Here is a 288,358-nt window from a genome sequence, read left to right as displayed (position 1 = left end):
TGCTTTTCTTTTCTCAGGAAACTTCTGCAAACATGAAATTGCAATGGCAGAAGAAGTTCCAAACTTAGATTGTGTTTACTTCTCATTATGCAATGAATTAGTCTATGGATTAGTCACCAACCATACAGGATCTTCTATCAGTCCAGAAATGTGCATGTTCAGGAAGCTCTTTGGAGGTTTATTAATTACAAAAATTAAACAAACTGAAGATTTCTCCATTTCCATTCACCTAAATAATTTGGGTTTAGCGGTAACCATCTAGCTTTTTGAGTAATGTAATCTTTATGTTCCATTCATGAAGGTATATTGCACTCTTATTGTACTCTTGCAGAAAATGTACATTTTGCCAAGGGTCACAGCTAAACACTACATCCATGATGCGAAAAAATAGGAGAGAACGTTTCATTCAGTCAATGAAACTGCTATACTGGATCAGAACTCCGATTATTCTGACTTTCATCTCCCATAGTAGCTGATATCACACACTTCCAAGAAAAGCATACAGCATTCTCACAGAGCAGCTACAGAATAACAAACCATAAAATTTATCTTTCCTCCCAATCTGTCATTGCCAAAGATTTGTTTATATACAACTGTATATAATTCTTTCCAAACCTTGCTTCTTTTTGTGCTGTACTATAAATATTTTGATATCTGTAATTTACTTCTGAGACCATCAAATTGAAATCTGTAAAAGGTTTATGATTCTTTAGTACGCATTTTAATTGAAATTTGAAGTAGAATATTTTGGGAAGCAAATCAAAAATATAAATTTAGGATGTTGGAAATTGTCTATGGCAAAATGCCATTAGTGGCTCTGCATATCATGCATGTATAGCTAAACAACATAGCAGTGGGTGCTCCTAACTTCCACTTCAAGCATTGCCTGTTGCTACGTCAAGGAAAGCAATTCATTCACTAAGAGCCTGCTTCTAGTACTTTATATGTAATCATCTTTTACTTGTGTTTCTAGAATTTATTTAACACTAGAAAATGTAAAAATATTTTTATTTTTGCAAATACATCAGACAATTCTCTATGATAACGTAACATTAAACAACCCACTAAAACTCCTAGGTCTCTTTCTTTCAACTGTTTCTCTTTTATTACAATAAGAACAAAACATATGTTTGTTTCAACTTCATTCTATCCACTCCACAGCCTTCAGTGGGCACTCCAGAGAGGGCTCAGTCCTGTCTCTTGCACTAAAGATGTTAGGCTCTGTGATGTGATTTTTTCCCCCAGTTCTATGCAAAAACTCTAATTTCCTCAGACTTCTCATTCCATAACAGAGAAAGATGTGGTTTCAATATTCTCTTACACAAACTTCCTGGAGAAGAGTGAATAAATTCTGTATACGGACACCATGAAATTTGAAAAAGCAAACTTTTTCAAACTCACCTGCATGAAATAAGGTGATATTTACATACCAAAGGAAAAGATGAAAAGAAATAAAAATTAATTATTTGCAGAGCACATCGGTGCATATCTACCTTTGTATTCAACAGTGCAACACACACTGAACTGAAATAATTTGCTTTTGGAGTTAACCATCCAAAGGAACCTATGGAGGCTATCTGAATTATAGACCTACATCTTTAAAGCAGATTCCTGACCCAGAAGAAGTTGTACCATCAGTTTTGACATAGGAATATTTGGGCCAAGGACTCACATAGCAGGCAGGTAATATGATAATGGAGAATGGAAAGGGTGTAATATTCACTGCAGAATATCCTCTAGCGGAACTGTAGACCTCAAAGGTAAACCACCCTGCGTTCCAGATCTGAATCAGACCCACAGGTACCCTGCCGCTTAGAACTGTTGAAAGTTACAGAAATGTATGGACTGACATATATTCCTAAAGATGCTCAGTGCACTGAGGACTTGACTTTCTTGCAGACTGTATTTCAAAACATTACTATTTTTTAAAGCAAAAAATAACCATTAAATTTCTGAGGGGTTTTCATACAGAAAGAAATCTAAGTAATCTGAAAGTTATAGATGAGTATATTAAGGGGAGAGGGTGACTCGCTGCAATGGCATAATGGTTAGCCACAGTCATTTTGAAGCTCAAAAGCTCTTAGCAATAAGAATCTGAGTGCTACTTAGTTTTTCTTTCAACAAAACCAGATAGAATAAAACGTAACATGTTTGGTTTTATGCTTTTCTATAGAGTGTCATGTTTCTTTCTGTCCAGATGTTGTGGCCTTTATTTTCTGTGATTGGGTAATTTTTGTTTTGTTCATTGTCTCCCACCAAATTAAGGGTTTTTCTCATTAATTATAGCACTACAATGCTATAAATTGTCTCTCTCCTGATGTTCTAACCTAGGCTCTACATTTTTTGCCACACTGTTTAGGCTAAAATGGAGTTGTAAGGAAAGAGTCTGGAGAAGCAGGGAATATAGAAGCACACCAGAAAGAAAGATTTCTAGTGGTGAGTCACCCAAGTCTATGCTTTTATCACGGCATCCTGAGAGGCTGTCAGTATGCATCACATAGTGATTGGAAAGGCTCAGCCTCCATTCCTCTTCCTCCCTTTGTGATTCTTAGGGATACTAAATCCAAGATGCTTCTTCCCTTTTTTCCTATTGTTTAATATTCACACTCTCCTGAATCTCTCAAAACACTCTTCATAGAAAACTCTTCTGCATGTCTGGTGCAGCAGCATTTCCTTATCAGCATGAGCCATTGCTAAATTGTATGCCTCATTCTCATCTGGCATTTTTATCCCTTCCCCTCACATATCCCCTCCTCCTTGGCTTTCTCTTTTAGAAAATACAGGTACATTTCACATTTTAAGACCATATTATGGCATACAAAACTGTTCGTATTTAGACATAAGCATTCTATATAACTATGCTCTCAAAATAATTCCAAATATTTCTAATTTTATATTTGTAAAATAAAACCACTGTTCATGGCATTACTTTTTCTTTTTCAGAGAAACCTTTCAAGTGAAGTAGATTTTCATGATTAACATGAATTAATAGGAATGCTCACGCTCCCTACAACAGGTTGTGGAACAGCCCCTAGAGCAAAATAAGAACTAGAATGCATGATTGCATTAACCAAGAATTTCCATTTAGCCTTGTTTTGCTCTGCCTCTTTTAGGACTTAACTATTTTTATAGCTTTTTAAAAATAAACACAGCTTGTTTTCTATAATAGAGAGAAATAAATTAACACAGAGTAAAATAATAATAATAAAGAAGTCTGGACAAGTTGTGTTTAAATGTTTAACACTGGCATACCAACACCTGCAGAGATGGTTTTAATTCCCCAAATTCCAATTTGTGTGCTGGAGAAGCATATCATTGTACCACCTTATACATGATTACTAAGAGCAGTGGAAATCCTACCAGGTAGGATAAAAACAAACAACTGCCTATTAGATCTTTCGTGCTCTGGATCTGTATGTATGCAGTGATGGTTGTTTCTTGAACTTGTAGATATTTATATAATTCATGCTGCCCAGTAGGCAACTGGGATTTAATTTTTCTTCTCTACTTAGTTTCTAAGCATCACTCATAAGCTTTTGTGGTTAAAGAAACTAGGATCAGTCTCCAGTTTTACTCAAGTACTTTGCTTTGCTTTGTTTGGATACATGTGGCTGTTTTGGCCTTCTCATTCCATTCAAAACCATTAGATTCTACATTGTTATATTGTAGTTTCTGACAAAAAAAAATTATGCTCTGTCATTGTTACTAGAATTTTAATTTACTAGTTTTGTTTTACTAGGTTTTTTTCATAGCTATTTCCAACTGTGAGTATGAGGAGATTGCTGTATATCTAAATGCCTGCAGATAAAAAGACACAGCTATCTGAGGGATGAAGCCCTGAATTCTAAAGACACGTACCACAACAAATAAATTGGAGACAGAGGTTTTAAACATCTCATCTTCTTTGGTTCATGCTTGCACTGCACTTAAATAGAGTGGTAATTTAAACCATACTAATGCATATGCATGGGTAAAACCAATCCTTCGGAAATTTTCAAAATTGCTAATGGTCATCACAAAACTACTCATCACAAATTGCTCTTCACAAAACTACTCCAGCTGCTTTTGGCTTAGGCAGAAATGAGCCAGAGTGGTGACTAATATGTGGCTAAGTTAAGATAGTTCTGAAAAGGTGACTGTAATCATCATCAGCACCAATGTTTTATGCTTAGTTGGAATAAATGAGTTGCTGCTTGCTTACAGCCACTGCTAGGTGCAAGATAAACTCTCCTAAGCTGTTTTCAGTTATGCTCTGGTTCTTTGCACAGATGTCACATACCCATCACATTTGCATTATTTGTCCTTTCTTGGGTGCCAAATAAATGGAATTTATGGCTCATTTTTACACAATACCTTCACCAGCAGTCATTAATAATTTTATTTATTTTGTTTTGGAAGATCCGTGTATGTTTGCTTTGAAATTATTATTTTCTCCTAAACTCCTATTAGACTTTCCTTCAAGTCAATGTATCATAACTTCCATTTTTGTAGAAACTATGTCAGTTTGATCATCCTTTAGAAAATACATGTTGCTGTACGTTTTTTGACCATTTTTTACAAACTCAGATAGTGGTAAATTTTGAAAACCTGGCCCATTCCTCCCCTCTAGCATCCTATCTTTTGATGAACCTGTACAAGAGGTTTCTACAAATTGTCATTCTAGCATTATTTACTGAGTTTTACATCCACTCTCTCCTCCCTCTGTATTTGTTTGTCTGTACTGTACTGTCATCGCACTGCCTGTAGTCTACACTTGTAGAGAGGTTGTGATGCTTCGCAATCTCTTGCATAATACAAAGTCTTAATAACAGGACAATGACATTAGCTCATTTTAAAGTTCTTTGGGAAAGTTAAAAGTTTTTGGTTTATTTTAATCACATCTGATGAATTCTGAGACAGGATCAAAGATTTTCACTGAGTGACACAGATACACGCAGAAGACATGAGTCCACAGTCACGTATATCCGGTGTTTTCTGACTGCTGTCTTGCTCGTGGCTTTATGGTCCTGCTGCCTCTCAAATCTCTGGATCTTTGCTGACAAGGTGCTAGTCTTTATTGACATAGTACAAGATCCAACTAGCTTGTGAGAAATCTCAGAGGAGGGATTTCTTGGAAATAGGGATGAGATCAAAAGCACAGCAGCCAGCAGTCAGACTGACCTAGCTTTAAAAAGCTTGCCTTTTACATGTGAAGGGGCTGTGAGAGTTCAGCTGTATGCTGACTGTCAGCTGGAAACAGACCATCTATCCTCAATGTGAACAGACCCTGTGCATGTTCCATTTCTACTTCTGTATAAAATCAGAGTGACTCAGTCTAAGTCACTCACGGTTTTTAATTTATATTTCTTAACCTAATGTGGCCTGTATCCCATAAATATTGCTCCTACCATTTATAACATGTTGCAACAAAACTCTTGAGAAAGAATGTTAAGCAAGAGAAGATTTTGCTGCTTGTGGCATTTGCTATCCACACTAACTTTGATGACTTTGTGTTGGTTCTTAGCATTTGAGTTACGTAAAGAATGCCTTTCTTCTTCCTTTTTGGACTACATTACAAGGGGCCAGTGGATGCAAAAATCACTTTCTCTTGACCAGGGAACTGACTGTTAGTGATAGAATACTGTAGGTAACCAAATCCATGGCTGGATTATTCTTAGTGGTATTTTAAACAGCTTTTTTTTTCTTCCTTTTTTCATTCGACAATATCTCAAATGATGATCCTTCTGCCACTTTCTATGATGCCTATTCCACCATCACAAAACCAGTCCAAATCTGCATTTTAAAAGAATCAGCTTGTAATTCGTAAGTTTTTTATTTGATCTTGAGATCGAATCATTGATTATGAATGCTCACAACACTTCCATAGCACCCATTTCATTCTCTAAGCAACCAAACAAGAACTTACAGATTGTGGGTTTTGGCTTAGCTTGTGAAGTTTAAAAGTCTAGCCCATTTCTCCTCTTGCCTCTCTTTTGGCAAACTGCATTCCAAGCAGCATGGCAATGCTGTGATAACTAATGAAGCAATCAAGAAAGCATAGTAGAATTTTTCAAATCACACACAAAAACAGCTAGCCTGGCAGTGAATACTAAAGAAACTTTGTTTTTATGCAGCATATAACACGAACTTGATTAATGTCAGACATGTACATTTCACTTTGTTGACAATCTCTGAATTATATTTGCTCCTGCAGATTTTCTCCTAGAACAAGCAAGCTTTTTTTAAGCAAAGCCTCTTTTGCATCTCCTGTATCAAGTTACAATAAAAATCAAAACAAAAGCAAGCTCCAAGTATCCACATCCAAAGTGAGGTTTAAAGGCCAATTTAAAACCCATTCCTCTTTGTGGTGCTCCTCACACCGTGAGTTGAAGGAAACACTGATGCTTCAATTTCTAAGGGTGTCTGGAGCTATTTTTCTCCTATTTCAGTCTATGTCTATATGGAATTTGCTTTGCATTTTAAAAACAAAAGGTCAGACTAAATCCCACGAAAAATCTGTCAGAATAACCATTCCAGCAAGGAACACCGTTATTGTACTGCCCTTTGCAAAATTGAAGCCTGCTGTGCTGACTACTAAAGAACATTTACAGGCTGGCCTCTGCTAAGGGGAAGCAAGCTTAACCGCACTAGTCCCACCCCAGAGTTCAGATATATCAGGACAAAACGCAGAAGAGCATCAGTGGCTCTCTGCAAACCCTCATATGGTGTCATCCAGGTCACAGCTCTGCCCACTCTCCTTGCAAAGCTGAAGAAGGGTCAGCTTCTAGTGTGTGTAGTGAGGAGAAAGTGGGTGGCCAAAGGTTAGAATCCGGAGTTCACCACAATGTGATGTGAATTTAAATTTACTCGGCAAAATTAGGCGGCTGCGCTCACATCCACACCTTCCCTAGCTAGTAGGGCTTTTTTTCCTTTTTTTTTCTTTTTTTTTCCTGATGAGCTAAAAACTGTCTTACAAGATCAGTTTTCAGCTTGCAGCCTCAGTAGGATGAATTCGAAGAGCAGCTGCCAGTGGTTTTACTTCATTCCAGCCCATATCTAATCACTTCTTCATAGCAATCTGCAAGAAATATTTCAGCCAAGAACTTCAGGCCCAAACCTGTTGACTTGAGTTCAAAGGCGATTTCCTCTTGTGTTTACAACATGGCTTCCACAAAACAGTTGTGCTTCCTAACATTATTGTTCTTCGAAAACGTATTCCAGCCTGTGTTGCCTTCGCACTGAGTTTCAATGGACTGATTAGGAAGTGGCGAGTGATGCCTGGCCACCGCAGCAGCCAATGGCTACACAGAGCTGCAAGCTAAACTTGAAGGGTCTTGTTTGACAGAGTTTTAATCATCAGCCAACAGCTCTCAAACCCTAATCTACATAGATTAGAATTATGTATTCAGCACTGCACAGTTTCTTAACTCCTTAGCTTAAGGATACTTTCCTGAAAAAATAATAAAAAAAGTGGAAAACATAATGCATTTACAATGCTGATGCGGAAATACACACACTCTTCTGAACACAGATTCACACATATACACACACTGTAGACCATAATGATTGCATCATCATTACCACGTTTGCCCTAACGTATGCATCACGTAGTTCCACTTTTGGAACTTAGTACAGGTCTAGCTCCTTACATTGACGTTATGCAAGACCATGCTCTCTTACCTCATACTGATATGGAAGCAGTGGAAGGAGAAGGACAAATCTTAGACAAAACAGTCCTGTCATTCCAAAAATGATGCAAAGGATAAAAATAATGCTTTTTGTTTGAAAACCTTTCACATTTCCAAGCTAGGGAGAAAAGTGTTGAAATTTGACAGGACATGGCCTAACATATTTCATTTTTCTTGTGGAAACCCACCAGCACTAAGCCCCTGAAACACTAAGCCTGCACATTCTTATTGGGATTTGCCTCTTCGTCATTACTCGAGAGACTCCATCTGTCCTGGAATCTGGCAAAGGATTCAGCAAGGACCCTCTGCAACTGGAGCTCAGTGTTGCACTGATCTCTGCAAAGTCATGGCACTGGAATGGAAGTTCTTTTGCTCCTGTATTTTCAGTTTTTCATATCAGTCTTCAGTCATTGAACTGTTATTTCTGATAACAGTTCAACAGTGAGCAATGTGGTGCTCAGCTTGGCCCAATTGATCTTAATCTGTGCAGAAACCTGAAGAAGAGCATTCCCACGTGCCTGAAAGTTCCTGTTGTACCAAGAAGACAAGAACTACTGAAAATGTAAGCATAGCTCTGGATAGCATAGCTCTGGATGTTTCTGTCCAGTGTTCTTCAGGCAAGTATGGGAAGATTTACAGGGACCATCTGGACTTATTTTGGTTCTTATCAAGCAGCAGAGGGTTTATTGGATGTTGGGGGTTTTTTCCCCCTTTCTGTCCAGTTCTCTTTAAACAACATTAGTGGATGAGTCACTTAGCCACAGCTTTTTGTCTTTGCCAAACTGAGTTTCCATTGAGCAGAACACCAATGGCGGGGGGCGGGGGAGGTGGAAGAAAGAGCTTGATTGCAACTCCAGCTTTATATGTTTCAGGCAAGAAACCTCTCTGTTTCAATACCGGGTATTTCAAAATGCCTTCATTTAGTTCTTCTAAATTTGCCCAGGTTTCAAAAGACAGAGAGATCATTCAGGGACAGAAATGGGTCAAGCAAAGTTACTTAAGATGGACTGAGCCTTACTTAGAACCTTCTTTTATTTTTTTGTTTGTTTGATTGTTGGTTTTGAGAGGGGTTTTTTTGTGGGTTTGGTTTTGGTTTTTTTTTTTTGTGCTTTTTATTTAGTTTTTTTTTCCTTTTGGGGAGGCGGGGGGAATGATTAGCTAGAAAAAGGGAACGGATCAAATTTGGAATTTTTTCACCCTGATGAGGTCACACTTGATGAGAATCACAAGAAGAAAGGTTTTCAATAGAAATGCACGGGGAGGGAAAAGGAATAAAAAATTAACTAGAAAGTGACCAAGATAAACTTAGAAGCCATTTGCTCAGTATAGAATACCAAATGCTGTACTAATGTAAAAACTTTCCTATCCTTATACACAGAAAAAGTCAAAATGGCCTGCCATCTGATGGATGATCAGACTTCACTCTCTTATAAAAGCTCATGCGTCTCCCCGGTTAATGAGGGTCAAATTACTTAAGAGATTCACTTAATTTTCTTTTTTCTGTATTTTGGCCTTAAAAATGCTTGGGATATTAACAATATGCTGGACTTTGATTGGTTCTGTTTGCAACAATTAGTTGCAAATACACAAATATTGATAACTTAAATCTTTATATTTTATTGAGAAGAATCATGCAGATTTCTTCTGTTTATGGCGAGGGTAGGTGATGTAGCTTAGAAGACAGACTCATACAATACATTATGCATGTTTACCCTTTATGAATATATTTATAACAGTAAAGTGTATTACTTGCTTTCTAAACAGTAGATGAACCCTACACTCCCTCCGAGTATTACCAGTGTCCCACTCTTACCTTTTTACAGCCTATCTCTCTCTCTCTCTCCAGGTTATATTTAATTTGTAATCTTTTTGCAGTTGAAGTTCACTTGACTGTAGCACATAGCTTTTTCAAGTATACGTATTGCTTAGCAAGAATTGTATCCATACAGAATACCAACAACACAGACATTCCCTACCTCTGAAATACCCACTTAACATCTAAGCAAGACTCTTCTTTTGCCATGTTTTCTGTTGTAGTTAAAACATCTACAGCCAAAATACCTGATAGGCCACCTTCAGGAACAGTGTAGAAGTTCTTAATATTGACACTAGAGAAAAGAGGCTCCACACATGCTAAAACCCCAGAGCACTTGGGCTCTATTTCTACCACCTTAATCCCTCAGTATAGAATCACAGCCATGACACTGAGATTTCCATTCCAGTCTAATCTTGTATTTTTAACTTATCTTGATTTTCCCATGGAGATGTATTTTCACACACACGCAACACACCACATAACACCCTGTATGCTTTGCAAGCAGTCATGGAACTGTTTTGGAGAAAACTGGAACTAAGCCAAGCCATTTGAGTTGGAAAGTTTGAAAATTAACATCTTTCTGACTGTTCATAAAGTGGATTGTGCACTAGTAGCTTTGATAAGAACAGTTTGCTAGAAGATGTTAAATTATGAAGCCTTTATTTCCAAATTACTTGGCAATATTTGCTTACATCCTCTAAAAACCTAGCATTTCCCATTTTGCAGGTTGTGTGAGAACATAGAAGTGGTTTGGTGTGACCTCATAGCTGAACCTACTTTGAGAAGAAGGTTGGACTAGAGACCTTTTAAGGTCCTAAATGTACATATTTGTCTTGAAGTGCTCAGCCATTAATGCTGTGCAAGCATATGCAGATAATGTAAATGATCATCTATACAGAACTAGATTTTGGCTGGCCTTGGGTAAAATCCAAGCCATGGTCTACTCATTCCTCAGAGTGACCTGTACCTAGCTTAAATTGCGCCCTCTGCCTTCCCATGCCCTAAGGTCCTGGACAGTCTCCCACATTGCTTTCTCCTTAGGTTATTTGTGTCACTGTTGCAAATATATCGAATGTTTTTAGGGATGGTTAGAAAGAAGGATGGAAATCTCCAAAACCGTTATACAAATTAATAACCAGCCCACTGAGCACACAAAACCTAGATCAGCTATTTCAACATTTCCTACTGCTGTTACTGTGCTGTTTACACTGTGATACATGCAAGCCTGATAGGCCACACGAGAACAAATCACTTTGCAAGGTGAAGTAGAATTCTCTTAAGCCAGATGCCCCTGTATTTAGCCTTTTTATGCTTCTAAAAGGAGTTTCCAACTCATAGATGGCAATAGCTTAACAACAGACGTGACTAGGCAGACAAAAGGAACTGGCCGTATCTATAGTTGACAAATGTCCTATGTGATTACAACTTCTATACCTGGGAAGACCTCTGCCTGGCACTGACCATGCTTGCCTGAATCTCCATACTGCCTGTATGAGGCCACTGCCAGGGCCTCATTCTGCTTGGACTATACTAGCATGTACTGGGGACATGTACTGGAAACTCCTGAACAGCTGACTGCTCATCTCTGCAAACATTATGCTACCAGTACTAAAGAAATTTGAAACACCCTGTCTAAATTCGCTATTTATACACACAGTACACCATACCTGGAAAAAAAAAAATAAAATTAAAAATGGTGAAACAGCCTGCTGGGACTAAACTGATGCCTCTGCTGGGAGTAGGTCTTAGAGGGCAGTTTTGGAGACAAGTGGCTTGCTGGCAAGGCGGTCTGCACAGTAAAATGTTGGTCAGAGGCAAAAGTGTTGCAGTTTTTGTGATACGGTCTCTTTAAATCAATAGGACCTAACAATGCTCACTTACACTGGCGAGGTTGGAGCCCTCGCTCAGCGAAGCAGCTGTTCCTAGGAATGACTTGTTATTCTTTATCAGCTGCGTGATGACTCTGCTAGGGTCACAGCACACATTTTTTTAATCCAAAGACTCTGGCCTAGTACACCGCAGCTGGCTTTGGAACAGTTCTTTTACTGCAATCACAGAGAAGGAAAATAGTCCTCAGTTTGGCTGATGCCTATAAAACATTGGTTCCAGACAACTTCCCTTGCTTGGATAAAAATTCATGTTTGGCTTTTGCAAAATTTGTTTAGAAATGTACAAGGTTTGCCAGGCAAAAAACCAATTTTGTGCAATTCCATTTGTATAGAGCATTCAATTGAGGCCTCTCTGTGTTGTTATGAAGGTGCGTATGTGCTGCATGTGTATTTATACGCACACAGAATTCATCTTAGGTATTATTAGAAGATAAGAACTTCAGCTGCGTATGTAATGAAGAAGTATGAATAGATAGTATTGCTTAGTCACCATGGTGCCCAAGTGGACAATGCGTAGGGATGGGTGAAATATTTCGTATTCTCCCAGTTTCCATAACCCATCTTTCCTACTTCTGACTTCTGTCTTCTCTCTCCAAATTGAACTCTCACACACATCCCCTTCTTTTGGAGAGGTTTTTATTACATGTACTATTGTTCTGTAGAAAGATTGTGATTAGATTTGACATGCTTAGAAATTCCAAAATTTAAGCACAATTTTAAATTACCCATGCTTACATATTCTTTTCAAAATTGTACAAGTTACACGCAAACTTTTTTCTATTTTCAATTTGTTTTCCCTGCCTTTGGCTGCTTTGTGAGGAATATTTGTCAGGATATTTTGACATGAAGTGTTACAGTGAGGTAATTTTTTCCTTTTACAAAGTGTTATTTTCAGAAAGGTTTTGGAAGGATTCTACAGATGAGATTTATGTAACTATGCTATTGATTTTCAAGATAAGTAAACAAAAAAAAAAAGTGAATCTCACTTTATCTACCCATGCCAGATATAGTAGTAAAACATTTTATATGTACATACAAGAGAAATGTTTTTGACAGAGAGTGGTTCCACAAAGAAGGAGAATTTGCTTTGGCCTTTGAGCAAGAACTACATTAAAGGGTTTCAGTGATTCTCTGTTCACATATTGACTCATTAAAAAACTACCATTCCATCTGATTGACCAGCCAGCATAAAGGAAGATTTAATTTTATTAAGTACTGACATAACCTTTTCCATAAAACTGTACTAAATAATTTAAGTCACAATAAATTATGATAATTTAGGTGCCTCTCTGTATATATTCCTGATTAGAACCACCGCAAAGTCTCTTGAATCTGAACACAAAACACAGCTGCTTTCATTCCTGGTAATGATTCATTATCAAATAACTCTCAAGGGGAAGAACTATAGTACAGTGGAATTAGGAGTTACCAGTGTAATCATGCAAGATCACTGTCAGGATGACATTACTGTACTCCATGTACTCTCTCACATTACAGGGAAGACACTATGTTTTACTAGCTGTGAGCATCTTGCCAGCAGATCCTTTGCAACATTTTGTGGCACCGTCTTGAGCGCAGGCTCTGTAGTAGAGCAGTTCTTAATCCCACAGGCATAAACCCTAAGGCCTCAGGCACGCATTTGCCTGATTTGACAAATTTGCAATGGTTTGAAACAAGAGGATCACAAAACAGTCTTCAGAGGTTCAGAATATGTTTTACAATTGGACCAGATAATTCATTGATGAGGGTCTTCGCTGGATAGGGTATTCTTACGGATAAGAGTCAGTCAATGTGCCTAATCAACCATGATCATATCATACAAGGTGCATCCCACTCACCCAGTGAGTCCTCAGCAATTGTAGACCACCATTACCTGATACCTGCAGTAAATAAAGTCATAAAGGCTGTGTAGTTGCATTAATCTTCAAACAATGACCTCTGTATTGTATGAGAATATTTGAGAATCTAAATTAAACTGCTTTTAATATATTTGTGACTGTTATCAGCAGTGCTTAAATCTGCTCATTTTACTTGAACATAAAAAAATCACACATTAGTCTATTTGTTCATTATTTGTGCTTGTCATTTCCAGAGCCATGAAATTTTGCAGACACTTATTTATAGGTCTATACCCACTTTAGGCAAAATCTACATCATCACACTATTATCACCCCAGCTAGACACAATGACCTTCTCTTAATGTTGTTATTCTGTTAATGGGACAGAGCACCAAGTTCATTTTGGTCAATGTAAATGCCTTCTCCTATCATTCAATGCCTATTCCACTGAAGAAATAGAAATAAATTCTATTTGGGCATTTTATGTAGGGATGCAGATTTTGTGGCTTAGGAACAGAAGAATTTTTTGGGGGTAAGGAGGCTTTAAATTTAAGTTTGTCCCTCAAGAAATTCAGGAATACAGAAACCCTATCATTTATTTCCAAAACCGGATGTTTAAAAAGAAGAATAAAATACTTACAAATTCATTTAGAAAGGAAATGTATTAATATACACATTTTCCTCTCTAATTTTGCTCGTATTTAGGACCCCACGTCATTAGATTAGTTAAGACCACACTGCTGTGTCAATGTGCAAAATGGGCCAGGTACAAGTCTTGGAAGAAAAAAGAGAGTGGTGACAAGGCAGACTGGATAATATTATACAATATTTCAAGTCCTTATTAAAAAAAAATAAAAAATGAAAGAAGAGAAAAATATATGTACAGAAATATAAGATGAGTAAAAGTTTTTGCTGGCACAGATGGAACACAAAAGGAGGAATAACAATATAAGAACATATTATTTCACTTATAAATCCTTTTAGATGCTAATAAACAATTACAGTGTAGAACCTCAGGCAAGAAGGCAAGACTGTCGTCTTATGCCAAGCACTAGACAAGCCCTAGGATACCATCCTGAAAAACCAACAGCATGGATTCATGTATTTGAGAATTCAAATGTAAGTGAACAGTATCGGTTTCAGATAAAATACTGCAGTTCCCATTCTGCACGATCCAAAACAGTTAAACTACTCAAATACCCCCAAATACTTAAATCTTTTTTCCCCCCTGAAGTTCTTTTCATTTATCTTTTTTTGGAGGATAAACAACCCCTACAGTAACAGCACAGTTAGAAGGTGCCTTCAAGAACTGCTGGAAAACAGTTTTTTAATCATATATATACAATGTAGTTACCAAATTGCAGACAACCCATTACATCAAATTGGAAAGTCTGAAAGAAGCAGCTGATTTCCCCAACGAGTTGCTGGAAAACACAAGAGCTAGTCATATACCCATTTGGGGTACAAGGTTTTGCAGTGCTTTCCACTGCCAGAAAGGGACTATCTGACAAAATGAATGAGGTATCCTTTAGTGCAGACAACCACAGTTAATCACTAAAATATTTTCCTAACTATGAAAGAATAATGTGGTTTTAAAATGTCCAACTGATAATAGCAATAGCAGCTTGCTATTTGGAATATGCATGTTTTTCATGGGAAAAAGCACAATAATACCGTATAGATCTTTAATTTCATACCACAGATGTTACTTGCGCAATTGTCAAACATCAACAGTACCTGATTTTTTTATTTATTTTTTTTTAGATCTATATTTAAAAGCCTAAAAATTTACAAGAAAATGTTACAAGCAATCTTGGCTGGACAAAAAACTTTGTTACATGGTTTGACCAGGGCAAACAGAAAACACTGCCTTCAGAAACAAAGGGAATAAGCTGCTAATACAAATGTAATGTTTGCTACACTTGACATTATCCTTGTTGCATCTAGGTATTCCTCTTCTTGACATCCTTGCGATTTACTTTCCTTTTTTTGCCCCCAAAGTCTGACCTAGCCCTAGTGGTTTTAGTGAGAGCTTTGTCACTGAATTTACTAACCACCTGGTCTTCTTGCCCTTGTAATTTCAGCAACACTTTTTAGTACTACTGTTTCCAATATCTGTTACTGCCCTTCTTAGATTTCTGTGTAGCAGTTCTGTCCATAGCTAAATCCCTATAGAATGAACTTCCGATATTTCAGTAAATCTACACCCATCTTTTTTAAAAAATAAAGATTTAATAAACAAACACATGCCATACTCCCACTGAAAAAAAACCCACTCCACTTCACCACTCTCCCTGTTCCCAGGATCACAATCGTGGTGGAATCAAGGAGTCTTCTCCCTTTCTTTTTTCCTGTAAACTGTACAAATTTTTCAATCTTAATGCGTTTCTGTCTTCATTCTAAATCTCAGCCAGTTTGTAGCCACCTTTCCCTCTGATTGCAGAACAGCTTCTTTCAGTCTCACTGCAACTGAGCCTTTGAAGAATGCCCAAGATGAAATGATTAAAATTAATTTTTCTGTCTCACCTTGCTGACATTTGTCTTTTTCTAAATCCACCTACTTTGTGTATTCCACCTCCAGAGTTAAGCTCCTTAGCTTATGCTTGTATACAAAGCATGTAAAATGTTCCGCTTTCTCATTACAGCATTCTTTGGTGCATTTCTGATATATTAACATTAATCCAGCAGTTTCCAATTTCAAGTTGCTCACATTTCACATTAGTCATCTCATTTCATATTTGTTTCAGAAGCCCTTATTGTTGTGGTTAATTTGTTCTTTATTTTGGCAGCTTTTCCATAAAAAGTCATTGTAAGGATACTGTGAGATTTTGTTTGGCTTTGACTGTGCCTGAACAATTCAGCATCCATTTGGATACATACGTAGGAATTATTACAGCCTTCCTGATCAGCTACGTCTCTCAAACATACTTGGCTTTGTTGAACAACATACCATTCTTTTACCAAATCTTTATTATGCTTCCCTTAGTCTTTGTTTTTGACTGCTGAAAATTACCTGACAAATACTCAAAAGTACACAGAAAGATAACATGAAAGTCTTCTGATTTTGTTTCTTTCCCTCATATTGAGGTTTTGTACCATTAATTCCCCACATTCAACCACATGGGGAAGACTGGCTTTTCATTCTGTTTACATTGTCATCTCATGGGAAAAGGGACAGCATATTTGTTATTCAGAAAAGGTCAATCTATAAATAAATCTATAAATCCTGTGAATCTATAGTGTTAAGTCTTATATCCATTTAGCCCATTGTGTTTTCAGCTCTGCAGGAAGCCCACAGGAATAGCTGACGTATTTTCACAGCAAAATGCTGAGCATTGAATCTTGAACTTGGATCTTATTTTAGTGCTGCAGAACATCATTTCAGGTTTATACAAAGAAAGTCTAAAAAGTCTACAGTCTCGGCAGCCATTCCTTATGAACAGCTACTACCAGAATGGGTTACTTAAATTTAGATGCATTAAAAAACCTGAAGGTGAGGTTGCTCTTTCCCCAATACTTCAACTAATTTGTAGTCTATAGTTGCTTGCTTTCTTGACCAAAGCCATAGCTTGCTTGATGTTAAGGACAATGCTACTACAGAAAAGTAAATTGAGTATCTGCAGCAAAATTCTCAGCTGACCCTTTGCTTTCCCAAGAAACACAGAAAGAAGAGGAAACACACATTTGGTACTTTCAGCATGGAGCTGGCTAACAGGCCAAACTAACAACTTATTCAACCACTCCAAGCAATCATTTGGCACAGAATATCAGCGATGGAATTTCTAGAAATCCTGAATCCTATGCTAATAATAAAATGACTGTGCCCACCCACTAAGTCATTGGCAAAACAGATACAGAGAACCTGTTACCCTGAATCAACAAGTGTTAGAAAAGCACATAAGTTGTGCTACAACATGATTTACGCAATGACCTTGAGATACTATCTTTATATTGATCTCAAGTCTGCCTCATGCAGCAGTAATTCCATACCCGTAATCTGTTTAAATGCTGAAACTGTTACCCTCACTTCCCACTGTGTTGGGGCTGTTTGCAGGAACAGGCTATTTGCAGAAAATCACCAGTATGGTGTGTTAATGTCACAGAACAAATCACATTGTCTTCAGTAAGCACTGCCAGGAAAGACACTGGCACTGCATTATCCTCTTGTCCTATATGTGCGTGTTAATCTGCACAGCAAGCCGTCAGTTTGCTGTAACAAACTCCCGATACAGAAGCTCTATAGCCGCATTAGCATAATGCTGTAGTTAAGACCCCTGCCAGGAGCATCACACAACATCAGACAGCTTCTGGCCAAAGGCAAGCTCTGACAGCCAGTTCAAGTAAGGACAGAGGAGTTCATGTCTCTGCTAGTGCTGACATCCCCGTTCCTGGCATAACAAATCTTCTAAAGCTTTTTTAATCTGTGGAATACTTCTATCTTTATTTCTCTGCGCAGAATTTTCAAAGAAGACTCAGAATATACAAATTATTATTTGAACGGGTACCTAAAACTGTGCTGGGTTGCTTCTCAGTAAGGAGACCTGAAGCATTCTGGAAATAAGAATGTCAGCGTTCAGTTTAAGGTATGTCCACATACTGAATACCCTTTCTTCGATTTTCTTTGTTTTCTCTATACCTTTGTCCCAGCTCTGGTGCATAACCCACATTTTAAATTGACTGGGCAGCATGACCATGACATATTTTCCTTTCAGTGATACTACCAAAATAGTAATTTATCCCCAGAAAATATGTACCAAAGCTTATATACAACTCATAATACTCAGTTACACATCTACTTAATTAGTACTGCACAGTAACAGTTAAAAATCAGGTAAAATGAAATATTGAAATCAATGGCTTTTACAAATATTTATAAAGTGACACCAGATCTTTGTTTTTGGCAGAAGTGTTATTTGCAATAGCCTCATTTTGCTCTGGGTATTAAGACTGTGGTTAGGACAGACATTGGATTACTGCTACATAATAGAGTCATCAAGGACTGTAAAAAATTTCTCATGGTCTTTTAGAAGAATTTTCTCATGATCTTTTGAAAGAACATCTGGGTTTGCTTATGTAGGGATGTTCAGGAAAGACTCAATTAGCTATGTGAAGCTAATGAGCATAAGTTAAATCATATTCAAAATCCAAATAGGATCGTCTGCTAGGGGATTTAAGATGCTGCAGTCATAACCACTAATCCTCCACCAATCACTGAGTCATCCATAGTTGTCTTACATTTCCACACAGAGCTAGCTACATTAAGAAGAATCCTTCCTGTATTCCCCCTTCAGATTCTACTGATTTCCATAAAACAGGAGCTAAAATCTCATTAACTGCACTATTCAAACCACAGAATTTCACTTTTTACACTGGAAAGTCTTACTCTTCGCTCTTTTGTTAATGAAAGATGACTCACCGAAAGTCTGCATAATACTATCAGAAAGTGAGTAACAAGACATTGCTTATTGTTGCACTATTAAATCTAGTCATGACCCACATCAAAACCATTTTACATTTTCTCCAAGTGAAGCTAAACTTCGAAAACAACGGACAGAACAGTGTTTACTTATATGAAACAACTTCTTAACAAAAGAAAAATACATATCCAAAACAACCCAAACACCAAGCTTGTTGGCCTGCATTTTTATTGCTTTAAGGGCATTTTTCTTTTTATGTTTTTCTCAGCACAGCCATCCCAACAAGCTGGGTTCAACAGGCTCCACTGAAATGTCTTGGTTTCTTTGAGGGCAGAAAGAAAACCATAAGGCAGTATCACAATGCCATATAGCAATGGAAAAAGTCGTACCTGATCACCTAACAATGAATTTTGGCTTTACAGAGATAGAAACATGTCCCACAATACGTAAAAGAAATCCCAGTCCTAATAAATAAAATACCTCTTACAGGTGACAGGCTTTTGGGTTCACAAAAAAGGTGTGGTGGCTTCAAGGACTCCCTATCCACACAAAAAAAAAAAAAAAAAAAAAAAATAAAAAGGAAAAAAGGGAAAGAAAGAAGAAAAAAAGTATGTAACTTTTTAAACTTCAGTTATCAGTTTTCTGACGTCTCTTTCTGTTGCATTCTCAGGTAGTTACATAATTTTAATTTCTGCATTTAATAAACATCTTGCTGTACCATTTTCATGAAAACTTGTGTCAAAGCCTATGCTTCATGTAACTATACTAAAGTTGGAGAAAAGAAGAAGGATAAATAAGCCCCTGAGGTCTACCTATCTAAAATGAATGGGTTCCTGGAAATACATGCTTATTCTTTCTGGGAAGAGAAATGCACATTCTGTTATCAATAGCTGGTTTTGTCTAACCAGATGTAGAAAAAGTTAAAGCATCTATGGGCAGCTCCGAGTCTCTGTATGTGATGATATGGAGAGTATCAGCAGACTGACTAGAGAATAAAATATTTAACACGAAAAATGACAAAGATGATGAAACCTCCCCACATTTTTTTCCAAGAGCTGCTGCTCTGTTTTTCCAAGTGTGATGGTAAGAGCACAAAAGGTGGCTTGCACTTTAAAAAAACAAACAAACAAAACCCCAAAACCCCAGAAAACCACAACAACAAAATAAAACAAGAACACCCCCCCCCAAAAAAAAAAAAAAAAGGCAACAAAAACACCCAACAAAAAATCAGGTTGACTAAACTTTTCAGACTTTTGCACCAGACATACAACAATCATAGAATCATAGAATAGTTTGGGTTGGAAAGGACCTTAAGATCAGCTAGGTCCAACCCTCCTGCCATGGACAGTGACACCACACACTAAACTATGTCACCCAAGACTCCATCCAACCTGGCCTTGAACACCGCCAGGGATGGAGCACCCACAACCTCCCTGGGCAACCCATTCCAGTGCTTCACCACCCTCACTGTAAAGAACTTCTTCCTTATATCTAATCTAAACTTCCCCTGTTTAAGTTTGAACCCATTACCCCTTGTCCTACCACTACAGTCCCTAAGGAAGAGTCCCTCTCCAGCATCCTTGTAGGCCCCGTTCAGATACTGGAAGACTGCTATGAGGTCTCCACGCAGCCTTCTCCTCTCCAGGCTGAACAGCCCCAACTCTCTCAGCCTGTCTTCATACGGGAGGTGCTCCAGCCCTCTTATCATTCTCGTGGCCCTCCTCTGGACTCGCTCCAACAGCTCCACGTCCTTTTTACGTTGAGAACACCAGAACTGTACACAGTACTCCAAGTGAGGTCTCACAAGAGCAGAGCAGAGGGGCAGGATCACCTCCTTCGACCTGCTGGTCACGCTTCTTCTGATGCAGCCCAGGATATGGTTGGCTTTTTGGGCTGCAAGCGCACACTGCTGGCTCATGTTAAGCTTCTCGTCAACCAACGCCCCCAAGTCCTTCTCCACAGGGCTGTTCTGAATCTCTTCTCTGCCCAACCTGTAGCAGTGCCTGGGATTGCCCCGACCCAGGTATAGGACCTTACACTTGGCTTGGTTAAACTTCATAAGGTTGGCATCAGCCCACCTCACAAGCGTGTCAAGGTCCCTCTGGATGGCATCCCTTCCCTCCAGCATATCAACCGAACCACACAGCTTGGTGTTGTCGGCAAACTTGCTGAGGGCGCACTCAATCCCACTGTCCATGTCGCCGACAAAGATGTTGAACAGGACCGGTCCCAACACCAATCCCTGAGGGACACCACTCATTACAGGTTTCCAACTGAACATCGAGCCATTTACCACAACTCTTTGCGTGCCACACTTCTTTATCCACTGAGTGGTCCATCTATCAAATTGATGTCTCTCTAATTTAGAGACAAGGATGTCATGCGGGACAGTGTTGAACACTTTGCACAAGTCCAGGTAGATGACGTCAACTGCTCTGCCCCTGTCCATCAGTTCCGTGGCTCCATCATAGAAGGCCACCAAATTGGTCAGGCAGGATTTCCCCTTAGTGAAGCCATGTTGGCTGTCACCAACCACCTCGTTGTTTTTCATGTGCCTTAGCATGTTCTCCAGGAGAAACTGTTCCAAGATTTTGCCAGGCACAGAGGTGAGGCTGACTGGCCTGTAGTTTCCCAGGTCTTCCGCCTTCCCCTTCTTGAAAATGGGGGTTATATTACCCTTCTTCCAGTCATCAGGAACTTCACCTGACTGCCACGATTTTTCAAATATGATGGACAGTGGCTTAGCAACTTCATTCGCCAGCTCCTTCAGAACCCGTGGATGGATTTCATCAGGTCTCATGGACTTGTGCACGTTCAGGTTCTTAAGATGGTCTCGAAAGTGAGGTAGAATGAAACATAGAACTCACAAAGATATATTGTACTAGATTAAGTGGGTATCTTTCATAAGACAAATGATAATCAGAATGAATGAAATTAGAGCTACTCTTTCTAGATTCTTCTGAAGTATTTAATATTGCATTACATAGTATACTGCTAGTTGACCTGGAATTTATATACAAAAGTAGGTCAGAGGAGGGAAGTCTGGCTAAATGGGAGGTAACTAGTGGTACTGTTGAAGGAGAAAACTCCCTAAACGGTTAGTTATGACGCATGTTTTTATGATGTTAGCACTAAGCAAACTATGGAACACTGTGAGTTAAAGCTGGGAACATTGTCAGCAAATATGCAAAGTGACCTATCAAATTTGATACCTCAACAATAGGTACGACAGAAACGGAACTAAGCTAAGTATAAGAAAATGTAAATCTATGCACTTCAGGAAGAATAACAAGCTCATTAGTTAAAATCAGAGGAGGCTTAAAACATTGCAATAGGCAATCACAGTAGTAATATGAACCATCAATGCCAGCTGATGCAGTGTTGGGAACTTTCCTGTAATATTGAACAAGCAGAGTGTGGATTGTTCTTGTTTAAGGAAGTTGAGTTCAAATAAAGATATGCTGAAAGATTTTTAGTATTGTAAGAAAACAATCCACTATCTTACAAGGTGAAACAAAATTTTGCCTTTTCAACCAAATAAAGACTGGAAAGTCTGTAATTGCACCTAAAAATTTGTCAAAGGGATTAAATGGAAAAAAAAAAAAAAGTATAACAGAACTGTTTAGCTATAAAGTACATGTTATAGCTATAGCAAGAGGAAATAGATACAGATTGCCATGAAAAAATTTAGCCTATGAATTCTTGAAGATTTATAATTACTGGGGGGAGAAGGGAGGGAGAGATTTGATCTATTTGTGAACCATTTGTTCCATTTTATTCATAATGGTTGAAGAAAAACATTAAGGCTGCACTCAGTGACTCTGGAGTGCTCTTCCAGCCCTGCACTACACATAAACAGCAGCACATAGGAGAGCACAATTTCAAAACAAAAATGTGAGTTTTCAAATTGGGAAGAGGTCCTATCTACAGGAACAGGGAAGATGCAGATAATCTTCCTAGTTTGTTTGATCAGGAAAGATCCTTCAGTTCTTATTCCAGTGTTGGTAAATGCTAAAGTCTGGATCTCATGTTCTAGATCACCTTTTTTTACACGCCAAGTCATGGATCTCCAGAGGAAATTTTGTATTTCCCAGACTAAGTATCTTCTAAAACAAATTGTTAATAAAAACCAGATCTCTTTGCAGAACAACAAGTTTTGACTAAAGAAGGCTGTTTTACTATTTTTTTAGCGTTATTAGTCAAACATCTAAATATAAAGGCTGAACACATCTCAGAACTTATGATAGCCACCAGGATCAAACCATGAAATGACATCTTAAAAACAGTTTAACAACTTTCACACAATCTGCTCTACATTTGGATTGGCAAGATGGCAAAATTGTGGTTATTGTATTGATCACTGTTTGTAGTTACCAGAAGCTGAGCTGGTTAGTTTACAGAATCTTCATTTTCACTGGTTTCAGCTGAAAAAAGTTGCACATACTTGACTAATCAAATAACAAGAAGATACTGCTGGTTCACAAAGTGACCACAACATATTTGGTTAATTAACTCAGAAGGGCAAGGCATATAGGAAAGCAAATATTTCATTTTTTATTTGGGAGACTGAAAAAACTTTGAGTCATTATGCTGAATATTGTTTGTCAGATTCCTTGTTATTATAGAATCACAGAATGGTTAGGGTTGGAAAGGACCTTAAGATCATCTAGTTCCAACCCCCTGCCATGGGCAGGGACACGTCCCACTGTTGCTTATATATCACCCTTGATACGATGAAGTCAATAAACTGGCATTAAACTAAACAAAGAACTAATCATGATATTATAAGAAAAAAAGAGTAATAGGTATTATTATAGAACATCAAGCTGTTTTTTCAGAGTAAAATTTTATTCACATTTGTTCTCTCTATTTCTCACTAAAAATCTCTTCCCACTTTCTGTCCCACAGCGTTAATTGCCTATCCTCTTTATTTTTAGTCTTATTTTCTTCTGTTTACATGGAAAAACTGAAGATTTTCTGTCTTGTATGATGGATGAAAACCAAATACAATTTTCATTACGAGGCTGAATCCCACAAAGCCATAAATGGAAATCAAAATGGCTAACCATATCTATTAACAAAACGGCAATTTCCCAAGCTCTTAATGTTGACTTAATTCTTCTCCCCTCAGAAAACACTGGAGGACAATGACTCCCCTGAAACCAAACTAAGCCCACAGCAAATGCTTCTATTATAAGACTTTACACTGAATGATAACACAGAGGTGTCTATTCTTTCTGCATTTATCCTGTGGCACCACTTAGTCATAGCAATGACTTGTTTTGTGGTATCTTCCAATCACAAAAGCGTGAAAACTATGAATGCACTCACCTAATTTAAAAGTATTCCCTCTCCTTGGTCTAATCTTTTGACAGAAGGGAAAAGTAAAGGGAAACCTTCCCCCTTTTTTTTTTTTTTTACTTCCCTAAACAAATAAAACTTGATAAGGATCAGTATTACACAAAGTTAAATTCCTGAAGCAATTAGAGAAGCATATAACATTTTTGTACCACGAAAGTGGTGCATCTGCCTTGTTTGTAATGAGAATGAGCAGCGTGTTTTGGTACTGAACCTGAGGTCAGCACAGCCAGAGGGCTCGTGTAACTAGTGAACAAGTGATGGCCAAGAAGTGATAGTGCTAGCCCAACCTAGCAAAGCTTTCCAATATACTGTTCTTAAGGTTAATTGACTTGGTTTATGCCTCAAGAAGTCTCCTGGCTTGAGGACTTAATGTAAATTTTGTGCAAGAGCATTGAAGTTGCATTTGGGCATGAAAACACTAACTAGGAATGGAAGATGAGCATTTGTCATAATGGTCAATTTAAGGGGAAAAATTCAAAGCCAGAAATCAGTAACTTCATTTATGCTAGTCATGTTAACAGTTTTGCACAGCATATGATGCAATTTTAGACAAATCAGCACCCATGCTTTGCTTCAGTTAACACAAATAGTTTTGGTTGCTTAGAACCATGGTACCATAGGGTCCAAGATTTGGTGCAGGCAAGATAACTCTACAAAGGTGTATGACATATGAGAGAAAGTGACTATAGAGATTTTAGGACAGCTGGAGTCCATGGCTTGTTTCAAAACTAGGGTTACATGACATAAAACAAACCAAATGTTTAATGCCATGGAATGAAGTAAATTCAAAGTGATTGCACCATTCCTTATTTATTAGCACTCTTGGAACTAATAATATGCAATTAGTTAATTCTATAAACAGTTGTTATCTAAGACTTCATGTGAGGACAGCATTCACATATCATTTATATATTATTGAGCCATTAATGGAAACAACTGCATTAATACTATCCTGCAGCTGTTAGTGGATGTGCAAGAAAATGCCACATCAACAAGAACGTGACTGAAGTTTCAAAGTATTAGAAAATGTTTGCCTTAGAACAGGGAGATGAGTGAGGCTTAAGAAGTTCTCATTACTTGTAGGCTAAGAGACAGCTGTATACTTCTGGGGTGCTTAAGCAGCAATGTAAGAGCTTAAGCATCACTTTCTAAGCAAAGAAAACACTTTGGCTATTGATCCAGAAATTCACTTTCATACAATGCCTTAATTACAATAGTAGGTTCCTTTATTATATATTATTCCTTTATTATATATGTCCATATTCCACAATCTTTTGGGATTCCTGAAGTCTACTAATAAGCATTTCTTGAACATTTGCCAGCAGAGTGGACTAGAACACTGTGATGCAATTCAGAACAAAATGATAGGCTACAGAATTAACATGGATAAACTGAAGCCTAAACAGGATTCAGAGTGTTTATACATGTTGTATTTTTGGTAATACTACTCATATGATCATGGAATTTCATTAATCAAGGTGCTGAGCCCTCACAGCTACAACCATTATGTTGCTACTTCAGAAAAAAAGTTTCTTGCCTGGTTATCACCTGAAATTAAAATTCTGGCATATTAAAATACTGAATGCTTTTTCCCTTGGTGTGGAAATTCATGCCCTGCACTAAAATGTTTATTGATGAATAGGTTGTCTCCTCCACTTTTCTTCCCACTTTCATCATTTTGAATATATAGCCTAGAATTCATTATTTATCATGCATTCAAAATTACCCACAACATCTAATATTACTGAGACTTTGCCAGTTTGAACAACCCTGCTTATTTAAAGACATATTTCCTCAAGGACAAGAAAAGTAATCTTAATGCGTGGAGAGAAACTAATTAAAGAGACAAGAAGATTGATAAAGCATTAAAAAAAAAAAAGGCTTTGAACTACTTGAACGACTCAACAGAATGGGTGGCAAGGAAAGAATGAACTATTATTAAAAAACTTTGAATGATAATTGATTTAAACAAAAATGGAAGAGTGAAAACAAGCATAAAATTAGGAGACATGTAAGTAGATTTTCCTTTCTTTAATGTGTGTGACTAAAAAAAAAACCTGTTGTGATTCTTTTCTTGTTCAGCTACAAAGTTGCTGGAGGAGTCAGTCTTATTTGTGTGAGTAGTGTTGATTTACAGGTGCACTCATACTAGAGTTCCATTATATTAAAAAAAATAATAATTCGGAGCATGTAACAAATTATTTCTGTATCTTTAGAAAGTGATCCAGACAAAATTGGCCTCCCATCTACATCACTATTGATGCAATATAATGCAGGGTTTGCTTTGGTTTAGTGGAATAGGTGGCATGGAGTGGAAGCAGTAAGGTTAATATCTCTTGAACCGTTACTAGCACAAGACTGTATCATTTTCTATTTAAACAAAAATCCTGCAACTTGGTTCTCTACTAGATTTCTAAATTACTAAATTTCTAATTACAAAATCTTTAAAGTATGATTTGAAGACATACACTCAAAATTTGAGTCTGGTTTCATTTGCATCAGTGAAAATTTTAAGTAATGTGAGTTGCTTAGCACACCATTATCTTTAAGGCAGCAAATAATATATAAGGCAAACTAGAATTATCATCTACTTTTTTGTTGTGTTTGTCTGTTGTTGTTGTTTGGGTTTTTTTGAACCATAAATATAGCTGACTTCTCATGATGCTGTATTTATATTGTTACTTCAGCTGCTATTAATTTTGGAAAGTATAAGGAAAAACTGATAAGAAACTGAATAAGGAAATATTTGAGATCATATGGGGAGAAAAAAGAATATTTAAAGTTTAGAGGAGAAGGCAGTGAACTCAGTTAACACAGTATTACTGCAATTTATCAATATATCACTAATCCCATAAATACTATTATGTACAAAAGATTAAGGCACTTCACCTTCAGTAGAAATAATGACTAGGTCATTAAGGAAAATGTACAGAAATATTAGATAATAATATTAAACATTATTGGGGTTAAGCAAAGCAGTTTACATACCAATACATATTATTTGGGGATTCTGTGATTTCAATAGCAACAGCTCCATGTTTAGTATTACCATCCAAAATCTCACTAAGTTGTTGGGTAAAATGGAAGGGCGCATTTTTCTCTATAACATATTTTTTACAAGGGTTAATTTAAAAACCAAACCAAAGTGAAAAAAAACCCACCAAATTATTTTTTGTTCTCATTACTTCAGTACGACTGGTTTCTTTGGGGTTTCCTCCTCCCCTCAGACAAAAGAGAAAAATAAACCTATTGAGCTATACTGATGCATCGGGTTCCTCCAAAAGCATATATCATCATAGCATTGATGTCCACAAAGAAAACTCTCAGAAGCTAGCCAGACAAAGTACAGAAGTTAAACAAATATACGTAAGATTCACTGAAATATTTCCGGATGTCTCGGTTAACAGTTAAAAAGTACATATTCTGTGCTGTGATTAACTGCAGTGGAAGAATTCCTACTGTATTTCCTAAAATAGCTCACATTAGCAATTTCAGAGAAATGCACGCTAACAGGAGCTCACATCACATCAGAGCTCACATCACACCAGATGTTTATGCATGATGATATTTGGTCATGTATTCTTTATTACTCACATGTCAACTTTCATAGGTGCTGAGTAAGATGGATTAGTGCTGGTTTATGCTTTTAATTTGTAGTGTGTGACTAGAATGAAGTTATTGAAATAATTTAGTTCATTTTGTGATTTTCTAGGTTAATTTGATGCTCTAACACCTCAAAACTCGTGGTATTATTTTAAAAGTCTGTTTATTATCTGTAGACTACCTGTTCCACATAAATGCTACCTGAAGTGGAAGGATACATTTCACATAACTGAACTACCAAAAAATTTTAAAATGCTGTCTTTTCGCAGCTTAAATTTAGCCATGTTCAGTTTGCTTGAGAGAAAAGAAGTGAACAGGCAGGGTTTTATCCAGTTAGAATGTACTATGAAACTAAGTACTGTAAAAAAAGGTTTTCTCCACAATTTTTGAGGTCAAAGATGAATTTTGCCATCTAGATTATTTTGTCAGCTCTGAAGTATATGGGGTTTAAAGCCAGATAGCAAAACCCATTAGAACCATGCTGAAGAAAGTTTTAGTTAGTTTTGTTAACAAAGCCTTTGAAATTATGAAAGATTTCTAACATGCTAATATCAAATAATACAATACTATTAAAATGCTTGGAAAAGAAAAAAGCTGAATTTTGAAGTGATGTGGCTGATGTCTCTCTTCTTCCACTACCCGATATGCAGAAGAGGGAAAGGCACCTCAGTGATGGGGCAGTGCAAATCAGAGCTGAATACAACTGTGGAAGGTGGCACAAAGACGGCATTGAGCATGCTGGTAGATTGGCAATATAATGACTCATACTATCTGACTTCCTATTTTTTTGAGTTACTGAAGAGACATCTTTCAAATGGAACAGAAATGTATCAGTTCTTTATCAGGACATCTTCATTTTTCATCTGTCTGTGCCCAGCTCAGATGGATTTATTCACAATTAAATAGCATTATATGGACCAAAGAGTCCTTCAAAAAAAAAAAACTGTACTAGGACTTAGTACTGCTCATTTTGAAGAGGTTGTCCTTCACAAAAAAATAAAAGAGGAAGAAGAAACAAAAGGTGACCTTGTGGAAGGTCTCCAGCTCTCCAAGGTAAATATAAGCATATCAATCTTTACGATGGGACACTGTATATGATTTGCTTAGGTTTTGCTTGTTTGGTTTTGTTTGGGGCTTTTTCCCTTCTCCAAAAACAGTATTTGCATAGAAATGTTAGCTTTCTGAATGGAATTCTTTTTCTGGCAGTTTTGAAGGCCATCAGGCCATCTTGTGGCCATGGCATTTCATTGTTGTGCCTCAAAACAGTTTCTTTTGACAAAGGGACAAATTCTGATCTCACAGCTGTATCAGTCAAGACTAATGCCATGGAAGACATCAGCACAACTGGGTTTAAGTGAGGTAAGCAAACTCCCACTCAAGCTGTACAGGCACTCTGCTTACACTAAAATTCAAAACAGGGTGTTTCTTTTTAATACGGATTTCATTATGCATATAAGGAAGGCTTCAAAGCATAAGGGATTCCCACCAGTAACCAAATGCTGGCTCCTTCTCAAGCCCAGGTGACAATTCCAGCTCATGTGCACTCATTAAAGCAGCCCAGCACTCAGGGTTAATCAGGCATTGGGGTGCCTAATAACGGCAGTATTCAGTAAATATAGTGAAATCACTGACTAAACAGCCTTGTCATTTGCAACGGAATGCTATTATTTCCCCAAGGAAGGGCTTAAAGGACTTTATCCAAATACTCAAGGTAAATTTTCCTGTATTGCACATGCAGTCCCACAGAAGCCAACAGGAATTTGGTAAGGGGAGTGAGATGAGGGACTGACACTAAAAAAAACTGAGAAAAGGAAAAACCCTAAAAAAAGCACTGTTATGGAATTCATAGATGCACAACAGAACAATTCTAAAACAACCATATAGTGTAATCATCCTTTTCCAGACTTCATGGTAAAAAATTCTGAAGTATTTTAGACTTACATCAAGGTGGTATTTTAGACTTACATCAAGGTGGCAGTTCTTCCATGACAGACACACAAATGCACATTTGTAGTCTCTGTAAGTACAATAATGTTTTTTACCATATTTTGACAGAGCTTTTTTTTTTCCTTTCCAGATACGTAGTTATAATTCATGTCAAAATATTCATTTTATCTATTTAGATTATTCTTATCACTTTTTTAGGTTCTAAATGGAATTGTATATTGTTGAAGGTCCATGTTAAATCACCTTTACTATCTTATTTTGTATTATAAAAACTGATCTTGATAAGAGAGAAATTTCTGCTTATTCTTTGTGGCTTATTTACTTTATGGAAACAATAGGTGCAACTTCTTTCTGATGATGAGCCTTTTAGTCACCAATTATTTTTCCATTGACTAAAGAAAATTATATTCTGAACCTTAAAAATAACAAACATTCCTAAAAGGACAATTCAATATTATTCACTGGCCTAACTTCTTTAGCTGTGAGTAAGAGCCTTTAGTGTTACAGAATCTAGCACAGTATGTTACAGAATCTAGGACACTTAAGACAGTGACTAAGGGGTGATGTCCTTAGCTGATACTGCAATAGAAATAATAATGATACACTATCAGCTGACTCTTTCAAAGTCAATTTTAAAACAAAAATAACTCCAGAATACAAAAAACTATTTTTATAATTTTAAATATGCTAATGAAGAAGGAATTTTTCTTCAGTCTTGGGACAGATGAAAACAGCACAGCTCAATATTTGTGTCAGTCTTCCTCAGAGCTTAATGAAGCTTGTATTAACTGGGGGCTTTACTTTGGAGTGACAACATGTGAACATGAAAAAGACACTTGCCACAAGCCCAAACGTTTTTCACTGGACAAGAGCATCTCTTCTAGTAAGGCTGGGTCTCACAAAAACCTGGCAAATCTGCTATGCCTGTACCCTCTAGTGCCTCTCTCCTGCTGCCAGAAGACTCTGGCTGTATTTTGTTTACATCCACCCAGCAGCTCTGGGCCTGATTTCTGCCACATCCTAGGAGAGATTCTATTTGTGTCCCCAAAAATGAACCACAAACTTTGGGAAGTAGCAGTGTCTCCACAGTGGAACACATGAGAGGCGCCTCTGACGAAATCACATTGTGATACATTTATAAATCCACTAAGATTGATTGAAAATGCATGCTGGGTGGAAGAAAGAAGGGAAAAAAAAAAAAAAAAGAAAAAGGAGTTCATTGTCACCTGGAAGTGATTTACAAGACTGTGCTGCACTTGGTAACGAAATTAAGATTTCCCAAACATATAAACATTTCTGTATGAAGTCATATTTCCATCTTTTTCATTTTTCTTTGGGCAGTCAGGAGAAAGAAAGCTGGTCATCAAATCACCATAGAATAGAAAGTTATTTTGTCTTGGCAACTCACCTACTGAGCAGGTAACCTACACAGTACTTTGAATAGGGACTGTTCAGGATTCACAATACTTCAAACACAGTCAGTCAAGTTCCAGTAGTTTGCAAAACAGACTTTTTTCCCCTATTAGGTACGGCTTATATCACACTTGTATTTTATAGCAACAAGAAATGTCCAAGTAAGATGGAAGATGCCAAAGGCAGAAAGCAACAAGAAATGTATTTCAGCATCAGAAGTAGAGGGACAAGCTGCATAATTATAAAATGTCATCAACATTTCTAGATTTTTCTCAGACTGACTCATCCCATGTACTGTGTCAGAGTAATTTTATTGCAACTGCATTGAGAGAAATCACTTCCATGAATTTCAGCTGTTGTAATAGTGACAGACATATTTTGATGGTTGGTTTACAGCTGGTCCCTAATGTATAGAACAGTGTTCATTAGAAGAGAGCAGCTTTTATAGAAGGTGAAGATGTGACTGTGCCCACTGGAATATCAGTGTCTCTGGCTTCTCCCTAAATCCCAGTGTGAGAAACCATGTTATGCTTTTGTTATTAAGCCATACTATGTTTTGTTATAAACCATGGTATGTCTTTGTTTTTTACAATTTTGCTTGAAGTTTCAATTTGGTTTCACTTGTTTTTATCATTTTCAGTTGTGAAGCTATAAGAAACTAGCTATATTCTAAGACTGTCCAAACTCATTAAAAAAAGCCCCAATGTTTATCAGCGTATGAGAAGGCCTTAGGGGAAGACTCATCTGAAAACAGTTCTGCAATGTTTTAATAAACAAAAGCTGTGAATGCAGTGGAGGTTTAAGTGTTAAGGAGTCTTCAAACAAGACCACAAAGGACCACAGTTTGCAGTGATACAAGCACAGTTCTGGCAGTCAAGGAGAAGCATTAATTGTGAGACACTTAGAGAAAATAGTCCCTTTTCTTTAAAAGCAACAATAAAAAGCCTACCCTGGCTACTCAGTCCTTCAGAAAGCATCCTTATGGAGCAACAGCTACAGATGCCTGGAATCTTAAGCACCCAGGTTTACTTACCAAGCGTAGAACCTGAAAACAGCTACTGAGTTTACACACAGCACAGACATTTTTGTTGTCTTGCAGTACTGGGTCTATTTGGGGTGGAGTTCATCATCATCATAACAGCCTGTAGGGTGCTGTGATTTAGTTCTGTGACCAAAACAGTGTTAGCAGCACACCAGGGTTTCAGTTCTTGCTGAACAGTGCTTGCAGAGCATCAGAAATTGCTCTGTTTCTCACTCTGCTGCACCAGCAAGTAGGCTGAAGGTGGGCAATAGGTTGGAAGGGAGCCCAGCTGGGACAGCTGACCCCAACCGAGCAAAGACAGATTCCATACCACATAATATGCTCAGTAACAACATTTGGAAGTGAGAGGGAGAAGGGTAAATGTTGCTGTAAGCTAATTGCACTTGCATGGCACTATGAGAAATTCTTTGGACTGACAAAAGCTCCATTCAGTGTCCTGCTCCCTTACATATATCCATTTATGACTCTAAGCATGTCACATAAGCAAAGTTGTATTAATTTAAATCCACCAGAAACATGGAAAAGAAAAAAATAAAATGAAGCAAAACCACACCAACGAACCTCTAATTAATGTAGCTAGACTGGCAGAAGTGCTTGTACACACAGTAATTATTTCCATGGGGGAAACCCAAAGGAAACCTGCCATCATTAACAAGACACCTTTTCAGTGTTGATGATGCCTTACTCTTCCTGGCTAAATATATACTGTCCTGCTACAATTACTTTATCCACACACGCATGGGAGGCATCCTAACAGCTTTCAAAGCATCCCTCCCACCCTTTTTTTTCCCCCATGGGCAATTAGATGTATTCTGGTTATTCTATGCATCCTTACGGCATCCCCACATGTGCTTCCAGAACTTACACCATACAAAAATCCACTTATATAAAGTACATTGCCTCCCTTGAACTGCTATCCATGACTGCTTTGTAAAAGTGGGGGGAAATTGAGATGCAGTTTAGATCTCCAAGCTGACAGCATGCCATGCAGGTCCACCTCTGCACCTGAGAGGGCACAAGAGCCAGCAGCCAGGACTTACATGTGCTGCTCAGAGGCAGTAAATGCCTTGGAAAGAGAGATCCCATCTCATGGTTTACCCTCCTTAGTTAGTAAGATTTTCTTTGGAAAGGCTTTGGCTAAGGGCACTAATATGAGCCTGTGCTGATAATGTTTTGATAATATTTTTACAGGCATACTACCAGATAAATTAAACAGCTGAGAAAATCCCAATTGGTTTCACTAAAACACTGAACTCAAGCAGATGCGCACGTGGTCTACTTAGCTATCCCAAATCACTTCCTAAATCAAGATTAAGGGATAAGGACTATGACAATAAAGGATAATCTACCCTCTAAGGAAAATCCCAAATTAAAAAGAAGTCTATTCAAGCCTCCCATTAGGACCTGCAGGCCAGGCCTTAAGGTAAGGCTTTTAGACAAGCTGCCTTTGGAAAAGGTCCTACAGAGGTTTAGAATGGCTTATTATTAGATGTGTGTCTGTTCTAAAAATTATGGACCATCCCCTCACTCATTCCTACATGTTTTGAAAAGAAATAATTTGAGGTAAAAAAGATGCACCCCCAGATTCTTTTCAATCTCAAAGCCTCTTTGTGTTACAGCCACACTTCTCCTTAACATCTTTGTACTAAGTCCAGTGCTACTATGGTCGTGTGAATCTGCAAGAAAATCTAAAGCATTTTCATGTTTCATGTCCCTTTGCGGAATATCAAGGCTGGGCTGCAGAAGCTGGTGTAGGAACTTCGCATGTTTCCCTCAAAAGATTAAGTGAGCCTGTGGCAAATGATGATCAGTCCCAATATGGATAACTCTACTACTCCAAGATGACTGACAGGTATGGCATGAAGACGTTACAGCGGGCACTTTACAGTGCTGCTTTGTATTAATGTACTTGGGCTGCTCTCAATCAAGGTGCTCTCAGCTTTGCAATTGCAGGTACAAATAATTTCCTGTAATAAGGAAAAAAAAAGTCAAAGAACCATGCTGTCTTGACACGTATGGACAAAATAATTGCTGTTCAGTGCAATTCCAGTTTTCTCTACATTTTTATACTATAATTTAAAGAAGAAAAGAAACTGCCTAACTTTGTCCGTCAAATCGGTTTACCTCTGGCAAAAGACATAGAATTTCCCCTTTGAATGTAGCATGCTGGATTATTCAAAGTCAGAGGTGGGTAGAAGAAAAGAGTTCATTTACTTCTACTTTTTGGAGGAGTAAACAATCTTTTTATGAGTAGCCTTTCCCTTTTGTGAATGAAAATAAAGGCAGGTGCCAGCTCGCATCTCACCATTCTCATTGCTCACTTATCTACTGATTTTGAAAGGACGAATGGCTCAACTTCCTGTAAAGATTGTTTAGCTTTTGAGGGAGGGTTTAGTTGAATATTCACCCATTCTAGTGATAACTACAAAACACCCAGTGTTGCCTGTCTTGTAAGAATGCTTTCAACTGGCATTGTAGGAACAGATTATCAATTTTCACATTTGAAATGTGTCATTGGAAGATTAGCAAGAATTTCCTGCAGAAAAACAGTGATTTCTCTGATAGTTTCTACTTCTAGATCCTTTATAATGTACTGGTATGTGTCACTTGGCAGTGAAAGCAGGGGATATGGGATAGAAGGGAAAACCAGTTCCTTTTCAGTAAAACTGCTGATTTGGACAGATTTTAATTTCTCCTCTCTCGGGCAAGAAACATTTAATGAAAGCAAGACAAACAACACTGATGCATTTGCTATCTAAAAATAATATTTTTTTTCTCCATTCTATCTTCACCCTCTTTGGATAGGGCTTTTTCCTTACCAATTTGAGTCCATAAACAAGAGAACTCCATAAACAAGAGATGAGATAGGAGAATATCATGACTTCTTCCCTCTGAAGTCTTTTTACTTGTTTCCTTTCACATCTACTTTGTTACCATGGAAACCCTTTTGGGGTCGGGATAGGAAATCTGCCTCTTTTGGGTTGATTACATAGCTCTTCAGATCTAAAAGATTCTACGTTTTGTCGTAAGGACAAATGGCTGTCCAGATGTTGCAGAATTGAGGGACATTTGTAACTGTGTGGTGAGCAAAGAGGTCAAAAAATCTCCAAAATGATGGGACAGTGAAAACAGGAGAAGGGACAGTACTCCACTGGTCATACGCCTTATTTTTTTAGACTACAGTTATTTTATTAGTGTATTATTACGGCAACTAAGGTGACACAAACGGGGGAAAGAGCATTAGAAAGAGAAACAAATGGAGAAGACTATGGTACCTGGAAATTACTACTATAGGAGAAAAAACAAAAACAAAACCCAACCAATCAAACAAACAAAACCCACAAAAATTTTAACTAAGGCTTAAGAGCTTATGAAAACTTTCAGAGAACAACGCAACTGTGCTGCAAGGTAAGGGCAGTGTTACCACAGAAATACTGATCTTTTCCTATCCATTCATTCCCATTAGCTTATCTCTTTTTATTCAGTAGTCCAGGTAGCAGAATCTGCTCAGGCATAAAACTTTGTGAATTTTTTTGTGTTGCTGCTCCCCTTTCCCCAGAAAAACCAACCTCTTATCCAGCTAAGCTTACCAAAGTGTGACTACTGTATTTTTCTATACTTAAACACACCTGATGTTTCACTTCAAGAAAAATATCCATCAGAAGAGCAAGGCAAATATTCTATATTAAAAACCAAACGTATAGGATATGAAATGGATCTCTGGATTTGCAGATGAGAGGAAAGTATAACTGTGCAATATACTGCAGCATCAAAGAGAAGATTTCTTTCTTCAGGGGATAATAAACACACTGAAGTAGTTAAATAATCGGGTTCTGGTTATTTGCACAACTCATTCCTATGAAATTAACGCACACAGACACTCTGCCCCAACATGACCCTTAGTGAAAACCTGTGACAGTTTAGCTGAAATACATATAGAAATAAGTGTTGGTGATACAGTGAAACACATCCATGCCATAATTCTGCTTATCCTAAAAAGCAAACGTACTGAAAAAGATTTTCAGTAAAAAGATTTATCTACAGTTTGAAATCCGTTAGTAAGCCAGATAAGAAGCTGGCAGAAAGATATCTTAGAGTACAATGATTGCAGGTTTCTCCTATAATATTCCTTCTCTCATACACTGTAAAGAACATTCATACCTCTTCCTTAAAATATTGTAAAATTATGATGTTCAGTATTTTTTTGCTACAGTGAGACTGAATGTAATATTACATTTTGGTAAGAACAGACACTTGGCATCACCACTATCCTGACCATCCCAGACATTTGTTTAGAGATGGTCAAAGTTTTGGCACAGCAAGAATTTGATCTTCAGAAAAAGTTCAGCACTAAGTCTTCACTTGTTAAAAAGAAATAAAATTGAAAAAGAAAAAGAGAAAATTGGCTCCAGAAGAATGTACTAAGACTAAGTTTCCTGAGCTGCTGATTCATCTTGGTGGAGCTCCACGCATGTGTTGTGAGTTCCAAAAACATCTGCCCTGTATATACAAACCCTGGCCAAAGGCATTACAGAATCCAAACTTCAACTGACAGCAGCCAGAAGTGTTTTGCAAGCCTGAAACATTGCACCGTAGAAACAGCACTGCGAACTCAATGTAGATGATATGCTGTGCCCACAATGCAAAGAGCGGTCAAAGTTTTGAAAAATATAACAACTTTCTCTTCCCCCAGTTTTTGTGCCACTATAAGGCACCAAGACCGTTTTCTCTAACAAGGATTTCCTGATGCGGCCTCTGGAAAATTCTTACAATATGCCAGTGCCATGCCACAACCCCTGGGAGAATCGCAGGCTTAGTATTCTGCTTTCAGACTGTCTGAAACTGCCAGATGATTTTGGGGGAATGTTCCCTACTACACATGCAAGAGCTGAAGTTATATTAATGTATATGGAAATAAGATCAGAGTTCTGCTAGGCCCAGCTATAGGAACTGGCAGTGACTCCTCAAAGTTTCCTCTCCAGTTTTCTCTAGAATAACCCAGTATTTGCTGTTGCCGAGATCCCAGCCTTGGTACCTGTTTTTCAATTGCTTTTTCAGTTATATAGACCAAGGAGCAACCTCACTTGAATAAATAACTGAACAAAACTTGGAGCATGGGAAACCTAAAAAACCCACAATAATGACAATAAAGAGCACTTATGAAAGAAAAAATTACATACTAGAATTGTTCCACTTAGGACCATACACAACTTCACCTTACTCTGCTTAAAGCTACAGTAAGAAAACAATTAAGTCTGCAGAACTGTATCTTGGTGATGGAAATAGCAGCTTTAGAAATCTAATATATAGGAAAATACCCATATACTCCCAGTTATGCATTTGAGAGACAGGATAAATCAGTGCAGTATTTTGATGTAGTAAAAGTCTGAATTAAACCCACATTTTAATGACAGATGCAACAACATTTCTGCAGTGAAAATAGTTAATCTGTGATTAAAATGAACACTTCTAAATAGTGTAGAGTACTATCTATAGGCCTTTTATAAACTGTCACATAGTTTCCAGAGCCTTGTAACTTGGTCAATAGATCTTTTGACTGTAAAAAAGTTTGTAACTGGAAAATAAATTTGTCTCATTCTTAGAAGCAAAAGTCACTTCTTCCATTATCCAGGCTACACGCTTGGGCCAGACCCAGAAGATGTTTGCATTTGAATGACCGTACACATAAAAAGAGAGTTCCCAACAAGTCTGTCTACCCAGTTCTCTTCCATGGCTAAATTATTCACAGATAACAGAGTCTTATGAGGGAAAATTAGGTACAAGTATTAAAACCAGCACAACAAAACAGAATGATGAAATAAGGACCTCTTATACCATTTCTTCCTTAATCACCTTAGTACCAGGTTTAGGATTTGGCATAGAGCTGACTAAAGAGATGGGATATAAGAAAGGGGTAAAGGAGGTTGAATTAAGAAACTATTCTTAATGCTTAGGAGGAATCAAGAGATACCTATGACATATTTATATTCGCATCAGATTCACTTTGGATTTTACCATTAAGTCTTTTGATTAATTTTTAAAATGGTGAGTCTCTCTTCACATTCATCTTATCTGTCAACCATAATTTTATTCCTTAGGTTGGTTCAGTCAAATTACTTCATGTTTCCAAGACACTGAACCACATTCATGTGGAGTACAGAACTTTAGTATTGTAAAATCTAGGTGTCATATGGGCAGTGTATATTTGCTTTGCTTTTCCCAATTCAAAAACACTCCAAACCAAAAAACAAAGTGATGTGTAATACTACAGTTAGGTTGTATTTTTCTCCAGCTCTTATATTTTACAAAACAAAATAACAAACAAACCAGTAAAAGCCATAATCCACACAACAAATTGTAACTTCTAGTAATTTACTGAGAGAGTTCAGTAGTCTCCCACTTGTTTTCCTTCAATCTTTTATCAAGCTTTTCCCAAAATGTCATATCATATTCCCACATTATTTTCCTTATACTCTGATGATCTGATGTTTCATGAATAGGTCAGCGCTACAGCACCTTCTTTATCTTACAGCACAATTCTGACCTCTGTTCAGATATAATTTGATTATTTTTTTTTTTTGCATATTCAATAACTCCCTGGCATACTGTCCAGAAATGAGAGATGCCATTCATATTTATTGTTAACATGCATGCATGATTAGGTCTAAAACAACCACTTCATTTCTGAGTTTATAACATAGCAGAAACTCAGACTATAAAGCAAAACACATTTACTATTATAGTTAGGATTCAGGTTTTACCAGCAACCAAAAATCAGACCCAAATGCCACCTTTCTAACAAGTGAACTACAAGAGGATAACTATGCTGTTTGAGTAATTATTGAACCTTGCCTTTCAAAGATATGAAAATTGCATACCAGAATACCTTGGCTATTTTCCTTGCTTGGAAATACCTTGCTAAGACATCTGGACTCATGGCACTTGTTTTAGCAGACATCTGATTCATGCAGGATAAATTAAGATTTGGTAACTTCTTAATGCCTGAGGATAACAGCCTCTTTTTTTTTTTTTTTTCCTTTATTGTAGCAGACAATTAAAAGTATTTTTCTTTTAGTGTTGCAACCAGGAGACAGAAGAAATGCAGCTCCTGAAGGTGTGAAGGCAGAGTTGGTTTAAATGGAAAAGAAGTATATTTTTCATTCCTTGGTTATTTTCCATTGCTGTATTTCTTCAGTGTGGAAACTGGAAATCTTGCTTTGTAAAGCAGAACAGAGCAACACTCATGAAATTTACTGTGCCAGCAAGACAGTTGTAAGTGTGATGTTTAACTGATGACTAAACACCAACAGTCAAAAACTGTTTTTGCAACAGAATTTAGCATGAGCTGGATGTAACATACACCCTAGAGTGAATTTTTCCCCTGCTGAAGAAACAGACAGGTAGAGCTAGAGTCACAGTATTGCTACACAGAGCATGTCTCCACCTTTCTTGAGCTGAAATCACAGTATCACAGGAAGGTAGAGGTTGGAAAGGACCACCAGGGCCATCTACCTGCTCAAATGCATATCTAAAGTAAAATTTTGAGCAAAGTCACTTAAAAAAAACCATGTCATATCCTCCTCTCATAATTTGGTTTTTTTGGTGTTGCATGAAATAAATACAAATGCATAAAGTATGCTTTTAGTTAATAGTGTTGCACTGCCAGTTTCTCAAGTGACAAAAGAAAGCTTTTCACAGTCTATGTAAGGATGCTTATCAAATACAGCCAATTCATAAAGAACTATGTAAAACAGACTTCGCACAACAGAAGAAAAAATGCAGTCTACTTGTACATTGCTCATTAATGTCTATATTAAAGAGGGAGTTTTTATTTAAAAGTGGAGATTATACTAGTGCTGCCAAACAGAAAAATCAGACAATGAAAGTCTAATTAATTTGGTGCTTTGTTAAAAAAATACTGAAGGAAAACAAGTTCAGTGTCACCTCCTGATATCAAATTATTCAAACTTGTAGAGTATTTAATGCAAGAGACAATAATTCATGCATCTGGACCAATTCATACATTAATCTACTCTCATCTGGCCTAGAAATTGAATTACCTCACTTCTTAGAGATCCACAGCATGCTTGAGTTCAAGGATAGTACAGGCGTTTTGACCTGGGTTGTTGCATGGTTATGTAAAAGATTGACATTAGGTTTAGGCTCAGTTGAAAAATATATTTATCCAGGAAATTTTAACTATAGGAAGAAACTCTGAAATACGGAACTGCCCATAGCAGCAAGCTTTAGGCACTTAAGAGGATCACCTAAACACTGCCTTGAGGCTACATTAAAATTATTTCAAAACATTGTTGCTTAAACCAAGATATTAATTTTATTTAATATAGCCTAACAGACAAAATTGGTTGGAAGCTAGTCTTACACTCTGTTGCAGAACTGTGCTGGGAAACAAATACAAGATACTTAAACTGACAAATACAGCAGTGCCACTTGCATCCAGGGTTAAACAGCTTGAGTTACAGGTAAAATTGGTCAATGTTCCTGCAGGTTTATGTCACTGTTAGTGAAGGAGGCAGTGAGAAAAGGGGAATTTCCTAGGAATGAACTACCAGGTAAAGATCTTCCATACTGCAATAGGAACTGGTATCGTGGCTGACTTGTAAAAAGCTAGCCATACACATCTCAAGCAAGACGATTTTGCTGTGAAACTCTAAGGAATTTATCTTTTGAACTCCATGGGCAACTTATAAAAGCATCTTTGAAATGCTTCTTTCCTAGGCTTCTCTTTACAGAAAAGATTGACTGAATTTGTCTGATACTTGTTATATTTTAAAACTGACCAAACTAACCTTCTGCTGTTTGTCTAGGGGGGAGCTGCTGCAGCAGAGTGGTTTGTACATAGGAGAGGTCAAACACCGCTGTAATGTGGATGCAAACTAAAACTGTAGATTCAAAGGCTTCTGTAAGTGGGTGTTATTTGCAGCATGGCCATAATGTTAACAAGTCAGCACTACAGCAGACCTGGGTAGAAAGTACATTCCTCTCTCAAAGAGAGAGTGCCATGAGAGGGTGCCATGAAAGTCACCTGGGTCTGCATGTGGGACATCTCCCTTTGAATGAGAGTGCAAAAGCCCTCTGCAAAGAGCAAGTTGTGTAACAAAGAAAAGTGGTGACTTGGATAGGCCAGAAACAAATCATTTACACCTGACACATGAATATAAATTGAATTCCTCTTTGAAAATACAGTAGACCATAATGCAAAAGCACTCAAGTCTCCTAAAGAACATATGCCCAAATGGCTCACATCATCTCACATCAGAGATGCAAATAAGATTACAAGAGCCCAATGGCTAATGGGAAGAAAGAGAAATCCACTGAACAAGAAATTCTAGGAATATTCCACCTATCTCTTTTCTGATTTACAGGATAATACTTTTCTAATGCTCAGCTATGCCCATTTATTCTCTTCAGGGGGTTCCAAAGTAAATAAACTATTTCCTTAACCTATGCTTCAAAGCATACTGATTTGTTGCCTTCATTTTTAAGCCAGTGTGGATAGACCAGAAGTAGGTAAGCTCTGGAGAAATATAGAAAAGCTTAAGAAATATTTGAAAAGACTTGAAGCATAAGTGTTAACATGAATATAGATTACATAGACAGTATTCCCATGGAAACACACAGTTCAAGTGAGGTTGTTCCAGTTTGGGCTCACAGATTAAAAGTAGGGTGTGAACCACTTCATGTTCCTGGACTTCCAAACTCCCTCTTTCCCTCCCCACCAAAGCCTTTCAAATTTATCTGGAAAGCAGATATTTTTCAACAGTTAGTGTCCCATGGGAAAAAAGGGGGATCTTGAGGCTGGAGTAAATAAATATACCATAAAGAGAATTTGGCAACCCTTCTACTGTCTGGGTCTTGTTAAACTCCTACTGACACACATGCTTGCATTGTACAAAGGAACAGAAAAGGTCAGGTGCATTTTTAAACAAAGACAATGCCAAAGTTTCTTTTAGATAAATTCATGGCCAACAGTTTCTGCATATAATTAATTTGTTGAGCTTTTTCTCAGAATTGCTGGAATTAAATGTCAGCTATAAATTATGCAAAAAAAAATAATATCGTGTGTATACAGCAGAGGATTCAGACAAATAGCTCAATGCCACAGAGGCAGTCCTCAGACTCAGTACTCTGGATTTTAAGGCAAAAATCATCTTGAGTCTGCATTTTTGGCAATAGACATCTATAAACTCAAATTAATTTTTTATTGTAAAAATTACCAGGTTTTATGCTTAGACTTCTAGTATATTGAAAGACTGCTTCAGAAAGGTTTTAAAGCTTCCTTCTACTCTCCAGGTTAAAAGAAACAACTTTGATCCAGTTTACGCACATCAGTTCTTGTGCCAACCTTTACTGAGGTAAGAGTCCCCTAACGAATAGCTGTCTACAACAGCAGAGGCCTTCTCAGTCTTCAGCATCTCAGCTAAAGCAAACCAAGGTCTTCTAGCCTCTCACAATGCCCCTGAACAACTTGGCAATCATTCACTGCATTTACTTCTTTTCCTTTTTTAAGTTTGGTGCCAAAATGATATCAGGACACCAATGTTCTAAGTCATTACTTTTTACACCACTACTTGTACCACTCCATCAAGCCCTGTTGTTCACAGGCTCACAGTATGACTGCAGTGGCTGTGCCTCACCTGAAGAGCAGGAGGTGGAGGAGGAAGCGCAATACCTCAGCTCTGCTTCCAGACAGCAGCTTTAGCTGAGCTGAGGGAAAGAGTAACATCCTCTTTTAGCCCTTGTTCTTTCCACCCTTACCTCCCCAGCCAAGCACTCCAAATTCATCTGGGATGGTTTGTGCTTGCTCTCAAAGATTATCCACTTCTTCTGGCCTTAATAGCACACCCTTTTTCATTCTGCAAACCTTTTTTCACTTGCCTGGGATACATATTGGGAAATGCTCATTTCTCAATATGGTCTTACTCTAGCTGAAACATGAATTATACAGTATGAGATGCATGTACTTCGACGCCTGCCATAAGCCTCTCACAGTTGTAAGCCAGAAAGTCCTTAAAAATCTCTGAGAAGGGCAAGGAAACATGAATAATTCTGCATGAAAAACCTCAACCAGGTAGAAATAGCTGGTAATTTTTGCTCAGCGCATATAGAAAGACAGTAGGGATTTCATACAAAATAGCTTCTGTGTGTCATAAGGAATGAAACATATCTTTGGTTTCTTGTTGTTGTGTAAATCTAGAGATACCTTTAGTACTTTAGACCTAATGCAATTTCACCAGTATGATTGTTATTTTGAAGTGGCACGTAAAAACATTTTACAAAGAAATTACAAGCACTAATAAGGTACATAGGTTATTGAGATTCTTTTCACTTACACATTCCTTATACCGAAGATAAAGATAAAATAAAATTTAAACACAAACAGTCCAAAGCGAACAAGCAAAACATCTTTTGCACGCTAGCTGATGTTCTGCAAAAGGAAAACAGGTATGGTAGTCCTAAAAGAGTATATTCACCTTCTTTAAAGATGAAGTGGTGGGATAGTTTTGTTTTAAGAAAAAAAAACGTAGGTAAAGTAATCCTGTTACATCTTAATTTTGAATTATAGCTATACAAGGATTACATGTGCAGATACCCTAGTATCAACTTCCCGGTTTCCAAGGAAATGCCACCTGTACTCATCTTATCCTACTAAATCCCCTTACATATTCTAGACAAAAGAAATAATGCATGATAGATGATAAATGAAAGCAGTTGTTCCTTAAAGCTACATTAGTATGGCAACAACTGAGCTTTGAATCTTGGCATTGAGTTCTGCACATATGGTCACAGGAGTTTGTCAAAGGGATAAAATAGACCTTTAAAGTACAAACAAAATACATGTGTGAAATAATATTTTCATTTCAATTCAGTGGAAGCTTTATTACTGGCTTCAGTAAATCCAGAGAACACATCTTTTTCATTTAAAAGCCTGCATTGAAATATATCACTCTATGAAAGTACGTGAAATGGTGGACACTCCCTAGCACAAACATGCTATGGATACTTCTAAATCACCATTACCAATGTCCTCTTACATGCAGACCTGGCCTTAATAGGAGCACTTCCAAAGTGAAGTGGCCAGTGGTGAACTGCTAAGTGGCCAAAGTTAAATGAGTGTGGTTTAAGTCTGTTCAACACTACTGTGGAGACACTTGTTTGGAAGGTAAGCAGCCTTTAGTTCCTGTTTGCTGAAGGATGTTGAGCTACAGCAAATTTAAGTCAGCACGTACTTTTGGTCGTGGCCCATGTATTTAGAAATAGAGGAGAGGAAAAAAAAAAAAAAACAAACAAACTTATTTCCAGAAAAGAGAACCATCTCTTGGGATGTCAGTTTAGCCCTCCTAATTCAGAACAGACTTGTTCTGACAGATTACCCTAAACAACCTAGGAAGACATTTGTTTCTCAAAAATACAAATGTGTCAAATCTGTTTGTGTAAAGAACAAAATTTGGCATTTTTTTTCCTTCCAAATCTGAGATGTTTTGAGTCAGCTGCTTTTCAGAACTGAAACGTCAGCAGACAAAATGGGTTTCTAAAGGATTTTATAGCTCTCCCTTTGCTATAACTAAGACCATGATAAAATGCTGAATGGACAAGATACCTAAATTCCAAAATACAGCTTTTTTGTGGGAAGTTTCTTAGTTTTGTTACAAACTTTATCTAACATATTCTTTATTGTATAGTCAGAGGTTTTCTGAATTTGGCAAAACTGTTTAGTTAGACTTTTGTTGATGTTCTGACTCGGAGGCCAAAAGCAGAATTAAGCAGGATTCAAACATTTTTCTGCTTCCAAAACTAGTACAAAAGTCAAAAGCCTTCAAAAGTTTGAGCCTGCTCTTTCTTTGCAAATTGATGCCTGCCATCTCAAGTTTTGGACAGAAAAGGACGTCACAGGGGTGTCCTGAACACCTACCTGGTGGAAAGCCAAGGTCAGTAAAGGTTTTAGGGACTTGAACTGCAACACAGGGCAAGGGTATAGGACTCCACATGAGCAAAAAACCCCTGGCAATCATGTTTTGCATTGTATAGAACTGTTTCCAGGAGGTATTTAAGACCAGTGCTCCCTGTTTGCATGTTTCACTGTTTTCCAAAGGAGGGAGGCTCATTAAGGAGCCGGCTGTATTTCTAATTTGTAGCATATTTATATCTCTGATATTTAATTTCAAGTACAGAGAAGAGAGGATGAATGAAAAGGCAAATTGTTGTATGCTACAGACCCATATACACTTGTCCAAACATCCAGAAACTAAAGGGGATCAGACCTGAAATTTGAGTAGCGACTGGTGTACACATTCTGAGAGCATCTTGGTCACAACTTTTAGAGAATGCTAATGGATAGCATCCTGGGTGATAATGGTCATGACTTACAAAGTTCAAAAAGAGAAAAGGGAAAAGATAAGCCCCAAAATAAACATCATGGATCTCTAGGAGGCAGGCTTCAGTAAGCCCAGAAAGTTGGCATGTGCACTCTCTTAGAAAGTAAATACAAAATCAGAAAGAAACAAAATTGGCTATCTCTCAATGGCATGTCAGAGAAGAAAATAGAAGGTTGAGATAACTGAGACGCCAAGTAACGAACTGGGATAAACCTCCCAGGAGTCAGTTACAGGAAGACCATTCAAGTCTTGTCCAATGTTTCACCTCCCTCTGTCAATTTTCTCTTAAAATACGTGAGAGGAAGCATATAGATAAAAGTCCTTGTGGTGAGAAGGTACTATTTTGAGCTAAGGAGAGAATTAACAGTTTAAAGAGTACTTAGCTACAGTAGGTATTTTGAAAATGGAAATCTCATGTATTTAGAAAATTTGCTTTTGTTATTTCAAAGACATTACCTTTGACAACTGGTAGAAATTATAGAAGACTGGAAAGCGAAAAAAACTCCACAAAGTGCTAAACATTTAGCATAACGCCTGTGAGAACTCAGTTCCAGGAAAAGAAAAGGGGATCTTTTAAGCCTATAAAGACAAAAGGATATGAGCAATATCTGATTTGGATTTGTTGAGAACAAATGTGGGATAGCCAATGCAATATCAATCCAGGACAGTATTATAAGCCTTGTGGATGATGGAGAAATCTTGATTTTAATAAAGCTTGTCTTTATTTCACATGACAGTCTGACAAACAGGGAAAGAAAGTCTTTGACAAAACCAGTAAATGGTAGGTAGAAAACAGAGTTTTTATTATTGATCCTTTGCCAAGATGAAAGCAGGGCTGTTTGTAGGACACCAGGTTCTTCGTCTGCTCTTGAGCCAGTATTTACCTGTATTTCAGTTAGCCACCTATGTGACATAACTGAGACCATGCTTACCAGATGTTCAGGAGTCTACTGTGTTGGAGAACAAGGTAAGAATTAAAATGAATGGAGAAGTTGTAGATAAGGACTGAAAAGGCAGAATCCTGTTCAACAGGAAGAAGTGCAAAGTACTACACTTAGGAAGCCACACTTCCAGTCATGTGTGAGCTATGTCTGCTGAAGAAGGGGTGTATGGGTGTTTCTTTGTATCACAATCAGACAATTGGAATTAACAGGAAAAGACAAGCACTATACTTGCAGAGAAACAAAAGGCTGGCTTATAAAACGCAGTGAAAGAGTTATTTCTCCTAAACTCAAGAGCATTATTTGAATTCTTGGCACTGTACTTCACAAAATAGTAGATATTTTGGAAAAATTTTAAAAGGAGAGATTAAATATAAGTAGATTTTTAACCAATGGCTTAAGAGAGTGAGGACAGGAACTGTATTTCACATAGTACTCCACAAGTTAGAAAATAAAGCTGAAAGAAATTGAGATGCTTAAAGGAGGGAAAATTTGTTTAAAGGCCAAAGCATATAGAAATGGTCTTCAACTACATAAAGACAAAGTAGCATATATTCTGTGTTCACCATGGATAGAGCAGGAAATGGCAGGTCTAAACTAGAAAAAGGCAGGGAGAGGAGGAAATTGGACCAGTAACATTTCCTAACAATAAAGATGGCAAAGTCATAGAATAGATTGCTTGAAAGATGGCATAGTCATCAGCACCTGAAGTCTTTGCAAAGAGGCTAGGAAAAAACAAAACCATAACTGTCACAATGACATAGATATGCTTTGTCTCAGAGAAGTTAGGTGATCTGTAAAGTGTCTTTCGTTTATTTTCCTGGGATTCTGAGAAAGGTATGTTAGGGACTACCTAGTCATACTTTATAAATTAATTAAACTGGGTGAGAACATAAACCTATAATACCAAAAGTACTTCAGAATGAGTAGTAGTTCAGCTATTGGATTTATTTAGCTACTAAAACAGAGCCAACAGAAATATCACAACAATGACCCAACCTCAGTGTATTAAAAGCATACATGCCAACAAACCTGCAAGGGTTTTATTTTCCCCTTGAAATGTACCAAAAATTATGTCAAATGCTAGCAAATTGTAAGCAGGCTCTAAAAGCACACCAGTAATTTATAAAGAATTGTATTCACTCAACATATAAACACTCAACATATACTCTAATTCCTTAGAGCTAGAGTCTTCCAACCATAAATTGATTGGTCCTGCAGGATATCGAGAGCTAAATATTTTCTGTAGTCTCTTAAATGTTGTTTGGAACTAGCCCCATTCTGGAGAAAGGCACTGGAAAAAAAAATCTTTTTAGTGGGGATTTGGCAACCTCCTCCCTACTCTTGGATTCTTCATCTAGCCGGTTCTAAATTGTGCTGAAAGCTAAAAATATCACAGTGACAACATTGAATGTCAAAATGGAAGTAGGTGGTGGGATTTGGCTGTGCTTAGAAAGAGAATTTACCTGTCACCAAAGGAGTTTAAGGGGATTATGAAAAAGCAGGAAAGTCTCATAGCACTCCTGCAAAACAGGCACTATTTTTAAGTGTCATGCAAGAAAAACACTTCTTTGGGATTAACAAAGGCTACAAGCAATTCCATGTGTTTTTAAGAATGAAATCTAGAAGAAAATACATGCTGACCTTTAAATTTGAAAGTCTTTAGGCCTTTTGAAAATCATTAAATTATGGCTTCCAAATGAGCTATAGAGACTGTTTAGAAACAGCCATTCTGCTTTGATATCAGATGAGGATTTCTTCGGTGTCTTTTTAGGCAAACTCATATTTATTTGGGTTATGTCTTTTATAAATGTGTCAAGACTTTATTTTACTATAAATATCTGTCATGAGGACATAGGGTTGCAAACACTGTCTAAGAAAACAAAATACTGAACTTCTAACCAGCAGGTCTCCTACCAATCCAGAGCTACACATTGTATGAGTAGCAGAGACATTGACATTAAGCTGCTGGCTTTTTCTTGAAGCAGAGATGCCCTCTAAGTTCCAAAAGGAAGTAAAGCACAAGATTCATCCCACACACCATTGGGAAAAATAGGAAACGTGGAAAAAAGAATACTTTTTTTTACCTAAAAATTAGCATTTTTCATGTAAACTGTGCACAGTGCCTAGAAATTTTTTAGTACAAATCTACATCTGACTTGCCTGTTTCCCGTCTGTCTATTACAGTCTATCGGTCATTTTTACCCTGATGATCATGTTGAGAAAAAACTATTAGATTTTGCTACAAAAGTTACACAAGCAGCCCAATGCAAATGCGATCTTATGGGAGAAGGGTAAGAAAAGTCAATACCTCAAGACAGCAACTAATTTAAACTTCTGATAACTCAAATATCACTCTGGTATTTTATCTCCTTGCGGCAGAAAGTACTTTAGCCTGTAATATTAACCTCCCAGTGCTACTAATGGTTCAAGTTAATTGGAGAATCAAATCCTTAAGCTGGCATCATAAGAAAACAAATAATGTCAGGCTATCAGTGTCAGCATTACGCAATGCTATTGTTTCATTATCTTGGAAGAGCAAAATAGTTGATTTTATATCCATTTCAAAATCCATGTGTATTTTGGATGCAGTAATAAACGTTTTAAACAGCTTTCAATTTTCTATTGTTTTCAGAAAGAGAAATTATTTGTTCTGCAATTCTTAACAGTGGACCTCAAAGTCACAACAGTGAGTGAAAGAAAATCAGTGTGTTTTTCTCCCAGTTCATTTTTCTACTGGGGAAGTGTTATGTAGACTACATCATATATCACCCTATTCCCCCCAGGAATCTAGCAAAGGATTTCTATTTGCTCAAATTAAGGAAGTTGGGGTTTTTTTAATCATATGACTGTACATATAAAAGTATTATTTTTCCCTTTGAGGAAATCTCCTTAAGCTACTAAGGCTGACTTCACTTTAGAAATCTCCTGGATCTGTAGCAAAAGGTATTCCAGAGTAGTTTAGTCCTTCCCTCACATTTTGATCACTGATCTATTGATGAGAAAATGTCAATTCATAGTTCACACCAGGATGAGTTAGTGCCAATTGCACATTTTGAAGATGGTGTATGCTTGCCCTTGATAGTTACTGCAAAGTCGAAGTCAACTTCAACATCAGCTGCAGTTTTCATGTATTCTCTAATATTTGTGATAAATAAGTCTCTGACTCTAGACAAGGAGGAGACATTAGCCTCCTCCTTACTTATTAATAAAGCAAATTTCCTTTTCCCTGCTCCTCTCCATCAGGTCTTTAAACAGACTGGGTTTGCAGTGGGGACTCAGTCCTCTATTTTATATATATATATATTTTATATATATCTATATATATCTACATATCTATTTATATCTATGTATATATCTATATATCTTTTTTTTTTATATATATCAGTTTCAGATGCCAATTTTACAGACACTACTGAATGTACAGAGAGAATGGTTGGGATAAAACCAGAAAACATTTCTTCCACTGACATAAAAAGCCATTCATTTTTTATTGACTGAGAAATCAAATATTTTTTAAAGCTCTTCTTACGCTTACAGTCTTTTTTAATTTTGTGTGCAAGGGTCCTAGCCATTAGTTTTTTTCTCATTGCATGAAGGCTAGAAAGCAGTTAATAAGCAGTAGAATATTCACTGTTTCTGGTTTAAAGCCTTCTCTGACTTGATATCAAGAAAGAAAAAGGGAAAAAACCCACAAAGCTGCTTTTTTTTTATATATAGTCAGATAGTTCAGAAAATAATAGAAAATTATAACTGAAGGGAAGAAGTCACACATGATCGATCCCAATATATTCTTACGAAGAAACAGAAAGCCCGTTACTTTCCAGAGCTCAGAGCCTTAAGTGCAAAGTTCATAATTTATGCTTTCGACTTCATTCCCTCAACACTAATTCTCTCTAATGACTGTCCCAGCATTATGCTCAACAGATGAATAGTCATCCCTGTGCCGAAATATTCCACTGGGGATTGTAGCATATGCTACAACACTAACTTCTGCACTAACTTTCTCTCATGCATACACACTCTTAGAATGCCTCCATCTTGTATGTAACATTCTTGTGCTCTGGTTCAAACCACATCCTCTAAGCATGAACATAGGTACAAAAATCTATAGAGAACGTGGTATGTATTACATGATTGCTGCATGGCCATGAATAGGAATATAAATATGATCTAACAGCTACAGTTACATTTTTTTTCCTGCACAGGAGGACATTGTGTAACCTGATACAATGCAAAGATGTGGTTGTGCGTAGGGAAAACTTCCTAATTCTAGGGGATAAAGTTATTGATGGAAGACCCTTAAGAGCTGAGAAGCTTGCAGAATCCAGGCTGTGCCAGAAACATCATGGTAAAGGTTGGTGCATGCAATTTGTACATAGAAAATTTGTAGCAAAGAATCTGAATTCCACCTCTATCAAGCAGCAATGCCGCAGAGGCCTGAAGTGAGAAGTGCCAAAGGAAGAATCACATGTGCTTTTTAATCTCTGTGAAAGCTGTGATGTAGAATAGGGTTAATTCAAGGCAGAGTTCAAGTTAACATCTCATTTTATCTCACCAGAGCATACCCTGCTCCCCAGGGGAAAACACTTATTCCAGAATATATCAACACCAATAGACTGCCATACATGAATGAATTTGATGACTTCGTTTTCACATGAAGATATTAAAAAGGAAGGAAAACTATGAAAAAATGAATCCTCTGCTACAAGAACCTGACTCTTCATTCCAAGAGGACTGTAAAATCCAGCTTATATTTATGCTGATAGAGCAGAACTCCTCTCTGCAGCTCTACTGGTGAAATATCTACACTGATGTCAGGACATTTACACCTCCATTTCATTGAACAAAATTCCTTTGTTTGTTTGTTGTTTTTTTCCCCTCAAGTTATCCAATAAAAGAGTGAAACATGCGATTGATACAAACTAGAAATACAGCCTCTGAAGATAAAATAATGGAAAAAAAGGCAGATTTTAATTACTTGTGAGGAAAAAAAGTTACGTAACAACCAACTTTTTTTTTTAAAATGAATTATCATAGTTAAACTTGCATAAGTAACTATTTAATACGTTTAAGCAGATATAAGTATTAAAACTGCATAATGATTGGAGATGTTCTTTCAGAAGTAAACCCCGCTTTTAGTAAGGTAAAAGACAATTAAAAGTACAGTGTGTATCATCTATCATCCTGTCAAGGTAGACCTGTTCACTAAAATCACAGTATAGTTCAATCTTTTACCCTACAGCACAACTACTTACATTATTCAGGAATTATTCCCATACAATGAACACAGATGAATTCCACATAGCTTATAAAGAAAAGTTTTGATTACAACTGTTCATGAGAGCTATTACTCAGACCTTATTCAGCACCTACAGCTTTTTGCAACTCTGGAAGATCCAACATGAACAGTAACACCAAGAAGTCAGAATCCTACACAAGTATAAGAAATACCGTATCCTGCTTATTGAAGCTTTGTCTACCTAAAATACATCAAATACCATATATTGAACCCAGAGTTACATCACTGGAGACAGCTGATGCTGATGTCTCCACTGTTAAGTAGCTTGCCATAATGAAAACCCCAATAATGTTATCAAACAGACCTCAATAACACCACCACCACCCAAACAAAAGCCAAACAAACAAGAAAAGCTTCTGCTAGCCAAACTAACTTGCTTGCTTACTCAGATACATAGGCAGAAAATCACCACATTTTAAGAGCTTAATGATAGCAGATTGAAGCTAGATGGATTTCAACCTAAGGAAACCAAAAAAAGCAGTAGCATTTAGATCATCATGTTTACTGGGGATTACTGGTGGCATTTCAAACATCTTGCAGTCCACACAGACATCATTAACCCCTGACTTTCAACTCAGACTGGCCAGCCTCTCACTGACAGAGACCAGCACTCAGCCTAGCAAGAGGCTGCACTCCACATAACATCACTCTACATAGCTCAGACACCACTGTGCATCACAGCTTCTCTCAGTCATTTTCATGTTTGCTGTCACACAGGTAAATTTGAATCAAGACCACAGCAAAACACATTGCAAGTTATAAAATCCATTGAAAGAGAAACATTTACCTCTAAGAGTGAGGAGCCTACTCAAAACCAGGGCCAAAATAAACAGATTCAGCCTTACTTCATGCTTCCTGACCCACAACCCTCTTTTCCTGGGATCAAAGCCATTGTCTTCGCCCTAGTTCCTTCTCTTCCCTTGGCAGTGGGCCCTGATTGCTTGATAGATCCCAGCTGCTTTGATCTCTGCTCCTCTTAACTCATTCCTTCCCAGTAGTACAGCAGTAACATAAATGGGAAGGGTTTGATATTCCTGCACCTGGCAAAACTGGTTCAAAGTACCCTTTCAATAAGCAGAAGACAAATAAATGTCATAGCAAAAGAATACAGGAAAACTTTCAGAACATTTTAGTGTAATTGGACCCCTCTAAGCTCTGAGAGGTCAAAATCTCTGAGAAGCAGCATTTTACATAAATGTGCATAGAGGAAGCACACTTAATCCAGCAGTCAGAAGTTTCTAGAGAAGCTATTTTCCCTTCTTTTTCCCCAGCATTATTAATAGCAGAGATGGCTTGTCTAGCCCACTCCTACTTCATTATCCCTCCTGTAGCAATTGTGAGAGACACAGAGAGAGGCAAAAGGCAGGGGAGGATTTTCTTGTTTCTGTTTTCACAGTTTAACAAGTAGTTTGAGATTCAGAGCAACACAGACAGGCAAAACCCAACAAATAACACACGCTAATTAACAGACTGGATTTAAGACAAAGGTTTCCACAGTATGTGTCACGTGGAAAGGCAGCACATGATGCAAATTACATTCTAGCTGATTTAGATATGCCAGTGGATTATTGTCCTTGAGATGTGTAAGTCTGTGTCACAGTCAGTATTTCCTATTTACTGCAGAACTATGTGCCATACGGTCCTACTGACTACAGTGGGGTTACAAAGAGTTGAAAGACAGCAATTTGGGCACAAGCATTGTATTAATTACACCAGCTCTTGGCAGCTCTAGTTCTGCTACTGCCTGAGAAGAACATATTGAACAAGCCTCATTATTACATAGATCACTGAGCAGGTGCTCAGTACTGGACAATCCATGCAAAAATACATGCTGGCTTTTCATCTCCCATTTTTCTTCTGTGCCATACTTTTTCCTTTGAAATTTGTTGTTGTTGTTGTTTGTTTGTTTGTTTTTACCATGAGATTTAATTTTCGTCTGAAAACCTGTATTAAAAGTGACAACTATACTGAATTCCTGGAAATCATGCCATGTTGTGGAGTTAGTTATTAAAAAGCATGTGTCATATTGCCTCTTAAATTCAATTCATGGGAACCAGATCCTCAGTAAGATTTGAAATGCATATGACACATGCAATGCCTATCAGTAACAAATTCTTCCTGTAGTCTATTATGAGACTGGTATTACACTGGCGTCCTCCTGTGAGCTCTAACGCGGACCGTTCAGGGCAATGGAAGAATTAGACCTATCTGTGCACAAAAGCTATTATATTTCTCCAAGATTTCTTCAATTATTTAGAGACACCTCGGAATACCATGGGAAAGGGTTCTTGAAAGGACTAGAGGCCTGCTTAGAAGCATAGAAATGGAGAAGAAGATGCAGCCGGTGAAAATTTAACTCACTTTGCAGTTTGACTCTGTCATCAGTTCTGGCATAAGAAACAGTGAATTCCAGAAATACTGATATTACCAAAGTCTGTACCCACACATAAGATCATCAATAGCATCAGCAGAACTCTGAATATGACCAGAGACTATACAGCAGTATGTGCACTTCCATTTATATTAAGTGTTCATTTCTGGAGGCAACTCCAGAGAGGTGAAAATTTTCACTGGGAAGGATAGTTGTCAGGAAACTACAAGATTTTTAAAGATTATAAAGTTTGCATTTAAGTGATCATGACATCTCAAAGATCAGTTTCTTAGTAGCATAATTCTAATGTTTCCTGAATATATGACATAAGCATTTGCGCTTATGAATAAGGAACCTGATAAATCAGTTCTTCCCTCTAACGTAGTATAATATAGGCATGTATGGTTACATAATTTGCAATAGGATAGACTTAGAAGTTCAACTGCCTACTACAAAATTATTATTTTAATTAGCTTTGGATTCTACTATTTTTCATTTGTAGTTTGTTTCTTTACTATTAGTATGTCCTGTTGTTATGTTATTATGTTATCTATTAGTATAGAATCTGGATTAAAATTAAAATTATGCTTGCTTTTTTTTTTTTTCCTTTTATTCTGGTAGCAAGTTATAAAGGCATATAGATTCAAAAGGTCTAATTTCTCCCTTACAGGAGGACAACAAACTTTTTTCAATAGGGATCTGACATATTGGCCTACATACTGTAGGGCAAGGCACTTTCAAAGTAGTCAGATATATTGGATCAGCTCTTAACATTATAGTATTATGAACTTCTTGTTACACAGCTTACTACAGTAAGCCTTGATGCCAGCTGAAAAGTGGTGTCTTGAACTGTAGGGTTTCATTCGAAAGTAGGGAAATCTGCATGACAATAAATTATTTCCTGCAGTAGAAATTTTCAGGGAAAAAAATTCAGCTACCACCACAGAATATAACAAGGAGCGGGTGGAAAAAAAGCTAGCCATCTTACTATACATGAAATAAGCTAAAATGACCTTCACACTTTGCCAGTGTAGAAGTCTGCTGTTTAGAGACGGTTTAACACTTCCTGAGCTGAACTTAAGTGATGACTGCTGCAAGTGCCTGACACCTCCCTGCAGCATTAGGGTCCTGCACACTTTCTCCTCCATTACACAGTAACTACAGAATTTAGGAATACAAACCAAGATGAAGAAAGGCATGTAAAAACAGGACTTACATCAGCATCCTGAGTATGGAGTTACATAAAACTAAGCACAGGAAGTATTAAATGTCTTAAATCCTACTATTAAGTTCCTCTTCTCTCTAAAGATTCACAGATGAGAGGCCTCTCAAGGGTGTCATCTAACATGCGATTAAGTATTGCTGTACAAAATGCTTGGATATCTATTCTCTCTCTCAAATATGATTCTGCATTTCCTCCTTACTGAATTAAATACAACAGCAAATAACTCACGGGTTTATAGCATATTTCAGTGACATATGGCACTGGCTGCTGCTGAGTCTTCCGGAGAAAACATTGGAATGGGTGGGTGGGGCTTAAGGACAAATCAGTTTTGTGGGTTTTGAAATACACAAAATGGACTTAGTTTTGTTTTGAAAACCGTAAGATTGACATGAACATGAAATAACATTACAGCAGTTAAAATTTTTATAGTCACGTTATAGTTGCAATTGGAGTTTTCATAAACAATTATAGATGAAATTATATAGGCACACTAGGAATATATTTATAATTTACCATAAAACCACATATGACAACTCTCAACAGAGAATCTTCAGTCCACAAAGACAGTGACAGACTGCAGTTTACATCGTAAACTAAGAAAAGTTGCTAGTTAATCTGATATATGAGCAAGTATGACTGGCTTTAAATGGAATAACCTCTATATTAAAATTACAGGATATAACTTTTTAAGCCAAATGAAAGAAATATAAATACTTCATAGAATATAGGGAGATGGTGATTATAGTAACTTCTTTTATATAAGACAATACAGAGTCTATCCAAATATCATGTTACTGGAAAAGTGCACCAGGGCAAGCCCTAGAGATGAAGTAATAGGGTAAGCGAGCCAAGGTTTCTCTTTCCTAGCCTGCTTTAAGTGATGTTTTTGTCACAGATGTAACTAATGACACACACTGTTGGAGTGAATGTGGAAAAAACTTCACACAAGAAATGTTATGCTTTTATTTTCCTTGCCAGGCATAAATTGATTCCATATAGTGTTACCACAAATCCTGTGAATACTCTGTTCTGTGCAGAAACATACTTTGCTGGCACAGATATTCTGTGCTCTAGTTGTACTGGTTCTACTCAATATTAAAACTACTCTTTGTTGCTTGAACTTTTATTAGAGGCACTGGGTTTATATGACTAAGATGAAAGCTTAGCTTGTACCACTATAAAAGCTTGAGAAAATCACAGCAGCTCCCTTGTCATTTTTGTCTGCCCAGTTTTTCTTTAGTTTGAAAAACAAATGTGAGCTCGGCTTTATGAGCTGATGGCCACTTTTCAAGAAGCTCTACCACACTGGTCATTTGAGGGTGTATCAATTAATTTGAAGATATTTGAAGGATATTGAGTAAAAAGAGAAAAATGCAACAAAATAACCAAACTTTTTTCCACTTTCAGCAAAGCTCTTAGTGTTCGAAGCAGAGTTCAGCAGAAGTGCATATCAGTGCTCTGTTTTAACAAAATCAGATTAATGAAATCAGGGTCAAAAACTTTTACCTTGGTTTTCTTGTTCATTTGAGACACTAAACTGAGCTAAAATGCTTCCTTGGCTTCCCTATGTGCTCAAAGGGCACTACAGATCTTTGCTTTTCCCTTTCTCTTTGCCTCTAGGTCCCACATAATTGGTTCTGACCAAGTGTTAGCAGTTACATCCAACTCCCAGAAGTTTTTCCTGAACTACGGTTATTCCTGGTGATTCATATGTCTGAGAATCTTACTGAAAAATAAACTATTGGAACCTTTAAAATAATTAACTTGGCTCTTTCAACGCACAGGATCTTTTGAAGAGATTGCAAGGAAAGGAGAAATGTAAGAGGAGTGAAGGGCTGGACTGTGTGCTTGTGGAATCCTGGCATTGGGAAAGCATTTGTCTTTATCTGCTTACACTGGGGCCAGATGCAGAAAGCCAACGGCAACTTACCTCCCAGATGCAATGACTAATGATGTGTAAACATATCAGAGAGATCTCCTCTTTTCCAATAAATCTGAGTCCAACATAATTTTTGCTTCAAAAGAGTGAAGGGGCAATTTAGAAAAAAAATAAAATAGATGTACAGAAGGCTTGCACTCTTATCGAAACTGGTCAGTACCTTTCCAACATATCTTTTTATGTAACTTTCCTTTGTTCCATTTTATGCAAACGTAGGTATTCAGTCTTGCCCACATAGAAGAAGGTTTTAAGCAGGGTAATAATCAATAAAGATTCAAAATTCAAAAGACCTGATGCTAAGCTTGCTGCTGACTCATCCAGGGAGTTTTGCAAGCTGCTTAATCTATTCCTAGTTCTGTTTATTCACATGCAAAATTAAGGAGCAAGACATAATTAGTGTTCATAAAGCACTCTGAAAAAACCATAATCACTTCCTCATTAAAAATCTGTATGATTTGTTTGACTCTGTACACCACCAGTACCTTTGTGTGTCCTCCTAACTCAAAGACTTGTTAGTATTTCTGGATGGCCTGTGTTGCTTTACTGAACAATTTTAGTCCTCTGCTTTCTCTGAGGCTTGTTATTCTCCATGCTATATTGTAATCTGGCCTGTAAAAACATAAAACGAAGGTGAGAACCTGCATTATTCCTTTAAATGCTAAAGTCTCAGCATACGTATCAGGGTATTCAGACAAAAAAAAAAAAAAATCTGCATTTTTTGTCCTATGCACAACATATATTTATCAAGGAGAAAAGAAACTCGGATTGAGTGATATGAAGTGAAAATGCTGATAGCATGAGGTTTTTGACTCCCTGAGAACTGGCTTGCATTCTTCCAGGAAGGAACTGGCAACTGATTAAGAGATTATTGACTTGAATAAATAGCTCTCAAGTTTCGGAAGAAGTCAGGTTTGATAATAACAGAAAAAGCTGAATTGCAGTGAGTTCTTTACTGAGAATAACTCCCTTTCTTATCTTCTAATACAAATGCTGTTCTCTTTCACAACCTCAGTGGAGTTCCCACTGGCTGGACATGTGAGTCTGCTATGTGTAGAAGCCAGTTGTCGTGGCTGAACCCAGGACACCAGTACAACAGCCAAGTGCTTTCTCAATAATAGCTTTCAGCTTCTATTTTTTCTGTAGCATGCACTGAGGGAAACAAGTTCCCTGTTTGTTACAGTCATTGGAAGTACATCTCCTGTCCTAGATTTCCATTACCCAGGCGACTTCTCTCCATTCCCAGAAGCTTGTGCAAATCTCCTCTCAGATCTCATTAGCTGCAGCATTTATAGGAGTACATATTGGTTGAACACAAAAGGAAATTAGATTAACATCTTTTGCCTCAGTTACTTGGAGAGTACCTGTGTGTGTGTGCGTGCATTCAGATAGACAAATGTATGAAAACCAGACTAACATCTAATTCTCTTCTTCCTTTGCCTCAGTACTCCCAAGCATCCTTTTGGCTGTGGTTGCTCTTGAACGGTTTGCACATACTCTGAACTGAGTTTCTTTTTCTCTCTATGACCTTTGGGCTCGGTGTTCTTCCGCACGCCTGGCCACTCTGCGCTCTCCCTCTGAGGCTTTATGTCCTAGCAATTAGACATTATGTCTTTGTTTCCTCACTAGGGAAATTCCATCATTCCAAGTCCTGGCTCTGGGGAGGATGGGCGAAGACTAAGACTTCCTCATTTTATTTCCTTTTCTCTTTTTTTCCTTTCTTCTTCTCTTAGGCACGTTTTTTCACTGTTAAGAAATGACTGTTTCATTGATGTGCCTGTAGAACGCTCTCCTGCTCCTTAACTCAAAGGACATGTGAACACAAAAGGCAGTAGGCATGTTCACAAATGCTCAGGGAATCTTCCATATTGTTTCTGTTTTGTTTCCATCTTAACAGAAAATACAATTACAAACAGTAATAACTAAACCATCTCCTCTCACCCATGCAGTGAGTCACCAGGACTTTCCATAATAATAAGATGAATAAGCATATTTTTTATGCTTTTATAGACAACTGTGCTTCACAGAAGAAGGGATTTTTGACACTACTTCTGTACCTACGGTCTTCTGCTCTTAGTAAAACACAGTTTTACATCAAGCTTTTTGCCCTGCGAATGATAAAAGAGTTAGGCACTTTTCAATCAAAACTGCATATTATTGGTCTTATGAGACAACACAGCTTTTTAACTAAGCTGCCTTGTAAGCAAGATAGCATCTGCAAGATGAAAATGAGAAACAGCTGTATCACAGAGCTTTGCAAAAAAACCTTGTTTACACACTGTATAGATACGCACATGGTGATCCAGGGATATTCCAAAAATTACACCAGCCTCCTGAAAATTAAAGGCTACCATCTCTCTCATTAGTTTTTATGTTGGTTTGAAACAAAATGTGGTACATGGTCCAATTGATCTGTCAATGGGATAGACACAACATACAGCAAAAGCCCACAGCACTACAGAAATCCAGTTCTCTCTCTGGCATGACTTTACAAGGATTTGAGTGTACTATTGCATATCACTGGAAAAAATGACAAGTGGAAATGTTAAGTTTGCTTAAAGGAGGTTTTCTCAGTGTAACTGTACAACTTAACATCTCTCTGCTTTTCATAATATAGTATTTCTCATAAATTGTGTGTACCTTGGTTCAGGCACTTCAGATGAATGCAGTTTCTGTAACAATCAGAAGAAATTAAGGGAACCTATCAATTTAAGGACTTATATATAGCAAGGTTTCTTAAAAACTTATAACCATATTCTGAAAATTAACAAGGAATCAGTGAAATTAAAGTCCCAGCACAACATACTCTTTATTACTAAGAGCAACGAGTGAAGAACTCTTTTGTACATGGTGTCATTAAGAGTACTAGAGTCATGAAGGGAAACACCATATCACTAAGATAAAGAAACTGATACTTTATACGGATTTGAGAGCTAGGCTTGTTTTCAAACCTTTTCAAATTTTAAATACAGCTTGAGAAATTACCGAAGTCTATGGAAGAGAGGCAGAGCCCCTGCTAGAACTAGTCAGTGATGTTGCCTGATATGAAAGGGATCGAATGATAACTGGACACCCTAGAAATGTCTTATGAATGGTCATTTCACTACATGCCACATTCAGAATGTGATATTTTAAAAATCTATGTACCAGTATGCCACATAGGAGCTGTCACAAACTACCTGTTACTTTGTGCTCATATTCCTCTGTTTTACATTTCCAGTGTGCTACTGTCTGTGGCACACCACACTTTCTAAGTCGGTATCATTTTCGCACCTCATTATTAAGATGCTGTTTGCTTCCAGTTTCAGGTGATGTATGAGGTTGTTAATGGGGACATAATATTAACTTCTTTTGTTTCTGAATAGTCACTCTATGAACTCCCCACACACATTCTAGTTTAGTCCTATTTATTCTTATGCATTGGCATTGTGATTTTTACAATCCAGACAATTTAGACTGGGAGTAGAATTTTAAAAGGCACTATATAAAATCTATTGCAAAACCATTAACTCTGTAATGAGTTATAGAGCTATACTATGCCTATAATAAGCATATATAAATTCATTTTGATGTATCATGTTCAACACAGAGGTAAGTGGGCATGTAATTAATTTATTTCATGTTTCTTCATCTAGTATTACTGTAATTATTTTTTTAGGCAATCAAGGTATTCCAGCACAATTTCATTTATACCTGGCATATGATTGACTGCATTAGATCTTGTGGTTTATGAAGGCACAGAAATTCTTCCTACCCCTCCACTTCAGCCCCCCTTATATATGCCCCATTTCAGTAGCTGGAAAGAAGCCACGTGACGTAATACCTTCGAAGTCAGACTGAGCAAAACCCTGGAATGTGCAGATGCATGATTAACTCTTTGCTGTTGAGAGGGTGTATTAGTTGATTTGAAGGAGTCACTGTGCTGCTTTTAACAAATCTCTGTTTAAACAGAGAAAGATGTGCCTTCCATTAATTCAATTGGATTTTGGCTTAAATCATGCAATGACACTAAAACACATATTCATCTCTTAGCTATCAGGCAGATTTGTTTTTTCCAGGATTACCTATTCTCTTCTTCCACAAGGATTTGTTTCTTCACCTGTTCCTATTTCCTTTTACTCTGTCATGCCATAGCACATCACTGTCCCATAAGAAACAGGAAATGATTTTCTCATTCAGGACCCAGAACCTGGACCAATGGTTCTGATATGGGGGGAAAGGGAAACAACATCCATGTCTGAGGCATTTGAAAATATTAAGTTTGTACAGGCTGAAACTACATTTGCCCTTTGTTGCTCCTAATCACAGAGAAAAAGAAAAAAAAAATCCTTTTGCTCCATATCAAATCTGCTCCTGAAAGTTCAGATTTTCAGAAGTAGGGTTATTATTTTGGCCAAAGACATCTCAGATATATGTTGGATACAAAAATGGAACATAAAGCCAAACTATTGGAGCTTGTTGTGCTCCCAGTAGATGCTTTGGCTGGATAGCTGTGTACATCTTATGAAATGCCTTAAAGACCAGGGATCCTTCAGAGTCATCTTGTCTGGCTGCATTTCTGTGCTCAAGGAACTTGGAAGGTTGCAGAAAATCCTGTCACGTGATTCTCAGCCTATGAACCAAGCACTTGCACTTTAGAAATCTATTAAAACCCTTGTGCCTGTGCAGTTCAGGAAACTCTAGTATGTCCCCAGGAGTATGAAGTTCATGGAAGGACTCTTCTCTTAGTGTGTGACAGAGACCTTAGCTACATATTCCAGAGGAGCTCAACAGCAATGTTTGGGAGAAAAGGACCAATGAATGTTAATCAGCAGGCAGAATTGAGCTCTCACGAACACTTTAAATACAAATAGTAAAACCCCACTGCATACATTTCCATTGTTTGAGAAAATGGATGTCTTGCAATGCAAATGCTATCTATCATCTGCCTTAGACAGGAATGTCAATGTTGTTTTAGTTACTGCCTGTAGAAATCAGCTTAATCCACAATATAGTTGAAGACAGGGCATCAAAACTGCTCTGTGTAATAAAGGATCTCATTTTGTCTTGTGTATTTACAAAAATTAATGCAAAAAAAACCCTAAAAAAAGTCTTTGTTGGTATTTTAAAAATATGTTGGTGATGTTTCATATTATATTCTGTTCCTGTAAAAGGCAGTTGCTCAAGAATCCTTTCTTTTCCAGGGAAAGGTATAAAAGCTGTCTTGCTTATTACAGTTTCAGAATCAAACTTCAAAAGGTTAGAAATCTCAGAACGCATTTTGCTGGTGCTCATCTACTTTTCATTCCTATATTGCAATATAAAACTTTTTTCACCTGGCACAATTCCCCTGCCCTCAGAAGACTCTTGCATCATTCTGTGTTCTGTGAAATCCATAAGGAAAACGTGACTTGTTTGCGCTTGCCTCACCCTGGCAGAAGCTGTACGGCATCCAGTGAGTGAAGCGTAAGATTACCTATCTACTTGGATGAAAACCAGAAAGGTGTCAGTTAAAATGGTACAATGCTGCCCTAAAAAAATTATACAAAACTCACCAAATATAAAGCCACAGGGCTGATGCTCCAGTCATCTTATCCCAGGCGTTTGATTAGGGCATGAGCATATCATAGAATCATTTAGGCTGGAAAAAAACCTTTAAGATCATGAAGCTGAAAATCAATTGCACAGAACTGCAGGCAAGCAACTGCTGAAAGCCATATTTTGAAATGCAAATCTATGCTGTGAAAAAAACCTGTGCCATCTGAGACAATTAGGTGCTCTGATGTTAAACTTCTCAGTTCATTTGTGGAATTCTGGGTAATACTGTTTCAGAAGCTGAAATCACTGGTGATAGGTATCGAAATTCAGTCACAACCTAGAGAATAGCTCTTCTCCACTTGAAGCAAAAGGATGAGCACTGTAGCTGGCTGCTATATGGAACCTTTCCCCTTTTCAAATATCATTTTATAGTTACAAAAGTGACTCTTCTAAATTAGGGAAGAAAGATGACAGTGTAGTTGCCCAAATCACAGCATTTAAAGACATGGAAGACACCAGTGTATTTTGGTGGAAGGGTACTAGGAAAGTGATTGTTTCTTCAAGTCACACGTGCCCGTGAATAAAAGCAGCAGGAAACATAGTCCAGTTTGCTGACCCCTCTGGGTTGTGACTACAGGCACAGTAGAATAGAGAACAGACCACATGCTCCATACCTGCATAAAAGAAGCTGACATTTTTCAGGTTGGCACTAAGTAAGTCCCTGCATGTCAGCCAACAGATATGGCCAGATTTATGATGGAGAGTGTGCTAAACTTACAAGAAAGCTGGAATAAATTATTCTGTTGTTCTGACAACTGAGAAACAGCAAGAGTTGTGCTCAAGTCACATTTTTCTCCTGGTGCTTCTCCCAAAATGACACAAGTTATAAATTCTCCATTACTAAATTGATGAGTTTATCACTAATTACATTGAATTGCATAGATATAAACTAAGTCCATGAATATTAACCTTTTCTGCATGAAAGCCATGTAGTTACATATATTGTCTCCTCCACAAACTAGAAATATTTTTTATGTCAGGAACCTTACTTCTACACCAAAACTGCTCTGTGCCCTTTGCATCTGCCAGATTTCAGATTAAGGTAATACAGAGTTTTAGTGATGCAGAAGAATTAAACCAGCAACTTCCCAATAAAAAGAAACAACATATAATTGTTTCAATGTGACAATTGTCATAAATAATTGTCAATATTTAATACTTGTCATAAAGTTTTTATTTTCTAGTGACTGGGATTAATCAAGATTTATTAGGGTAACTAGCCTGAAATACCACATACAGATTTTAGCTTTTTCAAGCAACAATAATGGTTAATAAGATCTTTAAGCTGTCACATGTCTCTTCTTCCTCTGAGAACAAGAAAAATAAAGCTGAATCTTTCTCTACAGATCTCATCACTTTCCGACTATTGACTTCTGGCATGTCTCCCTGCTTCAAGGAAGAGACTTTGGAATTTTGGAAAGGGAAAGAAGATTTTCCTTGTGGAAAGCTTGATGTTGCTATTACTAGTCTTTGGAGCTGAGTGGATAGATCTCCAAGCAACTAAACACTTCTGCATCCAGTAATGAAAAAGACTCATCCAAAATGTGTTCACAGTTTCAGTAGTACTGTACTCACTGTTTCACAGAAGGAATGCATAATGTGGTATATTATAGAGCTCCTTTTCAAACAGTGATTTTGGCTTTTGTGACATAAACCCTCTATGTTCAGCAGTCACGCATGCTAGAACTTGGCCAGGCACTCACTTGTCAAGAATTAGACCCATTTTGTTCTTGGGGATTTACTCAAGCAACAACCGTCGTCTTGGTTGGCTGAGCACAGGTTTCTGAGAAATTCTCTGTGTGCCTAATTTATTGGATGTCATGTCATTTTTTTTTAATGGGAGGAAGAAAAGAGTATTCAGGCATAAAGATTTTATTCTATGGGATATAACATGCACAGATATCTTTAGGACAAAGGCCATTTCATTTCTTTGAATGTGAAGGACATTTCTCAGCCACAAACTTCATCTTGTTTGATTTTTCTGCCAAGTGAACGTTATGGTTTTGCTGGTTCTTTTAAGTTTGAGTTCTACTTTGAAATACCCTGTAATCTGGTTTTTATTCTTTCATTATGCCTGAATCAAGGCTCAGTCTTGTCATTAGAAGATAAAAGCAGCTGATTTATTCTCAAGTGGGTAGTCACAAAATGAGGAGTCCAAGGACAGTTTTAGTTGGATGTTAAAAAATAACAGCTTCAGATCAAATGAAGGGCAACTCTATTGTCATCTACCTCTGCTACCAACCTACTTGCCTGAATGAGAACAACTTTTCACTTGCCACAAAATCTCATCCTTAGAGCAGGATCTAATCTGGTCTGATTATTCTATATGGCATTTCTAACTCTAGAACAGATCTTTTAAAGACTCATTTTTTCCAGATTGTCCACTATTTCTCCGCATTTTGCAAATAAGTTGTAAAGCTTCCCAATCTTTACTTTTATCTCAGCTGAAGACTTCAACTGAGTCCATGTTTTCTTTAAAACTGAGTACATTTGTTAATGAAATTTCTACCTTTTCTATCAGATATATGGCTGTCATAGGTTTACAGGGAAAAAAAGAGAAAAGAGAGAGGTAGCAATCACATGCTGAACACGAATGTCTTCCTCAAAGCAAATAAACCCACAATTTCTTTAGAGCAACTTGCATTGAACATTCATTTGCCCTACTCTGCTTCTCTGAACTTAAGTTCCAAAGTGCAGGATCTCTCTTAGTCTCCAAACTGCTCAAAATGTAACTTCCATTCCTACTTTCATGCTTCCTCTTTGTTCATTACTCACAGTGGGTTCTCCAAAACTAATTTACATTAAACTACTCATTCAGGAAGCTCAAACCTAGAAATACCTTTCTAATAGTAATTATAATGAAAAGGAGAGGGGAAGAGAGGAATAAAACTAAAGAAAAAGTGGTGCACAATACTCATTACCCACTGACTGATATCCAGCCCGACCCAAGAAGCAATCAGTCCCTCCCAGGTAACTCCCCCCAGTTTATATACTGGGCATGACGTGCTGTGGTATGGAATACCCCTTTGGCTAGTTTGGATCAGGTCTCCTATCTCTGCTCCATCCCATCTTCTAGTGCCCCTCCTCACTGGCAGAGCATGAGACTGAAAAGTCCTCGGTCAGGGTAAATGCTACTGAGCAACAACTAAAACATCAGCGTGTTATCGGCACTGTTCTCAGACTGATGCCTGTACCAGCTATTAGAAGGAAAAATATCATCTCAACTGAAACCACAACACTTGTTCTGGCTTCCCTGCTTTGTATTTAAATATTTATTTAAATAAGCATATTCATGAAAATGTTACTATTGCTGTCTATCCAAATCTGTGTAACAAACAGTGTTTTTAAAATCACTTAGTGGCTGGACAATCTTCAGATGCTTTCCAATTAGTCAAAGTGTTTGTCAATGCATGCCATGTTTGTCAAGTTTTGCCTCATTTTAGGTGAACAAGGAAATGTGTACTTCAGCAGCTAAGAACAAAACTTTCAAGGACATGCCAGAGAACTACTTCTGATTCATAAAAGGAAGGAGGACGATATGAAAATTAACTTTGAGATATACTTGATAACATATAAAATCCACCAGTTTTAATTCGTGTCAGCAATTTTTGACTGATGCTGCGGAACAGTTGTTTTGACTTTTTTTGAGATATTAACTCAGCACATTCTGATGCATTCTGAAAAAAGAACATTTTCATACGGAATTTTTAGAAAGCCTGAGCAAGAACAACAATAAAATTGAATTTTTTTTTATTTTTCTTTTTTAGTTGCTGAATGGAAAATGATACGCAAATTGAAACTTTCTATAGATATACTTTGAAATACTGACACTTTTTTCTTTGTGTTGCCAATAACTGAAAAGCTGACAGCTTAGTTAAACATAATACACAGATTAACTCTAAATATCATCTATAATAAAATTTTAATTTTGGATTTGATACGTAAGTTGCTCTGAAGCCAGTAATTATATATGCACCATATGAAAAAGAACACAAAATCTGCTTGGCTTATTGTAGGCCAGTGTTATATATATTCCAGTCATACTTCACAAACTTCTTGGGCCTAATGGGTTTTTAAACTGATACTTTAAATACCATTAATTTTCATTCACTGGGAATTTTTTCATCTCCAAAGGCCTTATACTAGCCTAACCATAAAGATGCATCTTAAAGTAATAAAAATTAGCTTTTACTTACATTGAGTATCAATATGAATTGAAGGTTTTTTTATGCTTAAATTCACATCTATATTCACTTGATCATTTTTCTGAACAAATTATACTACGGGTCAAGCTGCTAAAATTGCTGTGCTTGATTTGATTTTCTTGAAGTCTAGACTTGGGTATTTCTGGTCTATACAAAAACTGCAGTCCATCCTGTAATTTTAAAAAAAAAAAAAGTAAGAAGTAAACATGATATTTGACCTTTGATTTCCTATCACCCTGAGCACAAAATTACAGTACCATCAGAAAAAGTTCAGGGAGAGGAAGAGAATAGATACCAGTATTCTGTAAAAAAAAAAATAAAATACATTTTCTCCCCTTAGATTGAAGATGACTACTGTCTGCACATTGCTTTTGAAGAATCTCATCTATCTGTCTGTCTCATACACAGAGCTAGCTGTGTCAGGATACTTGTGTCAAGGTAAAAAAAAAAAAAAGAGAGCAGGAATTAAACCCAGAAATTTAAATATGAAGGGAGCCTTGAACTTGCGATTAAGATGGTTACACTACCGAAACAGAAAAATGACTGAGCAAAGAAAACACTAGTCCTATATAGAGTGCTACCTTTCTAAAATCCAGAAAAATCTCAGGTTTAATATTGTGTTATTTATGGAGTGAGACAGCTAGTTGCTCACCTTAAGAATCACATAAAAACTTTACATCTTATTCCCCTCAGGCACTTCGGAGGTATCCAGGGTCTGTCCAGATTTTGAGCCAACAGATCAGAAGTCTGCACCTGCCTGTTCAGATCTCTATTGAATTGGTGGTAACTTTCAGGATCATGATGCCCTGGTATAGAAGTGCAATTCAGTGCCTGATACTGGACAGCATATGAGGCATGTGAGAGGAGTTAGGCACAGAAGATTAAGCACCCTCTTAAATTAGATCCCTACTGAGAGAATTCATAGGTCTTTAAACTAACACCAACAAAAACCCACTAGTTTCAACCATGCAGCACAGCAGGAATGCAGAGCTACGCATGTAGGTTCCCAAACATGGCTTCTTTCAAGAAGGGTGATACCAAAACTTAAAATGGGTGCTTTTCAGCAAAGCTAATAAGCTTGCAAGCAGTGCCACAACTGTGCATCTTGACCATTTTTAGTTATATTCAACTTGGAGGTCTCTGCCCGGCTTTCTCTTGTGAAGACTGCCCATGAGTACACAGCACAGAGATTCAACGCGGAGCCCATGGAATCAGGTTAGCAGGGGGAGATGGGGGAAAGCAGTAGCTAAAGGTAATATTGAAATGTTCTCATGTCTACCTGATGATGTCTGTCTCACAACTGCAATGTAATTTAGACAGTTCAAAAGCCCAGGCGACATTTCAGCCCGTGCAAGCGGATTATAGCACCACTGCAAACATCTGCGCTGCAGTAATGCAAAAGCTGTGCTCTTAGCATGGTCCTCCAGCCTTCATCCTTGGCTCCACTCTCTGTTGCTAGAAGAGGTTCTCCAGGGAGCAGTGTGCAGCTGTCTAGCAGATATGTCTTGCCAAGGCAGTTTTCTTTCAACAGGAAGCAGGCTTTGAGAATACCTTATGCATCTTCAGCCTTCTACTTGGTAGAAAGATACCGGAGGCTGGGTAATATTACTCAGCCACTCTAAGAGCAATTAAGTTTCCCTTAATACTATACTAAAGGGTAACATTTTAGCTCTGACTTGGAAAGGTGATTGATATATATTGAACAGCCAATGCTATTTCCTCTGCAGTTTTCTCTCTAAATGTCCTTTCCAGGTGTTGCCTCTTGCTATAGGTTGACAGATTGGAAGAGATTATAGCACCGAGTATAGAGACCAAAGAATATTCTATATGAATGACATCCTAGATGCAGTATAACTATATATAACTATTAATTACTGGAAAGTGGATGTTTTTTCTTTATTTCTGCTGTAACAATGGTAATATACAGAGTAATAATCATGAAAGGACATCGTATAAATCACAGATTACTTGAACAGCTTCCCTAGTATTTTCCTGTTTTCTTTTCCATGGTAAGACAAAATACAGTAGAGAAAATCAGTTCTCAAGAGGCTTAAAAACTGCCAGCACAATGACTAGACTAGACTGCAAAGTAATGTGTGTAGTCATATCACACAACAGAACATTATACAGAGACACTTGAGTAGGGACAACCAAGCTAATATGACATTTCATTACTTCGCTAAAATATTAATGAGCTTGCCTAATAGAATAACTTTACAGGTACATCTTTCTTTTCAAAATAGACCAATTATCATTCTTTGGTTTATATAAAAAGTGTGAAGTGATTGGCCTCTCCTCCACAACTTTAATTCCTGCATTTTTCTTGTTGCTGTGCCCAAGAGCATTCCCTACATTCTTAAACTGCTATAGTTGTAAAATTAAAGAGAATGAAAGAAAGCATACATCATTTGCACTGGATATATTTCATGTTATTTAGGAAGTAACAAAAGCATGGGCACCTTCTTATAGAACAAACCAAAACAAAAACCTTAAAATACTTGTTCTAGAGTGACTAACATGGACTTACTCATTATGAATTCCTATGAGAGAAGTATTGCAGATTGGACTCCAGCATGTTTTGACACAGTAATATATCCTGCTTTTCATTGTGTTTCCCAAAGACTCCTGTTCCAGTGTACTTCTACTGGAAACAGAATAAAATGTTTCCTTCAAATTCCAGACTTTCCAAGTATGTTCCTCTAGGGCCTTAAACCTCCTTTAGAAAACAAGGCACCCACATAATTCCATCAAGCAGCAGTGGAAGGGCCCAGAAGAAATGTCCATTTATCCCCACCCCTGAAGCCAGGTGTTTTCACTGATACCTGAGACATTTGATACAAAATCCACTAATCAATCTGATAAAGTAGTAATGATCTTGTTTTCTTTTAATCTAATGCTTGTGAAAACCCCTGCTTGGTTCTAGTTTAGTATGAATATTAGTTTCAAGGAAAGATGGTTTACTAGCTATTCACAGTCTTCAAATGATACGCTTGTGAGAGGTTCCTCTATATATCCCATGAATAAGGGCTAAGAGTAATAGAAGCATTTCACTGTATACACTTTTGAAAGAAGTTTTCCACATTTTTCATGCTGATAATCCAAGCCAAATATCACATGGCTGTTACGAATGATTTATTTTATCCTCCCTTGCCACCACTGTGGGCATTATTCAAGAAAGTAAAAGCAAAATTCTGCAATGCATTTCATCCTACACCTGACCCATTTCTACAGTGTTTACTCCTGAGAGAGGATAACATTATAAGTGTATGGCTTTTGCTTGGAGTCCAGAAGGGTATGTCATGATGCAGCTTTTTTGGAAACCTATTTGAAGCAGACTGAACAAGCTGTGCTAAAAAATGTTGGAAAATATGTTTTTCCTGTCTTGAGAAAATGAACCAAACCACTTCCTCCCATATATTACATTTAGAGGCTGGGATGCACTGTGAGTAGCAATATTGACGCCTATTTTTGGATATTGGTCGCTGATAACAATAGTCTGAGAGCTCAAATTGATGCTGCAGGTTGCCAAGTAGTACTCTGCAATGTCGCTAGGTCTGTGATGGTTTTTGCATTAGACTTAAAAACATTGCCGGGAGAGACACCACACTTCTGGCTAGTAGTGTGATTCCTGCAAATACTGGTTCAGAAATGGAGCAAGTTGCAAAATGCCTCCAAGCATGCCAGCACTATAAAGTACTTGATTTCCACACCTCTTTGGCTCCCTATTCCTCCCTGAAATCCTATTTCACCTCTAATAACAGGAGTATACGCATTTATGTATCTGAATTTCCAGCGGCTCCTAGCACATGCTTTCTGTGCAACAGTCCTGGATGCCAGGAAATTCTAGAAGCAGGGACGTAACACTACTCATACCCATTCCCAGATCTCTTCCCCATTTCTCTCCCTGCGAACAAGGGAAAAAAAAAAAAGAATAATAGCCACCCATAGCTTTTATGGAAAGCAAAGTAAGCCTCCAACTATCAGGGCTTCTCATCATCTTACCCGGATAAGAAACTGTTGCTTATTCCCAGCAGCCCAAGCTGCATCTCATGGATTTATTTCACCTGTACCCTCTGACAGAGCAGCCTCTTTAAGTTCTGTGGAGATGCTGTGCAGCCTCAGAGCTGGGCAGGCATTTCCAATCTTCCTGGGCAGTTCCAGTTTTCAGTGTAAGAAACTGGAAAAACCTGGGGCAGAAGTGCAGCCAGCACTGGTGCTTCCCACCCGGGACAGATGCTGGATGCAAGGCAGCAGCCGCCACACGCAGGAGAAACTGCCTGCTCCACAATGGTCAGCGTAAGGCAGCATGTCATTTTAGGACACCAGATGCTCATTTTTTGACTTATTATCTGACCACCACTCTCATAATGGTGTGTATTTTTTTTCCCTTTGTCTGTTTTGGCCACATAATGACTCTATGCAGATTTAAAATGAAGTTCAGTTGTACTCAGTTATTCAGGCAATGAAACAATGAGATTAATTCACAAGAAAAAAAGAATCCCATTCATCTCCTGAGGGCTGTGAGAGCAACCCTTGTGCCAGGCAGCAACAGCAGTGGAGCTCAAATTTAGCTCAAATTTAGCTCAAATTAGGGGTCATTGACAAAGAAACAGCATGAACACAGCACTCAGAGGCTTGGGACATCTCACTTCCTTCCAGCGGTAATGATGCACTCCCGGAAGGGCAGCTCACCATCAGCAGGGACCACACTGCCCCCAGCCTGAGACACCGCTGCTGTCCTATGTCCCAGCTCCCACACTGCCAGCACCTGGCAAAGTCCTCTGCACTAACTTATACTCAAATCCCGAAGGTTTAGGCTTTATCCTGTTGTGGAGGACACACCGGTGCTGGCAATAGCATTTGCTTTCCAAGGTCAGAAAAAACTTTAAAGGCCCTGGGAACATCCTCTGTAAAACTGTAGTAAATAGTTGTTGGTTTGGGACTTCTTTTATAACATACCAGAAAAGAAAATAGCATCAGTGAGGGATACTGCAATTTTATATGATGCAATGCAGAGCAATCTATTACTTTGAGAAATGTAACATTGCCTTTTTATCTGGCAGTGTGTTCATCGCATCAACAATGGGTCATTTTATAGAGGATTTTATGGTGGCTGTAGAGCTTGTGCTGCTTAGGACAGACACCATTCCTGTTCTGTTATTGCCTTTCCAGTTTTCCCAACACTTTTATGGAAGAAGGTAAAGGTATAGCAAAGAGGATAAATACCATTTCTGCCTATCCTGTTAATTCAAGCCATGTCATTTTCAAATTCTCAATATTTCCACTGTATTAAAACTGCTTTTTTCTTTTTTCCTGTTCAATTCAGAGATCTATTTTTAATCTTTGTAATTATCTTTACATGTTTTCAAACTGTGCAGTTCTGCATAGTTAAAATGCATAAAAGCTTCAAGCCATAGATTCTGTGAAAAATATTCCTCACCTGTGTCTTAATTTTTCAGGAATTTAGGATTCCTCTTCCCATAGCTATTGGCATCAAATAAGGGAGGGAAGGTACTGAGAATGAGAAAAAATTATGCCTTCCAGGAGACATTCAGCATTTCAGATCAAAACACAACTCCAGAACAAGTTCTGCAGATACTGGCACCAAAGTAGAAAAGTGGAGGAATACCACAATGCAGAGTTAATTCCTCTGGGCCGCCACAACTTGTGCTTGTGTAAAACAGCAGTTCTGTGTGATAATGAGGAAGATGTAAAGAAACAGGGCAGAGATGAACATAAGACAATTTTCTGATAGAAGAAGAGTATAAAAATTTTCTGTTGACTGAACCTCGGTCTCAAACTATCAGCATTTCTCTTTTCTGGAAGGTATCCGCTGTCATGGGAAGAAACAGGGGAGGAAGTAGAAGCAGAGTTATAAATGACCACCAAAGCCTGCTGCAGTAAACAGAAAGACGAAGTGCCACTGCCTCAGAACATCTCTACTCAATACAGGATCTGAAAATCCTCATTGCTTTGGGTCGGATCCACGATATGTAAATCCAAACAGTTACTGCAGTTTGAGGCCACCTCACCCAAACAATCATAAGTGTCTAGATATGTTATAAATGGTAGAAGAAATAGAAATTATAAAAACCAAAGAAATGTTAGCCTCAGTCATTTCTTAGTTTTAACCTGATTTGAGGGAACTGCATACAGTCCAAACCCAAACAAAATCTTGCATTTATTTTATCTTCCAGGCTTAATATTCTCTCCTTTAAAGCAGGATAAAGTAAATTTATTTTGATTACTGACTTTACATGCAATAGAAGGGTATACATTCACTAATAAAGCCTGCCACAATTATAACCCCATTTAAAAATTTTAATTGGGGAATAAAGCTTATAACAGGTTTTCTAGCTGGGAATCTTAGAGATCCTGGTTGTACTGAGGTAATGTCCTGGAGTAAAGGTATGTGGCATGCATTCCTTGTGGTAAGCTCAGCACTGTGAAAGGCTGCCAGCCCCTTTTGGAAATGGTCAGGCAAGTCTACTCTTTTCTTCTGGATTTAGAACAATTTTCTCCACTTTTGCTTTTTTTATTTTTGTTCTGTATTGCATGAATGCCAGATATAAATGTTGTCTGAAAGATTAATTTAACTTTACTTGATCCATGTTTACCTTCAAGTTGCCTTTCTTTCCATACCTTTTGGACAGCTAGCAGACATGAGTAAGCAAACACTTCTGCTTTTATGGTTACTTTTGTGGCTACTTATAACTTACTTACAGTCGCCGATAGAGTGAGTCTAGTATTCAAGACCTGGTAGCGTAATATAACCGATCTGGTGCATGGTGTTCTGGGATGAACGTTCCTCATTTTCCCCTGTCTGTCCTGTCTCCTGTAGTGAAGAATTCATTAAGATGGACTGATAATGACAGAATACAGCAGTGGCCTACCTTCTGCATTTAGAAATTGAGTCTCTTTGAATTCTTGTCCTTTCTCTTATGAAATCTTTATTTATAAATCACAAGAAGAAAGAATCTCCCAAACTACTCCCAAAACTCAAGGCCTGACATTAAGCCTCCCTGGCTGGGATATAGGAAGCATCATTTCAAACCCCATGTTTGGAGGAGAATTTCTGAATAGCTTCATAAGACAGCCTCAAGATGAGAGAAAAACTTAGGTATTTAAACCAGATGAAATTAAAAAAATTTGCTCAACTGTAGCTGCATATTCATGCCAGCTTTTCTTACCCACAGAGACTAGGAAGGAGAAAATAAATGCCAGTTGTAATTCATCATATGCCTTGATTGTTTAGTACTTGCTTACTTGTAACTTCAGAGCTGATTAGGATGCAGAAAACAGAACTTATGCAAGAACACATTAAATGCTTTATAAGGCATTATTTGGCCCACTGAGCAAAAAGGCTGTTCTTGGTGTGAAATGGGAAAGTTCAACAAGAAAAGCCTCCTTGGAGCTCAGAAGCATGAATAGGGAGAACAGAGGAGGGCTGACGTGTGGCATCCGGGCCCAAGTCTGCAGTGGCCCATCGTATTTCATTTCAGTAATTGCTGAAAGCAGGACAACATGGACTGAGGGAATATCTACAGGACAACTTAATTCACTTTTGAACTCTATGAAAAATCTTAACTTGTATCCACTTACTTGCTTAACTTTGGAATATTGGGCCAGATCCAGCTGAAATCTTGGCACATCCCATTATGCTGCCGGGATGTAATAAATAATAAGGATGGAAGTCCTGAGGAAAAACATTTCTCATCATGCTCTGTATATGAAAAAAGCAGAGCTGGGGGCCAAACTTATGGAAAAAAAAGTATATCTATCTGTCATTTGCTTCCAGACTCCTGCTTCCTTCTTCTACCCTACTAATGACTCAAACTTTCAACTTCAGAAAGCTCTGCTAATCTACGAATAGGTTTTTCCTATTTCTGGGTCTTCTTGAAGTTTTATTTCTACATTTTCTCAGATTTTCTTCAGACAATGTTGCAGGGGGAAGGGATGTTCAAAACAAAGCTCAAGAAAGAAGAGCTCATATTATAAGTGTTGACTTTCAAAGAACTACATAGCTTAACATAAGTGGAATGATCTGTAGCAAACATGATCGCAGTACAAGTACAAGAAACTGGATTATTTTACACTGATAACCTGTGACTTTGCAAGTTCTAAGCATAAGTCAAGCCATTAAACAGTGCCATAAAATGGTTAAATGTGAAAGACTGCAGTGAGTAATTCAGCATTGCAGAATATAGTACTAAAAAAATTTTTCCAGACCAAAAAAGGAATAGCATGAAAAGTGGCATGTTGTAGATAGTTGGCTGCAAAGCTCTCAAAAGTATTTGCATAAAGCAAATAGGAATGCAAAGAAAGTCAAATAGTAAATATTCTTCCTTTGTGGGTGAGGCAGTGTGTGCTAGCCATAGACATTTTAATACTTAACACTTCAATCAGCTCATTATGAAGTTAACACTATCCACACTATGAAGTAACAAGCCAGAGAGGCATATGGAAAGTAGCATGGCAAATTTAGCATGTTAGAAAATATGCTTAGGAACTTTGTAACACAAACCTGCCGGCAAATCCTTAAAAATATCAGCCACTTCATTAAAAAAAAGTTGTAGCGTCTCCTCACTGACTTGCAGCATGGGGCCTGATAACAAAGCATTGCATTCATAAAGATACATGAGTCTTTAAAGAGATGCCTCAGAAGTGTTTCCACATTTTGCAGCTAACCTTGGCCCCTTAATTTTAGGGCGAATAGGCATTTACTATTACTAGACTAATTTATGGGATGGTGATTGTCTCCACAGCCCATAACAATATTGATTACTTGCAAACCAAAATAATTCCATTTCCCTCAAGGCCCTTGGGTTCTTTCTAGAGGAAACATCTTTTTCTGTTTTGGCTTGTCAAGAGATATTTAGTTATTATTTTAGGGCAGAGGTTTTTTTTGGAGGCATTGGAGATGGAAAGGACTGATTTAGTCATTTAGGACTAACTTAGTCACAGGCATGGTCTTGCAGTCCAGCCCATTATCAAGTGACCTTGGTTCTTGCTATGTTTCCCCATGTTACTGTGTTCTAGCACTCATAATAGGAGAGTTCCCCTGAGATTTAGAATGAAGTCTCCTTTCTCATCTTTTTCCTTCTGGCCTCTGACATCGACACTTTGTCCCTTACTTTCTTCTGCATGGCTTCATCTTTGAAAAATGTTATTTTGCTTAATGCAACTTCACTTCTGCATTTCTTGGTAGATATGTTAACAGTGTAACACTTTCCCTCTATGGACAGATCACTGATTGGGAATACCAACAAGTACCCTCTGGTGTTAGTTTTCCTGTAGCTGCCTAAGACTCTACTATGCAATGAGGATATCTCTGTCTTACAGGGAATAGGGAAGACTGAGGCCTTTGGTAGAGAAAAGAAGTTTCTCTTTACATTAACAGGTAAATCCAGAGAGGATCATTCCAGTACCTCAATGTTTTTTCTCTTTAAGGAATACAAAATGCCATCAAGTCCTTAAAATTTGGGTATTGAAGCCTTACAATTACATAATGGTCTGGAATGGATGGTGGAGAAAGACACTCATTAACAGATAGTTTGCGAATTATTGCTGAATGTAGCAAGTTTTCCAAAATTTGGGCTACATCTGGAGCTTGACCCTGGCTGAGTCATCGGGATAGCACTGATGTACAAGTGCTAAAAAGAAGTATAATGTACTAGTGAGCAGCAATACAAAATCTGTCTCCACACTGGTGATATTTAAAGGATGAAGTTTTAAAGATAACTACTTATGGTGAACAACGTATGAGCCTTTCAGTCTTCCTCTTCTGCCATTTGGTTGCAACTCTCAAAGTCTTTATTGATAGATCTGAGAACGAAAGCCCAAAACTCATCCATTCATAATTGAAATTACAGTGAACAGTAACCTAGTGGTCCAGTCAAGCAAACTGCCTTTTATTGTCTATTGTTTTAGAAAAAAGCTATAATTTTTAAAGTGTGATTTGATTTAACATGGCAGGCTTTGATGATTTTAAAATGTATTACTGAATAAATGGTCTATGCTAATAGCTTAATTGATTAGCTAACTTTCTCTTCAATGCTCTACTCTTTAACTAATTCCTAGTTTGCAACACATTTCTCAATACAAACCTCCTTCCTCTTCGGTCAGAAATTGAAAATGGTATCCAAACTGAAGACAGCAGTTTCACTTCATCACTAACCCTACATAGGACATAATTCGGATTTCAGACTGAACTGAGGGTAAGATGATGAGTTTAGCTTCGTGTTTATCAGTTAATCCTTTTCCATTAAGTTTTCAAGTATGATCCGAGTTCGATTTGTTCTTCCTTTTGCATGTATGTTTTAAAAATCCCTGCTATATTTTCCTTCCAAATGACATAATTACTTCAGGATGTCATTACTTCTGTCTTGTTATTTTTGCTGGAAACTGTGAAAATATACTTGAACAGCTCCTTGGCAGCCATATATATCATACTGACCCAATTTATAGCATCTGCCTTGCAACACTGTGTGCCATCATTTGCCAAATGTTCTGTAACTCCAAAATAATAAGAAAATAATAGTGAAGTGTTCCTACCCTTCCATGCTCTCTATTCGGTATCCCACATGTCCCACAGAACCTACATAATGAAATGTTTTGTTTGATAGGTTGTTGAGTCAGCATGGAAAAACTGAGTCAAACCTATGCTGGAAGTATTCATTGAGCAATGCTTATAGCTCCCCAGGCCAAAGTTCCTGCATCAGCTGTAGAACACACAGTGCTGTATCTGTTCCTAAAGAAAGCTGTTGAAGAGTAGAGATTAATTAGCAAATTTTAATGGCAGAACAGAATATCTTTCCACAGACGTATAAAAAAAAAAAAAAAAAAGAGCAACAGAAAACACATGTATAAAATGGTACCTACATTCTTTGAACTAAATTTTGCTCTCAGATATGTATGTCGCTTTCCTCTGATTTTTAGCACACTGCAATTATCACTGGGTTGGGGCTTTTTTTTGACTTCTAAACTGTATTTGTGAACAGCATGGGTCCAAATCAGTTCAGTATACTCAGTTTACTATATAGATGGCACTTACACAGCCTTCTTCTAAAGCCTTACTGTGCATTTTGGAACATTAAAATAATAAATGAGTAAAGTATTCACTGACCTTTAAAATTGCCCTTTTCTTTTTAGCTTGAACTCTGGAAGACGAATGTAAAATGAATTAGTACATTTCTTTCTGCTAGCTGTAGACAGAATACTTCCTTTTCTTCCTCCTCTGTTCCTCTTATACCTTCCCAGAGAGAGGTTGACAAGATTACCTTCTGAGATCTGCAGAGCAGAACTGAAGAACCCCATCCTATTGGTTTCTGAAAGCTGACTCCTTCATCTTCGCAGCTGTTAGATTTCTTCTATGCCTTTTTTTTTTTCCCTAGTATAGCTTCCTCTTCAATGAATTTCTGTGATTTTTTCAGTACCAAATATGTTAGCCAGATTCTCAAGATTTTCTTTGTTTCCCTAGACATTCTGCAGCATGGCTATTTTTGCTGGAGCATGTTGAAAATTATGTTCTATATGGCTTCAAAAAGGAATGATCTAGTTGATGTCTCAAATTAATTCTTTGGAGGACATCACTTGTCCTTATTTTGAGTGATACTCTCATTGCATATTTTATGAGAACCAGCTATCTGAAAGAAATAGTGAGATCTAAAAACTGTAATAGGGAAAATTCAGTAGCAGAAAGGTCTTTTCAAATGGGCAAGCTGTGAGGTAAGGCAAGCCTAATGATACCTTTCTTATTCATTATCTATTTTTTAGAGAGAGATGAGTTGCAAGAGACAAAGGAAAGCATGACGGTGCAGAACGTGCAGAAAACATCCCTGAGGCTGAAGCCAGCCCTAGGCTGCCCCTCTCACCATGATGGTTTGCGCCATCACTTGTGGGCTGTAGGAGCATGGCTAGCCAGCCTTGCTCTTTTCTCCCCAAGACCTTGCATTCCTTCTTGAAGTGGTGTCTCCGTGAAAAAAGAGAGGTAAAAGAGCTTTACCCTCTCTGGCTTAGGAGGCTGTTCAACTGGTGTCTCCTGCATCTTGCACCTGATTCCATGGGTACCACACTATAGGTATCTTGCTACCTCACCACCACTGACCAAGCTGCTCATACCAGGATGAATGGCTTCAGGCATACTGCTTGATTTCCCAGATGGCTTGTGTCTGCCTACTATTTGCATATGCCCTAAGTAAAATCTGTTTTCTTTTCAATGGGGCCTATATACACCATAGGATACACAACCACATAAGTGTGAATGATAGACCTAGAATTTTCAAATGAATGTATCAGATTCCTTAACTATTTTATTTCATAGAAAATATTTTGCCATCCAAACTATATTAAAGTTTCACAGCGCATGTTTAGCAACTTAAACAGTCAAATAAGACATACAACACTTGAATAATCTTAAGGGTTTTGGTATCCTAAGTTAGCTGAGTCATAACAGGTGTTGAGAGGTCAGATGAGTAGGGCAATTAAATCAAAGTTAAATCATCAGGTTTCCCTGAATACATAGAAAACAACATAACACTTTAAGTCATGGACCTGGGCCTAAATAAATGTACTTTTCTTTTCCTGCGTGAGCTGGATCTGCAGCTGACTAGCTTGCCACAGAAGCCAAAGTAGGGTGGGAGAAGTTGGCGTCTTACAGCTTTTCCACCCACACTTCCGTCTCATCTCTGCCCTAAAATTGTCCTCTCAGAATTGTCTGGCACCTCACACAATCAGAAATTATGAAGAAGGATATATATAATTCGTTTTATTATCAGCATATTTTCCTCCCCATTATTCAGATTTTGCTTCCACACACAGCTGTGTCTTAGAAGTCCCAGCACTCCACCAGATCGACTGCTTTCATGGGTGCTGCTTTATGTCTCAGTCTTTGGAGGAATGCAAGTAGATCAGCCAAGAATAGGTGAAAAGAGGAAATAATGAGTTTCCCACACACAGATACTTAGTCATGTTTATTCAAAGATGTACCATCTGATAACTACTGAGGAATTGGATTTTTCATTGTATGACAATCAGAACAGGGAAACTGATTTCTGCAGTGCTGAGATCCTAAAGTATTTTGAAACCAGTTTTATTCCATTAAAGCAATTGTTTGCAGCTATAATGATGACTGACACCACCCTTTAAAATCATGGCTATAAAATCTCTGCTTACTAAGTGGAACACCATATAACTGCTCGGTGAGGATGAATAAAACATTCAGAATGTGTTACATGCATTCTCAAACATAAAAACAGTTTAAAAATTCCACTTTCAATTAAGTACAAAAATACTGGTTTAGTACTTAATTAGAAAAACTTTCTAATTAGTTAACCCATGGAAATGCTCCACACTGAAGCTACAGAAATAATACAACACTGCTGAAAATTAACACACAAATTGACGTTAATATATCCTAAAGCATACAGTGAGCATTATAAAATACTACTGAAAACTGGGACAAACATTGAGTCACGTTCTGCTATAGTTTTGCTTTGGAAGTAATGAGAACCTATAGCTATTAGTGCCTTTGCCTTTAAAGCTGAAATCTCACAACTCTCACGTTACAATTATTTCTGCTATATACTTGTGAGTTTTGAAAGACTACAAGGACTTGGCTAACATATATCCTTTCATTCTACAGTGCACTGCAATTGCATTTAAAGTTGGTATCAGTCATCAAGCTTTTAGACACTGTACAACAAAAAGCACATTTTTTGATGTATTTTTGTGAATGTCTCCCTGAGCAGTGATAGCTTGCTTTCAGAGGTGCTCACCAGCTTCACTTTCCATTTGACTTCAGTTGCTGGCTCTTCAGGTCGTTAGTTTACAAAGGGAGGAGTGATGGAAAAGAGAGCATGTACACTATTTCAGGAGGTATACTGCTAGATTTTTGTTATGTTTAGATCCATTCAGAACAGGTATTTCAGTTTATTTCTGAACATTTTGCTTAAACAGCTACTATGTGTGCTCAGTAAAAGCAAAGAAAATCATAAGCCTTTTAGGGTTTTCAAAGCATCTGAACCAATTCTTTGTCCAGCATCCACTGAAATTTATTGGGATTTGACTAATTCCCCTAAACTTTACTGAAAATACCATCTTTGTGGCCAGCTATGGAACAGCCATGCCACCATCTTAACACACAATTAAAATTAAAAAGGTGGGCCAAATGCCACAAAATTGCTCAGAAATTAAGGGAGCTCTGCATGCAGGGAGCTTACGTATTTGGCAGAAGGTAAGGAAAAAAGTCAGGTCTTAAGGAAGACAAGAGTATTTTAGCATGATCTGAACTATTTCGCACCAGAATAAAACACAGAAAATTCTCAATAGTTTGATTTTGAGGAATTAGCCTCATATAGAACCTATTCTGTAATGATCATCTATGTGAACTTTTGCAAAATTACAATTAATTATCAGCCACCCTGATACTTTATGACTGAAACCTCACACACATGAATAGTTCCATTATTGTCAACAGGAGCATTATTCATGCATGTGTCTAAAAATCTTATCATTTACTTCTGCATTTCGCTCTCGAAAATTTTCATTTTTACCGTAATGTCTTCAAAATGATGAAAGATTTCATGCTAAATGAAACAGAATAAAATTATAATAGGTATGGTACAAAGTATTTGTTTCCATCCTTCAAATTTTCTAAACTCTGAGGCTACAGTTACTTAGGTGTTTCCTGGACATCCTTAGTGTTAGAAGCTTCAGATTAGAAGTGCTTTTAATTTGATACCTGCTTGCATTCACTTTTATTGAACCATACAAACTTTGCATCTGCCTGCTATTCAGTAACATGGGTGAGGAGGCTGTCTGTAGGGAAGGGACTCTCAGGTACCTTTTATGAAAGTTCTGTTTCAAAATTTTACTTTAGTCCAAACATGACACAGAATAGTTGAGATACTGTAGCTGTGTTTCAACCAGGACCCATAACAACACAACAGAATGTGGGCATTTATTAAGAAATAGATCATATGCTAGTTACTGAATCATTAATTTAAAGTAAACACAGGCTGCTGTTTGTAGCAACTAGAAAAGCAGACTTTTTTTTGGCTAATCTCATCCCATTCATTTTAAAAAGCTAGAAAATATTCTGAATGCTAAGGCAGGTTTCAAGGCAGATTGCAAACTGCATCTGCTTTCACTAGTGGATTTGAAAAACTGGGTCCATACCTAGTTTCAATCCAGCGTACTGTCAATACTTCAGTTAACACACTTCAAAAAAGAGCTGGTATTAAAGAAATCATCTTTCTTACCTCTCCTTCCTGACAGTTCTTGTACTGATTAGAATGGAGCAGTATCTGGACTACTCTACTCCTGGATGTCTAAATGCCTCAGGGTTCTTTCGATAAAAACAATTTGGGCATTCCCTTTTTCCCAAAAGGCATTTAGGCTGCAGGACAACTACAAAGAGCTCAGAGGTCACTACTACAGGTCTGATAAGTCCTGTACTCTGGCATTTTTCAGATAATTTTTAGAATGATTTTTAGACTGTGAAGGACTGCCTTGGGTATGTTCTTGTGGGAACTCATAATCTGTTTATTGGTGCAAATTTAATTCATGAAACAAGATAACTCTGTTTATTGTGAGAAGGGATTATGCTGAGAATTATTCTTCTGTTGCTTTTTAAATAATGTTGTTTTCTGTATTCCAGGCATAAGAAGAGGGTATACACCCAACTTTCTTTCTCAAAATTGCTTCCTGAGCCCATGATTCTTTTCATACAGAAGCAAGAGAGTGCTCTGTCACCCATCCAGCACAGTAACTCTGACACATCCACATGGAGAAACAACAGTACCCACACAGACCATCTATGAAAAAAAAAACCCAGAAGAGAAACTTCAGTCCCGGGTTAAAACTACATAGAATAAACCTGCCCCTAATGCTCTGTGTTAATAGATAGCATCTACTCTTAGAACATGTTTTAACTCTGTTAAAACTGTAATACTAAAAGTCATAAATAATTATTTAATACCACAGAAACTTTTAATGTAATTCTGCAACTGACCCTATGAAGACCAGTTACATGTAGATAAAAATTAACACCACTGCTTTGTGACGGCAAAATCATGTATACAAACCAGCAATATTTCTAATAAAAGCACTAGGCACTTTCTTCTAGATTCACTGTGGCTACATGCATAGAATGGCAACTTCTGCTAGCCCAGTCTGACACAAATATGCTTGGCCCTTTCAGCACCACTCCTAAATCTCCATTTTCCCTAGAACAATGTTAGCCCATTGCCTAACATTCGCTCCCGTCATCCCCTTTACTCCAGTTGAGATAGGCTCGAGCTATCTGAGACCAGTGTGAATCACAGAAACTTCTTCCTGCATGAAATCCCCAGTGCTAGCTGCCTAGTATATAACACTGATTCATAAGGCCTCCTAGGCTACACGCCAGCACTAGCTCTAGCCTTGAGGTTAAGATCTCTGGTCAGCCAGCAATGACCAGAAAGAAAAGCCAAGGAGCTATGACTAAGCCTGCACTAGGAACATCTTTTTCACCCCTACCTAACCCCATAGCATCAACCCTTACTGATACTGTGTATCAACACACATCCATTACCACTTTAAATCTCATTAGCTGCAGCACAATGTTCAAAACTTCATTTTTACTGCGCCTGTCAAGTGAAATTCTGGCCTGTAGCTGTCCTGCATTTACCCATTACCCAATTACTCTGTCTGTCATGAGACCCAATTTCAGCCCTGGCTCAAATCCACCTCCAGTGGCTCTCTGAGTATCTCTTTCACAATTCTAGCTAGGTCATTGCTATATTGAGTCTTTAACTATCACATTAAACATAAGCTTCAGAAACTGCATCCAATGAAGAGGTCCTTCTCTGATTTATCTATGAAGAAAGCTTTACTCTTGCATGGAATTATAGTTCTGCAGCATTCAACATGTCTGAAACCTAATTTCAATGCAGCAATAGATTTTCCTCTAATCTGAAATTATTTGAAACTGATTTTCCTCTAATCTGAAATTATTTGAAACTAAAAGAAACTAACTAGGGTGTTTCTGTTGGCATTCGTTCTTTTTCTGTGAGGATGAAACATATTTCAATTGAATGTATTCAACTGAATCACATTTCTGGTGATTGACTGCCTCCTGGACAGTTGCATTGTCATGGGAAACCCCAGAACTGATGGTATTATCGGTTTCAGTGACACCAGAATGCAGATGTCTAGACAGGGAATGTATCAGTACCCTACTTGGTCAATCCTTGGGACCTATGGCCTTTTCATAGGTGGGATTGTTGCTTTTTGCATCTGATGCCCAGCTGGTTTTTTGAGGTGTATCATGGTTTCACTTGTGGTAAGGTGAGCATTCATGCCATATTGCCTTTTCTGTAGTTTGTTTTCTTTCAGTTGTAATTACTCCTGCCATTGACTCATAAAGAGTACAGAGATAGTATTATACACACCAGGTTCAGACTGTTCTAACAAAACATGGTGAATTGTTTTACTGTTATAGCAACACTGTTTACTTTGACCTGATACCATTATTGAAAAATGTGTAAGGACAAATTTCTGTACTACTTAAAAACATCCAACAGAAAGGTGGTAGGGAGAACAAACCTGAAATTTAAGTAAGACTTGGTAGAACTTTAGGTAGAACTTTAGGTCATTATGGACAATCAATCTATTTAATGGTGAGTTTCCTTTTTGGTACCTCTTCCATCTTGGAAGTGGAAATACTTCTCATTGGGATGGAAGGGGAAATGTTACTGGCATTGACTATATGTACCTAAAATCAGCAGAACTTCAGGGTTTAATTAGATGAAGATTTTTGTCCAGCAGTCATCCAAACTGTGGTGTGTGACACAACTGTTTGAACTCTCTCAACAGTTTCCTGGATATTGCTGAGATCAGTAGCCAAAGCCAAACACTCAAATACCAGATGCCAGGTGCTTGGTGTCTCTGGACTTAATACAGTCCAACAATATTCACTCATACAGGGCTACTTTTCAGTTTGTGGTTTCCACTCAAAAAGGTCACATTTTAGCTTGTATTAGGCAATATACATGTGAGCTGTTCTTAATAAGTAATTCCCATTTGGAAAACTGCAATCATAAAGCTCTTACCTCAGTTTCTCCTTTCTATTGAAAACAAAACTCACAGGATACCTATAGGTACCTATATATGGTGCCTATTAAGCCAAAGCCCAAGCAATGGTTTCTTTAATGCAATAGTTAGTTCACAATAATTGTTGTGACAGACTCCTTAGACAAAGTAAAGATCATCATCTCTATTGCACTGGAGCAAGCTATGTACTGTGAATGGCACATTCCACTTTTAAGAGGCAACAGATATGCTAGGTCATATTATATGCCCAAGAACACATTCAATAACCTCGGTCCTTCTGACTAATTCCAAGATGTTTATTAATCACCATTCTGTTAGTGAAGACCTCAAAAGAGATTTTGCTTATAATTAATTTTTGGTTTAGAGAGATTATACAAAAGCACTTATAAACTAAACAGACAACATTGAAGAGTGTGTGCAAGGGAAGAGGTAACATGGAAGACAGTAGATTAAAAGATTTTAAAATTATTATAAGAGTTTGAAATTTCTTTAATTTCTTTTACTTCTGTGAAAGGAAACCTGGATAAAGAGCTCTGTGAGGAAAAGCAAACATGACAGGCCCAGATTAGGAGGAAGGTGGGGAAGGAGTTACAGAAGAGCAATCAGGAAGGGAGGCAATCATTCTCCTGGGAGAAGAAAGAGAGAGTTACAGTTAACAGGAGTAATGAAAGACGTGAAGGAGAGAAAACAGTGAAAGGAAGAAATCAGCAATCCTGACATATCCTGAAAATCAGACATGGCAAATTGGCAGAAAACTGTCCAAAGTAAAAAAAAATTAGGATCAAATACAACTCTGCTGAGAAGACCCAAAAAGACCTTTATGCTGTTAATACCACTTTTGGCCCCAGAGTTTCTGACTGCTGCTAGCACCAAGAGAGGGAGTGGGAGGAAAAGGCATCTGACTGCCCGTTGGTCTGGAAGCCAGCCAGCAGCATTGCAGAACTTCTACTCTTCTTTTTATTTATTTTTTAATTTTTGCAACTGATTAAAACCTTTGCTTGCTGTGCCTTTTCTAGGAGGAAGCCTGGCATGAGCAACACTCTTTTTGCTCTGTAAATTCTTCCTCTTACAATGCTTATGTTTTGGCTTTTCCACTATCAAAAATGCCTTTGCCGGTTGCGTCAACCACCGAGGCACAAATTATTCCACATCACTACACTGGATTTTAGTTAGTAATTTTGTACATAATGAACATTTTAAATTATTAATGTATTGCTTAAATCACCAGCTTCTTCCTCTACTTTTCTTTGTTATATCAAAGACTAGATTCTTTGCTGATTTTTATGGGTGGTTTTTCTTGTTCAGTTTATGACATAAATGTGTATGTGGCAAGTCTGTTTTTTCAGCTATTTTTTAGCAGGAGTAGAAGTCCTAAAGTAACTATCAGTCAACATGTTTCTTCCTGAGGATTTCTAATAACTGTATCAACATCCAAAACTTTGCTAAAATCCTCGTGTGATGATTTTCATGTTTTCCAGCACTCTGTAAACCATCCCTTTGAGGTCTAACGCATAGTCAGAATAATAAGTTTCTTTTTCAAACACATTTTGCCCTGAAACTTTAGGATAATTGTAGTTTTTTCTCTTACTCATTTGCAACAACAAGGCAGCTCAGCAGGACTGAGGGAAACTGAATTAAACTGGAACAGGGGCCGAGATGGGAATATTTCAATTGAAAATCTGCTCTCAAAAACGAAGGATTGGTTTTAACCAAGATAGCGATATATCAGTTCGCTAGTTCAGCATGATACCTCATATTTTAAAAATCACAAATTAGCAGATGTTTCTTATCTGAAAAACTAGGGAGTTTTGCCCAAAATATCCTGCCATAGCAGTACAATGTCTGGGGAAACATCATTTGCTGCTGGTTCTTATAGTAGTCCTTCTGGCTATGCCTGCTCCAGTAAACAAACTTTGCCTGAGGACGTGTTTGGGTCCTGAGGCCAAGTGGATTGGGATGGCCTACGACAATGCTTTCAGTCTCCAACAGGAGAGGTTCCAGGAGGTTTGTCTACAGGGAACAGTCACTACAGTCATTTAACTGCCAATACACCAAAGTGTGCCCAGGAATTGTTTGGGTACAGCATTGTTTGGAAAAGGATTAATTCATGCCAGGTAAAGTTCTGTTTACTAGCACAGATGTTCACAACCCAGCGCTTGGAAATGTTCCCAGGCATGCTTGGATTTAGTCACGTAGACACAGCCCATAGGTATAACTGTGTTTGAAGGGGACCCATGCACCGAAGATGTGTTTTATGATCCATATGTAGTGTAGATATTCTCTTACTGGTGCCCCAGAATCTCCATGGGAAGAAGTAGAAACAATGGCTCTGTTCTGTCTTTGTGTAACATGGAAAGGAGGGAAAAAATGTGGGGTGTTTGGGCTTTTAAATATATCACTAGTTTGCATGAAGCATGTTCTAGCTAAGCCATACAACAAACATATTAGAAATTTGCAAAGAAAAACCCGTATTGGTAGTGGATGTTAAGAAGGTCTTTTATCATTCTTGCTCACCTTCAAAGCAGTTGTGACATTTATCACCTTATATGTACAAAAATTTCTTTTTATGGATTCAGAAAACATTGCTAAGCCACTCACACCACACACACACTCACAGACTCAATAAATTTTGGGAAAGCTCAAATTCAAATCCATTCCAATTGCCAGAAAAACACATCAAAAAAAGAGCAGCAAAGATAAATCAGAACAAAAATCTAAATAAAATACATTGGAAAGTTCCCTTATCCCGTTGTATTCCAGTAAATCATGCATGCTTTTCTGTGTGTTTTGGCACTAGAAATAAAAATACAAAGCTGCCTCTTAATTCTGCAAACATGAGAAGTATACATGTCCTTTACAACAAGTTACTTCAGATCTGTTATGAAATGTTTTAAGCAATTTATGTCATTTTGACATCTTGTCACTTCAAAGCAAGAATGTAACAATTCATCACAGGAAAACCAGTTTCCTGAATTGGGCTTTAGAAGGTATAACACAAGCATAGTGCTGTACAGCATCTTTCAGGGTTTACCTTGATTTTTGTTCAAAAGTAGAAATGTTTCAGAGAAATGCTTTGGCAAATACCTCCTTTGTGCACTTCTCAGTATCTTCAAAAAGTCATGGACATTTTCTAGTGCGAATAAAGACGTGTATACATATGGTTTGTGACTGACTGTGGGAAATGGCTGAAGAAGAAACAGGATTTGTTTAGTGGATCATCATACTCAAGCTCATTAACAGCAAAAAATAAACTATTTTCTACCTGCAGTCCGGTTGATGTGAACGTTCTGCTAAATGCAGTCATCAGAACGATTGGCTAATTTTTGACAAAAAAAGGCTGTAATTGGTCTGGCTGCCGTTCAAATGTATGTAATTGTTTCAGAATGAGCAAAGAGCATGATGAGGCCATGTGAGGCCAGCAAAAGGAGAGCAGGGAAAGTTTGGATTAGAGGCTTCCTGTATGGAAAACATCTGCACTGGAGACAGAGATACTGCACTTTCACTGTAGTGCTGCTTAGATATTTACAGAATTACACAGCATCAGCAGCACCCATTGCTCACCCAGCCTGCCCAGTACGCTGCTTTGGGTGACCCAGGGATGTAAGAGAATGTTCAGAAACACATCCCCTTCTCCAAAGGCAGTTACCATATTTAGTGGCGGTTACTCAAAACAAACTTTTGAAACAACTGTATTTTGTCATCAGTTTGAATGTCAGCTTCCCCCTGAAAAGAAAATCTTGTAAATTGTTCACTTTACTTTCATGGTTTAGGGCAAGGTGTCCCTGCCTATGGCAGGGGGGTTGGAACTAGATGATCTTAAGGTCCTTTCCAACCTTTACTATTCTACGACTCTATGATTCAGTGTGGTTGAATGCCTGAGCCATGAAGGTCTGTGTTTTCACAAAACGTAATTATGAATTTAAAAGGTTTGTTGTTTTTTTTCCTACAAATTGTACCATGTCAGTTCTAGTCACCTTCTGAGGAGAATGATGTAAATAAGTTAAGGTTTTTAAGAACTTGTTGCATATATGTCTCACACCCGAAGCCAATCAGCAGAAGCCAACTCATGTAACAAAAAGGAAAGAACAGCAACAAATGCCATAAGAACAAAAGAGATGTACAAATCCAACAATTTTCTAAATTTCTCTTAAGAAAGTGTTAACTAATTTTAAAATATGATAGTCCTTATGTTTTCCATTTTACAGATAACAGATTTATTTTTCTGATATAAACACTATTTAGTGGTATAAACACTATTTAGTGAGCATGCTTAAGAACATCTTGAAAACCAAAGTGATTATACATTATACTTCATCCTGCTGACATCCTGCAGGAATCTGCCATCCTAAAGATCATTTTAGTGTTTATCTCTCTATAATTGCACTTCTCACTCATGTGTTCTCCCTCTTTCAACCCAGCACCTCCTCCTTCCTCCACTTTATATGCAGGCTACCAAACAGGAGCAGAAGGCAACTTGTTCAAAGTTATGCAGCACATAATTTCCAGAAGACTATCCTCCAAGTACACAATTAAGCATCAACAGGAGGGGCAAGACACTCCTGTGGTTTAGGAATTACATTAGGAAAAACATGACTCAGAAAGGGTTATGGCAATAAAGAACAGAGGCATATAAGGAAGTACAGAATACCAGAAGAGGCCGTTTCTGTGGCTGGATATGATAGCTTACCACTGTGATACTACCACTTTACATGCATTTCTGGTGTTTATCCTTCTAAAAGGATCCACAAAAAAATTACATCACCGTTTCAAGAACTGGAAAACTTACCTTACAGGATGCTAATGGAGATCCAATGAGTTGACATACCAAAAATATGCTTAGCAGGTGATAGACTGTGATCTGTAAGAAAGTAGCAAAACATTCTTCATTTATCAGATAAATTTTATCAAAATACAATCTAATAAATTACTGTTAAAGAATAAAAAATCAAAATAGAACAAAAATCAGTATTAAGATTTAGCTATTAGAAGTGTTTTTCATTTTATGACATATGTTCAGGTCCTTGGATACATTCCAACAAGGCTCAGTATCTCTTAGAGCTGATAAAGCTCTAGCACAAAACATTGACTTGCTAGTAAGCTCACTCAGAACAGACTGCAAGTCAGAATTATCCTATTACTCACTTCTGACCTTACTCTATGCATAGACAGTGAATACCACATTAACAGCAAGACGTAGTCCGTCCAACAAATGGATCATATGAGCCAGAAGGAACACTATGCACATGTGAAAGGATAAGGTCACACCAGAAAGAACAGCAGGAGGGAGTAGGACAGCTATTGGCCATTCCTGCCCCTCTATTTTCATGAGGTATAAGAGATGTGGTAAAGAAGAGATGCCTATTTTTAGGGTGGGGGTAAGCAAATGGTGTGAGGATGCTAAAGAAAAGATGTAAACAGGTCATTTTCCCCAAACCCCAAGGTTACAGTAGAGGATAGCTGGTTTCTCCTACACAAGCAAGATACAGAGGGCCTCTCGACTCTTTTTTCCCATTGCAGTCAAGTGAGGCAGAAGTTCTGAGCCAGCTCCTTCTGGCCTCATGTGACCTTAGCAGAAGACGATGAGAAGGAGCCTAGCTAGACACAGCTTGCCAGTGGGTGCAGTCACTGAGAAATTCCATGTCAGACTCAGTACTTTGACTATCTGCCAGTGATCCAGCATGCCTGAACATTGCTTCAGACACGTACATTGCCGTGTAACTTCATTGTGTTTTAAAATAAGACTGATGCAGCAAGCGATGCTATAGTTCTCTATATCCAATTAATTTGCATAGATAAATACTTTTCTAAGAACGCCACTGAATTCTTTCTAGCTGAGACAAACTATTTATATAAGTTGCATTGTTCTGGCATAAGGCAGCTAGTAAAATCTATTATATTCTGGTTTATTTTATTATGTATGCCATTTACATACACATACGATTTCTGATTAGTAACATGAAAATAAAGTATAAGATTGATTTCTATCATTAATCTTCATTTGCATTTTGGGATTATCATTCTACAAAACTCATACACATGTTCTCAGGCTGGAAGCAATTTTGTTTATATGGCAGGAATTGTTGTTCTGAATCATAAAATCCTATGAGGAAACCTCAGTTTCTGCTATAATTGTTTCCATTTAAAAGAACAGGTCATTTCCAACATATAAACATTCACTCTGACTTTGGTATTGTCTTGTAAAATGAAATAATACCTTGTGTGTTTGGTAAGAAAACCACTTCAATTTCAATAAAGAACAGAGCATCATATTCCCAAACACTGGATTACTGCAGCCCGAACTGAAATTCCCACCTGAATTAGCTTTGCATTTGAATTTGAATATATCTCCTTAGGAAGACACAGTAACAAAGAATGGAAATACAACATTGCATCCAATTTTTACTAAGAATCAATATGCATTAGTTTGGATCTGGGATCTTAAGACTTTTCTTTATGTGCCTTAGCACATCACTTCTACAAATCTAGGGACTTTTGACTGCTTTCCTTGTACCTAAATTATAACTCCTGTCTTGAAAAAAAAAACAAAACCAAAACCAGGAGCAGACGTGACAGCACTAGAGAACTGCCTGCTGATTCGGCAAAATTTCTATTAGCTCTACAGCTCCTCCGCATGCAGCAAGTGTAACTGAATGATTAGATTTCCTCTTCTGGCAGTCTCACAAATTGCAACCAAAAAGGAGCAGGAAGTTCTTTGCTACCTGTGTTCTGCAATGCGTCATATGCACTACACAGATTTGATTTGCTTTTACTCCTTTGGATCACATCTCTCCATCTTCCCTGGGGTGAAAAACATAATCCTGGAGAAAACAGGTTGGTAAAACTGGAGTGAAGTATTGCATACATTTATAAACATTTCTGAGTTTAATCATGGTGGGATGAGAGTTAAAACTTCTGGACCCTAAGAAAAAACATTATTTCCTTGGTCAGAAAGAGAAAGACTAAAGAGATAAGACTGGATAAGTTTTTATAAAACTTATAACAATTTACCTTAACTATGAAGAGATGTAAATATTCTTTGTCTCTTTGATAAAAGAAGATAGACAGCTTCTTTTCTGAAGCTTATGAACTGGTGCTGCTTGTTTTTCATGACAGATATTTGCCTGTCTATTTCTCATGGAAACACATTTTCTGCAGCTTGCTCTGTTTTGAATGGAAGACAGAAGTGGAATTGTCAGTGACCAGCAGACAGCAACAGGAGGAAGACCTCTACTTGCTCATTATCCATCTGTAAATCAGACCTCTTCATTACAGTTGCAGTGTGGGAGAGGGGAGAATAGGACTGAAGAAAATATGGATTCAGGGTTAAAATTGTACAACCTGATCTCAGCTTCTAAAACCATTGTGCAACCTGATCTCAGATCTTAAAGAAGCAAAGTCCTTAAAAACTTACAATTGTGATGATAAAATTGTTGCAGAGATTATTTCTTAGAATTTATCCTACCAAAACAGTCACTAAAATGTTTTGTTATCTTGGTGAAACTTTGCTATCTGAAAAATGCAATAAATAAGATATATATTTGATAAATAAGTAATGAATACCTGAGTAAACAAAAAAAAAAGTTTTTGTAGTACAAGTGTTCTAACCATACTGGCAAAGAGTGTATAAATCATTAGCAAGATGCTATAGGACTAGCAATTAGTGTATATATGACTACCCCATTAAAATAAATCCTTAAATAAAAGCAGAGAATGAATACCAGGACACAAAACATAGCCAATGCTTTCCACCTCCTACAGCTTGAGAAAGTGATCTCAGCCTTCTTACAGTAAATGTTGAAGCAAAGGAATGGGCTCTCCCTGTGCAGACTAAGAGCAGACATAGTGAGTAAGAGAGAAAGGAAATGCAACAAATCAGCAAGATGTTGAAATAACCTTTCCAATGAGGAAAGAATGCAACATAGATCAAGTTAATCTGAGTGACGATGTCTGTTGCATTTTCTTTCTTGGCAGTGGACAGTTCAAGCTAAAAGGCTAGAACCACCCTTGACTCAACAGTAACTGACGGGCAGCAAGCATGAAAGTGCATATTAGTTGCACAGCCCAAGCAAAGCCAAGCCATGTGTTCCACCCGAAACACAGCATAAGGCTCACACGCTTTTTGGACTTATGCTAGCACCTCCAGCACTATTGCACAGTAACTGCCCCAGCTCAGATCGGAAGCAATACAGCTTAGTCTATGCAGTGCTGTGCTCAAACTCTGCCTTTTGGCTGCCTGAGGACAAAGCTGTGCTTTGTCCCCTGCACTTAAGCTGTGTTCTCACTTAAGCTGCATCCTGTCTCTGAAGACCTCTGAAAAGCCCTCTTAATGCAAACTTGCTATGCATTTAGGGACCAGGATACGAGTCTGCGGCATGATTATTATTATGCTCAGAGCACTTAGAAATGTTCTTCAGCATTCATTTGTGTTGAGGTGGACGCTTCTAAACCTTATGACCACATGAGGATTGGGAGGCAGGGCAACATCATTTTTACTACAGAACTGGGCAAGTCTGAACTCCATTGCCTCATTTTCCTATTTCTCAGGCAGAGCGTGCCATAAGTATATGCCTTCTAGAAAAGAGATAGGAATAAGTGTATCCATAAAGTGTCATCTGGCACTGCCCGCGTAGCACAGCCCCAAACTGCAAGCAGAACATTTACGTTAACTGTATGTTGCACTTTTTTCAGAGAACAGGGCTGTCAGAGTTCACATCCTCTGTAGGTTGTTGCAGAGAAAGATGCCATTAAGTCCAAAACAAAGTCCTATTCACAGTACAAAGAGTAATTTTGCTTGTGTTCAGCACTTTATGTGTTGATATGGTTGGATCATATTAGTTGTTTAATAAGATAAAGATGAGTTGGAATTTAACATGTCTGGAGGGATTTCTGGTTTCCAGGAAGCGTCAACCTTATTCACTCTTCAAAACTGAAAAAAAATTTACATTCATGATCCTGTTAGGATCTGTCTTATTCAACACAAACCAGTATTTTTATAAAAGCTCTCCACCTCTTTATCTTGAATCAGCTTATTCTCTACAGTGGTGCTTCATGCTCCCTTGTCACTTTAAAGAGTCTAGGTCTTAGTCTTTTAAAAGGGTGTAATCCATCCAGACACCCCTGCAGTGCAAGACACTTCTCTGGGTTTCCAGCCATCTTACAGCTACCACCTCTCTAGCAACACTGTAGAGAACATGCTGTCTGTACTCTGCGATCATCTTCCACTGATTTGTTATTGCTAAGAAAGGATGACCTGTGCATAGGACAGAAAAAAAACAAGTCCACTTTCACAAAGTTAAAAGGAAAAGTGTAATCAGACCAGGGGAAACATGAAGGCACATTAAAGACACAAATAACTGAAAATTTAATTTAGCAAACATCATTAGTTTAGGACTATCAGCCCTACGACTATCATTGACTGTTTCCAACAAATGCATGCCTTTTTTCTTACTCAATGAGGTACTGTGATTAATTGCAAAAGGACTAATACAAGTGGTATCATGATCAAACATTTTTCAAAATAGCATGTGATTTTTCAGTCACACAATATTTCAATAAATGCAAAAAATTAGTTAATAAAGTCTATAGTATTTGTTCTATAAATGACTTTAGATTATTCTAATGCTGTTTTAAGGACATATGACATTTACATAAACTCATCTACAAATCATGGTATATATGTGTAGGTTGCACTTGGTTTTTATTCATAGCCCACATGAAATAGTATTAGAAAAAACAGGGTAAAAGTACAATTTTTAAAAGTATATTCCTGGAACATGATCTTGTGCCCCATTTTCCTAATTCCACCTCAACAAGTTGTCTCTATCCAATCTGTCCTTTCCATTAAAACCTTGGTAATGTGTGGGAAGGACTTAAATTTTCCAAAACTTGGAAAATCCTCAAGAGAGGATAATTTTCTCTGTTATTCCCTGACAAATACACACAACCTGTATGTGTATGTTAAGATTTCTGACATTGACATGCATCACATCTTTTTCTCCTTTAAAGGACATTTCAGCTAACAATTGGTGTGTTACATAAGTATTTAATGCCATCTTGTAAACAAGAGACTACCAAATGAGTTATAAAAATAATAAACTAACACTGAACAATATTTTTTCATCTAAAGATCACATATGTTTTTCTGAAATAAAGCAGATTTCATGTAACTAGATTTTCTGTTTGATAAATTTGCAGCACAAGGATGTTTATGACTTCTGAATGTTGAAAACAAACACAGACATTGATGTGGATGGTTCTCACTTTCACACCCTAGTTATTCTTCTGTTTTGCACATTTAATGGCTATACCTAATTTCATCTGATAGTCTTCTTTCTCGGCTCTCAGAAACAGAGATGGTGCTGCTGACTTTTAGATAAAGCAGCTGGAAGGAACTAACTATTATTCTTTTTATTAATAAGTTTTGTAAGTTTCAAAGATACATTATTCAGTCCTTTTTGTTGTAGCTGCCTACAAATGGCAAAATATGTTCAACATGCAATTTCATGGAAATAAGGGAAAAAAGAAAAATACCTCTGCCTTGTTTGCATGAATGCAGTGCAACTCCTAACATGCACTCAAAACCTTTATAAACAGATTTAATTGCATGATAATGTTATCAACTAGGTATGGAATTTCTTCATTGTCATGAGCAGTTATTTGATTCTGTAAATGTGTTTTGGAGAAATGAACTATCATTCAACCAGGAAATTCATCTCTAGTTCTACAGTACAAATAGGTAATTAATGTTACTCTTTTGGGCACAGGTGTTCAGTATCTACTCTAACTTCCATTTGGCCATCTATTTTACATAGTATGCTCATGCCATCCACATGAATGCATTAATTTTTCATAGTAACAGCTCATTCTGCGTATCTGTAATAACAGAAAAATTGTTTGTTTTATTTTTATCTGTGTGCAGAAGGACTATCAGTAATAGGTGAATAGTTTTATTCTATCTCAGACATGCTTGTATTTGACACATTGTATAAGATGAGTCAGAATTAATGAGGGACACTTTTATGCTAGGATGCAGAGAGCATTTTCTCTTTCCAAAGATCCAAGAACACTAAGCAATTAAAGCTACTACTGTTTTAAATATTGTAACACAGACCTAAAATAGTTGAATAATGTTGACACCAGTTGCACATTCCCCACATTTCTTTTGTATTTTTATTTTCTCAGCCTGATGCTTTGTCCCCTGGGAAAGCCTGTTTTATTATATTAATCAGGGAATGTTTTCCTTAGTCAAACAGAGATGTGTGGAATGACTCCTTCATATTTCTCTTTTTATATGGAGGAAAAAAACCCAAGCAGACAAAAGTATGAAGTATGTTTTAATTCTTTCTCACCCTCTTTCTGCTAGTTAACAGGTTTTGTTTGTATGTGTACGTAAGGCAAGAGATAAGAGAATTAAAGTCCTGGAACTTGCAGCTCTTGATTACAGAGTTGGTGGAAAATATATTCAAGGAAAAAAGTCTTAGAGTTCTAGGAAAATTCAAGTCCTTTATAAGAAATTTTAGAATGGGGAAAGAGATAAAGAACTAGGGGAAAAAAAAAGACATTTGATAATAAAATATGAATATTTGAATTTATGATCTTTCAATGCGTCATTCAAAAACTCTATACCAGCAATGTCAAAATCTGTGCCACATCATTCACTGAATGCCCAGAGTTAGTAATTAATTCATCTAAAAAGAAGTGCTCTTTGACTTTACTTTTAAAGAGTGCTGGGAAATGCACATCAGCCATGGGCCACTTTACTGGATTAAATTAATTTACAATGCATTTCTTCAAAATTTTTTTTCTTAATTCAGAAGGGGAAGTGATTTATGAAGTATTTATATGTTTTTATGTAATTAACTGAGGTAGTTCTCACTGAAAGATTCACTCAAGGATTCCTTCTGGATACGGAATTTTACCTGATTGTGCTTTAATGCAGACAGCCTGGTTAATATGCAGAAAGACTTTTTCCGTAATGCTGAGACACAAGGCAAACGAGTCCAGACCTGTAATATATTTTGTATACTACATATACTTCAAATTTTAACTTCTTAATTTGGCAACTACTTTTCAGTTTTTTAAGCACATATTTCTCTTTTGATTAGTGTGAAAAGCCTGCTTTACTCTTATTGCTCACTTTTATTCATTAATAATTCACTTTTTTCTTCTATTATGTCTTAAAACGTGAAGCTAAGGACACCCTAACAAGCTTTTTCTTCTTTACTTATTTATGTTAGCATTCACCCTTTCCAAAAACAGGGAGATCTCACTTATCAGCACCTCAGAATATAGCTCCAATGCCCCTACAGTGGCAATCCCTGTACATGACTTCTCATACAAGTTGTCTGTGTTGGACCCATATGAATGTAGATTCACACCTCTACCAGTCAAAGCTGACAGCTCTGAGATTGTTTGGGCTTTAGCTGTGTCTCTTAGGAGTAATTTACTTGCTAAAACCAAACCAGACTGAAAAGTAATTTTTCTGTTGTTTGCATAACTAAAACTTCCTCATGAGTTGGAAGCTCCTGTGCTATATATAGCCTTTGAAGGTATTTAAACCGTGTGAATGGTTTTGCATTAAAAAAAAAACCCAAAACAAAACCAGAACAACCAACCAACCAACCAACACCCAAACTAAAACAAAAAAATCCAAAACCACCCCAAAATCAAAAACAAAACCAAAACAAAAAACACCAAAAAACATAAAACCCCCCAAAACCCAAAAAGCCCCAAAACCAAACAAAACCAAACACAAACAAAAACAAAAAACCCCAACAACAATAAAACAACAACAACAAAAAAACAAAACCACAAACAACCAAAAAAAGAAAAAAACAAGCAAACAAACAAAAAAACCAACCAAGCAACCAACAAAAAAAAAAACAACCAAACCACCAAACCCCAAGCATACCACCCTCACCCTCAAAAAACCAGATCATCTCTATCTTACCTACTTGCCTATATATATCCTCTTGGATAGTTTTGATAGATTCTATCTTGGCTGCTTGGCTATATTCATACTATTAAGAGCAGTGTCATAAGTGTTTATGGGAAGTCACATTGGTACACAGGGAAAGGATTTGTGTCTTTTAACATTTATATTCAGATCACATTTTTCTAATTAAAAATATAGATGTACCGCATCACATGAGGCAGAGTTTAGTGCCAAATCCCTGCTTTTGTGAAGCTTGCCAGACAATCAAGTAAATAAGAAGAGCCACACTGAACCAAATTAAATTTTCCTTTTCCTGTGTGGAAGGCTATCATACTGTCAGAAGCTCAGCTCAACACAAGCCCAGAGGTGCTTATCCCAGCCAGAAAGATACCCAGGGCTTGGAAGCACATGCAGGGATGTTAAGGCTAAAGGGAAGCTCATCTGATGAGCGGTTTGATTGTGCAAATATTATTATTCATCTCACAAAGTTGAGGGATAAAAAAAATTGTCCATAAAAGGTAAAAATGAACACTAGGTTTAAGTCCGATGACAGAAGGAGAAGAGATGATGTAAACCAAGTGCCATGAATTCTGTTTTGGTACCATAATTTCTTCAAACAGTTGAACAACACAATTAAAAGAAATTCATAGGGTAATTTTTTAATAGATGTAATTTATCTCTGATATTAATTTCTGATCTCCAAGATCTCTGTTCATTTTGAGAAGAAATTATAGACTGGAGAAGCCAATTATCTACTGCTAAAGAGCTTTGTGAAATAATTTTTTAATGTGGTGGCAGAACAGTGCAAGAGGAGCAGTGCAAGAGTTCCCTTAACTGTGAAAAGTTCATGGGGGACAAATAGATCTTGTAATCCACAGCTCATAGACTGAAACTGTTTACCCTTTAATGAGAACATAGTTCTCAGGATTAACACTTGTATAGAACTGTCAATAAATAGTACCTCTGGCACTATTAGATAATGGATTTGACTGTCTCACTCTTAGGAAATAATTGTGTTTTAATTAGCACTCATTAGCAACAGAAGAATGTCTGAAGAGACTATAAATCCAATGAAACATTATTTAGAGAGGAAATTGTGAGCGTGATCTAACCAACTGCACATAAAAATGTTAACATTTTGTCCCTTCGAATGCTCTGGAAATAGGAAGATATATTCTATGCTGATTACAGCGTTACAGATAACAACATGATACTGATAAACCTATCACAGATTTACACCAGGGAGCAGAGTGAAGCCATTTTTCTCATCTAATTAGGCAAATGAATAGTAAAATGTACTCCGTAAAATGACTGTCAGTAGTTGTGATGGGTGCTCCCGGCGAACATATTCCTGGGACAAGGAGTTCACCAGCAGAAGCCGTGTTTTAGCTCTAGGATTGCTGAGGGAATGCTGTGATAGAGATATGGGGCAGTAGGCAGCACATTTCTGTCCCAGATAGAAAATGCAAAAACAATCAGCTACTGGTACAACCCCCACTATCTATCATGTCTAATTAGTGCTCTGCAGATAAACAGAGAAGATTCCCATCCTAAAGACTTCTCTGACATCTGTCCATAGCTCCTGCCCCTGTATCCAGTGGATAACATAGCCATTGCTCCCAGCAGTCTGGCACAGAGCTGTTTGCTGGATACTTTCACACCTACCTGCATGAGGCTTTGTTGGCTGATTTAAATAAAGACATTCAGGATGATTAAACTGCCTTCCAGGTGATCATCTTGTTTTAGAGAAAGCAAGAAGCTCCCAGTATCAGGACTTACTCAGTTATATGAGGCAGCAGCATGTGCTAATCCATGGTCATCTTCTTGGCTGCTAGACACCTGATAAAAACAGAACTGCTGTGAAAAATTCAAGGACTTTGCAGAATTTAGCTGTTCTATTCACGTCTTTCAGCAAAATATCACCAAAATGGATAATGGATTACCTTTTAAATAGCAGCCTTGTCATACAAGATGTTGAAGACCTTAGATGAAACACTGCGTTACCAAGGAGGCTCTGCAATGGCATTTGTAATGGTTTAATGTTGTTAAGTGTTGCCAGCAGCAATTCAGTATGCAGTGGCCATAATGGAGAAGTACCACACAGAACAAACTCAGGATCTATGCAGTGATCTGTCCATCCCATAGGACCTCAGAGGTGGCAGAGATGACAACCTGAGGCTAAACAGACCATATTAAAGCACCGATTAAAGCAGAAAAACATGCACAAGTTTCATACGTGAAAGCATGACATCTAACCACTAAACAGGGGACCTACAAACACAAGGAACTTAAATTTATCCTCAGACTAGCAGCCACACTGCTGCAATCCAGAAAATTCAAGTGCCTCACTGAGTGACTAGGCGAATAAACCCAAACCATCTCTGTGAGGAACAGGAGCAGACATCTAGCACTGAAGCACTGACAGCTCTGCTACTTCATGCTCCACCGCTCATGCTGGCCAAAGACAGCATCTGTATGGGGCTTCCAATGTGCACCTTTAAGGGAACTTTTAAGCCTTATTTTAGTAGCCTAAAAATGTAAAATCTGTGTCACACACAACAGAGAGTTAGAAGTAGCATAAGCCAAATTTCCTATAAATATGCCAATCATTGTTCTTATGCTGTTATTCGCTTGGGTTGGTACAGATTATCTGGGGAAGTGGATGACTTATCACACATTATTTGTTACATATTCAGCACTCAGCAATGTGCTCACTGGTGCATGTCACCAGTTCCGGGAAAGAAAATTCCCTTGGGAATTACAAGCCAGCTTGTAATGGTTTAATGGCGAATTAATTATTCCCTTGGGAATTACAAGCCAGCTTGTAATTCTGGCTATAAAAACTTTGCCTTTCCAAATTTCCTTCTCTCCTAAATGCTTTGGACTTGGTATAAGCTATGGAAGATTTCCTGACAGGTGGGCTACTGCAGGCCACAGATGGGTCCACAGATCATAAAATCTCTTTCTCTCTTAAAGCTTTTTGATTCTGTTGTTGTGTGTCACTGATTCGTGACAGAATTCGATCTGAAACAAGGGAGGAAAAAATGACCTGTTCTGTCACCATAGTGCTTGAGCAGGTCCCGGGAGTGCCCTTGATGATCCAAGTAGCATTTTCTGTGTGTGTAATGCTTCTTCATCTCTTCTCTGAGTGGAAAAGTGTGTGTGTGTAAGCTGGTAAGTGTGTTTGCATCAGTGTTTTGCAGTGTAATTTAATCACAAGTAATGTACAGGATTAACAAAATGTTATTTTTCATGACCAAAAGCAAACAAATCCTGATGTCTTGCTCTACCATGTGATAGAAGCAATGGGAGGATTCCATTTTACGTCTTTTTAGTTGGTAATTCACATTTCTTTGTGGTTTTAACAAAACAAACAGGAGATGAACATGTGGATTGTATCATGAACGGTAAATGAACATGTAGATTTTTTTCATCACTATGAAAATCCCCTATATATAAGTGAATTTAACTAAAGGAGATTCTGATTTAGAGGCTTCAGTGTGCAGCCAAGACTTCCTCAGCTCTAGGACAGAATTTAAACAAAAGAAGAATCTAATTGGCACTTACTGCAGTAAACTACTTAGATTGTATAAACAATAATAATCTTGTCCCAGATAGTAAGTTTGGGTTTGGGGGTTTTTTAAGTTAAAAAATAAAGCTGAAGTATTCAGTTTATTAGTAAAATACAGTTAAAAGAGAGTATTTTTATATCTATCAAATTCAATGCATTCTCTTAAAATGTGAGTTAAGTAAAACATATAAATGAGCATAGATGGAAAATAAGAAGATGGGATTCACTACTTCTGGATATTTTGCTAAGAGATCCATATATATCCTGAGCTTTCAATAGGATTTTTTTCTACAAGGCTGTGAATTTGACCCCTAAAGTCAATTTAGTGGTAGCTGCAACATATGTAGGGTTCTGGTAATGAGGAGGATTTTCTGCTTATCAGGGGACATTGCATTTGGTGCCAGTAACCCCAGCTGGCATCAAGTAACTTGTCTTTCCTATCGCTAGGTCTGGCCTCCTACGCATTGAGAATTATGGTGTTTGTTGCTTCACATTTTTGCCCATTTTCCATAGGACCTGACCCTCTTCCACGAGGCTGGAAAGTTTAGGGAGGAACTCCATCAAGAGAAACTTCTTGGATGTTTATGCATATGTACTCATAACAAGGTTTAGTTGCCAGAAAATTTTTTTATGTTTACTCCATTTGCCAGTTTTCTATAAAAAACAAAAGGATCTGGAATTAAATGATTTGCGTTCAGTACAAGCCATTAATGTATCCAAGCACTGTTGGATGTTGAAATAGAAAATAAAAGCTTTATTCGATAATGATGTCTTTCACAAAATAGACACCATATTTTACTTAGCTGTGGTTGACAGAAATAACTGCTATTGTGAATATATTCAAACTGTCATAAAAACATTTCCTTTATCAACATATTGCTTTTATCACACTTTGAGGAAAAGATTTTCCTGACCAACAATGCTTTCTACCTCTAAGTCCTCATGTAGCTTATTAAAAGTAACTCAAGGTTTTAATAAAGTTTAATTAAAGCTACACACTGAAGACCCTGGAATCACTATGTGCAGCACATGTTCACTATGTTCAGCATGCCTGCAAGTTGACAATCCTTTTGCTTATTCTAATCTTCAATGGAAAACCATCAAAATGTCAAGTATATGTTTCCAAACTGACCCGTAAGCCAAAACAGTTTGCCTCAAGCCTCCAAATAGTGTTGATTTGAGTTGTGACAGTAATAAAAGTTTGGACTAAGCAAGAGACAAAGCTGCAAGTGGCTACAGTTCACAACATGGAATACTGTAACAGAAGACAACAAACATTAGCCCATTTTACAAATAAACATACATGTTTAAAAACTTTTCTGTTCTGTTAACAAAGAAAGAAAATAAATTGAGCTGAAGAGCTACTTTGGCTTATGAAATGAGTAAAACAAAACATAAGAACGGAAATCACTCTTTAAAGAAAACACAATTAAAGAATAGGACACCAACCCAGGCTGTCAGTAAAGCACGGCAGAGCTCAAAAAGCTTTTTTAATTACCGTCTGGAAGTGATACATGTGTCTTTCAAAGCATGTACACCAGCCCTATAAACGTGCAAGTGTGCATGTGTTCTCGAGATGACCATGTCAGCTAAGGATAAACGAAAGCATTCAAAACATATGTCTCACGAGTATTCTCCAGAAAAAAGTATAGTTGCGGGGAAAATAAAATAAAAATGAAAAATAAAAACTTAACCCAAACAAGATCCAACTGAGAAACAAAATGGAAGAAGCTCATTAGAGATTCTTCTCAATTTTCTCTTAAAAAAAAAAAATCTAGATATAGGGCCATAAATTATGAACATACAATTTCTAATACTCTTATCTGTCTATTTTTGGTAAACAATAGATTAAATAACAATGAAATAACGGAATGCATTTGTGGCTGCCATTCTTTGGACACATTAGAAATTTTCTACAATATCTACATCTGTACTTGTATCCAGTGTAGAGCTAAGATCCTATTCAGGCTTTCCATCAACAAACAGAGATAATGCAACAAGCAACCTGCAGTACCAATACTCAGATTGTTTGAATATTATGAATTAGAAAAAAAAAATATTTCTTTTATTTTTGCCAGACTAGAGCTGGTGACACACACACACACCCCCCCCCCCCCAAGCTGCCTGATCTCCATTTGAAATGTAACTGAAAACTGAAGCAGTTGGCATCTAATTTTGTCAGTTGAATATAAGGAGGTTTTATTTCTGGTATTGAAGCGTAAAAATAAGACTAAGACAGACTTACCAATAAATGTGGCAAGTTTCTAAGTGCTTTACTTCTTGTCCCTCTTCTCTGAACCAAGGACAAATGCAAACCTTACCCCACCTGCTGAGGGTTGACTTGGACACTATGTGCAGTAAGGGTCATTCACCATTTACACACTGGGGTGTATAGCACATGCTAAGTGTTCAGTGAATGCTCTATTTCACTGGGCTCCATGATTTTCTTTACTGAGTATTTCTAGGTTGCTAACTTTCGTTGCTTTCTAAATGCTTACATCAGAACCAGAATAATTCAGGCTGGGATGTTCCTTTGAGGCCGTATGGTCCTGTGTCAGGTGCTCAGGGCAAAGCAAACTTCAAAGTTAGGTCACGCTGCTCAGGGCCTTGTCTAATGCAGCACCAAATGCCTACAGGCATGGAAAGCCCAGAAACTCTCTGGGCTACCTGCTACAGTGCTTAATCAGATCAGCTGTGGATTTGTATCCAGCAGTTTCCCTAGCTGCGATTTGTGACTTTATGTCTCATCCTTTTGCTTTGCACCTCTGAGAAGTCTGTCTGTGTCATCCCTGTAACATTCACCTCCAAGGAAACTAAAGGCAGCAATGAGATGCTCTCTGCCTTCTGCTCTCCATGCTGAATAAACCCAACTCCCTCAGCCCCTCTGTACTTGACATGGTCCAATTCCAAGAATCTTCGTAGACCTCTGCTGGACCTCCATCATTTGTCAGCATCCCTCTTGTCCTGGGATGCCCAAAATGGGACAGTCTGCTCTAGATGTGACTCTCCAAGTACCACATAGAAAAGAAAAATCGCTTCCCTCAACCTGCTGGCTATGTCTACGCTACAAATGTTGCCTGTTTATTTTAGGGCCCCATGAGTGTCTGGGAGCCAGCCTGTGCCACTGTCCAGCTTCTATGCTCTCAGTCTTTCTTTTGCTTCCTGCCTTGGGGCTCCTGCAGACATTTTTTCTTACTTCACCCTGACCCCTAGCCTGTCCTTTCTGGAGTCATTCCCTAACTAAACTCATCTTTAGCTTTCATCTATCTGACAGAGTCCTAGCTCCATCACATACTTTGTAGTCACGCTGTACAGCCGAGAAGCTATAAATTACTGATGTGCTTGCTTTATGGCCACACAGCACATCTTTTTCCTAAAGCATGGAAGAACTTAGTTTAAAACCCAGACATAATACGGATGTTTCCAGTACAAAAAGACTGTTCATCAACAGCTACCACACAGTCCCCCTGCGTTAGGAACAGGAAACACTGTGGTATCTCAAACATTGCCATATGAAAGAGTTTTAAACTCTTAATTTTTAATACTCCTGGACAGTCACCAAGTTGCTATATTCATCCCGGCAGCAAACCACAGAAATTCCCTTAGTCTGGTGCATTTGTTTTCTTGTCAATATGGAGGATCTTAGGAAAGACTGACAGAAAATATGTACTATGCTCACATGTGCTGATGTTGCTTCAGAGAAGTCTTGCAACATGCTAGCTTCCTCCAGGAGATTTGATATATTATAAGCTACTTTTGTCTACCAATTATATCCAATACTTGTATTCTAGTTTGTAAAGTGTGAATATTCTCCTTTGTACTACCTGTTTTCACGCTGCGTAGAAAGACAGATGTCCTCTTTGGTTTTTTAAATGCTCTCTGTTCATAGACAGAAGTGTGCATTCACACAGGTCCATACAAATCAGAGACGCACACACTTGAAGCAGAAGCTGCTTGTACATATTGGCTATTTGAGAACTGCCTCCTTTGTTCACGTTTCGCCTGTTTTTTTCTAAAGCAGCTGGTGAGCAAGAGGGACCCAGGCAATTTACTTCTCAGTAATTAAGCCCCAAGAGGTCACATGACTCACGCCCTCTGCTTTTCCGCAGATGATTTCCATCAGCGGTCGGCAGGGATCTGCCTTTAGGAAGGCTCCCAAACAGATGCTCTGCACAGACTGTTTCTGCTTCTCTGCCACGTCTTTGCCTGGAAGGGTGCTTTGGGCTACACACGCCTAAAAGGAAAAAAGGGGGCAGGGGAGAGAGAGCTAGGAGAGTATATGAAAGCCCCAGTAAACTACTTTAAATTAACAATTAGCAGATCTTACACGGAAGAGAGAGGAAATCACAGGTTGGCTTGCAGGGACTATCAGGCTGCTTGTTAGAATCAAAACTCCAGGGATATAAAGACTGTAATGAGTTGGAGAATAATGAAAGATACCTTCATTGCATTAGTCAGAGTCAGAATGCCTGTACTGCAAATTTTACTGTCATTAATGCCAGGTTGGGTTTTGGGTCAGTTAGAAACAATTTCCACTCATTACAAATCTGAGGCATGATCATATGTATATCTCAAAATGTTTTAAAATGTTTTTTGTTTGACCTTTTCTATAAAATGAAACTATAAAATGGCAGAACTGTACCTCAAGCTGCATGTTTTAGAACAACTTGAACCATACAAAAGCACAGATTAGTGCAAACTGCAGTTCCTGCTAGGAAAGCTTGCATTTCTATTTTTTAAAAAGTTAGGCTTCTTGCTTTGTTTGAACTTGGCATATCTACGAAGGAAACATTTTGTAGGAGTTTTATAATAAGAATAGGATGCTTCAGTAGTGGAATAAATAAATCTAATGCTGAAAATACATATAGTGTGAATTAATTTGCCTTTCTGTATTTTATTTAACATTTTGCTATAGGCTAAGCTTGCTAATTAAGTTCCAATAGTAATAACATTTTCAAAAAATATGCTATATAATCTAAGCACCTATTGAAAGGAAATAATAATGTCAATATGACATTAGCTTATATGTTCCCATCTACTGATGTTAATTCCCCCATTTTAAGTCAGATTTGCAATGTAAGTGTGCAATAGCAAATATTTGCCAGCACAAGTTTTTTTATTAAGCAAGACCATTCCATTCAGGTTCCCTTCCACGCACACCGATGAGTTTTACTATATTATGGGGGGTTTTGTTATAATTGATTGCTTTAGCTTTAACCAGTAGAAAGTAAAAACTGCTGCATCTAAATACAAGACCATAAAGTCAACAGAAATAGTGTCATTGGTATTGACTGATTTAGGATCAGTGCCATTCACACCTTCTTGTAGACATTTGACAGCCTTAAATTTCATTATCTTGAGTAAGACGATATACAAGGTTCATTATCTATATACTTTTATTATTTTCAGGGAGTCAAGAACTGATTTAAGCCTGAATTATTTGAAGGCACTTATTTGCTGTATTTGATTTTGACTGCAGTTCCTCTATCTGCCTTGCAAAGTAAATTAGAAACCTTCTCATGTCTAATGACCTTACATAAGGCCAGCTTACAGTAAGCAGCTATCTGAATGACACCACCGTCCTAATTGAGTTCACTTGGCAACACTGGTTTGGACAAGCCCCAGATGAACTTGCCTTTTTTATGTAAAGCAACTACTTTCTTGTAAGAGTTAAAGTGGAAAGATAGGCCAGTATGGTCCAGACAATCTCTGTGCTATCATGCATGTCATTAATTATGATTCATCCTTTTTATCTCAAATATGATGCATTCATTAGGATGAAACATGTGTTGTTTAATGAGACATTTGACTTTATTATTTTTTCCCAACTATTCAGGTAAATTTATATATTTAAGTTTAAAGCACAGCCAAATTGACAGTGATAGACAGTTTGGCATTAGTCACTTTTTTCCAAGATTTAGTCCAACAGTGTCTTATTGAATACAGCTGCAAAATTCAGATCTTACAGATGGTCACCACAGTTCTCAGAGACTATGAAGCCAAGACATTGGTGCCAGCTTATGTAATGAGCCTTAAAATACTGACATGTACAAGAAAATCCACGTGTCTTTACTGTGACTTTTTTAATCAGTAGGCATGGTGAACATGTATGGTGTTCAATATGAGGCTGGTATTACCAGAAATGAACAGGAGGGTATATGCTTTGATTATGCGATTGGAAATTATGGATTTGATTCAGATTGTTAATGATGGCTTTCCCATGGTAGTGGTAAAGAAGGACAGCAATCATTCCTAGCTTGGTTTCTTCTCCAGGGCATATTTAAATACTTGCCTTTCAGTCCTACTGCTCTCACTTCTTCCTCAGCAACAGAGATCTTAACATGCAGTTAATTTCTGATTTTGAAATCACAAAAAGGATAGTTATGGAATGAAATAGAAAATAACAATTGATTCAGTCACAAAACTTCAGTTACAAAAGCAGACCCTAAAATAAGGGTTGCCGAGCATTTGAAAGGGCCAGAACTGCATCCTGACAAAATATAACAATATAATTTTGTCTGATACTTCTTTGAGACATCAGCACCTCCCTGAGAAGGAGGAGGAAACTGCATGATATTTTAAAGTTTACATGATCCAGCAGGCAGTTACACTAATGGCACAACCCTCTCCTACAACCCCATGTAACACTTTGTCTAGATTTTAACTAAGAAAATTGTATGAGTGTAGAATTAATTTCAACATGATAAAATTATATCCCTTTTTTTGCCCAGCTGCAGAATTCACTTGTTAAAAAATTCTGACAACTGAATTTCTTGAAGTGTTTTGCATTAATTATATGTGCTTTAAATATGATTATTAAATAAGATTTGAATTATTCTTAAAATGTTATATTCTATTCTAAAAACAATAAAAACATACAATAGAAATGATAGAATTAAAAATGACATGGTCTCATCTTAATCTTATTTGGTCTATTAATTGGAAAATATACAACTATATGTTTTTATAGATAAGTGTTTTGATAGCAGGAAGTAGGATAGAGAGATACTAAGTTCTAGACACATAGATAGACCCCATTCAAAACTCAGCTGAATAAAATAAAACCATGCCAATACAAATCAGCTGCAAATCTGGCCTGTGACTATGTTATTTTCCATTTAGACAGAGGGATGTGCAATACATCAACTAGTCATATCCAGGGAAAATGACCTAAGGTTATTCGGCCAGGAAAATCATTAAGCTGTTTGATTTTGCACTGTGTCCATGAACTTTACACACCATTGTGGGTGAACATACAGTTTTAATTCCCAGAAAGAAAAGAATAAAATTAGCCTAAATGCTATATCCTTCCTCTCTGCCCTATTTAAAAGAGGTTAGTAGCATTAAAAAGTCACCAATGAACTAAAAGTCACTACCATGGTGCAGAGCCCAAGGCTTTGAGAAAATGACAAGTCCTGGAGAAGAAGAGATAGTTTGGGAAAGAGAAGAAAGGGAGAGGGGAACATGACCATTTGGGACAAGGGTAACCCAGGCAAGGGGGGAGAGACATGAAAGCATTAAAAGACATGAAGGAAGGGAAGCAGGTTAGATGCAGAAGCAACACACTTTGTAGGTGATACAAATGAGACCTTAGAAGAATCTGCATTTGAGAAATGTTACATACATTCATATGCTGACTATGTTTCATTTGTGGTTTTTTTTTTTGTCTGGAGGAAGTTTTCCAAAACTCTGAGCACCTTCTGTTCTTATTGCTCTTTCATTCTCTTCCCCTTTCATCACCTATAAGCTCTCTGATTCCATCAGCAGCCACCTGCAGCAGGAAGCCTGCAGCACTTTGTCATGCATCCAGTCACCCTGCACCACCTCACAGAAGATGCTGAAAATTAGGAGATGCTTCCAACTGATTCTTTCCAGTACCATCCCAAATGCCCAGATCTCACATGTCCTGGTCGTTGCCAAACATCACCATAAATGTCTGGGTTACCAGTGTACCATAATTATCACAGTAAACAACCTAAATACTCATGCACGATTAATTACGAATACTCTACAACATGAAGTACTACCTGATGCCTTTCCCACAAGACCTCCAAATATCATTCTTGACAGCCAGGAGCCCCTTAGCTCCATGAGAGCCACACGCTGTGGTCCCACCACATCCATGTACTCCTGGCTCAGACCAGCCAGCCTCTGCAGAGCACCTTTGCTTCCCAGCCCTCTGAGCCCTTCAGATACATCACCATTCCAGGGGTCCACTGGGGATGCAGGTTAGTCCTTGGGACAAAGCACAACTGCTCCCCACCCAGCTAACGCAGACTAGCATAACAATATGACTTTCATAAAATAGAAGCAGCTCCTGGACATCAGTCTCTCGCATTCTGCCTGATCCCTCTCTTGCTGCTGCACTCCCTGGGGATTGTGCAGAATTAATAGTACTGGCACCATGACTCAGTACTACCCAAAATATTCATATTGCTCTGTCAGCTTTTTTTGGTAAACAATTATTTCAACACCTTTTTCTTACCAACCTGCTAGACCTGAAGATAAGAACACTTAGAATTTACACCATAGTACACAGAAAACTTTTGAGGTGTTCACTAAACTATTGCCATCTGCCAGACGCTCATTTAAAATACACCGCATCTAGCAAAAGTGGATTTGATTAAATGAGTTCTCACAGATGTATTCTTACTGTCTGAGATTAAGCCAAATACCTCTTATTTTTATTTATTTATTTCCTCCCCTAGCCTAAGCTTATCTGTACTTATTCCAAGGAGTTGATTTGCTGATTTTTCTATTTTACTGACATCAGGATCTCCTTTGAGATTTTTTATAATTTTTGGCACAAGCAAAAGACTTAGCAATTTCCTTGATGTTTGATGTTTATTTAGGGGCGATATAAACCATCTATTATATATTTCAATCCTTAAATGACCCTTAAATGTCAATTTAAACACATTTTTCTCAGAATCAATACCGTTAATGGCAGAAAATCCATCCAGGATTGCTAAGGACTAATATTGTGCTGTAATGACTATGCTACTCTAATACATTCAATCCATTTTACTGGGTCTTATCTTTCACAGGAGTTCCAGAAATTGCAGATCTTATTCTTCTGGAGTCTAGACAGGTTTATGGTTTCTTGTATAAAATGGAAATATGCAGTTTCTTGCCCTTCACATCAGTGCATTCTTTCCATACACCCAGAATAGTGTTTCTTTAGTCATCAGTATCTCATGTGTTTGTATTCAACTTGAAATTTTCAGAATTGTTGCTAAAAAGCAAATGCTTAAAGAGTTGTTTGCCAGATGCCATTGCTCACCAGGTCCTGTTTAAAGTCCCCAGTCATTCTGTTCCACTGCTGCAACAGCCCCTATACCTGTCTTCTGATTGCTTGTCCTCTTGCTTTTCATTGTTCCCTGCATCACTGACATCACCTGGGGTTGCAAGTCTTTGTTCAGTGTGTTCAAGACCAGGTGGACAGGGCTTTGAGCAACCTGGTTAGTGGAAGGTGTCCCTGTCCATGGCAGGGGGTTGGAACTAAATGAGCTTTAAAGTCCTTTCCAACCCAAACCGTTCTGTGATTCTATGATGATGATTCTGGAATGACAACTTCACCATGCTCTGGAGCTCTTGTGTCCATTGATCCCTACAGATACTCCTGTTCCAGTGATCCTTGTCCCTCTAGAGGTGTGGAGGTGAGTGCAGCCTGCTCACCTCTTGCCATTGGCCACGGGAAAGCCCTGGAGCCATAGGGAAGCATCTCAGCACAGGCTGGACAGAGAGGGAGCCCACAGCTGGGGCAAGTCAGGAGGCACATGACAAGGCCTCCGTGGGAATAAAAAGCAGCTTTTCTTCTGAGGGAATTATATAAAATTTGCTGCAAAGCAGAAAGCAACAGAAAGCTTCCTGACTGCGAGCAAGAAAAGGGAACACATCCTGTCTTTTAAACACAAAGAGGGCTGGCAAAGATTATGTTTAGATCCTTTTATTTTCATCTGCTTTCTTTTGAGTTTTCTCTATTTCATAAGTTACCTTGTTCCAGATATTATGCAAACAATTTTTTTTTTTCTCTTTTTTTTGGTATGTTTGCTTTGAACATGGGTGCAGACAGATCCCAAAATCTTGGCTGACTTGGGATCCTGTCATCCTTCCTAAACCAATAGTGCTCTTGTCACCCTATCTACCAATGCACTGATCACTCTTCTGGCAGGTTCAAGTTAGCACACAGAAGCTGACCACTGTTCTGGTTTGTATATGCTGTGACAAACATGACAACTCGATATGTTTTTGTTGTATACTCAAGTTTCTTCAACTAAACTGTGTTGGATTCTCTATGATCTCCTGGATGTGAGAAGATAATCTTTCTACACCTTACATCTGAATTGCACTGATTGGCCAACCTCTAATTATTTTATCAGGGTTTTGTTCTGGTCCTGCAGTAGTCTCCAACGAAATTTTGTCCTAGATCCCAGTTCCTGTCTTTTATTAGATTTTCAGCACCCTCTTCTCACATGGTGTTCAGAAATCTCTGAACTGTATTTCAGAGATTTCTGACTGTATTTCATAACTTCCCTTTTCTTCTTTCCTTCCCCTGGTCAACATCAATTAATTCTTGCACAACACACAAAAAAACCAGTATCAACATGCTGCAGAGAGAGTCTCTAGAAGTACAGATATTCAAAAAGAAAAATGGGCCAGTTTCATTTGTTAAGTAAGGAAGTCCCACTTCTGGAAGATCATTGCTCTCATAAGGAGTTAGCTAGATGATTTAAACTTAAACAGGGGAAGTTCAGGTTAGATATAAGGAAGAAGTTCTTTACTGTGAGGGCGGTGAGGCACTGGAACAGGTTGCCCAGAGAAGTGGTCAATGCTCCATCCCTGACAGTGTTAAAGGCCAGGCTGGACAGAGCCTTGGGCTACATGGTCTACAGTGAGACGTTCCTGCCCATGGCAGAGGGTTGGAACTGGGTGATCTTAACGTCTTTTCCAAACCAAATCACTCTATGATTCTATGATTTTCATTAACATAATTTTTTAAGAGACAAGAGAAAACTTCCCATGTTTAAGTTTAAACCCATTATCCCTTGTCCTACTGCTACAGTCCCCCATGAAGAGTCCCTCTTCTACAGATCTACAAACTAAGAAAACCCTGGTTAAGTGTCTCTCAGGATAACTTGTTTGTTTGGGGGTTTTTCCCTTCTTTTTTTCTCCTTTTTTTTTTTTTTAAACTCCATGAGCTGTTGCCTTCAGAAAAGATCTTTAAATCTCTTGTTTAATAGCAAGGTTTAAATTATGTTGTTTACAGTTGTAATGAGAGGCATAGATGAGTGGCAATGCTGTTTTTTCAATTACACTTGAGATTTGTGGCATAGTACTACATCTCTGCCTCATCACAGAGGGACAATCAACTACTTTCCACAATAGATGGAGATTCCTTGGCACGGATTAAAAGCCAATAAATAAATAAATAAGCAACCTATCTTTTGGTACAATCAGGAAAATCCAATGCTTGGCACCAAGAAACCTCATAAGGATGGCCCACAAATGTATCTCAGAATGCTCTTTATTGCAGATGCCTATATTTTCTGAAGTTTTCACCCAAAATCAAAAACCTAATTAAGTGTCCAGTTTTATCTACTCTCAGTTGTATTCTTTACATGGGAACTAATTTTTTTCTTCCAGTGAGAAAGCATGCATCGGGTACAGGAGTTTACATCACCTCCAGCAGTTTTAGGGGAGCCTACGGATCCTGAATCTTGTAAAGTGACCTTCAAAGCTTTCGTACAAATCAAAGGACAATTTCCTCTGTTCAGGCATGGCCTGAACAGAGATGGCCAAAAAGCCTAATTGCAAGCATTTAATCAGAAAGCCTGATACGGAATTTGCACTTGCAGTCAGCACTGGAGAAGAGGATGGTGGTTAAATCCCCACTGCAGACCATTGGGGGAAAACACTGAGCATGATGGGAGGGGGTCTTTGAGTCAGTCAAATTAAATCCAGGGATCAGGCAAGGATTAACTGGGTTCAAGTGGCTCAAAGTGCCCAGAAGTACTCACGTCCTTCTTCACACCAAATTGCACCTGAATTGCACCTCTGTCTCTCCACTGCTGCTATCTAAACTTTCAGCTTGTATTGATGCTATCTAAGCATCAGCTTGTATTTTCCACTGAATTTCTGTGGAATTTTGATACTGTATTCCCCCTGGTTCCTACGAAAACCACTTTTAAAACATTGGAAAATCAATCTGCATATAAATGAGGATATCTAAGCAAGGTTACACCTACACAGGATATCTTTTAATGCAATTTTGATGATGTTCAATTTTCAAATGTCTCAGGTTTGTAACGCAAGGACTCTTGCAAGCAAAAAATTTTCAAAGTGAACCACATAATGTCCATTACCAAGAAGAAGCAACTGCAAGTTGCACCTTCTATTAACAGACAGAAATAGCAGACAGACCCACATAATATAATAATTTCTGGCAATATTCGTTTTAGATTCAAAATATTTTGAGAAAAAAACACAGTGGATTTTCCCCAAGGAGATCAATAAAACCAAAATCAACTAACTCCCAAATAAAACAGTCTAAGCACATTACTAATTTATTTGCTAATTCTTGCTGTAATTTGGTACCGTGTCACCTTGGCACACAATGCTGCTGCAGCATAGCAAGCCACACAAAGAGAGCCATCTGCATGTAATAGAAATTAAATCGACTACACTGTGGTCAGCATTTCACCAGGCAATCATTTTAAAAGGCTGTTCTGAAACATTGCAGGCTCCTGCTGGGATTTGGTTTCTATAAATATGTGGCCCTTGTAATTCTTTAAAATCATAGTTATGTGATATGCTTTATTGAAGGGAAGTACAGCAATGGAATTAAATGGGCAATACATCCAAAGTAATAAACAGAATCAACCAAAATGAAGATCCTTGTTCTGTTTTTGATTGAACTTTGCAAGCAATACTGCCAGCAGCCTGATAACTACTCCTTCCACTTCTTTCCATGTTATCATTCACAACTGTATAGCTTGCTACTGAGCCTGCAACAGAGTTTCAGTGTGAAAATAAGCTGCACTCCGCTCACATATTAAGTGGATTTTAAACCCCCAGTTTAAAGCAGTAGGAAAAGCAGCCTACCACTATTTCAGTGTCTGGTAAGAACTACAGAAATATACTGGACTCATCTTATCGGAGATATTTCTTACTAATTCCTGTTCAATCTGTAGTAAGATGACAGGAAGCACAAGTTTTTTAAAATTGCATAAAATAATAAAATACTGTATTATGACCTTTTTTCTTTCTTATTTTTTTAACTCCATGAGCTCTTGTCTTTAAAAGTATTTAAAGTATCTTGTTTAATAGCAAAATGCATTAAATTATCTTGTTTACAGTTGTAGTGAGAGGTAGTGGCAATGCTCAATCATCTGGAATGTTTTTTCCAGAGCTCTCTCCTTGTGATCTTCTACAACTCTCATCTTTCATCATTTCTGTCCTCCCTGCCTGTAAAGGACACATTCCTGCCTGACCGTTCTCCCTTCAGACTGCTTCACTCTTAATCCTATGGGAAGTACTTCTTCCTAACGTGTTAAAACAAACCAACAAGAAAACCAAAACTCCAAACCAACCAAGCAAACCAACCGCCATCCCCCCTCCCCCCCCCCCCCCCCCAGCATTAGCAAACCTGAATGACAACAAACAGCATCACTGCTTCCCAAGATACCAGAAAGCACCCACAGCAGTCACACTGAACCACAGGACATTGAAGCCACTTCCTGCATGACACAATCAATACCAGCATGCAAAGGTTGGAAGCCACTAATGCTAACATATTTACTCATCCCCCTTTACTTCCACTAAATTCCCCTGTGGTTTTGACCACTGTTGCTATGCTCTGGACTAACAGAAAGCTGCCCAGGTTTTATGTACTTGCCATGATCATGTGCTGGGAAGTCTTCTATCCTTCTTCAGCCTGGGAACACCACATGGGGGGAGGTGAAACCCTTCTTGCTCAGCTCCAGCAAGGTTATTTCTGTCTTGCAGACATTTGAAGGCACAGATGCTGCAGCACCTATGGGGTTTGGAAGGGTTTCTGTGGGCTGCTCTCTCAGACGTAGGTATCTCAGCCCTCTTTGGCCTCTTGCTATATGCATAGATAGGGTGGGACATCCTGAACAATTAATGAATCACTGCTGTTATGGTATGGCTGTAAATTATTAACAATTCAATAGCAGCTTCTCTCTCTGCCAAGCTGCTAAAAGAGGACAAAAATAGGACAGGCCTGATTCGACTCTCCTGTTGTGCCAACAGCAGTGAATGTATTTGTGATTCTGTGAAAATGAAGTACATGGTTGTCAAAGTTTCCCTAACAGAGCAGCCTCAGATCTGCAAACTGTATGTTCAGCCTTGGATCAAAACCAAAGAGCATGTTGGAATTTAGCTTGGATTTGAGCTTTTCCAGAAACAACAGAAACTTGGTATCACTTCAGATCAGGGACAAAACAAAGCAGCAAAATCTTCATTGCAGAGTTCAGCTGTGGTCAAGTCATGTGAAAGAAGGTCAGGTTACTAGTGACCGTGTTATAAGTTTTACTGTTAAAATTCCATAAGAAGTAAAAAACCCCTCACTAATATTTGACCTAAAAACATTGCAGACTAGTCGTATTAATGAAATTAACTTCAGTTAAAGTTTGCTAAGAAGTTTACCAAGAAGTCCTTCCATTGTTTTTAACAGTTTGGGCTTTTTTTACCTTGGAAATGCTGGCTGCATATTCATCTACATAATTTCATTATAATATTCTACATGTGATATCTTTTGGCTTAAGAAACATGAAATTGTGAAGGACAATCTAGGTTACTAATAAACATGTAAACTCCTTTTCCTTATGAAATAAACAGGACTTTCTATTTCCACTTTAACGTACGCTACCATAGCCAGAAAATTGGCTAAAGGTTGCATCAAGGATTATGGATTATTTGTTCTTAAAGCCTGGCACATTTCTTCAAAAGCCTGCAGCCATTCCTGTGAAATTGTATTGAGGATCTAAGATAAAATCTGACTGAGTCATTATGGCCTAACCTCTGAGCTAGCAACAGTTTTATTTTGCACAAAATTGACAACCACAGACTGATTCAAAACTTCATATATATTAGAATGGTGGTCATATCAGAATGTCCTTTACTATGTGTTATCTTCCTTTCCTTTCTTGTTATGAGCAAGGCTCTGGGCTTTGTGGATAGATCAAAGCTATTGGTAAGCACACAAGGATAAAATGAAAATCATGTTAATGTCCTTAGATTCAAAAGGAAAAAAAAGAACATAAATCTTCTGAACAATTTTTAACCCTTTATGTGCATGCCTGCCCATGGCAGGGGGTTGGAACTGGATGATCTTTAAGGTCCCTTCCAACCCAAACCATTCTGTGATTTTATGGTAGCTTTGGATGATGTTGTTCTGTAAATGTTTAAAGAAAGAATAACATATTAATAATGTTATTTCCCAGATTTCATTCCATTTCCCAGACACTGCTCTGCCTCCCTTTTGCACCTCAAAGTTTGGTCTATAATCTTGTCCTTTCAGTGGCAGCCTTGTGTTTATAGGAAAGAACCACCTTAGTTAAGGAGGTCTACCGCTTACAACATTGTACCTTTAGAAGCTGGTTCTGGCAAATTTAAGAGTCAGTCATTGAAAGCCATGCTGGGTAAAATTCTTCCACAAAGAAAACGGTCTTGAACTATGAAAGATCAGCAGATATGGGGAAGGAATAAGACTGGACTCCTGAGGAGTGTACTTATTTGTCTGTTATACCCCATTGCTTTACCACAATATAGGGCAGTTAGAACATCCAACCCACAGGTTGATTTGGGTGAGAGAGAAAATTAACCAAGTAACTCTTTATAACAATTTGTTTAATAAAACCAAGTACTAGGATGTACATATCTGAAAACACAGATATGAAGAGAGAACACATCCTGCACATAATTATAGCCATCTTTGCTTAAGTTGTGAAAATGGGCTGATTTTTCTTCTAACAAAACCTCACCAAAATGTGGTGTTTGACAGAACTGCCCTTCCACTTTAACTCTGTTCTATTTTTTGTTTCTACTTAAGACTGCCTTAGCCATTTTAGAATGACAGTATATGTTGTACATATCCAGTTTCATAAAACATCTCAATCTGTAGCAAGCCAACAAAGAATTATAGCATGGTTTGGGTTCGAAAAGACCTTAAGATCATCTAGTTCCCACCCTCCTGCCATGGGCAGGGATGACTCACACTAGATCATGTCACCCAAGACTCTTTAGCAACAACTTTACGTTCTTCATCGCTTTCTTTGAAATTCCCCTTTACTCCTCACTGAAAATGCTGGAGTAAATAAAGATGTTCCTCATTTCTCCTGCATTTTTCAGATCTGCAAAGCAAAGTTGGCATTAACTATATATCATATAAATCAAGAGTCATTAGGGTATGTAAGCTCGTGGATTGCAGTAGAAGGCTGGGTAGACAGTAGTATTTCACAAGATTCATAGCAGCATTTATCCGGCAGTAATGAAGACCACAGTTCTGGTTACTTACTGCATTATTGTGGGCTTTTTCAGAAGATATTTGGGGTTTTTTTGTTTGAATGTATATATATATCTGTATATAAGCATTTGCATTTATCACACACATATATAAATATTTGCATAGTTAAACCCAAGAGCTGGAGTTTAATGTGTTTGTTGCTAAGCCACTCTTGCCATATTCTTAAAAAGGCGAACAGTTTGTATTCTTTTCTAGACTACAGGTTGACTTCATATAAACAACGATAATTATATTATTATGAACTTCATATTTAAACACTTTTCCTTATTCGAGAGGAAGAAAACAAGAATTAACTACACTCCCTAGAGACATGATTAGAAATATGCTGATTGCTATAGGGGAGGAACAATGTCTGTCAACCCTGGGAGAGAGAAGTGCCTATGCTACCTGGCAAGTGTCTAAGGGTACCCATGGAAGAACCACTGTCAGCTTGAAATAATTTGTTATACTCTGTCAATAAAGGCTATTATGAAACAATATCAAATAAATTAAATGCATAATAATCCATGAAAGGATCACATAAAAAAATAGTCCAACGTACCAACATAAATACATATCCCTCTGACCCAGGAATTCCTTGCTGTCAGCAGTCAATATGTTCCATGATTTTGAAACACACATAGACTGGAAAAGGGCTGCTTGCTCCATGCATTATCATGGGTTCCACACACATCGATCACTGGATATGGAGTCAGGCAGCAAGTACTTGGGAAGCCAAAGAGGATGCCTGAAGTGTCACAGGAGATTTAACATAAATCTCCCTTTTAACTACACTAACAGGCTGCTAATATGAAAACTCACCAGTTTTGTCCCCAGCCCAAACCTTCTCTCTCACCAACCTTTGTGCTTATGCTTATTTGCCCAGCCAGACTGACCAGACACCAAAGGAAACCGATAAAGCTGTCATAACCTGTCATAACCTTTGGCCCAGCCAAAGGCTTGGCAGTCTGCGCATAGACAGACTGCATCCTACAGTCCCCTCAGGCTGGGCTGCAGCACACACCACCCTTTTCTCCACCAGAACCACTCCTGACTAAAAAGTATTTTATCTACAGCAGAAGTCAGGAAAGCCCCTGGGCACACTGGCAAAGACACAGAAGAAAAGCTATTTGTATCTAATGCAGCTGAAGAGGAAAGAAGTTTGTGGGAAGACTTTGACCACAAGAGCTTTCTAAGAGCCTGGTGTTTCATTTGCTGCTTGACACATTTCCTCCAACCATCAAGGAAATCCCTCACACAGGATTCTGACTGTGCCCTGGGGTTCCCAGGAATTGAGATGGCTAATTATGACAGCCAGAGGAAGTGGCCCATTTGGGAATTAATCCATGTGGTGAAGATGAAGCTGGAAGCTTTACAGTCTGCTTGGATGTGTGGTCTTATCCCGAGTTAATGTGCGAGTTTGGAGGATGCACTGCTTTTGGTCCCTTTTTTGGAATTCTTAATAAATACCACATGGGTCTTCAGAAATACACAGCAGGATGAAAATATTAGCAGGAATACTGGTCATCGAGAACTGTGTGGGTGGCAGAGTTTGGACAGTCATGGAAGCCAAGTCTGTGGGGCAACAATTCACTTTTCTGTGTGCATTTAATCTGCCACAGCCCAGTCCTGAGACAGCGCTGTGGAAATCAAGAGTACATTTGGCTTGGACTCAACCAGCATCTCCTCACCAAATGAACTGCTGAAGACCATGATGGTAACCACACAAAGAAAGTAGTTCCAGACAGACTTTAAGGGGAAGCTGAGACTGATTCATAAGAAGTAGCTGGTCTGCCTTTCATAAGGTTTAAATACTTATGCTTCAAACAAGTCCTATAGCAGCAGTGCTTGGAAGCCTGGTTTCTCTCTTGGCAGATGCTCCACAGGAAGTAATTAAAGCTTTTGAAGAAAAAAAACAATCAAGGCCTATCAAGTGAGGTTCAAGACAGGATTTGTTTTCAAGAGCAGAAAGGAAAGTCCTGTATAAACTAGTCAAGAGACCGGATTGATGAATGTCTCTGTGAGTATGCAAACATGATTCTGGTGCCTGCACAGGGACTACTGGGGTCAGGAAGAGGGTAGCTGGAAGAGTAAGGAGAAATCCATAGCTGAAACATTAAAGGCTCTTTTAAGTTCAGAGGAGGGTACAAACACCCACCAAGACATGCAGTACATAGGTTATTTCAGAGTCCACAAGGGCAGCCAGCACCGAGATTCCTAGGCTTCCTTGTCCCCCTGTTCCCACTCTGACTGGAACAGCGCCTCATTGTCCCTGGCAGCTTCAGCTACACCAGTGACCATCTCCACGGAGCTAGTGCAAGAAGGGCCTGCTGGGCCACACAACTCATCCTGCATATTTGGGTGTGGTGAACCTTTATAGCAACAGTGATCTCTACCTTGCATCATCTTGCAGGAGGTGACCTTCTCCACCCGCCTGACTTGCTTAAGGTACAGCAGGGGACAGATGGCTTTGCAAAACAGCACAGAGTTGGTGGCTGCAACAAGTAGTTTGTGCCGTTGCATACATGCACATCTCTGAATAATGGAACTGGAAGAAGGAGACTGTTACTGTACTGATGGCTGTAAAGGTACATGCAACTTGGCTTGCCTGCTGCTGGACACCAACAATGCTGAGCACCAGAGGGTCACGTGAACACACAAGTCCAGACATCATACTCCATAGCTGACCTCAAGGTGTACAGAGACAATTGTTGTGCCAGAAGCCCACTTCTTGATGGTGTGGCCTTCTGGAATTTGGGTCCACTGTAGAGGGCTTTTAATGCCCTTATCTTGAGCTGCTGACGTTCTTTTAGTTTAAAGGAATAAGGATCACAGTGGTAGAACAATATAAAAAGATACAGTTTATACATACAACCTTATTTATGTCTACATCTTGACATGCAAATAACATATGAAGATAAAGGAATGACCTACCGTCCAATGGCACTAAGACGTAGAAAAAGAGGCAGGGACATTTTTCTGACTTTATCTCACCACACCAACAATGGTAAAGAAACTGGGAAACGTCCAATACAGCAATGCAACTGGAAGGTAAACACACACTTCCACTAATGAATCAGCTTTTAAAAGCTAGTATGTAGAAAACAACCCCAGAACAGCATATGAGAATTTTGGTCAGAAATAATTTTTATAAAACAAAAGCATGGCACTGTTCTCTTTTCCTGCCTTATGAATTTGGCAATGTTTTTCTAGCATATATTCATTATGCATTGTTAGGACATAAACTATAACACCAGAATAAAACAGTCAACAGCTGGCTGGATGAAAAATAAAACAAACTAGAGTACAAGGTGGTAGCAACATTGCCCTACGAAGATGCCCTAAAAAGAGAATTAGAGATAATACTTAGACTGAAGAAAAAGAGTCCATAGTGTGCAGATTTCAAACATACTATCCAAATAGTTTCAGAAGTGGCTGCATCAATACGTGTGTTTGCAGTGACACCATCTACCAGGTATTCCCATTGTGTCACAGTGTCCCAACTGGAAATGCAGCCAGAGTCAACCTGCACAGGTGATCTCGGCCATGGAAGTTATTGCTTATGGTATCTTTGGTCAGAAACAGGTGGAGCAAGGGTCTTCAGGCAGTTTCCAAAACTTCAAAAACCTTGAACTGGCCCTGCATTTCAGCAAGTCTCAGTATGGACAGTATTTGCTACTCTGTATGCTCACACCTAAATAGGTGCAACCCCTACATTAGCTTGTGCTTATAACAGTGCTCTCCTGGAAAGCAGCCACAAGTGCTACTTCCAAGTGTATAACATTGGATCATTTTCAGTTGCATAAGGTATGGGGACAAAAAGCACAACCATAAGGAGACACAGAGATTACAAACTAATTCAGTATTCCTGGAAGACAGCATGCTTCTTGGGGCCAACCAGAATACTTTCGCCAACTTTCCTTGGTAGGCTTGCTTACCCTTGGAAACATCAAGATGCAACTTTTGACTCCTAGGAAGAAGATTGGATTTTAGGTTTTAAGATAGAAAGGAGTCTTTCCATTATTTCTAGTCAGAAAGGTCTGAATATTGAAATACACATAGCTAACATATTTCACACATTTTCAGACAGTTCTCTAGGAAAATTAAAATAATGAAAAAATAAAAATGAATTCATAAAATCTAAGTAATTAGAAGAAACATAAATAGTATTCAACAAACAGAAGCTAGACTGCTCTGTGTACAAACACCTACTCCAAGTTTCAAAAGCTTGCATTTATAAAACAGGGATACTGCATTTTTTATACATACCTTTAAACTCTCTCTTGCTTATTGCCTTTTTTCTTTTTAATTAAATATGGGGAGTCAGAATGTGTCCCTATTCAATCTAAATTCTGCTGGAATTTATCTGAAAGTATGTTTTCTCATGGGTTTACTCTCAGGCTGAGAAAAAGTGAGTTTTAAATGTTCTCTGCTTTATAACAGCTGAGAGAGGGGCCCATGTCTGGAATTCCTCCAACATCTGTCTGCACTTATTTACACTGTGCTTGAAATCCTGATGGAGATCGACTTGACATTTCCACAAACTCTGTCAGCTCTGGTAATCTGTATTCTTATCCAGAAACTGCTGTGTATGAAGCAGCTCCCCATTTAACCACCACAAACTCCCCTCCTCCCTCCAGAGCTACATTTTGAAGCACCAGCCTCTATAGGAAAAGCATTCAGAATACTCATTTGCACATTTCTGTCTGCACACTGCACAATGCCATATGTACAGCAATAGATACCAGCTTTCTTGTTCTAATGTGAGTAGATGAATAAACAAATGTCACTTTAGATATTGTAAACAGTTTGTCCCCATTTTTTTCCTGAAAAATTAAACCTATCAATAGCACAGTGGTACAGTAGTATTTACACACTTGAAAGATATTGCTCAGTAGCATTTTATGAACCAGTTAAAAATTCACAGATGCTCAAAAATTTATCTTTTCAGAGCAGTTAAACATCATGAATGTTTTCTGTGATGTGTTCTCATGCAAGTTCAAGTTTTTCCTATTGATAATCTCACATTAGCTTTCTCATTGCTTCCCAGTACCCTTTGCGACCACAAAGTTTGCTTACGAACACAGCAAGAATCAGGATGATCTCTCCATACATATTTTAAAATAAGATTGCTGAAGTCATGATCTCGTACACTTTTTCAGCAGTGAATGCCTTTTACAAGTAATGCTTGTGCATTGGATTAGAGTCAAATATTGTTTAGAGTATCGGGGGGGGGGGGGGTGTTTCCCTTTGGCATACAACTTTTTAACTGGAGAGGCCTCTGAGAGACTGAATCTGTGGTCCCAAGAAAACAAATCCCTGTTTCCCTAAGTTTCAAATAAATTCATTATGGCTATACGACTCATGTGGCTTTAGTAGCCTTATTGCTTTATTTATTAGAGTGCCAAGAGGCAATTTACCTTGTTTACTTAGGTCTCTAGTCACCAGTCACAGTCAGCAAGGCAGACAGTGGCAGCAACAGTAGTCCTGTGTCTGTGTGCTCGACTGAGGTGTACAGAGAGGTTCCCAGAGCCAGAGAAACCGAGGAAGAGCTGAGAGCCCTGCCAGGAGCTCTCGTGAGAGGCTGACATGGCTTGGGCACTGCCAGCGCAACCGCAGGAGAGTGAAACAGCCTGGGAAGGTGCAGCAGTTTGCAAAGAAGGGAGCGTGAGAAGGACCCTGTGCCCTGCTTGTAGGCCCACAGCCCAGAGAAGTGCTCTGGGTCTCTGTCAGGATGGTGGGCACTTGCCTCAGAGTTAAAACCAGTGCTCCTTCAGAGAAAGCCCCTGGGATGTCTGACACTTCCACCCAGATGGAACTGGTAAGAAAGGAGACTCAGTACAGGCAGTAGGTTGCAATGAGTGCTCATACAAATGTGAGATGTGCCAACCAGGAATGAGGCACTCCCAGGCTTGCTACTCACAAACCAAGAAAACCTGCTTGGCAATATCTCAGTTGGTAACAGCCTTGGCTGCAGTGATCACAACGGTGTGGAGTGTGGGATCTGGCTGAGCACACTGAAGGTTAGTACAAAGACAAATGTTTTAGATTTTAGAAGAGCAAACTTCAGCTCGCTCACAGCTCAGTTGGGAGGGATTCTGTGGGAAGCTTCCATGGAGGACAAAAGTGCTAGCGAATCCTGGAGTTCTTCAAAAATGCTCTCCTGGAAGCACAGAGCCAGTTCATCCCCTTTAAAGGTAAGGAAGTAAGGGAGGCAAGAGAAAGCCCCTCAGCTTAACTGCAAGCTTCTAAGTCTGCTCAAAACCAAAAGAGAAGTGTACCAGAGATGGAAAAGCAAACAACTACCCAATGAAAACTACAAGGGCATTGGCAGGGTGTGCAAAGATGCAGTTAGAAAAGCAAAAGCTCATCTAGAAATGAAATTATCCAGAGATGTCAAAAACTAGGGAGCAGCTCTGTGGAAAGGGACCTGGGGGTCCTGGTGGACAAGCAGCTCAATACAGTGTGCTGCTGCGGCAAAGAAAGGCAACAGGATGTTGGGTTACATCAAGAAGGGCATCACCAGGCCAGATAAAGAAGTCATTGTCCCACTCTACTCAGCGCTTGACAGGCCACAAAATAAATACTGTGTTCCATTTTGGTCCTCACTATACAAAAAAGCTGTGGAGAGGCTAGAGAGGGTCCAGAGAAGAGTCACAAAGATGACCAAAGGACTAGGAAGCTGTATGAAGAAAGGCTAAGGGAGCTGGGTTTGTTCAGCCTTCAGAAAAGAATGCTTAGAGGTGAGACCTTGTCACCACGTTCCAGTATTTAAAGGGTGGCTACAGAGAAGATGGAGACTCCCTTTTTACAAGGAGTTACATGGAAAAGACAAAGGGTAATCAGCACAAGATGCTCTTGGGGAGATTCCAGTTGGACACTAGAGGAACATTTATCACAACGAGAACAATCAGCCATTGGAATAATCTCCCCAGGAAGTGGTGGATTTCCCACCCTTGTATAATTTTAAGATTCAGCTAGACAGGGTGCTGGGCCATTTTTCCTAGACTGTGCTCTTGCCAAGAAAGGTTGGACCAAATGATCCTTGAGGTCCCTTCCAGCCTAGTATTCTATGATATTTCTGACTTTTAAATAATGCTCAGTTCTTTTAAAATGCCTACATTAAAAGGGCTATTAAATAATGGAACCTTCTATACATTGTATTACTTCAGTTTCATACATCAATCCATTGCAATGTTACAACAGCATACAATTGTGATGACACAGATCACAGCCTTATCTAACCTTTTTACAAGGCACATTGAATATTATGGCAATTTATAGGTACTATCAAAATACACACAGTGAATACTAACAATCCCTAAGCATCCTGAGGCACAGATTTTAGTGTAGACTCACAACCTTAAAAATGAGAAAACAGAAACAACTGGTAAAGTCAGATTAAAAAGTAAAGTAAGATTAAAACTTTTGATCATTAGACACTTCTACTGATAATCTGGAAACAACATCAAGCATTTTTAATGTCAGATCATTGGTTAAAAATACATAAATATTGCCTCGCTTGGGAATAGAGCATGGCTAAGCCCAGTCAGACAAGCAATCCCATACAGCATTTTCATTCTCAAATAAAATTTCTTGCTAACTCTCACTTATCTCGAAAACTCTCTTACCTTTCCTTCCAAATGTAGTTGGTTGATTTGCATCCCAGGTTTATCTGTCACAAATTACACCTGATCATGTAATTATTTTACAGGGTTGAAGTATCTCAGAAATTCAGATCTATTCTGGCTTCTTCATAGTATTCTAATACATATAAGGTTGTAAAAACATTGGGAACCCATTCCTGCATTGTTTAAGCTGTAGGTGACTTTAACCTGCCATTATAGTAGCTTTCTTACACTACAAAAAAAGTATGTATGCGAATAATAATATTATTCTAATATACCCTAAAAAGTAATGATGAAAATGAAGAAAAAAGACCCCCAGATTTCTACAGTCTATCAAGGCCCTTCAAATAGATTTTTGTTGCCTCCCTCTCCCCAAACCATATCTTCTTTAGCATCTTATCCCAACATAGCACAAAGGCTAAATATTTTGTCAGTCTTTCCACAGTGTTAAGGATCACTTTACTTGAAAACAGTGCAGTTCCTTTAAAAACCCAAGAACACCAAAATGTTTAAAAAGCACAACAGCTTCCAAAAGTGAACAAGTATGAATTCCCAGAGAACTCATTTAGTTATATTCATAGAATCACAGAATAGTTAGGGTTGGAAAGGACCTTAAGATCATCTAGTTCCAACCCCCTGCTATGGGCAGTATTCACTGAAACATGGCTACAATACTCCAATTCTAATTTCTGTGCAGAAGCTTCAAAAGCATCTTGTTTTTACTGAATAAAATGCTCACAGAATACAATAATACAAGAAATAAAAGTTGCAACAATTTAAATGCTAAACATGGTACAGTCCCAAGTAGCTTTTCTGAATGCTCAGTTAAACAGCTTTTCTGAGTTGCTTTTTAGTCAGAGAAGCTCGTGTGTCAGACGAAGCTGCAAAAGAAGCGAAATTGCAGAAAACTCTTAAGGGTCTATTCCAAGACTCCTGTTTTGGGAAAGCTCTTATCATAAGGAGATTAATTTATATAAACAATTCATTAATAGGTTTACAAAATACAGATGATGATTATTCTTACTGTCATGTTTTCCAGTCAATACTGCAGTTAAGGACAATTAGCTAAGCACTTCTCTAATGGTTTAATACAGAAGACAGTCCTTCTGGAAGCCTTTATCAGATAAACAACTTTGCTAGGTCCTTAGTATGTCCTTAGTACAAACTACTAGAAGTTAGGATAAATGGATGGAAACCAGAGCTTGTGGCAAACAGGCATCTTGGAAGAGGCTCAGTGTGAGTCACCTACTCTATGTAATGAGGCTACAGGGGGTAGAAAAAACATTCCTTGTTTCTGGCTAGCTCAAAAAGCTCCAATAGCAGTTCTTGTGGACTGCAAATATGGCAAATCTGCATCTTAGCATCCCTCACACAATCCTGAGGCAGAAAAAGTGATGGGGCAGAACAAGAGAAGTTATCAAATCAGTTAAGTTTCAAAAAAATGAAGTGTTACTAAATTGTGGGAAGTTGGCACAAGATGACATTTTTCCCTGTTTTTCTTCTATACTTCTTTTCTAATCAGTTTATGTTCCTTCTTTTTCTTTATTGCAAGGCATAAGTTTTGCTGAATTAAATAGTGGAAAATGTGGAGGGGGGAGGGGAAAGCATTCCAAAGGCTCAAATATACTGATTTTGGTGGCTGTCATTCATATGAGCCTTAGAATAGGTTTAATCCATCCCAGAATTCACTGTAGGAGACTGAACTTGCAGGGTTTATTATCTGAAACGATGCATAAATAAGACTCTCAAGAAATTTCTTATACACAAAAGGCAAATTGCATATTCATGCACTCAGAAACCTTTCCCCTGTCACACACAAAAATTATGTATGCAGTCCCTGAAATCCACTGAAAGAGTCTTGTAGTTCCAGGATGAGTTTTGGTCTGATGAATAAATAAATGTGCTGTTTCTTTTAATCTATGCCCCGGCACTCACTGAGTGTTTAAGCATCTCAAGAAGACTACATACACGACAAATGTCAGATTTTCATTTTGACAAAACGGTGCCTACCATTCTGTCATAACTAAACAAAATGATATATTTGAAATCCTGTTCTCTATTTCGTTGATGAGAACTGCTACATACTTATCACCAGCTGATGACAATGCAACATATATCTCGGTCTCTCATTAAGAATACATCTTAAAGGGCATCACGGGATGAAGGCTAATTATGTACCAAAGCTTAGTTGCTGTCTTTCAGCTGAAGCTTACAGAACACCTACTACCAGGCATTTTTGGTTGCACTTTAAAGCATATGACCAGTTATTCAGATTTTTTTTTTTTAAAGTGTGACTGCATCGTCTAATTTTAAAAGCAACAACAAAACCCCAAAGTGTCAAATTAAGACAACTGAGAGCTTGCCTGCAATTGTTAACACTTTTCTTGTCTTAAGAGGGTGTTCAAAGGTGGACAATACCTAGTAACCGATGGGATAGAATGAAAATAGCAGCTCTAGATGTTTAACTAGAGATTTCCCACAGGCAGTGACACTCTCTTCCTCTGCAGAAGGGACTCTTTTTCTGAAGCAGAATTGCTCGGTGAGAGTGAGACTGTGCTTAGTTCCATAAATTGAAAAATAATCATCATAATGAAGCCTCAGAGCCAGCCTCATTCCTTGGCACACTCAATCACGCTGGGATTACACAACCACGCTTACTTCTACATGTGTGAGAATTTTCTTCTTCCTTTCTTCCATAAGTGAAGCCGAAATGAAATAAAATTCATTTTGCCACATGAAGGATTTGATCTCTGCCAATTTGAGTTATTTGATCAATTATACTCTTAGTGCAAATCACATCTGTCATGTGGAAAGACAAAAGACAGCCACTTACAAACCCATCCAAAGTAAAGACAATAGGTTAAGCCAAAAACATCCTGCAATTGTGCTCAGTAACTTACCAAAGGTTAAAAAGAGAAAACACACAAACTACCCATATATCAGCTTGTTTGACTTAAGGAGAATTCTAACCTAAGCACCTCAGTTACTCAGGCATGGTGTAATAAGCAGGTAGGAAGAGAAAAATAGTTCATATACAGGAAAAGGAATAGAACGCAATGAATCTTGCTTCTAGCTGTTAATATAGGTTCATCTGTCATGCCAGCACAGTAGCTGGGCAGCCAACAAGTGAAACTAAAATCTAGTATTCCACATCCACAAAGGCATACAGTTATCATGATCAAGAGTGTGATCCCCCAGTTTGAAAAAGTTTAAGAAAAAAAAAAAAAAAAGAAAAAAAAGGGGGAGAAAGAAAAGATACCAGACATAAAAAAAGCTTGGACAAATCGGGGAGCAGCCAGTCGCACTGGTATTTTCTTTTTGTTGGAGTGTAAATTTACAAGTCAAAAAAAGTCTTATTCACAACTGATTTAGCACGGTATCTCCAACCTAGTAGATGATGTTACTGTCTTTTTTACAGGCTTCTGTCAAGTGAAATGCCTATGGTCACACAATCAGCAGAATCACTTCACATTCCCAGCCCAAACCAGCTATTGAGATTTTTTATTTTTTTTTTTTTCTGAGCACCATGAGCACTCCCATTTACTCTAACAGAGCAAGAACAACCACCTAGACTCCTTGTACTGCTCTCAAATATATATTTTTAAAGTAATAGGCTGAAGATATAGCACATAACATTATTGCACTATCTGTAAAAGAACATTGATACAACTGGGAGACACGTTCTGAGAAAGAACAGCTGATGTTTATAACTCATAGGAGACTACACATACCCCTTCCTTGCTAGCCCTGACAGCATCCATTCCCATGAATTGTTCAAGCCCCATTTCCACAAATGGAAGAAGTTAGAAGGGTTTTGAGTACTAGCTTGAAGAGAAATTTTGCAATGGATGTAATTATCAGATGGTTTAAGATTACTTTTCTCAAAAGCATCAATACCATACGCAGCAGCCTGTCCTATTAACAGACCTGGATTACAAAGCTTGCTTTCTAGGATTCTGAAAGACTTCAATTACATCCTTTACTCCTTAAATAACCATTAGGCTCATTTAGCAGCTAAGTATATTGAGCAGCTACGTATATAAAAAAAAGACAATAAAAAGAGCCAATTAAATCCACGAAGCACCGTGGAGAGAGTTACTCCCTAATAATTAGTATTAGGTAGCTGCATATAGAACAAGATTTTTCTCTGCTGATTACAGATTAGACCAAACTCAATATAAAGGTCAAACACTGGAGTTACTCTACACTGACTGAGATCACGTTTGTTCTAGCAAATAAGGTGACTTGCACACATTTCAGCACTAAACCATTCTTTGTGGCAGGTCCTGCCCAACATTTAAGCACCTCCCCAACCTCCCTTTCACTGGGCATTTTCCTGAATGAAAGTTGTGTTCTGGGATGCAATTTATTTAAAAACATTTATTTTAGGCAAAATTAAACAGACATTTGAGATTACATAGAAATACAATTTCCAATCTGATCACATAACCTTTTCATTAAAAATGCACTGTTGTGTTGATATAAGTATTTTTGTATGGATTGACCAAGTATGTAATATTTAACCATGCCATTTGCAGTCAACTATCATAAAAATCAGTAACGAAAAAGGTTTCTTAAAATGTGCAAATATTATTTTAGTGTTACCATTGATAATAAATGATCACTAAATAGATGCTCATTATGTAAAGCTTTTTAAAGTACAATAAAAATACAAATTCTATTTGTTAAAAAAGGCCATTCCTATGGCTACTAAACATCCTCATTATACAAATTCCAAAATACTATATGACAAACAAAATTATAAAGACTTTTCTTTATGAAACATACAGTATTAGTTAGTGATTTTATATATTTTAATATATATATTTATATATAATATTCTATATGAATGTTGAACACAGAATAGGAGAGAGGAAGACTAATGTAATGTAGCACGTTAAGGTCCCTATTCAGCAAGGTACCTGAGCATACATTAAACTCAGCAAAGGAATAATCCAATTCACTTCTGTGGACTTCAAAGGTATATGCAGAAGTACTTTGTTGAACAAGGCATAAACATATACATATGATGCTGAATTTGCAAACTGGTTTTTCATTGTGAACTGTAACTGTTATAAACAAAACTATAAGTATTACAAAAAACCTCTCATGGAAAAGGAATGAAAACAAAAAAACCCTGAAATTTTGGGTATTTTCCATGTCTGTATGTTTGAGGGAAAAATACTAGAGTTCTTAAAGGTTTTGAATTGAACTAATGTGCACCTTGGGCATCAAAACACTACTGATAATTTTCTGAGATAGATTTAAGATGGTATTTTATTGCTTATGCTAAAGATTAATGAAGAGTATGCATAGACAGGTCAGCGTTCAACTCGCTAGCAGCTGAAAACTGCAGTTACTTCTGTAACAACCAGTGGGTATGAAAGACTTACGAACTTATATTGAATTCTTACAGCAAGCTCTAAAATTACAGTAAGACATACAACATTCAAGCAGACAGTGAAAAAAATACTCAACAGAGCCTGAATGTAAACACTCGGGTGTTGAAAGTAACTTACAGGACTGAGCCCAGTAAATGGAGTGCCTGCTTATACACAAAATTACGTAAACTCCTAAGTAAATGCAAGACCATAATCTTCTTTTTAAGTTATGGTTATCATGTAATGAATTCCAAATTACATACTTTACAATTCAGCTATAAAATATCAAAACAAAGGGCAGCTACTTTGTCCATTCTGCAATTAGCAGTTCTTCTATGCTCATTAAACACTGATTAGCATACTAACAATTTGTTAGTCTCTAAAACACGAATTAAGGACCCAAAAGTCTTCTGGATTTTATAAACTAATAACCACATATATACAGCATAGTAACAATACACAGTAAAGGAAATCAATTACACAGCATCCAGATTTACCTTTTAAGCATATATTAATGGTTAGTATTTTCTGCCTTTTCACTGCAATTTGAACTTTTTGTACTAGATATTAATCATTTTACTGCTTGAATATTAAACAATGGCTTAAAAGCATAATTTCAAAATGCTGCCAGGTAAAGTATTACATGTAAATCATGCTTGCACATCTGCAAACAGAGAGAGGTATGTGCGAGCTTTCTGAAGAACTTCTCCAGGCTAATAGTCATAAAGTGTAATAATCTCGGGCAAAATGTCGGAGAAAGAAACATAACAGCGTAATTTAATTCATATTTCATAAACAAATATAACTTTTTACATTTGTACAGGGCAAGACTAGAACTAAGTTGGATTTTTACAGAAGCAAACCTCACAAGAGTTTACATGTCGAAAAAAGCAATTTTTGGCATATGGATAATATCTGTGAATACATGTTCAGGATTAAAAAAAAAACAAACAACAAACAACACTGTGTAGGACTTTCACATTTAGTTTCTTGAAATCAGCATCTGCTGTCTAGTGGGTCAAGACAAAATACTGTGCCTTCAAGAGTTAATCCCATTTTGAACCCCTCCTGCAATGAAACAAAACATAGTTAACAAAAAGGAAAGTGATATTTTGAGGATTAAGCTCTTTCTAAAAACATCTGAATTTGAGCCTAACTTTAGGGCATTTCTCTCTTTGCTTTAAAAGAAGCTGAATAACGGCTCAATTTTGGCCTGACCTTCAAGAGAAAAGTCACCTTTGAGTCAAGAAAATTTCAATGTTAGCTGAAAGTACTGTAAAGTTATAAGCACGTGGAAACAAGGGCTCTGAATAGAAATGCTATGAGAACATCATCTCCAGAGGCAGCTGCCACAATGTTCAGTTCAGCATTGTCTTAACATACAGTTCACTTAGAGAATGCTGATTGTATGGTACGAAATCAGTAATAGGTGCTTTCATGAAGCAAATGTCTTGTAAACAAAATAAATCTTTTCGTAAAACGATCGGTACTGGGATTATGCATAAACTCAAGCCTTTTCTCATAACGTACAGCAGTAGCTCTAGCATGCCTTTTGGTTTTGAAAGATAAATCTCAAATCAAGCCAGCTTAATTTCAAAGAGATTTAAACCACAGGCTAGAATTTTGAAAGCATATGAATAATAACCCCACCAGCTACTGACATCAGAACAGTAATACTGAGAAACAGAATAAACTTCCTGGCAACAGTTATTAAATGGTCTGAGATTTTCCAAGTAAAATTTGAATATTCCTAAAGGCAGATCCATTCTATGAGATGATGAGCCAGTAGCAGTACTGTGGTGTGAACCTTCTCCGTGTCATGAACCTTCTCCAACTGTGTCACCCAGTTTGCCCTACCTGGATGACATGGTGCTGCCAAAGCTCACCGGTGTATTTGACTTTTTTTCCCTTTATTTGCTTGGTACTTTTCAAAAGGATAACAGGAAAAGCACTGATTTCAAAAAATATTTCAAGGAAAAGGTATCTGAAGCCCCAAGTCAAACACCTCCTGTTGTTCATTTACCAAAAGGATATTATTAATTGATGTAATTGCAGTCACAGAAGGAGAAGTCAGAGAATTAGCCCTACAGTTTATTCTGTCAAATTGTAAACCCTGCAGTTACACTGTGTCTGAAATGCTAATCTTTAGAAGTATCTAAAGGCTGCTTCCAGTTTCGAGATTGTAAAGGGATAGTTTGTGCTTCAAACTGAGGATGCATGACAGAGGTACAATAGTAGCACAGCTACAGCAACTAGTTTAGCAAAGACAACCAGCTTAATTTTTAGCAATCCAGAGAGGCCTTCACAGAACACACATCTCATTCACGCCTGCATGCTCTTACCTTTCTTTACATTTAAGCACTGTTTGTTGGTGTCTTAAGAAGCTGCACTTCCAATGCCCTTTCTCTGGCTAGCTAAGAGCAAATCAGTTTATGCATTTTGGAAGCACATACATGCCATTGCTTTTATGTTGATCATGTGTGATTTTTTAATTTTTTATTCCATACAAACTGGTATTTTGTCATTTAACACTTAGCTTGTGTTTGCTATTACTACTTTGAACTATTTCTGCTTTCTTGAAGAACAACACTCTTCTTACCTTTCCTTCTCCAACTTCAAACCACTTTCCTCCCTATTTAGTCCTTCTCCTCTTTTAAGATGTGATATTCTGCATTTAAAATGATCACATTTTCACATATTTGCAATGTGATCAACATTAATCCATTAAGAGATTGCTGCACTATACGTATCATAATTATTTTTTAAAGCATTTTAACTTTATTACCATAACTATTGTCTGTTGTAAAAGAAAATAGTGATGTGGTAGCCAGGTGCTGTTACCAGTTGCGTACTTGAGAACCCAGCTTCTATTACACGCAGAATTGATAAGGAAGTAAAACCTACTAGTACAGTACCAGAAACTGCAGTGTTAACACATTCATACTTAAAAAATGGCTCATGCACTTAGCTGTCTATAAAAGGAACATGACATTTCAATGTTCATCTGTTAAATCACACAAAACGCACTGTCATTAAGTGTCAGATACTACAGTTACTAACAAGGTCAAAGTTCCATGCCAACCACATGATAAAAACCCAGCAACATGAAGAGGACATATAGGCAACCTAGATAGCCAGCCGGGCATTTTTCAGATTTTAAAAGAATGAAAACCCCAGAGGTTTGGGGTTTTTTTCTTTTTCTTTTTTTCCATGAAAATATAAGTAAAGGACAAGAAGAGTGCAGGAGTTTAAACCAAAGAATTGTCTTGACCAATGTTCCCATTAAATTAAAGGCAGTCTTCAAAAGGGGGGGAGGGTGGGTGTGGGAATCAGAACATCCTTGTCTAGCAGATTCCTTGGCAAAGTAATTGCCATCAAATTTCCAAGGATCACAAAAGCATGGACTTCAGATCTCCCCAGCCATCTCCATTCCTAATCCTTCAGATATAGCAAGGTAACTCCAAATTCTTAAATAGTTTTTGGAATCTTCAAACCTATATTTTGGCAAATATACATTATATTAAAAAAAAAAATGGCAATTAGCTATAGTCAAGCAAGCTATGGGAAGACAAGGTTTTAAGAAAAGATTCTCCTTCATGTCTACATACAGCTGAAGTGTAATTAATGCAGATAATAGAAGCATTCTATGCTGTAGTTCTCACAGCTATGCTTTGAGAACTTTATGTCTGCTTTCAGGAATACAGTTTATACATACATCTGAACTGCATACGTCTCTCTCAAGTCCTTTGGCTCTTACTTGAAGCTGCTATATTATTATTATTATAGTATCTATTATACAGCATATGTCTACTTCAGACTCTCCACTTCAAAACTCGGCATTTGCAGCTGTCATAATAATGAAGTCAGTTGGAATGACCAAGCTGATACAAATTATGATTTTTTTTTCTCTTTTTCTAATAAACTCAATTAATGTGTTATGCAGAACACTTCTTCTTTTAAAATGACACATATAGTCAGCACTTGATACACATTACATACTATATATATTAAAAGTGAGTCATTAATTTTAATACACAGCATTTAAAATATTTTGCCTTGTGAAATTCAGACATTTCAGCTTCAAGTAACATGTCTTAGCACAACACACTGCCTGTTCATTAAAACACATGTGTGTCATGGCTTCCTGTACTTTAAAGATTCAGGAAAGAGTAACTCCTTATTTGACCAGAAAATCTCTCAAATCTGCTGATTTTCAGGGAATGCAGAAAAGGCCATTCCCTGTTACTGGACAGGAGCAGAAGGGCTATGAAGTGTGCATCTATATCATGCCTTGCTTCTCTGTTCATATTCTCAGGATAACTATGTCAAGTAACTTTTTACTTTCAAGGTTTAACACAAGGACTGAACATCTTAGTTACCCAGATAAATAATGGTATTGTACTAAAGGATATGACTGGTCTCTTGAAGAGAGTAGCAAGGCTTGTTTTCACTAGTGAAAGTAACCTGAAAATGACCTCTTTTCCAAAACACCCACTTTTTTAGTGTCTCTGATACTAAGACATGAGCTATTCTGGTTAAAAACAGTAAACAGTAAAAGACAAAGAAAGAACTGTTGTTTTTTTTTCAGAAGATAAATCTGCCAAAAGCTTACTGCTTTGAGGTTAACTCACTTCTCACTTCACAGTGACTTCACTTAATAAGCTTAAGTCAATGCAAACCCAATGAACCAATGATAAATTTACACATCTCTGAGAAGGTAATTTAGAGGGCTGAGCATAACTTATTTTAGATAGAAAGACGTCAATTCTACTGACTGCTTCAGGGCATGCAGGAAGAATGGCTTGCAGCTCCTGGAAACTTTATGATATTAACTACCTTGAGATTTTAATAAATTATAGCAGCTGTTGCTGGCATGATTCATGATCCACGGAAACTTCCCCTCAACTGCAAGATTTCTGAGAAAACAGATTAATTTTATTAATGTCTGGATACAGTAAAAATAGTGAAGATTAAAATATGTTTCAGCATAAGGGTGGGGGGAAACAGGAGGTTGGATAGTCATCAGGGAGAGGCCTGAGCTGTAAAAGTCACATCTCAGTATATGTTCTCCCAGAGGTCAGGAAACTTTACCTGATCTCTTTAAATTCAGAATATTGGATGCAAAGGGAAGCACCCGCTACTTAAAGGGTTTATTCTCCAAAGCCTCTTCTGAGCTGCACTTTCCCTTCCCCTCCCACTTTGCTTACATATCACCTTCCAACGCACACATACACTGAGACAGCTTTTCTGCACACAGGGGCATGTTTGACAAGGCATCTGACATAGTTCTACAGGAGAAATACGGGAAGAGGGTCTGGACTGAGCTGCTCCTATCAGGTTGTCACTGGCTGCTGCTGAGACAGCTTGCTTGCCACTTTGAGTGCAGGATAAGCTGTATTTAACACCCTTTCAGAGTGAGTTTATATTTTGAACTATTAGATGTGTTCATAAGCAACTTACCTTTGTATATTTAATGGAATATGTATTTACTGAAAGTCAGGCTGTACTTTCATAATATGAACAGATTCCTTCACTTTGCATTCCAGAGAAGGAAAGCCTGTATTTTTCTTACATGTTTCTTAACAATACATTGCATATTCTGTGCTTTTACCTTTTGTAGCATCCATTTCACCTTCCTTCTTATAGGCTGTGTATCTAACAACCATTGACTTCTAGTACAGCTATCTTCTGCTCTTTTCAAGTTTTAAATAATTATTTCCAAATAAAAAAACATTCACGAATGTGACAGTATTAACACAAAAATATATGTATCAAAGGTTTTGCTTATATCATTTCATTAATGACAATCTAATAATGAAAACTGGAGATTTCACTAGTACACATGGGAAACAAACAGCAATGAAACTGAAGGCTTAGTATTAGCAGCTGATAAGACAAAGAATCAGTTTTTCTACCTTAAAAAATTGTAGGCCACTAAAAGTTTTAAAAGTTGCATAGAAGTTTTTCCATATGTACACACATATTCATAAAAATAAAGACACCAGACATGAACACATGCACACTTCAATTGTAAATGCTTTAAATACCATTATTAAAATATGATATACCAACCATCGCTGACGCTAGGCACCCAGGAAAGCACAAGAAGATAAAAGAGATATTAGGAAAAACATGTTTCAATCTGCATTTTACCACTTAGTATAATACTGTACATAACTTTTGTTTTGGACAAAGTTAGAATTACTTTTTTTTTCATACCTTGTCAGCTTTATACTTGTTCTCAACTGGACTATATATGAGCAAGTTTTGTGCCTACATACAGACCCACTAGTTAATTTTCAGTGGAAGTGTCAGGGTATGCTAAGACTGATACACTACAAGCTCTAATTGGGAGGTAAAGCATACAAAAAAAAGTTGGAAAAACAAAACCTGTATGTGCAGAGGGGAATACAGGACCAAGGCAATATTCTTTGCAATAGGACATAGTAATGGCATAAGGTTTGGGGGTTTTGTTATTGGTTGGTTGTCTGCTTTTTTAGGTCAAGAGAGTACAAACAATGATACAAGTTTCTCATTTTATGACTTCGAAAATCTTTGAAAAGGATTACTACTGTTCCATTCACTGATGTTTTATGAGGTGATAGCACTTTGCAGGCTTATATGCTAACAATAAAAAAAAATTGTCATAACATTACCCGTAATAAGAACTCTTAGTGTGTGACACTTAGGTATTTTCATAGGATTCTTCCTAGTAGCCAGAGATGCTACAGTATACTTTTTCCTAAAGTGGGCTATAGACAATGGAAACATTGATGTATATCAATGTGAGGTGCTACAAGATTCGCTTTTTGTGCTAAAGGGCTTGGCAATAACATTGTATCATTTACAAAACACGAACATTTTTACCGGAATTGTAAAGAAGCCAATTTTGGCTTTTAGCTGCTATCTGAAATTATATGGGCCAGAGTACAGGTGACCAACAATCTCAGTTTCTTCACTGTGAGTGGAGTTTGCCAGGGGCACAACCCTAAACTGACATGGAAAATGAAATTTCATAGTGAACGGGAATTAGAAAATTATACTCAGGAAAATTAAATGGTGTTTAAATCTTATTTCAGCCATTTTGAAATGTTTCTGCTGCCCTCCAGGCAGAAAAAAGGAACTGAAGGAGCCTGAGAGCTAGCTCTCTTGGACCTTGTGGGCTCTTGAGATAAAAGAGGGCTGGAAGCCCTGGGAACACTGAGGAGCCAGGATCCTAGAAATTCAAGCTTCCAGTATTTTAAGCCTTCTGTTTTGCTGGCAGGCTGCTGAAAAACACCCAGATAAGCAAGCTGGCAAGGAACTAGCACTTTGGAAAGTCTGACTGAAGACAGTGAGTTATTCCAAAACTTGATGACTTTCTCCTAGAATTGCTTGAAAATTGGGTCAGCAACTGAACAGATACAATCGAGTGTTTCAGAATCAGCAAACATTTTTTCATAAATGCTTGCACTCAGAATTCTTGAATCAATTCTCAACAGTTTAAGCGCTCCAAAGTGCCACAGTCAAATACAACTGGTTTTAAAGGCACCTGAAGCACATACTATGCCAATGCTATGAAAAACCAGACTGATGTCTGATGGAAAGATGAGGGTAAACTGGGATGATGGTGATTGCTAGAACTGAAGAGTAACAAGATCAGAGGATCTGTAGGGCTCTTGCCTCAGGTCTCTTTTTCAGCTTTCTCAGTCCCTTCCCAGGTAGGAATAGCAGTATCCAATTCGATTACACTGCTGAGAACCCCTAAATTAGTGCAAGTGTCCACATTAATACCAAGTAAGGATCTTCAGGCAAATTCAAACTACAACTCGAAGACCATGAGACACACTTACAAAAAGAATAGTCAGAAATAGTTTTTTCTCTATGTATTTGTGTGTGCAGTCTAGAATACATTTTCAGAATAATGTAAACATGTATTTCAAGAATCAACACACAGCCATAGAAAACTGCATAATTGATAACTCAGTAGTTACCTGCATCTCATCTAGTTTGGACTGAATGTCTGGAGGGAAATCTCCTGCTCCACAGTTAAAAGGGTCAAAAGGTTCTGCTCCAAAAAGGTCTCTCTCTGGAACAAGAGAAAAGTGAGTCACTGAGAGAAAAGGTATGGGCTACAACAATAGATCTTTGAAAAATTCAGCTTACATCTCCTTAAAAGCTGAACAATAGCACCTCCAGATCTGCAATTGCTTAACCACAACATCCAAGTTTAAAGCCAGGTCTAGATCAGTTTTCCTAAGTTTAACATTCAAATATTTTTCCAAGAACACCATCAACCTCTGTTTAAGGCTCACTTAGAATTCATTAATGCTTCTGCCTCCTAAAGGAATTTTAGGGATCTGAAAAGTTGCAATTTGAAGAGGGCATCTCCCACTTAAGTGTGCTCTGGAATCAGTGTGTATGAGGAGTTTCATAAATGGGAAGGGAACTGGACATTGGTTGTCAAATTTCACCCTAACATTATGTCAGAAAAATATTCTTGCAAACAAACTAGCCTTCATGTCCCCGGTCTGCCACTTCCCACCATCAGGTTAAGGACGTCTTCATAAGGACAACATCTACTCTTCCTCATGGAAGGTAAGGCCTTCATTTGATAGAGTTCCTCAGCGCACAGCTGATATTAACTAACACTATTTGTCAGGGTTTTAAAATTTTGGATAAGATCAAGTCAAGAAAGAATGAATGAAAAAAACATAGGACCATGAAAAGTTACTTATCCTAAAATTCCACTAAATCTGGATCCATAATAGAATGATTGAAAATTTCTCTCTTTCAATACCATACCGTTTCTCACTTTTTCCTAACTGTAGTACGCTTTCTAGCAGTCAGGGGATTTTTGTTTGTTTCTTTTTTGTCTGGACAAGAAGAAACACCTCCAATACGGTTTTTTTTGGTTTTTTTTTTTTTTTTTTTTTTTGGAACAGTTCTTCACATCTGAGAGCCCAAATACTTTTTTAATTCCTTCTCAGTAATGGATTTTTCCTCCCCCTCTACATGTAATTGTTCCATCTATACAGACTTTTTCTATCCCGCACTGGGTTGAACTAAAGCAGTAAGAAAGTAATTTTGCTAACCCAACTCAACCACACTGATTGCAAAACTTACAGAACCAAGTTAATAGAGTCTTTTCATTAGTGGAGATAGGATATGGTTTTAATTTTATCTCCTAACTTTCAAGGTTGTCCAGCAAGAAACCTGGTAAGCATACTACCTCCCTTAAAACAATGCTAGCTTAAGAACATGAGAATAAAAGCGGCTATTAGTAACTTTGAAATTACTAGCTAATTTTCTGGTTAAGCACAACACTCTACCCGTAATATCCAAGATACAAAAGCTGACAACTGACTACTTGACACAAAATCCATGTTGCAGTGTTACCAGTCACATTATCAGTACTGAAGTCCATGCATATAGCTACACAGTCTTTACTTTGGCATCCCTGTAGTCAGAATTTTAGATCTGTAATTGTCTAAGCTCTTCAACATTTATTGCGCATGTCAGTCTTCATGGGTTTTGACCTGATTTATTAGGTGTTATCAGGCTGCACAATAGGCATTTTAAATTATTAGCAGCTACCAGCATTTACTCCCATAATAAAGTACAGAAACAAAAAGGAACTTGATAAATTACATATTTCAAAAACTGTGGCTAAACAGTTACGAACTGCCACATGGTTCCAGAAGATGGCCCAGATCAGAGAGCTTTATTCCAAAACCCTATCTGACTCAAAAAAAGAAAAATCTAGTTTTTCCTGGCAAAGACAGACCACCTGCATATGCAAAAGAGACTTTAACTAGGGCAATCCAATGTAAAAATTAGGATCTATCTTGTCCATTGCCTCTTTCAGAGCCAAAATGGGTCTGCTCCAGTACAACCAGTGTCCTTACATGCTCCAATGCTCCTATGCAGCAACCTTCAGATGTGTAGCAGCTTTGACTTTCATTCTAGGCTCTACTGGGCAAAAAGTGATTATGCTTTATGCTGCTTGTAAGTCTACTTGTTCACTATATAGGTCCATTTTCTTCTTTTCTCCTTCTCTCTCCCCCCCCCGCCAAGTTCTTTTTACTCTTATAAGGAGCTGACCGATTTCTGTATGGCCAGACAGCAAAAAGCAGAGAGTTTCAACACCAAGCCATAGCAAACATTCAAGGAATGTATTTAGGAAAAAAAAACCCTGTAAAGAACACAACTCTTGCATTTCTTAGTACTGAACTATGACTTATTGCTAGTTTGAAAGCAAGTATTTTGTACACTATTGTGGATATTATCATTCATGCCTTATTATCAGGCTTTTATTAATGACAGCACTTCTGAGCTCATCAGCAGGAGAATGGCAGAAGCTTTAGCTCCATTAATGTCTCCTGCCTTCAGGTGAAGGATAACTTCATTTATATTGTTATTCAAACCTGACTAAAATTAACCAGAGTATAATTTATTCTAAGTGACAGAACCTAATAAACCCTGTACAAAATCAAATTCAAAATAGCGAGAATTTCCTAGCTGAGTTTCTATGAAAAATTATTATTTGGGGAGCTATCTCTATTATAAGTTGCTAACCATTTCAGTAAACCAGCTGAAAAAGTCCGTAGCAGAACTGCTTCCCTGCATTTAAAATGTGTGCTATATGAGAGTGCACTGCTAAGAGTCAGGGAGAGAAAAAGTTCCATGAAATATTTTCAATAGCATCATCAGTAATTCTCTTTTGAACAAAAGCTGAAGAACATGTGGAAACTGGATGAATATTAAAACTAGTCACTGCAGAGTTGCACTACTGCATGGGATCTCCATAAGCTTATCTGCTAGTGTTCACTCCACCATTCATGGGGGGCTCCTTTTTAGCAGAGATGGGATAAATTAATATTTTTTTATTTCAGGCATGAAGATTAACTGTAACAAGAATATCTTGCCTGGCACACTCCCCAAAATAATTGTAGCAGAGATGGGCATTTCTTTCTCCAATACACAGCAACCAGTAAACCTCTGAAAATGATCCTTTCAAACAGCACATATAATTTCCTTTCCTTTTCCCATTCCTTTCTAAATGGAAATAAATATACAGTTTGGGAAATCAACCAACAAATTCAAAAGCCATGAAATGCTGATGTTTTACATTGACAACTTAAATCACAAAGACATTAACAGATAATACATTCTTGATTCTGTGACATTCAGGACAAGAAACATGTAATACTAGAGAGTAGTGACCTGAACTCTGTAATAAACTAAAAACTAACAATTCCTAAACAAAACTACAAATATTTGGCATTCTGCATCTCAATCTTCTTTACCTTAGCTATCACCCAGGCACAGTTATGTTTATATATACTTTAGCCAGTCCTGGAGCAGCTGTGATGACAAACAGATTAATCACACTGAAGACAAGCACCCATGAAAATATTTGGAATAAGCTGAGGTAGTAAAGTCCAGGAAGCCTTTCCCTCAGCTGAAGGCTACTCCATATTTCTTTATTTTGGATTATTACAGCATAAAAAATGGTTCCACCATTATTTTGACAACATATTCTTAAATATCTCTGGAAAGATAGCATCTGGGAGCAGATTTCTACATCTGCCAGTAATGACCTTGGATTGTTCAAGATGCATTTGAGTGAAATAAATGTTGAACAATTGAATAATATTATTCTCCAGTTCTGAGATATGACAATAATGCTGTGCCTACAAGAAACACATAAATTACTTCCTCCTCTAATTATTAAGATTAATTATTTCTTTTAAGAAAGTCCTTTAAGATAACTTGCGAAAACATTTGCAATCCCTTACTGAACGAGGAAGCAGCAGCAAAGTGACAAAGAAAGTAGAGATAAAGAACATAAAAGATGACCTCAGAAAACAGGAGACTCCAAACACCGGTTCCTCTGGGTTGCCACCTATCTGACTTATATTGGAGAAAGAAATGCCAGCTTGCTTGTACTGGCAGCAATAACACCATACAAAACAATGTATTATTGTAGATTATTATAGTACTGTAACATTACACAGCTTGAATGAGGTTCTTATGGGATCTGAACTTTCTCATCTAACACAGTAAGCACTTGTTTGATTATAAAATATTCCTCTTCTGTAATGAGGATATGTCATATATGAAATATGCCAAAGTGTGTTCATAGCTGATGAATGCAACAATTTTCAATTTATAAAGTACCATGACATAGACTGAAAGATCAGGAATCAAAAGTATAAAGACTATGGTGTACTTCTGTAACCTCTCTCTGAAGCACGGCACACTGAGGAGCAGAGAATTCACAGATACTGCCTGCGAGATCTCTGAACTAAATTATCTGAATTTAATGCAAATGAATGAAGTACAGAAGAAACAACTATTTTAAACAGTACTCATCACTAAATAAGCAATTTATTTACAGTAATTTCTGTATTACAAAGCCCACTGATAAAGCAATTACTAAACCTACATAACTGGAATTCTCAAGGCTCCTCAGCATTGAGTGCTGGCTCCCACAAGATTTGTAGCCACAATTCCAATGGAACTGAGGCAGGACAATAGCTTAAAAAACAAAACAAAACAAAACAAAACAAAAACAAAAAAACCCCAGAAAACCAAAAATCAAACCAAAATGAAAAGAAAAACAGAACAAAACAAATAAAAAAACAAAACAAAAAGCACCCAAAAAAAAAAAAAAAACCAAAACCCAAAAAGCCCCAAACGCAAAACAAAACCCTTGCCCTGTAGTTCAATTGAAATTATTTTCAAAGCTGGATATGAGCAACTGAGATGGATTTTATGGCATTGTCTGTAGTTTCCGAAGAACAAATTTGAAAACACAAAAGGAGTTCTTGGAGGGGGTGTCTTTGAATTTTTTTTTTTCTCTACAAAGCCATGAAATTTCTCTTAACAGTTCTAACGTTCTTTTAAGTCATTTAAGAACAGTTAATATTAACTTCTCTTAATGGATCTAAATTATGTTAATATACCCTTTGAGAAATTAATATAAATTAATCTAATATCTTCTCTTGAAAAGGAACAGATGTTTTTATTGAATCAATAGCCTAGACATCTACTTTCTCTTTAAATGGTGACAGCCATTTAAATGGTTCCAGCAATGGAACCAAAAGCTACGTAGGATATGGTATTGGGGAAGATATTCACTGACTTAAGTTTTACAATGTATTTATAATTGTGCACAGCTTTCTTCATACCTGAAAAGTCTACATACCAGAAGCATTCCCTAAAAAAGGTAGAAACTCCAAATGTGATTTTATATGGTGTCAGGCAGTAACACTAATGTTCCTTATCCACGCTAAAACATGCATCAGAAATAGAAGATACTACACACAGACTGATATTTCTACCACCTCTAACACTGCTTGTGTATGCTCCACTCTCCTCTCCCCCAAGGGATTTCCAAAGCTTTTAAAAATACATTGTGGACTCCTAAAAGATTTCCAGTGAAGCCAAGAACCTTACCCTAGCAGCTGCTTTCAAGCCTTTGGAAAATAAAATTGCTAATATTAATCATCTTTTGAAGGACTTTAGGAGTGGTTCATAGATCTGGAGAGGCTCATCAACTATAACTGAAAAACAAAGCTGTAGATGATATGAAAAGCAGTATTAAAAATAGCATTCCAAGACAGTCTACGTCTTGAGAGATTTCTTCAACTCCCCCTTCTGCATCATCATCGCCATACTTACTCCACCTTCTGTCTTCCCCAGAATTGTAGGTGTGAGATGCTACAACTGTGGCTTGACAAGGAAAGAACTAAGAGGAAGTAAAAGTATTTCTTGAAGTAAGTACAAAAAACATACCATAAAAGAAAAGCCAAGTTAAAATCCCCAACCAAACTCCTTTAATCTGTATATACAATAGTTCAGCAAGTAAATAAATTTGTTTATAATGTAACTTGGCAGCAACATCGATGAGACTGGGAAGATGGTATAAAAATGAAATGGCATATTGAATGTGATTTACAAAAACTGTATCTGTCTTTTCATGCAAAATGTACGTAAATCTTTAAAGATGCTTTATTAAAAAATACAATGTAAGCAAAAATTAGGTCAGTTGTCACAAAACTTACTGATCTCTGTAGATCTACTGGGTACTGGAGGAGGCTGTGTACCATTGCGAGTAGGTGTTGATGACTGAGGGGATATGGGAGAAAAGGGAACCATATCAAAGATGTCAGTGGAGGGTGATTTAGGTGTCACACTGCCTGCCTACAATAAGGACAATAAATATTAGGGCAATAATTCACATGAAAAAGATCACAATACTGAATTCTTCAGCATGCAGATAAGAGCCACATTTTCAAAAAATGTTAAAAATAACCATCAGCATGCAAAAACCAGCTCCTGACATCAAGCATATGGCATTTGCAGATCAGAGTCTGAGACATGCTAAAACTCTCCAATACATAAGCAGCATTGTAATTTTTCCTTTTTCAGTCCATCTAGTACAGCCAGAAATGTATCACAGTTAAACCTGAGGAAGCTGGTGACAAGCAGTCCTCTACTGCAGATATATGAATACAGGTATCTTCATAAGACCCATTTAAGGTAACACTGCAACAACAATATGCTATGCTCCAGACAAGTATCTAAAAGACACAATCCAAATACTTCTCGTTCACTAATTCTTCCCTACATCATAACTTACTTGACAACCTAAAAACCTGTTGTGATTAAAGCTTCAAATGTATTTTTTCATAAGTAACAACCTAGACATCCAATACACTGAATACAACAGAATAAAACTCTCATTTTTGAATGTGAAACAGAAGAGATTTCATTAGGAAGGCCCAGGAATTTGGAAGGGTTCAATAAAAGCAAGGAAACCCCAAACGCAACAATTACTATGGTTCTACAGCCATATTTATTTTTGAATGATTCATTCCTCCTGCAATCAGTCCACTACTTCAGGACACAAATGAGGCACAGTTAGATCAGAATAAACCAAACGCTAAAGACAGATGATGAAATAGATCAAAACTGAGATTTGCAAGCCAAAAGCAAAATATATGTTCAAAACTAGTTTGCATATTAATGTTATTACTTCGACAACACAAAACCCCCTACATTCTGTGTATCAGAAAGACTACACAGCCAGGCACACAGCAAGCCTGCTACTTTTAAGTAAGATTCAGTTTGACCAAAACGTTCACATGAAAATTGTTAAGAAGTTAAATTAGTCACACAGATCCTTATTCAGAATACATGAATACAACAACCTGGCAAGCAGGTAGTCTTTAGTACTGCTGACCCATGATAGAGAGTTTCATGGACCTAAATCTTATTTTAAAATGCTACTTTAAGTGCCTCTCCTGCAACAACTGAAGCTGCCCTCTGACAGCACACAGCACAGATTTCTAATCCAAAAGTAGAGATAGCCCTAACTACCTCTATTTCTCTCTGGAGGCTGCAGTAGGTGCTGAGAAGGAAAGGATATTGATCCACAGTCTTCCACTGAATACACTGCTTGAAGAAAAAACTAGACTCACAAGTTCTACATTTCCTATTTCTAAGGAATTTTTAATTCATATTTTAAATGTGCATTACGAGAGATCTAGAACTGTTCAGTATCTCAACTGACATCTCTACCTAGGTATACCAAGAAGGGGGGGGGGAAAAAAAGTAAATTCACATTTAACATACTGCCTTTTTTTTTCCTAATTAAAAAAATATTCTCTCAGTCATGTTATTCCCTGGCAAGATCACAGCTGCATTAACTTCATAAAATAACTAATTTCAAAGATTTTTACACATACAGAACTCCTACTGACCTCCACATGAGTTACCATTGCAATTTCAAAGATCATATATTGTGAAAAGATTTGCGTGCATAGTGTTTAGGCACGATAAGCTCTTACTGTTATGTCCATGGACCTTGCATTAACCTCCTGGCACCTCTGTGCACAATCAGACAACCAGTATAATTTCAGTCAAGGCAATCACTGGATGTCATCTGCTCCCATTCGAAGTAGGGCAATGGATGTGCTTGACCCAAAGTAAACGTATAACGAATCTCACATCCCTTTCTTTGTACAAAAAAACCTCTCTCTGATTCTAGACAGGAATTCATCTACATCAGGAAGGTGGGATCAGGTTTAATGCATAAGTACATGTCACATATTAACCTACATTTCCCATCAACATTGATGGATAATCCTAGAATCTCGTGGATACAGTAAATGCTAATATAAATTCTCCTTATTTGCTAAGTGTTTATTAAACTTATTTATCTAGAAGCTAGATAAATAAGCAGTATTTCTATTTAGTCTTCATTGAGACTTTTAGACAAAAAAAAGCAAAACCAAACTTTACACTGTCACTTCCTGCCTATATGCCATTCTGTTGAAGTTACTGGCCATGTTTGTACTACTGCTACAGCTAGTTTAAATAAAGCTGTAATTTAGTTATTTTAAGAAATGCATATTTTGAATATATATAAGCATAAGAAGCACTTTTATTTAGCGAAGACATGCAGAAAGCTAGGATGTTTGCCAAATAAGCCAAATGTTACTTGCAAATGGAAGAAAAGTTGCGAGTATAAGCATACTGATACGAAAAACCAGGGAATATGCCCATTTTGTATATAAGAATAATTTTCAACCTTAATTTTGTGCAGTTTTTATAGTGTATGCTAAAAGTTATATAATGGCTGTTTACTTTTCTATTAATTCATTTCGGGAGGGAGAAAGTTAGACTTTTAGAATTGTTATTTTTTAATAACTATTCTTAATAAAAAGAATTTTAATGAAAGATTGACAGATAACAGAGCGGTAATTACTTAATGGACTAATTTAAACATGTTGGGAAAATAAGAATTTATGTTTTGGGGATGAGAGAGAAAAAGCTATGTAGAAATAAGAGTAAATTTTCACAAATTCCTCATTTTAAGAGTATCCCTGAAGAATCTGAGACACATCTGCTCTGTCCTTTAACCACTGTACAAAATGCACATTTTTAATACAAGTTAACACACAACAGAGAGCAAAGAAAAGCAAAAAAAAATTAAAAAGCTTTTGCACAGCAGGATTACACGAGGTCTTGGGCAGCTGTATTCACTGGTTGGCTTTGGAAGACCACTTTTTGAAGGTGGTGGTATTAACAATCCAGGTGGTAGTCTAGAGTCAGGAGAACTCCTAGGAGTAAGCGTAATGGAAGAGATATCTAAACAAGGAGGTGAATCCTCACTGTTACACCAGAAAAAAGTAGAGGGTCTTTGAAACATATGTTCATCATTATCACACTTTATGTGCAGCAGCTGAAAAGGAATCACAGAAAGAGAAAACATTCTGAGGAACAGAACGTGGTATCGTCAGGAAAAGAAGAAAAAAAAAAAACCAAACCCAAAACAAAACACATTTCATAAGTCTAAAAAGTTTGCCAGCAACTTGCTGTTCATTGCTACAGTTACAAGACACAGAACTCGAAAATATTTTAAAACAAAATCTAAAAATACACCACAGTAAGAGGTAACCCAGTATTAATTCAAATGAAGATGACTTGCTCCTTCATAATTACACCAAAAAAATGGAGAGGCATCTTTCCAAAAGTGGGTGTCTCAGATGCACTGACAAATGTCTAAATCCAGCAACATAACAGCAATATCTCATATCTGCACTTGTAAATTGGCAGGTAAGCACATATCCAGGGGGAAGAGTTACTCTGGTGCTTAAAGCACAGGTCAGAATTTTCCTTCTCCGAACCAGGAAGCACATTTATATCCCACCAATATTTAAAGAACATTTCAAAATCTTCTTACAGTAGAAGCTCAGAGCGCACAAATTTTAATGTTTACATTAATACTAGACTTTGTTCCATTTCCCTATCTACAGAATTTGAGAACCTAAACATTTATGGACAGTAACACCCTTCTGCCATCTTTTCTGTGGACGAATAAGTACTTGAATTTGGTGTTTCCAGTAGGTATCTCAAAAACGGAGACTCATTGTTGCAAAGCAAAGGAATACTCATGTCCCTACAGCTGCAGCACAGGACGCAGGACAAAATAAAACTTTGCTGTTGTGGAAATAAAAATGTTGAGGATTGCAAGATTCTCTGGATCTCTTCACAAATCCACAGAACAGCTTTGAACAGAGGCAAATGAGTAATATCCACACCAAAATACAGATGGTAAGAACATTCACCTAAGATGACAAAGAGGTAACTGCAAGGTTCTGGTCTGAATTTGGCAGATAAGAACCTCAAGCTAGCTGCCTCTTATGACTGGGGAGTATTTAACTGTATATTACAGCAAGATTCAGCATATATTGAGAGCAAAGCTTGGGGTTTTGTCCACTTTGATAAAAAACAAAAACCTTTAATTTTTTTTCTGAATGGGAAATATCTGCAATCCTGAGAGGCTTCAAAAGAAACAGATCTTGCCTAGGTGAATTAGAAACAAAGAGCCTGTAAGACTGATCCTGGGAAGACAAGCAAAAAGGAAATGTATTTAAATATTTAAGAAACATGCCCAGCCAATCTTTCTGTTGAGACCAAGTTGTATTCCTATCTCAAAATCTGAGGAAAACAGCTTTGGACAGTTAAAACAAGGCTTTGGAGGACAGATTGATCTTTGAATCTTAACAGAAGGGACTGAACATTTGTGCAGCCAGTTCTTCGCTAGAGCCCAGAGTTTATATACTGAGAGAGCAGGAATTTCACCTATGCTGTAGGTATCTTGCCTAAAAAACCCTTTGACTTGCTCAGGCTGCAGCAGTGGTAGAGAAGTGGAGCAAAAATTTTGAAGCCTGCTTTTCCTCTCTTCAGATAGTGTTACACAATTGATATGACATGATTATTTCATCAGAAGCTTGCATAGCTCCAGTAGAGCAGAATTTAATCAATTATTTTATATTATTTTTTCCAGAGTTATGCAGAAGGTAAAACATCTCAACTTCTTTTTACCTGAGTCTTAGTAACTCTCTTCACTTTCTTTACAAATAACCTAGGTTAAGGCTACAGGTATCCAAATTAAGTAACTACGCTACACTTATGAGAAGACCAACAAGCACCCCAAAACTCTCTATTAAAAATTTGTGATTTGTAATTCATAAGGGGAAAAAAAAAAATTATCACAATTGCAAAGAATTAATCTGTTGCCAAGCAGGAATTGTGAAACAGAGCGTTTGGAATGGTAACCAATCAAAATGAAAGCAAAAAATTGCAAGACAGAATTTTCATTATTATTTCAAGAGTATCACTAGACTAGAGGTAGAAGACCTGTAATGCTACTGTGTAATTACTACCATGTAATACTTGATGCTATACATATATGTGTGTGTATATATGTATATATGAAAACCAGATCTCATAATAGTAAACACTGGAAGACACTAAATGCAAACAGTCAAACTAAGGAAGCAAAGTATTTCCCTGAAATGCAAAACAATGAAGGATGAATAGTGTCCATAAAAAAAGCATGTATGTCGCATGAAAAAAATCATATACAAATCAGCAAAATGCATACAGGATGCAAAGCAGCAAAACTATAAGGACAATGAACATGTATCAGATCCAGGCAATGAAAGGTTTCAAGCCAAAACTGGAATATAGACTATTTGTATCATTCGAGCCCTGAACACTGTGCAGTCACGTATGTGATAAACCATGATTTTAGGACATTTCACACTATATAGGGTGTCGAGCTTCACATGACAGTTTAGGGAATGTGTCTTGCTCTTGGAATGAATTTTCACCTGCAATTCCGCATTTGCAGTGCAGTACAGAAGCCCACCACTGGATGCTGGGACTTGTGTTGTAAACACTGTTCTGCATGTTGCATTCCATGACCCACTGTCAGCCCACCATGAGGCTCAGTGGTCTTCTTCTTACAGCCCTACGCATTTAAGCAGCCCAGAGACAGGAAACGTACAGCAGGGAAATGTATTCAACAATCGAAAATAATATACTGGGAGGTCAAAAGAGAAGCACTGCACGGAAGGGTTTTAAAAAGTATATAGCCTAAAAAGAGTATAACTTCTGAAACTTAATACTCTTCCACCAAATCATAAAGGAAGAAAAATGTAGTAAAAATATATTAAATTGCCATTTTATATGGCAATGGCATTTTGTCTGAGCTTCCCACTGTGTAACACTGAACATGTAGTATTGAACGTGGTCAGGCTGATATATTACTTTCCAATCTGAGCCTCATTTAATCAACACAAGAAAACAATATGATATCATCTTAAGTGAAATGAACACCGGTCCAGTGGACTTTGTTTCTATTATGAGTAGATGTTAGTATGTGCCTGTCAAAGGATTTATTTTTCACTCATTCTACTTAGCATGATGCTGAAGATGTGCACTATTCGGCTGTATCATACTAGAAAATGTAGCATGATTGAGTTTTTGTTAATCAAGAAATCATTTCAAAATTGTTTGTTTTTACTAGGTGTCTCAAGACACTGATTGCAATCTTTGAGTCATACACCCATAGGAATCACACAAGCTTATTAATGAATTAGAAAATGTTTTCCTTCCTTAAAACATTCAGATTGGTAATATACTGGAGCTGCTGGAGCAAGTCCAGAGGAGGGCCACGAGGATGATCAGGAGGCTGGAGCACCTCCCATATGATGATAGGCTGAAAAAGTTGGGGCTGTTCAGCCTGGAGAAGAGAAGCTGCATGGAGACTTCAGAGCAGCTTCCAGTATCTGAAGGGGGCCTACAAGGATGCTGGAGAGGGACTCTCCATCAGGGACTGTAGGGGCAGGACAAGGGGTAATGGGTTTAAACTTAAACAGGGGAAGTTCAGCTTAGATATAAGGAAGAAGTTCTTTACTGTGAGCGTGGTGAGGGAATGGAACAGGTTGCCCAAAGAAGCCTAAAATGGTAAATGCTCCATTCCTGGCAGTGCTCAAGGCCAGGCTGGACAGAGCCTTGGGCAATATGGTCTAGAGTGAGGTGTCATTGTCCACGACAGGGGGTTGGAACTGGATGATCTTAAGGTCCTTTCAACCCCAACCATTCTATGATTCTATGATACAGAACAGTCACAGTGGATAACTGCAGTGAATCTTCTAGGGAATTGTGAGTGACTTTATGCACTTCATGTATGTACATTATACAGTTAATTACAAAACCAGTGATTACAAGCTACCTGAGAATTTTGACTACCAATGATATATGAATTTACTAACTCTTACAATACTGTATAAGCATTAATAGTTTCATTAATTCACTGCTACACTTTCAGTTCATTTGCTACTTTTTCAGTAACATGAAATCTGATACAGGCAATTTCAAAATAATTTTTTTTAACATCACAAACATAATAGAATTTTAAACCCTCATGAAGAAGTGCTCACTGAACTGAATACAGAATATTACAAAATTGAAAGAGCAGAAGATAGGTGAAGAAAAAATGAACATTTTCCCACTTGGCAGTCTTAATGGAAACATGAATCAAGTGATATGCTAAACACATTCCAAAACTGTTTTCTGAAATATGCATACAGTTTCAATGTCTATCTTGGGGTTTTCTCAAGGGCATGGTAAGGTGTTTTAATGAGGGTAACAGGTGCAGGTGGCCTATGCTTCTAAGTCACAATTAAAGAACTTTAAAAAAAGGTCTAATCAATCAGTATCATTAATGTTCTGTTCATTTTTAAATGGAGGTTTTTTGCAACATTGCCGTGATAGGAATATGTATTACATACTACTTCTTAAGTACGTATGTTAAGTATACATACTTAAGAATGTATGCTTCTTAAGTATGCATACTTACATATATATACATACTTATATATATACACTTATATATAAGTATGGTGAATGGAAGAACACTGTTCTTTTTGCATCTGTTTGTCCAAATGCCTTTCCCAATGCCTTTCAATTCTGCTTCTCTCATACTTCATCATTCTCTCTTTTAAGCTGTTTTCCTGAATATTCCTGTTTTCTTCTATCTAACTTCAGAGTCGTGCGCATGTCACAACTTCCTTCTCTGCCTTAAACAGAAGGCCAGCTTGGATGGGGCTTTGAGCAACCTGGTCTGTGCCCCTGCCCATGCCAGGGGGGTTGGAATTAGATGAGCTTTAAGGTCCCTTGCAACCCAAACCATTCTATGATTCTATAGAACATGCTGCTCAAAGAGAAAACCTTAAAGGCATGCATGATAAACTTCAGCCAAGCCCAAAACAGGTTAAAAATCTCTCTTACCTCATCAGAAGTTCCCTAGTGGCCTACAATGGTTTACTGTTCAGACAACTATAAAAGCTGAGGGTGCTAACTGTACCTAACTGCTAACCCACATGAAGGCTGTGAGTACAGTTAACCCAGGCTGCTTCAGGCAAAATATAAATAGCAATCAAAGAAATCATGTGAAACAGCGCTCTCAGGGATGCACTGATCTTTGGAGCTTGGATTTATACATAGCAACATCCAAAATCTTATTGTGATACAAACTTGAACAGTGTCATCAGAATCAAATAACAAAATGAAAGTCACATTGTCCTCACATAATCAAGACCAAATGCAAAAAAGACCAGTGACTAATGTATTGCCAAGCGACCAAAACAGATGAAAATTAAACAGCACAGATATAAAAGTAATGGAAACTTTAGTTGCACATGCAAGGGAGTGAGACAAAAGAAACATCCCATGCCAACATTTCCCATGGCACATGTAAGCACAGCAATAAAGGCACACTACTCTAAGGAAACTCCTAGTTTGGTATAGTATGTCCTTGACAGATCTGTTTAGGAAATTAAGAAAAAGTGACAGTTTCTGTTGCATAACACTTCTGCATTGGCAAATGCAGATTTTTTAGGGACTTTTTACAGTTTTAGCAAGACTAGCACACTTAAAAGCTTCTACCCAAAAGCAGAAAAGAGATCACTAAGCAGTCCACTATTTACTGAATGTGCTGAACAAATTTAAATCCAAATAGTTACAGTACCCTGAGAAAAAAACTGTGCAGAAGATCAATAATTTGATGTTCAACTTTCACAATACATTTTATGCAAAAATATTTGATTACACAACCTAGATTTCTTTTTTTCATTTCCAACTATGATCTCATTGTTTTTATAATGCTTCTTTTATAGGTTCAGAAAGAAATTTTATTTTTCCCACACAGTTTGTGAACTAATAGAAAAAGCACCTAAATTACGTTCATGATGATTTGTTTGCATTTTCTTCTCTTTGTTAGACCACTTATGGATTTTGGACAAGTCACCATTTGTACTATTCTTTGTACACATTTTGATGTCAGAGATCAGCAAATTAAGACGTTTTAGCGCTATGTTTTGCAAATAAAAGAGTTCTATGCTATTTCCCAAGAGTAAAATATGCAAACACGTGACCAACTACTGACAGATTTACTTCTCTAAAAAGGAAAGTCACATATTGCAGTCCAGCCAGGTAAGTCTAATTTGTTCTTGAGTATCATGTAAAATACCATCTCTGATAAACTATAGACTAAGTATTTTTAAAACCTTCTGGAACCAAAAGAGGATTTAAATTTTAAGTCTTGATAGTATTACATTTAATTCTGAGTGTGAATTCCAGTAAAAGGCTTTATGTATGTCTTCATATTTAGTTAGCAAAACTATTTTAAATGACAGCAGGAAGTCAGAAAAGTTTATTTTAAATGACAGTCTGGATGTATCTACTTACAACTGAAGCATGCAGAGATTAGTTGTTTTTTTTTTTTTTAAATGTGGAATGAGCCAAACATTTGAAACTATATATATATTAAGTTTATCTATGCACAGTTTAAAGATTCTATTGTCCTTTTGATACTGAAGTGAGAACAGGACATGCAATCTGGTCCTGTTCATGGGAAAATAATAGTCTTGCTTTAGCTTTACTGTCAGAAAAAGCAGAAATAGCTTTTGTTAAAACACAAAACAGCGTCAAAGGTCAGTGAAATAATGTAAACAGCACTCTACTTCAAATTTCTGAAGGTATTTTCTACCTACTTCATTAATGGGAAGACTAATGTCTTATTAATAAATAATTAAAGACACAAAAATTAATAAATAAAGACACAAAAATCAATCAACATCAGAAAGAAGCAGCAGGAATAAAGAAATGATAAACCGGCACTGCATACAAATTATACCATGGTTTCTCAGTTACTGACAAGTGGGAAAGACATCCTATACTAGGAAGTATTTTATCAAATAAAGCATGGCAGTGACATCACATGGTGTCTGTAACAGCACTGTTTCATACTACAGGCGCAATAAATACTAAAAGCCCTAAGTCTTCTCTCATTGGAAAGGAAAATACACACCCACTGCCAGCCTGACATTGTGCCTGCTTAGACCACATGGCTTGCAGTCCCCATTCCATAGGGATGGGTGATTGAAAAAGAGGACGTAGCTCAGTATGTGATTTCAATGTCTGTATTTGTCATGTTCTGGGAATTGTCACCACAGGTCCTTGCAATACGTTCTGTTTCCCTAAACATACACTTTTTTAACCAAGTTGTTAGTGTTGACTTCTGAAGTGCTAAATCAATTGCTGTTTACCAAGTGTGTCTGTGACCATGCATTAATCACTAAAGGAAGCGAACAGTCAACAACCTTTTAAGACAGGAAAGCCATTTCAGCACAGCTGGCAAATGCTGAGAAAGTACAAACAGCATACAAGCAACCAAATACAAAAAGGAAAGCATAAGATACAAAAATCCAAGGTACTATTTAAGCAAAACCAGAAGCAACCTTATAACCATCTGAGGTTGGCTCCTGAAAGTGAGTATTTCTTTACAAATTACTGTAATGCTAGTAATGATAGCACATGTACTTATATCACATTTAGGTATCAACTATGAGGGCTTAAACTTCCTATCAATCACTAAACAATCCCTCCCTAGACCTCAGCACACAGAATAACATCAAACTGGACTGAGAGACAAGGAATAATAGCTGTATCAAATTAACTAAACATAACTAAATCGAATCACTTATGTCTAAAAAAGTTTCAGAAAGCTCTCGTATGGCATTGGCATCTCTTTATAATTCAACAGCATGGATATGAGAGCTGTAAGGAAACCTAAAATTTATAGTTTAATAAACCTGCTTTAAATCATGAGAATGGTTATGTTATGTTCATAGCACGTAACATGAAGAATATCTGCAGGGACACAAGTTTTCCCCCATCTAACCAAAAGTGCTTATGAAGTGACCCAGGTGAGGTATTACTCCTGATGTTGGATACTCTGCTTCATTAATGCAAGCTATTTTATTTCAGTATTTAACAAAATACTATTGCCAGATTTGAAAGTTTTACTTTTGACAAAATGATCACAAAATAGAACTGCTATTTTTCTTTTCTATTTTGGAAGATTTTCTATTTTGGAGCAGCAGTAGTACAGATATTTTTAGCCATATGGTACTTAAAAGTTTTCATTTTAAATTCAGCAGGAAAAAAAAAAAAAATGTCTGATAAGTTTTTTAAAACCAAAGTGATATTTTTCATCATAGAAATTAGTGGAAATAGAAAATACTCTTTGTTCCACTTCTGCTTTTTTCTAATAGGAGATGATATTTTGCAAAGTAATTCTTGAAATTATAGTTGATTTGAATTAAAAAAATATAAAAAACTAACTGCAAACTACAGTAGGCAATTGTCTTATGAATTGTTTGTAATTTCCTTCTTTCATACATATTTGTTGCTCACATAGTAAAAGAAGAGATAGGTATCATCAAATCACATCCACTGCTATTCCACCCACTTTGACGTATGATCCCTTTATTGGACTCAATCTTGAAAATATTTATGCTTTCTCTTCCCTACACTGAAGTCAATTCATAACCGCCCTACCCCACTTCTTCACTTATTTTCAACCTAATTGTTGCATTTATATGTACTCACTCTTATGCTACCGCAGGTAAGAGCTCTGATTTACAAGGTACACTATCATGTTTAAAACAGACCTACTTGAATGATGTCTCTTGGTAAGGTATAGAAGTTGATAGCATTTGGTGGACACAGTTTTGTTCCTAGATTTAAGAAAGACACTTTCCTAAAAATGTATTTGGTTTTGTTTGTTTGTTTTATTATTGGCTGCACAACTGATTGGAAAATCATGTAAGAGGAAAGTAGCTTAATCCAAATTCTTGCTTAAAGCAGGATCCAATAAGCTGAAGCTACTTATATAAGCTGGAGACTACATCCAGGGAAGTTTTGAGTATCTCCAAGAGTACCCACAGCTTGGGCAACTTGTTCCAATATTTATTCATTTATATAAAATCTATTTTGTGGTAGAATTGATTTAGATATTAAACAGGCTGTTAGATTGCTCTTACTGTACTTCTAATAATCTAATCAGAAATCTGTGCAGGAGACGTTTGTGGTTTTCTTTTTAAAGATTAAGCAGTAAATAAAGCAATAAAATTATGCATGAAAACTAACAGCTGGTAGTGATTTACTATAATGAATTAATATTTTAATATTAATAATTCTCAATATTAAATAATTTTGTTGTAACGTAAGTGCTATTTAAGCAATATGCATATTCATTGTACCAGGAGTAATTAACAATAAAACACCATCTAGGGAGAGAATTTACAAATGGCTGTCAAACTTATAATTTTAGATCTCACCTTTTTAATAAGGAATAAGATGACACTGTCTTAAAAGACAAAATAAATTACAAACTGCAGGATATTTTAGATCATTCTTAATAATTTTCTTTAAGTTTCTCACTAAACATAACTACCAAGTTCTTCATTAATTTAAATGAAAGAGAAACGCATCTATCACAAGAGACTTAAGAGCGTGTTTAATTGAATTCACAGATACATTTAGTTATTGTATTATTAACAATATTGTATTGTTAAAATCAAGCCAGCTGCCATCCCAATTGAGGAAAATAAAAGACTAAAGAATTAACTAGATCAATTTTAAATCTAGCACTAAAGTTGATTACCTGTCACTGAATGCTTCATAATTGAGAAGACATCCATAATTTACACTTCCACTGTGGCAGTTATGTAGTATTTATAATTTATGGTGCTTTCCTCTAGATTTTAGTAAAATGAAATGACAGTTCCTTATGGGAACAACCACCTAATCAGTATCAAGAGAGTGTATAAACACTCCTGCAAAATTGTCAGCACCATTATAGACATCCTTTTACATTGCCCAAAATTCTAAGCATCCATTTAAAGTGAAATGGTGTACATGCAGGGCAGGGACAAGGTGGCTCAAAATGCACGCTTAAAAGCAGGTCATCTTTTTCTAAGATTTTGCTATATGTACACTAAGAAATTTTATTTAGTTTCTGTTACCTAATATTGTATAGATAGAATACACTTCTAAGAAGAGGGGAGTCATTAGGATCAGTCTGCAATGCAACCTGCATTTTTAGAGGTCCTGCCTAGATATAAGAAACTGTCAGACACTCTTTTAAAGATACTGTTGTCACAATCACCTATAGGAACTGCAGAAAGCATTAGCAATTTCCAGTGATGAAGAACCCACACTTGTTCCTTTTCATCTACCTACCCATGTTAGTTCTTGAGAACTAATGACTCCTCTGAAAGGCAAAATTTTTGAAAACTCATTTAGGCAATGTCACTTGTAAGTGACAATATGCTTGTGACAGAAATTCCTAGAAAAATCCCAAGCAGCATTTGTGAACCAGATCCTGTAAGTGCAGAACAGAGTTCTTCATCCATAACTGGCATGCTCAGACATCTACTAGAATGAGTATTCGCTGGTTTTAGGCAGCAACAAATAGGTATGACAAGGGGATTAAAGAATCACAATTTGAAAGTCTGCAATTTGCATTTCTGTTGGCTTGTCACAATCTTACTGTTACTTCAGTACTTCATTTCAACAGGTATGTTACATGATTGAAATGTTAATCACAATCACTGGAAACAGCATGGATGCTAATAATTATCGTTAACACAATGATTATAAATTTAGATATAACAGTTATGTTCATGTACTTACTGGAGATGCATGTACTTGTGTTATTCTTAACTGGTTTTCCAAATCTTGAACTTTGTTTTTCAGTTCTGTGTTTTCAGTTTCTAATTCTTGAATCTACAAAGCAAGTGGTTACTGCAGCAGGTATTGGGATAGTCATACATTTCACAACAGCATCTACTGAGAGGAAGTTTTATCTGAGACGCAGTGATTTAGAAGCAATGTTGAACTAGTTATCTGATTACCAAAAGAGAATTAAACCTTGGTATCTTCCATATTCCAATCTTGCTTTTCTCTTTAACAACCTTGCAAGATGGCAAAACAAAATACTGTTTCACAGTTATCATGTCTTTTTTCAGTTTTCTTTTTTTATTACCCGTTGCAGTTCTTAGCAATCTGCGAATAATGCTGAAAATTATGCTGTCATAAAAAGCAAATAACAAAATAATACAGTAGCATATTATTTTCTCTCTTTAAAAAACGTAGTTCAGAACTTACTCTTTTCTGTAAACCTGCAATTTGTTTCCTTGTTTCAACATCTTTTCCTCCAGATTCCAGAAATTTCCTGTAAGCTAAGTCAAATGCTTGACCAATTGTTAAAGTTATCTCTTCTGCCTTTACATAAAACATAAGATTGAAATTAGTATATTAAGAATATTTTATATAATTACTTTTATTTCAGATGACCACAAAATACTTTACATCATGTATCATGTTCAAACAGTTTGCTTCATCCAACATGAAGTCAACACTGCAAAGGAGCATGGCAAACACTCTTCAGCAAAATAACTTGACAGAAAATGCTATGAAAGCAACTTAAAAAAACTTCAGATAAAGAAGGAAAACTGAATAGGCAGAACACAATTAGCTGATTTTTAGTACCAATTATGCCTCTAGCTTCTGTAAATATAGATAGCATGCTGCAGTATGTAATTTTCTGTTGATTTCTGAAGCAAATACAGGCTTCTCAATCATTAAATAAATTGTTTTACTTTTAATGGATTAATGTTTTCATTTTAATGGATGTTTTGACCCCCTATTGCTTTTACATTTGGATTTTGAGTTATTTTTACAAGTCCTATAAAATCTTAATCAACATGTAGTAGATAAATGTATTTCTGATAACAAAAATCCAGCCAAACAGTATTTGAATCCATACATGCAAAATACAATAATTTAGTAGTTCTATGCTGATTTGCATCATGTATTATGATCTGTAGAAAATCTACTTTAAAAGTAACAGGGGTAAAAGTACGAGTACAGGAAGTTGATTGAGCACACAAATGTTTCAGAAAGAAAATGCTGACTTACAAGAGGCACCAATAAAAGGTGAACACATTGCTATGTCATTTGCCTTAGAACTTTAGTAGAGAAAGTAAACACAGTAATAACTTGTGGTTTTAAACAATTTGGCAGGGGAACAAAAAAATATTGGAAAACAACATTAATCTGGCTAACGCTAAACTAGAACTTTCTCTTCTTTATTGAAATGAAAACCTGAAATTGATTGTTTCTCATGAAAGCGGAGCATTTTGCTCAATGCCAAGAACATTCTTCCTTTACTGTTTGTAAGAACATCAAGGGCTAGATGCACAAAACTGGTACAAAACATGATGCTCTCAGCTTTTTATCCATCAGTGCAACAGTAAAGTCATTCAGTAGAGTTGTGTGAAGACCTGAGTTCTACAGGAATGAGGAATTAACCCCTCTATGTTTTTATTGTGGGGGAAAAAAAAAAGCCACACAGACACCTTTACTAAAAGAAAAAAAAAAATCACAAGAAATTATTTTTATGAAATTAGACCAAAAAAGCTGAACCAGGACTGCTTTAAAGAATAACTGGTTATGTTAGTATAAGAAAAGTGTAACGGACACTGGGAGTATGCAGTCCTGCCTTCTTGGGAGGACAAAGGCTGGCTGAAATGAGAAGTAACAACTAAGGTGGGATCCTTTGAAATCTGAAAGTACTAATGAACAAAGAGTGAAACAGGAAAAAAGTACAACTAGTGAAGTATCAGGTTAGAGAGAAGAAACAATGGTGCATTGGTCTGCAATAAAAATGATACTAGTGGGTAGAGACTGCAAGGGAAATTTAAAATCATGGGAATACGTGACAAAGAGGCACAGGATAGAAATTTGAAGAGAAATTAACAGATGTGTATAGTAATTATGAATACTATCTATTGAAGGCACTGAAGTAATGGAGGTGAACAACAAAATAACCAGAAACTGTGAAGTAACATGTAATACTACATAATTGTATATAAATAGAAGTGAATATGCATCTTTTAAAAAAAAAAAGTTTCCTTCCTATTTCCTTTGCATGAAGCTACTTCAGAATAAAACAAAAAGAGAGGCTTCAGATTAAAAAAAAACCCTAAACATCCATTTTTGGTGCTGATTCCACTGTTTTCATTTGTTAATTACTTTCTGCCAGAGTAAACACATGACTGTTTCAGGTAGACACCATTTTCTTCATCGCCTGTCCTATTTTTTTTTTTTCCTGCTATTGCACATTTTTGAACAATTGCCCTGTTCTATCTATCTCAGACACGAGAGAATGTCAGTGGTTGCTGCAATGAATTCTCTGGTAGTGCATAATGGCATTTTGACAGATGTGGCGGGGGGGGGGGTGGGCCACAGAATGGGGAACCTTGCTGTAAAACAAAAAAACGCCAAAACAATCATCTGAGACAGACACATCAGCAGAAGAGCCTGTGAGGGTATCTCAGCCACAGGGTTGCAGCAAAACAGCTGTGCAAACATTTTAAGCTTGGAGGGATGAAGCCTGTTCTTTGAGAGCATCGCAGATGCTTGGCCTAGGATATCAAGCTGGGAAGTAAGAGGAATTGTCCCAGAAAACCACCTTTGACCAGTGAAAAAGAGGCTCTCCTTTAAATAAAGGCATCTAAGTTAACAAGACACTATAATGGCATGAAAGATTTTATCAAAGTGACTCCAACCAAAAGGCAGGCTATCTGCCTTTATTAAGCATTCCTGTTTTATTTCAAAGCAGAGCAATCAAAGTCTGTAACAGTCACACAAATTCTTTTAAAGCATCTTGAATACTTACACACTTTTCACTGTCAAATACATAGCACAGATGCTTATTTGATTCTGAGTCTTTGCATATGAAAGTAAATATTCTCTTGTCAGTTTTATCATCAGCACAAAATGATATCCTATGGAGTTGACAGTTGTGCTGGACTTCCTGCAAATAAAAACCAAAGATTTGTTTTCAAGAAATTACTATACTTGCTCAGGATAAAGATGCACAAAGTAAATCTCTGGATTTCCTGATGTACGTAAAAGCAGGCAAATTGCAGTGACATTCTGAATGCCTCTCATTGTATATGAAAATGCCCAAGAATGGACCTAGAGTATAACAGAAGTTAGCAGACTCATCTCCTAACAAATGTTCCCATTTTTACTAAATGTAAGCAGGAAGTTTTTATTTGGACAGCATTTACTGGAAGTATTTATTTGGACAGTAATTTCTGTTCTAGAAAATTTGTTCTACAGTTGATCTGTGTCTCTGTCCAATTAATTATGTAAAACACTCTGTCCTTTCTCCAGGTGCAGACCATCTTTAGATTTTATCATCTCCCAGATAAATCACCATTTATCTTCATTAAAATGGTTTCACTCAAATAAGTCCTTGCCTTTCTATCTTAAATACAGAAATAAAATTACTTTTGTTATCCAAATACAGCAGCACAGAGAAATAAAGACTTCTAAATAATTGCTTACTTAAGGTGCAACACAAACAGCTTTTAAACATTATGATTTGCATGTTTCCAATACTGTATTTCGCTTTCCATTAAAAAGCATGTTCCAACTACTTAAAAAGTTGCGGTGGCAATGCTCTTCAGCTGAGAGAGCTTGAACCATCTCAACTATTTTTTTTGTTGTTTTTCTTCAACAAGTCTCTTGGTATTTTATTTTATTTGGCTTATTACATGGGAAAGCAGTATTTGCTTTAAAGGAAAATATGCAGTTTAGATGTTAACGATCATCTATTGAGAAAAAAAAAAAAAGAGAAGAAAGCTTCTGTGCAGCACTGGTGTTCCCAGATTGTTATAAACTCATAAACAAGGGCATGTCCTCTGCATGCAACCACATAGCACAAAGATGTACCATAGAGGCAATCTTTTCTCCTTGCATTCCTCTTCTCAGTCTTTACAGCCATTCTTCTCTGCATCTTGTTTCTCCCATGTCCCCAGATCTCTCTCAGATTTAACCTCTTTCTCTTTAACAGTAGCTCTTAAACAGTTACATATAACAACACATACACTTGTTCTAGCTCTTTTACATTTATAGATCCACATAACTACTTTATTTCATTTAAGGACAGAACCCCTTTTCCCCAATCCTCTTTTTTTGAGTGCCAAGTATAAAATCAAGTCCTGATACATGAGCAATCCTCCTGTTCCTAACACAATTAATAATCATCACATGAATATAAACCAGTATTCCCCTATAATAATATTGATCTGTTTTAAAAACACACAGAAAAGATGGCTGTAATAAGCGATTATAACATGGAATTTGAATAATTTCCTAAAGCATCGATAAATTGTGCAAAAAGAATTGTAGCTTTAAGAAACAAAGTGGGGAAGATAAAAAGACTACTCATAGTTAATTACTATTTGAGTTGTAATAACAGCATTGCTAAGAGATTTGAATGTTCTTATTCCCCCAGGAACTTCCATCCCACAGCTTTCTGTTAATCTCCACAGAAAGAGTTAGGAAGACTAACATATTTTGGCACTTAAAACTGTTATTTAAAAGTAGTTTTTTGGGTTCACTACCCCCTTCTGCCCTGTGACATAGGGAAGATGCAAAACCTGCAACTAAAGTTGACATGGATATTTCTTGATTAACTGTTGAAATTGTGGTTGTATCAAGAATCTGAACTGAAAATGGGTTACAACTATATATATATACACATAGCCTTGAAATAAATTTCCTTTACCTTTTCTCAAAATACTACTGTCTGAATGGTAGCAATTACTCCAGAATTAAGAAGCAGTAACAAATAGTTTATTCAAACCCAACATTCAACATATGTGTAAAAGATGTAAGAACATTCAGATGTTAAGAATTGCTGATTATTGAATAAATACTTTTTAGCTTGATTATATTTATCTCATTATTCCTCTTTGATCCTCTGAGAAGGATCTTTTCCTTACTATGTAACTCCTTCAAAAATACTGGAGCAAACAAAGGAACAGAAAACCCATCCACGGGATGACTTAATGGACAGAACTGCTGAAAAGGTGGGAATTGTCATGCTGTGCCAGATGAAAAGCCTACAACAGTGCTTATAGCCTGCTACATGAAATTTATACAGAAATGGGTAACACACCTGAGAAACATAAGCATTCTAGGGAGGGTGGATACAATTTAAAAAATAATAACTAAAAACATGAAGAGAAAGAAGGGGAAAAATTAGCATGTTAAGGAAAGAGAGGTGCGATTCTAAGGCAGCAGTAGGAAGAATGAGTCACGGCAAACAAACTCTCTCCTCATTCACCATCTGGAAAGATGTTTATCATATGTGGTGTTAACATCTATTTATCACAGTATTTTCAACATCCTCAGAGTTTAAAAGTTCTGGTGCGAAAGGATTAAAAAAATTAAATCACACATTAGCTACAGTCTGTATTTTGGAGTACCATGTACCTGGGATGTCACCCATGTCTTGTAGCAAGAAATGATATTTTAGAAGAATTTTCCATAGAATCATAGTGTGGTTAGGGTTGGAACGGACCTTAAGATCACCTAGTTCCAATCCAGAATCACTTTCATTGTAATACTTTTTTAAAACATAAAACAATAAAAACATTAAAAACCTTTAAAACAGTATTTAATTACTAGTTTAGCACAATAAACATAGATGTCTCTCACCTTTGTTTTCGGATCTAGAATTTTTACACCATAGATTGAGATTTGTAATTCAACTTTGGGTGTCTTCTGGCCTTCAGATTTCTTGATATGTCTTGCAAACTACAAGATGAAAAACAAAACAGCAATCACATTAATACTAAATTTTCTTTATGTTGGGATTTATTTTAATTACTTCTCATTTCCTCTTAACTCCTTCCACCTGATATTGTTTCTTCCTTCCTTCAGAAAGCTCTTACAAACAATGTCAACCATTCCCAAAGTCATAGTTAGGCACAGAACAGCATTTCTGACTGCACGTTAAAGAATATTCCTGTAATTCAGAAAAAAAAAAAAAAAAATTTAAAATTACTTAGCTAGTTCTCTTGAAACTTTTATCTGCTGTTTATGCACTTAATTTAAGCTTTTGTATGAGACTTCTAGGAGAACAGTAGAAACATGAACACCTTCAGACAGTTTGCCGACTGCTTGGTTGTTGAACAGTGAACATTGTTATGTTTTCCTCATCCGACTGTTTCTACACTCACTTCTGTACACATGCACTGAGGGTACTTCCCATATGTTCCTCTAAGGAAATCAGTTCTTTTAAACAGGTGAAAGCACTGCAGCTGTCAACACGTAAGAAATACTTGATTGCTTCTATCATATTCTCAGGATTAATTTCATAATAGTTCACTACGGAGCTAGACATATGACTGGGTCAGGTTATCTGTCCTATTCAACGCATTTTCCATCCTTTTATACCTCTTTTTCTAGCAGCTCGATCTGACCTGTCTTTCTCTCAGGAACAGTGCATCTAAAGTAAGCAGAATATCTAATATTTGCTACTGCATAACAGTTAAGTGTCATGAATTTGGGGAACTTTCTTACCAGAGATACAGAATTGCTCTGTATTTTGCTGTTACCAGCAAAGTCTCTGACAGCCTAGAATGGTATTTTCAAACACATGAATAAGGATGATGGCTCACTGATGACCAGACAAGTTGGGGTCTCTGCTTCACAGCTACATGTTTGAACACACTGTCCTCAAACTTTCTCCTACTCAAGTATAATTGAGCGCATAATTCACTATCAGTACAAATTAAGTATATAAAGAGTCAGTGAATACAATGACTTTTAGTGGCATAGTCTAGGACATCAGCAAGGGTGCTAACCTATCTTTAAGACAGAATGCTGAATTACCTGATTGTGATTGTCAAGCATTGGACTGCAGCCAACTGATACCTCCCCACAAATGCCTAAACCTCTGATTTTAATTATCAAAGTGGTAACTGACGGTTTGGGTTTTTGCTCTGTCCCTATTCCTATGCCAACATAGTACTTGGGAAGTCTTTCCATGAACTCGACTCCTTTACACAATATGACTGTCCCCATCTATTTTATTTCATTTTGCTTGTAGGCAGCTCCATTCACGGCAAATTATGAAGTGGTTTTAAGAATCACCCTAAAAGCATGTAATTAACCTAGTTTTCCCTTCCTCCCAACTTTACTCCTCATTTTGAAAGCACACTTCTTGAAGATTTTAGTAATTAAATGTTAATTTATAACTAATCCTATTAACTTCATACAGTAACATGACCTATCTAGACAGTTTATTACTGATTAATGTCTCACCTGAGCTGATAAGTATCACAAGCTTCACAAGTTAGTTAAAACAAAACAAAAACCAAACCAACCCAAACAAAGCAGCCCACCTAAACCACTCTATGCCATTCTCAAAACCAACTTAAATCAAAATACCCGTATTACATTTCAACAGCTAGAACGCTATAGTCATTAGCCAGATACCTCATGAAGGTTTGTACATGACAACTCACTAGTTAAAAAACAACCAGTCAAAAGTCAAGCAAATCTAACATAACTTCTAGTTTTGCCTCACTTCAGTATCATGCATACAGCTTTTGCAATATAGACATCCTTTTCCTTTCCTATTTATCTTGAAGAATATTTCTCGCATATTCAGAGTATACTTTTAATACAGCTTAATGACTATCTCGATCCCTTTATTTTAATTGAGGAGGGTCATCTCATAAGCATCTTCTTATTAAAAACAATAATAAAAAAATTATAGATAATAAAATTTAAAAAACCTTATCACTTGTTTACAGGCATTTTGGCCAACAACTTCCCTTGACTTTCTAAGATAATTCAAATTTGCTACAGGAAAAACATATTTTTTCTTTAATAAAAATCACTAATTAAAAATCCCTCAAAATCTGACTTAAATATTATACCAGCAATTTAACCTGTTTGATTCTTAACTCTCTGCTTTAAAAAACTGGAAAATAGGCCAATAAATGTTTCATTAGCACAGATATTTTTTTCCCCAAGATGAATATAAAACTAAAATTGTCTTTCAGATAATTTTCATACGTTTCCTCAATACCCCCAACTCTACCAGCTTTCCTTTCTGATTTATAATTTGATTATATCCTTTTATTGGATAAAACTTTGAGGATTTATATGGTTCTTTTTCATAGTACAACAGGGCTCTGTGCTTGGCTCACTTTGCTATGCATTAAATGGAATGACCACAAAAACCACAGACCACCTGGACAGTTTGGGCATCTCAACTTCCAATGTACTTTACAGTGTAAAGAAACATGACTACGCAACAGACAACCCTGGGGCACATTTCAATTTGAAACAGCCTTTTAAGTTGATTGAACCCTGGCTGTTTTGCAATGCCCCTTTAAAACCAGAAGCTCACAAATATTTCTGTGTAGTAACAAAGAGGAGGCAAAAATAATATTGATTTTACTGAGTTAAAGCCATAGTGTATGTTTAGAATGATGCTTGGTTTTCCAACTGTAATCATCTTCTCAGAGCCCCCAACAGCTCCATGAGAACTTTTAAAAATAAGTAGGTCTGAATAAATTGCATGAGTTTTAGAACAGCTGGCCAAAGCTTGCTCCAAGTAGCCAAGAAGTCTTACAACTGAGGAAGTTCCAGAAGATATTCCTGTGCCAATACTAAAAAAAGGGTAAACAAAATGGCCGTATCACATCTCCTCTCTCAAAAGGCATAAATCCAGTTCAAGAACTGGAGAATTCAAGTGAGATGTAATTAATGATGATCAATATGGGTTTTACAAAAAATGCAGCTTGTCAAAATAGACAAAGCATTTGTCTGAGTTTTGCATGCCTCTATATTTGGGAAATGAAGCAATACAAAGAAAGTATTCGTTAAGTTAGTTACATTAGTTTCCAGATGCAGTTATAAACAGGAAATTGTCACTGGGAAGATATGTTTCTAATGTATTCCAGCAGGGTTTATTTCTTAAGCATGACATTACTGAACAATGAGCAGGAGGAAAATAATTACTGATAAAATCTGCAGGAAGAAAAAACAAGAGGAAAAATGAGGAGAAAAGTAACTAAGGATCTGAAATCTAAAACCATTACAGAGGATGCTTGCAGATCACGAAGGCTGATGGAGGGGCAAATAAAACAGAATGCCTTACCAGCCAGAACACCACAAATTGCCTGTATGCAAACAAACCATCTCTTTTGCAATACCAACTTTGCAAATCATACATATGGGAACAAACTTGTTTTCTTGGAAAACTACTCTGTGAAGATGAAATTAAGAAAGTCTTGATGTCATGGTAGGCTTTCTGCTAACTGTGGACCTTTTCATGAAACTACAGTTGGGAAGATTAATGCAATCCCTGGATACTTCAAAAACATCCTTAAGAAGATAACAATGGCTGCACTGCATTGGCTGCTTGTGAGAATTGACTCAAATTTTATGTTCTGAAGTTTTAAAATGTAGAAGGATGTTGACAAATTGGAGAAAGACTACAGGATATTTGCAAAAGTTAGCAGAGGACTGAAAGCCCACTTTATGAGAAACTCCATCAAATCAAAACCAAGCTAACAGTGAAAGAAAACCACAAAAGAATCTCTTCAGCAGAGACATCCAGACAAATGAGCTTTTTAATCAAATGTTTACTGGGATACAGTAACTGAAAAGTACACATAGATAGATATAGACAATCGGGTGCAGTTTCCTTCTGAATGCTTTTCCTGCCCACTCCCTGTTCTGTGTAATAACAGGTAACATATAGACACTGATGAGTAATTTCTTTTGCATCAGACCTTCTCCAGAATGCCAAATTCAACTACCTCCCAAACTTGTGCAGGGTATGAACAGCAATTCCTAAACTTAGCCAGGTACCAGCCAATTTGCTCATTTTTCTTCTATTTTTTTTCTACTACTTCTACCTAAACAGAATGTGAGGGACCTCTGGAGAGAGAAGATTTACAAGCATTTTCTTCCCCTTTGAGAACACATTTGAAACAAAGTAATATTTGTAGTTTACACAGTAACAAGATTATTTAAGAGGGTAAAAATCTGTAGCCTCCCATTGGCATCAAAATGGACAATGATATAAAATTATAATGAATCACAGCATGGCTTGGGAAGAGATATGATGGGCCAAATTCTTAAGCTGTTAGTTTACATATATATTGCTCTCAGGCAAGACACCCAGATTTGGCTCAGTAATAATGTGAGCAGCTCAGTGGGATGGGCTAGCTTTTATTTAATTAACATCACATTTCTCTTCAATATTTTAGGGAAAGCAACAGAGAGATACAAATAAAGCTATTTGTTATTGGTTAGTTTAGCTTTTTTTCTTTTGCCCCCCTTTTTTTTTTTTTAAGAATAAAAGAGAAAACTTCTATAATGCCTTGTCTTTTACTACAGTAGCAGGGAAAATTGCACACTTGAGACTCTTACTAAAATTATATTTGAAATGCTTGTGCATCAAGTCTTTGCAAACCACAATCAGAGGATCAATCAGGAAAAATAACAAGAAAAAAAAAAGAAATCATGCTTTAAAAACAGCCAAGGGCTTTAGTTGAAGAAATACTGACTAAACAAATTATAACAAAATCAATTTAAGAGATGCCAAGCAAAACTATGTGCTTCTATCTTAGTATTTACACCTCACTGCACAATTCAAGACTTTATTAAAAAAGCTTGAAACATCAAAAGTAGATGTTTCTGTGATTTGGGTGCTAATCTTCAGCCCAGGGAATAGAGGTTCAATGCCTCATTTTACACAGGCTTCCAGAGAGACGATAAGACATTGCACTTCATGTGGACTCTTTAAAAGATGTCTGTTTGAGGGCAACAGAGTTGTCTAAGCTGAAACACAGCTTTATACTTGGCTTTGAGAAGACGCTTTCCCTCTTTTTTCGTAACAACATTCGTTATAAGGAAAGATGCCTGAAAAACAATAGAAGGCCCTATTTCTTTTCCTGTGACTACATATCACCTTTTTGCTCATATTACGATCTAAACCCTCATGCACATTTTATGTGGACATAATGAAATTATGACCCCTGGAAAATAGCTGGCAAAAGAGGAAAAGGATGAAAAGGCCACAGATACGCAAACTGAATCTCTCAGCTGGGTAGGGAGAAAGTCATCTCAGAAATCCATTTCTGTGGAACACGCTGTATTTTATTTTCCAAAGACACACTAACTGTGAGGAAGGCTATTGATCTATTAACCCCAGTTTAGAAGACAATGCAGAACAACGGTTTTTTCCCTCTCTCACTACCTAAAGGTTTTATACTGGGTGGGCGTGGGGGGGCTAGCAGCTGGATGTTTGTGGTTTTTTGTTTTGTTTTGGTATTTGGTGTGGGGGTTTTTCGATTTTGTCTTGTTTGTTTGTTTGGGTTTTTGTTGTTGTTGTTTCTGCTTTGTTTGGTGGTGTGGGATTTTAGGGATTTCTTGTGGGTTTTGGTGGGGTTTTTTATGGTTCGGTTTTTTTGTTTGTGGCTTGCTGGGTTGGTTTTTGGTTTTGGTTTTTTTTTTGATAGAGAGGATCAACAGATATTCTCTTCAACTCTTCTCATTTGATGTGCTTTGGTCTTCAGACTATCCCTGGCTGGTCCTAGACCACACATTCTGCTTTCTCCAATACTTCCAAAGAGAACAGCCATGGTTGTAAGGCTTGTCTGGAAACCTCCTTATCCCAGTATTACAAGATTTTCTGTACTTCACCCTCCTCTGTCCTTTCAACAACAAATGAAACCCAGCTTTGACACAAAAGGCAGCTCAAAATAGTATCCATTATGGACCATTATATCCACAGAATAATATCTAATGATGGTCCATTAAGGGCAGCAGCAGGACAGCATCACAGCCTGCATGGAGGTGCGCTCTTCATTTTCTGTATCCTTACCAGTCAAGGAACTGAATAAGAATATTTCAAGTGGCTTCACAGTGATTAACTCTATTTACATTCTCTTTGGTTATCTCTATTTACAGAAAAAAAGAGGAGAAAAGGAGACTGATAGCCCAAAATTCAGGTGGGGAAGGGTGCGAATGAGTGAGTGGCTGCATGGTACTTAGTTACTGTCTGGTTTTAAACCACAACACCCCTAACACCCCTTCACACGACCTTCTTACTAGTGTGCCTTTTCTTACTGTGCTGGCCTTTGCATCTGTCATGCTGATCTTTTGACCTGTTCTCACCCCTGGCAACCCTTCGAGCGCTTTTTCAGAAGGACCAAATTAATTCCTACATTCTGATTTAGTTACATCCTTCATTAATCAAGGAAAGTAAACATTCCGCTTTATAAAGTGCGATTGGACAACATATGCACATGTGAATAATATAGGCATGTTCTAATAGTTCTGATACAACTTGGTACCATTTTCCTTAGTTTTTATTTCACTCTATAAATTAGTTTGACTAGAAAAAAACTGTTTGTAATGAATTATGAGAACAGTTTATCTTAAAAATAAGCACTTTCAAACATACATGTCCAACTTTCTTCTTTCTCCTGGAGTACAGCTCCAAGAAATTTGAAAACATGAGGGGCAATCCTAACCAGAAAAAAAATACTGGAAAACCCTCTAGAAAAATTAAATATAGATGTCCAAAAAGCCCCTGTATATTCAAATTGCAACTGACCCAGTAAAATTGTCAAGTGTTTAGAAAATGAAGTAGTAGTATTTCGGGTAGAACAAGTACATTGAAGCATCAGGAAAAATTTCCTGCAAGTTATTGTATTTCACTGTAGAACACCAGCTCCACCTCCTGGTAAAAGTAAGTCCATGGATGCTACAGTTTTGCACAAACCTGTGTTCGGCAAAAGAGTTTCTGTGCTGTTAAGAAGTTAAGAGCTTTTGATTTAAAAGAAGTGAAGAGTTGTGTATCAAATGTCTCTTCTGACACAGTTTGGTGACATGATGGCTTAAGAAAAATAGTTTACAGTGACAGTATTTCATGGTCTATAATCACCGTAAGCACATGACTTCAAAAGGTTACTAATGCAATGCACGCCCCTCATAAAAATAGCTCCAAATATAAAGTCAGCTGCTTTTCTGCTAGCTATTAATTTTCATTAAAAACAAGTTATGATTAACAACACTGTGATTCACAACAAATCCATCAAATTTAAAAAAAAAAAAAACAAAACAATATAGCATTACAAGCTATGCATCTCAAAAACTCGCCTACTCCAAAAAACACTGTATATGTTTTCTTTTGATATAAGACATTAGTTTTCAAGCTGTTTTCACTGGTTTCAAATTTTTAGTTCACGTTTTCTAAAAACAAGCCACAGATGTGTGGTTCATAATAAAACACAGTACCTCTAGGCTTCTCTTCAAAGAATCTAGATGCACAACAGAAGTAATGTTGAAAAGAGTATTCAACTAATTGAGGACTGTTTCAAACATAAAACCTCTTTATTGCTTTCTGAATTCTGTTCCAAGATTTTCCAAGTCTTTCCAAAAGTTGCCTTTAATTATTTTGTGAGTTTCCCAATAAACCTGTGATCATATAAGATCCCATGTAATACTTGAAATCAAAGCTCCAAACTTCCAAGCTTGATGAAAGTAGTGTAATTCTGGCAGCAACAATTTGGACACATATCTCTCCAAGGAGGCTTATTTAGGGAACGTATAAAAAGTTAGAAGAGGTATCTACATACTCCAATGGCACCACAAGCATATACCAAAAAATTCTATTTTTATGTTTTAGTACTAGGCTGGCAAATGTTGTTCCCTCTCCCCCCTGCCTCTCCCTCCCAAGATACATAAGCCAGAATAGTTCTGGCTCTTCCTACACTTCACAGAACAGTTATTTGAAATCTTTTTTGGACTTGCTTTCAAAGCAAACTATTTCAAGGTACCAAATCATAAAATCCAACCCACCAAAAGCCTCCAGTGATCAGCGAGAGCCCAGATTAGCCTGGAGTTTCCCCAGTTAGACAGAGACACTTAGCAGCTGCTTTACTTAGGAGGAGTGTGATAAAACATCTTAAAAATAGAATCAAAACTTCTCCATAGCAGGATATTATCTTGACAGGTTTCTGCTCAGAATTAACTTTGCTCAGGGTAATAGAATTGTATAAACACAAAACATCTAAACAACAGGCTTCACTCCAGTATCAGCCATAAACTGTATGAGATGCACACAAAACCATACATTTTGTTTCCATTGGTAGCATGCTGCAATGGTTAAAAAAGGGTCATACTTACATTAGCCTAAAACACTTGAAAACAACTAGGTAATAACGTCTCTGATGAACTGCAGCAGAGTAAATCTTTTTGGCATAAAACAGCCTAAGAACTGATTAAGTGGATCTAAAGGCAGCTGTACTACGTTGGTAGAGCAAAAATAATGGCAAAGAACTTCTGTTTCAATACCTGAGCAAAAGTACTAACCAATCTTGTAAAGATGGCTTTTTCAAGGCAAACTTCAGTTTTAAAAGCTGAGCTTTGTGAATAGTGTTTCATTACTTCTTCCTTCCTTTATTATAGTAATAGTACAGAATGAAATTTTTCTGCATTGATTCCCAAATTTTTTCTGTCCATTTCCAAGGAACTTCTGTTTAAATGAATAATGAAAACCCCACAAAAAGTTACAGAAAGTAGGCAGAACAATTTTTACATCTAAATACACTAATGCTCCAATAGCTCTAAGCAGCTAAGCATGAAACAATGCAATTCCACAGCAAAGTGAGCTAGCAGACAAACGAAATCAGCATTCCCTACCACAACTCATAGCATTTGTAGAGCTTTAAGCATATGAGCTCTTGCTCAAACAGTCAAGTCAAAGCCATGTTACCAGTTAGCAACCCCCAACAAGTCATTTCGCTAGGACACTTTCAAGTAGGCTGCTGAGTCTCTCATTGCCTAAGGACACATAACCAAGAAGAAATTTTAAATGTCTGGTTTTCTCAGCCATCTATGTGTACCGGCACATAGACAGTGTTTATGCGCATGGATCTTTTCCAACACAACACAAAGACCTGAAGGACAAGGCAGTAATGCCCCTTGGCTTGTTTTATAAACCCTATTCTCTCACTACAGCTTTATTTCCAGACATATCACTAATTACCACAGCTGGAGGGTGAACAACATTCATGCCAGTGTCACAAACCTCCCCTCCAGTCTAACAGTCAGTCTATGTGGATGAGACGTGTTAGTTTAAGGTGAAGAGCAGTTAGGGACAGCCAGTATTCACAGAGCTACCACAGCCCACTTACGGCATGGTCTGACATTATTACTCATGTTCTCTGGCATGAACAGCTTACCTTAAGCGGGAGGGTACTCTGTGTTTTGCAGCAAGAGGCAACTCACCCAACTGGGGGTCACAGGAAGCAACACGCAGCCCAGAGAAATGCAGGTCAGGCATTACTGATGTCATTAGGAAGAGTCCATTTTCTTTAATTCTCTGGCAACCCGTTTGGAGTGCCATCATTAGATGTATTCAACAGCCACAAAGTGAGGATGGCAGCTAAAAAAATTGTTACTACCTAAGTTTGTATTAATGAAGCCCTAAAGGTTCCAAAGTACACGCATTATGTACTAAAGTATATAAACTTTGTATTATAAATAGTTGTATAATCTAGGAGAGAACTAAATACTTGTACAGCAGCACACCTGATAATACAGACATAAGTACCTACACACCTATGAAGAGACTGGTAAAAGCAACTGCTTCTAGAGCCAATGAATTTACCTAAAACCACAAAGTGTCTTTTCTATGAAAACAGGCTAAGAATACATTCCATTTATATCTTATTAGAAATGCCTTCTTACCTTTAATTTTCTAACAGCATCTCTTACAACTTCTGTGCCTTTGGGCTGCTCCACTTCTGTACTGCCAAGAAACTGAGAAGATTATAATTTGTGAGTAATAAGTTATACCTTGAAAGGCCTAATTAACTCAAGTAATCTTAATTTCCAAATAACATTTTGGAAAGACAATTGTTTCAATACTTGATGAATAACAAATATTCATACAGCTATTTCTAATCAAGAGAATAACAAGAATTAAATTCTAATTAGGCAAATAGAAGAATTATCAAAAGCAGCTTTTAAAAAACATTTTATCTTGATCCTCTGCAAGTCTGTAAATTAGACGTTAAGTAGCTTTTCCCACTAGGAAATTACCATTTCGGTAATATAATCTCTTTTAGAGAACAGCAGAACAATGCAAAAAACCCCCTATGTAAGTTACTTCCCATGAATCAACATGAGCCAATGGTTTGGACTATGTTACTAAAACTTTCATACAGTGCTGCAAAACAAAAGGCCTGATTTTGCTCTCCAAGCTGCTTGGTACAGTTATTTCACAGATTTAAAGGAATTGGGCTCCAACTTACACAAAAACAAGGCTCATGCTCAAAGAATTTCTACTAAAGGCCAAATTTTTACCAAGCAAGGTCTTAATGAAAGCGAAACATATACCGGTTATTATAGAAAGCATGGTACTTCAAAAAGACCGTACAATTTATTTGCACACTGAAATGCTTTTACATTCTTCTGTACAGTTTTGCTTGCCTTCTTCTGAACTGTTATGAAAAGTATGATAATTCTGCCCAAAATGCATCTGTGTAATAATTTAATCATTTTGAATTGCCTGATTTTCACATTGAGGTACAGTTGATTTAAGTCACACCATGTACTCGTACATGCCAAAACAATCTCAAGAAACAGCAACCCAATTATTTTTCTCTAAACTACACAATTTTCTGTGTAGCATGACACACAGAGTTATGCATAATTTTTAAGACTTAGCAGTTTCAAACGGAACTTAAATTTGCCAAGCTACAGATAACTTTCAACATAGTTTCTGAAGTTTAACATTTTATTAAAACTTCAAAACATGTTTACTGTAGTCAATGTCCTCAAGCTTTACTCCTGCAAAGAAACCTATAATTAAGTCTCATTAGATATGCGCTACTGATTCTGAAATATGATGTGCCATCTTGAATACAACAGTGTGTAAATCAAAGGACCATGGACATCTGCTGTCTATATTCTCTATAACAGTTCTCCAGCTAACAGATCAAGGTTTTGTAATAACAAAGCAGAAACCTCTATTATTGATTTCATGTCTTTCATATAACATCTCCAATGACTTTAAATAGAGGGTGTGTTCTTTCTTGGGAAAGTGACACTTGTGGAAAATGCACACAGAAAAAGAAGAATGATTCTTGGACATTATGGATACCACATGTGACAGAGACAGAAAGGGAAATGAAAAAAAGTAACTACAACCTTAAATGGACAAGAAAGAAAGTAGATGATGTCAGATGAGAATCTAATAGGAATGCTGATAATACCAGATATCTGTACACAAGATATTTATACACCACACACTTGGCACAACACAAGAGGCAGAAGCAGAATTGCTGTAAAGTTTGTGAGCAGGCCAGAGCACATTATATACAGTACAGGAATCCTTCATAACCACAGGAACTAACAGCTGCAAGTGCGGACAAGGCTCAAGGAGCAGAGAGCACAGGTCACTGCTGTCCATAGTGAAGCGGAAGACGGCTGAACGTACCGTCATCCATGCATGCTTCCTCATCTTTGTTTAATGTTGAAACTGGCAGCTCCGGAGGCATTATCGATGTAAGCAGCCTGGTACTTCTTGATACAGATTTAGGGCCAGGCCTTGGAATTGTGTTGAGTACACTTTTAGATGCCCTGGGGTACACTGCCTTGCCTGCAGCCACTTCAGAAGGGCACAGGGATGCCCTACATTTCTTATTTGCTTACTACCATCCAGATGACTGAGATAGCAAAAGATATCTCAAAATCAAAAGAGTCATTTACCCTCCCCTTCCTTCTCAGCTATTTCACTCTGATCCAAAGCCCAAGAAAGCAGAAGGTATCTTTGCTGCATTCAGTAAATCCCAGCAGCAGACCAATCCTTCCATAAACAATAACTTCCATAAGTTTTCCATGGGGCTGTACCTAATACTAACTCACGTTACTGCCTTAGAAAGTGTAAGCAGTGAATTAAGCTTTTGCCACAGCTGGGGAATTGGTAAATGTCACTAAATTTTTAAGAAATGTTCCCCAAATCCATTTCTGATCATGCAGGACAGGGAGAAGTAAAACATTTTAACTAGAAAGATAAATTGCTGAAAGCACAGGTTTAAATGATCAACAATACCTGAAGAAACATGTATTAACTGGGTTTGCTCAACAAGTTATACAAGAAATAACCAACCAAGACCTGAGATATATGGAAACATCATAGCATTATATCGTAGCATCACAATGAGCATTATCTATGGAACATAACCAAACAGAATTCCAACAGTCACACACTATAGGCTGTCTTCCACATGAGTATCTATTTTGACATTAAGCATCACTACTGAAATTCTTATTGCTCTTGACACTTTTGAATTGGATGTGGCATTAGAACTTATTCTTAATAAACTGTTCAGCATAGGAAAATGTAGTAAGATGCATTTAATCCAGAATTACAAAGAATATTTACAGCTTAAGTGTTAATATCAATCAGACTGTGCCATGGGTTACATTGTTTGTATCTGATATATATTTGTATCTCTGTTAACTGCAGGTTTTGGTTTTTTTTTTTATTCAGGTAAGCTAAAATTTTAGTTATTACCTGCTTACAGATTTCATCCCCAACTTTCATAAGCTTTCTCATTTTAATATTTTCTTTTTTTTGTGAGAGAGTAATAAAAAGAAAACCAGTAATAAAGAACAAATATTCAGAATATTTGTATTAATTAGACTGATGTAATTGGGAGGGAAATATTAACAGAATTTCAAATCAAGACAAGTTATTTTCTAATTATAACTGAACAATGACTATATAACATAGGTTTAACATACACCTAATGTATTAACTGAAGGCTTTTTAACTGCTTGCTTTTTCTACTCCGTACCTTTTCTGTGTAATTTGCCCTATCCTCATTATTTTGCTTAATATTAGGTACCAATTACTATAGCATTACTCGTAATAGTTAAGCTAAGCAAACACATATGTATTTGCAAAGCTGAGACTTTAGAAGACAAACGCAATGTGACAAAGTTTGTATAATCTCTAACACAATGGATTGTGCTGCCACCTCTGGGATTCCCAAAGTAACTAGCAACTAATTCACCATCATCACACAATGGGGAGATGGCCATGTCATTATCCCCTTTTCAGCAGATTTTTCTCACCAGATCTTAGACAAACACAGAGAACAAATATTTGTTTTATCAGGAGTTCAGTACAGCTGTGGCATGAATGGTATAAATATTCATCATGGAGGAGTTTCTGCAACTGCAATTTCAAAGCAAAATTGGTAAATATTAGATTTCCTTTTTCAAGATCAGGCTCATTTAGAACGCAATACTGATGCAGAATTCTAGATGGAAACTTGAAAAGTCAATGACTGCTCTGACCACCTCGAGGTTCCCTTCTGCAGCTATGAACCTTCTGCAGACCTGGCTGCTGAGCCTAGGTCTAAGTAGCTAAGACTACTCCTACACATAGCTGCAGAAAAGCAAACCAGAAAATGATGTAGCAGTACCCCTCACATCATTCACTATTAAACCTATATGCAAATTAATAAAAACATTGCACTCTTAAGTGTTCATTAACATCCAATATGTAATACAGGTGAAAAATGTTTATATATAGGATTGTTACATGTATTTACTGTTTGCAACTAGTAAAAGAGTTATTCTTGAACTTGGTGTACATAATGCATGATAAGACAATTCCAATAAAAATGATCAGTAAGTTAAGCATGCCACTAAACTCACCTTTTAAAATGTTTATATATTGTTAAGTGCTAATGAGAAATTCACCATAATCATACTGCATTTCAGTAGAAGTTTGAAGAGGATGGCATTTAATATTTTGTATAACATAAAGCAAGCTAAGGCAGTCTTTTTCCTATATGAATTACTACACATTTTTCATTGCAGTCTGTCATTCTTCCACATTCCCTACAAAACTGATGAAAGGTTATTTTTCTAATATATTACTTATTCTGATCTCATTTGCAGCTGTCTATAATCAGAAAAAAAACCTTTATGAGGTCAATGAATCTTATCAGTCAAAACAATTTAACTGTTCCTTTAAAGTACATTAAGGGTTGCTCTTTCCTCACTGATGTTTGCCATTAAGAAAGCGAGCTGTTGACCAGCCACATATGAGACAAACACCCCAGATCAAACTGTTTATAATTCAATATTAGCAGACAACCAGATGTGCTCGCTCCACATGCAAAGATTTGCAAGATAGTGCAGCTGCAGAGACTTAACAGACACTATTTCAACATACCAGAATCAACAGAAGTTTTATCATTGAGAACAACTGGGAGAATAATTCAGCACAGTAATGGCCAGGGGGGCTGTCTTGCACAACAAACTAGCACGCAGACCTTTTGTGGGGAATACTTCTTCCTTCAGAATCTAGTTGAAATGAAAAATTTCCTACGTATTTAAATTGAGCAAGACATGTTTTGGTCCAATTCCATACTGAAATAATTAAAAATGCTTTTATAGTTGTACTTTGGCTGGAGAAACTATTAAAAGAAAAGGTAGGTCTTTCTTTGCCTTTATTTTGCTGGCTTAATTAAAAGGCTATTTCAAATGTAGGGTGACTTCAGGCATTCCAAATTCTTTACAATTCTGTCAAGTCTATTGCTGTTATCACGTGCCCAATAGTTGTAAGTAAGGTCAGGTGAATTAAGGTTAAGAGTTCACTTTTTTCCTAGCCATTAACAAGATGCTCTCCAGTAATTCTACCAGCTGTCTGCTTACATTTCAATCCTCAACACTCTACTTTTTTACATGCAAAGTATATCCAGATGCTTTTCTTCAAAACTTCGGGGAAGTACAAAAACCTACCCAACCTTTGGAAAAGTTAGTTTTATCAGAGTCAAAGAGAATAATTAAATCTAGAACTTGACTAAGAAATAGTTTTAGGTGAACTTTTTAATATTTAATGTAGACTTCCACTCTTCCAGTAGAGAGCAGTGTAGGATATTTCAATACTAAAACAACATCTGTTTTCTTTTGTCATCACATGTCAATCTTTCGAAAACCCCAGTCTTTCACAGTGCCACATTTCTTTATTACTCTGAAAACCCTGAACATTAAAAGTTCCCTTATATGCAGATTTAAACACAATTATATGAAAAAAAGTACTTACTCAACTAATACAATAAAGAAATGAAAAAAGCAATACAAAATTACTGGATACCTGTTGCCAGGATTTGACAAATTAGCTCCTTCTACAGCAGAAGTTAAAGGATGTTGATTTACTGATGAAAGGAAGATAAATGAATCCACATTTCAATAACATCAGAATAACAGTATATAATATAAAATGAGAATGAAAGAGACGTGGGACCAGTTTTGAAGCTATGCAGAAAACAGATGAACAAATGTCTATGCTGTTAATCACTCCCTAAGACATGAACAGTTGTTGCTCAACCTTGCATATGTGACTCTTCTCTGCCAACTAAGCAGCATAAATACCCACCTCTTTCTGTTTTGGGTTCCTTCTCCTTCCCCCACCCCACAATGCAGTTTCCCACTCATAACAGCTTCCCTGGTTCCCTATCAACGCATGTTTTTGCCAGAGTACCTAAATGTTTGGATTTTTCCTTTTTGGGGAGCACTTCTCCAGCAACACCTTAAAAACAACTGCCTCTCCCAGGCATGACTGGTGCTCAAATGAGAGCAGAAATCAAACTCACCACATGGGAGTACAAAAGTGCCACAGACATCAGCACATTCCGTGGATATCCCCTGCTCATCTGACTGTAATGTTCCACACAAACAGTGACTCTGACACAAGAAAACAATTCTGTGCATTTTTCTGAGGGAGTGTTCAAGTACTATTTGCAATAAAGGAAGGAATGCATGATTAAAAATAGAGGAAGAAAAAAAACCAAACAACCCCAACAAGAAAGGTCTTCTAATGGAAATCTTACAGAAATCAAGTATTACCAGGTATTTCATCCGTCAGTAGAATTAAGTGAAATTCATGAGGGAAATACAGAGGTGAAAATATTTACAGTAATTACGACATAAAGAAAGAAAAATCTATTTAATAAGTTATTGAAATATGGGGTTGGGGGAGAAGAGCATTAGAGAGAGGACCATAAAATAATTAGGCAATGGTTAACTAAAGAATCTTCCAGATGCAGTAAAAAACACTGTGCTTGATTTTAAGCAACCTCACAACAAGCCACACTGGTTTAATTTGTATTTTCTTCTATTCTCTAGAAGTGCAGTAACTTAAGAATTCTTCACTATCAGTCATGTAAACAATCATCTCAGTCTTTAAATTTGGTGCTATGACTAAATAATAAAGAACATAATGTGAGAACTAAAGCTTAACGTATCTTTGAACATTTGATGGACATAGACAATACAGACATTTCTTTGGAACAGTACACCTCACCAGGCTCTGGATGTAGCTCTTGTCAGGAATCCAAATATCTGGAAGCAGGAATATCTAAAAATATTCTGGTAAAGATGCCTGAAAAACTGAGGACATATGGCAGTCCTAATCCTGCCTACACCTGTCTTCTAACCCAAGTTTAGATTTGATGCGAAATTATACAGCTGCTCACTGGGAAGAAACCTGAAGTGTGGTCCAAATAAGCTGAATCTAGTTTGGTGTAATTTTAAAGGCAAAAGAATGAGATTAATTACACCAGGTCATACTCTTCCTCAAGTCTCACTGCATTTGAATCCACAGCCAAATGGGAAAAAACAAAGGGCTCAGAAAAAGGAAAATACAATCGGAGTATATATTTACATTAACATAACCAGTTTGTTTGCAAGCAGAACTTCAGGAGAATTTATGATACCACTTTGTAAATGATCAAAACTTAGTATTTCTCCAGAGAGATCAGTTTGGTCATATGCTAAAGGGGCTATCAACAAGTATATATTTAAAACCAAATCAGACAGCAACACAGCTATCAAAGATGTTCTCTGTATAAAAGAGTCTAATCCTAAAGATAAAATAATGTTACGAAATAAAGCTAGTACCTTCACAAGGAAGATAAGATCAGGGTGGAATACAGAAAGAAAGCAGAAGAAGTAAAAAGCTTATCTTGTCAAGACTGTCACTATAGAAAATACCAGTTGTACAAGAAAAAACATTCAGTATTTCTTCAATCCATCAATCGCCACAGTATTTCAGAAGCACATCTCAAACTGTATCATGCTCTGAAAATGCTGTCAGGCTGAATCTGAAGAGGGTAATGGACCGGGGGTTGGGGGGAGGGGCATAGACTGCTCTCCCATTGCATGCAGCATCACCAGCCACCATACAGCTACCCAGATTTTAGCCACAGGCTGAGAATAAACACAGCTACATGCAGACTTATTTCCACCTCTAACAACTGGATAAGGAAAAGCAGTTCTTTGGCAATGCTCTGCAGACCTGTTGACTGGAGCTAACAGTTCACTGCTGGTCTAAGTGAGCTCTACATTCCCACCCAGTGAAAGTACAGAGGCAGCAGCAGGAGAGTAATAGGAATATCCCTTAGGGATACATCAACTTGGAGCAAAAATCAGTGAGCTCAAGTAATTTTAAGAAAATTCTTTAAAAACTTTTGCAGTATGGGAAAAGAGCTTAAAAAGGAAAAATTTTACTCTTAAAATCTAAGAGCGCACAAATGACAAAAATGCCAGTATTAGTAGCATATCGTACTGAAGGCCTGCTTTTCTTTTAAGCCCAGGTGCACTTCCCATAGCTGATAAATAAGCAAAAAAAAAAAAAGAAAGTAATATTTAGCATGAAATAAACAAGGTCAAGGGAAGATGGTAGTGAGAGCCGACTGATCACTGGAGAAAAATATTTCTTATCATACATTCCCTGGTTGTGAGTGGGGGAAGCACATTCTTTTGACAGCATTCTTTCATCATGTGTGCTGCAATGTTCATTAGCCTCACATGCAAGAATCCTGTGCTCAGAGACTGGATAAAAAGAAGTAGAAAAATAAAGAACAACGCACTTCCAAACTTGATCCTCTTGGTTTCAATTTGGACATACTCAGTATTTCCAGTTTTGGCTTTTTCACATGGGAACAGGTTTGGGTTTGTTGTGGTTTGGGGTTTTTTCTGGTGTGTCATCCCCTCCCCAGGATCTGTCAGCTCCTTTTACTGCAACAGGAGATGTCTGTGGGTAATTCAAAGGCACCATCTTCAAGTTATTATAGCTCCTTCGCTTTCAGTACAAGAACTATTAACACTTAAGACAGAGATTCCTCTAACATTGAACAATGGCACCAAATTACTACCTTCTGTTTCTCCACTCCTATTCATCAACTCTGCAGAGCCTCCTGTCGTGTACCATCGTTACTGCCTGGAAGTTTTAAGATAACTAACTAGAGAAAACTTACCAAATGAGCATACTGTTGACAACTGTGATCTAGCCTGATCATATTCATGGTTTCAGTGGCTTCTGACTTAGCTAGAAAATGACTGAGCCATCCAGCTATAGATGCTGAATAACATCTCTGCTAGCTCCTGCAATCCTCTATCATCACTCTCATATTAGTTTAGATTTTATTTAGTCTCTCACCTCCAAGAACTGGCAACTCTAAATTCACTGCTAAATCTTAAAATATAGTATCTCTCTATTTTTGTAAGAGTTATCATTACTGAGCCAACATTCAGTGAAGGTGATTATTCAGGTTATACTTCTGATAATGTGGGTGCACAGGGAAGGGTGTACGTGTACATTCACAAAACCATTCTGTATCCAGACATGGAAAATGGAACTAATTAACACCCTTCCTTTAGAAAGATATATTCCAACATGAAGCTGCTCTGATACTCACTCTCTGAAGACATATCACACTGCTGAATACCTCAATTCAGAAAATTTGTATTCCTGACAGGATTGTTCCCAGTAAAAAAATACTTACTTTACCTGAACTGAAGGGAGTCCACCTAAAAATAATTCAATGTTGCTATTTTAAACGTCGACTTTTCAGCTTTAAAAGTGCATAACAACAGAGTGGACAGGTTTCTCATCTTTACAAGTCCATAATTAGACAGTAGACTTAGTTCTGCACCACAGAACTGGATTCAACTCAAGCATCATTTTTTTATGGAAACAGTAAGTGAGACTAAGCCTGCAAATTTGCTGACATACTATTTTTCACCTAGCTCTAGACATTTTCAAATATCTTAATGTAAGAAAGTTGATGTTGTCTTTGCATTTTTTTATTTTCATAAACCAGGTGCCAATCCAGTGATTTAATTCATATTAGCTGTAAGACACAACTTCAACAATTCCTACATTCCACTCAAACGTACTGAAGTAGTACAAACAGCTCTGCACCTACAGACTCTTTTGCTAAGATGTCAAATGTAAATGTTAGAAAACTCTAGAACACAGAGACCACCTTTGCTTTAATTCCCACTCAATCTCTGCAGATGCAGGCTAGCAACACTGCAAGTCCAGAGAGATCTTCCCTGCACTGCAGTGTGAAAAAATGCTTTCATTGTTACTACTTGCATAAACCCACTGTCTACCCTAACTGAGGTTACAGTTCCATTTCTTTAGCATTCCCAAAATGCTGAAGGACAGCCATGCCCTCCACCTCCTCAAAAAACTCCATCTAGTACAACGCTACAATTAAAGGAATAGCAAGATCAAGATCCCAAGTGCTAGTATTCTACAACAACGTTCTCAGGAATTACCACATAACACCCTGCATAAAACATGCAAAACTGTTGTCCTAGTTTTTGGCTCTGTTTTGCCCTGCTGCTGTATCAACCCAAGAGTTTTCATAATGCCACTGTTCCTTCAATTGTAGCATGTACTGGTCTGCTCTGCATTAGCATTCTGTGGGCTATCTGGCTTTCTTCACAAAATATACCAAGTTAAAGCTTGAACTCAGTGTTCTCAGGCTTCATCTGTCCTACTTACTATTTTTTTTCCTGTTGCAAACATTCAGCCTATCAAACAAAACATCCCCAAGAACAATGAAAACTGAACTGAGATGACAAACAACCCTTATGAAGAAACAAGCTATGCTGTCAAGTATTTGATAACAAAACCAAACTTAACTCACAAAACTGCCAAAAACATTCTGCAATGCTGTAAGATGAAGCTTTGAAAGCTGGGAGCATTCTGATTAACTCACAACTTCTTTAATGTAGTGAGGCAGCTGGCTTAGGTAGGGGTGCACCTCTGAACCACATGAGTAAACAGGCCACGACATCATTCAGAACGCGGCTGTTCTTTCAAAGAGATATTTCCCAGATGACTTCATTGCTAGGCATGAATCCGAGAGCAGGCTTCAGATTCTCTCTTTCATAACAACATGTACAAGAAGAGCCAGGAGTTTCCATGTGCTGTTTCAAGGTAGGATTGTGCAATTCCAAGAGTTCAGCTTGCAATAACTTCTTCAGCTTGAAGCCAGACTCAAAATCTTTAGAGCCTTCCTCTGTCCAATGCAAATAAACTCTACAAGTTGTGGAAGAAGTTGTAATGGATTTTTATATATATATATATTTATATAGTATATATATTAATAAAGACAAATGGAAAAGTGTTGAAATTACTCTTTCGGACTGGAGAATACTAACATTATCTTATAAAAACAGAGATACAATTCCAGAGATATTTTCAATTTTTGAATAGTTTATTTTTCTCTGAACTGATTTCTACCTCCTCTGACTAACATGATAATGCTGAACTTGTTATATCACTCTCTTTTGCCATGACAACATGCAATGACAAACAGTAACAGGAATTCCCTGTGGGACAAAAAAAAAACCCAACAAACCCAAACAAAACAAAAAAAAGTCATAGTTAGGAACAAAATCCTCACTCAAATACAAATAGCCTTCGTAATAGGAACAAATAATTATTGTCCATAACTCTCAATTTATTAAAGCCCTTTTCCAGTTTAATGTTAAATTTAAAATTGCCTATTTTAAGGACATTGCATCTCTTCCGAATCTGTGAACTACCTTTGTTGGGCTTTTTGATTTTTTTTGTTTCCTAAACTGTAGAGTTTAGAGTTCCTATACTGAGAACCACTACGTTTGTAAAAAAAGAATGAACCTAACATTTTCTTAGTAAAGCAATCTCAGAGGGGAAATATCTAGAGTCAGTATGAAAAGTGTAATCCATAATCACATGGTTAATCTACAAGAACCTGTTAAAAGAAGTGCCATACTCACATAAATTAAGAGCAGTATTTTTGTAAAAGTGGCCAAAAAAAGTCCGTATTTTCTCACTAAAGATGTAATTTTTTTCTTTGCTCCTAATAACTACTTCCTAAGCTCCACCTTCTACTTTGACTCTATTGTTAGTTTTGCACAAATGACACCTGCAGATGTCTTTGGGAGTTACTGTATTGACAGAATACCCTCAAAAATTGTCAGAGAATATCTGACTGGGGTAGCCAAGTGAAAATCAGATTAGCTATCTGTGGAAGTTAAAGAGAAAGAAGATCCACGCAGCAGCTAAGAAAAACACAGGGGACAAAGCAGAGTAGTAACTGTGACCCAAAAACTGCATCATGTTTGAAGTTCTGAGAAAATATCTTTAAATAAAGTGAGTATCTTGTAGGAAAAGAAAAAGGACAGGGAGACCAGCACTGGTTCTGGATGCGTTGATTATTTGAAATGAAAAGGGGTAACAGCATAAAGAAAGCACACTTAGGAGGCAAGTTGAAAGAGCAAATACATAACAGAGGCTGGAGTGCACCAGAACATATAGAAGCTTAAGGCTAAATGGGTGGCACTTAAACAAAGCAGTTAGATAGCATTTTCATCTATTACAGATTCATAACCACAGTACAAGATAACCTGTTAAAGAATCTTCAGGAATCACATTTAAGACTTTTGGAATAATAGAAATATATTGGAAATCTTGCTTTCAAAGACAGGGAACGTATCCTTAACATACCTCTGCCTCATTATCTGAGAATGTCCTGCCTGTATAAAAGTCAAATCCTGCTGTGAATCCTTCTTCCTCAATTCCAGCATGGATTTTGGAAACAAGTACTACATAGGCAATGAGCCCTAACAAGAAAAGCGCTTCTTATATTGGTTTAACTGCGCTGAATCTTTCACTTCTCCTGCATGTAACTAGAAGCGTATTCTCTGTGATGATTATGGTTTTATGAACCTGTTCACATTCTCTTATTATCTGGTTTTTTAGAAGAAATTGTCATTTCTTAAAATAATCTCACATGAAAGCCAACTATAAAACATATGTGATCACTGTAATTCAATACTTGGAACAGAAAGAACTGCCCCTTTAAGCTACCATTCTTCAGGTATTTAAAACAAATTTGCAGAGCACTACCTAAACATTGGAGATATTTTTCCCTCTAAATAATACAAATTAGGGAACCAGAATTTTTATTAGAAAGATTATTTTAGCAAACTGGAAAAATGTTTAATAGTGACTACTTCAACTTGACATCATCAGGTGTGAAATGAAACCACTAGTATTGTGACTGTAAGATCTATCAGCAGATGAGATGAACATCTCAGATGAACTGTTCTAAGAGAACATAACTGACTTGGAAAGTAATTCATAAATTATCTTCCATTGGCAATTAATTCAACACTAATGTTGGCTGTCATGTCTTACTTTATAAAAAAATACTACCCTTTTCAATAAAAGACCTATATTCTGGTGCTGAAGTAGTAAAATTAATCTAGTCTAGATCATTATAGTGATACTCGCATTGTTAGGCAAACATAAAGTAAGAAAACAGTATATTTTAAAATCCTTCATGTAAGGATTTAGAATCTTCTCTAAATAGCAACATAATCCTTTTTACTAAGAGAGCGGGTATTGAGAACACATTTAGTCTTGAGCTCAAGGCACTGAAGTAGAATTCAAAATTTGGGATCTGATTTGAGAACAGAGATTTGGGGCAGATTTGCAGAAAACCTCCTCAGTATCTTTGAGGATAACAATTCACCCATTTCTTGTCTGCATTATCATTTAATCATTCCAATTGAGAAGAAAGTTCATGAGAGTCAAGTCCAAGGTCTTCTGTTGCTCACTTATTCTGAACTTTGACCTGTGATTATTTGCTTCAGGGCAGCACCTAGAGCCTCTATCTCATTATTCTACAGGCTGTACAAACATCGGAAAGTTTGCCCTTAGCTTCAAAGAATGTATGTGTATCTGAAGGGGGCCTATAAGGATGATGGGGAGGGACTCTTCCTTAGGGACTGTAGTGGTAGGACAAGGGGTAATGGGTTCAAACTTAAACAGGAGAAGTTTAGGTTAGATATAAGGAAGAAGTTCTTTACAGTGAGGGTGGTGAGGCACTATAATGGGTTGCCCAAGGACGTTGTGAATGCCCCATCCCTGGCGGTGTTCAAGGCCAGGCTGGACAGAGCCTTGGGCAACATGGTTTAGTGCGAGGTGTCCCTGCCCATGGCAGGGGGATTGGAACTAGATGATCTTAAGGTCCTTTCCAACCCTAACTATTCTATGATTCTATCTAATGAATGTGATAAATTACACTAGCCTATTGGAAATGCACAGCACAATTCCAGTTAGTATGTCCGAGCGTTATTCATAAAAATCAACATAAAACATCTCACCCATTCTTCCTTGTACACATCATTCTAACAGCAAATACTAGTACAAGTAAAAAGTTACAACTAGTACAAAATTAACAGAGTGCTCTTCAATTTTGAAAATAAAACACAGCTGAAGAGGTCCAACTTTCCCACCTCCCTCTCGTCTGATTACCCAAAGGCAAGAAGGGGAAGATGGCAAGCCCCCGAAATACATCTCTAAGGAGCATAAGGAAGATTCACTTAACCACATACCAAAGTAAGATGTTTTCGAACATCCATTAAGAAAAAAAAAACAAACAACCAAACAAAACCTCAAACCCAAAACCTGTACCTAGTTTTAAAGCTTTTAAAAATGATTTTAACATTAAGTATGCACATGCAATTACGGTGAATGCTTTTTCATTTTGAGAATGGGTTTGCTTTTAATAGCTGCAGTTCCTCAAAGCCTCATAAACTGCAAGTTGGGATGTGGCCTCTTAATTCCGAGATGTGTCAGAATACGTAACACAGATGTTAGAAAGACTTACACATTCCTGACTTCAATGGCTTTTCAGAAATAATCCTATATTCATGAGGACACAAGACTTCCCTCCCATCTAATCTTATTAACAGAATGCTCTAATTAATGTGATTTGCTGAGTTACTTGTCTCTGACTCCTGACTATCTCCCATTTCAGAAGCACGTAAGTGCTACAGCAACAGTAGATTATATGGCTTAGTGACATTTTAGTATACGCTTCAAATTATCTGTTCCTTCAAATGCAATTCTTGGTTCCACACATATCATTAAGATTTGATGTATATCCTTATTTCCACATTTTCCCTCTTTTCAGTAATACTAGAGCAACAAACTGAAAAACAACTTGTAAAACTACAGGAATTGACTAGATTTTATTTCCCTTAAGAATTCAGCATGAAGAAAATATTACTTATGCAAAAGCATATAGTAGAGAGAAAAAAAAAAAGCTTAGATCAATGAAACCCATCACTCTCTCCCTTTTAGTGGCTAATAATAATTTCTAGTGAAAATGCAAGACATTTTAACAAAGCTTTACAAATTAGTTCATGTAAGTATTTTTCCTTCCTATGTTCCAAACCAGAAATAATACTCCAGTAAGTTACACCTAAAATTCTCAGGTTCTAAGTTCAAAATACTTTTTGAAATAGGCCAAGGTTGGCTTTACACTTTCAGAATCAGAGCAATCTGAAGGAGGCATTTCTGAGAGAAATATTCATTACAGTTCAGGAACCACAACTGACAAGTGTATGTTATTATTTTATTAAAGTCAGAGACTGCAGCTGCTGACTTGTCTGATGGTTTCTTGAAGATGAATCCTTATGGAGATCAGTATATGTGAAATCCTTCTGAATGGTGAACAGCCTGGCTGTTGGACAGATTCTTACAGTTTTGTTTGTGTTGGTAAAATTATATGTTCTTGTCGAAGTTTCTGTTCAAAAAGTTGTGCAATTCTCGTATTTCCTATGACCCAGCCCTATTTTTTTTTTCCTTGTTTATTTTGGAAATTTCCTAATTATTTTTGGTAAACAGTAGATGTAAGGTGGTGGCAGTAACATAGCAAAGGCTGAGCAGAAGAAATACCTAGCTTTGTTGAAAGTAAAAACAGGATATGAGAAGGACTTAATTCACCTGCAATCCTGGTTCTAATTTAAAACAAGAACAATCTATAAACCACTGCTGGCCACCTAGCCCATAAGTACAATAATCCAGATGTTTGAACTCTGCAGCCTATTAGTTCCAGTGTCCCACACGCAACTCACTTGACACTTGACAGTCCTGAGGCTAAAAAGCCTGCTTAAAGAAACCTCACATTCTCACAGCTGACAGCTCACATGGAAATAGTGCAGAAATAATCTCCGGAGGGCATGCTAATGAGGCTAATTGGTAGTTTCAAGCAAACTTAAGGAGAATCAAGGGAATAAATACCAGCAAGAGAGAGGGAACAGAAAGGGATGTGGAAAGTTGAGTAAATCTTTGCTGACCTTAAGGAGCTTCCATCCTTACTCTTTGCATGCTTTTTTGTTTTTCATTTCGTTAACTCTGTTTGGATGAACCTACGAGTTTTGTTCAGTTGTTCTGAATGGACATTCATATCACTCACTGCCTATCAATCAACTGGTGCCTGCTCTTGCCCGGTGCTGAGGAACTCACAACTCTGAGTATCTTTCACAGTGAAATCAAGATTTATGCTCAAATACTAATTTATTCTTTTCCTGAAGAATGAGAAAATGACATTATAAAAGTTGTTAGAAAGCTTCTAATAATTTTGAGTCTTTTGTCTCAACAGTCTCATTGCTCAGCTCTTTTGAGACAGATACTGGGGCAGTGATGTGCCTGTTTAAAACTTAGTTTAAAACTTTTAGTTAACACAGTACCTTTAGAAATATGCTTTAGATACTGTGTTCAATACTAAATGCCATATTATCAAGAACTACTGTTGCAAGCCAGTTGCTATTACTACTAGTTCTACTTGTCTCTTCTGTATATCACATATATATATACAAATGCACTTTCAGAACTTGCTGGATTAACACTTTAACACATGGCTGTCCTACATTCCAACAAACAGCTCTTCTACACCAAGACTACTGGAAAGAATCATAGTTTATGCAACAAAAAAAATTTAAAGAATGTACCTGGCACAGATGGGCCTCAGGCACCATGTTGCAAACACCACTGCACTCTGTTAATCATGCCAACAACACAAGTCTTCCGAACTGCAGACAGTTCCGGATAAATCAGCACTATGGAATTCCCTGCTGCAGATTTTCAAACTTAACCAAAACAACACACATTGGAGATCAAATCTTAAGAGTAAAAGGCTACAAAAAGCCCTGACCCAGGAAGAAATTTCCCATATATATTTAAGTTATGGGCTTCATAATCTAGAAGTCACATGAATTCCGGAAGTTCTGCATCTGGGTATTTTACACATAACTGGCAGACGGCTACAGACACCTGGAAAGAGACCATACACATGTCAAAAGCTCGCTCTTGTTATTCTGCACAGTTTTCTAAACTTCTCAGCCAGCGTTCAGCCATTATAGATACCAGCAGTCCAATTATAAAGAAATGACATTTTCAAAGCGTTCAGGTAAGCAATAGTAAATGGACGTGAAAGACAAAATCTGGGTGCAGAAGTACACAGAAACCGTGATCCACATGCCTACTAATTCTTGAAAAACAATCTCGATATCTGACACGTAGGGGGCATTGTGGGCTACTCAAGCATATGCAACATGCATTCATACAGTCTTTGAACTTGTGTGCATTCATATGCAGATGAGATAAATAATTGCCTGCAAATACTATTCAATTTCCATTACTGCACAGCAACACACTATTGATAGAAAGTGAGAAGTGGGTTTGCGCTCAAAAAGCTGGACCAAGATTCACTCAGGAGGTGCAGACCTAATTCTTGCCCCTTTACAAACAGGCTATGCAACGTCAGGCAAAACAGAGGGACAGCTTTTCGAAAACACAATACCACACAGAGCTTCCTGAGGAACTAACAAATGCTCAGATTTTCAGGAAGCAGAAATATTCACCAATTTCCACAGAGACAAATGACAAAAACTGAAACTACCTGATGCTGAACAGTTAAAATACAGCTCCTCTCCTTCAACTACGTAGATGTTTGTTGCTATTGAAACTTCAGAAACGATCCTGCACAGTCATTTGTTTTGTAGGGTATTTGTGGATATAACGCTGTCTTCTCCTACCCTTCTCCCATTTTAAGTATGTAATCCTGTAAGTAAGGTGTAATAGGTAGGTCCATTTCCCTGAAGCAGAGAAGCCTGCTAACAGTAGCCCTTGCAGATTCTAAATATTTTATGTTTAATTTACATGATTATTCATCTTAGGTATCATGAGCCCCAAGTTTAATGACTGTAATGTATCAGAAATAACTAAGAAGTTCAGATTAGCATTTTCTTGAAAAATTGTAATTTTCTGCTTTCATCTTTCATTTGGATATTTTCACAATACTCATTTTTCTTGTGCTTAAACACTAAATTAATTATGATTACATCCAAGACATTTTGATACTCTAATGAAAGTTAATTCCAATTAAGTTATTAATTCTAATTATAATAAATTAAATGTAGGAAAATGAAATATTTCTTGCAATGCTCTCTTCTATTTCATTAGTTTGATTTTCAACATCAAAGTATTTTCATGCTCCGTTTGGACTATTTTGCTATATCTAACTTCACCACATAAATTTAAGCATACTTTTTAATAGTGTGCCCAGTAGCATTTATTTGGAAAATCTATATACACTTTTCCCTTTGATATTCTTTAATTATTTTTACTGATGCAAACCCATGATCATTCTATAGTTATCTGACTAGACAGAAAAAGAGAAAATGCTAGTTTAACTATAGCAACAAAAATTTGTAGTAGAAGCGCTGTTTATGCCATGAAAAAGTGGCTTTGATAATATTGTACACTAATGATAGTGATATGAAGATATTCAAAAGACATAATTGCACCTAGAGCCCTGCTAGAGTAGTTGGATCCATTAGAAGCAGCATGGTATTTCTGACCTAAAATTCTTGTCCAAAATGCCTGCTCCACAAAAGTATTATCTGCCATTCCTCAATGATAGATAAGTTGAAGGTGTAAGACATTACATGAAGTTGAAAACCTGACTAAACTCTGTTTACTGCACTACAGTGAAGATTAATAATAAAAGGTACTGCCAAGCAAGGTCTTTTTGCAGAGTATTTATTACTAATGCCTTTTTTTTTTTTCTGCCTTTCCTACAGTTGCAATAGAGGCCCAAGATGCATACTGAAATATTGAAAGGAAAGATCATCCATGAAACTGCACAACAATTCACAATTAATTGTCATCAAACCCCACAATAATACAAAGTAAGAGAACTTTAGCAGTCTTTTGGGGGAAAGCTTTGCTCATTTATCTTCAAAGTTTCAAATTTACACTTCATCAAGAATCATAAATATGTATTTGACAATATTCAAACACTTAAAAGAAGTCTAAAGTAAACATTAAGGCAGTAGCTGTCTCAGCACTAGGAAGCCATCACATCTCCTTGTAAAATAAACTCCAAAGAGTTTAACACGCCGCCATGTTATTATGTAAAACAGTAGCTTTTCAGCCTAGCGTAAGGTCAAAGCTACTGACTCCATAGTATACTAGTAGCCAACATAAACACCAGGCTTGAAAAACAGAACCTTGAATGTCCAAAATGGAAAGATGTGCACGTGGAAATTTGATATAAACAAACAAAAAATAGCCAAGTGCCTATAAATATATACATCGTTTACTACAAAGAGACATAGTAAACATTGCTGGTTTGGGCAGTGGCAACTTTTTATCAGCAAAAAGGCACCCCTCAGGGTAGTCATCAGTTATGTCGTTGACAACAATCAGCCTATTCTTAAGGTTACAGCCAGATTCCATTATAAAGTCACACTTTGATCGCTTTTGTTTTAGAGAAAGGAAACTGGCCAAAAATTAAAGAAAATTCACTTAAGGGAAAAAGAGAACTTTTTTCCCCCTCTAGTATGGAAAATTACACAAACATTTATTCTTAGGAACATTACAGAAAAAAGCTGACACAAAAGACAAATTTGGGGTTTGCTTAGTATTTTATATCCTGGCAACATGAACATTGCTATGTTGCTATGTGTACTACAAATGTATCCCATGCTTGACAATTATACTATCAAAATTCTAAATCATCTTTCTGGAAAAAAAAAAAAACAAAACCAAAAAATAAATTTAAAAAAAAAGAAAAAAAAAAAAAGAAACAAAAAAAAAAACCAACCCCAAACCCGACCATTATGTTTTAATTTCATCAAATCATACAATCATAGGACAGTCTGGGTTGGAAGGGACCTTCAAAGGTCATCTAGTCCAACACCCTGCAATGGGCAGGGACATCTTCAACTAGATCAGGTTGCCCAGAACTACATCCGGCCTGGCCTTGAATGTCTCTAGGGATGGTGCATCTACCACCTCTCTGGGCAACCTGTGCCAGTATCGTACCAACCTCATTGTAAAAAATTTTTTCCCTCACATCCAGCCTGAATCTCCCCTCTTAGTTTAAAATCATAACCCCTCGTCCAATCACAACAGGCCCTGCTAAAAAGTCTCTCCATCTTTCTTATAAGCCCCTTTTAAGAACACAATAGGCCATAATAAGGCCTCCGTGAAGCCTTCTCTTCTCCAGGCTTAACAATTCCAACTCTCTCAGCCTTTCCTCATAGGAGAGGTGCTCCGGCCTTCTGATTACTTTAGTGGCCCTATTTGAAGTGACATAGGCAAGAAAATTAGAGGATCACAAACTGATGGCAAAGTTCTGACTTCAGTAGGCCCAGATTCCACCTCCAGAACATACTGAAATGTGTGGAGTCTTACCATCAGTGCTTTCAGCAAGACCTAGACTGCGGACAGCAATAAGATTTAAGAAAAAAAAAAAAAAAAAGCCCCAATCAAAACCAAAACAACAGTAAGAAAACAAAGCAAAACAAAAACAAAGCCCAGAACCCCATCAACTTAAGCCATACAGCAGACCATGCCAAAACCCAGAAAATTTCAGAATAGCAAGCGCTATGAAGACAGGGTATGCTGGAAAGGAGAGAAAGAATCAAGATGCTGTTATATTTAAGGACACCCTTATGAGACTTGTGGCTCCTGGATTTTACTTCTAGAAAGAACAACCCTGCTAGTGTTTTCTTGCAAAGAGGATTTATTGCCATAAATCATCCTGAGGGTGTTTGTCTTAGGAGGTAACAAGACATTACTAATTCTCTATTAAAAAGTCCTCTCAAATTCGTAGAAAAAAAGGCCAGCTGTCTATAGTGCAGGGTTCTTTTAATTTCCAGTTAACTTTGCAAGGATTTTTTTAGTAAGGTAAGTCAACCCATCAACTGCATTTTATCAATAAGCTTTCTTTAGTTGTTTAAGATGTCTTAGGAATCAAGTAAACAATGCCACCTTTTCCAGTTACTCTTAGTAAGCTCTCCTTTTTCTGATCATCTCAGAAGATCAGTGTCAAAAAAATGATTTTTGTGTCTTATAGAGAAAACACTGGTTTTCATCGATGGTAATTTGCATTCAAAATACCATGTAGCAGAATACAGCTCACTTGCCCGTGGAAAAAGAACATCTCTAGTATTGCTTTCCATTAAACTAGTTTTATTTTCTGAACATGCCATTGTTCACTCAAGAGAACACCTTTTGAAATAAATCAGATAAAGTGTTGTCTTTTCCTCCAAACAAATATAAAAGTTATATGAATAGAACGTTACAGAATTGAAAGTGGAACAATATTAAGTTTTTGGGGGGGGGGGGGGGGGGAACCACGAGTCTTTTCCAATGCTTGCTTTATGAATGCTGAGTTTTTAATCATTATTTCACAACGTAGTTACAAGATAGGAAATCAATGAGATATGTTAGTTTAAAATCAAAACGTTACAAAACCCAAATGAGGTACTAATAGATAACATGCTTCCCTCTTAAAAATAATGCAAAACTTAATGAACTGGTACTTGAGAATTCAGGTGAAAACATCGTTTAGATTTAAAAATGTTATGTCTGCATATGCCAGCTAATCTTTATAAAAGCTGTGCAAATTTATGCCACGTCTCAATAAAAAAAAAGGCAATGTGGAAATCCCATATCCTTTACACTCCAGAGCAGAGCAATTGTTTGCTTGCTCTGGAATAACGAATCAAATAACTGACAGTTCTAAATAATAATTTTCTGCTCTGATTCAAATTTTTAAAATCGGTTGGGTGGTTTTTGGTTTGGTTTTTTTTTTTTCTTAGTTTTTTGGGTTTTTTTAAGCATATGCTGTAGTACATTACCATAGAATCACAGAATAGTTCGTGTTGGAAGGGACCTTCAAAGGTCATATAGTTCAACCTCCTGCAATAAGCAGGGACATCACTGCAGCTTCCTGCTAGTATTCTGACAGGAGGTTGAGGAGACCCTGTAAGGTCAGAACCCACACTGAACAAGAGCAGAACTGGAATTACATTTGGGCATATATTAGCCTAAATAAAAGGAAAGACTTTTTTTTAACTTTTGCACTTCCTGTTAGGCTGAGAACAGACTTCCTTTGGATAGTGTCATGGTTTAAGCGCAGCTGGCAACTAAGTACCATGCAGACACTCACTAACTCTCCCCAACCTCCTGGTGGGATGGAGAAGAATCAGAAAAAAAGGTAAGACTTGCGGGTTGAGGTAAGAACAGTTTAATAATTGAAATAAAGTAAAATATAATAACAACAATAATAGGGTAAAGAGAGAGAGGAATAAAACTCAAGAAACCCAACGCACAATACAATTACTCACCACCTATTGACTGATGCCCAGTCCAGCCCCAAGCAGCGATCAGCAGCTCCCCTCAGTTTCTGTACAGAGCATGGCATTCTATGGTATGGAATACCCTTTGGCTAGTTTGGATCAGGCATTCTGTTCCTGCTACCTCCCAGGTTCTTGTACCCCTCTTCACTGGCACAGCATGGGAGACTGAAAAGTCCTTGATTTAGCATAAGTGCTGCTTAGCTACAACTAAAACATCAGTGTTACCAGTGTTATTCTCATACTGAATCCAAAACACTCCACTATACCAGCTACTGGGAAGAAAATTAACTCTATTCCAGCTTAAACCAGGACAGATAGCAATTCCCCATCCGTTTTTTCTACTCCAGAAGTTGTTGATGCTGCTGTTTCTACAGTTATCACCAGCCTATCACCGTTCTCTTTATTCTATTTTTTTTTTCTGCATAGCTGTACTGACACCTATTCACAAGATACAATGAGGCACAAAAGGTGAGGAAGGTTTCTTTTTTCTCTTGAAGTAAAGACCGCAAACCAAAGGACATTTTTCAGTGCATTAATAGAATTCATAGCTTCAGCTTCCTCTTAAAACAGATGTCACAGTCACCCCTGCAAGTATTCCTCCCTTTCAAAAACTGTAATATAAAAGCCAAGGTGTCTGGCAAGGCGACACAGTTAAGTGGTAACACATCTTGCAATCAAAATTCAGTTTGAGAGCACAAAGAATAAAACATGTTCACCTGGCAATTAGCAGAACGAGACTCAAATTTCCACTCCAAGCTCTTGCTCCCTGTGTGGCAATACTAACCAAAAGAACATTGCAAACACAACAGCAGGGAATACCAGTATAGGAAATTGAGTCCCAGCCTGTGAAATAATTTTTTTTTTTTATATCAAGAAATTCCAATCCTATGAGAACTTTATCCAGAACAGACCATAGTGGAATCTTATTGAATTATCCTCCCAGTTTAGGCAAATAATACCGAATTACTCAGTTTACTCTGAGTTATTCTGATTACTGTATATTTCCTCCTCCTGTTAGCAAACCATTTTCTAATTTGTTCTTAAGAAAGATGCATTTCCAGTGAACAGATGTCATTACATTAATCAAAATAATATTGTGGAATTACTTTTTAACTGGAATAAGAAATCATAAGTAAGTCTTCTGGTTTTACTGTGCAAAAATTCCATTATTATTCTATGTCGTGGTTTGAGCCCAGCCGGTAACTCAGAACCACACAGCCGCTCGCTCACTCCCCCCCCCCCCTTCTTCCTCCCCCCGCTCCCGGAGGGATGGGGAGGAGAATGGGAAGAATGCAACTCCCACGGGTTGAGATAAGAGCAGTCCCGCAACTAAGGTATAACACAAAACCACTACTGCTACCACCAATGATAATAACGATTAGTGAAATAACAAGGGGAGAGGATACAATTGCTCACCACCCGCCGACCGATACCCAGCCCGACCCGAGCAGTGATCTCAGCCTTCCGGGTAACTCCCCCCGGTTTATATACTGGGCATGACGTGCTGTGGTATGGAATACCCCTTTGGCTAATTTGGGTCAGGTGTCCTATCTCTGCTTCCTCCTTCCTTAGCAAGTGATCCCAGCTGCTTGGCTTCCCTACCTTCTAGTTCGTGACCGTCGGCCCCATTGTCCCAGCACCGGAGCAACCAGGTGACAATGTGCTCCCCTGGAAGACGGGTGAAATCTTTTCGCATATTCCGTAGTTCGGTTGAGGTCCGGGGTCGAGAAGTGACCTCTTCTTCTTCTTCCTCTTCCTCTGACCCACGTAGTAGTAACTCTTGTTCAGGTGCTGTTGCATATAGTAATGGCACTGGGTCTTCATCTTTCTTCGCTTCACGGGTTGCTCTTTGTGCCTTTCGTTTGCTTTTGCTTACAGGGGCAACAGACATTGTCACAAACTGGACATTTGGTTTAGCTGCAGTGTTTGTCACTGTGGTTGGAGTGGCTGCAGTGTCTGCCACTAGGATTGGAGTGGTTGCAATGTCTATTGCTGGGGTTGGTGCAGCTGTTGTGCTTGGGAGTTGAGTAACACCAACAGCTGCATTATCTGTTGCTGTCGGGGTTTGAGTAGCTACTGTGCTTGTCACTGGGGTTGGTGTAGCTGCAGTGCTTGGAGTAGCCATATTGTCTGTTGCTGTCGGGGTTTGAATAGCTACTGTGCATGTCACTGGGGTTGGTGTAGCTGTGGTGCTTGGAGTAGCTATATTGTCTGTTGCTGTCGTTATCTCAACCTTTCGTGCCCCACGTTGGGCGCCAAAAAGAACTGTCGTGGTTTGAGCCCAGCCGGTAACTCAGAACCACACAGCCGCTCGCTCACTCCCCAAAAAGATGCCTTTCTCTATCGTGGTCCAATTGACAAAGCGATTGCAAGAGAGAAGCGAGCCCTCAGTCTTTGGAGGCGGCTCCTGGCAGCTGTGAAGGAAAGGTTTCCCTACAAAGACGATATTATGAATCGCTCAGCCAACTGGACCACGATAGAGAAAGGCATCCAGTCCCTGAGGGAATCAGCCATTATAGAGATGATCTATCGTAGGCCGGATTCCAGGAACACATCCGTAGACCCAGATGAAGTCGAATGTACACGACCCATGTGGCGGAAACTTACACGGAGTGCGCCATCATCATATGCCCACACATTGGCATCAATGACCTGGAATGACGGAGTATCACCAACAGTGGATTGCCTGATTCGTCAACTCCGAGAGTTCGAAGACAATCTCACCCCTTCCATCATTTCAGCTGTGGAAAAACTGTCCCAGGAGTTCAAACAATTGAGAGACGATTTATCCGATCTATCCAGCTCTCCACGCGTACCAACCCATGTCTCAGCTATCAACAGAAGGCGCCCTACTGCTCGAGAAAGAAAATATACGAGGTACACGCCACGGGCCACCCTATGGTTTTACCTGCGGGATCATGGAGAAGACATGAGAAAGTGGGATGGAAAACCTACTTCAGCTCTGGAGCAACGGGTGCGTGAACTGAAGAGGAGAACAGTGGTCAAGGATGATCCTCCCAGGAAAGCTGCTGCTCCAGTCTCTGGCGAGCAGTTTCCCAGATGGAGCGAAAGAGCTGATTTTACTCCAGCTCCTGTGATAAGGAATACTAATCCCTTTCTACAAGACAGAAGTGGAGAATTTTGTGATCACTATTAGAGGGGCCCTGCCTCCAGCCAGGTGGAGGAGAGGGATAATCGGGTTTACTGGACTGTGTGGATCAGATGGCCTGGCACATCAGTCCCACAGAAGTATAAGGCTCTAGTAGATACCGGTGCACAGTGTACTCTGATGCCATCAAGGTATCAAGGGGTGAAACCCATTTCTATTTCTGGAGTGACAGGAGGATCCCAAGCATTAACTATGCTGGAAGCTGAAATCAGCCTGACTGGGAGGAAGTGGCAAAAGCACCCCATTGTAACTGGTCCAGGGGCTCCATGCATCCTTGGCATAGACTATCTCAGGAGAGGGTATTTCAAAGACCCAAAAGGGTATAGATGGGCTTTTGGTATCGCTGCCTTGGAGACAGAGGAAATTAAGCAGCTGTCCACCTTACCCGGTCTCTCAGAGGATCCTTCGGTTGTGGGGTTGCTGAAGGTCGAAGAACAACAAGTGCCAATTGCGACCACAACAGTGCACCGGCGGCAATATCGCACCAACCGAGACTCCTTGATTCCCATCCATAAGCTGATCCGCAGACTGGAGAGCCAAGGAGTGATCAGCAGGACCCGCTCACCCTTTAATAGCCCCATATGGCCAGTGCAAAAGTCTAATGGAGAGTGGAGATTAACAGTAGACTATCGTGGCCTGAACGAAGTCACACCACCATTGAGTGCTGCCGTACCGGACATGTTAGAACTTCAGTATGAACTGGAGTCAAAGGCAGCCAAGTGGTATGCCACAATTGACATTGCCAATGCATTTTTCTCAATCCCTTTGGCAGCAGAATGCAGGCCACAGTTTGCTTTCACTTGGAGGGGCGTCCAGTACACTTGGAACCGACTGCCCCAGGGGTGGAAACACAGCCCTACCATCTGCCATGGATTGATCCAGACTGCACTGGAACAGGGGCAAGCTCCAGAACACCTGCAATACATTGATGACATCATCGTGTGGGGTGACACAGCGGAAGAAGTTTTTGAGAAAGGGAGGAAAATAATCCAAATCCTGCTGAAGGCCGGTTTTGCCATAAAACGGAATAAGGTCAAGGGACCTGCACAGGAGATTCAATTTTTGGGAATAAAATGGCAAGATGGACGCCGCCAGATCCCCACAGACGTGATCAACAAGATAACAGCAATGTCTCCACCAACTAACAAGAAAGAAACACAAGCTTTCTTAGGTGTTGTGGGGTTCTGGAGAATGCACATCCCAAATTACAGTCTGATTGTAAGCCCTCTCTACCACGTGACCCGGAAGAAGAATGATTTCAAATGGGGCCCTGAGCAACAACAAGCCTTTGAACAAATTAAACGAGAAATAGTTCATGCAGTAGCCCTTGGACCAGTCCGGGCGGGGCCAGATGTGAAAAATGTGCTCTATACCGCAGCTGGGGAGAATGGTCCTACCTGGAGCCTCTGGCAGAAAGCTCCAGGGGAGACTCGAGGTCGACCCCTTGGCTTTTGGAGTCGGGGATATAAAGGATCCGAGGCCAGCTACACTCCCACTGAAAAAGAGATACTGGCAGCCTATGAAGGGGTTCGAGCTGCCTCAGAAGTGATTGGAACTGAAGCGCAGCTCCTCCTGGCACCCCGGTTGCCTGTGCTGGGCTGGATGTTCAAAGGCAGGGTCTCCTCTACACATCATGCAACTGATGCTACATGGAGTAAGTGGGCCGCACTAATTACACAACGAGCTCGAATAGGAAATCCCAGTCGTCCAGGAATTCTAGAAGTCATCATGGACTGGCCAGAGGGCAAAGATTTTGGGATGTCACCAGAAGAGGAGGTGACGCGTGCTGAAGAGGCCCCACCATATAATGAACTGTCAGAGAGTGAAAAGCAATATGCCTTGTTTACTGATGGGTCCTGCCGTATTGTGGGAAAGCATCGGAGATGGAAGGCAGCTGTGTGGAGTCCCCTGCGACAAGTTGCAGAAACTGCTGAGGGAGAGGGTGAATCGAGTCAATTTGCAGAGGTGAAAGCCATCCAGCTGGCCTTGGACATTGCTGAACGAGAAAAATGGCCAGTACTTTATCTCTATACTGACTCATGGATGGTGGCAAATGCCCTGTGGGGGTGGTTGCAGCAATGGAAGCAGAGCAACTGGCAACGCAGAAGTAAACCCATCTGGGCTGCTGCATTGTGGCAAGATATCGCTGCTCGGGTGCAGAACCTGGTGGTGAAGGTACGCCACGTAGATGCTCATGTACCCAAGAGTCGGGCCACTGAGGAACACCAGAATAACCAGCAAGTGGATAAAGCTGCTAAGATTAAAGTGGCTCAGATGGACTTGGATTGGCAACATAAGGGTGAATTATTTTTAGCCCGGTGGGCCCATGACACCTCAGGCCATCAAGGCAGAGATGCAACATATAGATGGGCTCGTGATCGAGGGGTGGACTTAACGATGGACACTATTGCCCAGGTTATTCACGAATGTGAAACATGTGCTGCAATTAAGCAAGCCAAGCGGTTAAAGCCTCTCTGGTATGGAGGACGATGGCTGAAGTACAAATATGGGGAGGCCTGGCAGATTGACTATATCACACTCCCACCAACCCGCCAGGGCAAGCGCTATGTGCTTACCATGGTGGAAGCAACCACCGGCTGGCTGGAAACATATGCTGTGTCCCATGCCACTGCCCGGAACACTATCCTGGGCCTTGAGAAACAAGTCTTGTGGCGACACGGCACCCCAGAGAGAATTGAGTCAGACAATGGGACTCATTTCCGGAACAACCTCATAGACACTTGGGCCAAAGAGCATGGCATTGAGTGGGTATACCACATCCCCTACCATGCACCAGCCTCTGGGAAAATCGAACGGTACAATGGGCTGTTAAAAACTACACTGAGAGCAATGGGTGGTGGGACTTTGAAACACTGGGATACACATTTACCAAAAGCCACCTGGTTGGTCAACAGTAGGGGATCTGCCAACAGGGCTGGCCCAGCCCAATCAGAACTTTTACGTACTGTAGACGGGGATAAAGTTCCTGTGGTGCACATAAAGAATTTGTTGGGGAAGACAGTCTGGGTTATTCCTGCTTCAGGTAAAGGCAAACCCACTCGTGGGGTTGCTTTTGCTCAGGGACCTGGATATACTTGGTGGGTAATGCGGGAAGATGGGGAAGTCCGATGTGTACCTCAAGGGGATTTGATTTTGGGGGAAAACAGCCAATGAACTCAATTGTACGCTGTTGCCTGCTCTATAACACTTTTATAGCCCACCAGCTAGATATCTTCAGGTCACCAGCCATTGACCCTGACTTCCCTCCGATCATCACCTCAACAAAGAATGAATTTTGAGGAAACCAGACGAGCTCAGCAGTGACCAGATGAGTTTGGCGGTATCATCAGCAGGCCACAACCCAACACTATGTACCGTCCCTCCTGCCCTGAAAGACTATTACAAGAGATGGAACCTGACATCATGGACTGGATGAGTTCAGCAATTTTACAGGGATTGGTCCATGGACTAGGGAACGATATCTTTCTCTGTGTGTGGGTGTGGGTGTATATATATGTGTATATATGGGACAGGGGTGATGGTGTGCTGAGAGATGTGGGATCTGAGCATGACATTCTACCATATTTCCAGAGTATTTGACATTTCAATACATCCAGCAGATAGGATCATTAATCATTGCCTTTGCTATTGTTCAAAAGAAGCTTGTGCTATTAATTTTAATTTTTCTACTACTGTAAGCATGCAGCCTGATGTTAAATTCCTTTGCATTCAAAATTTCCATCCATTTAGCATCCATTAAAAGGAAACAGAGCATCAAGCAGAAGAGGAACACTGGTCTGCTTTCTAGAAAAACATCAAATAACTCAGAATAATCAGTTGGTCACTATTTAAGAAACAGAAATTTTTAATCTGCAAAACAGACATCTACTAAGATTTTCTTTGTTATTTCATTTAGCTAATACATGTCTCTGAAGTTTTGAAATGAAAAGCAAGATAGAACACACTGTGTTGTAAAGGTAAGAGTACAAAATAGCTTCACATTTTCTTACCTTTGCATTATAGGGAATATAATGCTTTGATAAGGCTTCAGGAGTGTGCATCCATGTTTTGTCTACAGAAAAGCAAAATAAAAGAGGCACTGAATAGGTTATTCACTTGTTAATTATTACAGCATCTGTATAGAAAACATCAAGAACTCTCCTTTTTCCCAGAGAAGTACCTGTCTGAAGTAGTTACTGAGGCTTAAGGGAAATGCAGCATATCTCTCAACTTCCAAAACATTACATGAAAGAACATGGTTACTTCTCTTGAGCACACTTCCCATTTTAACCAACTAGATTTACCATAAGAATTCCACCTCCTCTTCCCCCAAATATATTTATTGGTCTAAGGTTGTTTGCTGTTTCTGCCTCAGATCAGTATTTGCTGCATCCTGCTGTTGTTTAAAGCACTGACTGTGTATTGTGCTTCTAATGATTGGATTTTGATGAATTATGTACTTTTTGATGGATTATCAAGACATTAAAGGGACAAAGGAAATTATTTTGGGAAAAAATATCAGAGCAATAACTGATAGGAAAAAGCCGTAATCCTTCAACAGGAGAAGAGAAACAAGTCACACTGTGGTAACTGATTCAGAAGTTTAGATCTTCTTTAATATTTCCATATATATCTTAAATGAATGTGCATATTTTCCTTTAATGATTTGTCACTACACTGCACTATCATATTACTTTTCCCATTGCGTGTTTCATATGGTGACATGATTCTATGATTATTTGTTAAATACATCTTCCCACCTTGTTTTCAATGGTCATTTAGAATGTTCTACATAATTAAAGCTGCAATTCCAAATGTTAGAAAATACTAATTTTTATTAGAAGTTTACAAACTGTGTTTAGAAAGTTTTCTCATTTGGAAGAATTTAAGAAAAAAAGATGTTCCAAAATACTAAATTGTATTACCAACCTCTTGAGAGATTCTGTAACACTTAATAGTATTTTTTACTCCACACATTCAATATTTAGTATTTTCTACTATGAAACTACTCCTGTTTTAATTAGCATGAATTAAAGTTACAAATCTGTAACTTTATTGAAATAGGAAACAGAATAATAGCTTAAAGCAAAAGTCTACCCTTGGATATTCACAGACAATTCCCCTTGCCTTTAAATGGAAGTTGCAGTTATAGCAATTACTAACCTTTTCGTCACACGTAAGAACAATAAAATTCTGTTTACTGGAAACTGCTCAAGAGCAAAAGCTGTGACATTTATTGACACTAAACCGATAACTAAACATTTTAGAATATACAGAAGCAAAAAAGCAGTTAAACAAGATATGTGTCATAGTCACCACAGTAACAGGATCAAAACCAAAAAGCTGGAGAAAATTTTTTTTTCTTTAAGCAGATTTCATTCTAGACTACAGTAATGTCCAGCTCCATCACTGAAAAGTGATATTATCACTTCTTGATTAAGCAAGCATGATTTGTCCATTCAGCAGCACCCAGGAGTACAATTATGCACTGAAGTGGCTCTTCCTTTCAATTGTGGCTCATGATTGAATACCAGAACCAAGATCCGCACTCGTTTCCCAGAATATTTTAAGACCTGAAACTTGGTCTCTATTTTCAGTACAATATCAAAAGCTGCTGTTATCTACAAGTAAAAAATAACAACCAGTGTGAATTAGGAATGTTAGAATAAAGCCTGACAACCTGAAAGATAACCCTAAGCATTGTATTTCAAGTCAGTGCACTGCTGAAGGCCAGACAAGCAGACTGGTGACTGGGCTTGATGGCAAAAGGCACAGAGGAAGCTGACACATACAGCAGGACTGCTGTCTGCCCCATCATGCTTACTGCAGCAGAGCAAAGACCTGCACAGTGCAAACTGCAACTTTGAACTGTGCATTCACATCACTAATGTCAATGTTTTATTTACCCATTTCCTACACGCCAACTGTTTACTAGCTTCAGCAAGGATACTGTCATATTTATAAATTCATAAAGGAAAATCTAGTAAAAATAAAATATTGAACCTCTTCAAGAAAAAAAACCCCAACAACAAAACCAGCCCTCCATTCATTTCGTGCCTAGTACTAGCACAAAAAAATGACAGGGCTGTAGCTTCTAAAGCAATTTTACAGGCAGACAACTCATTACATAAGTACCAGTAAAACTAACTGTTCTTTGCAAATGTTTCCTTCTTCCTTCTTCCCATCCCCAAACAGGGCAAGTTCAAACCCAAAAAAAAGGTGATTTTATTTTGGAGCCAAATTTGAAATGCTGGTCTTAACTAAGCAGCTGGTAATATTTCCAATATAATTATTAAGCAGCTGGAAATCTTCCAAACATTGTTATTAGATACAAAGCTTCACTTGAAATATTTTTTGCGAAATCATCCACTTGCCCACCAACCTCAATCTGTAATGCTACAGGGATCCCAGCCAACACTTTTATGCTGCTAGGAAAGTGTTTAAGTGTTGGTACCCCTATTTAGGGGTAAGGTTAAGAAATATGTCTGGGTTCTCTCAGCTCAAAAGGAAATCCATAATTTAGCGGAGTACCAAAAAGATGTCTGGATTCTATGAGTCTTGTGCCATTGATTAGAACAGTGAACTGGCAAGCTACATTTCCAACATCCAGATGTAGATCTGCATACACTGTGACGCATTAAAGTTTTCCATTGACACTGGAAGACCATTTCCTAGAGTGGAAATAATTACAGAATGATGGCACTTTTGAAAGAACTCTTAAAGCTAAAGAAAATCTACAGGAGACAAAATTCACATTGACAGCACAGACATGCAAAAAATCATGCAAGGTACTATGGGGAAGTTTCTTACTAGCATTTCCTTCTGAATTCTAAGCTCTGATTTTGGATTTATGTCACTTTCAGTAGCTGTTTTAAATACTGCTTAGAGTTAGATTTCACAGCAGTTGAGCAATACCAAATTCCAGACATTTTGCACCCAATAAACTAGAAAAATATGAAAAACAGGAATTCACTTAGAAGTATTTAAAAGTATTTTAAAAAGTATTCACTTCAGTACCCGATGTAGATGTGGCCTGTTGGTTTGCACAATCCCTCACTTTTTAAATTCATTTTAAATGGGTTTTCACAGCTTAGTACTTCAATATTCGTTCTGAAGCAACAAACAAAATATGAAACCCTACAATGAAAATCACAGTTGGTATTATTATTTTATTAGTTATAGAGCAGCAAGAGTTCTAGACACTTGATAAATAAATAAAACACGAAGTCCTAAAGGACTAAAAGCCAAGATAAAACCAAAACTGACAACTGCATGCATCTAACATAACAGTAGTAGAAAGTGAAAAGAGACTCATGCTATCATAACAGATGAAAACTACAATTATTCTAGATCTTGTCTGAAAGTCTTAATCTAGGTTGCCTTCACATTTACATTAAAGTTTAAGTGTCTGGTTGTTTTTGGAGATTTAGGAGTTTGAGCCATCCAGAGTCCATTAAAACCTAAGTAGAGTTTAGCCTGAATAAAGTATGAGAGATTCTAAGACGTAATAGCCTAAGGATGTGGTGGTTTTGACAAACATATTGGCACCGCGTGGAGAAAAGATGGGAAAAAGGATCACTGTCGAGGATTCAAGGGCAAGCCACAGCCCTGCTTAAAGACAGTAATCCTGTAGCCTCCCCGTAACACCTCTTCATGTGCACGGCATACTAACTGTGCGGCACAGGCTTTTTGAGAGCCCCTGTAGCAGCAGCACAGCATCTCATCCAGTTTTTAAGAGAATTTGGCTTGGGTGAGAGCTTCTCAGGCGTAGCTTCCTGCCAGCATACACTAGCCTCCTAAGAGCAATGAGAAAAACGCATAAAATTAGCATTTGGAAGACCCAGGATTTGACAGACAATTGCAAGGGAGGAGGCAAGGGGTTGGGCACTTTCATGGTCAGAGGATTAACTGTGCTCAGAATTGAGACTTCACTCCTTTCTAGTTTCCTTTGGAACACCCCCTTCCATTCTGAAAAAAAGATTCCTTTACAATCTGCATTTCACTTCAACTGCTCGGTCACCACGCACTCTGGGAGCACAGGCATGAGCCATTTCAGAGGCCTCAGCAGTGCTGGGAGAGGCAGGGAAGAGCAACATGCTGACAAATCACATGCTGAAGTCAACAGACTTAGGAACTTCACAAAGTATCCAGAAAAACTGTGCTGCGCTTAGTGGAGGATGACACCAGGTTAGATAAAAACATAGCTGACCATTTATCTCCCAAAAAGGGAAGCAATAACAATGCCAAGAAATTGTTCTCTCTTTGAGATTAATTTCCCCACACATTACTGCCCACAGATATAGAACAGATGTAGTGAAGAGGTACTGATGAACTATTTTCCATAAATGGCAAAACGACTCTCAACAGTGCAAGTTTAGTTAACTGCCTCCCTAAATCCCACTCTCACTATTTTTTATTTATTTTAGTGCCACAATGAAACAGTCATTTCTTGAAGGTAAAAACTAACACCTTTATTCTTTACTGAATCAAAGTATCTTTGACATCAACGGATGTCTTTTCTTCCTGCTATTGAAAGATCTTATGTGACAATGAGCCTAGTAACAGTCTCCTGACAGGGAGAGTATCCCATGAGATCAGTGCTACATGTAGGTATTGATGCTTCAGGGAACAAACGGCTTATTTGCTTCAGTGTGTGTATATATGTATTTACATCTTTCATTTTTTTCTAGATTATCTACTTCTGTATAAATCAAGAAAACTGTCACAATGGGGCATCTGTCAAGTCATTTCCTTTATCCTGCACTGCAACAGAAACAGGCAGGTTCTCTCAAACCTCACTTATGCTAAGTCACACAACAAGGGAGAATCCGTCTTCTTGACTGCTGCAGGCAATGAATGAACTGATACGCCAAGCCATGAAACTTAATGCTTGTTACCGAAGTTCTCATCTGAATATAATACCTAAATATTATTAACAAACATAAATCTACCCATATTCTTCCATAATACAGCTGTAGTATTTGTTCCAACCACCTTCTAGAGGAATGACCGAGTACAATCTGTGTGTCTAAATAGTAGAAGTTTATTAAAGTTATTGCCAGGTTACTATGATTAAGCAACTGAAATTATGAGTCAGATTCTGCCCTAAGCATGTACAGGCAAATACCCACCAACACACATAATGAAAAAATAATTACTTTGAGGGCATTTTTGTTGGGTTTTTTCCCCTAAGCATAAAATGTTCTTTGTAGGCATATTTCTTCTTTGTAGGCATATTTATTCTTTGCCAAGACAACGAAGCTGTATCTCCCTAGAACAGTCTGAGCTTTGCAGAATGCTTTGTCTTTCTGTGTCCTTCTCTCACAATATTTAGGACCTAATGAATGGTTTTAAACAGTTGATTACTAAAATAGCAAAATGACATCACAGAATACTGGGTTGGCACGGTCATAAGGTAAAAAAAAAAAAAAAGTTTGCAATTCCTCTAATAGCAACACTCACTGCATCACCTATGCATTTATACTACATATTTTTAAGATATGGATGCTAGTACATAAGTTTTGACAAGAAAGAAAGATAGAATCAAAATAATACGTAGTGCAACTAACCAGTGATTAGCAAACCTTTGCTTTTGCCCTTCTAATTTGTTAATGTTAAGAACTCCGGCTAAATCAAAGGGGAAAACAAGGAAAAAAAAATTGAGCTATTTAAACTTGTACCTCTTCTTGCTACAAGAAGAACTACACTGTGTCTTTGATAAAAGTTTCTAGTTGAAGTTGAAAAAGAGATTAGTGGTATAGCATAATTTATATAAGTGACCACATTTACAAATGCTTTCAACTGAGAAGTGTGTACAGATAAAACCTCCAACCCCACCTTTCACATTTGGAGCCAGAGTTCAGTCAGCTGTTCCCATATAAGTACAAATAAGTCTGGAAAAGTATCAATTAGGCTTGTAAAAAATTGTTGAAAAGGCAAGTTTTAGAAGAATTTCAAACTGCTAAAGTAAGAACATTACATGTATCACTTCAGTAGGGCAAAACAAAGGAAAAGAAATGGAAATTAGAATCTTGGTATGGTTAAAATAGAATTTTATTTTTCTAATTCATGAAGATTAAAATAAAGTAATAGAAAAATTTAATTGGAACTTTTTTTTTTTTAAATGCCAATAAACTGGGAAGAGAAGAAAGGAGTGACAACAACAACTCAGAACAACTACAGTATGTATATCTGTAGCTTGCTCTTGCTTATGTAACAATGGTACATCCTTTTATGTACCTAAAGGATTTATTTTCTCAAAATATTATTTTCCCTCAGTCACATATCTTGGATATTCTTTGCAACTTTCCAGCAGCTTTATAAGACAAAGCCCTTTAAAACAAAGCAGTCATTGTGATTCCAGTCAAGGTACGGCTCATACACATCCAAATTTATTTCACACAGAACACCACATCTTGTCCTTAGTTAGACATTCATCTCGCAGTTAACTCGCAGAGTACCTATGTAACTCAAGCATTTAGGTTGTAGCTTGTGAAGTTACCTGCAATAGTACACTTAGACAAGAACTCTACATCATGCACTAGTAACAACTTACTTTAAAAATTTATTAGCTCAAAAGATATGCTTGCCAAGCTGCTATGCAAATCATTTAACATTCTATAAATTAGGCTGTATAAATTTTAATAGGGTAACAACCAAAAAGATTAAGGCTCCTTCAATGCTGTTCCCATTCTAAAATCAGTATTCAGTGCTTTATGGTTAAGCAGTGCATGTATGTTCTTGAAAGGAGCTCCTGAGGTCTTGCAGAAGCAACAAATAGTTATTGTGGTAAATATGATTGTTAACTTGCCTAGAACATTCTTTAAAGCAGGTGGCGGATAAGATTATTTCTGCAATATCCTTCCAAAAATAATGCAGATAAAACGGTCAACAGGATATTACTCTCCCATTCTTATGTTAACAGAAAGGAAAGAAAAATTAGGCTTTATTATTTGGCATTAGGCTAAATTATCTGTGCAGACTTAACATGAATCTTACAGAGAAAGTTTCCAAAGTGTACTCCTCATTTCTAACTATGCATCCTCTAAAGAAACACTGTAATCATCTCTTTCCTAAACAATTAGATCTGTTCCTTCTGCTCTCAGAATATAAATACATACACAGTTGTATACAAGGACATGCAAACAGACAAATGCACAGTCCAAAAAAGGCACTTGGTCACTGAATATCGGCTTTTCACATGAACTCCTCTTTTGAAGCCCAAGGAGCAGTATTTGGAACACATAAAACCTCTTTGTATTACAAAAATATTAGGATAATTCATTTTTTTGTGTGAAGTGAGACCAACTGAATACAGTATTTAGTATACAAAAAGGTACCCTTTTTTTCCTCTCAACATTTACTCTTGAAAAAAAATCATATTTAAAGAAATCCTACAAACAATCAAGCAGCAGTTTTTTGGGGGTGGGGGATGATGAGGATATTTAGCGCTAGTTTTGGTTTTTTTCCTGGAAGGTGATGAGTGCTTTTATGAAAAGTTAGTGTGTGATGACAAGAATATCTAAAGAACGCAATGAGGAAGATTGTGACTACTTATATGCCTTTAAGGTACACAAGTATCTACTCCTCCTTCATGATTTTTATCATTATTGTTAATGTGGAAGTCCAGCACACAAAAGCCTATTTGTTTAAATCACTAATGTAAAATATACTCTCTGACAGAATGGAAGTATTTCCTTTAGGACTAAACTTATCCCCTTTACCCTTTTGGGGCTTTACCTGTTGTCTAATTCAAAAAAAGAAATATAAACTAAAACATGTGCAATCTGTGGAATGCAGTATAACTTGACAATGAAAATAAAGATTGTATTATAGCCAGTCCATACACATAAAAGAGCATCCTATAACCTTTGATGGCAATTTTTTGTCAGGCCCTGCCAATTAAATGCATCTTCCATAAATGAGACTCATGAAAAGCCATTGCACAGAAATGTTATTGCTGAAATTTAATGATTTACGACAGGCTATTGCTTCAATATATTCCATTTAGCATCATGAATACCATCTACATCTCATGACCTGATTATGTGGCACCAATTACCAACCTTACAAACTGCAATCATATGGAATAAAAACATTCAAAAAAATTCAGATTCCTGAATACAACAGCAACTTTGGCATTGAACTTAGTGCCATATGTAAACTAAGGCTGACATTTATTTTGAGGTGAAGGAGGATGGTCAGTGTGTAATAAAGAATGAACTAAATACAACTGATTCACACCCTCCACAACCTCACTGAAGTTCACTGGATTTCACACATTGTAATTCAGTACTAAATTTTGCCCAAAGTAGACCGATGTACCTAAATTTTTATCACTATTTTGATACACTAGTAGTTTTACTCTTTTAGCTCCAGCAGGTTTGGATTACAGTCATTACATATTTAGAAATGTCTCTGCCTAAGAGGAACAGCAGGTTTCTTTCACATTTCTGATGAGGAAAAGCCAATAAACACTAGTAATAAATACTAGTTAATTTTTGTTAACTTCTATGCACCAGTTCTTATACTAATGGTTTGGAAGGCAAAGCCACAGAATCAGTAAAATATGCCAAACTCATGTGGAAGAGGCACCTCCCTTCCCTAAAATAAAATAACCAAACCAAACCAAAAATCCTACGATTAGTGCTTTCTGTTTTGTGTATACACATTACCTGTACACACGGTCACATATAAATTAAGGACAAATACTTAATTCAGTTTAGATACCAATACACTAATAATGAGATAAATTTAGTTTAAAATATAGCACTAACAAAGATCTCTTACAGGATTGCTTAAATGTTGCTTAAAAGAGAGACTGAATTTACCAAGACGCAAACATATTTCCAGATGAACAGACTCTGATCTGCACTACAAATTTTTCCACTACAACATTTCAAACTACATGCTACCACACCTGACTTTAAAGGAAAAATTAAGAGGACCCTTCAGAAACCATGACCCAAACATTGATCACATACAAAAGCAAGCTCCTGATACCGTGATAGATATACATGAATGTTTTCACAAGCTTTGTCATAATAACTAAGCAGCAAGAACATACATAATAACACTGTTGTTCTTCAATTTGGTTTTGTGGGAGAAGAGATCCTTAAAAAGATATCTATAAAAGCTACATCAATAGAGTATACTGCATTCATTGATAAATGAATGGAAAACAGAATGGTTTTGTATAGTCATATAATATTTCTGCAACAGAGAATTTTCCTCTTACCACATGTAACCGGTAGTCCAATCAACCTGTACTGAAGTCAAGACAAAGGCTATTTTACTTCAAACAGGTACTAAGTTTTTTCATATTGAAACATGCAACTTTAGCAGATGCTGATATCAGATTTAAAACAAAAATTCATTTTTTTTCATCAATATTAGTTCATAAAGTTTGTTTTCCTGTTTTACTAGCTTATGGCTAACTGATGAGAATAGATATTCCAACTCAAACTGCTAAAAGATTCCATTTATTATTACTTATGTAAGCACTTCCTGAAACAAACTGTTTTTGTTTAAACTTCATTTTCCTGTATTTTTCATTGTCATCATTAGGATGAAAGGTGAACAGCTTGAATTTATTCAGTTTGAGATTGAAGTATATCAACTAAAACTACTATCAGGCAAATCAAAATAATGACATCTATAATACAAACATTAACTATCCAGGTTAGAAGTTCTGGTTTGTGCTTAATTTCAGGCAGTCAGACAGGCAATGACTGTACCAGCTGTTTTTAAGGTCGAAGCACTCAGTACACCTTCTCAGTTGAAGTGGCTGTTTCATGCCCAAATCATGACCTCCAAAAATAAACTTACACTGAGTATTTGCTCTAGATATGATACCTGTAGCCCAAATTTCTGTTGCAAAATGAATTATTGGTAACATCCAAAATGGGGTCTGTGCTCTGCTCTGATTTAGGACAAACCTGCTGTTCCCATAACACAGACTCTCAATGCACATAAACACTCACGTCACACATCATACCTATGAGGAACTTTTTTCTTCTAAGAATCAGGGTTAATTTAAAAAAGATCTCACTTCCTTCCTCTCCTAGCAATTCACATTTCCTTTGCAACTTGGTCATGAAAGCACAGGTTGCTATCCATCCTCCACCAGTTGAAGAAAAAATAATAAAAAAATCAAGAAAGCTTGAGTTTAGTGCTTCTCTTCTTGCTTTGTCTACCAATGTCTGTCAATGATGAAATAATTTCCTGAACGCTTAGAAGGAAAGTTTTGTTGCTTGAATCAGATGATGGTGCAAGAACAGACCTCTTCAAGTACATTCCAGTCATCAGCTAACCCAGGTCAAGAAGATAAGGAGCTATATGGCACTACTATTTTCTCTGTGCACCACATTAAAAGCCTAGTATAGACTGACTGTGACCATGGAGATTACGGGACACTTACTCTAGAAATCTGCACAATTCACATAATCTTTGGTTATTACGAAAGTACTTGTATTTGTTTAAATTCCCCTCAAAATCCTGTATCTTTGAGACTCTTGTTTATGTAGCTCCAAGGCAACAGAGTGATGCAAACTTGTAATTAGCACAAACCCTACCAGCACAGCCACCAGAAGACTAATTTGGATTTAGAGAGAACTGCTAGGGAAGTCACAGCACTCAGCTAATTGCTCAAAATACCCACACTCTTGTGAACAGAAGAAACCCACAAACCACCCTACCAAACACAGGCATGGAAACTCTGGTATCCCTGAGTTCTGGGAGTAAAACCAGGAAATACAATAAAGGAAGTCCAGCAAATGAACCTGTTTGAACGTGTTCTTAAATACAGTTATTAGAGATGAACACTGATACAGCCAAGTTTTTCTGAACTTCAGCTGGCATGAAAAATATGTAATATTCACTTATCCTTGACAACAGCTTAACTGAAATTCGCATTTTTCCTAGGATACAAAAATGGAAATATCATGTACACTACTATGAGTAAAATTAATGGATGACAGTATTTAATTCTTCTGGTTGCTCAAGTTCTGAATAATTTTTAAGATCTGCAATAACTGCATTTCATCGCACCTGACAGCTTTTTTTATAACATGTGTCTTTTAACACACTGAAATTATAAGATGAGGTCAGTAAGAATTTTCTTATGAAGAAATGAAAAGAGAAAGGCATGAATCCAGACCCCTCAAATGATCCCAAATACCTGAGGATACAAGTTCACAATTTAACCATAAAGGCAAGATGCAGACACTGGCAAAGGCAATGAGAATTAATGAAAGAGCATTCTAGTGCTCTAGGTACAAGTCAAAACACCAAGGAAATATCCCACAAAACACAACAGGTCTGTTTTTGAAACAGGCCAAGTTTCAAACATTATCAGAAGTCAATAGAAAAGAAAAACCAAGAAAGGAAAAAAAAAAATTAAATACCTAAACAAAATAAAATCTACAAACCCCAAGCTTCTTTCCCAGTTGTGATAAATCAATCCACAATTAAAGAATATTGAAACAGTCTCTCAAATTATTTGGAAGAAGATAGGCAACACTATTAAAGACGCTGGTAAGTATGCATCTCTTGACAGAGGTGTTACTAATATCTACACAAGAAAATACGCCAGTGCTTAAGAGCAGCATGAGCTACGGATTCTAGCTTAGTTCCTCAGCATCCATCGTGCTACTGGGTTATTAAATGATCTTTCATCCTGTTTTGTAGTCTTTGTGAGTACGTATATCTTCCTTTCGTGATCAAGCTACATCTGCTGATATTCTGGACTACTTAGGTTATCTCTGTTCATCTGGCTTTAACAAATAAATGTATTAGACACACAAGGGTGCCATGTTGATATCATTTCATTGTGGTATAAAGTATGGTAGATTCCTTTTATTTCCAGCTTTGATATTGACACCAAAGCAGGAATTATTGTTACACAAACAAAACATTTACACTTAAATCAACTGAGTTTACACCTAGTTACTAAAGCAGGGGCTCTAGCTCAGTGTGTATCACACTTAAAGATCTTTAGATGAAAACATGAAAAATAAAGAAGTTACATCTACTGAGTGTTTTCTACATTACAAACAAATGGGGGAAATGTCAAGAAAAGAACCTGTCTCTAATGCTCCATCTAAAAAAACCTTATGTTTAATCATAAACAGACCGTGAAAAGAGAATAAAGCAAGCCAGAAGAGCAACACACATAATTAAATATTTAGTGGTTTGATATTCTTTTGGAAAGCACACCATTTGAAGATTGCTACAAATTCAGAATAGCTTCTTAAAGCTAAGAATTATTCTGCTGCATGAGATATTTCAAGTATATTAAACACGGTTTTCTAAAATAGCTTCCCAAGAACCCATTATTATATATAATAAATACAGAAATCACTAACTCTTCAAAACTCCTAAAACCCTCCAGCACATCCTGTGGAGTGTGCAGGGGGAAAAAAAGAAAACACGTGTGTGTATTCCAAATATATATATATACACACACATACACAAGCAGATGCCTCAATCAAGAAAACATTATGAAATTCAACATAAGCCTTACAATACACAAAGCTCTGCAAGTATCAGTCAAGAATGCTTTGCTCTGTACATCTTAGAGAAGGCTGCCTGTTTTTACCTAGTTGATTAGGTGTGATTATTCATAAGTACTTCTTTGTATGATTCTTGATATTCTAAAGAATTTATACAGGATATATATTTATGGATATTTATGTCTCCCATGGAACATTAGCTAAATTACTTACCTTTTTTCCTGCTAAAAGCACGGTTCATGTTGAAAAATCTATCCAGTCAAAGATGTTCTTGGGTTTGTCAATTTTTCACACACACACACTTTAACCTGCAGAACAATACATGCAAGAGAACAGAAAAGTTCATTATTGTATGTGAAGTATGTTCATTATCTTCATATTAGAGACAATGCAAATAAACTTAAGAATTCTGAAATAATTCAGGAAAATAAAAGGGAGATGTGTTTTGCTGATGAAGAAACTGCAGAATTTAGAAGATTTAAGTTCAAATGTCCAGCAGTACTTCATACAGAAAGAATTCTTAACGGTTTCTGTGAAGCTCTTCTCACTGAGATTTCAACTGAGATTTCAGAGACACAGAGCATATGGTATTATACGCGAAGAGAAATACTACCCACAAATAGGTTGGGAAGAAAGCTTTGAAATGAATGCTGACTACAAGACTTCATAAAAACATTCAGTTCACATTTGCACTACCCTATTTTGTGTCATTTAGGCTGTCAGGTTATTTCAAGCTATGCTGTCATCTTCACGTGGGCTTGACATTGAAAAAAAAAAAAAACAATCACAATATAAAGACTTCTCTTCACTCAGAGATTCAATACTGAAAAAAATGCCTATCAATGCAACTACCTCCTTGCTCCAATTACAACAGATCGCACAGTAATTGCTGGATTTTCTTCACTTAAAACCACCGATAAACTCAAATTTTTATCTTAACTTCTGATCCACAAGATTTTATTCCTTACCAACATTTTTCAGCCAAAAAAATAAGACTGAACACATCCAATGTTTTTCAAACCCATCCCATTTGTTAGCATAGAGATTTTCCTTTGTCAGTCATATGTGACAATATCCCCATCACTCCTTTCCATTCTGTTCAAATCTTTGAGGCAAAAGTTGCACCAGTGCCCTTTCTCTGCTCTCAAAGCAGTCCAAAGAAAAAAAACATAAAAGAAAAGCAGAAAATAAAAGCACTTGGTATCAGATTTTCTTTGAAATCAGTTAGAACACTATTTTTGCTTTGAATAAACAAAAAGTTAAGCCAGTATTTCAAATGTCAGTATCAAGATGACTAATTCGTTTAAGATACTTTATGCAGCTCATGAACACTTTTTGTGGTGCCTGCCCCCCTCTTTAAATAGAGTTCAATACCAATTAAACCAAATATATACCAATTTCCATGTGAACAGTTGATATTTTACAGATTAGAACACATGGGCAACCGCAGCTAAAAAACAACTTCAATTTATTTTCAAATAATCACTGATGTGGTAGGACTACTTCTCAATATAATCCTGTGAGAATGAAGGAATAATCCCTGTTTACCTGAACCGTGGTACCCTAGATGTGCAACCAACCAACATTTGCTCTTTAAAGTCCATTTACCAGATCATTTTGGTTTTCACAGATTTTGTTGAGTATTTCAGAAGGGAGGATGCAATGAAATAAGCAAAGGTAGTAGGATATACTTTCCATCTTGTTATTTTGATACAAAGTCAAGAAAAAACGCATTAGGTACACTACACATTAGATCTTAACAGGAAAACTGAAGAAGCCTTGCATACACCCATAACCATTCCTGCTGACCGCCTACACTATATCATCAGTGTTACACAGAAAGATGTGGATAGAGGTCAGTGAAACCCAAACACACCATAAGGGTTATGAAATCCTAGGAATTATTTCAGTAGCCTCCCTGGAATGGGCAATGGCACTACTGGGGTAATTCCAGTAAGTAATAGCTCACCTGTGAGGGGGTTTCATCAAAAGCTGCCAACGCACAAGTGAGTAGTTCTCACAGGGAAGGCACAGAGTAGGACTTTCAACAGCTAAAATTATAACAATCAGTTCAGTTTAAATGAAGTAACAAACAGCAAAGAACATCAGAATTTTGGCTTTTCAAGCAACTGACAAGTGTGTTTAGCTTAGAGGTTTACCTTCACAGGCAACACAGGCAGCCTATTACATACACTAAGGATATATAAGCAATGGAAGAACTTTGTTCAGGATGTTCACCTTCTTCACGAACGATTACAGTCAGTGAAGAAAGCAGTTTTGAGGAAAAAGAGCTGTTACATTATCTCTGGCAGTTGTCTTACACAGCACTAGAGCAATCACTTCAGATCTCCACAGTGGGATTATAACATGTCTCTTTTCAGAACTCCTTTTTTGTGCTTATGTGTATTCTTGTCCTCATCCAAGAAACTACTAAGTAGCATATTTGAGATGGCTTACTGAGTAGAGAATCTCCTAAATAAAGACTGCACGCACATCATGAAGCTGTTGACTAAACCACATTTCTAAAGATCATCACTGAAGTATTTTGTTTAAAAGACAGCATAACTAAACATGTGGGGTTTTGGCATGGACAAGGGCATACTGCAATCAATCTACCCTAATAAAGGCCAAAATTTACTGGGTACTTACCTAAAAAATGACAGTATTTGCCAAATGTGTGTTCATAATTTCAGTTCTAATGAAACATCAATAGAACAAAATATGGAAGTGGATTAGGCAACAACTAGTAATAAAACACTTAATCAGTTTACTTCCACTTATCACAGGAAATGTTATTAAACAAGGAAAGAAACACTTAGCTACATGCAACTGCTTTTAAAATTCCCTCCAATTCTAATATGAACAACTTCACCAACCTCCCAGATCTAGAAAAAGTAGATGGTTAAATAACCCATAAAATTTTGCTATATAAAAAAAAATAATAAAAAAAAAAAATCGACCCAAACACCACAAGGCTAATTTCAAATTCCTCAGTTGGGCTCAGGACAAGAGGGTCATGCCAGACTGTTGTAAGCAGCACTAGTAAGCTTCTGATCAGGAGAAGAGCATGCTTCGATACCTGTGATATCATTGCTCATAATATTCAAACTGACAAACAAAGCTCTTAGGAGCAAGCAAGATGTTCTCTGATCATGGATGCTAGACAGGTTTTCTGTTAGAATATGATTTTGTTTCTGCCAATGCTCAACACACAAAAGCTGCTGGAAGAAACTGAGTTACAAAACAGTCTGTTAGAAGCGTGTAATGAAGTCAAAAGGAAGGCAAGTCTGAAACCCCCATTATGGTACAGCCCTGTGCAGAAAGGGGGAGGTCTTCCTATGATACCATTTGTTTTGAAAGGGTAAAGCAGTCCTAACAATCAGAGACACTAGGGAATAGGAATGTGGACCAAACCACTTCATTACTCATCACTTAGGAAGACACACCTATGTAAGGAATGTTTCTCCACCTTACTCCTAGGAGTTTTCTTCAGCTTTGTCCAGAAACCAAACCCTACCAGGAAACACAAACTTGAATGTGACTTCCACAAAATGGTTAATTGACAAAATATGAAGAGTTCTTACAGGTATAAACCAGGGAAATTTGGGGTTATAGCAGGTTATTTCCCTGGGGGCAGAGAGAAAAGAGAGACGGATGGACAGATGGGGGGGGAGGGGGGGGGGGGGGAAGAGATAAGACTTAGAAAAGTAATAATAATAAAAACATAAATAACAGGCAAATATCCTGGGTGGGGGGAAACACGACATTCTCCGTCTGAACAGTAGTGACATGGGCATGTGGCATGGAAAGTTGAGTATTTAAGCTGCCGTATCAAACTTTAAACGTTAACAGTGGGGAAAGCAAACACTCTCTCCTTTGTCTTCACTGTCATTAACCCCTTACTTTTCACGGTGAGGTGCTTCTCACAGTGAAAAGGAAACTGCAAAATCGCAGGGGGTGCAATGAAACTAGTGGGTTTGTTGACAGTGGTGTTTGCAGGCCTTTGGGCTGGTGAGTGCAAGGGTGGTAACTTTTGAAGGTGAAATCATCTCCTCTGTAAATACTTAACGCCAACGATAAGGTTAGTTGCTGTCTTCTATGCTTCACGCAGCAAAGGAAGCTGAACAAAGGGAGCAGAGTGGCAGTCTTCCAGCTTCCAGCACAAGCAGCTGCAGTGCTCCCTGGATGCTGAAACACCACTGAGGCTTCCACACAGACATCTTTAAATGCCTGTGGGTTCCTTCACAGTGTTGTGGTTTGATATGTTTTCTAAATTTAGAGCTGTCTCAGACAAGCCAAGAGAGGGGGTACTTATGAAGGGGATAAAACAAACCAACAGAGTAACTGCTCTCATTTGTCTCTTATTTCCTTTTAAAAATAGGGTATTCCTCAGGATTCTCCCCTGCAGACAGTCCCTTCGAATGGCATCGACTATAACAATTCCTTGGGCTGAACCTTTTTTTGGTGTACTTCTTTTTCATTCAACAAATAATTTTTCCAACAAAACCTCCCTGAAACTCCCAACTTGCACCCTTACACTCCCTTTAATAAAAATCTAAATTCCAGCCTGTTCCTTCCCCCACACACACACACAGTTCCCACACAAAGAAAAATTTAACTTCAGAAGACCTGAAGATTCAGACTCTGTCCCCTCTCAGACCCCAGTCTTTCAAGCATAGGGGATAACATTTCATAAAGAATGAAGAACAAAATGTTTCAAACCCTGTTTTCAAAACAGCTGCAGCACACAGGAATGTGTGATTCATTGACCTGCATGAAATTTAAGCTTATAAAGTTACTTCTGAAGGTGGGATAAGAAACTTGATAATTCTTTTTCTGTATTAAACCAAAACACCAGGACACTATTGTCCTGATTTGACATGTGACATAAGGAAGGAAAAAATTATGATACTAAAAGACTACAGGAAGTGATACACAGAAACAGATAAACACTGTCATATCATGATGTACTCCCTTTTATATGACAAGTAACTGAAACACTAAATTCGCACAACCCTTCCTCCTCTGAAACAGTAAAATCTAAAGAAAAATATGTTAACACATCAATGAACAAAATTCAGTGCAGACTCAAACCTGCACTCACATGAAGCCTTTCTTAATGTTCGGGAAGCAAGCAGTTCCATTCCTGGTGATGAAAATACAAGTGTCCTTTGAGTTTGTAAGTAATAATAGTCTATAGGAATATAAACTACGAACAGCATTTAAAGAGAATTTAGTGCTGTGAAATTCTGTAGAAAAAAATACATCTTCAAAATCCTCAAAAACAGCCTCACCAAAATTGAACAACTTCTTATCAGCTGTAAATTCTTAGTCTGTGCTTGGGCTTTGTAACTGAGCAGAAGCACAAATGGAGTACAAAGGAGAACATTCAGTCACTGGAGAGCTTTACTTTTAAAGTTTTATTAATCTCTGCATTTTCAGAAACATTCATCAGCCAGAATCAGGCGGCAGGCACAGTTTCTGGCTGGAAGCAAATCTGAGATTAATTCTTGTATTTTTTCCCATGTACAGAGGAGGGGAGAAATTTGGTCATGAACTGGTCTTTTATCTAACACCTTCATACTCCGCATTACCAAAGCGTACCTTGCTGTTGAGATGATGGTATTCTCAATGGGGCAGAGCTCTAACACCAACTCTACTGGACTGTCAGCCTACAGCGAGGGAGGCATGAGAGTGAAGGGACCAGAGGCATCACCAAGGGGCTCACTGAGTGAGAGTGAAGACAGAATTGGTCTGACAAAGACCAAACCCGCTAAAAACCACATCCCTAATATGTAACTCATCTTCCAATACACTCACTCTCCTCTGAAAGGGATGGGCAAGAACACCCTTATCTGAAGGCTAAAAACATTCCTCTCGTCTGACAGAGATCACAGCCCCTGTTCTCCCAAAGCTCCTGAAAACAGCTCAAAGGTACATGAAAATCACACATGCATTAATTTTTTTTCCTCTCTTGACCAGTATAAGCCCAGTACCATTGTAGCAAGTGTTTTTCCCCACACATCAAGAATTCTTTCAGACCACAGGTAAAGCATTTCTCATACAGTAAATCTGCCAAAGCTAGAGAGGTATTCAGATAAACTCTAAGGACAAGCAGACAGCAGTGTTTTGCTATAAATATCAACATCAAACAGATGCCAGGAACCAGAAAAATCTATATGGAACTCATGCATTTCATACAAGTTTCCAAACAGTTCTCGTAAGTGGCTTTTTGCTCTTCCAATTCCTAAAAATAACCTGCTCCTTTCAATGAGAAAGAAGAAAATACAAATCAGTAACAGGTGACAAGGGGATATCACTTCTATCAGCAAAAACAACTTCTTAGGCAAGGTTGCCACTAGTTTTTGGTTTACAGCAAGAAGAAATATCAACGTCAAGAAATATAACAAGAATAAATTACACTATCAAAGTAGAACTCTGAAGAAAATATGCTTAAAACTGCTGCAAGCACCAATAAATCCCCAGACAAGTTGCTAATGGCATAATCTTCAGGAAAAAAAAAAAGCCACAGAAATGCAAAATTCATTTTGTTTCACAAAAACAGTTCTCTAGATCTGGCTTTTAAAGCATTAAAAAATTAATTTTAAAAATATTGCATTTTTCAGCGTATTTATTTTTAAACTATTATTTTGTATTATGCTTGTGCAGATATGTATTAGTGGATTACATTACTCATGGAACAAACTGAAGTTTATACTGTACAAACAAGTAATTTTAAAACCAGGAATATTCCCTTCTTTCCAATGTGTTATATTTTGCAAGAAAAATTGATACTCTTGTTCACTGTGACAGAATAATCACAACCGGGATACAAGAAGAGCTTCCTTTTCCCTCAAATGCACAAGCGTCTAGTGAAACACAAAGGATTTCAGTTGTGTCAGCCTAACTTTTACTCTGCTGTACAAGAACTTACAGATGTCAGATGCTCAGAGCCAACAGAAAGGCTTTATACATGTTCCCTCTCAAAGAACTTGGTCACTTTCATCTGCTTCCAAAAGACATATGGCAAGCATCTTGCTCACTTGCAGACAAGAGGTTCTGTATTTGACATCCCATTAGCCACTTGATCATCCACATGGAATCTGAACAAGATTTCTGCCTGTCCCACTAGTTTCAGATGGATGACGGAGAGCCTGGGGAGCTTTGTTAGTGTTTTAACAGCAACAGAGTGGGATTCAGCAAGGGGCTCCACCACAACATAGAAGAGCTCTTAAAAACAGAACAGTTCTGGCAGGAGGGATACTGGACTCTTGAGTTTTTGACACACAGCATGAATAATTCTCCAAAATTTTACACACAGTCCTTGCTTGGATGTTTAGATACAATTAAAAGTAAAGGTATGTCCTGATGCTGAACATGGTTACTCCTATGTTGGCATCATCCTTTCTCCTCTGGAAGAGCTGACTGCTCCATACACAATCTAGAGAAGCTGTTTAATTACTGGCACATTATTTTCAAACCATACATGGCATTTATTTGAAATCTTTGGGTTTTCCAAAAGGCTATATTTATTATATTCATTGCATTTCCACAATCACATTGTAAAAAGTGCAACTGCCAGAAAAGGCAGAGATGGAAAGACTCAGGTATTCTAAAAATACAAAGTAAAAGATGATTAAGAGGAAGAGACCCTGGTGTCTCTTTAGACAGAAGAACCAGGAAATTTCTGGGTAGGTACCAGAGAACAACCAGAAAGAGAGTAATATGAAATGTGCCTGTGTCTCTCCACACAAATCCTCTCTGTATTACCTCTGCTTATGCATGGACTTCACTAGATGTTTGTCTGCTGCAGTCCTCTGTCCTGGAGCACGAGAACAGGCTTGCTTCAATTTACTATGAACACAAAATTAAAGACATAATCACCCTCTCCCAAAGAACTCTGAACTAGGACACTACAAATGGTTTTGTAATTCTTTGAAGGCACAGTCTGGGGGGTTTTTAATTGTAAAAACTTCTTAGGTTTTTCGGCAGGTGGTGGTGGGGTTTGGTTTTGGTTTTGTTGGGTTTTTTTGGGTTTTTTCTGTTTGTTTGTTTTGTGGGGTTTTTTTGTTTTGTTTTGTTGGTTTTTTTGGTTGGGTTACTTCTTTATTTGTTTTTTAGTTTAAAAGATCAATGAAAAATTAACAGAATTCATCCTCTTATGGAAATGAGAACTACATGCTAAAACTTATAATCATGTCAAAAGGTGGAAGAAATAAAAAGATGACATCATTAAACTTATTTACCTGCAGAACTTCAGCTCCATACTTTGTACCTTAATTTGGGAACCCTTGTTCCACAACTCTCCCTCAAAGGAGAACCAGAGCCCTGTATAAATTCAAGGTGTAGAGACGGCTATGCAGAGTGTATATATAATTGCTTTCTTACCTTTTATAGTCCAATTCCTATGCCCATTTCCCTCTTAGTGCTAAAGGTCACGCTAGAAATCTGTGTAGCAGAGATTTTTTTCAACTGATTTTCTCATAGCCAATTTATTAATACATTACATACCTCTGAAACAATGACATACCAAGTGTCATTCATTTACAAAAGTTTAAAGCGTCATTCACTTCACAAAGACTTTTAAAATCAGTGATACTGAACACACATTCCCTTACTATTAAAGTCAATAGATTTCTCATTAATGTTAACACATTCAGAATCTTTGCTTTAATTGGTTAGCCTCAATGACAGCATTAAGTTTTATTTATACAGATGAGACAGGCTTTAACTGATTTCAACAGTTTTCAAAATTGAAAAAAGTTGGCAATACCCATTTTTGTCACTTCTACTGAAATGAATCTCAGAGTATCTTGAAAACTAGATTATATTGGGTTTTAGGCTTTATCATATTATATTCCTTTAGCTTATCTTCTTTAGTCCTTCTGAATACATTTCGAGGAATCCTAACATTTCAACAAGGACGTGATATGATTTTAAAAGCACAGATATTAAAATGACACAATAGCATGGGAACCAAAACTGTATTTATGAGAAATTAATCTCATCTCTGTCTTGTAGATCAGGTATGTGTTCAAGTAGTTTATTGTAACTTGTATTAAGGAGAAACATTAAGGTTTTGCACACTACTACAGCTACTCTAAATCTTATTTTGAGATTTTGGTAAGTGATGCATCCTAAAGTAATTTCATGGAAATTACTGGGATACAGACTACTACATAATAGCATTTCTAAGCTAGCAAGACTTACATTTCTTTAGCTTTCCTGGATATGAGTGCTCTGTATCTTTTGACACAGTCAGGACTAAGGAGAAGTGTTTAAAAGCATGACAGATCAGCAAGTTTAGACTCAAACACTCATTGTATCACACACAGAATGGTACTGGCTACTTGGGAATGGGAAGACACTATTGCAGTCCCTGGCTTCAATTAATTTCCATGTAGTTCAAATATGCTGCAAGTATAACATTCTCCTTTTTTTCAGCTTTACATAGAAAAACTCTCAGTGAGGCATCTCCAATATTTGGGGAGGAAGGAGTGTCTTCTGATCTTTACAAGTGTATGATACATTGACAACAATCTACTACGAAATGCATAGCTCATGGTGATTTAAGGCTCATAGCTCATTCACTCCCCAGGTAGGTACCATAGCTCACTCACTCCCCAGGTAGGTACCTATCCGTGCTGAACCTCCAGAACCAGAGGAGAGAAATAAATAGAAGTCATCCTCCTGAGGATATGGAGAAAATTTAGACAGCTACTATCAACAGATTCAGTGACTGAGCCCATAATTGAACTACAGGATGTAAAATGAGAGAGATGTGAAAAGCAGGTACCAATATCTGCCATCTTTTCAAAGAAAGTAATTTTTAGACTCTCCTTCAAAACTGGGGGGAAAAAGGGAGAAAAACCCAAACAAACAAACAAAACCCCCCAAACAAACAAGCAAACCACAGAAAAACAGTATTTAAAAACCAGACATGGACCCTTGCCAGGAAGTTTCTATTGAATGGCTTAAATACCTATGCTAGGCATTTATTTTCCCTTTCTTTCTATACAGATCTGAGCTGCCAACTCTGGTCTATGGCTTTGGGTACAGGAACTAGATTGATAAACACTGCAGAAAAACTGTTTCACAGCACCTCAGTTCTTTCAGAAATTTAAGCTTCACTACCAAGGTTTCAAGAAATCAGTGTATAGATCCACACCGTATAAAAAGCTACTCCATTTAAACATGCTTTTTAAATGTATTTGTGCAGCCGAAGACTGCAAGTTAATTCCACTTGAACTATATACATACATATTTAACATCTGTCTCTACCAGTCAGCACCAAGCACCTGAACATCCAGTGCTGACTTCTTGGAAAGCACAGCTTGCAGAGGCTACCAGCTGTCCTGTAAGAGAAAATTCCACCAGTGTGTGGATCTCTTGAAAGAGATCCTTGTAGCATACAGCCATAGAGAATCTTCTCCTAGATAGTTATTTTGAGAGAAGAACCCACAGCAAAACCATAGAACATAAAACAACTCTCTGCTGCATGCATGCACTTGAGAACATGCTGCTTTCAAAAACCAAACCTAGAAGTCACCTGGTGAAAAAAAAATCAGAACCATCAACATAAAATTGCACCCCATATCCAACTGTACATCAAACTACATGCTACTCTCTCCTCCTCCTTCGCCCAAAAACATACATTGATGATGTCAATTTTATCAATCACGGAGAACTATTCAGATTGTCCTGGAAGTAACTTAAGTAATCACGTAGAAATATTACTGGTGGTTGCTCATGAAAATTAAATTACTCAGTGTTTTGGATTCATATACAAACAGAACTTCACAAACACTTCTTGAATACCGCTTTTCCACAACACTTTAATGTTGCTATACATTCAATATATATATATAGATATACTGATTATATATATATAGATATATTGATAAGAATCCACCATACAAGAAAGCATTGGTATTAAGCTACTGGTATTTAAGCATTTCCCAGTTCATTTCAAAAGAAATAGCTAGTACAGAAAAAGAACAAGCTTGTGTGAAATTACCAATCTTAAACAGTCTTGCTTTGATTGCAGTTTTAGATTTTGTGAAAAAAATTGAGCACAAAGGTAATAATTGAGAAATGCATCAACCTGTGAGAATTTCTGTAATAGGGCATAGTCATTATGGCCCAGTGCTATAAAAATCTTGCTCAAACACACATCTTTAGCTACAGTTTTCTGCACTTCTCCAAAACTCATTCAGTTTTAATGGAAAACTTATGCAAGACAACTCAAGCAAAGTTCATTCTTTCGAAATTGCTTGAATATACATGCATATAGATGTGCACTCTCAACTGGCTCACTAATGGCATGCAGACAAAAAGGGCTGTTACTGAATTCTCACAAACATTTTTGACTCTGCCTTTAAAAAAAAAAAAAGCAGATGTTGCAGAACAAGAGCATCTGAGTCACTTGAGAAAAACTGTACTTTTCATAGAAAGAAATCAGTATCTCCACAATACTGATGTAAACCACAACACAGATTTCTATATGTAAAGAAAAAAGAGGAAGAAGAAAAAAAAAATCCTACTGTTAGGGTCAGTGGACAGAGATGAAAATCAAAATTAGTAACCAGCAGTTACCTTGAGAACTGAAAGCATAAAACATTTCAGCTAGGAGAAAAAAATTACATATGAAATTACTTACATGCCTTGATAAGCTGGAAAGGAACAGAAGAGGAAGTATTGTTTTAAGTGAGGAGTAATAGAGACAAAGTACTACAGAGTATTGTTGATGGAAGTTCCCCATTGCTCTGCCAAACCCCTATGTTCCTTTTTCTTCACTTTGTTTATGACTATGAGCATGCCAGCTCTAATTTGTTTCTTGAACTACCTATATTTAAATCTTATTGGAATTCCACTGCACATATGATTATGCAAAATTAATCTCACCTTCCCTTTTCATCCAAGAATGTGTGTGTCTACTAACTGGATTTTCAAAAGTATACCTTGCTGGTCATGACTCACTGATATTTTTAAAAACAGCTTAGCTTTGTATGTTTAACCTTCCAGAAATTATCCTTTATTGTAACTGGACTCTGACTTCAAGAAAGCACAAGAACTATTAATACCACCAATGTTTTTTAAACTCCATTAACATCAAGAAGCAACAAGATGAGAGCATAATTACTACAGGAGCCAAATTAAAATATTCTCTCACTTCATAGCTCCTTCAAAAGGAGAATATCACTGAAAGTGCCAGTATAAGAATTCTTTTCAAGAGAGAAAACCTCAAGATGCTCCCACATGAATTAACACCCAAACTAGAGTCTACACCAGTTAGTAGGTATTAAGTTTTCAAATGCAGTTTGAATCAAGCCAGTGGGAAACAAAATGTATTTTGCAGTCTTTTAATTTACAATACAGAACTAAATAGAAGCACTTACTAAGCAGCCAAAAGAAAAAAAAAACAAACCCAACTTTAAAAAAACCCTTAAACTAAAACAAATGAACCAACCCCTGAATTTCCTTCAAATTCTCTGGAGAGTCTCATAAGCCACCCCCTTCCCCTCAGGATAAAAAAAAATAAAGAAGTCAGAACTAATAAGCCAAATGATTATTTCTTTTTTTATACTAAAGTAATGTTGGAGCTAAAATTGGTATAACAAAGGAAGTTAGTTGCTTGCTAATACTGGGGAAGCTGCTTCCTCTCCCATAATGCATTTAGCATTTATGAAATCTTTCAACAAAGGATGCAGAAGCATCCACTGACATTAGATAAAGTTTACAAGTACTCCTATGATATTATTATCATTCCATCTTGTAGGTGCATAAATTAAGATGGAGACACAATATACAGCTTCCCAATGGCACTGAAAGAATGGACAGCTGCAGTAAAACCCAGGACTTTTGAATTTCGCATTTGTGTCTAAGGATTTCTCTAAATAAAAAATATTTTTTAGCAGCTTTTTGGTGGGGTTTTTTGGTTTTGTTTTGGGTTTTGGTTTTGGGGGTTTTTTTGGTGGTTTGTTGGGGTTTCTTGGGGTTTGGGTTTTTTGGTTTTTTTGGTTGGTGTGTTTTGGTTTTTTTTTCCCAGCAAGCTTAGATAGTTCCTATTTATTTTACAGTTAGCATGATACTACTACAGAATCGGAATGTAACTTTTCAAACAGAAGATCTCTACTACTATTTCATTAACTGATAGCTAAGTGGAGCTTTCAAAGCAGAAAGGAAAAAAAGGTGGAAATACAAACAGGACAGTGTGCCAACTTCCACTAACTTTATGACCCCAATCCTCAAGTTATGGCCAATAACATAGCTAGGATCAACAAAAGAGGATGGATGTCAATCCTACCTGTTCCACCCAGGGTTCAAAAGCAGGATTACTGTGTCCATGGTAATACTATGAATCACTGAATTTGTACATATTCAAGGCACTCACCATGGATTCCAGTGAAGCTCTACAGTAAGTTCACTCTCCCCACTATGTATATATATACATACAGTACACATGACTACTGAGCCAATTAGGTAAGTTTTTATTAATGTCTAGATCATGTATCAAGTTTTTGAGCCGTCAAAGACTTTCATAAACCCCCTCAAAATGTTATGAACAAGGCCGTCATTTACAGCCTAGACAATATTTAAGTGAAGCAAAATATCTGGCTCACATTTTCAGACATTTGTAAGCCTCTTGGGTTTCTGTACTTTCATTTCAACAGAAGTGTCCCAATTACCAAAACATTAATAAAATCAGGAATTATGGTTACAGAACTGTGGAAACATCATTTCTAATACATCTAAGACCTTGAATACACTTCGGGTAGCTCCAGTCTTCCCACTTCTCTGGTACAAAACAGTTAAAGGCAAGGATGAAAAGGAAGCAGCAACTTATTACAAAAAGGAAGTAATCCAAATAGGGGGAAAGCACTTTACTGCTTTTGTATTTCTGTTAGATCCTTTCCAACCCTAACTATTCTATGATTCTATGATTATTATTAACCTTTTTTAATTTAGTTATGGTACTTCTGTCTGTAAAAGGTCAGAATCAAAACAGCCTCCTAACACAGATTAATGTGATAAACAAATCTCTAAATTTTCCAATTCTGGAACTGAATTAGAGGCACTGATTTACAAATATAAAACCAAATAAACAATGAGAAAATAAATACAACATGAATTATAATACTGTACCTTGATTATTAACAAGATTATATGTTTTCATGCTAAATCCATAACCATTGAAATGTGAAATGCAATTCCTTTCCTGTCTCAAGAGCACTCAAAAAAAATATTACAGTTGATCTTTTCACTCCAGGAGGACATAAAAAATACAGAACCCTTCATACTTGTTAGGAATATTAACTTCAGGGAGAGAGATCTTAAAAGTAATCTATGAATGAAAACAAGAAGTGGCAACAGATTGCATCTGGAAGTTTAGAATGAAGTTTTTTTCAATTTCACATATCATGTAACCAGTGTCAGATAAAAACGAAATTACCTAATAAATAAGAATCTGCTGTGGAAAGCCATTGAGATGCTTACCACAGATGGATTGACTGGTTTTTAATTTAATGGTTTACACGACTCAAAAGTATGGAAGAACAGACTTGCATTTAAAAACAGAATTCAGGATTCGATAGACGAGGTCTGTGTAACTTCTCTGTCTACATTTCTCTCTATTCTTTACATAGAGATGTAAAGAATAAAATATAGTATAGAGTTGTCTCACAAAACTTGATATTTTGATTCATCTCTTTACTCATAGTGAAAAGTCTACCTCTATAAATGCAGAATCTGATAACCATTATGTATTCCTAATAAGGCCAGATGTCATATTTTCTGTAGGTAAGTAAAGAAAGGAAGCAAGCAGTTTTGAGGAGGAATTTCAAAAGCAGAACATTGTAACCCAAGTAAGCATTTAGATAGCAAACAGGCAACTACAAACACAGGCAAGTTTTCCAAGCACAGTTCAAGCAATATGGGGGCACAGGAGGAAGTCACAAATGCAAAACCAAAATCCATTCAGATTTTACTTGTTTGCTTTTTTAAACACAGATTACACGTATTCAGGATATTGACAGCCTTTTTGGAAACCACTTATGACACACTTATCTCCACCTGCCAAACTGAAGAGTGACTGGCTGGGTCACCATTGCATTCCTTGTGTCACTGCATTCTATGTGTGTTCCATAAAGTCAACCAGGCTATTCTGTAGGATTACCACAAATCATAAAGACTGGAGCAATGACGCAGCAGGGCACCTAAGAACTTCATTGACTGCATCAGGCTGCTGACACTTCTGAATGACAGTAGATCTCGGTACTGATGAACCCCTTTCTTCTACAGGCGAGTTCTCAGTTCTTACTATGAATCACTGAATTTGTACATATTCAAGGCACTCACCATGGATTCCAGTGAAGCTCTACAGTAAGTTCACTCTCCCCACTATGTGTATATATATATACATACAGTATACATGACTACTGAGCCAATTAGGTAAGTTTTTATTAATGTCTAGATCATGTATCAAGTTTTCGAGCTATCAAAGACTTTCATAAACCCCCTCAAAATGTTTATGTTATTTAAATTAACAGGGATAAAGCAGCTAGAATTACATGTTTCAAACCTACCTTAAACTAAAGGGTAATTAGAGTTTGACCTTACACATTACGCCAAAAGGCACTGCAGTGCACCCATTTATTTTAATAATACCACAAGAAGTTTGAGATTAAAATGATATAACTACTTGACTTTCAGAGATGCTAAAGCCTAATGCTGAACTAAAAATAAAAATAATGCAACCTAGAAGCAGGTTTAAAAGAGGATAATTGCCTATAAAGAAGAATGTAATTAGAAATGCATCAGAATCTTCACCACCTGCAAACTTGCACAAGTTTAACGGCCCTCTAAAAAGGAGTGACTCTCCCCCAAATGGCAGGATGCCTTTAATATATGTGACTAAAGGAAACTCAAGGTAGCACCTTGAAAGAGACCTGGAAGAAATTTTACATTTTCAGTCATTTGCCTGCAGCCTTGGATGGCTCCTTGCCAGTACCACACAGACCTAGCGGCAGACAGACAGGACGCATGGCAGCAGCTTGGTAGAAATAGCAAAGGAGAGAAACAGAGTTTTAAATAAGCAGATCATGGTCAGCAATACCGAGCACACAGATTTTTATGGGTACACCTAAACTTGTTAGCTCTAAAAACAGGATGCACATACAACCAAAGAAAAAGAACTAAAAAAAGATCCCAATCAGGCAGATATCTTGAAATGAACACTAGATTTCACTGCTTTTCCTGTACACTTAAAGATCTACAGGAAGAACTTCAAAATCCAAATAATGCACATAATAGCTCTGCCCTCCTATTTGAACACCATCTTAGTATGTTTTACTCACATTCAGAACACCATACAAATACAAAAATGGTTTTAACTGTTTTAAGGGCAAAAACATTTTAATGTATATATTCATTATTTATACATGGATAATATTACTTATTAAAACATACAGCTCCAAACCATGTCCCATCAATTTAGTTACCACCCTATGAGATGACGTTTTATACAGTTTTGACTTAATCATAAGTACAGCTACTTAGAAACAAACCTACACCATAGCTCCTGATTCTTCTACAAACTTTGCTAACGTACTTTAACTACTCACCATCTAGCCAGCTGAAAACCACTTCACAGAAACATAGCTATTCAAACATGTTTAGCTCTGATGTTACTCTATCACTAGTCATGTAAACAGTTTCACATTTGATTTTAACACACTCTTCAAGCAGTTGTGCTCCTCCTTGCCTTCTGTCCCCAAACACTCCTACTTAAGTTGCTCTTCTCCCACACTGGCACAGTCTTGCACTGCCAACTTCTGCACTGGCTCATACTGCAGTAATGAACTAGAAACCAAAGCATCAATGTACATAGGAAATCTTTCAGTAAATAAGGACTTGAGCAAAGTGACAGTCACACTTAGGCCCGCAGGCAGGTTGCTCCGAAATAGCCAGAAAAGGCATTAATTCAACTTATTTATCTTCAATCTGCCACCTCTATACAGCATTCTGAGACATCAGCTCAGCTTGATAAAACCACTCTGATGCTAACATGGTGACAAATTCTCTGTATCTTAGAAAAATTGTTTTAAGTAACTAAACACAGCTCAGCACTAAACTTACAAAAAATGTAAAACATCAGTAAATGCAAAAGTCAGAGTTCATTAGCTTGCTCTAAACACATGAAGACATTTTTATTATGTTCATTTATTTGAATAGGCCATTAAACTATAAATCCAAACAGAGTCTGGCCAACCAAATATTACATAAACTTTGATGAAACAAAGCTTTGCCAATGAAATGTTAAATAGCATTTCTGCGTTAAGTGCAACTGCTTTTTTAATCTTCCTTGAGATTTTAACTCCACATGCCTATTGAAAAAATGAACACAAGGAGCATTACATATCCCACTGGCCGCTCCCGCAGGTCTCTAAAGAGTACTTAACACAAACACTAATTTATGGTGTCTAACTCTTGGACTTCAAGTATCTCAAATGCCACTTCAGCGTATTAGGCCAACTGCTGTTTAAATTATGTGTAAATTAGTTGAATCATGACCCTGCACTGGAAAAATCTGCCTTATAGATCATGTCCTTAGGGAGTCGAATGCTGTAGTGACAACTTACCACTGAGCTAATCAAGAATCAGAAAATGAAGTTAAAATTAACTAAAGCAGAGGCACTGAAAAAAAAAATAATCAATAGTGTTATCCAGATGAACCAGGTCATGCATGCTAGAACCTCCTACCATTTACTACTACAGTACATTACTGCTACAGTAAAAATAAATTCTGACCCTCTGCAAAATAACACAGTGAAGTTGAAACATTTCTTTTCACTACAGGGAATTTAGAACACATTTATTAATTCAGAGTTTTTAGATCCTGTCACTGTTCAACACCTGATTTTGAAAATGTCAATGATTAATCCCAGCCCTAAACCTTTCTGTGTGTGAGCCTATGTATTTTCCATGTAATTTCTGCTGTAACTTTGCAACACTACATTCTTCATTTACTCAGTAACTGATGAACACTAAAACTACAAACACCTTTAAAAGCCCAAGGATTTGATATTCTTAAAATAAAGGACTCTGAACTTAAAACCAGCTTTGTCTTTAAATTCCAGTATTCCAAATACTACATAAGCCTTCTGCAAATCAGCAAAAGAATTTGTATCTAAGCATCTTAAATAAATCTGTTTCATGTAAGTCTATCTCTACTAAATGATTCTGTGTTTTGGACTGCTAATGAGTCCTGTCAACATTTTTTGCCAATGGGTCTGGCTTTGCCCTACCCCTTGGAAGGAGAGACCTTTTAGGTAGCCTTTTTCAAGAGCAGAGATATAAGAAGAATCCAGTACATACATGGGAGAGATTTTGAGTTGCTGTTGTCAGAAAGAATCTGTCTCCTCCCATTTGTTCCCAGGCTACAAGATCCTTTTGCAACTGACAAGCTTTGATTTTTATTTTTTTTTTTATTATTATTTTTCTCCATGCACCCCTTTTTTTTTCCTCAGCTCCCATCTGCCCCATGAGAAAGGTCTTTTAATAAGGAACTCTTGCCTATATAGTCAAAGAGGCTAAAGAAGAAAGCTAACTACTTGTATACCCGTTGTTTTATCTCAGAAAGGAAGTCAAAAATGACAGCCTTACATCCCAACCATCCATGAAATAAGAACCACAGGACCTGTCTGAGATAGAATCAGGAAGTAACAGCATGAAGTCGTCAACACACACACTGATTTCCTGAAAACCAGCAGTAACTGAAGTCATCCTTGCTCATCCTACAAGATAAATTCAAAGCAATAATTCAAAATTCAAGGAACTTTTACTTGAAGCATAGCATTTGCGTAACACCTTGGAGACATCAAGATACACAAAGGAGGTCAGAAGGGAACTGCACACTACTGATCTGTCTTTAAGAAGTAATGAAATCATGCAAGCACTTTGAAGAGGCTATAATATCATAGCAATAGCCATCTTGCTGCCAGATTAAAGATAACCTTTGGGAAAGCCGGCAGCATTGACAGTCTGACTCAGCCTAATCTGATTTTAGCTCTACACTTTCTCAGAGGTACTTCAATGGATTTGAGGATTTATAATCAAATGATGTGATATGCACTTGCTCTAAAGCACATTGCTGCAATTGAAATAAGACAAGAGAAAGTTTTTATTAACCACTAGACTGCTAAACAAATGTTTTGCTTATCCTCTCCTCAAAACAACAAAAATTTGCCACACAGTTTTAGCTTACCTTTCTTTCAGCTAAACGAAACACTCAGTTTTCCAGAGCCTTTTAGTTTCCTACTCACACTTAGAAAATATTTAAATTATTTAATGTTTTTAACAAGTATATCACAACCACTTCCATAAATAAATTCTTATCCATAACATTCTATGTCCTCAAATTTTGCCTTTTTTCCAATAAATCAAGAGAAACTCACAGGTGCTGCCTTTCCTTTATCCAGACAAGCCCTTTTTTCCTAAAGAGAAGAGAAGCAAGGCAATTGCAGCTTCAAGAGACTGTAGCAGTGTTTTCAATCTAAGCAGTGTGTTATCAGCTGTGGAAAAGGGAGGGGCAGGAAAAAGAAGGAAGGGTGGGGGAAAAGAGCACAAAAGCCAATTTGTAATAGTCATGCCAACAAGCATTATTCTGTCACTCAACAAAAGGGTTAGTGAAACACAGTTACTTAGACTGAGAGAGCTCCGGGTCAACAACTTGGTCCTGCCATTCACTCAACAGCTGACTTCGTCTAACGGGTACTGTTTAATATGGGAAATGGACAGAAGCACCTCTCTAACCCCCAAAGCCTATACTTAGCCTTGTGGCTTTGTTACAAGTGCTTTAAATGGAAAACAAACAAACAAACAAACAAAATGTAACTTGAATAGTTCATCACAATCTTAAAATACCACTCTACTCCACCAAGAAAAATCAAACATTTGCATAATCCTTTTCTGTAAAGCAGTTCACAGCAACAATTAAAAGGGCTTACCCTTCTGCGTTCAGATTTCTTGCGAAGGTACAAAGCAGACACTAATTCTCATGTGGAATAGATGACTCATTTGTCAACATTTTTGAACCTTTGTTACTGCTGCTTTATAGTTTTTCATGCACTGGAATAAAAAGAAACAGTGACAGATGTAAGATGTGAACAAGTGTATTATCAAAGCACAGAAATTATTTTCTCATATTTAATTCTTTTCTCAAATGTAATGGGTAAAGCTTAATGGAAGTAAATTTCACATAATTTTAATACAATTTTGCTGGGAAGATCTAACCAGACTAGAACGTTGGAAGCAATAGAACTCTATGTTCGAATAGGAATTCCAATTCAAATCTCTTCCCATATTTTCCTTATCCACACTGTCCTACACCAATAAAATAACCATTGAACACACAGAACAGTAGTTTGACTGTTTATTAGTTAAAAGAGAATGCTGTGCTCCCACAGATGCTAGGAAATGTGTTTGTAAATTTAAAAAAGATCCTGGGAGGTACCAGCCTGTCAGCCTCACCAATCTGACTGAGAAGATCATGGAACAGATGCTCCTCAAAGCTAAGCTAAGGCACATGGACAGCAAGGAACTGACTCCAGACAGCCAGCATTGCCTCACCAAGGGCAAGTCCTGCCTGACCAACCTAATAGCCTTCTATGATGGAGTGACTACATCAGTGAACAAGTCAACAATCATGGATGTCATCTCTCTGAAATTCTGTAAGGCCTTTGACATGGTCCCCTACAACATTCTCTCTAAATTGGGGAGATATGGATTTGATGGGTGGACTGTTTGGTGGATGAGGAATTGGCTGGACGGTTGCCACTGAGTGGTCAACAACTCAAGGTTCAGATGGAGATCGGTGATGTGGTGTTTCTCAGAGGTCTGTACTGGGACCAGTACTGCTTAATATCTTCATCAATGACAGACAGTGGGATCGACTACAACTTTGGAAAGTCTACAGATGACACCAAGCTGAGTGATGCAGTTGACACACCTAAGGGATGGGATGCCATCCAGAAGGACCTGGACAAACTTGGGAAGTGGGCCTGTGTGAACCTCATGAGGTTCCACAAGGCCAACTGAAGGTCCTGCACCTGGGTCAGGGCAAGCCTCAGTATCAATACAGGCTGGGGCATGAAGGGATTTAGAGCTGCCCTGCCAAGGAGGACTTCGGGATACTGACAGATGAAAAGCTGAACATAAGGCAGCAAAGTGCACTCACAGCCAAGGACAACTGTATCCTGGGCTGCACCAAAAGAAGCATGGCCAGGAGGTTGAGGGAGGAGATTCTGCCCCTCTGCTCTGGTGAGACCACCTGGAGTACAAAGATGATCAGAGGGATGGAGCACCATTCCAATGAAGAATGGCTGAGAGAGCTGGGATTGTTCAGCCTGGAGAAGAGAAAGCTCCAGAGAGACCTTATTGCTGCCTTTCAGGACTTAAAGAGGGCTTACAAGAAAGATGGGGATGAACTTTTCAGCAGGGTCTGTTGCAATAGGATATGGGGTAATGGTTTTAAACTAAAAGAGGGTAGATTTAAACTAGATAGAAGGAAGAAATTTTTCACAATGAGGGTGGTGAAGCACGAGACTAGGTTGCCCAGAGAGATGGTAAATGCCCCATCCCTAGAAATATTCAAGGTCAGATTGGATGGGGCTTTGAGCAACTTGTTTTAGTGGAAGATTAGTCCCTAATCATTGCATGAGGGATGAACTATTTCACTCAACAATTTCACTTGCTTCCATAAGGCCTTTATAGGAATACCAAGATAATATGTTGCTAAAATGCATTTGCTTAAGATAGTATGTTCTGGAGTTACAACATATAAAGATTTTTCCCTTTATCTAATCTGAAATCCATCCTGTACCATTTCATCACCACGACAGTACTGAACTCAACAAGCAAATGCTATACCCTCACACTGATGCTCTATTTCTTACATTTTTCTTCAAATAATAAATGCAAAAGGCAGAGAAGTGATAATTTCAGCTTTTGCAGTAACATGTTTGTGATCCAAATCTGTACTATTTAAGAGTTTGATATTCCAGACAGAAGATAAAACTATTAACCTATTCCACATGTAATGACATCGTGGCTCTACTTGAGCCTGTACAGCCAAGCACCTCCTGTCTCCCTGAAGACAGCAGAAGCTCTAAATCCTCAGCCCCCTCTCTGGAAACTCAGGTTTTGAAGACAGCATCCACTCGAACATTTTCTTGTCTACTGACACAGGATCTAACCCAGAAACACATATTTAACTGTCGTTCACACCTAGATCGACAATTTGTTTGTGAGATTTAAATTATTGCTTACTTAAAAAATAAAAATATTAAACAACTTCTACTTGCCTCTCCCTACTACTTCTTGTAAGCTATATGGTAACAGTATTTCAACAGTATTTTTCACAGTAAAAGCAGAACAAGAGAAAAGGTCATAGAATGCTCTGGAAGGCACTCATTAATGCAGCATTCAAGACTGGATCAGAAGCAGCAGCGGAACTGGGTATCACTGACCAATGGCTCTGCTCTTTTTTTTCTTATTTGCAGTTCACTCTACAGTGTCTGAAGCCGTTGACAGCTGCCTGCCAGCAAACTGTTATTCACAAACTCATTCATACTGCACTGTCCACAGTCACTGTAACCCATATTTCAAGAATTGCATTTATAGAGCAGCTCTCAGTAAAAGGACTTAAGGCAATTCGCCAGTTATATCCAAGGTGCAGACGTTTCAGAAACCATGCAGAGAGGTTCTTAAACTGGAATTGCCAGAGAAAGGCATGTAAGTCCCTCTGCTATGCTCTGCTGCCGTACAGAAGCTCTTCAGCTTTAAGTAGTTGGTAAAACAGTATTTGTAACATTAAGTAGCACTACCTCTCCTCAATTACATATTCTGATTATTATAGTAACAATACAAATATTTATAAAGCGCACTACATGTAAAAATTGTAAAGAATTTTTTCACTTACACATGTCAAAAGATTTGGCAATCATGCACAGGTTCGTAATACCCACATCATATAACAATACATGGGAAGAGAAGCACACTTGAGACTCAGCTATCAAAATACATTCCAAATTATACAAGTCCCAGTACGCAGTGTAAGTTCTTCCTAAATATTTCAGGTTTACTCCACCTTCAAGAGAGGGCAGAGCCTCTTTATAATTATTGCTTAATAGAAGCTATACCGGTTTTAGAAGACATCAAATAGCATTTAGTCATGGCTATAAAACCTATGCAAGGTACAGTATACGCTTGACATCATCTCAGAGCAAAATGTTCCAAACCATTTAAACTATGCTCTTTGAAAACTCCTGGATGAATAACTAGTGTCCTAGTGGACACATACAGCAAATCCAGTGCGAATACCTTGATTGATTTAAAAAAAGAAATCCAACCCTTAAATCCATATGAAAGGAAAGTCTCCACAATCCCCAACAGTCTCAGCTGAGCAACCAGTCCTCTCAAAACTCCCCTTTCCAACTTTGTTTACATCCATTCCTGTTTACCTATCTTCTCCAGTTCACAGATGCATCCCCTATTGCATTCTTACAGAATTCAAATGTAATTAATATTTTCATCTTTCTTTTGCAAAATATTTTACATTTTTCTTCATTTGCAAGGTCATGAAAATAACTGTTATAGATATTCTGGTCCAGCAGATATAAAAAAGAATCTCCTATTCCACAGATGGGATTAAAAGTCTTCTGTTTCTCAGCACCTTGGTATCTGTGCATTTCATACTATAATTTGCTTTATTTAAATACCCATAAAGTAATGTTGAAAACATAGATTTATTTTTTTTTTTAATTGGATCTGTGGTATAATGTGAAGTAATCCTGACTAAGTCATAATACTAACATGTAAAGGCCTAAAGTAATTCTAGGGTGGGTGACAGAAGAGAAAAAGCAATATTGAAGTACTCAAAAGAATTAAAGCCCCTGTGTAATGCAAACACTAAAGTATGTTCTGTAAAATAATGAGCTACACCAGATTAAGGAAGGAAGCTGCTAGAACATGCATTAGATAACAGCAACCATATTTGAGTCAAAAAGAAACTTCTTGACATTCATCTGACATTCATCTACACAACCTGCTGCGCATATAATCTTCCAAAAACAGTTGCAGGGGGGGAAGCTTTCAAATATTTGCTGTGGTGTTAAGAGCTTCCAAGGAAATACAAATAAGGAAACCAACTGGTACCAAAAAAACAAAATCCACTAAGCCAAATTCTTCTCTTGAGGTTAATTCAGGGCGCAGGATGCTAAGGTGCTTCTCAGTGGAGGACAGTTCTGACTTTTTACAGTTCAAAAATCACACTGTCCTCTGTACAAGGAAAAGACTATGGGGGTAAATAATATAAATTATTGAATTCCCAGATTAGACAGTCATTTGTCACACTTTAAATAAGAATGTATTTGCAAAGATGAAACTAAAAATGCAGGCACTCAAGCTGGGAAGAAACATCAAAGTAGAATGTCGCTTAATTCCTCTGTATGAGAGGAATTTATCCCAGGGATAATTTGAAGATCTCTAAGACTAGAGAAATGAGCAAGAGATACAGCCCTATCACAGGATGCAACAACTATTTTATTCCTACATTTTAATTAATGCCCAAATAACAGTTAGAATATCTCAGACCAGAGCAAGGAAAATCTCTTTACATTTGCAGAGAAGTCTCAAAATCTGACTGCACCCTAAAGAATCGAAGGCAAATTGAAGAAATGCAATGTGTCTAAAATCCTACTTATCCTACAGCTTCTTGATAGGCAGCAGGCCCAGTTAAGAGCACACAAGTTGTTTTAACCCCTTAATTGGGATGCTTAAAACTGTTTCAGAGCACATTATCTTCAGGACATAGATTTTTATTTGTCTCACCAGGTATTCAGGCAGTGTATCACCACTGACAAGCCAGCAGCTGCAGGACTCAGCAGAAATCATTGCTTCATACTCCTCTACAGATACTGGGAAGAAATGCAGGGGCATTTTAGTCAGCTAGCAAAAGTCACTGGCTAATCTGAATTACTCTGCTCAGCACAGACAAGCCAACTATGACTCACTGACTAGCCTTTACCACTGTGACAAGGGTTGATCTGAATGCCAGAAAATAGTCCACGTATCCATAAATAGTCCATGAATCCTTCTTTTTTTCAGACAATACATTTTTTTCTTGATGATGTCATGAATTTATTTTCCACTTGTTCTATTATTCTTCTCACTAAAAACATCAAAAATGTAGAAATTATGACAATTTAGATGCTGGAGTGCTGGACAACAGAAATTTTCATAAAAACATGAAAGAAAATGAAGCACACAAATCAGACAGGCCAGTACTTGAGAATTAAAATACAGTTCTGTGCTTATTTTTTATCTGACCATTAAATGTCACCTAACTGTGACTCAATTACTGACCTGGAGAATAGAGATGATATGAGCACACCAAGGTGAACACTCCTGGAAAAATCAGAAAGAGATTTACAAGAATTTTCACCTATTGGTCGAAAGTATTTATTATGGAGGGCAACTAAAGTAGGGGAAGATGACAGAAATTAAAATATGTTTTGCTGTGTGCTAAGTACTGTGTATGAATACAAATCTTTTATTACTATATCTCATTTATTAATTTAACCCTAGACGAAAATATTTACAAGAAAGTGAATCAAAACAATTATCAAACAAGAACTCCATACAGTTCTACCATGAAAACTAATACACAGCCCCTTGCCTTACAACAGACAATGCCATCCTCGAGTTCATTACCTAAGAAATGATTACATGTTTTCCCTCAATAGCCAGTCTTCACGCATGTACAAATCCCTTATTCTCAGATAAACTGATTTGCAGAGATGGATTCATATGAGATAGTTGTTTACAAACATAAATACAAAAGCTTGTCATGATACACTTTAACACATATTAAAAAAAGATGCCAGAGAAACAAGAAAAAATCCTGCCCAGCTAACACTTATATTCTGGTACAAAAATGCGAGATGAGAAATCTTTAAAACATCTACAGTGACGATGAAAAAACACAAACCAAAATGTTCAACTGTCAGAATATTTTAATTCATGCGGAGATTTAAAAAAAAGCTTTTCTAATCTATACTTACGCTAGCTCCAAAACAGCTACAAGATTAAATAGTTTCAAGCAGATCATGATAGTCCTATGAGATCAAAATAACAAGTGTTAAATCAGCCCAGTCATTCACCACAAAAAATTATGCATAAGGCAGTGAATGACTTTTCCTTATGTCTCTGAGGAATAAACAGAAGTATGTATACATGCAAGCACATACGCGTGTGCATGTATACATGCATAGAGCACCAATGTACAATTTCTCTGCATTTTGTCCTGCAGTTTGTGATCTTAACCGCCGTGTTCCCAAGAGAGCATCAAAAGCAGGCAAGCAATCATTCCTTCAGCTGTTTGCTCCTTTCCTCTTCAAGTTCGAGTGGGGACGAGACAGAAAGAACAATGTCAGGCTCAAAAGCTGTTGTTTTGCAATCAAGAAGCCCAAACTTCTTCATTTAGGAGTCGGGATTTGGAACCCTTTTCTCTTTATAATGTAATTATAGTACCACTTTTTTCTCTACATGGCTTATGCAAGACCACTTTGTTTTCTGTGCACTCAAGCATGTGAGGACATCAGAGTTCCTCGCTTGACAGTAAAAATATCTCTGCCTTCAAGAGCAGCTTTGCCCTCTGAAGCTGTTCTGCACTGCACTGAATTTAGTCTCACAGGATCCCTCTTCATTATAAAACAGGTTTATATTGTAACTCTGTGTAGTGTGGGATTTACTGTTTGGTAAGGATAGTTTCCTCATACAGCTGCTATAGCCTGGCAAGTTAAAAGCATTACTTGCATTACCCAGAAATACTGCACATCCACTGCAGAATTAATCGAGGCAGATGAAAGCCCTGAATGTATCACACTCACCATGCAGCAAAAAGCAGTCTCTACAGCAAGAAACACCAGTGATGCCTTAAGGATGTACTGCAAATGCACCACACTGACTAGGAAATTTTGTGTGAAGATAGGAAACACATATGACTAAAATAATGAGTCAAACATTTAAGAGCTGTGAAATACTTAATGGGAAGCCTCTTGAAACATGACCAACAGAAATGAAAATAATAATAAAAAAGGCAAAACAACGCTTTAGTTATACTAAGCCAGATATCAGCGTGTACTCCAGACATTACTTGTTACCACAGGAGGAAAACAAGATAGTGATTATAAACATTGTCTAGAGACAGTTATCCAGCTGGGAATGGAGCTAGAGGAGACTCAGGAAAAGAATAGATGCAAACAAGTTAAATTTCATTGCTGGAAATGGGGGCGGCAGGGGAGAATCTAGAGCAGATGGCAGTACTAAATTGATTCTCCAACCCCACCTTGGGAAACATTCCCTTTACGTTTCAAGAAGGACCATATCTTGTGCTTAGTACGTTAAGTAAACAAAGCTGAAGGTTGAATGAGGAATGCTAGAAAACTTTTCCAGCTTGCTAAACTGACACACAAACAGAAATATAAGGCTGTGGTTAGGTTCAACTACCTATCACACTAACTATTCACCCCTGAAAAAGCTGTGGTTTTCAGGCTTTACTGAAGTCCACATTGCAATACACAAGTAAGATTATTTTGAAATAGCCAACACATAAGCCTCATCACATGTCCCAACTTCTCTTTTTAATTGGACTTTGAAACATCTTCATATTGAAGGCAATCTTATGTTCAAACTCACAGCCCTCCTCAGGTGCAAAAACATATTTCAAGTTTGAGACACCAAGGTGTCATATAAATGAAGCCTGAACTTTTCAGCAAGTACTCAACTTTGTTCTCAGACTTAGAACAGTTTTATCATTTAAAACCTGTGAAAATCCACAGAACTGATTGACACCTGCTCCCCACCCCCAGAGGAACAGTCACATCGCTATATTTAAGCAATTGCACACACTGATTTTTCAGCACAGGTGCTCTAAATCTAATAGTCCTATAAAAAACCTCAACCAAAACTAGAATTCAAATCTTTCTCTATAAGCCTCCAGCCTGCTTGTCTCAAGCTGATTTAAGGGAACACATACTCTGCTTTTTTCTCCTGTTTGGATGACAATTTTGATTTAAACAGCCTGACAAGTTACATATTTGGGGCCAGTTTTAAAGAAAATAATTATTTCTTTCTTGTGATAAAGTTTGATTAGGCTTGTGATTCGTAAGAAATTATTTAAATTAGGCCAGGTTACAGATGACAGCTTGCCTAAATCCATGCAGCCCAGAGCTGCATAAAACAGAATAGCTGAAGCATCACAGCCCTTGAAAAAGTGATTTACGGTTATTTAATCTTTCCACAAATGGGTGTAGAAAGAAAACAGAGTTGTTATGCCTGGAAAATAAAATTGCCAACACAAATATTGTAGCCTAAGTTATTTTCTACATGGCCATATTACTTCCCAATAATAAAATACATTGGTTCTGTATCCAGACAGAAAGTAGTGAGAAAATGTATTGAACATCAAAACATAAAATAGTTTAACTCTTCAATCCTGCATTTATTTAGGAAAATAAAATAATCTAAACAATTTGAAGTTTTCCATACAGTACATAAAAACATAGTAAGAGCTCCAAATCATACAATACTCAATCCCAACTAATCATTTAATAGGGTACAAATAGTGGACACGTATTGATATACAGCCACATTTGGAGCAACTGACAGTGACATCACCTACTATGAGAAAATGTCCTCAATACAGAAACTATTCAAAGGATAAAATTTATATCTTATGATACATTAGCTGCAGCTACTTTAATTACTGCAGTTATCAAAACTCATGAATAAAAGTGATGTCAACATCTATTGATACAGAATTGTTCAGAATTGTTAATCAAAAATGCCTTCATCATTAATGCTAGAGAATTTTGTACATTGACACTCAACCAACTGCTAAGGATTGGCAGGGTTCAGAGATTAGCCCCTGCCATCTGCACATGAATAAGTATCAAGTCTTCATTTGATTAGTGTAAAAGAAGTTACAGTGATTATAACTAACACATATAGAGCCGCATTTAAAGAAAGACTAAGGAAGCGATTTCAGTCCACAGGATTACTGGATGAGATACAATGACATCTTCGGAACATACACTGACCCTCCAGATATTCCGTAGCACATCACTTCTAATCAAGGCAAACACTTAAAAAAAAAAAAAAAAAAAAAAAAAAACCAAACCATAAAATCAGAATAGGCTGAGACACTAGCAGTTGCCACCATCAAAGACTAACATTAGTGAACCTGTCTGAAGGAAAAAACTCCATCCAGAGTTATAATTCGACTCACCATCTTGGTCTAAAAATCTGAAGGTACACGATTCAAACTGGTGAATGATTCTACTTAGTTGCTTACTTTTATTTTTCCTTCTCTTACCTATCAGTTTTCTGTTCTGACACAGCCATAACATAGAATAGTAGAAAGTGAGAAATTGGTTTTTTTTAAATCATTGAGTTCGGCACATGGAGAGAGTGCTGGAGGTAGCATGCAGGGGACAAAGACTTTGATTTAGATGCTCTCCACTGTACCTTGATCCACAAGAGATGTTCAGAGTTGTGGGAGGAGAGTCCAACGTGATTCAAGTGGTTGTAATTTCAAATGAGATAGTCTAAGGTGCTAGGGAAATCCAGGCTGGGGCTAAAGAGCTCCGCAAAGCTGTGCTTAAGCCATTACAGGGTGGCACCTTCCACTAGACCAGGTTGCTCAAACCCCTAAATGTAAATAAGTAGACTGTATCCAGGAAAAGGTGTTGAAGGCAATACAAAAAACAGAACTACCAAACTACAAACCTACATTTAATTATCTATCACTAAAACAAACTACATAGAAATAATCTGTGATTCTGTGATTCACTACATATTTTAATCTAAAATAGAGATATTGTATAGGTAGTTACACAATGGAAAAATTCCTGTAGCAAGAAGTAAAACAATTATTTAAAGTATTTTAGATGTGTTTCTCAACCGTATCATCAAATATAGATTTATAAAACGCTAATAGCTTTAAGATAGTTAAGTTCAATTTTCATCTGAATTTTTAAAAGCTCTCACAGTTTTTTATTTGCTAAATATAATCCACTAGAAAAGCCTGTTTAGCTGTAATCAGTGGCCTAAAGCCAGGTAAGATTCCAACTTTGTTTTACAAATCACATTACATAAAGCATGGATAAACCTAAGTCATAGTGAAAAAATATATTAGATTGATAATACACTTCTAGATGAGAAGCTCAAAAATTATCTGTGAACCAAAACTATTGATAGGATTAAACTTAAACATCTCCAACAAACAAAAGATTAAAGCAGAGTAAATTCTAGATGCTACCTATAAGAAACACAACACCGTATAACATTCTTTCAATATCGTATATGTTTAAGTAAGGATCCCATAGCCAACCTCATTGCAGATGCTCAGCAACACAAAGATTAATAGTGTTACTAGATGCCATACGTCATCACTCTTCCCCAAGGTCTCACCACTAAAGCAAGCAACTCTCTTGAGTTCCCATGAAATAAGTGGCATCCTGTAGTATTTATGTGGATGTGGAAGGCTGTTTTCAGATTCCATTTACACTAGATAAAAACAATTCCCTCTTCAAACTCAGCTCTGTTACAGTTAATATCCTCCAAGAAATCAGCAAACATCACTTCCATCACCACAGCTACATTTCACATATTCTGTACGGTTTTAAGCAAACCCACTCACACTGGAATGAAGTGTGATATTCCCAGTCAGGCACAGGCAATACACTTTATCTTACTCTGATTCCCAATAGCTATTTAATGTCTCCCTCTAAAATGCAGTATTTGGCTATGTCATTATTTGGATGCAGTAACCCCTGCAATGGATGAACAGGCCAAGGTCTTGGCAAGGTTATTTATCACTGTAAATGCATTCAGTCTGACCTGTCATAGAAGCAGGAAGATATGCAGTAAGTTAATTAGGTAAGAAGATAAGGTACAGCCCATTCCTTCCACTAAAGCTTGTTCTGATATTTTAAAATGGGTGAAAATTATCTTCACAGAAACTCTACACTAGTTACGAGTTCTTTGGTAAATTTATGTTCCCAAAATATCATCCTGATTCTAGTGCTCATTTTTCAGTCAGTAAACTATTTCCTCCCCTCTCGCTATTTGAAACCATTTTTCAGTTAATCTGAAATTTTTAATTTTTCCCAACTTTAATTTTTCCCTCCTTTGCTTTCTAAAACCTCTCCCCTTTGAGATGACAGAAATCACAATTTATACTGCCTAATGATGGGGGATCAACACCTGCAGTATCCACAATTTCTGGATAGGACTACTACAAAGACCTTGCATTTTGAGCTCTGCAACAGACTGCCTGTGGACAGCATAGCATTCCAGTCAAACACAACTACAATGGAGTTCTGGTGATGTCATACTAAGCAAATGCTGTAATAAATAAGGGAAGATATTGCTCCTAAATGCTCTCAAAATACAATTCTGTTGTTAAAAGGTCCAAATGTATTGTACAAAGAGGCAACTGTTATATACTCAAAACCTGCATTGCTACTCCATAGCCCTTGACTGCAGCATTTTTTGTAATATTGTAACTTCAGCCCATGAGCATCTTCTTGTCACTTTAGGGTTTGAATCAACCCCTCCTTCCTAAAGGAGATGGAATATGTATCCAGTATTCTTTCATTTGGTAACCTTTATGATTATCAAACATACTTAGCAAAAAGAGATAAAGAATAGGACATCCCCTCTTACTTTTATATTACAGGTGTGTCTGCTTCAAACATAGGCTCAAGCCTGTAACTGTCCACTTTCTCACCAAGTATTATGGAGAGGTAAAAGCCTGATGGACTCATTTGGACAGTTCAATTTTGCTTTTCTTAAGACTATTTGTTAGACATTGTCATATTCTTTAAGATGTGCGTTGCCTTTTCATGCCTAGAAGCACACCGTAATATTAACACCTTGCCCTCCTCTCTCAAAGGTATGAAAAAAATTCAGGTTGTACTACAGAATTTTAGCCTTGCTACTATTTCCTGAGTTTCCTCAAGACACAATATTGCATTCACTTTAACAAAGATTAATATTTCATTATAACAAGTTAAGTCCGGACAATCTTTATGTGCACAAGTAATGATCAAAAGCACAATTGCCAAGTGGGAAAAACAAATCATCTTGAGATTTTGGGATTCTATAAGGCATATATATGCTAAGTAAAATACTACAAACCTATCTACAAACATACCTACTACAAAAGTAGTAGCTAGAGCTTCTTTATACAGATATTAATTTTAATCTGCAGGAAATCCATTTGATCCGAGCTCCGCCTTCTGTAGCAGTATGCACGTCTCTAGGAAATACATTAAAAAAAAAAAAAAAAAACCCCAAGAAAACCCCAAACACCTCATCTCAGTATTTTTCCATTTCAGATTAGAAGCAACCTAAACCTGCAGCAGAGAGAGCAAGCAAATATTTGCCTTTTAAAACAGCCAGGTATAAAAACTGTAATTCATTCTTGTTGTATAGAGGAAAAACATGGATAACATTTTTAAATATGAGGAAATCATATGTATGCATATAGTCCAACAGTAAACAGACATTTCTTCACAGAGATCTGGATTACCAGTATACTAAAACTAGTATTTAACTGCAAAAATGCAGCTGACCTTCTCTTAAGGCACGGTAGTGACCATACAGTCAAATGCAAGAGAAATTGAGCCCAACTAGAAAAACATTAAGATATGTACACTCAGGACATGAGATATTTAGTATCTTAGCTTAGACACTAGCAAAATATGGAATCAGCATATTATAACAGTGAAGTCTTTGGTCAAGTAAACTTCAGAGTCTGATAGAAGACTTTGCTCACTTTAATGGCCACTGAGTTAAATCAAACTTCCCTCAGTAGGGAAGAAGCCAGTCCAGCAGAGAAAGAACTGCAAAAACTGTAAGAGTTGGTATGAAGAATTAATAATACCAATATGGAATGCTAATTAAAGGAAAAATACCCTACCTCTTATTTCACCTGCATATTTTCTATAATAGGACACTAACTGTAGCTCTTGAAACCCAACAGCACAAACAGAGCCCTACCAAGCCCCTTAGCACCAAGACAAGAGCAAAAGTTTTTCATCAATTTCTACAGCACTGCTAACAAAGTACTACCCCTAAGCAAGACTGTTGGGTGAACAAAGAAAAGACTTTTTGATCTATCACAGTAAGGTGGAATGAGACATGAAAACCTCTTTCTTGCCAGCTCGTATCAAAGCAGGTTATTAGCTTCCTGAGTGAGAGAAATGCCCTGGATGTCATCTGAGATCATTAAAAACCCCTGGTTAATACTTAAGCTCCCCTGACAGGTAGCTGGGCTGGGGGGGGAAGTTGATGGGAGCCTTTCCCTCTAGCTAAGTATAATCTGAATCAGACTTCTAATGCACCAAAACCCAAGAAATTATTTTCTTCTTATTAACTAACAAAATAATCATTAACAAAACTTTAAGTGATTAACATATCCATGTTGATAATCACTACAAAATTATCTTTATTTGAAAAGTACTTTTCATTTGCTGTAGCTGTAGAATTAAATTATCATGGCTTTACGAATCACTGGCCATATGTCAAAATAGGTTTTCTATAACAGGGCTTGTAAACAGACCAGAATCCCAAGGGCAACCTTGTGTATCAAATCTATACCTCTACCACAAATAAACACACTAAAGCAGGATATTCATTGTTGATAAAAGCATAAACAAAACTCTGAACTACAGATTTATTGCAAGAAACATTGACTTTGTGATCATATAAGATGACAGACAGATGTCACAACTACCACTGTGAAATTTCAATTCGCATAAGCAATAACAGTTAAATCAGGCGGTGACTTTTATTGTACTGGAAAAGCTGGAATTACAGCATTAAAAATCACCCAAACATTTCTACACAGTAAGCTTCTGAAGGCATTCTTCCTGTATTATACATGAAAGTGTCTTTTTCAGTACAACCATTCTGAGTAAGAGTTCTAAGATCAAGGGATTTTTAGTCAGCTCCTTTCGCATATTGCCTATGTTATCCAACTCCCTCCCTTCCCCCGGCTACTACATCAGTGTGAAAGACATATCAAGAACACACTTCCTAAATATTTTTTGCCTTCTTTCTGTATTCCTGCCAGCAGCACAATGTCTAACCTTGGCATTTGCTATAAATTCTATTCAAACTTTCCTCTGTTGTAAAGTACTTGCTTTTAGATATCCCTGCTCACGTATCAAGCAACTTCCAAAACTATGCCGCAAGCCCATTTCTCTCCTCCCTTATTTTTGCAAAAATCTCCCTGTACAAACCAGAAAAATGTAAGTTTTGCACTTTTTCCTGGAGTGCATATACTCCATATTTTTGCAGTGTTAGAATTTTTAGGGCTTTGTTTATATTATAACTAAATTTACTGAAAAAAAGGCAAGCCAATTAATAAATTTTTTTATATAATTCTTATATTCCAAAAGTCAAGTAAGATATGACCTTCTTGAGTTTATATAAGCAAATCCTCAGAATTTACAGAGGTCCAGTTCAAACTTCTATTTGGATGAAATGTGAGAAACTGATAGGTATCAAGATGATTTCTAACAACAACTTATTTCAAAAAAACACAACCACGAAGTTCACAAGCCAGTTCCAAAGGAGTCTGCATGTCTCCCCCTGCCTGCATTCTCCCACATGGTGTACATTTTACAAGATCAAGTACAACTGTTCATTTCATGGTGCACAGAACTGGAAAAAGAAAAAACAAAACAAATCATTATATGACCACTTTGATTTTTAATTAAAAGCTAAACAGCTACTACAATACCTCTGTTCTCTCACAATTCAGTTATTCACTAGAATTCCTATTCAGTGGAGTATTACATTTGATTTACAGTATTGTGTTAAATTTCCTTTTGAGAAGTTCCTTCAAAAGGCTTCCTGCATCAGGAAGCCTTCTTTCTGGAAGCAACCACTATTTAACTATGCATGTAACTACTGAGTTTTTGGAGCCTTTTCCCCTGCTCCACATCAATGATTTAACAGGAATATGGTTTAGGATTAAAAAAGGAAAAAAAAAAAAAAAGCAATATTTTTCAAAGAAAGCTCTAAAGAACATACAGCTAGGACCATCTATTAACTAATTATTTCAACTGGTCTGCTAAAATACTGAACAGGTGTCCACTAATCAGGTAGTTGGCTCCTGAAAAATCACCAAAATATACTCATAGCCCCTTAAACAGTCTGTTTAAATCCACATGCTGATGTCTGGCAACTATATCAATACATTTATAATAGCAAGTTCCTCCTGTGTATTCAATACATACGCACACAGTGTTCCTAATTTGGACACTGATAAAAGCTTATGCTTTTTGCATACTGCAAACTTGCAAGTACTCAAAAAGCATCTGGGCAAACCTATGCCCATGAAGTTCCCTTAAGCACAAAAGAAATCATCTTTGACCCAAGTTCTCCTTGACTTACTTATCACTAAGAAAGTAGCTCTGTGTGCTACTTTATTCTTATACTGTTCCCCAACAAATGATAAAGAAGAAAACTAGTACACAAGCAGGATAGCATGAAGATAAGGTATTAATCTGATTGCACATGGCCATTCTTAAAATTTCTTCTCCAGCTATAGGTGTATTCCACAGCAACTATAGCCTTTGTTGTTCAAGTCATCCAATACTGAAGTCCATTGCTCATACTTAACTGCTTTATGATGCCCTCCTATGACTCCAGGTTGGCCTGAGCTAGAACTGAATTTGTCCAGTGAATTTGTTCTACAAAAAACTGCCAAAAACAATCCAGGGTTTTTCAAAACGTAAAAGAAAAGTTTTATCTAAACATCTGTGATAATAAATTACCCAAGAAAAGAAAACCCAGGTGTGATTGGTTCAACAAAAGCCTTTTTTCCCTGCTAATGAATGCCTTCTGGGCTCAACTTGAACCAAGTCAGTAGGTTTGCCAGCCTGTAAACTACCTTAGTCAATTCTAGTCTTTATAGAGGACTAGTCCATAGTCTCTAGGGCTTTGCTAGCTCTCTCAGCTCCCCACTGCAGCTTCTGAACTTCATGTAAGCTATGACTTTCTGCAGCATTTGCCAGGTACTATACTGTCTCTGGAAACTCCTTTCTCATAAGCAGACCCATCTGCCCTGAGGAATGAAGTTCTCTCCCTTCTTTCAGCTGGCACTTCTGACTCACACACTCTTAAAAAGGAATTCAAGCATACAAGGAAAATGGAAAGAAAACTGAAACAGTTTTTCAAGCACAATTCAGTATTATCACAGGGGTCACTCTACCTCAAGGAAAGGCAACAACCAAAAAGGCACCTGATCACAGGTACCATGCCTACACTGCCAGTCCTGCTGTTAAAGCTAAACCACACTAAACTAAACACCACCACTTCAGAACTTTTTATATTAATATTTACTACAACAAAATACAAAAGGTGGTGAATGAAACAGACCAACTGTGCAAAAAAAGAGATGAGTAAGATGCTCCATCCCCTGAATTTCCTAGGTCCTGTGTGAAGAACATAGCTGTGTTTTCAACCTCACAAGAATGAGAAAAGCCCATGATACTAAGAAAACAGTGCTACAAAGCACTCTACTTGAGGTTCAGCCCAATGCATTGGTGAAGGCACCAAAGTATTCCCAAGCACAGCCTGAAACCACAAATGATAAAAAGTTAAAATACCAGTAACATAAAGACCAAGCCTTTCTTGCAATATGGCTTATTATAATAAGAAGGACAAAGTGAATCTGTACCTGTCACAATCCTAAGAAACAGCTCATTTCTCAAATGCCATCACAGGGAGTTATTGAGTTTTGAAAAAATAAGACAAATGCAAGAAGCACAAATCGAAGAGAAGCTACCTAATAAAGACATTCACTATGATGGCAGAACCTTCTACAATGCCAATGGGTGAGCAGTTACAAAAGTATTTTGGGAGCTTATCTCTGGACCTTAAGACCACATCACATTGTAGCAAAAAAAACCCTAAGCAAAGGAGACTGTTCCAAATGCAGCAGCCAAAAACATACCAGAGTGCAAAGCTAGGAAGCAAGAGCATTCCTAAATTCATAGATCAGAATTACCTATTGTACCTGTCACATGCCACTAAATTTTATCTAGGAAAGATTTCCACCTCCAAAAAGTTAAAGCGAAACCTTCCAGTTTCAATTTAAACATTTCAAAGGATGGATGCAATGTTGTTTCCAAATGGTAGTTTGTTCAAAAGATTAATCATCTTCATTGTCAAAAACACATGGCTCACCTCCAGAATGAGTTATCCAGCATCTGGTTTAGTGACTGATCCCTGTTATGTGTCTCTCTCCAAATGAAAATATGCATTACAACCTGCTGTTTTCCAGTATAGCAAAGGCATTTCTCATTTTTGTTTCTGATAAGCATTAAGTCTCTAATTGCCAATCTTATATTCATTTTTATGGATCTTCTCTACAGTCGTTCAGTTTCTCAACACCTTTGCAAGCAGACATTATGGTCATGGTTGTATTTTAGAACCAAACTTCATTAAGACATAGCACAGCAAAAATCACCTACTTCATTTACATTTCAGCTCGCTCACTCTAACAGGCTACATCCTTCACCATCTCTTGTCAATATGCAAGAAATACAATGCACAAGCAATTCAGACTTAGAGGTGTCACAGGAGGCAGCCTCCTTAGAAATCAATTATTACAGACATCAGAGATTGGTAAGGCCTTAAACACTAATACAACCACAGATATCAGAACACCTTGCAGTCACCTATATGGGCCTGAGGAAGTTCCAGTGGTATCTTGAGGACACCAAGAAAAACCCAAAACAACCAAAAAGCCCTCAAATAAACATAGTTTAAGAAGTAGCCAGCCCAGCTGAGACTTCTGGAGCAGAAACAGTATCTTCTTAATGTCAGCGCAGTCAGCAGTACCATCTGCTGTAGCTCACCTGTTTCATTTAACACCTCTTACATAAGGTTGACAGAAACAAGAACAGTATTTTGAGAAACACAAGCAGTGCATTAAATATATTTCTAATTCCCTGGCTTACAACTTTGTCAAATATGCCATAATGTACATGTCAGAAACAACGTGGCTGCAGTACCTGCTTATGAGAAAATTACCATCAAGAAAAAATGCCATTCAATTATACCATAAACCCACTACCACTTATCTGCTTAAAAACCAAAAGAAACAATGGAATATATAATTTTCTTTTTTTTCAGCAGAACACAAAGATATTGCAACTAAAGAGGCCACCTAGGAGGCTCCAAATAAGAATTCCCTCACAGAAGGAGCTGCCAGGTTTCATTTCACCTTGATGATACTGGACCCTAATAACTTCATTCAAGCAAATCACAGAAGATGCATGTCTCTTTTACAGCAATGTAAACAAACATAGCGTGACTGCAACCTTCAGGCTGCTGCTTACTTTTAACAAGAGGGATATTGTTAATGCTAGAGAGGTATGAAAGTTCATTAAGCCTTCATGGCTGTAGCAGTGGTCTTTTACTTTTCCTCTACTGCTATTCCCTGATCTTTTTCAGAACTGTCTTGTAAGAGATTAAAGCTACTACATTTGGCAGCAAGATGTTCATCACATTGTAAAAATCTCGGAATTATTCCATGATTGTTATCAAAGTCTAAGTGTATAACAAAGGGAATAATAACTGATGAGTCATAATTGCAGACACAAGGAGCTTCTAAGTAACTTTGCTTCACATAGAGCTGTTCCACTCGGTATTAACACCCAGTAGATTTTCAGCTCCAATTTACTCCCAGGGAACAAGCACAGACCTTTTGCCTAAACCTTTAACCTTCAAAGAAATTCCAAAAGGCATGTCAAACTGGAATAGCAGCCTTTTTTTTTTTTTTTTTGGTTACCAATCCCGTAATTTCATGTTTCATAATGCATGGAGTTCTTTCATTATGCTGAGGATGCAGCATTGAGAAAGAGAGGAACTGTTTTACATGCATCTTCTTAACTGCAGCTAATAGCTGTATTTCCCGATACAGCAGCACAGGGTTTACAAGAACACTGTACACTGGGCAAGCCCTTCCTGGAGACTTAAGACCCTGCCAATCCATGTCTACAAAATTCAGGTAATAAAGTACTCTTTAAATTACAATTCTGTCTTCTCTTCACAAAAACAAAAAGCAAATCTCACTCTCTATTTCCATGAAGGCTGAGTATCTCTAGCAGTGAAATAAAGCAATTTTAACTGTGAAAGGGAAGGCAAGAAGTCTGGGAGACTCAAGTACCAAACTTAAGTGACCTTACATAGTTGTTAGAGTAAGTTATTTAGTAATTACTTCGAAAAAAGAAGACCAGTAAAATAAACAGATTTTTTTTTTTTCAGGTTCCTGCTATTATTCCTACTACTACATGATGAGAGATCTATGATAAGCAGCAGAAATACAGCAGTAAGTGGTGTCTCTTCTAGGGGTGGCCAAAAACCAGACAATATGCTAGTAAATACAATACAGATACCAAGTTAGTATAGTTATTTGGAAGACAAATACAATTCTGTAACTTATTCTGACTCTTCCTTAAACACTTTATACACTTTCTTTTTTTCCCTTCTGTGTTACCGAAATGGTTTCAGGCATCATTGTAATTTGGTGATCAGGGTCAATGTTGTAGGTCTTCTGTAATCTCGGTTTGCAGAAGTCTGTATTTTGCTACCTGGGATACAACTGTCCCATACAGTATTTCCAGTCAGCCACCACTCCTCTTCTGTAGGCCATTTCAGTAAAGCTGGCCACTGGGGTCTGTCTACATCTTTACCAAGCTCTCGTTGACTTGAAGTCCACCCTACCCACCAGTTTTCACACTAAGCTCTCTGCCAGGCTGAACTCTGCATGCAGTCCTTTTATTAAGGAGTCCAGCTAACATAGAATTAGCATCCCTTATTTCAGGTGGTTGACAACATCAGTAAGAGGAAATCCCTCCACAGTTAGCAGTTTACATAGATATTCTATGGGAATCATCTTGAATTTCAGGTTCCTTTTGCCAAAATCATCTGTACCTACTCAGCCATCTAACAGATTTTCATCTACTGCCACCACTACGTAGTAGTGTATTAACAGCAATAAAGAAAAACTAGCAGGCAGTCTAACAAATGAAATGACATGTCATTAGGGCCTGTAGTGATAGGACAAGGGGTAATGGGTTCAAACTTAAACAGGGGAGATTTAGGTTGGATATAAGGAAGAAATTCTTCACTGTGAGGGTGCTGAGACACTGGAACAGGTTGCCCAAGGAAGCCCTGGCAGTGTTCAAGGCCAGGTTGGACAGGGTTGACGGGGCTGGATGGTTGAGCAACTTGGTCTAGTGGAAGGTGCCCCTGCCCATGGCAGAGGGTTGGAACTAGATGATCTTAAGGTCCTTTCCAACCCTACTGAATCCCACAGAATCATTCTATGATTCCTTTATATCTACCTACAACTATGACATCATCAGGTAACTGTACAAATCATAGCACATATGACACAGCTTTAAAAAAAAATAGTGCAATATCAACATGTTCTTATCATTCAAAAAAAAAACCTCCCAGTTGTCTTTAAGAATTAAATAATAAGCACTTTAGAGGCATAAACAAGAATACTCATTAAGATATAGTCAACTGACTACAGTTTCCAATGAGGGAAAAGTAAGGTCTCCTTCAACTCCAAACAGCTTATTCTTCTGAAAGGTTCTGCACAATAAGTATTTTGACTAGTGCCAAGTGTTTTGTTTTGAAAAAATCTGAAGTCTCCTTGTGATATAGACAAGTACTTTGATCAAGAAAAACTTTCCTTTTTTTGCCCCTCCTAAGACATCTATTAGATTATACTACTCTAACACAAAGCATTAGTGGCAGTTGAAGTTAATAATTTTATTTTCCTTACTGAATTCTCAGAAACTAACTTATTTTAACTAAGCAGCTGCTTCACTGTAGGCATACTAACTTAGAGCTGTGCATTTGAACTCTGTTAGAGATGAATTTTTTTTTCATAGAAGTAGACAGAAATGGGCATGCCCGTTGAGAAAAAGCCTGAATAAGGCTTTAGTCAGTATGTTTTTTCCATATGCCTTACTGTACATCAGGACAAGTGTCCCTCTTTCCATAAGAGGCATGGGATGACCAATCGCCCATGTCACTGTCTGCAAGTAAGTCAGCTTTTGAAAGCTTAATAATACTGTCGTAGGGAGAACAGGTCTCAAATCCTAAGCCCTAATCTTTTAAGCAGAACCAAGCGCTTAACATCATTCCAAACAGCTTAAAGATTAGAATTTTCTGTATTCATGGAGCAGTAGATAACGTGTGCTGGTGACCAAGTCTCACAGGTTTACCTCCTACCAGAAAAATCCAAATTTTGTAATGGTTTTGGACTTTCCTGTTTGTACAGAACCTTTATAATTTATTGGATATTCAATATAAAAATCTCTTCATTCATTTTATTTCTCAAACTCCAACTCCAAACAAAAGCAACTGTTCAAAGTTTAGATCTCTTCAAGAGACAGCCCTGAAACTCAGGGTGTAAACTTGGTACTTAGATACTGACTAGGAAGCCCTTCCTCAAGCAGTACTCCAGACACGACCCTTCTTTTACCAAACTAGAGGTAAATATGACAATATTTACTCTCCAAGAGCTAAAAGTGTTTGTTGCCTGTCAAATTAGACTAGAAGTATCTTACAACTGTTACGAATAAGATTAATCACTCCACTATATTTATGTCAAATCTCACCATCGCTATTTCTTTGAAAGCAACACACAAAGATGCTCTGTCCCAGGTAGCTTGTCAATTTGCTCCACAGAAAAATGAGGGGCCAGTATCTTAACACCTGCTCAGCGGTGGTAATAAGCCAAAATACGTTTTTTATCCTGTATTCTTAATGGCATGTGCAGCAGTTAAACAGAATCAGTCTTTCAATATTAGAGCAATTTACTATATTTAGGAACAACAATGCACGTCCTTTTAAATGAGTCTTAAGGTATTTCTTAACTTAGACACATACCATCATGTAATTAGAAAAATGTTATAATTACTAGATGTTATGATCCACAAACAAACACCAAAACCCACACATACTCCCAGGAATTAAAATCGAATCACTTGCCGCCTGCCAGGCATAACCTGCCAAGCTGTTAGCTTGCACTCTGAAGGCTTCCATTTGCTCAGTAGCGGACCTGCTGCACATCTCAGTGTCTTAGCATGAGAAATGGCTTTCAAGCTCAGCTGCCTTCTAAGTGCCATCTATCACCAGAAGAAACAGATTATTCCCTTTACAGTTAGCTACTTTGCCAAATTCTTCTGGCTCTGTTCCATCAGTCACACCCATGCCACCCTGGGGAAAAGCAAACCCCAGCTCTGCATCTTGCTCTTTCTGAAGCGCTGAATGAAAAGCAATTACCGTTTGATGCCTTTTATAAGGAAACTGAGGTGGAAAGACAGCTCTATCATTTACCAGCCTCCTGCTTGCTGCACCAGTCAATATTCACAGGGGGCAGATAAAGGCAGACTGTGAACTTAAAACAGGAGGAGAGTTGAGCAGGGAATATACCATGTTTTGCATAACACAGAACCGTAAACAAACCCACACACAGCCAAGCTGCCCTTTGGAAGCCCTTCTAAAAATACATGTACACACACTTGTCCCTGACACAAAACACCATAAGGATTATTACTTGCTGTCCCAGAACAAGATGGCCTAATAAGGCTGTTTTGCTTTCCCATAAGACTTCCTCCCCACAGTTAGTTTATACTCAAGTATTATAAATAAGATTCCCTTTCAAATCAAAACATCCGCTCTTCCATTCACAGTACAATGAATAAATTGTGGAGGAGATCTATTTGCGACCAGAAAACAAAACCAAAACCATCTCCAAACGTGGCCTTTGTCTACCCATTACTGCCCTGCAGACCCTGCAAAAAGGGTCTGTCAGGTTAAACCTTCATCTGAGTGTCAGTTCATAAGGCTGTAGAATGCTGCTACAAAACAAACCACAAACACAGCAGGATTCTGCACCACAATCAACAGTCATTAAAACCTAGATGCATCTCAAGAATGCTAGTTCCTTCCCCTCTTTCTTCCCCTCCAAGGAAAAGGGAAGGTAAGAGAGAGAGATCATAGGATTATCAGCTCATTGTTCAAGTCCGGCTGAGAAAATGAGATGTCTGGAAGAGCCTTTATTGCCTTTTCTGGCTAGACATGCGAGAGGCTAAGGAGGGAGATTACAGCCACCGCTTCCCTGTTTGTGGTCTGTGTTTAAAACAGTGCAGTCACTGTCTGAGGAGTAACACAGCCAGCTGGGCTCTGTACTTCTCACCTTTTTTTTTTTTTACACTCCAGCTTGATTCTTGTACCCACCAGCATGCAAAGGGTTTCATAGTAAGTTAAGGATGACTAGATTCCATATGCTGTTTTGCTCCAATCTGGCTGAGTGACATACACCATTAACCTGCCTAGTGAAAACCTGACAAGAGAAATTTGAACAATTATCCGTAAACTGAAGAACTTTTCAAATCATCTATCACTGCAAAACACATACAGCTAAACTTGCGTCCCTCCTTTTAAAATATATGCTCAAACCACATTCCACAGACATATGTGACTACACCTTAAAATGTTATTATTCTTTACTGCCAATTGCAAACCTACTGTGCCAGCAGAAAACAGAAGTCCCACAAGTTCAAGGAATTCTTGACACCTTGACACAACAAGGTGTGAAACCTAAAGCAACCACAAGAGATACAATGCACTATACTTCACAGGCACTTAGCCAAAAGCAACTACAACAGCACTGTGGGTTTTTTTGAGGAAGGAAGGGACTACCTTTAGTCCCTCCTCGTCTCCAAAACAAGGTGTTTTCAGCATCCAATTCTTATCTGGAAGCCAGGCAATGGTCAAGGAATCAGCTGGTACAATCCTAACATGGTCCTTCAGCCTCCCCTCTTCACTGAGGAAGGAACAACCCACTCTGCCCAGAAGCCTGGTACACCTATAGCAGCTGCAGCAGCAACCCCTGCCAACATTGTACTTACACATGCAGAAGGAGCTCAAGGCAATGAAGAACTCCTAAGCAGCTTCTCTAGAGAACCCTTCCCCAAACAGCGGGTGCAGACATCACCAGAACGCTGCAGCCAGGGCAAATGGGCAGCACTGGACTGGCTCTTTCTCACCAAAGTCCTCTGCTGAAGATCTGATCCCAACCTTCATGTTGTCTAGAATGAGCACCAACTTTTGGACAATGCTGTCCTCTCTTTTCCACTGCAGAAAAGATGGTAGAGCCACTAAGTCTGGTTCCTTCATTTCCATCCTTTTTCAAAACAAAAAAGCCCATTAGCTCCAACACAAAGACGACCTTTTCTTGTCAGGTGCCTTCATGGCACTTCCGTGGTTACACCAGTAGTGGTCTTGCGTCTTTCCTCCTTTAACCATGGTGGCAGATCAATCAGTATGCCACAAAGTGCTTTCTCCCACCCCATTCCTGCCATTACAGGTGGGTATCATGTGCATCCCACAAATCTTGAAGCAAATCAGAGTGAAAAAAAGGCTCAATCCCTCAATCACAAGAAAGCTTCTTCCCTGGAAACTGTGTGCAGTATCAGCAAAAGCTAGGTAGTACAGAGGAAGGAAAAAAGCTGCAGGGAAGGAGGGTGAGAAGAGGGGCATCAATCTCAAGTGTAATAAAAGAAGGGATGTTGTCCTATCTGCTTGACCATTACTGACTAGGAACTAAAGTTCAAACCAACTACCTTTTCTTTTCTACAAAGAAGGGCGATTTTATTTACAGAAAATTAGTTGCCTTTGAATTTATGACAAATTGCAAGATGAAAGTTATGTTAAATTACAAGTTAAATTATCCAAAATAGCAGAGAGTGTGTTAACTACTGCATTTTGACACAAAACCCTATTGTCAACCCTTCCCCAAGCTCACCAGACTCAGTCTATGTTAATTTAATTGCTTCCAAATTAAATTCCACTCCAAATGGGGCTAATCACACTGCTTCAGACTAATTACTACCTTGGTTCCCAAGGTTCTTTTTTTTTCCCCCAAAGAGATTAAAACTGATAATTTATTCTTCAACAGTTTGAGTCTCCAGTTGTCTGTCGGGTCTACTGAATGAACCCTTCCATCATGCTAATATGGTCACAGCAGAAAACTCAAGGCTGAGTCAGTCTTGCTTTTCCTGCATTTGTTCTGTGGTTTGCATGTTATGCTACTTGAGGCTGTTAACTTTACTAACCAATGTATTGAAGTCATTAGCTATTTTTATCTTCCCTTTGTGAAATGTAAGATAAATCTTCTCCAACTCTAAAGGAAGAATGTATAGTAACCTGTAAAGGGATATTTAGGTCCTAAACAGAGGTGTACCAGCACTCATATGCTCACTGTGTCAAGGAGTATTGCCTGCTCCAGAGTTCTGTACAACAAAAAAACCCACCAGGTGATCACATTTATTAGGCTACTCAGACGTTTATCACCTTGATCTTAAGCATGCTATAGTACACCAAAGGATGAACATAACTCATATAAGACTATATCTGGTACAGTGAAGGCTTCTCTTGTGATAAGAACATCTGGATCTGTAGCAGGGACAGGAAAATTCTTTCATTTTTCATTCCATACAGGCTCCACTGTTTTTGCGTCTCACCTTAGATAAATGCTACCACCAATTTCTAAAAATGAAAAATTCAAATGAAAAAGCTTGGCTTTATTATACCCTTAAGTAATAGGTTTTTTCCTTTCCAATTTGGACATAATAAGCATCCAGTACTACCGTTTAAATTAATACTAAAGGCAGAAGGGAAGAGGGGAAGCAAATAAATTCTTGCATTAATCCCACAGGTGGGGTTAAAGATGCCAAGACAGAGCTTCATATTATTGCCACTTATAGTATATTAGTCTAGCACTATGGAACCATAAGATCACATTGGCAGACCAGGCTTTGTTCAATAAATAAATAAATAAACATTCACAAGGCAGTTTTTCATTAGATATTTGGCATGCTAGTGAGAGTAATAGGGAAATATAGATAAAAAGAACAGTTTTCTAGTCATCTCCTCTCTTCTTTCCCAATAAAAAAAGACACCTGAACAGTGCTCACTCTAACTAAACAGACCTAACAATTTTCACAAGGCAAGTACTAAAATTTGGGGGTTTATTCTTAAGCAGAAAGGCAAAGGAAAAAGATTGACAAACAAGTGAAGCTCATACAGACTCTTTTTACACAAAGGCTGACTGTCCCATGTGACAAGTGCAAGCAGAAAGGGCCCATTTATATTTCTCTGTCACTAACAATCACAGCTGAAATGTATCTTTAGGAGCCTGATCTGAAGTTCAGATGACTTTCAACACACTGCTCATTTTGGAAAACTCTCATTTCTGGGTTCTCTTTTATGTCTCCCAATTTATGCAATGGACCATCTTAATCTGATGCTAGAGAACACCAGGGTGGGGGCTGAAGACACAGGGAATGCTGCCTTGAAACACCACCTCTTTACAGACAAGAATTAGCTTTACATATATTAAAAAAAAATAAATAAACCAAAACAACAAAAAAACAAACAAAACCCCAAAACATCGAAACAAAAACCCACACCAACTACCAAAACAACTTGTGCAATCCCAACTTCTGTTTACAGAAGACCTCCATAAAGCTCACAACTTGTGGCGTATCAGAGCATCTAGCTATTTTTATTTTATTTCTCAGAAATATTTTAACTGAGAAACTTCAGCATCAGCTATGATACTTTACACATGCCAGATTGTAACTCCCCACTCAGACTCTGACAGCATGGCCTTTGATGTTTAATATCACTCATGGTACTGTACATGAACATATCCTCCCTCCCCATGCTCTTTTATTTAATCACAAACCTTTTATCTGAAATGCAACTGCATTCTTACAACATAAACCATACAAATTTAAATCCCTTTTGTTTTGAGAGAGAATGATTCAAGAGATTTGTAAGCAAATCAGCTGATCAAATAAAAATATCATGGCACTTACCTATTTGCATATCTATATCAGATAAAGCGGTTGTCGGGCCCTAAAAGGAATTTCCCCTCCACAAATCCTCGTACCACAGCCTGAAATTTAAACCACTAACCCAAATCATAGAGCAGATCTTAACCACAGAGCCCTGCTAACTTAGAAATCCATCTGACTAGGCCACTGATACTGGCTTCTTATACTAGTAGCATGCAACAACTTGAATGGGAATGGAACAAGCTGAACAAGTGCAACAGAAGTTCAGAAAGCACTATACTTTCTTAAGATATCGCCACCAATAAAATAGCTAGATTTCTGTCTTCTCTCAAAGCACTAATGATGCCATTCTCAACAGACATATCATCTAAAACAGTGACAACTGCAGATGATCTTAAGGTCCTTTCCAACCCTTACTATTCTACGATTCTGTGATCTAATCCAGTTGAGCACTGAAATAGAAGTAAAGCAACAGATAAAATAAACAGCATGTGAAAGTGAGATAAAGAATATCCAAGAAGTCACATCAAGGAATCATGAATTAGTAATAGCAGTTGACATAAGTCTGAACATATGTACTGGTTAGAAAGATCTTAAGCACATTGGCCTATGATAAAGATTAGCTTCCTCTATTCCTCAATTATTATGGTTTCATCTGCCCTGAAGTGACAACAGAAAGCATTCAGATGGCAAAAGGACTATGCGTGTGCAGACTTTCTCCTGTGTAAATAGCACACTGAAACCTCATGTCACATTTCGGACCGAGCAACAAATACAAATTAACTCAATCTACATCAGTAACCAATATAGCTGATTACCTGTTAGTGTTAATAAACACCTTTATATGATCAGGTGTAGATATTCAGTAAACCAAACATATATGACACCACAACAGGGTTATTGCTGAATCTGTCCTAAATGGCTCCCTCCTCTCTACCTGTCTTCCATCTCACCTCAAAAGTATCTGTCAAAAGGCTCAAAATACATAATCTTTGGTTCAAACTCTTCATAACTCATAAAATTACTTCAGGATCTTCAATCCATGCTTGCCTATGTTACTAATACTTTGGACATCAGATTTATGCACCCTAATACTTGGTCAGACATGAACCAAGAGATGATTTGTAGTACTGCTGATCCTTTGCATTTAAAGCTCCAGAGGAAAAAGTTGCTGGTGCTAAGGACTAATTAACTCCCAAGGGTTGAAAGCATGTAAGAATTCGCTGGGACACAAATCCACTAGACCTCTCCGAGAATGTAACAGGTTCTTACAAGCTCTTACTGAAAATCACTAAAATGCCTAATGTTTTTCTAAATGTTTTTCAACGCATAAAGTAGCTTGTTCACCCCAGAACTCAGTGGGCACAGAACAGCTCAGCAGTCGCTGCCCTGCAGGCTTACACATATAGGATAAGGTCCACAGGTCATTTTTCAGACTTGTCACAGGAACTTGTAAACTCTGCCGTCCTGAACTCAACATCCAAGAAAAGCCCTTCATCTTTTCACCACTGTGAAAAATCAGCATTTTTGGGATCCAGCCAGTGAAGCTATGCAAAGACATAACACTGACAATTAATTATTTACTAATCATGCCTCGGTTTCCGGATGAATACCATCAGAAATACTTCATTTATTCTTTTAATTCACATTAGATGTTCATTGTTACAATTACAAAAATTTAACACAGACAATTCTAGAAGACTGTCTCTAATTGCCAAAGACGTTAAAACAAGCTCCATTTTGCATCTTAAACAGATCATTCCACAATCACCATGCTATTCAGAGGTGATCTGTAAATGCGAAAGCAGTTCTGAATTTGAGAGAAACATATGGCAAAAGTTAAATATTTGGGTATCTAAATACCCATCATAGCTTAATGAAAACTTACCACCTTCTTTCCATGTAAAAGAAGACAGATCCAGAGACCATTCATAACTGTAGGATTTTTCCATTTATTTTTATGGACAATGATCAGTGAATTAATTTTCTTGACAACAGTGTTAGATTTCAAAGTTGCCTCTCACCACAGACCTGCCTGTGTTTTCAGAACAGACAAAGAGACTCCATACATCATTTATACATGTACTCAGGCAATAAGAAAAACAAAATATTTCAGAATGAATATGACTAGTTTTATGTAAGGATCAGTATCATTTTATTTACAGGCTTGCTTATGTTTAAAGAGTTCTAAAACTTAAATATGCTGAATATCAGAAGTTAAACATTTACATCCCAGTTGACAATGACCTCATGTTAAATTATTAAGGAACAACGCTCCTATCAGCACAGGTTAGGACTGGATACATTACCAAATATATGTAGCTAGTTTACTGGGCCATAACTAATGATTACTGCCATACACTGTACTTCATGTCTCCGTAACACTGGCTGTCATCAGCATCTATTAGTAGAAAGCTGCAATATAAACATTTATAAAGCAGACACAATACACTAGCTTAACCACTAATGCATGTAATTGCTAATACAGAGCCATATGCTGAAATTTCATCTCTCTTTATATTTAACTTTTTTTAACCTAGGCAAATCAGACAATTATATAGCCCACAGTCTTCTGAAATTGCTTACTGAACAGAAAACTGGAAACAGCTGCCAGTTCAATTGTTTTTACAACATTCTAAATAAAACAAAGGAGGTCTATTGCCCTGACTTGTGAAAGAGCTCTAATGAATGCCAATTATAAGACCAATTAGGGGATCAAATATAACATCAGATTGTTCTCTGTAAGATACTAGCTCAATGACTGTTTTTTTATAAGCTCATTAGCCATGAATGTTGAACAAGAAGCAGATGATCCAGAAACAATGATTCTGCAAAAATGTTTGCTGTCAAATCCCATTAATAATTTCATCCCTATAAACTATATTAAAAAAAAGAAAAAAAATCACATCCTAAGAGAGTCGAAAACAAAGGACTCGGCAGCAGATGTTTCAGTTGGAAATTCCCTTTTCCAACGAGGCAAGCCTGTCCACCTGCACAGCCCAGGAGACGAAAACGACTTTCAGTATTTCTAACAACTGAAGTCCTCTATCACACCAGTCCAGTTTAAGGCCCTATCCTCTTAAAAATCTGACTGATTATGCCAGTCTCCCAGTTTGTTGATGAAGTACTCATGCAAGGTTTGAGCAATATAAATAATCACTCAAAAGTTGCAAAATGGCAGAATAATGTCTATGTGAACCTAACCGGGATTCCCTACACATAGGAATAATGACAGTATGTGATTATGTAATGCAAGACTTTCTATAAGCTATTGGCTTGTTCAGGACACAAAATGGATACCGTTCATCAAATGGGCAACTTCTTTGATGGCCCATCGGAAAGCCTGGTGCATTATTTACTGCAAACTCCTCAAAGCAGAGTCAGAAGACAAGGGACACTCACAAGAGAAAGCTCTATTGGCACCTCACCAGAGCACTTTATGGCCCACAAACTTCAATATATTTCAACACTCAATTTCAGAAATAATGTTCTCATTTTGCATTTAGTTGCTGTGGCTATTCAATGTTATCACAGAACTGGAGGTGCCAATCTGAAATTATCATCATCATCAAACATTTAGCTGCCTACTCTAGTGAGAGGTAGTTTAAACTCAGGTACACTCGAACACTCCATTCAACTGATTTGCTGCGGGTGCAGTAAAACCTGGCAGAAACTAAAGAAACTATCTGCCAAGGGAACACGTGTCTAAGCCCTCAGGTGTTATTTCCTGAAAAGCTATAAAATATGAAGTAATTTATGTTCAAAGCAAGCTGCCCTTGATTTCAAGTATGAGAGTCAGCACTTCCTCAAATCAGAGACACGAACTAAAGTCAAGTATTCCTAACATCAGCAAAAACATTACTACAGCATCTTCACCAGTATCAAGTAGGAAAAACGGGAGAAAAATCATATTCTCCAGAATAGTATTTGATTGGTTAAGTTCCATTTCAGACTCTGGAGAGGGCAGTAAGTTTTCAAGGTCTTCTCATCACGTGCAAGACTAACCCTTTCTGTTCAAATCCCTTTTAGCATCTTTAGTGTTTGTTCTCCAGTCTGGCTACACAAATTCTTTCCCTCTTATGCCCTGTGATTATCCTGATTCCCAGTCCCTCCCCACCTAGATAAAACCATCATAAAGGCTCCTTAGCCATTTTTAATCTTCTTAGCCCATGGTCTCTGTCTTTTTATCCAGCAAGTCTAAATTTTGCCTTAACTACCAGTTTCTTACATGACGTCTGCCTCCTCTGAACAGATACTCAATGGACCTTGCTTTTCTGTTCCCCTCAAAATTACTATCTGATCTAGTACTGGCTCCTAGTTTAAATTCTTGTTTCTTCCCAGCTCAGGCTCTCTGCCTTAAAATTTTAGTCCAAGTTATCACAGAATCCCAGAATCATTTAGAATGGAAAAGACATTTAAGATGATCAAGTCCAACCATTTGATCTCTTTTCCAAGTCCAGTGTTTTTGTAGCCATAATCTTATCTACCTTTTAAAAAACATTAAAAACACACAGGCGCAGTGTGATAATCTGACCTATTTCCTAAGGTAAACAAGAGGCCAATGTGAACAGTTTACAAGTGTTTTTTTCAATATTTAGAGGTAGTTAAAAAACATTGTTGGCTTTCTGTTACAAAGTAAATCATTTAAGTAAATATTTTCTCTTTAGCATTTCCACATATTTGAAGGATAGTACAGTTGCGCTTTATAGAAGTACCTATTCCTAAAAATTATTACAGCTGTGTTTGTCTGCAAATTGCAACACAACTGCCTGAAATATACCAATACTCATGGCTACACTTCCTCACACTTCCGCCCTCCCATCTCCCAAATCGACTTTTTCCTTCCACTTGGCACACACAACAAGTTCAAACTATTCAATTCAAATCAACTATTTAATTCAAACAGTCTGGGAACATGTTTACTTACACATGTATGCAGAACTTTAAATAAAAAAGACCACCACCACATCAAATCCTTTGGCTACTACTTATGCAGAGGGAGTCCAAAGCAAGCGTCAGGCAACACAGATAGAATTTTTTTACATGAACCCACAGCTTTCCTCAGCCGAACATAAAAACTCTTTTTCCTCATTAAAATTACAACCTACTAGCTAATATGAAAATAAACCTAAAGGCCTCTCTCAACACGTAACTCAAAATAGTTACTCCAAATACCTTACGAGTGCTAGAAAAATCTAACACAACACTAATACCTGTCAAGAAGCTACAAAAAGATTCTGACCACGCTCATGTACTAAGAACAAGTGATACAGAGAGAGCCAGACACTGCACCAAGAAATACTGAACTATAAATGGAATAAACAGAGAGGCAGTAACAAACAGGAGCAACACAGAAATTAGAGATTTCCACAGGTTGCCTTTCAACATCCTATTTGGGGCTGATGCCATGAATCTCTGAATACTAAACCAACCCACGTGACCTCGGAAACTTGACACTGTTTATAACTGCTTTATCACATCAAATGCTCTCCCACTCCCAAATTGTCCTAGAGTGTATTAAAGCATGATAACATGACCATGAAAGTATACACACAGTATTTCCGGAACGGACCTGCTCCCATAAGGTTTGCTTAAACCAGAAGCTGATGTGCTCAGATTTGTCTGCACTCATCAGTGTGTGTATGATCCATAAGCAAGTGCATAACCTCAAGCACGGGACCATACAATGTTTCTTAATTTTGAAGACTCTTAATAGAATCACAGAAATTGTCATTCTATGTATGTCTGACTTTTTCCTACTTCTTTACTCCTATTAATCCCTCCTATCCATGTTATACTGCTGTAACGAGTGCCAGAGTTCAACAACTAGAACTAAAAGTAGTCAGATGACACAAAGCACCAGAGGCACTACTAAAAACTCTTGCAGCAATTAAAAGATATCAATTTCAGCAATGATCTTTTGTATAGTATAGCTAGGTGTTCTCCAATAAACCTTAGGTGTATGAACCACACAATGCAAGCAGCAGTAAAAAAGACAACACTACAAAATTATACTGGCTTTGCCACATCGCAAATGAAAATCTTCGTAAGATTTTCACCCCACACACAGCCCATCCACCTTTATGAAACTGCAAACTACTCAGATTTATCTTAACAGAAGCAACTCCTTAAATAAATCACAACCACTTAAGAATTATGTTAGCTGGTTTGTTATTGTGGACGTACACAACAACATACTCACTAGTCAGCATGTAAAGATGCTTCTGTTACACCTGGGTTATATAGAATAGAACTGCAAATTATGAATTTATAAAAAGCAAGTCATCTCCTTTTCAGGGACTGAATGTTTTTTACTGAAGCTTACAAATACAACAAGCCACTTTCGGGTTTGTACCAAAATTGACATGTCTAATATTCAGTGAGGGGTGTTCTCAGCGTTCTTTGGAATCGGGCTCCTTTGGGCTGGTCAAATTAAGTGACAAAAGCAGACTACTTTTCATAATATCATTTTTAAAAGTTGCCAGGATCAAAGTGATCAAGTATTAAGTCAATATCAAGTAGAAATATTTAAATGTAAGTAAGAATAAACTCTTTGCATAACTTTAAAAGTATCTACATTTTAATTGAAATGTTTTTGACAGTAACACACAATTCAGCTACTCATACGGATAAAAGGTACCTAGAACTCTTCATTTAATCTAGTTAAAGAGAGAGAGTGTGAGTTTAAACACCAATAGAACACAAACATATGCCATTACATTGGGAGGGTGGGGAAATGTTGTGCTAGGTAGACTAAAACATGGTAGTCCTGCTTCATGACAAGTGCCCCTGAGGTGCTACACAGATTTGGATCCTATGCAGAGAAAGAGGCAAGTCTGTCTTCTGAGAGCAAAGATAATCCTGGAATGTAAAAAAAGCCCTGGGGATATGTATTAATGGTAGACACAATTTAGTGATATATCTATATAGTATATATATAATACGCAGACTTAAAATATTTTCTGTTTCCAAGCAGTAAATATAAACACAAGCTTTGTCAACAGCTCAACCTATGGACTAAATGGATGCAAAGGCACAAATCTTAAAAGAAAAACTTATATTTCTCTGCCACCAATTTCCCAGTTAGCCCTGGTGAAACCTCACCTAAAGCACTGTGTCCAGTTCTGGGCTCCCCAATACAAGAGACACATGGAGCTCCTAGAGCAGGTCCAGTGAAGGGCTATTAGAATGATTCAGGGTCTAGAGTATCTCACGTAAGGAAAGGCTGAGGGAGCTGGGCCTGTTCAGCCTAGAGAAGAGAAGGATCAAGGGGAATCTGATCAATGTGTGTAAGCATCTAAAGGGAGAGTGTCAGTGGTCCCAGGCGATAGGACAAGAGGCAGCGGGCATAAATTAAAACACAGGAAGCTTCACTTGAACTTCCTTACTGTGAGGGTGACTGAGCACTGGAATACATTGCCCGGAGAGGTTGTGGATTGTCCTTCCCTGGAAATATTCCTGAGCAATGTGCTCTCGGGGACCCTGCTTGAGCAGGGAGGTTGGACTAGATGAGCGCAGGTGGTCCCTTCCACCTCAATCATTCTGAGATTTTCAATCCAGAACTCTGTACAATCCCACGTATTCTCCTTTAACAGGTATCAACACTCAATGTGTATTTTAGGACTGGAAAAGTAGCAGGACACTGCACTACCAGTTGTGATACTATTAATATGATACTATTATTTCAAAGTCTAGGACATCAGGATTAATGTACTGCATTCACTTGACAAAAAAAAAGATTATTGTTATGACAGAAACCTACACCACCGATTTATTTTTACTTGAATGGCTATTTTCTCTTTGAACCTGAAAAAACATACTTTAAGCATATTAGCCCTAACAGTTTCCATGAATCTCCAAAAGGCTTGCTGAAACTTGTGATATTATCACACTTGCATCTTAAGAGTCCTACTCATTATTTAGATAAGCTAAAATTAAATATAGCTTTTTCTTCAAGACATTTGTATTTCTCATCAGAGAAGATAAGAGAACAATAATAGGAAAAGCCTCCTTTGTAAAACATATTAAGTATTAAAAAAATATTACAGGCGGTTAAAAATGTCCTGTATTTTTACATCATTGCTACGCAGCAGATGAAGGGAAAACAATTTTGATTAGGACTCATCTTTTTATCTGGAGAAGAACACCAGTTCATATTTAACCCAAGAGGTTTTGGTACGTTTTTATCAGATCTGCATCAGATCTTAAAAACTACTTTAGAAATCTGGATATGCAGAGAGTCACAGAGTGGTCACAGAAGAGCATTTATGAAACACGGTAAAAGACTGAAATTGTATCCTTAGTTAAAATTGCAGTTAGACCTGAAATGGCAACACAGTAGCATTTCATTCAAAGAGCCATAAAAGAGAGACACATGAAAGTAAGCCAGTGTTTACAGTTATACCTATTCCTTGTTTTCTCCTGAGGAATCAGAGATAGGGATCAGGCACAATGACCAAACTTGGCCAATACTCCTTCAAATTTCAAATTCTTGTTTTCATCAATTAAGTTATCACTAGCTTCTATAAGTAAACTGGGATATGCAGCAAGACATATGCATACAGTTTCAATGCAAAAAGAAAAACATTGAAGTGATATTGAACTGTAGAAATTAGCAAATGGGATTGTAAGAATCAGTGACCAAGTCTTGCATTTGCAAGGTTAACAAAAACATGATGGAGAAATAGCGGTATAAAGGGAAGAACAGATAATATTTTTTTAAATAATAAATAAATAAAAATCATCAGCTGAAACAGGCAACTGAAGAAAACACATGAAAACAAAATTTAATGTTTTAAAATTTTATCCAATTAAAAAGAATCACAGGAAGGAGAAAAATGCCTCCAGACAAAAAATTAACAAGCAGCAAACAATAAGCAACAGAAGTAATATACAGAAAGGCTACTGATTGAACAAGCACAGACAATGAAGCAACCCTGGGAAGCTTCCCAGTAACAGACAGAAGATCCTAAAATTCTTTCATGTAATAATAACTTTCAAAGCCTCTAGACAGACATTACTACATAGCTGCTTGCAAGGGGAGAACAGACAGCAGAGACAACGCACAAGATTTCCAACTCCAGTAGTTTTTGTTTTAATTTCCAAGGAGCTCTAAAGCATACCAAGCTATAAAAACCCCACAAAAGTAAATATGAGAAAAAAACCTGGCAAGCCTGAAACTTGTGCACATAGAGAGAAGGGTCATTTAGAACACTGCTGAACAAAGAATACTGAAATGACATCTGAAAAATAACAAGCCCAACTAGGATCATTAGCTTTTCCTTAAAACATACAGAGAGCACAACCAAACATACTACCCAGTTTTAAAGCCATCCAGACTTCTGAAGGAATTTGCAAGAAAAAAAATTAACTGCAAATTCTGGGAGCATATGGAATGCGTAGTTCTTCAAGCCAGAATATGACATCTACAGCAAACTGAGAATTCACACAGAAAAATAGGCAAACTATATGATTTATACCCCACCCCCAAAAATCTGGAACACTGCAGAGACTTTGGCAAAAAAAGGAAATTCATATATACTGTATGTATATTGGATGTGTCGTGCCTATTCTGCCAAAGCACAATTAAATACGAGTAAAAGATTGTTTCTACTGAGAACGCAGACTGAAGAGGGCTAAAATGAAAGTGTCAAGAAAACAAAATTTGATAAAAAGTGATACAAAAGGGAAAGACAATAAAAAATAGAGATGACTGAGTTGCATGATCATAATAAAGAATGACATTAAATTTCACAATGTTGTGCACCTGCAAGGCCACTCCAAAATAAAGCGCTACTGGGGTTTCATCCAATATGACACGGCTTAATGGGTAAATTTTTAAGACTAAGAAAAAAAAAAAATCTTTTTATCAGAAGTTTGATTATAGGCAATTGTCACTCAAAATCAGCAGACTTCTGGCTATGAGCAAGAATCCATTGTTTCTGCCACATCACTCTCCAGTCAGATACACATCTTCTACAGGGAAACTAATGAAAATCTCTTTTCTAACCATTCATCAGATTTTGTGAAACATGTAACAATTTATTAGAGCAGGACAAGAAGTTCCGAAATCACTACCAGGGAGAGACGCAAAAGGAAAAATGGGATTACCCTGCTATAGCCTAATTCCATTAGAAACTAGCTTTAAATAAATAAATAAATAAATTTAAATGGTCTGCCTTCATTTTCAAGATCAACCAGTTCTTTTAAGCACCAGAATCCTTCTCCGTTCAAGCAGCAGCAACACCATCAACTGTAAAAAGATCTTTCAAAAGGCAATTAAGTACTGGCATGTTCTATGTTATAATAAAACTTACAATAGTGGAGATGCAAAGTAAAAATTATGTTTAGCAATAACCTATTTTAATTGGAAGTGAGGGGAGGAGCGACTACCAACAGTCACTGGAGAAGCCAGAATCACCACATTGCTTGCTCTGGCCTGAAAAGCCATCAGCCTATGGATCTAGCCTATAAAATGATATTCATCCTCTACTGATCTGTTCAACAGTGATAATAACAGTATTAGTTCCTGTTCTACAGAGATCAGTATTCACCTAATTCAATTCAATAGCATGAAACAGTAGTCTTCAATAAAAACCTTTCTTAATCTCTTAAAAACACATGAAATCTGGGACCAAAATTCTGTAAATTGGCTTCAGACGCTTTCGAGTAGTTCTGATGGAGGCAGACATGCATAAGCACACAAAGAATGGAATTAACACTACAGCTAAGATTGGGAGTGTCACAGAAATAGGCGGGATTTTGCCATGAAATTCCATCTACATGGGCATTCATGGACAGTCAGCCTGATGGTTAACATGATGCCATGTACAGCACCATAAAGGCTTAAGATATTCTTGGTTATCTGCCAGGGAAAGAGCACTGAATACACATTTTCTAAATAAGTAATAAAAGAATATTATGTTAGTAACAAAAATATGGAAAGAAAACCAGTAACCTCACTTTTTTAAGTGGTTAACAGGGCCAGTCATGGAAGTCTGATGTTAAAAAGAACAAGAAATTGAAACACAAAGAAAACTAGTGAAAAATATACTCAATTTCTGTTTCTTTTCTATTAGTATTTAATGGATACAATAAATGTTCTGATGTATTCAGAAGTCAATGCATTCTCCATTTTCAAAGAAAGGTAAGAAGCAATAAAAAAATCTTCCACATTTTTCCTGATAGAGCTCAGCAGGAAAACAAAACCAACCTCTCTAATGCACAGGCCTAGGAATCTGAATTTATGACACAGCTAAATAAACTGGATATAGTAACAACAAGCTTTATGTTTTTCCACAATACAGCACTGTTTATCCTCACTTGTTAAAGTGATTGTGCCTTGAAGACTATAAAACTTCATCAATGAAGGCCAGATAGAGACAATGTTTATACAGATGAATCTGTTATGTGCAGGTCAGTGATGAACTATACTGCAAGCAGTGAAAAACCTGCACACGCTTAACTAAGGCTTACAGCTTAGCTCCCTCTACTTTGAAAATTAACTTTATTGCATCTTACACTGTTGATGTTACACTGATGTCCCACAATCAGACTGAACATGTATAAATGGACCTATTGCTCCTACTTCCCAGTTCTTGGTCATGCTTGATCCAGTTTCCAACACCGTATCATAAATACAAGAAGAAAGGCTCATCAGACAGTAAAAGGGTGGCAAAAGGTAGAGAAAAGGTCCAGCCACCATTTCATCATTCCTGTCTCAAACAACTCACAGAACTATAGCGTGAATGTCCAAACTAAGTATACTCTGAGAAATCAGAGCACAGATACAAGCAGAACTCATATATCCATAACAAAACAGAACTAGTTACCATGTAATTCACAATGCAGATTTTTCATATATCAGCTGCTGCACTAGCCAACATTTTGCCATATATACCTATAGGTTTTCCTAATACCCACATGCCAAGGCAGACTCAGATGAAAAATCGACACATTTCCAAATAAATGACAAGACAGAACAGAGCACAGAGCTTCTCTCTACCATTCACCCCCCCGCAGTGTACAAGGCTGAGAATACTGTTAATAAGTTGTCTTCTCCAGAGATGTTACGAGTCTGTCTTTGAGCTGCAACATCTTTAAAGACCTTTCCTTGTAAAATGTTTCTAGGTACATAATGAAACACAAGTTTCAGAAATCTGTCAAGATATGTCAAGATTCAGAACAAGTTTGCTAGCCAAGAAGAAATACATTTCATTCTACCTTACACAAACACTGCCTGCGACTTACATTTGTATCACGTTTTCTAAAAAGCAGCTGAACATAATACACAATTGAATACTGCTGTCTAGGGGGGGGAAAGTATTTAGACCATAAACAAACAGGATCAAACTACCCAGAACACATGCCTCGCAGCAAGCACAAGAACCACCACAGTAAATAACACAGAAAATATTCAACAGCATCTGGCAAAATCCACTATCATGAATTCAAAATATTCAAAACTATTATTTCTAGCCAACCACTTATTTCTTTCAGAACTGAGATCTTTGGCATTTTATTATGTTCTTTACTGTTAAGGCATATTTCTTCAGTAGTTTGAAATCCCTCCCCTGCAATTTGGCTAAGCAACTAAGAACTTTATTCAGCAAAAGTAACTTCCAGATGACCTTGCAAATGGAATTGATGTGGATTAAACTGCAACAGATTATTTCAGTGTTTAAGCAGTCATGGGTATGCCAGTAACATAACACATCTCAAATATATTCCACTAATCTTACTAAATATGCTTTTATTTATCTTCCACTAAACATCTATTTTACGGTCCATTTCTTCATACCTTTTTATCACTGCCCAGTTACAATGTAAAAATCTTGAAAACCAAAATTGAAAAGTACAGAGTCACAACAGATATAATTCTCTGAGTAAGAAGTACCTAAGGGACTGCTGTGGCATCGTTAGGGTTTATGACTATAAGCGTATTCGCTGTTCTGCATATTTGACACAACAGATTTGTTACAGTTGAAAGCTTTCCTTTCAGACTCTTTTAAAGAAGCACATCTAGGCATATCCCACAAAGCTGTCTGAGAAAGGCATAACAGCCCTCAATGATTCTTTGAGGGTGCAAGGGCAAGAGAAGGAAAGGAACAAGGAAAAAGGTGTGCATGGAGGGGAGGGAAACCATAACTCTAGTTTAGAACTGAAAGGATTTTAACTACACTTGAACCAAAATCTCTTCCATTCCTCAGCTTTTGCTTGCTCAGCTTTTGTTTATTTTTCTGACTCACTACACAGAAGTTCCTAGATCCTAATCAAGCCTAACAATGCTACAGAGGAAACACAACTCAAAAAAGGGAAGGGGGAGAAAATCTTATTTAGGAATTCTTCATAAGCCATAGAATTATAAAAATTCAGGATATCCTCCAGGAATGGTAATAAAAATGCAACATAATAAAGTACAACATCCTTAAGTCATCAAAATATGACCTGGTTCTGTATTTTGGATGTCAAGAGCTTAGATAGTGATTGTTTGTTCTGATACTGAACTTCTGTTTGAGGTATCCCAGATTGCTCCAGGAGTGGAGCTTGGAAATAAGGTTCAGACAACAGGTATCACAGATGAGGAAATTCTTAAAAACATCAGAAAGTCAGTGAACAGCAAAGACATCCGGATACACAGAGCATATGAAACACACGGAGTCTTCTCAAAAAGTCTGTTGTCAGACAGCCTCCATGAGAAGAAGCTTCTACTCCATTTTAAATGATCCCCCTGGCCAGCAAAAGGAGCTATTACATACAGGTTCAACTTCATCGAAAGTCTCACCTATTAGCACTTGATAATTATTCACTTTCGCCACACAATACCATCTCTTATCTCTATTAGCTCCCTGTCATTTTCTTCAACCGGCTTTGAATAAAATATGTAAACAAATGATGTTGCATCTATTTTTACCAGGTTTTAGTGACTACAGTTCTTTATTTAGAGATCTAAAAGACTAAACTGCTGCTTTATTTATGAAATTTGGAAATTTAACAGTAAACAAAACAAGACTAATATGGGAGTAAAACTGACATACAGACATTCTGTACATGTATTCTAGTTCAACAAAATAACATTTTCTCTTAGAATATCCTTTAGCCTATTAGGTTCAATCTCGGGACAAACAAACTTAAACCTTTAAGTAAGCCTCTGTAAATTGTTCACTAAAGCATGTCAATCTTTTCTAAATCTGAGGCTAGGTTTAGAATTCATGGCGCAAATCATTCCACATTTTGAAAACAAGTAAGACTGAAGGCCATCAGTTATATGGGGAGCAAGATGAAGTATGTGTATTCGCGTGTAGATGCTATGCTTGCCATCAAATACAAAATGCTCATACAGAACAGTCTATATAATGTACACTGCCCTGTTTCTTAATTATCTATTTTAAATGCATAGCTACTTGAAGCATGGTACCATGGCATCGTATTATTGGAAAGTAGTTAAGTGCTTCTTCCTCCCCTCAAAAAACCCAGCAACAAAACAGAAAATCCAATGTGACAATTTTACATAGAATCATAGAATGGTTTGGGTTGGAAAGGACCTTAAGATCATCTAGTTCCAACCTCCCTGCTATGGGCAGGGAATTCGCACACTAGACCATGTCCCCAAACATTCTGTCCAACCTGGTCTTGAACATTGCCAGGGATGGAGGTAATGACTTCATTACCTGCATTACCTGCTGCATTTGTTCAAGACTGCAAAATAAACATACACCATACAGAACATTGTGCATTAAAGTAGTTACTCAAAAGTTTAGCACACTATCCTTGTCTACTGTGCTACAGATACCCTCCTTCCTTGCAGCGGCCATGTCAGTTGTGCAGTAAAATCATTTTTGCTTTGCCAATCAGCACAAAAGCAAAACAAATACTACCACTTTTACTAAGAGAAACAATCAACAGTGCTGTCAATTGCACTTCAGTTTCCTGACAGATTACTACAATACCTATGTAGACTGTGCTTGCTCTGTGAATTTTCCACACTGGCAGATTTGACACGTCTGTAGCCATCAGCTGTCTCATGCCATCCCGTACACAACCCATGCAAAAAGAGCTGATGACCACAGAAAAGATAACTGTACTGACAGTTGTGGATATTACCAATGCAAGCACATTATTCACTACTTCATGGCTGAAATGCCAGCTAATGATGTGGATTCACCAGTCACTCTTCATATTGGAGAAAATTACTAATACAAAATCAGTCTAGCAGTTTAATAGCTACATTCAATATCCTCAGACATAAAACATGGGGAATGGAACTGAGACCTCTGGGAGAAGCATTTAATTTTGAAGGAGAAAACAATAAATAGCTTATATGTTCTTTGAGTTTACATTTGCTGCTAATGACAGACCAGTTGTGACAAAGGTATGAGATTGCAAGTCAGTATGGCCAGGTTAAAACACAGTGTGCTGTTTCTGCTATCTTTCAGTCCAGAAGCAATAGTCTTTGAGAGAACCAAAGCTGGGAACTATAGTTTCCTATAGCCCTCTCCCAGACTGGATGGTTTCTGAAGAAGTACCATGTCAAACCTGTGGGGACTAAGCCAGAAACAGAGCTCCCATCACAGCATGGGATGGGATAGGAGGTTGTAGAACCATTTTTGCAAGTTGGAATGCTCCTAGGTGAGTTATTTTGGTCCTCAAAAAAAAACTAGTATGCCTGGTTTTTGGGTTTGTTTTTTTTTTGAGAGCTGCACCAAATTATAAGCATACCAAGCAATTTAATGAGAATACCAACATTTTTAAGTGGCTGCGTAAGAAAATATTACTTTCTTTACATCCTGATTTCCCAGCCATAGACTTTGGCTGAGCCCCATTCATATGTTGCCTTTCAGCTTAAGAGTACACAAAAACATGTGTGAAGACAAAACCAATTTGTTGCTGAGAAAAAACTACTATAAACTTTCATTACAAGAAGATGCATAAAGCACTGCATTGGTAGTTACACATGAGCTGTTTCCTCCAGTTAGGTGAAATCTGGAAATTATCTCTTTCAAGAGCATTAGCATTAACATTAACACAATAAATTTGTGGTTTAGCAGTGTTGACATACTGCATTTCACACCGCAAACCACAGCGGAAGCAAACAATTAAGTGCAATTAGTGTATGGCACAGAAAGATAAGAGAATTAGTAATAGCTCCAGCTGCAAAATTTGTTGGAAGTCTTTCTTCCATCCTAAGCCTATTTGCACAACAGGATAAATTGAATATTAATACAACATATAACTTACAAAATTAGTAATGCAATTTTTAGGCTGCTTCAATCAAGAAAAAGATTGTACTAATCTCAGATGTTAAAGACCTTTGTATTTACAAATCCACATTACACTCTGCTTTAAAGCTTACACATGTGAAACAGATTAAGGGGCACAATGGTGGGGGGTTTGTCTCTCAAACTACTTTCTGCTGGCTACATAGTCCCCTGCTACTATTTCCTGTCCCAAGTAAAGATTCAGCATCACATTATACCGTATATACTTCACCTCTCACTGCTATTATTAATTTAACAGGCTTTCTCATGTTATTTTAACTATAGTCAATCTAAAATAGGTATGACTTGTGCATACCATACCCCGCAATATGAAACCACCATTTAGCTGTAACCCCAGCTGTCTACTACTTTGGAAGTGATGGTTCTGTCACCTTACCAATTGGGAAGGGGAAGAAAAAGATAAGTTATCAGTATTTTCAGTGCTAGCATTGGATCTCCTCTGACTTCAGCACATCAACAAGCAGCTAGAACCATCAGCAGAGACCTCTCTGTTACATCTGAATAGAAACACAGATGAAAATTAAACCTTATGACTAATATCTTTCTCATTTAAGACCAAAACATGTATCAGCAGAAGCTGAGACACAGTGGTGCCATCATTCATGGTTTTAGGGCAAGTCTCAAAAGACCTGTTTTTCTTGAAGACTCAAAAAGAAATTTTGAGTTTGTGCTAAACAAAATGAATGTTTTCAATATAAAGTAAGTTTCAGATTCGCATAATTGAAAAAAAAAAAAAACCCCAAACCAAAAACCTAAAAAAAACTTTAAAGAAGGAAAACAGAAAGACAAAGCCTGTATTATTTTTAACCTCATCATATTATGATTTTTTTGCTAGGGAACCTGACTCATGATCTTTGAATGCATACAGCTGCCAACACAGCATGTAGGAAGAAAGCATTAGAGACAGCACATATCTGCACAGCAAGGCATTTGGAAAGATGGTCTGGACAAACGTTAAGAAAATAGGTTTGAGGACACACCAAACTTCTTTAAACAACAACTAATGTAACTGGCATGTAAACATGACTGCTGTTCCAAACAATGTTTTGAGATGTGATTGCAGGAAAAATAATTTTTTTCATTGGGAACACAGTCCTTTATCTAGGCTCATTACCTCACTTCTGTTACACTTTCCAGAAGATTTCACAACAGATTAAGAAAAAAAATACTGTTATTTCAAGACAAACTTACATCTTCTTTAAAAGATGTACCACACACAAAAAAATAAAAGCTCTCAATCTGACAAAACAGAAATGTATTAATATTAGGAGTATCTTTATGCATAGGAAAAACAACAGTTGCACAGGGCAGCAGGTAGAAATTGTCAGCACTGGCAATATAGCTTCTTGCCAAAGCCCAGATGGCACAGACTGCAGCTGTGAAGAAACCAGCTCTCCCGGAGATCCTCCTGCCACAAGGAGTTTCAAAACTGAGGTGAGAACGGACACCCACCTCCCTTCCAGCCACCCTTCCCCACACAGCCGCAGCCTTATCCCAGCCTTTCATCTAGTGGAAACAAAGTTTGATTTTGCATAGGCTGCTGACAACTCTGGAAAAAAAAAGCAAGCTTTTAAGGGCTACACGGATTTAGAGTGTCCTAGATCACCTGGAAAGGTTAAACACAGTGCTTAAGTTCCTAATGGCCCATACTGCCTAGAAGGAATTGAAGATCTAACATCTGCATTTAAAAGGACGAAAATGAAAATAAACTAGACTATTAAATGTCACAGCAGGTAGTAATCAGGATTCTGTTTTGCACTGTGTTACTACTGCATTTTGCCTTTGTCCAAAATTGCCCTCATTAAAACTAGGGGGATGGAGAGAGCTGGGAAAGAATGAAAAAAATCCAGCAGTCCTCAAAAACGATTTCATTGCATCTAAAAAAAATAAGCAGGAATTTGAATGCAGTTTTAAAGTTTTAATGTTATTTTAGGGAAGATTGAAGCACCTTGGAGATAAGGCTCCTCCATCCATATCCCCAAGTACTGGAGAACCCATATGCCCTATTCCACTAAAGCAATACAGCATGCTAGAAACAGCCATCAGACACTTTTGAATGCCAAAAGATTTGTTTTAAAAGTAAGTCATAGATTTTTCAAAATAAAAGTACTATTTACTTGCACTGGTCAGGATCTCTCTACAGTACCAGAAAAAACAGAACAACCAAAGAATTCCACAGATGACAGCTCTACTTTCTGGTGACAAAAAATAGCCCGAATTTTATCAGCTACTTCTTAGTTCTACAGAGCTAAGGAAAAAAAAAAAAGTAAGATTGAGTCAGCTGCAGTCTGCTCCTACCAATGCATTATTAAGAGAATTGTTTACCATGTTAGACTTGTGCAAACTCATGCAAGGCAATGGTGTTGATCAGGTATCACTGACAAAATAAACTGAAAACCATTTGGCTGAATCTTTCTAACTGCAAATGAGACAGAAAATGGAGAAAACCCAGCTCATTCTCAGAATAAAACCTGAATATGCAAGCTCTGAGTTAGACATAAAATACACGCAGTACTATCAAAATGAGTAGAATATGCAGTATATACATTAATAAATTGAGCAGATCAGACTCTAGAATAAAATAACAAACAGAATTTCTCAATATCTGCCCTTCAAAACAGGAAAAAAAAAATCTGCAGAAGTTAAAGAAATCCAGGATCTCAATCTAAGGGGCTTTATGGTACCACTTTGCCACATTATCAAGTAGACTGTGTGAAACTGTGGGCGTTACAAAGCCCGAGTTCTGCTTCTTGCTCCAGTGAAACCTTACTACTTACATGGCTGCTTCAAACTCAGATCTTGCCTCTTCTACAGAAATGTTTGCTTCACTAGGCTGCAGAATCCTATGTTCTCTCTTTCTTTGCCTAGTATGTAATTACTCCCAAAAAAGGTAAATCATTTCAACCTAGGAAAATTATATTTTAATCCAGAGCACCCTCTTATCTTGGTGATTTGAACATCTGCTTAAACTGGCAGAGGGGGGGAGGAATGAAAGTGTAAATGCTATTACGGGCATTCATGGTGGGTTTCCAGCTGAATAAATTCTCTATTGTAATCATGGATGAAATCTATGTGGTAATGCCACTTCCTTCTCTTGATGTTCAGTTTAGTGTAACAAACATGGTTTGAAACAATACAGGAAGAGGAGGCATTTCAGATGACCTCCTCCTTATTAGACGGAATGGAGCTGCAGCCTAGATAGGAAGCATTTTTAAGACTTAAGAGCTACTACTGACCATTCCCAGAGTTCTTTCAGTGCCCCTGGGCAAATTAAATGGCACAGACAGGGTCTACACTTGCACATCAAAAAGTAAAAGGTGGGCAATAACTCCCTGTAATGCTACTACTGCATTCTGCCGTTCCTGCTAGGTCACAGGTATATGCCTTGAGGATAGACCACAAGGTGACAAGTAATTTAGTAAATGTAATACCTCCTTCCTCCTGCCCCTGACCACCACAGGCCATAAACGTAAATCCAGATTAAGACTACGCAGTAAATTCTAATAGTTGGCTATTCTACAACAGCAAATCCACAAAACAGTTTGACGTAGCATTTAAGTGATGGGGCACCTTCAGCGAAGCACTGGCAGTAGAGCAGTAAGACTAACTGCATGAAAAAAGGCAGGTTCTGATGTCGGGGATTTACGAGATACTAGGAAGGAACCGACTTCCATTGGGAACAAGGATATTAACGAATTTATCTGTATGAAAAGTTACATCCTGAAGGTAAGGGAACTGAAGAGAACATTGTTAGGTAGCTGTGCAGAGCCACTATGTGTTCTAGCAGGGACACTATTGTTCATTCTTCTCTGGAATACACCCTGACTCTCTAAAGGAGCTTATGCCTTCAAAAATCAGATTACAGCAAGGCATAAAGGGGGCTGCGGAAAATGTTGGGCTGCGGAAAATGTTACAGTTTTTTGTGCCCAATTAGCATATTCTTATATAACAATTCTCTTAAGTCATTAATTCAGGAATTATTGTTTCAAGAGCCGGCTTGAAACACAGCCTCAACCTCTGCCATGCATTCCACCATTGACAATAACTGAAAATTTTAAGGGTGCAGCGATTTTTGTCAAGTGAACCTGGTGGACTTTTCAGCTCCCAGTGCTTTACTCACTCTCTTGGGGAAAAAAAAAAAAGATGACAGAATCCTGCCACGAGTCTTGTTAGAGATGTCAACAAATCAAGGATACGGCGGTTCAATTTTTTGTTCTCTTTCAAGCTATGTGAGTCTCCCAGTTCAAGCAGAAGTTGGCCTTTAATTATTTCATTTTCTTATGACACATTCAAGCAATATGCTTGAGGGATTATCTCAAGAGAAAAACTAATTCTATAATACAAATGCCAGTTTATTGTATTTGACCACTCAAGTTCTTCATGCAAGTCTGTTTATTATAATTGTTAAAGCACCCAGTAATATTTACAAATGCTGTATGACACACCCATGCAGACACATTGCTATTGAACCATGCAATGTAACCTTGTCTAGAGGCAAGAGACTAACAAATTATCGTAATGAGCTTGTAAAGGACACTCTTGAGATGTCACATCTGTTCTCTACAACTGAGTGGAGGTTGTAGCGAGGTGGGTGTCAGTCTCTTCTGCCAAGTAACAGTTGATAGGGCAAGAGAAAATGGTCTCAACTTGCACCAGGGGTGGTTTAGACTGGACATTAGGAAAAACTTCCTCACTGAAAGGGTTGTCAACCATTAGAACAGGCTGCCCAGGGAAGTGGTTGATGCACCATCCTTGGAGGTAAATGATTTAGTGGTGGACTTGGCAGTGTAAGGTTAATGGCTGGACCCGACGATCCTAAAGGTCTTTTCCAACCAAAACAATTCTATGTATCTATGATGAGGTGAATATAGAGCAGTAGATGCTCAATCTTTAAACTCTTAGAAGACCTCAAGATTACAACGTTGTTGCCAAAAACTAAGGAGACAGTACCAACTGCTAGATGTTTAATAACCACTCCCATCATCTGCTCTTGTTACCCACATCTTCCTCCTTTCTGGTCCTCTAGTATCAGTTTTGTGTTTTCCCATGTGATTTAAAATGCTTTACACAGAACACAGAGGCACAGTTCTAGTTCTGTCGCAACCCAGCGCAGTCTCCTTTGTTTTTCTGGCATCAAAACAATTTTAATTTCTGTACTCATCACTTGCAAGACATGCCCAGTGCTAGCTGGATCACTTTTAAGAGTGTCATCCTTACTTCTAAGGCAATATGATTTGCACTTGCTTCAGTTTATTTCCAGTCTCTTTCCATTGATATCCCTGCCACCGTAGCTCTGTCAAAAGCACAAACCAAACTGCCCCCTTGCACCCTTCCACACTGTGCCATAATCCCTAGGCTTTTAATCCATAGATCAGTCTTTCTATTCAACATCTTCAAGTTAATATATCCCTTTAAAGAAAGCCTATAATCACTAACACACCCATACACTTAAAAATAAAATGTCTACCAAAAAGAATAAGGCTAATAATCATGACCTTTTTCCCCTCTACTATTTTGATGTTCCTTTTCCCAAATACATGTGGGTAATCTGCAAATATCAGAGGTTGTTCCTGACAGACCACTATACAACAAATCGATCAAGCAAATCTATAACTATGAGGCAAACCTTTCTGTCTGTTTTGAAATTGCCATAATAATAGAAGCTTGACCTTCAAAAACACTTTTTTTTTTCCCCTCGGGTGAATTATTTTGTCTTATTTTGATTATCATCAGAAGCGGCAGAGGTTTGAAGGTCCAAAGTATTGCTTATCACTACAACAACTGAAAGGTACGATTAAAGTTATAAGTTAGCCTAACACGCAAGGGAAGAAAATCACAGAAAAGACAAAAGTATTTCTAAAAGGACAGGCTCTTAGTTATCCACATAAAATGTAAAAATGGATGCTTATTTATATTTATACTGACTGGACCTAATATATTGCTAAACATTGTATATGTGTATTCAAAGCACCTTTATCATCACCTTCATGTATGGCTTGCTTTCCTGTTTAGTAGTTACATAAACTCATTTTGAGTTACATCTACATAAAGATGACTTTTTAGAAACCTGCAACTGCAATGCAACTGTAGGAATGTAAACTTAAAAACGTGAGAGTGGCATGGTATTTAAATTAGAAATGTAATGACTGTCTTAAGTCCAAAAAAGACACCAGAAATCTAGTTCTTTGGAAGGGGGCAAATTGCTTTGGATGAAGAATACAATTAACATTTACGGGCCTTTGTTTAACTCTCGATGCCTTTCAATAAATGAGAAGTACGGTGCAATTAAACGAGGAACATACTTTTCCATACTCCTCCAGAGTATGTATCATACAACTTTCACACCCCCTTAAACTGAGAATTTCTCCCCAAGTCTCCCTCGCCCGACTTCAAGCCAGCGGCTACAGTCCTTGCTCAGATTTGTTTTCTATCCACATGATGATCCGACAAACTACTCCCGTACTCCACCCTTCCAATACCCGGGTGCTCCACGGAGTTAAAATTAACTTGGTGGTTTGGGTTTGTCTACGAGCCGAAGATCCTCCCTTGTGAAACAATTGTGCGTTCATCAGCCTCAGCGGCGAGCTCGGCTCGCCTCCCAGCACCGCCGAGCTGCCACGGCGAAGCCCTCAGAAGAAAAACAAAACCTTGTTTCAGATAATGGCTTTACTGTACTGGGGGGGGGGACGGGGACAGAAGGGGGAGAAAAAAAAAAAAAGGAAAAACCGGAATGAAAAGCATTTGATTATTCTCAGCTACTTGAACTTCAAGAAACTCTCACCCTTGGCATAGCGCATGCCTAAAATCCCCAAGTCCTTGCGGTTTCCAAGTTGGAGAAGAAAGCCTCCGCAAGCTGCGCGCACCGCAAGCTCCGCACCGCGCAGCTCGCCTAACGACCGCGGGTGTACAGCCGCCTCCCGCGGTGAGACCTGCCCCGCACACCAACCGCGACGGGCGGGGAGGCTCCGCTAGCCGCCCCGTTACTCACGCCGACACCCCCCTCCGCGCTCCCGCCTCCCGGCCCGCCCGCCTCGCCGGTTCACCCGCCGTCTGCGAAGTTTGCAGCCGAGGGCAGCGACTGAGCCCGGTGCAGCGCTGCCGCCGCGGCAATCAACAGGCGCCCGGACCTCCCTGCCCGCTGCCGCTCGCCAACCGCACCGCGGGACCCGCGGGTGAACGGGCGGCTGCGCCCGGCCCCGGCTGCCCTCAGCCCCGGGAGGGACGGCGAGGAACCTCCTGACCGTGCCGCGCATGCAGGCTGCCCCCGGGAGCCACGTTACCTGGCGAGGTGATGGAGGCCGTCCCGCCGCGCCGGCACACAGCGCCCGCTCCTGCCTCAGCCGCGGAGAAAGTTTCCTGACGTCAGCGCGGGCGGGCAAGGGACCCCGCCTGCCTGCCGGGCTCGCTGCCCGCCGGGCCGGGCCGCCGCTGCTCCCGGGCTCCCCCTGCCTCCCGCCGCCGGCCGGTACGGAGGGAAACGGGAGGCGCCACCGCCGCCAGCATGGGCGCCCAGCGGCGACGGAAGGGGGTGCGCCCTACGGTGCTCGGAAGGGGGCGCGAGAGGGGCGGGGGTTAGGGCGCTAGGCTGGGCGCGCCCCGGCCCCACGGGGCTAAGGAGGAGGCGGCCGATAGCGAGGCTCCGGGAGACGGGGCGGCAATGGAGTCCGGAGAGGGCGAGCGCTGGGGAAGGGGCGGCAATGGAGTCCGGGCAGGGCGGGTGCCTCCTCCGTCAGCCCAGAGTCGAGTTCAGGTTCGGTGAGAGCCCCCGGGGAGCGGAGGGGAGCAGGCCTCTCCGAGCCGTACAAAACTGACGGGCGTGCACACCTCATCTGTATCGTAGCTTATTTCAGTTAAGTTCTTCCTTAAGGAAAGTCTGATGAAGCGAAGAAATGGGAGGGGAAAAAGCCGTGAAGAGTAGGCGGTAGCTGAGAAAGTGGGGAATGCAAGTTAGTACGTCCACATTCCTCAGGGAAACATCTTTTGAGGATTAATAGACACTTCCACAGGTCTTGGTTATATCTACAACGACGAATATAATCATTTTGATAAGGTACAGATACGTAACATCATCCCGATTTTGAAGATTTATCTGCAGTATGACAGTCCCAATTAAAATGTGTTTTAGAAACACCAGAACAGTGTAGACCAGTATATTTTTATGACAGTCACAGGACATGCAAGATAGAGACAACATATTTCCTGTAGAAAGGCAAGGAATTAATGTCTGCCATATTTCTTTTATTCCTGGTAGCCTTCTGCTGTGATACTGCCAGTAAGGGGGCATAAAATAGTGCCATTGGAAAGGCAGGAAGCTCA

At 37.6% G+C, this 288,358-nt stretch overlaps 1 protein-coding gene across 11 annotated transcripts; it reads right to left on the bottom strand.

The window, feature by feature from the left end:
* Window positions 1–130,061: 130,061 nt before the first annotated feature.
* GULP1 (GULP PTB domain containing engulfment adaptor 1) lies at window positions 130,062–287,583 on the bottom strand. Of its 11 annotated transcripts, XM_030487870.1 has the most exons (15): window positions 241,803–241,955; window positions 241,621–241,706; window positions 236,739–236,859; window positions 216,946–217,040; window positions 204,232–204,293; window positions 174,928–174,999; window positions 164,857–164,955; window positions 162,020–162,157; window positions 159,445–159,561; window positions 158,971–159,063; window positions 148,094–148,318; window positions 145,134–145,272; window positions 139,056–139,150; window positions 137,130–137,165; window positions 130,062–132,150 (listed from the first exon to the last, which is right to left on the bottom strand). In XM_030487870.1, exons 4-15 carry the CDS (start codon window positions 216,971–216,973, stop codon window positions 132,079–132,081), a joined length of 1,176 nt encoding a protein of 391 aa, XP_030343730.1. In that variant the 5' UTR covers window positions 216,974–217,040; window positions 236,739–236,859; window positions 241,621–241,706; window positions 241,803–241,955; the 3' UTR covers window positions 130,062–132,078. The 11 variants fall into 11 exon arrangements, with proteins under 11 accessions (XP_030343730.1, XP_030343728.1, XP_030343735.1 ...); XM_030487868.1 differs by lacking the exons at window positions 241,621–241,706; window positions 241,803–241,955 and adding an exon at window positions 287,323–287,448; XM_030487875.1 differs by lacking the exons at window positions 241,621–241,706; window positions 241,803–241,955 and adding an exon at window positions 287,323–287,448 and having other exon boundaries at window positions 137,155–137,165.
* Window positions 287,584–288,358: the final 775 nt, after the last annotated feature.

The sequence above is a fragment of the Strigops habroptila genome, chromosome 5 (assembly GCF_004027225.2).
Source record: "Strigops habroptila isolate Jane chromosome 5, bStrHab1.2.pri, whole genome shotgun sequence".
In the NCBI taxonomy this organism is placed as follows: domain Eukaryota; kingdom Metazoa; phylum Chordata; class Aves; order Psittaciformes; family Psittacidae; genus Strigops; species Strigops habroptila.
This window is presented reverse-complemented; position numbering and strand designations above follow the sequence as displayed.

Bases quoted from the DNA above. Each gene is read 5' to 3' on its own strand.
- GULP1 (XM_030487868.1), bottom strand. From the start codon at position 216,973: ATGAACCGTGCTTTTAGCAGGAAAAAAG. The intron at 148,319-158,970 runs GTAAGTACATGA...ATTCCTTTTCAG, and splicing joins CACAAGTACATGCATCTCCA to CTGCTGCACATAAAGTGTGA. The intron at 132,151-137,129 runs GTATTTAAAGCA...GTTTCATTGCAG, and splicing joins TATATCATATTTTAATAATG to GAGGGGTTCAAAATGGGATT.